Below are 288,358 nucleotides of genomic sequence, written 5' to 3'. Positions count from 1 at the left end.
TAAAATACACAATAGTGATTTTAAAAGCAATCTGAGTGACTGAACTGTCTGCACTGTGCTTACTTTGCACCCTGCACTTAAGTAGTTTATCCTGTACATCGTCCTATCATGTCATGTGTGTTTGATCACTGAGACTTGTCTATTTTGTGGGACAACTACACTTACTGAGAACTGTTCTTTTCACTTGGGTTTTTAAAAGAGCACAGTAATATTGTAACATTCAATACAATTTGAAGGATGCCATCAGTCAGGAGGTGTTGTGTGCCCTGAGTACAGTGCTGTATTCTGCTGGTTTAAATGTTGCTTGCAAGATACCCAGATAAAGTAGCAACTTACAGGTTTGAAGGTGCAGGGCTCTTTCTGGAATGCCAATAGTCCTGGACAATCTTGTTCCCATCATTAACTGCCTCCACTTGCCAAATGCAATTTCTTTTTTTGAGGTGTCCCAGAAAAAAAAAAGACCCAAGGCATTCCCGTGTCACAATGTAAAAAGGATGCTTTGGTAGAACGGCTTGTCTGATATGGCCAGTGGTTACAACAGTGGCTCAGTGAAATAGTATATTCTCCCCCTGGATGACATCAGTACTGGAAGCTGACAATGGTAGAATCGAAAATAAATGTCAATGTAAAGGGTTAAATCTTGCACAAGGAGTTTCCTTTACACATGAAGTCAGCATCTCAAGTGACTAAGAGATTCTAGCTGTTGCAAAAGCAAGCTTTACCAGCACATACGCACCACCTAAAGGAGTCGAAATAACCCCACAGTCCAAATGCAAGGCTTTCATCAACAGAGTAAACCAGCAACTAACATCTAGGGGAGCAAAACTAGAATCACCAAGGGGGAGTGAGGAAAGAAGATATTTCAGGAAATTCCCAGCAAGAACTTGCCATATTACAACATTGGGCTAAAGATTTGACCTGGTGGAAATGTTCCTGTTTTAGTTCTAGAAGAAAACATATTAAAAAGGTGCGAAGGATTACAAAAAAAAAAAAAAATCTCTGCATTGCTTTGCACTTGACCTTGATCTTTTTTATCCTGTTATTTTACTTCCTGTGTAACATTTGATAGGACCCCTCCTGGGCTTTTACTGTTCCTGAAAGGGGCAACAGTCTTTACTACCCATAGTCACAACACCAAAATAACCCCCCCTCCCTGAAACAAAAAACAAAGGGAAGCTTTTCACGGTGACAACCAGAATAAAAACATACCCCACTGTCTGTGGTCCACTAGCCACCCCTCTCAAAATGATTTATTAGTAATTTATTTGTAATCTGCATTTTTAACTGCATATTTTTACAGTAAAATATTTGAGAGAAAATAACAATCTAATGTATTCAGGCTTCAGCTACAAATTTGCAACTCAGCAGTCAGTTCAACACCTGACCTCGACATGCAGGGATGCATTCTGACAGTTTTTGGCTGCAATAGCATTTCAAACATCTGTAAATACTATGCCTTTTTTAAAGGCAGAAACAGAAAAATGAGTTCAGCTTCCTGTAGTAACATGTCTTTGTTTTGGTGTCAAAAGCATTTGAACTCAACTACATTTTTACAGCGGAGTCAAACTCTGACTCACATATTGCATCCCTGTTTAATGCAGTTGTTTTTAAGGTTATTAATTAAGCAATTCCTTGGTTAAATCTTAATATATTAAGAGTTAAGTTTGTCTGTCTGTCTGTTCCTTTATGCATTCGGACCCACAGGAGCCAGTGCAACCAAACTTTGCATGTCATCCTCTTTCATCCAGGGGAAGGTCGACGGCTATGTTTGGATCCAATATTTTGACCCCCGGGGTACTTTATTTAGTAAACCCATTGCTGGATCACTACAGTAGCCATGTATCTCAAATTAAAGAAACCCACGAACCAAAAAATAAATAAAATAAATAAAAACAAATAAAATAATAAAGTTAAAAAAAGGGAAAGGGGTCCGAGCACATTGTCCAACACCTGAGATTGTAACTTATAAGAAACCATAAGGCTACCGTTCCCCAATTTGACATGCATGAAATATTGAAATACTGAATTTCTCATGGGCAACACCAGGTACTTCAGCCAGTAACCTATAAATCAAACACTCAATACATTTAGGGACACTAAAAGAAACTTCTAAAAAAAAATACCTTGGTTAAACTTCAAATATTCACTAACAACTGTGATCAATTTTACTGTGCAATTTAAAAAGAGAAAATTACAGATTCTGTCAGTACTTACAGTTTAGGATACTGCTGCTGTACCTGATCAGAAAGCAGCCTGTGCTGACACACAAACATACTGCCCAATGACACCTTCATACTGCTGCTGTACCTGATCAGAAAGCAGCCTGTGCTGACACACAAACATACTGCCCAATGACACCTTCATACTGCTGCTGTACCTGATCAGAAAGCAGCCTGTGCTGACACACAAACATACTGCCCAATGACACCTTCATACTGCTGCTGTACCTGATCAGAAAGCAGCCTGTGCTGACACACAAACATACTGCCCAATGACACCTTCATACTGCTGCTGTACCTGATCAGAAAGCAGCCTGTGCTGACACACAAACATACTGCCCAATGACACCTTCATACTGCACACTCTACCTGATCAGAAAGCAGCCTGTGCTGACACACAAACATACTGCCCAATGACACCTTCATACTGCTGCTGTACCTGATCAGAAAGCAGCCTGTGCTGACACACAAACATACTGCCCAATGACACCTTCATACTGCACACTCTACCTGATCAGAAAGCAGCCTGTGCTGACACACAAACATACTGCCCAATGACACCTTCATACTGCTGCTGTACCTGATCAGAAAGCAGCCTGTGCTGACACACAAACATACTGCCCAATGACACCTTCATACTGCTGCTGTACCTGATCAGAAAGCAGCCTGTGCTGACACACAAACATACTGCCCAATGACACCTTCATACTGCTGCTGTACCTGATCAGAAAGCAGCCTGTGCTGACACACAAACATACTGCCCAATGACACCTTCATACTGCACACTCTACCTGATCAGAAAGCAGCCTGTGCTGACACACAAACATACTGCCCAATGACACCTTCATACTGCTGCTGTACCTGATCAGAAAGCAGCCTGTGCTGACACACAAACATACTGCCCAATGACACCTTCATACTGCACACTCTACCTGATCAGAAAGCAGCCTGTGCTGACACACAAACATACTGCCCAATGACACCTTCATACTGCTGCTGTACCTGATCAGAAAGCAGCCTGTGCTGACACACAAACATACTGCCCAATGACACCTTCATACTGCTGCTGTACCTGATCAGAAAGCAGCCTGTGCTGACACACAAACATACTGCCCAATGACACCTTCATACTGCTGCTGTACCTGATCAGAAAGCAGCCTGTGCTGACACACAAACATACTGCCCAATGACACCTTCATACTGCTGCTGTACCTGATCAGAAAGCAGCCTGTGCTGACACACAAACATACTGCCCAATGACACCTTCATACTGCATACTCTACCTGATCAGAAAGCAGCCTGTGCTGACACACAAACATACTGCCCAATGACACCTTCATACTGCTGCTGTACCTGAGCAAAACAGACATAGAACTGGTGCAACCTGCATTGCATCTTCGCGCTCTAAAACTAAACACAAATTTGTACCCCCCCCCCAAAATTGTTTTTGTTTTCCATGTAACAAAGGATTACTGTATATGGTTACTTTTTTAAATGATGTAAAACATTGTTTTAACAACACATGCACTTTTTAAACCAGTCAAACTCAAATTCTACTTAAACCTAGCAGAAGTGGAGATGCTATTTTTCAAGAGTTCATAGGCCTGGTATTTGTATAATCTACAAAACATACTAGTTTCATTTAGTACTTTTAAATGCCATTTGAACAGCTTTTTTACATGTCCCTTATTTATCTGTATGGCATTTGCAATCATTCCGAGGGTTGTGTTGCTCCAGTATCGAGTCACATTGTTGTCTAGCATGGGAATGCTTAGTGGCAGCACTGAACAGCCTTCCTGAGTCCATTAACATCATAGTTGAAAAGTCACATTGTCAAATGACTGAATGAGGAAGGCTGCTCAGCCCCTGGGGATGCTGCAGACCAATAAAGCTCGTTAAGAATGGAATATGGCAGCAACATAACACACAGCCGCTCACACACAAACGTCATACAATATTAAGGGGAATGTAAAAACACATTTAAAATTACATTTGACGCTACCTACTCTTAAATAATGCCAGTGGACATTACGAATAATAAGGGACCCACTTGGAATGCAGTTACATTAGTGTTCAGAGTAGTTTGAGTAGTTTTATGCCACATTTCCAAAAATAAGCCTTTGCCTTTACACTTATGTCAAAACAGGGCCCCAACAAACTGTCAACATCATGACAAAGCTTAAAGGCATAGTGCACCACAGCAGGTTTAAAACAGAAATGTCTACATGCGTTGCAGTATCTGCATGCACTTCCTGTAGAATGTTACAAATCAGTTTTGCTTTGCTTCTTGAGCTAAATCGATTTGGGTTCAGGCTCACACAGGGTGACAAAGTTTAAAACTGTTTTTTTGGGGTATGTAAACAAACAGGACTATCAATAACATTTTCCAAAGGCTAGGTTATAAAAGAATGTAGTGAACCAACACTCAGGAATTGTATGTTAATGTGAAAATGAGACAGTGTAGCTTTAGGATTAACAATACACTGCACACTTAAGTTAATGTAGCACAGAGAATGCACACATAATCCCTGCGAGTCAGACAGTTATCAGGCTTTTCCAAGACATTCATTCCTGAAGTGACTTCTGTGGAACCCTACAGGATTACCAACATGCATTTCCCTTCATAATGTTTTTTTTTTTCCACCCACAACAAAAACTAACCTGCTTTTTATTAAAGAAACACAAAATGTAAAGTTAAACTTCTGCAACACTGACTTTAAACACCTGATTTTTTTTTCCTTTAACACTCCCCTCAAGCCAAAACTGTGCACTAGATTTACGACTCAGAATAGTTATCTTTAAAGCATTTACTATGAGGTGCAAAAGCTATTTGAAGCTGCAGTGTCAACACAATCACGTTCAATATGACACACAAATATAATTCTTGTGCACCACTTCACTAACAGCCTTCCACTGTTACCAGCCTCAATGTAGCTGAAAACGGACCGTGTCAGGCAGTTGGCTTGCATTGCCCAATGGTAGTTTTTCCTATAGAGGGAAAAAACACTTAAACCCCCCCCCCCCCCACCCCGATAGTTGCTATGTCACTTAGTAACCTAAAGATACCAAGACTCATTTGTGACATTTGATGCTGTTTATAGCTTAGAAATCACCACAAAAATCTATAATTTTTGAAATAGTGGAGTTTGTTAAACGGATAACCTTTTTGCAGGATTACAGATGATATTTTTAAAAAAAAAAAAAAAAAAACTGTACTGGGTCAGTCTAATTGAAAAATGAAATTGACCCCCCCCCCCCCAACTTTGTATTACCACGTGCATGATGCTAAAAGCAAGCCCCCCCCCCCCCAAATTGTGTTGCTTAGGAAAGAGAAGGTAACACCCGCCTCCCCTGTCCTAGCTACATCTGCCTAGTAAAGCAGCTTCAATACTCTGAGAGATGGTGTGTGGAATGTTAAAGTGTGAGTGTGTGGAGAGTGGGAGGGGGGTGGGGAGTGTCAAGTACAATAACCCCTCCTGAGGACACTGTCTCACAGACTTGGTATGCATGACTGAGCAGGGACAAGGAAAAACGGAACCCTGGCTTCTTAAGGAAACAATGGCTACAGCCTAGACTTTCTTTTTCACCACTCTACAGCATTTTACTCCTAGAAATGAAACCTCAATGTCTCACTTTCCATAAGGTTTACTTATCTTTGCAAACCCATTAAAAGCCCCCATTCAGTGACGCTTGTTTTTACGGTTCCTGACTGGATTAATTTAAGCTTCAACTATACATTTATTTTGTTGGACAATAAATGGCAGCTGCTAATTTACTCTGCTCCATTTTAAAGTCTTCAATAAAACTAAAATAAAATAAATATGCTGTATAAATCTATATAGTGTGTGGCCACTCTAAATTCTAAACATTTTGCCTGTTATTAAACAAGCCTCCATTTTTAAAAAATATATCTATATATATATTTTTTTTTTTAAATATAAATTATTTTATAAAATATTTTACTAAAATGTATTTCTACTTAACTTCAAAGTATTTAAATATTTTCAAGTTGCCTATAAAGAATAATTTAAAATTGGAAACTTTACCCCATCAAACCAAAATGTCACATTTATAATTTAAAATACATGTCACAAATAAAATACAGCCCTCTCCGTCCCCTATACCTGAATGTAATACAGAACGCACCTCCCCCTCCCCTATACCTGAATGTAATACAGCCCTCCCCCTCCCTTATACCTGAATGCAATACAGCCTACACACCCATCTCTGAATGTAATACAGCCTGCACCCCCCTCTCCTACACCTGAATGTAATACAGCCTGCAACCCCCTCCCCTATACTTGAATGTAATACAGCCCTCCCACTCCCCTACACCTGAATGCAATAAAGCCTGCACCTCCCCCTCCCCTACACCTGAATGTAATACAGCCTGCACCCCCCTCCCCTATACTTGAATGTAATACAGCCTGCACCCCCCTCTCCTACACCTGAATGTAATACAGCCTGCAACCCCCTCCCCTATACTTGAATGTAATACAGCCCTCCCACTCCCCTACACCTGAATGCAATAAAGCCTGCACCTCCCCCTCCCCTACACCTGAATGTAATACAGCCCCGCACCTCCCCTCTCCTACACCTGAACGCAATACAGCAATATCTTGACTCAATAACCCTAAAAATGAAAAATAAAACAATCAACACAAGTGTTTTTTTTTTCTCCAAAACATACTTCATATTTCCCGTCTTTATTACATAAATATCTGATTTTCTATAGGTTTACTGTAAGAATATAAAACGATTTAATTTTGTATTTGTTTAAATTCGTTTTTTTTTTTTTTTTTTTTTTTTTTTTTTTTTTTTTTTACAAAATTCACATACAGTACAATTCCATCAGTAGCTGGTCAGCAGGACTTAGTTGTTGTACGTGCCAACAGAGGCCTGACACAAATCAATAATTTGTTCTTCAGTTAAATCTCATGTTTTTCACCCCATTTTGTTTTAACCAAAAAACCACGACCTGGATTAATCCACTTTTTTTTTTTTTTAACCGTACTGCTGACAGGTGCAAACACCCGGTAAGCAAGAAAAAACGGACTTAAAATGGGCCTATTTCTTTAAAAAATCACTTCAATTTGAAGTATGGTGCTCTGAATTACATCTTTTAAATTATAAAATTTGCCCATATAAGCGACAAAAGATAGGTGAAGGGATCCCGTATCATTCAATGCTTTAATTAAAGGCTTGGTGGCCTGTGGTTGTGCTAAACAAAAACAAAAAAAAAAAAAAAAAAAAAAAAAAAAAAACAGGCTTTTGTAACCAGATTCAGTCATTGTATTTTTTTTTTTTTTTTTAGTTTTTGCATAAACTTTTTTTTCGTTTTTAAATCTGTTATGTGCTTCGAAACAGAACTATTTCGATTAAAAACAACTAATTATATAATGGACAAACAAAAGCAAAAAAAGTAGTTTAAATTATTATTTTTTTCTAAGTAGTTTTTTGTGGGGGATGGGAATTCTTGCAGTCTAGGCACAATTTCATTAGTCAGTCTTTTTTTTTTTGTTCTAAAATAAATTCCAGGGTTATAAAAAAAACAAACAAACGAGGTAGCCTAAAATGTTTGTTTGTTTTCTGAAATATTACATTGGGGGGGGGGGGGGGGGGGGGGGGGGGGGGGTCTGTCTTTTTTAAAACAATAAAATGGCTTAAAATACGATTTTAAAGTTTAGAACAATGGATTGCTGGAGAAATAATAGCCATCGTTTCTGTGTTTAAATTACAAGCAGAGAATAAAAACCATTAATTAAAAAAATGTTTTGATTTTGCACTGTTGGGAAATAAGTGTCACAGTTTTGAAGTTTTATAAAGGAATTCAAATGTTTAACTCCTTCCAACTTGAAGTCTGACCAATAGAAGATTATTTTAGTGTCTACTCCCCTCCCCTCTTCCCATCTTGCAATTTTCACCTCACTTTTTCGCTCTCGGTCATCTGCCAGAGTCCCAGGTTCAAAACTTTAAGGCAAGGGAGCTGTGTTATCCTCTCTAGTCCCCTTTTAGTGATTTTTGTACATCCATAAAGGTCTATGCCCGTGAGCTGCGTTAAATGGTCGGCAATGAGCTCAAGCCCTTTGTCTGTGATCCGAACGCACTGGCCGATGTTTAGGGTCCTCAGTTCGTGCATTTGCCTCACCATCCTGTTGATGCCATCGTCACTGATGTGACAGGAGCACAGAGACAAAGATTTGAGCTGGTACAAACCCTGGGCGATGTACGCCAAGCTTTGGTCGCCGATCTTGTCGCAGAAGGAGACGTCCAGCCCAGACAGCCTCAGCGTGCCCATGGCCAGGTGCATGATGCCAGTGTCACTGATGTTGTCGCAGGACCTCAAGTTGAGGCTCCAGAGGCTGGTCATGTGGGACAGGTGGATCATGCCCGCGTCAGAGATGCCACCACAGAAGCTCAGGTTGAGCACTTTGAGCTTGGCCAGGCCTTTGGATATGTGCTTGAGGGACAGGTCCGTCAACTTCTGGCAGTCTTGCAGCGTCAGGTATTCCAAGTTCAGGCAGCCCTCGGCCGCGCTTCGGGTCATGCCAGCCAGGTGACCGATGCCAACGTCAGAGACGTGCCTGCAGCTGCGCAGGTTGAGGCTCTTGAGTCTGTGCAAGCCCCACGCTATCAGCAGCAGCCCGGTGTTGGTGATATTGCTACAGCCCCCAAGCTCCAGAACTTCCAAGCTCTTCAGATACTGGGCGATCCTGCCGAGGCTGGAGTCCGTGATCTGCTTGCACAGGCTGAGGTTCAGGACGCGCAGGGACGGGATTTCCTGCACGAAAGCGTGTCCAAGGCCGTTGTCGGTTAAGTTGTAGCAGCCACTGAGGTTTAGGCTCTCGATATTTGGCATCCCCTGGATCACGTAGCTCAGGCTGCGCCGCAGGCTGAGAATCTGCACTCTCCGGATTCCCCGGGCCTGTAGGCTCGGGAACAGGGAAGGGTTGGCCCTCCTTAAATGTAACTTCGCTTCCACCCCTCGCCAGACCGACTTGTGGTAAGCAGCGTCCCTCCAAGCCGTACAGACCTGAGCAACCCTGCCTTTGTCCCTGACATCCAAGTAACTGAAGATCATCGCTAGAATCTCCGGGAAGAGGCACGAAATGTGCGTCTCCATTTTAAATATTCATAAAAAATGCTTAGTATTTTAGTTTTATTTTATTAAGCCAACCGCTTTCTTAACTCGCCCCTTTATAATCAAAGAAAACGACTATTTTTATAATCTTTATCGTTTCTTTTTTTCATATACTACCAGGATATATATATATGTGCAAATTGACCAATTCTACGTCCCACGTGATCCGTCTGGGTTGCGCAGTAGGATTCAAATGCAAAAAGACCCCAAAAAACTAGTTCCAATGCAATCCTCACCGAAAGAAAAAAAATACACACGCGCTGGCGATCACACCGCACTTTCCACTTCGGTTTCTGGTACCCATTCTCGTTCTCCCCGGGGATCCAAACGATCATACATTGTCGAAAAAGCTCTTTACAGTCCCCTTAATGTAGAAAAATCCGGACCGGTTTGAGCGTCTCGTTCTATTACAATCATAAAAAGCAATAGGTTTCGCTTTGCATTTGTGCTCGGCTTGCACGCATTGCCAAGCCAAGGGGCTTCCTGCTGCCTTTGTCTGATCTTTTCAAACTGACTTGGCAGGGCCACTAGCACCGCGCCGACTCAGGGGGATGAATATGCAAGACACCAATTAAATAATATATTGTACACACTTTAAGGTTGTATTATACAATTATATCCAAATATACCATGCATATTTTATCCACAGACATATACAAGTTTTTATAAGTAACTTTAAAGCATGGTATGTTTTGGAATGTGCTGCTGTTTCTCCCTCCGCTCAAAGCCTGTTGGTTTTTCCAAGCTCAGCTGGAACTGTAAGAATAGTTCCCCTGGAAACCAAGTTCTTACAATTCAGTTCACTTTACCTTTAACCGTTTACCTTCCAGAGCACATTTCATTCGTTTTTTTTTTTTTTTTTTTTTTTTTTTAACTTTATATATTTTGTGGAAGACCGTTTATTTGGACATACATTTTTATTTCGGAAATGGTGGTTTACATATATTTAATAATTTATAACACAACCTTCAGAGATATTTTAGCGAGAGCATTTCTTTTTTAAATATATATTTGATATTTATTCATATCATGTTACTATAATAGAAATAAACCATTTCACTCCTAAATGCGTCAGTAGTATTAAAATGTACATTTATGATGGGACTTACGTACACTACGTTGGTTTTTTGTTAATGCTATGATTGAACAACGCTTTTAAACATGTGCTTTTATAATTCACGACTGAAAGTAGCTGCAGTTTGAAATAAATCACCTAGTTATATTAGTGCTCGGAGTTTTCTGTCATTTTCACAGTGGTCTTGAATTATGTATATGTTTATATTTCCAAATTTACAAAAAAAACAAAAAAACAAACAAAACTATTTAGATATATTTTATGGTTGTTTTTAAATGGCATTTCTTCAGTTAAATTATTACTGTAGAGAAACTTAACCAGACCAAAGTGCATGTGACTCATTTGTATTTTAGTAGTGTATTTCATGTGCCTTTATCTGAGGAAAAACTGGGTTTTCATATTTATATTAAAGTTAAATGTAAATTGAGGAAATTAATTTTAAAACAGTCTAGGGACTCATACAAGATCTGTAAGTTTGTCTGTCAGTTATTATTTTGTCCTTTCCTTTTTTTTTTTTTTTAAGATTGTACGCAAACACGGCAATACAGATTCTAGCCTTACAATTAAATCAGAAAAAAAGTATTTTGTATTAGTACTAATAGTCTTACTTTACTACACTGTCTTGTCTATTTTTTTCTCTGAGGGGAGCACATAGTGATCACCTGGCATTATACTTTGTGCCAGTGGTCCCAGTAACTACGAAACTCTTGGGGGCCACAAAGCAATACTGCATTCACCTTTATTTCGAAACAATTTAAAATGACAACTGTTTTTTTTTTTTTACACTTTCCTATTTGAGAAGTCTCGTAAACGTAGCTCAAACCGAACCTTCAGCAGTCAAATTCGTGACATGGTCCATGCTTCAGACTTGTCAGCTGCTTAATGCTTCAGTGTCTCTTGGGAGGGAGTTACAGTTTACAACAGAGCGTGCAGTTTACCTTGGTCCCAAATGGCTTGATGTCCATTGACAATACAAGGTTATGCTTAGTTGTTTTAATCTTTAGGATCCAGGAGGCATACATAAAAACACAACTAAGCTTCACCACCTATAGAGCTTTTGAAGTGCAAGTTTGTACCTGATGGAGCATTCATTACTGGCACCCTGGTTGTAAAAAGCTGGTATGTATAACAGCTCTGAGTGGCCGTGGTGGATGGTTACACTTCTATTGCGGTGAAGAATGTTTTTGTAGTTCCTATCATCAACAGTTTGGAATTGTTTGAGGCTTGCGACATATGCAGATAAATGGACCAAGTCTTTGTGGATGAGTGCCACGCGTATATTTACAGGTAGAATATGAGCCAAACTTACAACACACTGTACCTAATGAAATATCTGGTGATGCCAGAGAAAACCTCTGATACAAGGATGTGTGTTGGATTACCATACCTGGAAGGCATGCCTGAAGTGTAAACTTGGTATAGTCATTGCATTTTCCATCACTTTATTTTCACCATACATTCCTGTACAACAGGTATTAGGACCCTATTTGACCCCACAGGTAGCCTCAAGCTCCTGTGACTGGCTTTACTTGAGTCCCTCCAGAAACTTTAATTAAAACCATAATATTGCTATAGCAACGAGTGGTAAGAACTCTGTCAGCCCCGCCTACTTTTCTGACTAGATAGATGTAGAGTAGGTAGGGCTAGCACAATTGAAAAGACAATTGGAACAAGATTTAAATGGAATGAACAAGTCTGTTCAGTGCAGGGCACTTAGGATTCTGCAGACTAGCTCAAAGCCAGACTTAAAATTGTAATAATTCAACTTAGGAGCAGCCCAATGGTTGCAAACACAATACAATAGTAAAAGGAAATGAAAAAAAAAAAATCATTTAAAATCAAATTGTAAGCAACTTTAAGAAGCTTCAAAAGCCGACAAGGAATGCAGGCTGTATCATATATTTTGAGAGTCAGGCCGAGAATAGGGTTACACCCTCTAATCTAAATACAGCGCTGCCTAACAAAGTCTGAGAGATACTTGGACATTTTAACATCCATAGTTTCCATAGTTTTAGAATTACTAAAAGAAAAAAGCAAGCATTGGTCATTATATTTATCAAGAATACAGAACCAGCACAGTAACTGCATTTTCACAGAAAAGAGTGCATATCCAAATATAAACACATGCTCCAATCTGTTATACAGCTTCTGTAGGGCTCAAGTGTTATATTAACAGTTTGTTACAATGCTACAAATGTGCACTGTGGAGGAAGCTTAGTAAATCAACTTGAAATTAAAGGTTTAATAACCAAAAAAATTAAAATAGACATTTCCAATCTTTCATTAGAGTAACAACATCCTCGCAATGCCTAGACCTGTATCTCAGTCCAGTTATAAAGTGCTGATCATTTTCAACCACTATTAACTGACTTCTGGCTGTCCAGGAAATACCCTGACTATTGGCAACACCAGCTATAATATGTATTGCCTTGATGGTTAATTGATATGAATATATGTTTCTCAGTGCTGACATCAGGAAAATATTTGTTGTACCTCTTTAAAGGAATAAACATATAGTAACAAAAGGCTTTAAAATAATCCTAACCTTAATTATCTTCAGTGCCCCTTTCACTGCTCCAAGGCTTTAAAACAGGTCTGTCAGGTGGGCTGGGGTAAGGACTCCATCCTGCAATTGCCCCAAAATACAAAGAGATACCCCTGTGGTAGCATTCTAAAATGATAGCTTCATACTACTGTAACTGCACTTGTGCAATGCAATGCAATGCAATGGCCCCCTTTGTACAGAACTACTGCTTTGCTTGGAGTGCTACAACTGCATTGCCATTGAGAATCAATTGGTAAGGGATTTAGCATTGCTTCTTTTTGTTACTTAGGAACTTTTTCAAAAGCATTACAGCCATTTCAAGCAGTTAGGTGTTAAAAGTCTCCAAAACAACATTCAAACAGCTGTAATAACTAGACCTCGGGCCGTCTATCCCTTATTTTCCCTGTATCAGTCCCCAAAAAACACATGGAACTGTGTAAAACTGCCAAAAAACTCTACTTGATGCTTTTAATTTCCTTTGGAAGGTCTGTTTCATTTACTGGTCAGGCGGAAGGGAAGTATATGTTCTCACTGTAGCCCATATTGCTTTGATTCAGAGTCTGTCTGGTTGTCTGGGTTTGCCACTGGCTCAGGCTAATGATATACAACAGACAAGCAGCACTTAGAAACCTTACCAGAGATATCTGTCAGAGTTTGAATCCCATTCATCGCTGTGCACTAGCGCATGGAATCCTGGGATACAGTCAGACCTGTTCTCAGCCAGGAAACATGTCTTTCACTACTGTACATTTCAAGTTGTTCAGCACAGTAGTCTGACAGTGGAAGGTGCCGTTTGATATATTTATCTTTATTCTGGAGTGGCTCACGTTTTTTATTGACATTGACTTCTAACAGTGTCAGTGGAAGACACTGCCGATTCTTCCCATTAAAAGAAATATACTTCTGTCATGTCTCTGCAGTTTAGAGGGATATTTTCTATCGTTGACGTTTCCATGATATATAATTTCTTGCCTGTTTTACTATGCATGTTCTCTGTCATTCAATATTTTAGTTTCTACTCAGGTGATTTTTTTACAGCTAAGCACTCTGATTGGTTGTTAGTAATCACATGACTGTGCAGGAGGGTTTTTTTGTGCACTACTGCAGAACTTGGTTCTAATTTTGTAATCGCTGGATTTTATGATTTTTTTTAATTGGCCATTTTCTAAGCGCAATAACACACTCCAGGATGTGCATTAGTATGACATTACTGCAGTTCCTGGGTGGTTGAAGACACTTGGCATCGCCTTGTTGTTCAAAATGCACCCAGGGTGTGCCGAGATTTCATAACTACTGCACACCCTGTTGTGTTATTGTTTACTTATATTGTTTTATAGTTAGGGTTGTTCACAGTTGCAGAGAGGGTAGAAATGACAGAGTCCCACCCCTAGTGGTCTTTTCTAAAACTACATAACTTCAGAAATTCAGCTTGGAAAGGGACACTCCCTTATAAAAGTTTCCAATATTAAAAGCATAGAAAATTGTAATAGAGCATGGTAAAGCACAGGTAAGCATTGTAAAGTATAGTGAGGTATGGTAAATCATATTTATAAACATAGCTAACCAGGGTAGACTATGGTAAATGCATGGTATAACCACAGGAAAACTGCAAAAATACAGTGATTAACTTTTATAAACTGGTCTGGGCAGAAACAAAAGCAGATTATAATAGAGAACACACAAAACAATACATCATTGTTAATAGGGCTACTTTGAGTGAACATTGCCTAGCCCCTTTCAAGCTAGAAGAAAAGGATTGATTACCAATGCCACCTTTTTTTGTTAGTTTTTTCAACTTTTCAGGCTACGTGATGCACCTTAAGCTATAGATTCCTGGTAAATGCTTGCTTGTGTAGTCAGGAGAGCAGTGCAGGTTTGTGTCCTGGGTGGGCGAAATAGCCAGTCTTTGCAGGCTCTGGAGCCCAGACGAGCTTTTCCTATAAATACATTTATAACTTTTGGTAAACTTGGGTTGTCTGCAAAAAAAGACTGTAAGTATACATGGTCTGACTTCATCTGTACACCCTCATGAGAAATACACACACTGTAGATAAACTGAACTTAACTGAACCTGTGAATATGTGACTATGTATACCAATCGTAAAATAAAATTAAAAAGTGTAGCAAAACATAGTTACATTGTGGTAGAGAGCCAGGTTATGTGCTTGGGGAGCTGCAGCATTACATTACAGTGCTCAATCACCATATTCAAATGCATGGGGTTCTTTCATGTGGGGTAACCAGCCAGGCTGGGGTGTGAACAGGGCTTACTGTTCCGTGTCTTCCTCATCGTGGGGGCCTCTGCCCAACAATAAGACTTTACGAGCTGGTTCCTGACTCCTCCCTCGGCAGTGCCTTGATGCTCCGAGGTGTGAGGAGCACCTAACGAGCTCAGTGTGTTAATCATGCTTTTGGGACTCATTCCTTCACTGCAGCAATACAGAATTGAAACACAGCGCACTTCAAAGGCAGCATTTATACTGCTTTACCATTCACACCCTATTTAGATACTTTATCAATTATATCAGTCCTTGAGGACGCATTAAAATATTTTAGGCAACATGTTATATTTGATTTCAATTTGCAACCCACCCCCCCACATGATTTTTTTTTTTTTTACGATTTTAAAAGGATTGATGTGATAAAACATTTTTTAAAAAGCGTATGGCATGAATCCGTATATTATATTATCTTTAACCAACTCTCTGGGTGTTATTCAGCTATCTACACTTGTGTGATAAAAGTTGTAATCACATGCCAAGCACTACCTGCTATATACTCACGCATACATATTGCAGCAGACACTGACTTCTGGATAATTAACTCAGGTCCAGGACCTTGCTCTAGCATGTCCTTAACCCTTTAAATACAAGAGACATACCGGTATGTGTCTCACAAATACAAATGATTCTAACTTTCTTATTTTTGCAATGAGGTGCACGAAACAGGGTTTAAAGTTTATTGAGGTTGGATCTGGTCATTCAAATTGTCAGCTGCCTCCTTGTGAGGCTTGAGTCCCTCTCAAATATATTTTAAGAACGAACCATTTGAACAGCCACTCAATACCTTGTTTACCTTAAGGGCTTAATTACTGAACTGAACAGCCCAGAGCTGTTTGTGACCCAGTAGGTTCAATTAAATGATGAAGGATCATGTTAGAACTGGATAGGGATTTTCTAAATCAGCACAAGGTAACGTATGTTTAAGGAAAATTACCCTATATTAAATTCATGTAAAGCAGGGGTGTCAAACTCCAGTCCTTGTGGGCCGCAGGGTTTTCATTCCACCTTAAGTTCTCAATTAACATAATTGATCTAATTATTTGTTCAATTTACCATAGTTCATATTTTTCAAGGTCTTTTATAGCTGATGATTTAAATCATGCACGTTATCCAAGGTACACGACCTATGATACATTTTGAGACCAGGAGAGGTGTGTTACATTTGTCCAGTGAATCAAATCATTAAACCAATTAAGTAGCTGAGAGCTTGGGTGGAACGAAAACCAGAAGACACTGCGGCCCTCCAGGAACTGAGTTTGACACCCCTGAATTGTAAAGGAACTCTTCCAGTCCAGGTCTCTGTGCCAACCATGTTCTAAATTATTAAATTGTTCTTTAACATATTTAACAACAGTGCATTTAAAAAAAAAAAAAAAAAAAAGTTTGTTTACTAATTCTGGAACTGTTTTTTTTTTTTTTTTTTTTTTTAGAAAAATTGTTCCAAATCATGTAAACACAATCGTTTTCAGAAAGCTATATTCTTATTTCAGTGTTCCTAAAAACAGTGCTCAATGTACACTCACTGATTGTAAACAGACTGGACTGTCTACTGCAAGGTCTTGACAACAGTTTAGCTGTGGAGGTCCGGAATATGTGGAATTCGACACGAAGGGGTTATATTGTTGTCTGAAACTGTGGACGACTGTGTGACATACTGCACCTTTACATTCATATACATCCCGCGCCCGCGCGTATCGACCTGTCCACACCACAAGCTGCTTCCTGGTGCCTCCGCTGATGTGGTCTGTAAAGACTTTCCAAAGAACCACTAGCAAAAACCAGGCAGCGTTTAAAAAACAAACTCAGGCGTTCATTGTCAGTAAGAACAGAAAGCGGTTTCCCTGCTCACTAAATCCTTGCTAAATGGGTCACAATTTAAAGAAACTCTTAAAAGAGCTGTCTCCCAGTTGTCTCGTAGCAGAGCGCCACAAGCCCAAGTCATTCCATTCAACAGAAAATGTCAGTGTCGTTGTAGACTCAGGACTAGGCAGTTCTGATTAGAAAAATATTTTATTTATTTATTTATTCTTAATTGGGCAGTGACACAGTGTAACGCGTTTTCTGTTTACGTGTATCACCTACTAACCTAAACCTGCGTGTCTTCTCCCGTTCCCGTCAACCTTCCGCTATTATAATTAAGGAATGGGGCCAGGGTACATTTAGCTGGGCGATAAAACTGAATGACGACATATTGCACATGCCTTCCTGTGCGTAAATGCTGGCCCTCACTTGATTGGTTTAGTTATGCAACCGCTGTCCCTGCATTGTATTCTGTAACAGAAGTTGCATCTCCCTGTTTGCAAATCTTTTTCAGTCACGATGGGCAAGACAGTATAGGCCATTCTGACAGAGATCGAATGACGCTTGGTGTTAGATCTCCTTCCCGACCTGTGAGGGCACTAGAAAGAAGGTACAGAGTAATTAAGCAAATGGCAAGACAATTTATGGCGTAGAGTAGGTGGAAGGGGGCGGAGCTACGGCACACACGCTCACTGACCCAGGCGGTAGATGGCGTGGCATCCGAGGATTGGAGGAGATGCGCTCGTTAACCTAGGGGTCATGGGCGAGGGTATAAATAAGGGGGCGTAGATTCAGTGTTCGGTTCCATTGTAGATTATTAGCAAACAAACCCAGAAGGAGCCCGGGCACTTAATTCATGCATTATCGGAACTGTGTCTGTGTTTGTGTTTGTGTGAGTGAGGAAAGACGGGACTTCTGGTTGCGGGTCAAACCAGTGGGATTTTTAAAAACGGGAGTGATACACGGCGCTGTACCATATCCTTCATTATTATTGTTTACAGGTTGTTGCCACAACGCTCTGGACATTATAACCATTGATAAACACCCTTGCACCCTGTGAATCATTTGTCTGTGTGATTAGTCCTCTCCGCACTGCACTCACCTGCACGTGTTCACCACTTTGCCACAGCCATCGATAGAGGTGTGATTGGAGGCATTTCCCTATCCAAGACCATGTTTATTCACAAGACCTCAGAAAGGCTGTAAACCAGCATGTCTCAAACTGGGGTCCTTCAGAGAAAAAAAAAAATCTTTTGATTGTTGTGGTGAGAGATATAAAACATGTACCTGCAGGCATTTCTTTGACTTTATTGTACAGAGTGTTTTTTGACTGAGAGAAAGGCCTTGCGTTCCTTAAAGACAACATTATACTTCAACATTTACATTTATTGCAGTGGCACAGTTTCTCTTCCTGGTCTGTGTTTTGAATTTTCCTCAATTAAAAAAAAAAAAAAGTTGAGATCCTTTGCTCCACACCCTATGCTCTATTTACTTCCATTGACCAGGTGGGACATTTATTCTTCATTTTACCCTCCCGACAAACTGGGTTTCTGCAAGAGTGACTACAAAGACTGGAACGAAATCCATCTGTTCCAATGATCCTTGGGTCATGGTCCCTTTTATCCAGTTTGTAGATGTCAGATGTTTTTTTTAATTAAAAATGTAGTCGTCGCCAATGATTTCTTATTATTGTCTCCCAATTTAGAATGTTCAATTATTTTTAGGCTCAGCTCACCGCTACCCCTGCGCTGACTTGGGAGGGGTGAAGGCGAACACATGCTGTCCTCCAAAGTGTGTGTCGTCACCCGTCCGCTTCTTACATACTGCAAGTTCACCATGCAGCCAACCTCAGAGCTACAGCGTTGGAGGATAACGCAGCTCTGGGCAGCTTACAGGCAAGCCCACAGGCTCCCGGCCAGACCACAGGGGTCACTGGTGCGCGGTGAGCGGAGGACACCCTGGCTGACCCTGGGCGGCACTCGGTCAATTGTGCGCAGCCACCAGGGAGCTCCTGTCCATGGTCGGCTGTGGAATAGCCTGGACTTGAAATGGCGACGTCCAGGTTATAGGGCGCATCCTGCACTCCATGCAGAGCAACTGCACTGGATGCGTCACTCTTGGGATCCCGGTTTTGTAACCACTTCTTTAAAATGAACTACATGGGATACAAGATGAATAAAAACCATGCATGCGTTGTAAAGTACAGCACAGATACAATGGTACAATGGTACATGCAGACTAGAGGATGTGTTTGCTGGTTGGCAGGGTTTGGGGGTACTGCTACCTCTCAGGGCCTCTATTATAAATTCTAAAACAGCACACTCACCCTGGACTGCCTCCCATCTGAAACAATACACGCACTGCCACTTTACTGTTCAATAGCAAGATGCTCAGTGCTGTAGTTGCCAGATGAGTCACACTCCATCAAAATTGACGGGCCTGCAGGCACTGCAGCTGGCAGCTGATGTGCTCATACCACTGAAAGGTCAGGTCTGATCAATACTCAGTTTGCAGTCAGGTGTCTGAAGCTAAGCTGGGTAAGGTTTGGTCAGTACTCTCCAGGGGAATCTCAAAGGGGCTGGTTGTAGGCATTATGCTTCATTACAAAAGCTGACCTTGTTGGCAGGCCAGTTTGTTTTCATCTATATAAGCCCCCTCCCATTTAAGATTACTGGCTATAGCAGCAGGTTCAAGATGTGACAATGTTGAGTGCCAATTAACAGTCAGGACAGCTGAGTTTCTGGCAGAAGTGCCTCGTTTGTATTGCATTGCTGTTGATGACTGCGTGTCTAATTCAATGCATTAAATTAAAACACCCTGTCAGCAAGTGAAATTGAAATTGCACTGGTAACAAAATGATAACGTAATTTGGAGTTGTCATCATTAATGTGCACTTTAAATTCATGCCCTGACCGCTGCATACTTTACTTCCTGTCACAAAGTCACCGTATTACTCTTGAGTATTCTTTTATGGAACTATGACCAACGTAAACGTTTACATGTGACTCGTTAAATAAAGTTTCAAATTGAACTACATAACGTACCACCGTAGTCTTAGATTTACATCCTACTCGCCGGATTTAAATAGTGGAAAATGAGTTGGGAGATGAGAGATTACACGGCGCGTGACAAAGTTTAGCATAGGGAGTACTGTGTGAAAGCAAGTCTCTTTCAATTTCTACCACCCCAGTTGCCTGACAACGGGATTAAAAGCGTTGAAAAATAACAGGCAAGCAAGTAAAAGACATGTTTAGACCAAGTGAGCCACCTTGTGGTGAATGTGGGTAATTTTAGTCGTTCCATATTGAGCGTGCCTCTGTATGTCCTGACAATTGCATTAATAACCACATTTATAAGAATTGAATCTGTTCAGTCTTGAAAAAGAAGACTACGCGGCGACCTAATTCAAGCATTCAAAATACTAAAAGGTATTGACAATGTCGACCCAAGGGACTTTTTCGACCTGAAAAAAGAAACAAGGACCTGGTGTCACAAATGGAGATTAGACAGAGGGGCATTCAGAACAGAAAATAGGAGGCACTTTTTTACACAGAGAATCGTGAGGGTCTGGAATCAACTCCCCAGTAATGTTGTTGAAGCTGACACCCTGGGATCCTTCAAGAAGCTGCTTGATGAGATTCTTGGATCAATAAGCTGCTAACAACCAAACCAGCAAGATGGACCGAATGGCCTCCTCTCGTTTGTAACATTTCTTATGTTCTTATGTTCATTTACGGTGCTAAAGGTCAAAAAATTACAACAACCAACAGGGAAAGTATTTTGAAAGTGAATTGCACAGCAGATAACCTTGTGGCTTTTTTCGGTGTACCTAAATTCATATTAAACGTAATATAACTACTTGCTACGTTTATTTTGTAAATCCAAATTTAAGTACACTATTTGGTCGTTTTAGGAGCCTAGTTGCATGCTTGTTGTCCACCTATAGGTGGTGCTGCTGACCAGATTAATTTGTCCTTGGCGAAAACGAAAGCACAGTCAAAGTGCTGGAATAACATTATTGTGCCGTAGTGTGGTCTTCCATTAATTTAAAAGTTGTGCTTTAACCGTTTGAGTTCTGGCGGGACCTCAAGGTCTTATCCACTATGTTAGCTCTGTTTAGAGTTCTTCGAATATTGACGGGACTTTTAAGAGTGTGTGTGTGTGTGTGTGTGTGTGTGTGTGTATGTATATATATATATATATATATATATATATATATATATATATATATATATATATATATATATATAGAGAGAGAGAGAGAGAGAGAGAGAGAGAGAGAGAGAGAGATGGGATCCTTTTTTAAATTATTTAAATTCATTTTGCTTTCTTTGTCTTCACAAAAAAAAAAAAAAAAAATATCAAGGCTGAAAGGGTTAAACGCATGCCCAGTAAAATCAAATATTTTAAAATGAAACAGGTTTTATGGGGAAAACATGTTAGTGTTTATTTGAAGTGTTTTATACTATACTTTAACGGGTGTTTTCTCAGACACTGATTAGCACTTCTGTTGGGCTACATAATGTTACCTCGGCTAAGGTATTCCAAGCCTAGTTCTCATTGGGGTCTGTGAAACTAGCCGTACATGTAGGGCAGACCGGGTTGGTTGTCACACGGGTTGGTTGTTACAGTGCTCATAGCTATGAAACTAGATGGCGCAGGCAGGTGATACTAACACTGAAATGTGTGTTCTATTGTCTGGAATTCAACCAGCTTGTAATTTGAGGTCAATTCCGTCTAACATAAAGGTTAGCAAATATTTCATTTTTTCATACCCAAAGTAAAAACAATGTACATGTTGTTATTTATGTTATAACTCTTGGTAGTATTGGAGTTTCTTTGAACTGATGGCCATGTTAAATAAAACCAGATACTGGTTACCTTTTGGTGTAAAAACAAAACCAGTACATGTACATGTTACATTATTCTCTACTGTAAGCAAGAACATAATTTGTGACAACCAACCCTATATCGTTTCACAACCAACCGCAGTATGGGACAGGTTGTTACAGGTAACCGGCGTCTTAATATCATATTTGGAATACAGTTATCCTGAAATAATAATAATAAAAAAAAAAAAAAATTTGTACGTGAAGAGTGATTCTTCAATATAACGCGGAACAGAACCTCTCAGAATGTCACCAGATTGAGGAAAATAATAGAGTAAAAATCGTGACCACCAGCCCCGCTCTCCCCTACTTTAAAAAACACGTGTTACATACAAAAGAAATGTATATAAAGACTATGTGTTTATAGTCCGTTGCATAACAGGTATGTTTAATTTTTCAAGCACTTTATTCACAGTGTAGTTTTGATGTATTTGTCTGCTATCTAACACGTAACAGAAAAAGACAGGGATGAAGTGTACAGCATTAAGACCAGTAAACTGTTAACTGGCGTTTGAAGGAAAATAAAACGTAACCATGCATTGGGGTCAGGATTATTTTTTCAACAATGCTATTCATAGCTGAAGTCCGACATCTGTGCAACAGTTGAGAGCAACAGGGTACCGTAATGTCTATAGGGCTTCTCCGCACAGCCGGTTACATCTGCACTGTCTGTCTGCGCATCATATTGGCTCTAACTTTAAATACGCATTCATAGAATAAATAAATAAATGATGCACTTTAAAAAAAATGATTAATTTCTTAAGCCTAGCGTATACACTGTAAATCAAGTGTCTTAGAATCTAACATGCTTATTTTGCTAATGTCAGTGTTTTTATACTTTGCTCAGTAAAGTTCATTTTGGTAACACGGTGTTTTTGTACCTCTGAAGTAGGCTAAAGTCTAAAACAAATAAAATAAATACAAAAATGATAATCTGTTTCTAAAGGTTTGTGTTTTAAACTAAAACATTCCGTTACAGAACAAGAGAATGCGTATTCGACTTTTTTTTTATGACAATGAATTAATTAAATTGAAGTAACTGCGGTTAACTGTTAGAAGATTAAAGAAGCGTGCCAAAAATGTGTATTTTAAAATTAAAAAAAAAATAATATATATATTTTTTTTAAACCAGTGCAGGCACATTAACAAAGCAAGCAAGCAAAAACGGATTTTAGTTGCGCGATTTTGCGGTTAAGCTGGGTAAGGGAAGGGTCCTTCTGATAAATATTTGGGAAGCGAGAAGTTTACGTTAGTGTGAAGGTGAGCTCGTGTTTTAGGGTGCGGCTAAGAAGACATCAAAGGAGCAGTGTGTGATTACGCGTCTTTATCATGCAGAGACGTTTGGGAAATAGCCTGGCGTCTCTTACACCAACCTGTTACTGCTGCAACCTGTTCCACGCAATCACTATGAAAAGAATTAGAAATGAACAAGACAAAAATCAAAAATGGAAACCCCCGCCCTCAATTGCAGTCCCGGAGGCAGGTCAAGAGTGCTGACTGGGGTTAAGAGGTGCAATTCCTATTTAGTCCTCTAGGTTGCACTGCTTGAAGGGGGATGGAAGAGCGCAGCATATATAGTGTTTGTAATTTGCCTAATTCAGTCAAATATATAAATATAACCATATATACATATAATTATAAGCTACATCATTAATTTAACTTGACCTAAAAACCAAAGAAAATAGAAAAACAAAAAACAACAACAACAACAAATACATTAAAATATTTATCCAAGTGGTTCATTGCAGTTAAGACAAAATTAACACGTGTAAGACGGACGGTGGAATGTGGTAAATTTCCTAAGTAAATGTATGATGGCAAATAATACTGTAATTGGGTGATACTGGCCTTCTTGGTTTTACCACTACTTTCCAAATGTTTTGTGTGTGTGTGTGTGTGTGTGTGTGTGTGTGTGTGTGTGTGTGTGTGTGTGTGTGTGTGTGTGTGTGTGTGAGTGTGAGTGTGTGTGTGTGTGTGTGTGTGTGTGTGTGTGTGTGTCTGTATGAGTGTGTGTGTGTGTGTGTGTTTGTGCGAGAGAGAGAGAGAGAGAGAGAGAGAGAGAGAGAGAGAGAGAGAGAGAGAGAGAGAGAGAGAGAGAGAGAGAGAGTGTATGTGTGTGTGTGTTTCATGTATTGTCAATGTATTTGAATAGCCTGTATGTTGCAATATAGTGACATTCTGTAGCCTAGTCGCAGGCTATCATGCCAGAGGAAATCATTTATAAGAAAACACGCTCCCTAAAAAAAAAAAAAAAAAAAAAAACTCACAAATATATCAGAGGTGAATTCCAGTAAATCAGAAGGTGCATCATGCAGTAATAAAAAGGTCTCTCCTTTGAATGAGTTTATGACATCAGGACAAGGCGTAACTAGCGGCGAGGCTATTGTTATGGAATTGCGTTTTAGTGGCCTTTATGGCCGCATAGAACCCAATTGCATTTAACTGGAATCCCAAAAATGCCGTTCTGTGCTGTATACATGTATAGGATACGGCTTTATTTGTGAACTGAATTTACTTAATTATTATTTTAAGACTAACATTACAGTAATTGAAGTACAAATCCCTGGTTAATCTGCTGTACAGTATATTTTTGTCAAGGTTCAAATCTGCAGTAGATATAAACCTATTTACTGTTCGTGTCAACTCCAAGCGAACACCATAAAATCTTTTGCAAAGCTGCAATTATTGCGATAACCCTTCTAGTGTTAGAACTCGCTGGAATCCGTGTTCTTCGAAGAGTGGCCTGAAATAAATTTTCTTTATTGGGGTATATGCGCGCCCACTCTGCAGTGAAATAACTAGTTAGTGAAATCAAATGTTTACATCTCCAGGTGTGTAAAATCACATCACTCAAAAATATATACCCTCAGTCGCCGGTGACACCTGCACGACTCGCCACACTTGGGTATGTGAAAAAAAAAAAAAGTCGTGTATGTTAATAGTGGGTCTTAGCGGAGAAAAACATCAGTTCACCCTCGAAATGTTCTCCTCGCCAGAACCAGCGCCACGAAACTCCCTTACTGAGAACACTGCACACCCACACTCGCACTGTTCTAGAAACACCTCTGCGATACCTGACGCCTTACCATTATCCCCTGGTATTTTACCAGGATTATCTATGCATTCGCATGTGTTTCCATCCACACTTGGACCATGCTTTCCACTGGAGCTCCAACAAGCCGTGTGGCCAAAAATACTTTGGAGTGTAGTGGATATTAATACGCTTTGTTACAATGCCCAATGTTTTCACCCTGGTGCAGTACACCTCCGTGCACTATGCACCCTCCCTCATCCAGCGGGGACTATGCTAAGCCATTTCAGTATATAGCTCAGCAAGATAACGACCGAATACCAGCTGGAAAACAGAGACAAAGGGACATATATCTCTCTTTGTTCAATGTCCCCTCCCGCTAAACACTTTGTAGCGCGTATACTTGGACATGAAGGCACAATCCTAACCCAGTGTTGGGTAAGCTATGAGTTATTTTATATACACGTGCGGGCATAACCATGCTTTCTCAAGGAAAAACAAATCACTGTGATCATGTGTCAGTCACATCAACTATACAGCATACCAAATATAACCCCGCTTGTATCAAATTGTATGTACTGCGTGGGGTTGGCATTGAGCATCCTATAATTGATACTGATTGAGTTAACGTTCCCAAGGACATATTAACAGCTTAAAGCTGGACCAGTCAAAGCTAACCCGCTCTATGGGTCCATGTCTACTAGATCCCAATGCCGATTGGTTTATTACAGGCACTATTAGTAGGCTTTAACTGGCTGAGAACTTTGACGTAGACTAAAAATGAACGATTGCGTTTAATTTGAATCTGAACCGCATGGTGTTGCACCCCATAAAACCGGACTAGTGTTGGTGTGCGTCTGCAAAGTAACAAGCACACGTACAATACTGGGTGGAACGAACAATATATAAAAAAGTTTAGCTCCGAACTCCCCCCCCCCCCCCCCCTCCCTTTCAGCTCTGTGGGTGGAAGTCCCTAGCCACCCGCAAATTAGTCGGGTGTTATCGTAGGTAAACACAAAAGGATTGTGACCCCACCAGACGCGAAAGCCCTATCCATCTCTCCACTAAGAACGAGAAGTGGTGCCAGGGAGGGGACCTGATAACAACCCTGGACTATTTAGAGAGAGAGAGAGAGAGAGAGAGAGAGAGAGAGAGAGAGAGAGAGAGAGAGAGAGAGAGAGAGAGAGAGAGAGAGAGAGAGAGAGAGAGAGGTGGGGGTGGGGTGGGGGTGGGTATCACAATGTAATTACCAAAAACATCAGATTCAAAGATAGGCAGGGCGCCTGTACTGGTGATCTCGCTCACTCCTCCTGCGTGGCCTTTCTTCCTGTCCCATCTCTCTCGCCTCTTGTCATTTTCAGTCCTGGAGTATCGCTTTTTTCCTTGTGTCCAAAGCAAAAGTGTTTTTTTTTTCCCATTTAGATAGAGGCACTTGTCGGACCAATCAAAGCTAGGGAGATGGACACGCATAAAGACTCTTGTTGAAAATAAGATCTTCCGCAGAAGTTGGATTACACTTGAAAGCGTTGACACGGGAGAGTAAGGGTGAAACGGGTGACGCAAAAGGGGAGATTTGAACGGCTAATTGAGGACATCGTTGAAGCACTGCTACTAAGAACAGTTAGGCTCTTCTTTTTGGCTCACAAGGGATTTAAAAATACTAGCTTTTTTGTTGCTTTTGATCATTTTCAGAAAAACACGTTTACGTTAAGATCTTTGGTTCAGGCGGGGATGGACCTCAGGCTGACCCAAGGACAGTTCACCATGACGGGGAGCCACTTGCTACTGGCAATCGCTCTCATCTCCTGCACTTCCCAGCTCTTCGTGGATGCAAACTCGTGGTGGTAAGTTACGGCGTCCCTGTTTACACCCAGACACACACACACACACACATTCACTCACCAGTTTAAAACAAAAACATGCGTGGTTTTGTTGACAGCAGTGGCCTAATATAACATCTCCTATACGTCTGTTCACAATAAGTGCTATAGGTAGCATCTCTGTTTTCAGTGAATATACTTCCATGCCGCTGTTGCTGCTAAATTACATGTATACAGTATTGTGAACTGCAATGGATTACTGAAGGAGTATAAGGTTATTTTCAATGGAGATTATGGTGTTACTCTGTTTTAACTATAAAAATGCTTTCCTTGCAAATAAAATATTGAGGTATTTCTGTGCCACACCAAAACTGAGCCGCCAAGCCTGTGACTAATAAGTTATCAATATTATTGTTAACTGATGCTTTTCGTGATATCACAAGGCATTATGGCACATTAGGTTTTCCTGGATAAATATTGTAAATACAAAACAAAAACATAAAAAATAACCAAACAAAAAAAAATAATAAAATCCTAGTTGTTTACATTCATTGACATTTATAAATCTATGAGTCAGAGTATTATTTAGGCAACTGTTGGACACAATTTGAGGCTTTAGCAACTTTTTATGAAGCGATTCTGTGACAAAAAAAACAACCCCCCCCCAAAAAAACAAAAAAAAAAAAAAAAAAAAAAAAAAAAAAAAAAAAAAAAAAAAACAAAAAAAAAACAAACAAGCGTACGTATGTGAAGTGCGCGAGTCCGATTTTCCAGCCAGATGACGATTAACAGTTAATACCATTACGGTAATTGTAACATTGGATGGTTGATTACGTCATTTCTAGTGCTGATAAACTTGTCTTCGTTTGGAATGGCACATCGTTACACTCATCTCAGCCCCCCCCTCTCGGGATAGAGATATGAAGGTCTATTGTTCAAATACACAGAGAGAATGGGGAGCCAAGCGGATTATAATAATTAAACCCACCCAAAAGTGGAACCAGATTTATGGTTTGTCGGTCAATTTCGACACCTTATAAAATGTTCAACCGATAGCAGTCATTTTAAAAACAAGCTAAAAGAATGTACATGTAAAAAAATAACTGACATGATAATTTGACATTCATTAACTCGTATAAAGGAAATAAGTTTAATTTTGGCAGGCTAAAGATATCACCCAATTTGACTACAATCAAATCGGCTGAAGATATGTTAACAAGCCATAACCATATATTACCACACACGAGGCCAGCGAGAGATGCAGAGATTGTCAGCTCTTGCACATATATAGTGGGTTGATGGCAATTCTAACGTGACAAACTGCCTTTTCCCTTTTCTGGCTGTAGGTCTTTAGCAATGAATCCCATTCAGAGACCCGAGATGTACATCATAGGAGCGCAGCCTCTGTGCAGTCAGCTCGCGGGACTGTCGCAGGGCCAGCGGAAGCTATGCCAGCTCTACCAGGATCACATGGTGTACATCGGCGAAGGGGCCAAGACGGGCATCAAGGAGTGTCAGTTTCAATTCAGGCAGAGGAGGTGGAACTGCAGCACCGTGGACAACACCTCGGTCTTTGGACGGGTCATGCAAATAAGTACGCGACTATGTTGGGTATCTAAGGAATACAGTTGTTATAAATCTTAATTTTCCAAAACGCATAGGACTATTAGTTATGATCAGATAGCCCCCATCCATCCCCATTCTGTTTGTAGTTTGAATCACATTACATTTTTACTATTACAATACTGCAATATAGCAGGACACGTTTATATTCCTTAGTTATAGTTTATATTAGCGGGCCTCAGTTCTCTAAAACAAACATCACACACAAGATTCAGAGATTCAGTAGAATGAGGTATTGCTGCAGTTGAACATGTAACAATTTTACCGACTTTCATTTAGTATATTCAAAATATTTTAAATAGCATGCGCCATAGTATATGGGCGTTTTTTAATTTTTAAAACAATATATAAAATATTGATTTTATATTTTATATATATATATGAGGTATATATATATATATATATATATATATATATATATATATATATATATATATATATATATATATATATATATATATATATATATATATATATACTATTAACACAAACACAGATGAAATCTGTAAATAGCCTTTATTCTACATACGTTGTCTTTCCACGCTGCAAATAAAGGCTGCAGTTCAGGGTCAATGACGGGCCCGCTTAGAATGCAGACTGTCTTATTATCCTTTCTTACTGTTTTTAAAAGCGCAGATAAGCTATCAAAAAAAGTAGAAGCCGTGTCTCTTACAACAATGGGGTGTGATATCCGTTTTGTATAACAAGGTGTAAGGTAACTTTTCCCTGCAGTGGAGGGAAAAAAAGACGCCCCCCTCCTCCTTTTCCACAATTGCAAAAGAAGAGTTATTTGCAGTCAATCGCTAGGTTTATATTGAGGTGTTAGCTTGACCATTGTCAGCAGCCTCTTTTGAAATGCAATTATCTGATGGTAAGAAGTCGAGAAATCCGGGCGGACTTTTTGATGTCTCCGGCCACGGGACAATAAAACTGAATTATTCTATAGGTTACATCCCTCTGATTTCAATGACCAGTCCGAACACATAGCGCGCATACCAGCAGTCTGTCTGTCACAGCCAGTCAGCACACGCCGTACGAGTCCTTGAGCCCTATTCTAAACACACAGACCCAGACATAATACGATTCTCAAATCTCATTATTTATTACGTATGATTGAGGATTTGTGTACGAGTGTAAATTAATTGAAGTCTTCGAAATACACAGACGACTAGATTTACATTAGCTCCCAAGTCGATATTACTTTAAAAAACGAAAAGAAAAACAACCACAGAATTGAATATGACACACAACTCTGGATGTCAATGCAAACAACGTATGAAAACGGTTGGTAACGGTTTTAATTTTATATAACAGGGCTCTGGAGCTTAATAAAATCGCTTCTTGAGAGCCACTTGCGTTACATTGTGTTATAGTGTACTATAGGTAGTACACCACACCTGCCTTTAAATAAACACGGTGCACAATCACTCTAGTAGTATCAGCTGTATAGGCTGTTGCGGTGTCTGTCTTTGTTTCAGATAACGTTCACATACAAAGGGAACCCACATTCCCACGTGCACAGCAGATGCAAGGTGGTTTGAGGGAAAAAAAAAAAAAAAGATAATATAAACAGTTTTAGCCGAGTTTTAAATTCTTGACGGTTTAGTGCGCGTGTCCGTTCTTGGCGGAGATAGGTGAGAGGATTACTTTTCTTTCTCATTCATAAAAAACGCAGGGTGTGGAATGAATGTGTGAAAACCTTTCCTTTTCAGGCTTTCTCACATTCCTCTTTCACACCGGTCGGGTTGTGTTGCGGGACGCACTCTTAATGAATGGTCAATGAAAGTTGTAACATAATTATTTATTTGTGTATGTATTTATTTTCTATGGTTACATATTTTTACCCACTATAAATAGCCAACAAATGCAGCTAAAACTTATAATAATACATGGCTTTTATGTCTCTAAGGTGTAATGTCCCATACACTTTTAAAAACAGATTAGAACCGTTGAAAATATCAGCACCATATATGTTCCCTAAAAAAATCTTACCAATAAAACAAACTAGCTGTTGTTTTGGGTGTAAACGAACTGGACGGTCAACATTGTATTCAGGGAAGTGAGGACCTGCAGCATTTTTAAACCATTAAAAAAAAAAAAATAGTTTTTACATTTTGTGACACCAGGGGGCACCACTGTTCCATTTCCTCATTAAAAGGAAAAACACTTCTCACTGATTCCCTTTATTTGGGATTCTTGGAGTAGCTCTGATTATAAAATCATGGATCTTGTCTACAAAGTAGACAGTGCCTTCACTCGCACTGCGGTCCCTGTACTAAACTGCTGGGGCTGGGCCGAATCTTGACCCCCTACTGAGCCACAAACACTACATCACACCCAGAGCACTTGGTGTTCATTGGAGCTCTTAGAACTGAGCAGCTAATCTCCCTGCGTCAAGATAGTATTTTTTATCAAATACACTGATACAAGGCTCCATCCATTTAAAAAGTCAAACCGGATAACTGCTGACTGACTTTTCAACAAGATTGAAAGGCGTGCTAACCAAAGTTTCAGTGTTATTTCTGCTCCAATTCTAGCTCTTTGCTTGGTTTTTTAAATTATTATTTTAATTATATCTAATAATTTCTTATACTGAAAAATACATAAAAAAGGGCACATATATACATTTTAGCATATTAGATTAGTTTAGTAGTCTGCAGTTTTGAGTGGGGTTGTCTTACATAAGAGCATACAAATAATGATGAATGAGAGGAGGCCATTTGACCCATCAGTGGTTGTCCAGAACCATAAGAGCAGTTTAGAGTGGGGCTGCCGTCTTGAGATCTGCATACAGGTCTGCAGAGCAGAAAGAGTGCACTACTTTACAGTATAACGCCTTGCAATCTCAATAAGGCAGTCAGAGCATTTGTTTCTTAAATATTGCAACTTGTAGGCAGGCATATCAAGTTTTGCGTAGGCATGTTAACTAACTGTGTGTGTGTGTGTGTCTCTCCAGGCAGCAGAGAAACAGCCTTCACCTACGCAGTGAGTGCGGCGGGCGTGGTGAACGCCATCAGCAGGGCCTGCAGGGAGGGGGAGTTGTCCACCTGTGGTTGCAGCCGGGCTGCTCGCCCCAAGGACCTCCCCCGGGACTGGCTGTGGGGGGGATGTGGTGACAACGTGGACTACGGGTACCGCTTCGCCAAGGAGTTCGTGGACGCCCGCGAGAGGGAGAAGAATTACCCCAAGGGCTCGGAGGAGCATGCACGCACCCTCATGAACCTGCAGAACAACGAGGCTGGAAGACAGGTATGCAGCCACCTTACCCCAGCTCAGCTGCCACTTCTACTGCAGGCGAGGCTGGTTATCATAAGAGGAAAGGACCTAGGGGAGGGATGAGGGCGTGGTTTCAACAGCTATTATTGGATAACACTTCTCATATTTTATGGGAACTGGACTCAACCATTATTCTACACATGTGGGCGCTCCAAATCTGTGTTTATTGACAGGCTAGTAGCAGTGATGTCACAGTAACAGCTCCAGCCACTGTAAGCTCACCCAATTGTGCATGTACAATTTAGTCATAATGGTCTAACCGTGAATGAACCAAATTCGTGAATTATAGAGTCGTGAAATATTGAGGCAGGACTATGTTTTAATACATATATAACTTGCTATATAAAACTAGAAAGAATCTACTCCAAAAAGTGATTTGACTGTTTCTTCCTACAGCTAAGATGTTTCTTACCCTGCCCCTCAGCAAATGTGACTGTACCTTCAAAAAAGGGGCCACACCCTTACATAAAACACATAAAGACATGCTTGTGGAAAAATACATAAATATGTAGTAATACTTGAATACAGTTAGTGACATAGTTTGACCTATAATTGGTGGCAATGTTTGACCTCTATTTAGTGACATGGTTTGACCTATATTTAGTGACACTGTTTGACCTATATTTAGTGACGTGGTTTGACCTATATTTAGTGACACTGTTTGACCTACATTTAGTAACATGGTTTGACCTATATTTAGTGACATGGTTCGACCCATATTTAGTGACACTGTTCGATCTATATTTAGTGACATGGTTTGACCTATATTTAGTGACATTGTTTGACCTATATTTAGTGACACTATTTGACCTATATTTAGTGACATCATTTGACATTTCAAGGCTCTCTGTCAAAGCATTTGATCAAGATTGTTTTCATATTGCTATATAAAATCAAATAATCAAAAAATCTAATAAAGTGTCCCTTTGCCATTCATAATTAAATTTACTTACATAGAATGTTAGACCACATACACTATGGCAGCTGTCCAATGTCCAGAGCCTGAGGCCTGGTTTTCTGTGGGACACAGTGGTAGGTGCCTGGCTGGTACACGTGAGAAACAGTACAATTTAAAGTAGTTTGGAGAAACACTAGGCTATGACCCTCGTAACGTATCCCCCCCCACCCCACCCCACTGACAGGAAATGAGCAGAGGAAGTGATTTACCCACAACAGGGCCTCAAGCTGAGATGAGTTGATTTCTCGACTCCTCCCCTAGTTACAGCTCTCTGCACTGAGGAGCTAATCGCCCAAAATGTTTTTCATTTAGAAAGCCTTCATTTTTGTGATTTAGCATTAAAAGTTTAAACACACAGCTATAGCCAAAAGTTCTGCATCACCCAATAGAATTAACAAATTTTGCTTCATAAAGTCGAATGAAACCTGCTGAATAAAGTTAAGTTAACATATTGAATTACATAACGCTTTGTAGTTTTCCATATTCTTAATGAAAAACTGACAAAAATTAAAAAATGTGACATAAGAATTTTGGCTTACTATTATGGCTCCCAGTAGACTTTTTAAATACCATTGTGTAGTGTCTTTGACGCCATAATGTTTAATAAAATATCTAAATCATGTTCACATAGTTTTTGTTATTTTTTATTACGTCTCAATAATAAAGTTCTAACACGCCAGGTTTAATGGGTAGTTATGTTTGTATTATTCTACCCACAATGCAATACAGTCTGGTACTTGTAGTCTGGTTCTCTTAAAGAAAAGACACAGATATAAACTACCTGAATGAAATGGGATGTGAGTTAGAAACAAAAAACAAGTAATCTGCCCCAAACTATAATTTATGTGTTTGAGTTATTGTTTACAAATATATATCGTACACAGTGGTGTAGTGATTCCTTAGCCATGCAGATGGGTGTGGTGGTCTAAGGTTTGGATAACTTGTCCAGAAGCTGACTTCACTGGAAGAGATCATGGAGGCCGAAGTAGCTCAATGATTAGTGTGTGTGCCAGCCATTGAAGTGGAGTTGGTCTGTGGTTGGCACTGACTAAGCCTGCCTTTACTGAAATTGGTACTTTCTGAGCTGTCAGACAGCCTCCGCAGACTAGAACACTGACTCTTTACTAAGATATCTGGTGGCCTGCAATGCCTCAAGGTCACTGATGTTCTATAAGGTTTGGTCTCATAAGATATGTCCTACATCTTGTGGAAATAAAAAAATAAATAAATAGAAAAAATTATGGAATTGAAATTGGACAGAAGAAAGGCAAACTAAAGCTATTTTAAAAGATAGCAATTGTGTTATTAAGTGTGAAGCAGTTTGATATGCTGACGTCAGGAGTGCCAGACTCTCAGCTGCATTGTAAGTATGTAACCACCACTTATAGGATATAATGGGGACTTATAATTAGTTTGTGACTGAGAGGGGGACTCAGCTGGTCACCATGGCGACACAGTGGCGGGCCTCTCTTCTGATTGAAGAATGTCCTTGTGTGGTTTTTGAGTGTCCATTAAAGAAGACCCGTATGTCAAGGGCAGCTCAAAGATGATTTTGACCTCCAAACTCATGAGGAGGGGAGGAGCCTGCAGTCTCTCCCTCTCCCTCTCCCCCTCTCGCCTCAAACCTGCTGTCTCTCCCTCTCCCTCTCCCCCTCTCCCCTCAAGCCTGCAGTCTCTCCCTCTCCCTTGTCCCTCAAGCCTGCAGTCTCTCCCTCCCCCTCTCCCCTCAAATCTGTAGTCTCTCCCTCTTCCCCTCTCCCCTCAAGCCTGCAGTCTCTCCCTCTCCCTCCCCCTCTCCCTTGTCCCTCAAGCCTGCAGTCTTTTCCTCTCCCTCTCCCTTGTCCCTCAAGCCTGCAATCTCTCCCTCCCCCTCTCCCCTCAAACCTGCAGTCTCTCCCTCTTCCCCTCTCCCCTCAAGCCTGCAGTCTCTCCCTCTCCCCTCAAGCCTCCAGTCTCTCCCTGTCCCCTCAAGCCTGCAGTCTCTCTCTCTCCCCTCAAGCCTGCAGTCTCTCCCTCTCCCCCTCTCCCCTCTCCCCTCAAGCCTGCAGTCTCTCCTGGGGTCTGCAGTCACAAGAGTGGAGGGAGAGACTGCAGGCTCCTGGGGAGGGAGTGGGAGAGACTGCTGGCTCCTTGGAAAAGAGGAGAGGACGAGACTGCAGTCACAAGAGTGGAGGTCAAGCCTCCAGTCTCTCCCTCTCCCCTCTCCCCAGGAGCCTGCAGTCTCTCCCTCCACTCTTGTGACTGCAGTCTCTCCCTCTCCTCTTTTCCAAGGAGCCTGCAGTCTCTCCCACTCCCTCCCCAGGAGCCTGCACTCTCCCTCTCCCCTCTTCCCAGGAACGAGGCCGTCAAAGAGTCTCATCAACATGTCCAGCTGTTGAGGCCATCTGGACAGATGAGAGGGTGAAAGATAGGATGGGCCTGCTAAATTAGGGAGCCTGAGCTGTTTACAGAATTGTGAAGAATGGTGTGAACATGAACACAGCAGGAAGGGGGGAGGAGGAGGAGGGGAGGTTGACACAGCCTGAGTGAAAGACACTGGTGGGAGATTGAGAAGGCATGTGAAAGGTGCTAGGGCAATCCTAGCACACTGCAATATACTTTCATGAGCACCATTTTTATGAAATAACATTGGGATAGGATACTGTTACAATTATAATCCAAACCATTGTACAGTGTTTTCCTAAGGCAACCTTCAATACTTTAATGTTATAAGGCAGTGTGGTCACGGTGCCTATTTGCTCCCTAATGCCATTCCACAAGCAAAAAGCGCAGTCTCTTAACTATGGATTCTGCTGTATTATAAAGGAGGAGCACAGTCTGTATTATCTTATAGAAACCCTAACAGAACCATAGACAACAGCATTACACAATGGCGATTGAACAAATGACTCACGGTGGTGCTGCTGATACTGTAGCACATTGTCTGTTTGACACTGATATGTCACCACAGTACTGAATAAATTGCCAATGTATACAGTGTGTTCATACCATTGTGATGCCATAGGTATGTCAAATGCTATTGGCCAATAGTACAGAATCGTATCCATTGTGTTGTCCGTATGCACAGCAGCTGAAGAGCCCTTTCTGAAGAGTGGTTTGCTGTTTTCCGCTGATGGTTTGTCACATGAATGCAAGGTTAGTTAACAGCAACAAATCCACGTTGGAAAGTGTGCAATTGTTTTTAGATTGAGAAAGAGGGGCTTGCAAGTTTATAACGAGCGACCAAATGGTTCAGGTGCCCTTGGAGGGCGAGAGGTCAAGGGTTTAATCCTCATTCAGTGTCAGAGTGCTTGCAGATCACAATGTAAAAACAACTTCAAAACACAGCTGATATTCAGCTAGCATGCCACATGGGGGGGGGGGGGGGGGGGGGGGGGGGGGGGGGGTTTGTTCGCACACCTCTGGTTTGTTTTTTGGATTTATCTGCTGTGATCTGCTCTGAGTGCTGCTTGGTTGCATCCCCAGAGATCAGTCCTCACTGTGGTTTGGATTGCATTGTCTAACTGTCAGAAAGGCTCATGCAATGCAAGCCTCTCCCATGGGAGTCTGCTCAGGAGGACATGCATTTGTAGTTCTGGGTTTGCAGGTCACAAAAGCACAGAAACAGACCCTTACTAAAGATGGACATGGTAAATATTTTTCCTGTGCTTTACTCAGCATGTCGCCCCCGCACCTAATATGTGCAAATGTCGAAAAGTTAAGAGAATACAAGACTTTTTAAAAATATTTAAATAATTTAACAGGGTAAAAGAAAGAATACAACTGGCTTTATTTAATATATCAGTATATTTAATAAATCAGACATGACTAATTAAAATGTAATTTAAAAAAAATCACGCAAACGCGAATATATTCAAATATATATATTTATAGCATATATAATATATTATATATATATATATATATATATATATATATATATATATATATTATATACTATATGACATATATAAATATATATTTTTGCATTGAATTTTCCTTTTTCTTTTCAGTTTTTTACACTTTGCTTGGATTTTGTCATGGTTTTATTATAATAATCTTTTATCCGGACTGATTCAGTGGAATTAGATACGGTTGAAGGGAAAACAAGTACATAAAAAAATAAAACAAACTCAGAAAAGTCAACAAGGACATGACAGAGAGTCAAACAATGAACATGGAAGGCATGTTTGAGGGGTGAGGGGGAAGGGGCGGGGCAGGGTAGTGCCTGCAAATTAGGCGTGAAGTTGGTGCATTTACTCAAGCAAGATGGAAGTCTAGCGTGAATGTACTGGGGCCAGGCTGGCTGGCTGCCTGTAAGACAGACACTGGTACTGGAGGCTCATAAAGAAGGCGACAGGCATATTCCGGCTGTGCGTGCAGCACTGTGTACCCCACAAAGACTGAGGCATATTTAGTTTCACAAGTACATAACACTCGCTAAGTGATTGTCTGTGGCAATGTAGTAATGAACTTTACTTGCATTGCAATTTACTGGAGGTGCAATGGCAGCACAGAGGGAAGCTACTGGAGTAGTATAAACTAAGAGCAACACTGCTGGTTATCCAGGTGCAGTAACTAGGGGTCACATCACTACCAGACTGCGTTGTGGTGTCATAACACTGTGCAGACTGCGTTGTGGTGTCATAACACTGTGCAGACTGCGTTGTGGTGTCATAACACTGTGCAGACTGCGTTGTGGTGTCATAACACTGTGCAGACTGCGTTGTGGTGTCATAACACTGTGTTTTGGCTGGGCTTTCTTCAGTACAGTGAAAAAAACGACAACCTGCCACTCACTCGCTGGAATGCGTTCGATTAATTGTATAACCTTCAGTGCTAGGACTAGAAGAAACTCTGTAAAATAGTTTTTCTCAATGCCTTCAATTTATTTGACGCAACGTCTGTGGTCAATTGGTACAATTTTTCTGGCAGGATTTAAATTATTTATTTATTTATTTATTTATTTTTAGTTGTTAGCTCCTTAGAGGAACCTTCTCAGTTACTACTTTACTAACACTAGCAGTTTTATTTTCCTGTGACTAAAATGGTGCTGATTCAGATAAACACCCCTTCCTTTACCTTCAGCTGTAATGCAAAGCACCACAACACCACCCCAGATCCACTGCGGCACCTTCACAAAGCCTTTCTCTTGGCTACAACACATTCCATTCTTTCCTACCTCTCCTTATCCCCCCTTATCTCCCAGCTCTCAGACCTTCTCGCTGTGGTTTGTTTATCTAGCAAGTTCTTTGTGGGGAATAGCTGTCTGTCAGAGCAGCACAGTCTGTGGGGGGGGGGTTGTCATCAAATAAAATGGATGGGCTCTCTGCCCCAGTGTGGCTATCTGTCATTTTCAGTGTCACTCACACAGCAGGTACATAAACAGCTGCATTGAAGAAGTTAGGCCCCGTCTGCCCGCTCCCTCATAAGTTCATAACCTTTCTTCAATTTGGCATCGTGAAACCGCCGCAAAACTGCAGCAAACCCTTTTAGCAGTTGTTGTCCTAATTTGAAATTTTATTAACCCGTTTCAGGAACACTGGCAAGCATATTCTCTAAAATATTCACCCGAGGCCTTGTATTTTAGTATTGCCAGGCAGCCACGTATGATGTTGCTATAGAAACTCTCTTTTGTTTTGAAGTGGTGGTGAGGGGATTCAGAATTTGAAAAAACTTTTAGTTTCACATTTTGCATCTTTCTGTGATTTGTATGAAATGAAGGCTGGTCCTTCAGTGCTTATTTAACAGGAGTACTGCAGTAACACAAGGTACCAATTATTGAATACTCTCTACATATGTATTAACCCTCTCAACACTCACTGGGTTTATATTTTAGTCATGGCACTGCTATCCTTATAGCAGCTTTAAAAAGGACCAAATAACAAAACAAAAACAACAGCTATGATCAAGATAAACATGTTATAATAGTGTTTGCTATTTGGTACCTTTTAAAAGCCACTATACGGATCGTTTAGCTCCTCATAAGTACCAGTACTATATAAATAAGTTTATTTTTTTGTTTATTTTACATTACTGAAAAAAAAACTGAAAGTGTTGTATGCAGACGAGAGTGTAGTTTAAAAGTGTGACATGTTGACTTCTTCTTTGACTTCACCAGTTATCTTGACTTCTGAAATGTGAAAAGATTTCATCATAAGGTAATACCATGTGGAGAAATAATTTTCCAGGTGATGAAACATTTCCATTAACGATTGTTTTAAAATGCATGCCATTTGTTGTACTTATGATGTGTTGTACAGTGCTATGTTGTAATATGTTGTACCACAATGGAAATAAATTAATAAATAAGCAATAGTACAGTAAATAGAGCACTTAGACATCATAGGAAAGCTGTTTTTTTTTTTACTATAAACTTAACTTTTCATCTTGTGGTTTCTCGATTGTAATGTCTAAAGATGTAATGTATTGTTGGTGTTGGTTTTTATTCAAAGGGCAGGTTCTAAAGTTCAGAAGCGCTGCATATAAAGACGAGCCCGTGTTGATCACTAGGTGGCGGCAGTAGCTCAGCGGCTAGTTTTTCCAAAGTCATGTCTAGCAGTCTCATGAATATATAATTATAAAATGCTTAGAAAAAACAGTCTGAAAACTCTTGAGTTTAAGGCAGGGCTCTTAAATATTGTACGGTCAATATACTGATAAATCTATTCAAATACATTGACAAATATAGTACCCCATATGTGAAGAGCCAGGATATTATTCAATACCCAGCATGTTAGTTACAACTCCATATATATATATATTTATGGCTGGATGTCAGTATTTGAAATTCTCACTGGGGGAGGGAGACAGCACAACCTAGTGGCTAGAGCTATGGAGACACCTGAAGATAAGCAATGTGACCTATTGCTTTGAGGTGAAGGACTGAGAGGTTAATGAGATTTTGCGATTTAGTGTGGTCTAGTTGTTAGATCTGAGTGACTGGGATGCAATGTGGTCTAGTGGTTAGAGCTGAGGGCCTGGGATGCAGTGTGGTCTAGTGGTTAGAGCTAAGTCCCTGGGAGGCAGTGTGGTCTGGTGGTTAGAGCTTAGACCCTAGGAGGCAGTGTGGTCTGGTGGTTAGAGCTGAGGGCCTGGGAGGCAGTGTGGTCTAGTGGTTAGAGCTGAGGGCCTGGGATGCAGTGTGGTCTAGTGGTTAGAGCTGAGGGCCTGGGAGGCAGTGTGGTCTAGTGGTTAGAGCTGAGGGCCTGGGAGGGCAGTGTGGTCTAGTGGTTAGAGCTGAGAGACTGGGAGGCAGTGTGGTCTGGTGGTTAGAGCTGAGAGACTGGGAGGCAGTGTGGTCTGGTGGTTAGAGCTGAGAGACTGGGATGCAGTGTGGTCTAGTGGTTAGAGCTGAGGGCCTGGGAGGCAGTGTGGTCTAGTGGTTAGAGCTGAGGGCCTGGGATGCAGTGTGGTCTAGTGGTTAGAGCTGAGGGCATGGGATGCAGTGTAGTCTAGTGGTTAGAGCTTAGACTGGGAGGCAGTGTGGTCTGGTGGTTAGAGCTGAGGGCCTGGGATGCAGTGTGGTCTTGTGGTTAGAGCTGAGGGCCTGGGAGGCAGTGTGGTCTAGTGGTTAGAGCTGAGGGCCTGGGAGGCAGTGTGGTCTAGTGGTTAGAGCTGAGGGCCTGGGAGGCAGTGTGGTCTAGTGGTTAGAGCTGAGGGCCTGGGATGCAGTGTGGTCTAGTGGTTAGAGCTGAGGGCCTGGGATGCAGTGTGGTCTGGTACACCAAGTGGTCGTAGACTCCCGGACCCAATCTCACACCAGTGTGATCTCACTCTCTGACCCTAGACCACACTGCCTCCCAGTCCCTCAGCTCTAACCACTAGACCACACTGCATCCCAGGCCCTCAGCTCTAACCACTAGACCACACATTGGTGGTTAGAGCTGAGAGACTGGGATGCAGTGTGGTCTAGTGGTTAGAGCTGAGGGCCTGGGAGGCAGTGTGGTCTAGTGGTTAGGTCACAGGTTGTGGATAAACAATTGGAAAGGGATAATGTGTGGTGCCCATGTTGGGCTGTGCTGGAGCAGTAATACAAACTAGCAGTTCTGAGGGAGTACCCCCAGCTGTAGGGTGCTGTTACAAACAAACAGCAGGATGTTGTTCTTTAATTAGACACACTCCCTGTGCGTCAATCACTTTTGAAGGTTGAGGAGGTGGGGATGGGGAGGTTGTGATAATGGAGACTTTAAGGTATTAAAATACCCACTGTCAGATTTTGCTGCTGAATGAATAGAGTGGAGAGATCTACAAATGACTCTCCATAGCAGAAGATAGGAGCTTGAGTCTATTCTCTTTAAGCTCTGACCATCTGCTTTTACTGGTGCTTATAAAAGCTTACTGCATTGTACCATAGTTAAAGTACAGTTAAAGTAAAATCATGGAAGCACTGACAAGAAGGTTATCCAAACATACGTATTAGAAAGCATGCTAAAAAAAAACATGGTCATTTTGAAAGCCTACTGGTGCTAAATTTTCAAACCCCACCCTAATCAAGCCCCCCTCACAACTTCCCATGTGGATGAGTATGGGTAGATCATGTGAGTAGTCCAGACCCAATGTGAAACTATCATCATGTATGGTTGCTAAGGAATACACACACAAAAAAAATTAAATATGTCCACTGGCGGCAGAATTTAATGTTGTTGGCACTATATGAGGTACCCTGGCACTAGAATTTAATGTTGCTGGCGCTATACGGGGTATCCTGGTGCTAGAACTTAACCCCAAATTTGCACCCCTGATGTTTTAACACATTATGGGGTCGATGTAAGAATATGTGCACCCATATTGCTGCCACAAACCGTGTTTAGCTGCCGTAAAGCAGTCTCTAAAAATGAAGCATATGTAAAGAATAGTTTTCACCTGGCGTTCTGTACCCGCTATCAAATTAGCACTTTCAATTCATTAATCCATGTAAATGATATTGAAATGCATTCAAATGAAGAAAAGAGCATGGAATTGGGTGGGGTCTGGAATACTAAGCGGGTGCAAACATTATAATGAGATGGAAGGATTTTGCCTTGCACTTAGGCAATTGCTAACCTCCCAAAACTTTGCACCTCCTGACAAGGTGCAAACCATTGTAGAGCAAATAATTAAGAGCTATATAAAACCACACACCTTCAGAGACCTGTCATTGGCCTCAGGGTGGCTGCTGTGGCACACTTCCTGATGCGGTGACGCTTAGCTTTTGTTAAGAACAGACAGGAAAACCTTCGTAGGGGAAGGGCAAGGTGGAAAAGACCCTGCATATTCAAACCCAGGGTCACTTTGTTTGAAATAGATTGTCCTCTCCGCTTGCCTCTCCAGTGGTGTCAGTTGTGATGTGGATAATATAATAATAATATCTTTCATAGTAGACCACCAGCACAAAGCACTTTACAGAGGTAGGCTGTGAACTGTGCATTATATGCAGAGTCACTTACAATAGGACAGAGATTTAACATTTAACTGCAGAATGGAGCACAAGGAGGTTAAGTGACTTGCTCAGAATCACACAGTGAGTCAGTCAATGGCAGAGGTGGCGTTTGAACCGGTTACAAGCCCTGGACTTTAACCACTGGACCACACTGCCTCCTAATGTTCCTCCTCCTGTTCCTGCTGCTTGCCTGTGCTGCGTTGTGAGTTTCGCTTTTGTTTGTGGTCGCAGGTCCTGCCATCTTTTTATAACCTGGTTGACTGTCCTCCTTGTAGCAATGACAGCATTGACTTTCTCAACTATAGTGGACCATATGGCGTCTTTCGTAGCATAACTGATGTTGGCTTTTCCAAATAACTCAATTTCATGTTGAGTGACCTCAGCTGTAAGGACTGTCAGCTTCTCCTTTTCTTTTCTGTGCGTCAGGAGGACTTTGCTGCTCTTCCTCCGACATATTTTTTTGTTTGGTTTGATTTTCGTGCTCCACGAATCTCATACAGCACCTGCTGCTCTCTGTACTCCTAACTCACCTCACCTCTGGGCTGTAAGTGCGGCCGCTAAATACCCAGATGCACAGGCGGCGATCATTGACACCCTCATTATCATGACCACAGCTCATTATTTGTGTGTGATGAGTAATATGCATTGCTCTTGCATAGGCTGCAGTGCAAAATAATTGCCTAGTCACGAGGCAATTTGGATTTTGCAACCGCAATTGTTTGCACTGCGCTGATCCATACATCAGTCCCTTAATGAATAGTGGCACATTTTAAGCTTGGCAAAAGGACCCTGCAAATTGACCATGGTAAACAGTAGATTTTTAGCTCCTCTTTTTGTTTTCCATGTATAGTTTTTTATACTAGCAGGCTGTGCATTATTTCTCATGTTACATTATATTATTATCAAGTACTTTATTGGATTGCTAACACATATTAGTGGTGCATTTTGCGGTAAAAAAAGACATGAAGTTTGCTATTGAAGTTATAAAGTTTCCTTTGCTGTGTTGCATTGGCTTTTGGACCCAAACGTTGTGCTATAGTGGCACTATGGTCATACGAGTGGATCACAGGCCCTAATAATGTATTTATACTGGAGCCACAACACCAGCCACTCAAAGCCCCGAGGTATATAATGTCCTGTTCAGGAGGATCTTGGAATCAAAGTTCAGGGAGCCCTTTGATGTTGCTTGTTCTGGGTGCTCAGAGATGGCAGATAGGGAGTTAATGTCTGTCTATCTGAGCCGGGAGACGAATCAACCCAGCCTTCATTTGCATAGATCCAAAAGTGCTGGGGGGGGGGGTGGGGGTGGGGGGTTAAAGGTGCGTGGAATTGTTAGTAGAGGTTTTCATAGTTTAAATGTCAGTGTATAAAATGTTAAACATTTAGTAATTTGCCTTCACCCTTGTCAAAAATATGCAGGCTAAAAATAGATGTTAGTCTTAATATTTACATAGTAGTAGGCCAAATGATTGCATTTTCAAAATGTCTTTTCCATTTGCAATTAAATGTTGCAGACATGCTGTGTTACACACAAATGCATGCTGTAGTAATGTATAAAAAGTGTTGAAGGGCTTCTTATAATATTCTCAATATTAAAGGGTAAGTAGCGGGGTTCCAGAAATGACAGTTACATTTCCCAAGGTGTTGCCACAATTGTTTAAAAATATTTTTCTTTTCATTGTTAACATCCTGACAACTTTTTACACTTATGACTTTAAAATGTTTCAAAGCTCTTTTCAAAATGTCCGCTCTAATGCACTGATAGTGTAAGGATTATTGCCCACATTGTCAAACAGGTAACACAGCAATAACGATCCACGATGAGGTATTCTCTCTTCCTGCCATGATTTAGAGGACTGATCTCAAACCACAGTGCACTGTAGCATCAGTTTTTTTTTTTTTTAAATAGCATTGAAATAGTCTTTAAAGTTGTAAGTGTAAAAAGTTGTCAGGATGTTAACAATGAAAAGAACCATTCCAGGTAAGTTATTTAAACGGTTGTAGCAACACGTAGGGATGTATAACGCTATATTTTTCAGAACTCCGCTACTTCCTCTTTAAGCGTCTAATGTTGAAGTTTAAACGTTAGAATCCAATGCCCCTCACTGATGGCAAATTTACAGGAGAAACTGTCAGGAGAAAAGGTCCATTTAAATCACTGTCACGGTCTCTGATTTAGGAGGCTTCAGTTCTGCATGGTGAGTTTATTATTCTTGTATTATCTTGATTTATTGATAGAATCACAATTCGTAACATTTTTGTGTCATGCAAAGATGTCGTACTGATTCCTTATATTATATCGTAAGATACTTTAGTGATATTAAAAAGAAACTACAGAATATAACATAAAAGGCATTTCTTTTTAGTACTGAATGCTTGCTGTAGTATCTTCGAATCCTGCGTTAGAAACCTTTGCAAGGCAAGCCCGTGTGTTTTGTCACTGCAGTGTTATCAGTAAGAGTGCACTATTAAACCAATGCCGTGGTATGACAAGCAGTCACATCCCGTTTGTAGACAAGGCGGCGAGGGTCCAGGAGACTTGTCTGGCTTTGTTTATCTTATATTTTGCGAGTGTTTACTCTTCAGCTTTATATTTTGCTCTCGTAAAAAAGTGTGTACCTTATAGTAGCAACCAGTAGGGGTCAGGCTTGCTCCACTGGCTAGACACAAACACTTCCAACGTAACGTATATTGACTCTTATTATACCATAACTATCCGAATTCCAAGCCACAAAGAAAAAAAATCGCTGTGCAGTGAAATAAAATGTTATTGCACTTGTAGTTTGCTTCTTAAGCAAAGCAGATCTTATATGTTTTCAGGGCTTTATTTCCTCAAAGTGTATTTCCCTCTTAGAGCTGCATGCTGTATGAGACACAACACTATCCTTAGTAGAGCAACCAAGCAGTAATACCAAAAGCTTCACTAAGTTCTACAAAGGATGGTAACCTACGGTGGCTCATTGAGGACATGGATAGAAATAAAATAAAAAAAATTGTTATGTTGAGATCACAAGATAAATTATATCAGAATCTTGAATGATCTCATGATCTTGACAGAACTATTATTATTACACAGACTAGTGGGTGAACTGTGAATCCTCAACTGCTGCAGAGTGACTTACAATAGACTAATAATATGTATGTGTTCAGTTTTGTTTTCATTTTTTCTTCTTGCTTTAGACTACTAAAGTCTTCTTCTGTCTATTGTTACCTGACCGGCATCCAATAAGTAAACCAGTTGCTGATTTAATCTCTGCTAATTCCTATTTCTGCTTTCTTTCTGCTTCCAGGCGGTGTACAACATGGCGAATGTGGCTTGCAAGTGCCATGGCGTATCGGGCTCCTGCAGCCTCAAGACCTGCTGGCTCCAGCTGGCCGACTTCCGCAAAGTGGGTGAATTCCTCAAGGAGAAGTACGACAGCGCGGCTGCCATGAGGATCAACCGCAAAGGCAAGCTGGAGCTGGTGAACCAGCGCTTCAACCCACCCACCCCCGAGGACCTGGCATACATGGATCAGAGCCCAGACTACTGCCTCCGCAACGAGAGCACCGGCTCGCTCGGCACCGAGGGCCGTCTCTGCAACAAGACCTCCGAGGGGATGGACGGCTGCGAGCTCATGTGCTGTGGCCGGGGCTATGACCAGTTCAAAACCTACCAGTATGAGCGCTGCCACTGCAAGTTCCACTGGTGCTGCTACGTCAAGTGCAAGCGCTGCACGCAGATTGTGGATCAGTTTGTCTGTAAATAGAACCCAGAGATTGAGGAAACCAAGAAATAAAAAACACACTCACCATAAAAAAAGATTTAATAAATAAATAGAAGATAATAATTTAATAAGAAAAAAAACTACTTATTTTTGTATACAACGTAAAACCCCACAAAACATCCCCTCTATCCAGGATGCAATGCTCTCCATAAACCAGCTTACTGGCCCGACTGAAATATCCAATATGGGCTATAGGCGGAAACTGATTTCTCACCACAGAAGCCTACCCTTGCATTAAATCAAGTTTTGAATCCAGTATACTGGATGGGTGCGTTTGATCAAATCCCCAGAAGCCAAACACAAATCAGTAATACCGACTTATTGAGGAATATGGCTTTGGTATAAGCCCCATCACGCCCACAAAGTCTCAAGTTTGGAATACCCCATAGCTGGCTGTGTGACTCGTCTTCCTTGGCTCGCTTCCCTTCCAAGCTCTTTCCGGTTGCCCCTCGCTGTTCACCCTGGAAAGAACATGTGGTGTCTGAAATCACTTCAATTTAGAATTAGTTTTTATTTCACTCGAACAGAGAATAGCATCCTCAGTCGAAACATAAGGCCCCCTCTTGTGCAGGGCCTGGCTGGCTGAACTTGTGCCTCAAAATGTGCTCAGTGAAGATTGAACTGAAAGATGTGGATATGATTACACTGTTGGAAAACACTCTCACAAGAAAGGATGGCCATCATAAAACAAACTGTGCCAGACCCCAAACGTTTATGTAGCAAACCTGAGGACATAAAGTTATTGTGGAGGTTGAATTATGCATGCTGTAACTGTAATGAGAATATGGTTGGACTACAAGTTCTTGAAGCATTTTAAAGAAAGAGCACTACAGAAAGATGCAATAATATTACAGACCATGCTCTATATGTGGTGCTGTCTGTTTTACAGTTTACCAGAACCTACAACTTTTGCTCAATTGAATTACTGTGTTCATATTTGTTGTGACTTATAAAACAAACAGTCATATCAAAGAAAAACACAAAAAAAACCCCCAAAACAGTCCATAATCTTGATGTTTCTTCCTTTCCCTCATCAGCAAAAGTTCCAGGTGAAAGGAAGTGACTGTAGTTTTCTTGGGCACAGGAGGTCGGAATGCATACAAAATTAATGTTTTGTAGAGAACTGTTTTTTTCACCCAGAAATACAGAGAAGGTTGGGAATGTGGCTATTAAAATAGGAAGCCTAACCATGTTGTAACCAACGTAGTTATCAATTATGAGGCCGAAAGTAAAATGGGTCCCCTGGGACAGTGACGTTACCATAGCAATTAAACAAAGCCCATGATCCCCCTTACCTGCCAGTCAGAGAGGGGACTAGAGACACAGATGGGAGTTTACAGCAGTCTTTTGTAAGAGGCTAGGCCTCAAGAAGGTGTAAAGGAATGCTTGAGCAAATTTTGGTCTCGTTGTGAGGGTGTAAAACAGTGGGTAAATCTGCAACCAAAGGGCCATTCCACTCTATTCTAGTGTAGTCCAGTTTTTGTTCCAGTCAGAACCCAAATATATACATGTATATGTATAGCCCATATGATTCCTAATGTGCATTGGACATGTATCGCAGACTATGTAACACCTGTGTGTCTGTGAATGCTGTGGAAAGACTGACAGAATATTTCTGGGGCCGGCTGGAATGGGTGATTGACATCGTGTTCAGCCAGCCATACGTCCTGCAGGAAGGAAGGGTTCTTGAGGCAGTACAGCACTTCTGTTCCAGTTCCAATGATCTGAAACCTGGATACAGATGAATGGCATGTCTCACAATAGCAGGGCACCAGTGTAGCAAGTTCACCAGTGTAGAGAATGTCACTGAGGTAACTCATCCATCTTAGATTCCATACTGCCTCTATAGGTGGATTTAACACAGTGCAAGAAAGACATACAGTAGGAAAGAGCAAACAGACTCTCCTTTACAAGGCATGCAAGCAGCAGAACCTCCCAGAACTATTAAAAATAATTAAGTACTGCTTTATTAATGGCTTTTATATCATATATGTATTATTCTTTTTCTTCTTGTTTTTTTTAACATTTTTTTTTTTTTGGTTTTAAACCAGATATTTTTAAGTGCACTCTTTTGGGCTACTCTGTCCACCCCTGTCTGGTTTTGTCATTTTTCTCTTGAGAAGAGCAGCTCAGCTTAAACACAGGGCAGGATGGTGGTATGCAGGACCAAGCCTTTGTTTGATGATTATTTATTTAAAGAGAAGGTCCTGCCTGTCATCAAACTGACTCTCTCCAGCCAACAATACCACCCCCCCTTCCTTCTACACACACACACTCTCCCATCCCAGCTACAGACGCACACACAGACTGGGACAAAGTACTTTTATATTTTCTTGCAATCTGTAAATATCCTTTGTAACCTAACACATGTAATGCAGACTATAAGACAACTACAACATTTATTTTGTATCCTAAAACAACTACTGTCTGATAAGTATATATACTTAATATGTATTTCTGTTTTTTTTTTCTCAACCCACTAACATTAAAAAAAAAGCAAACAAAAAAAAATGTAATAATGAACAAGTCCTTTTTTTGTGTTCTTATCGATACAACTACCTCTCTGCTTGAGAGAGACCCAGGACTGAATGGCAGGCAGGGGGTGCTCTGGTCAGGATTGAGTGTTCAGTGGCTGACAGTGTACTTCTTGCACACTCTTTGTTGTGTCTGCAAGTGAAGCAGAGCACAAGGGAAAGTACACTCCAGTTGATTAGAGGCAGCCATCGAACACTTGGAAACATATTCCACGTCATTCAATGTTAGTAAAAGAGATATAAAAGCTGATATTAACAGATTTAAGGTTGTTTATAATGAACCTGCTGTGGTGTAAATGTTTAGACTGCTTTGTCTTTGACATTCTGAGTGCGACAGCAGCAAAATTTTAAGTGCAGCTGCTGTTAATAAGTTGCAGTGGCGACGTGACTTAAATTACATGTTTAATAAGCTAAACCGATTGGGAAAAATAATTGATAGCACCTAGTCAATGACACATGTAACACATATATACAATAATAGTAATTAGATAACAAACAACCACGTGAACTTCCTTTTTGATACCTGCTGTTCTTACTACTAATACACAAAGATTTGCATCTTACAAATCGGGAAGCCCTCATTGAAGGAGATTACCACGGTTTACTGTACAGGTCCTTGATTCAGCAGTGACCTTATTGCTCAGATTGCTGGCACCTGACCATTTAAGCAACAGATCTTACCCAGGCCAGAATGCATGGTGATAACTTTGCTGAACAGTAATACAAACGAGCATACAACCAGTACAGGAAACTCCAAACTCTCGGCTAGATGATGACTACCAGATAGTGGGCACACTTCTCTGTAATGCCATGGAGGGACAACCAGCAGCAGCTGTTGCCATTGGCTGTGGATCAAATTGCATTGATATGGAGTCTGTGCAGGCATATAAAAGCTGGTAGTTAATTTGTGAGGTATCTGAATAGCTTCTGCTATAGCTCAGCTAAAGTTATATTTCTTGGGTCATATCGAGTTCTAAAAGTATACAGAGTTAACTGAATGGCAATCTTTATTTACCATATGTTTGGGGTTTTCAATGAGGAAATGAAAAACTGGATTGTACAATTGTTATTGTATTTAATAAAACACATAACAAGCCTTTTAACCGGCACTACAGTCTCTTGAACCTGTGTGACCAGTTTAAAATCAGCACAGCCATGCCTGGTCAGTAATATTATATGTGTGTGTGTGTGTGTGTGTGTGTGTGTGTGCATGTGACAGGGTGTATAGACACCACAGTGCTATACCAGGAATCCAATTAAGTTGGAAGGAAAGAAGAGACAGGGGAGTCGCGACGAGAGACAAGGAGTCAGGGAGAGACATGGAGATTCAGGAGAGAGACGCTAGACAGGGGGAAGAGTTGGGGATCAGTCATTGGGAGAGACGGGGAAGAGACAGGGGAGAGGCATGGGGAGAGGGGAACTTTCAGGGGAAGAGACAGGGAGAGAGGGGGAGTCAGGGAGAGAGGAGGAAGAGGGAAGAGTTGGGGAGAGACAGGAGAGGGGAAGTCAGGAGACAGGGGGAAGAGTCAGGTCAGGGTACAAAGGCTGTACCCATGTGTTTACTTGTCTTTTGTGGTTGAAAATATCTTCTTTGATTTTGACTCTGGCCATAAAAATACGCAAAGCAGCACTTCAACCTGAAATCATTTATGTCCCTGCTCTATGAAAACAGATCTGATTATCCTGACTTTCCACACTGGGGTTACTGGGTTTCCTGTTATGCAACATGATAGACATGTAGAGCAGATAGCATAGTACAGCCTTTATTTTGCTATCTGACTTGCACATAAAAACATTCATGATTGAAAACGCATCAGTGAAGGGCCCTTTTACAGTAAAACATAGAACGTGACGATCTGCTGTCAACATTGACTCACTGTGAAAGAACCGCTTAGTCCATTACTGAATCAGTACTGAGGGAGCTCTGTCCTGTATGAGCCATTGTGCGACAGACAGTAGAGTACACACAAAAAGATCACACGCTACAGGTACCACTAGTTATAGTCAATGCTATGGAGCAAATTGGTGACCAGCTGGGAATCGGGAAGTGGAAGTGTATATACAATATTTTTGAGTATATACAATCCCACACAAGGTTGACTGCAATTAGATACGTTTAGGAGTGTACACAACAAAAAGTTGCCTTTGCAGTAAAGGCGTTTTTAATGGATTTTGTTTTAGGTCCAGTTTAACGTTTCTCAAGCAGCACCACGTCTCCTGACTCAACAGGACCAGATGAAACACTGCAAACCACCAGCTAAAGTTTATCTAAGAGTTGTACCTAACATACCCAACACACTAAAAGTATTCAGTGGTTCCAAACAGGCACCTCAAGGTCAGTATCAATCATAACACCTATAATGACTGTTGTAAACACCTGCTTTAAAATCCTGAATGACTGCGTCCTTCTCTCTTTCTATCTTTAGGAGATAATAAATCATACTTTCTTTCTGTACCGACACCCACACTAAACATCCGCATGCTACAAAACAAAACTACAAATCCCATCATGCGCTGCAAAGCCAGGGCTACGGATGGCGTTATTTGCTGACCCTTTGTAAACCTTAAGTCATGCACGTGAGCAGTTAGCGCGGTCTCATTGGCTGTTCACGGTTCACGCGATGGTTGTCACAGACAGTGTTACGGCAAGAAGGAGTCAAGTTAGTTTACAGGGCAGTGTTAAGACAGAAGGGGTCTGAAACATCAGTCTTGTTTGTCAGTTGTCTGCGTCACGTTTGAAACGACTGTGGTGTCGGCTACGTGTTAAGGTAATACATTTTATTCTATTTATCGATATGTTGTGCACTGAGGAGGGATCATATAGGGGTGTTTATGTTACTGAAAATACTCATACAGAGACCGTTGGCCTCTGTTTATCTTCATACTATAGAGTGTGAGTGCAGCAGCAAGTCGAGGGCTATAGTGAAGACGTGTGACAAATTAAACAAGCTTTGTTTTTTACATTATGTAGACAGAACTGGCTTACACACACTTCCAGCGTGGTGCTTATCATACTCCCTTCAAACTATCTTCGACAGAAACCGTTTTTCTTTTGTTTCTGTGTTATTTTAAACCGTTACGCTGTAACTTACACTGCCGCTGACTGCATTGTTTAGATCAGCAATACAATATAAACGAGGGCAGTGTTACCAAACCCTTGGTTGTTTGTCAACGAAAGCAATAATACTACTAGAACAGGTGTCGTAAATCAAGTTGGGCAGCAGACGGTGATAACTTCAGTGAAAGTACTACTAGCTACAAGTGTAACACGTAACACTGTTCTGTTTCATTGTTTTACCTCGTTATGGTATTCTCCAGCATGCTGACGGTATTGTTTGTAAATGATGAAACACTAAAGCAAGATACCCACTGGTTCACAACAAACTGAGCTGCAATTATTCAGTCATTCAAAGTTAAATAATATTCGGAAGAGGTTTGTTTTAATGTAGTCGTGGTGACTGACTAGCCTTTTTTTTTTTAAGTGACGTTTAAACTAACATTTGTCATAGATCGAAGTACTGGCTGACAGGAAGGTTTCCTAGAGCCACGTCATTGATGTCAATTCTCTCTCTCTCTCTCTCTCTCTCTCTCTCTCTCTCTCTCTCTCTCTCTCTCAGTTCATCGTTGCTGCCTGTATGAATTGGTTTCTCTCAGGTGCGCGAGACAGTAGTGCGTACTAAACGAATAATGTGAACATTTTAACCATCACGCGTGTCCAGCTTTCAATCGTGCTCGTTTAGAAAAGGAAATACATTTTTTTTACGCTGTTCAGTGGTCTTAGGTGCTTGCATGAGGTAAATACAAAAACAAGCTCAGGTATGTCTTATTAAACTCATAGTAAAACCAGGAATGTATCTGGAGTCTTATTTCCACTCCTGAATATTATTATGCTACATTTTCAACAGTGGTGCATTTAGCCTAATTTACCCATATTTTTTTGTGTTAATTTCCTGTAAACTTTTGTTTACAGTAACTGGTATCATTAAAGTTCAAGGGTAGTGTATGTACAGGTAAGCATCTTAGCATGGACACTTGAGCTTAAGAATCAAGCAGTGGTATATGAAATGCCATCGCAGTGACAGCATTGCCTGGTATAACAGTAACCTACTTTTCCTGTCTCTATGCTATATTAAAATCTTTGAAATCACTTCTCAAGTTTTTATGGAACTATGTATAGGAATTTCTTATTTACAATACTGTACATATAGGTCACAATGACCTTTTAATACTGTACATATAGGTATAAATATATATATATATATATATATAATATAAATTTATTTTATATATGTTTATATATATATATATATATATATTATATATTATATATATATACACATATATAATCCTACAAGATAATGTATAGTCCAAACAGTATGTGTATATGTATTAGGGGTGTTTAATATGGTTTTGTAAATCAGTGTCTAGGTGGTAATAGAAATGATTTTAAACTGCCGTTTTATAAGTATAACAAGGCATTGTAAGCTCAGGCAACAATGATGTAGAATCTGCCAATTTTTTGAGTGTTTCAATGCAGGGGTGTGACTTAGTTTGTATTGTTATGATTTGCCCTTCATTAACACTAGTTTAGAGAGTGAGACTCTCACTACCATATTTATGTGTGTGAGGTCACCTCTATTTGGAAATAGACCTACATTTCTTTTGAGGCTTGCTGCCAAGCAAATTATAAAATCTGTTCTAGAAAAAGGAATTTGTTTGTCATTTGAACTAGACATTAATTAGTGGGTCATGTAGAAGCTTCATTGTCCCACAATCAGATTTGAAATTGATTAAATAATATTACATATTTGTGACTATTGACTCCATTCTTCCTTAGTTCACTTTCTATCCTTTCTTCATCTGAGAGCTGACCTTGTTGGCTGTCTGGCTTGTTTACATTCTCTTGAGTTATTTTAAGCAGGAGGCACACAAGCTGCCTCACTCCTTGATGTCTTCATGGCACAGCAGACCTGTTTTTTTCCTGCTCCCTGCAGCAGTGGGAGGTTCTGAATATCATCTGCAAGCTCTGGTATAGCTCAAGAAAATGAACCTAATTTAATTAAATAAATACTCTCCCTTATTTTTCTTCACATGATATTTTTGGTTCAGTGATAAAAAATGTTTAAGGAACAATATGTCTCATATAGAGAAAAGACCAGCTTATCCCAACCCCAGTTGTCTGCATTGACCTATAATCTGAACTATGATGATCATGAAATGCATTGCTAAAGCAGCTATAGAAACCAAGCAAATATCATTCTGTGAAGTGTAAATATTTACAATTTCAGTATTTAATTCAAATAAGTTACTGTTTTTTGCAGACATGCAGTATAAAAAACACAGAACAAAGACAACTACACAATGCATTTGTAGTAAAGTACAGGTTACTATCAGCACTCACTTAAAAAATCACTTCTCTGAACTGACTGACCTCAACTGATTTGGATTAGCGAGAGTCTACTACTGTTTCTGAAATACATAACATCTTATAGTGTCTGTTTGGTAGAAGGTATGTCTTCAATATACAGTAGTATTTGAGCCACCAGTTATTATGAGTAGGACATTACATTGGAGAACTGTTGATTTCTCATAAGTGTTACTACGATATTTAAAATGTATTCATATTTACAAAACTTTAGGGAAATAGAGAGTCGGACAAGCCATCAAATAATACAAAGAAGAAAATCAAAGATGGGATATAGGTGTATGAGGCACTGAGACGCAACAATTACTGAGTTTAAAAAGGATGCTTGACTGTCAGCTAGTTAATTAATCCGTAGCTGATCAGTCACACATCCTCACGAGGTTTCTAAAATATATACACCAAACAATAACAAATAGTATTGGCTTTCACTGTCATATAAATCATAATATAAATAAATATATCTGGTCTCTGTGTTCATCACCTGCAACATTAAGGCACATTTTCACAGGATGTAAGTTGGGTCTTAGCCAAGACTGTTTTACTTGGCGCCATGACCAGGTGCTGCAATGTTTGGCCTTAGCATTGGAAGACGAGCGTAACCTGACCAGTAAGTTGCCACAATTTCCATCAAAGCATTACACACAAAAGACAATATTCCTCCATCCAGGAGAGCAACCAGCAAGAAAAGGTGTTAAAACCAAGCCTCACCCAATACAACTGGAAGCTGCTAGAAGCTGAAAAATGCTGGAATATGTTGGTCAATGGCTTATTTTTCCACCTGAGATTGCCGCCACTAACCTTCGACCAGATATTGTCTTGTAGTCTGGATCAGCACACCTTATTCATGTGGTAGAGTTGACAGTGCCACGGGTGGATGCTGTGGATGGGGCGTATGAGAGTAAGAAACTTTGGTATGCTCAACTAGCTGCTGAAGCTGAACAGCGAGGATGGAGAGTCCGGGTTTACCCAGTGGAGGTGAGTTGTCGAGTTTTTGCGGCACACTCTACAACCTGTTTTTTCAGAGATGTCGGGTTCAGTGGCCGAGAGTTGTGTCGCACAGTGAAGAACTTATCTGGAGGAGCAGAAAGGAATAGCAACTGTCTGTGGTTGAGACGGAAGGATTCTGGCTGCGGATCTCAAGCACAATAGATAGAAAGCAAAGCTGATGTACGGGTAAGTAATCTGGGCTGAGTTGAGTGGGGGACAGAGGGGGGTGATAATGGGTTGCCAAAATCACTGTCGAGCCCTCTTGAGGTGTCATGGGCTAGTCGATGAAACACAAGAGGACAGAAGGTGCCCACTTGAAGACCCAAGAGATGTACCCTACTTAGCTCAATCCAGACGGTTGTCATGCTGATGCGCTGGGGAGACCGCACTGTGGTTGATCCCCGGAGCCAGCATCGCAGCCGTTGTATGTGCTGATGCGCTAGGGAGGCACAATAAGCTGATCCCTGGAGCCAGCATTACATTTTAGCCATCAACACAAGACCGAAGGATTTCAACATCATCAGATGGAAAGAAACGCAAATGGATGGAGATGCAGATGGATCACATTAGTTTACTGTAAAGCTACGTCTTAGTTGGTGCTTATCTTGGCGAGATCCAAGTTCAAATCAACATGAAGTTTTAACATCTACTCTCATGTAATGGAAATCATAATAATAAACAAAGGGACGGGACACTCCGCCACGGACCTCCAAACTCCTTTCACTTCCTGCCAGATTGAAATGACTTTTAGGTGTTTTCGAATCAAAGTGTCAGTTGCCCATTTGGGTTACATTTTGGCTTGCCGCGTTTCATTCTTATAAACATAAATGATTCCAACCTTATTGCAGTTTTACACAACACATTACATTTCATCACACACCTGCAACTGTTAAACACCGACTGGTGTGTGAACTAATTATTTTCATTATTTATTTCAAAGATTTGTAATATGTTATTTCAATTAAATGTCAGTAATGTATCACAGTAAATGCTGTCAAATTCTTCTGTTTTGTCACCTGGAATAAGTGCTAGGCTGCTTGATAGCTTGCCCTCCTCCTGCAAGGTTAAAGTATTTAGCACGCTGTTCTGAGAAGCTACTTGTCAATTTGCTGTTGTACCCCTCAAATTTTCAATCTGGCAAAACCTTTAATGAAGGAGCAGGCCGTTCTCAAATGCCAAGTTTGCAGTGGTAAATGTGAGTTGTTTTTGATATGTTTGAACATTTCATCTAGTCTGTGGCCCCCAAGACTAGCTGAACTTATTTTGACCGCTAATATGCTGCAGCTGCTGGAGTTTTCCCCAGTGTTTTTGATTATTTACCAGAGGTTTTCAGTTTTTGAACATTTCAACAAAATTCACTTAACAGTTCATATGAGGAGCTCTGTACAGTATAATAATGAGGATCCTTGCAGTATCCATTTGTATGTTATTAGATCCTTTAGATGAGTATGTATTCAAAACTCTGCTGGTTTCTCATACCTAGGCCAAATCAGTTTCTGTATTTGGTCAGATTGGAAGAATGACCTACAGCACTTGGAAGAAACAGCTTGCATTAAAATCATACTGCCTGAAAACTGGATGTTAAAATAACACTAGAAATGCTGGGAATTAGGTTTTTTTTTCATAACTGACAATGTTTTAAGTTGTATACGTTTCTGTAAATACTTGAAAATGAAAACACATGTTACAATATACAGAACAAAACGTAAGGAATATGAAAGTAATGTTCAGGAAAATTGAAAATTGTCTCTAAATCTTGGATTCCTCAAAATAGCCCCCCTTTGCCTTAATAACAGCCTCACAAATACGAGGCATTTGGTTAAAAGTTTCAGCAGGAAATCGCCCGCCATGGACTTGGTAAAGATCACCAACTCTGTCACCAGCAAAGCAATCCCAGACCATGACACCGCCTCCTCCATGCTTGACAGTGGGAACCACATATGCAGAACTCATGCGCTCATCCTCTCTGCGTCTTACAAATACTCAGTGATTGGACCCAAATATTTCAAATTTTGACTCATCGGTCCATAAGACCGACTTCCACTCCTCAAACGTCTGGTTTCCTTGTTTCTTGGCCCAGGCAAGTCTCTTCCTCTTATTCTGCACTCTTAACATTTGTTTCATTGCAGCAGTTCTTCCAGTTAGGCCAGCTTCACGAAATCTCCTCTGAACAGTTGATGCCGAAACATCTGTATTTCTAGTAGCCTTTAGCAGAGCTTGTATTTCAGGAGCAGTTAATTGTTCGGTCCTCATGAGTGCCAGTTTCTTCAAATCGTTTGATGGTCTTGGCCACAGCAGTTACAGACACTAGCAAAGTTGTTGCGATTTGTTTTAAAGATTAATTCTCAAACTGAATGCAAAAGGGATTGAAGGAAATGCATGCACGTGGATTAGGGAGTGGTTAACATGTAGAAAACAAAGTACTGAATAGAGGAGAAACCTCAAAATGGAGTGAGGTAACCAGTGGAGTACCACAGGGGTCAGTATTAGGTCCTTTGCTCTTCCTAACCTACATTAATGACTTTGATTCTGGTATAGTATACAAATTTGTTAAATTTGCAGATGACATAAAAATGAAGTGGCAAACACTTGCAACAGCAAAGATCATTCAAAATGATCTATCTATGATTAAATTACATTTAATAGAGAAGTGTAAGGTACTGCACGCAGGCAGTACAAATGTGCATTATAACTACCATATTGGAGATACTGAAATTGAAGACGGAATCTATAGAAAAAGACCTAGGAGTTTATGTTGACTCAGAAAATGTCTTCATCTAGACAATGTGGGGAAGCTATAAAAAAAAAAAAAAAAATACATAGTGGAAAGTGTTGAATATAAATCAAGGGAAGTAATGTTAAAACTTTACCATGCATTAGTAAGACCTCATCTAGAATATTGTGTTCTGTTCTGGTCTCCTTGTTACAGAAGGGATGTTGCAGCTCTAGAAAGAGTGCAAAGAAGAGTGACCAGAATTATCCTGCATTTAAAAGGCATGTCATATGCAGACAGGCTAAAAGAATTGAATCTATTCAGTCTTGAACAAAGAAGACTATGTGGTGATCTGATTCAAGCATTCAGAATTCTTAAAGGTATTGACAATGTCAACCCAAGGAACTTTTTCGACCTGAAAAAACGAAACAAGGACCAGGGGTCACAAATGGAGATTAGATGAAGGGGCATTCAGAACAGAAAATAGGAGGCACTTTTTTATACAGAGAGTTGGAGTCTGCAACCACCAACTCCCCAGTAATGTTGTTGAAGCTGAAACCCTGGCATCCTTCAAGAAGCTGCTTGATGAGAGACTGGGATCAATTAGTTATTGCGACGATTACCAAAACAAGCAACGAGTTTCCCAAGGGCCGAAGGAGGAGTAAACATTTGAAAGAATACAAGAATAATCAAAATTTTGACTTGCAACGTCGGTACAATTGTCGTCGTCGCCTTATACCGGTTATGCACCGTTTCTTAGGGCGTCGTACTTCGCGTAAATTGTAAATTTATTGACAAATTTTGTCTGTACCAATATAATATAATAATATGATAATATTAAAATGTTTCCAATACTAACAAAGGTCATGACTTTTTTAGAATGTGTTCAGATCTCTAGAGCTCCCATGATTTACATATCACATTTAAATATGTATCATAAATTTATACATAGTACGTGAATTTTGTAAGTATCAAAAAAAATTTACGAAAATGTGCTTTTTTTCTGGTCCAGTAAAGTGCTGTCGATCAGCCAAGTTATCAAAAGATGGGACCCTGCCAGAACCTCCAAATATATATATATATATATATATATATATATATATATATATATATATATATATATATAATATATACACACACACACACACACACACACACACACACACACAGAGTGCCTATAGAAAGCATGCACCCCCTTGAACTTTTTTCACATTTTGTTGTGTCAGTGCCTCAGAGTTTCATGCATTTAAATGAGTTTTTTTTTCCCACTTATCTACATACCATAATCCACACTGTTAAGGGGAAAAGTTTTTTTTTTTTTTTTTTGGAGAAAGAAATGATATATTCAAAATACAAAACTGAAAGATAATTAGATAAGTCGCCAACCCCCTAGAGTTAATACTTGGAGGAAGCACCTTTGGCAGCAATTACAGCTGTGAATCTGTTGGGATAGATCTCTACCAACTTTGCACACCTAGATTTGGCAATATTTGACCATTCTTCTTTACAAAACTATTCAAGCTCTGTCAAGTTCTTTGGGGCGCGTCGATGGACAGCAATCTTCAAGTCATAACACAAATTTTCAAATGGAATTAGGTTGGGGCTCTGACTGGGCCACTTAAGGACAGTTACCTTTTTGTTCCTTAGCTACTCCAGTGTAGCTTTGGCTGTGTGCTTTGAGTCATTGTCATGCTGAAAGGTGAACTTCCATCCCAGTTTCAGATTTCCTGCAGAGGGCAGCAGGTTTTCCTCAAGTACTCCTTTGCACTTTGCTTCGTACATTTTTCCTTCTATCCTGACAAGTGCCCCAGTCCCTGCTGATGAGAAACATCCCCATAGCATGATGCTACCCCCACCATGCTTCACAGTAGGGGTGTTGTTCTTTCGGTGATGTGTTGTGTTTGCGCTTTGCATTTAGGCCAAAAAGTTCAATTTTAGTTTGGTCAGACCACAAAACTTTTTGACACATGGCTACAGAATCTCCCGAGTGTTTTTTTTACATACTTCAAACAAGAGTCAAGGTGGGCTTTCTTGAGTAATGGCTTCCTTCTTGCCATGCTACCATACAGGCCAGATTTGTGGAGTGCTTGAGATATTGTTGTCACATGCACACTTTGACGAGTCTTGGCCATAAAAGCCTGTTGCGCTTGCAAAGTTGCCATTGGCCTCTTGGTAGCCTCTCTGATCAGTCTCCTTCTTGCTCTGTCATCCAGTTTGGAGGGACGGTCTGATCTAGGCAGGGTCTTGGTGGTGCCATACACCTTCCACTTCTTAATAGTCGTCTTGACTGTGCTCCAAGGGATATTCAGGGCCTTTGAAATATTTTTATACTAGTTCAGTTTTTAAGCTTTTTTTTAAGATGGTTCAGTTTTTATTTTTTAATTAATTTTCTACAAATACCTAGAGTATTTTTTTTCACTTGGAAGTTGTGGGGTAGGTTGTGTAGATAAATGAAAAAAAAAAAAACTTAATGCATTTTAATTCCAGGCAACAAAAGGTGAACATTTTGAAAGGGGGTGTAGACTTTCTATAGGTACTGTATATTGCACCGTCAAACTATAACTTGCACACATAGCTAACTAATGTCAGAGATATGGTTGTGATCTCGTAGAAGGATATAACAAAATACATTTTGCTGTGCTTATGAGTCTGGTTGTACAGCTCAGTGTGTGTGTGTGAGAGAGAGAAATCTTTTTACAATTGTTACAGGAGTTATTCTCTCATGTCCTGGGAACATGTTCTTAGTTGATAACCTTGTGTGATTGAGATAGAGAAATGTATGTTTTTACATACTGTACTGTAGGTAGACAGCAATGTTCAATTGAACTAAGTTGTGACTACTATAGGTAGTTTTATAAGGTTGCAGGTCAAACCTAAAAATATTGGTGTTCAGTAAACTAAAACTTAATGCGATGTGTGTAAGTGAAAATAAAAAGGTTTGACTTTTTCATTGCTAAAAATAATTTTCCTGGCAATTAACTTATTATAATACTAAAAGTGTCTTAGTCAAATTATTTGACAAACATTTCTCAATGTCTTGTAGTATCTGTTGTTTCTTCCTGTATCTAGTTTAATTTTCGTCAGGCATTTATTTAAAGAGCTTGCCTTCTAATTACACATTTAGACACTGATGTCAACAGAGGAGATTGAAATCCAGTGGTTGAAATGCTGTTTTTTGATTTCCTCAGAGATCCCATAAAAAGCAACTGAGATTGGAAATGAAACACTATTACAGCAAATGTACAGTACTGTGCAAAAGTTTTAGGCAGGTGTGAAAAAATGCTGTAAAGTAAAAATGCTTTCAAAAATAGGCATGTTAATAGATTATATTTATCAATTAACAAAATGCAAAGTGAGTGAACAGAAGAAAAATCGAAATCAAATCCATATTTGGTGTGACCACCCTTTGCCTTCAAGACAGCATCAATTCTTCTAGGTACACTTGCACACAGTTTTTGAAGGAACTCGGCAGGTAGGTTGGCCCAAACATCTTGGAGAACTAACCAAAGTTCTTCTGTGGATTTAGGCAGCCTCAGTTGCTTCTCTGTCTTCATGCAATCCCAGACAGACTTGATGATGTTGAGATCAGGGCTCTGTGGGGGCCATACCATCACTTCCGGGACTCCTTGTTCTTCTTTACACTGAAGATAGTTCTTAATGACTTTCGCCGTATGTTTGGGGTCGTTGTCATGCTGCAGAATAAATTTGGGGCCAATCGGATGCCTCCCTGATGGTATCTGCCTGTACTTCTCAGCATTGAGGAGACCATTAATTCTGACCAAATCCCCAACTCCATTTGCAGAAATGCAGCCCCAAACTTGCAAGGAACCTCCACCATGCTTCACTGTTGCCTGCAGACGCTTGTTCGTGTACCGCTCTCCAGCCCTTCGGCGAACAAACTGCCTTCTGCTACAGCCAAATATTTCAAATTTTGACATCAGTCCAGAGTACCTGCTGCCATTTTTCTGCACCCCAGTTCCTGTATTTTCGTGCATAGTTGAGTCGCTTGGCCTTGTTTCCACATTGGAGGTATGGCATTTTGGCTGCAAGTCTTCCATGAAGGCCACTTCTGACCAGACTTCTCCGGACAGTAGATGGGTATACCTAGGTCCCACTGTTTTCTGCCAATTCTGAGCTGATGGCACTGCTGGACATCTTCCGATTGCGAAGGGAAATAAGCATGATGTGTCTCATCTGCTGCAGTAAGTTTCCTTGGCCGAACACTGTGTCTGTGGTCCTCAACGTTGCCTGTTTCTTTGTGCTTCTTCAAAAGAGCTTGGACAGCACATCTGGAAACCCCTGTCTGCCTTGAAATTTCTGCCTGGGAGTTACTTTGCTGATGCAGTATAACTACCTTGTGTCTTGTTACTGTGCTCAGTCTTGCCATGGTGTATGACTTTTGACAGTAAACTGTCTTCAGCAACCTCACCTTGTTAGCTGAGCTGTTCCTCACCCAGTTTTATTTCTCCTACACAGCTGTTTCTGTTTCAGTTAATGATTGTGTTTCAACCTACGTATTGAATTGATGATCATTAGCACCTGGTTGGTATAATTGTTTAATCATACACCTGACTATGCCTACAAAATCCCTGACTTTGCAAGTGTACCTAGAAGAATTGATGCTGTTTTGAAGGCAAAGGGTGGCCACACCAAATATGGATTTGATTTAGATTTTTCTTCTGTTCACTCACTTTGCATTTAGTTAATTGATAAATATAATCTATTAATACGTATTTTTGAAAGCATTTTTTCACACCTGCCTAAAACTTTTGCACAGTACTGTTTTCTCTAGTACTTCTAGTTAATTAATAACAAAAAGTATGAAGTTGGTTCAGAGAAAGTTAAAATTATTAAAGTGTAGGTTCCTCGAGTAGTTAATCTGGTAAAGGCATGGTAGTGTGATGTGAAGGGTAAGCCATACAGTCAAGGGAGAGCATGGTTCTCTCGTCTATATGAAATTGTCCACCTTTGCTGGGGATTTCTCAGAGAGCATTGAATTGGTTGTGGCGATTCTGCAAAAATGTCAGCAACTTTTTCCTCTCCACTTGCAGTGGCACCTAATGGCCAGGGGCCCTGTGAACTCGAGGCAGCCACCTGCAGTGTTGTCCCTTGTCTACAGGGGCAGGTAGCTCGTTGACATCTGCTGCAGAGCTCTTACTGTAGATGGAAAGCCAATTGGCTTGGTCGTGAGATCAGAGGACGTCCACTGACCTTTAGTTCTCGTGAGCTGTTATGAGGATTGTTCTGCAATGTGTTGGCACAGGGGTGAAGCTTTCAGAATATTTGTCTTTCACTCACTCATAAAGTAGTACATATGGTATATTTTGTTCTTGCCAAAAATATGTCAAACTACAATAAATCTTTTTTTCAAGAACATGTTGTTGGCACTTATGGGAGGTGGTGATTGTAATGACGGATTTGATAATAAACCTGTTTTAAATTCCCTGAAGCAATGTGTGCTTTATAGTTATGGAACAGAAGAGGCTCCATCTGAAGTGTTATTTAGCTGGGAATACTGTGCAGATGGCCTTTGTACTTCGTGATCTATTGCTTTTGTTTTTATTAAATAAATACATAAATAAAAACTAGGCTGCGACCCCAAAGTCATAAATTAGAACGTGTTACTCCATAAAGTGCATAGATTACAGTATAGGTGTACATATTTGAATCTCATGTGGTTACTGTATATTCAGGGCTCTCCAAAACTTTTTTCCATTGAGGGTCAAGGACTCTCAACTAGGGATGTGCCGATACATCGATACACCACGATACTTTTCTTGACTATATGATTATCGATACAGTGACCCATATCGTTTTTTATTTTATTTTTCATTTAGAATTTTTTATGTGCAGATAAACTTGATATAACAAAAATGTTTGTGCATTAATTCGTGTCAACTCTGATAATATTATTTATTCATATGTATCCTAGCAGCCTCACTTACCAGATGTGTAGCTAGGGATGTTACGTCAAGCATACAGGAAGCTGAGCGCAGGCGGGTTATTAATGTTCCCTAATCATCTCATCAGGCTATGGAGGGTGATGGTGAAATTCAACCTGCTCCAGCCTGTTTAAAAGTGTGGATTCATTTTGGTTTTAGCTGCGTCAAGGACTCTCCTCAAGTTCTTGATAAGACTCGAGCTGTGTGTAAAATATGCAAGGCTCGAATCAAGTATTCAGGGAACACAACCAATCTGAGTTTTCATTTAAAGCAACACCATCGCAGTTACACTCACAGCCACGGCAAAGGAAGTATGACCGCTCGTTATGCAAAAACCTACAATAGAAAACTTTAGTTGTTCAAAATTATCTGCAACATCAGTGCAAGCTAAAAATATAACCCAGTCCATAGTGCATTTTATTTGCAAGGATTTGCATCCCTACTGTACTGTGGAAAACAAAGGGATTTGAAAAATACTAAATACGTGGAGCCAAGGTACACTGTTCCTACCTGTCGTTATATTACTGAAACTGCTGTTCCTGATTTATACCAGCGTGTTAAATGACAGATCATACAAGAGCTTTCTAGGGCAGAGAGGGTAACGTTCACATGTGATAGCTGGAACTTACGAGCAACAGAATCATACGTAACAATTACCTGTCGCCACATATCCGCAGACTGGACACTGGTCTTGAGCATGCTCTAGACAAGGACTTTACTGGAAAGCCATACCGGAGAGAATATTGTAGATCTGCTAAAATCAGCTATTGAAGAATGGAGCATTGCAGACAAGAACCCTGCAACAGTGACTGGCAATGCTTCCAATATGGTTATTGCTGCTCGTGAAGCTAATATGACACACATTAAATGTTTTTAATTACGTCATGTATCGTGAAGACACTGCTGATACCCAGCCCTACTCCACTAAAAGTGCTGAAGGTCCCAGAGATCATTTTGGGGGTTCCATTGTAAGTGTTGTCCATGTTATGGTACACAATTTTTTTAAAATATATTAGTTTATTAAAGTTTTGACAATTTAACAACAAAAAACAAACACGAAAAGCCTCAAACAGATTTTTTTTTTTTTCTGTCTAAAAGAAACCATTCCGTAACCATTAAAGGACAACCAGGCACCCTCACTGCTCTTAATATCAAAGGAGGCCAAATGCTTCAGAAGTTCAGAAGCTATCAGGTTTTTAAATTTATAATTCATGCTTTGGTCTTGCTTCAGTATTTTCTGCCGAGTTCCCCAAACTAACTAACTTGCTTATTCAGTTTTGCAAACTGTGCATGCTGTGCTCTCCATGCCAGAACACTAAGCTCTAGGAAAGTGGTAAGTGAAGTCCTGCTTTCGTTACATTTCTTATAACTGCATCAACGGAGTTAATATCAAACATCACTCGAGGGGACTTCATTTTTGAAACATATTTTGTGCAATTGGCTAATAGTAGGGAGATTTAAATAGCCGCATTTCTTTATTTTACTGTATAGCTACAGTGATTTTTGAAATTTAAAAAAATAAAAATGCCTGTACACAACATCAGAACTACCATTAACTCTGCCAAGAATTGACAAGCACCCTGTAGGCCCTTAAACTTGTCAGTATTACTATAGTACAGTGAAATAAATCCATTATGCTTTTGAGCCATTTCTTTCTGGCAGCAGCCGCTAACATCTTTCAAACAGTTGTTTATGCTTTGGAAGCAATCGGCAAGAAAGCCTGAAATGGATTTCTGCAAAACAAGCAGCCATACACAGACGGTCACGTGAAAGGGGCAACTCGGTAAAGGTTCAGTCCACTCCAATCCAAGTATTCCCAAGTCTTCCAGTTCTCCACGACTGGAACTACGAGAGTATGAACCTCACACAACGCAGGTTTTTCATTACCTACATGAAACGTGAGAGTCCCGCCAAACCCTCCATGCGTAAAGGAGGCGGGTACTGCGTCCGAGAGCCTTGTATGCTTTTTACAGTATCCTATTTCATTTTCTAGTTTTACTGGTTAGTTCAGGTATTCAGTCTTGTCTTCGCTGCTAGCAATGTTGGTATTCAAATATAGAAATGTATAGTCATTGCTGTCTGTCTTGCAGAACTGTGTTTGGACTCTCTCCAGCTGCTGGTTAGGTTTGTTGTTACCTGTAGGGATGTTCTTGCAATAACATGTTGTGCTGTTATCATATGATACAATGACTGTATAAAGATAGGACATTATCTTTTTAGTAAATCGCTGACAAATGACCATAATGTTGTTATTATCAACATACAGATGGATCGGTTTACTAAGGGGGAAAATAGAATGTGTCATGAATTCTGAGAAACGGGAAGATAATTAAAAGTTACGATTTGCAGGGAAAATGTGCATCAAAGATAACCAAGTTAGAAGCCTGATTTGCTTGTCTCTTGTTAACACACAAAGATTGCTCAACCCTTTTTTTTTTGTACTTGTTTGAATTTACCCTCAGTTGGAGTAAAGTGCAATAATTTTGTTTCTTTCTCTAATGCAAGGGAAAACACCTGCTTGTTTAAATATTTTATTTCTTTGTGTTTATTTAAATGGCGCCGCATTGCCTTTTTGGCACCGCATTCTCTGTGTCTCTGCAGTTCTAGCATTCTGTCCTGACGTCACCACATCAGCCAACCCTGTCACAGCGCTTTACTTAGTATTACAGCAAAAAAAATCTGATTTGAAAATCTTGGCTTTAATTAAAAAAAGCATCTTGTGTAGTGCTGTAAGGGTGCTGTTTAAGTGGTGGAAATGGTTAGTATCTAAAGACTATATGAAAAGCCAAGTATAAAATTCCTCATTTCTGATTGCAAGAGCAAGCCATGGCAGCAAAACACAAGCAGTGTCCAGTCAAAAGATCAGGTGAACAATTTCTTATGTGGCTCCCAAACTCTTATCCCAGTCCCTTAAATCCTGTATTTTCCAGAGGGTTTAAAAAAGAAAAAAAAAAAAAAAAAAAAAACAAAAGAAAATCTGCACTCTGGTGATTTTCAGCAGGTTTTAGCTGCTCTCCAAAACAGTAAACCGCTTTCACAGTATTGCTTCGGATGAATGAATCTACAAAGTGGAAAATCGGATAACTTTTCTGACAACAAAGGAAACCCTTTCTGAGCCTTTTGAGGACAAGCCACAGGTTGAGCGAAATGAGAGGATCCACATCTTCACATTTGTTTCTTTAAAGTTGTGTGTGGCCCCACTGGTTGCTAGACTTCATGACTGTAAAAACAATCACATTTTTGATAGGTTGCATAACAGGTTTAGAGCATGTTAATCAGTATTACCAGTCTTAGTCTATTGTCCCTGAGGCGTTTTCTTTACCTAACCAGTGCTGTGTCTCTGTCATGATAATAGTTTTCTCACTTGTCTCGAGTGTGACTTCCTTCTGCAGTGTTAGAGAGATTGGAAGGAAAAAGGCTGCTTTTCTTTGCCTGTTCTGTGCCAGTATTAGAATACTGCAGCATTGCCTCTGTTGATACCAGGGCTTGGCAGTGCTACAGTAGTGGTTTGTTTTTAATATTTTATTTTTCAGTTCTATTACTTTTAAAGACTGAAATATTTAACCAACAATATAAATTAATTATGAAGGTCTGACCGTGCATACAAAAAAGCAAAAAGGTTATTGTTACTATATTCTGCAGTACAGTAATAATAGACAATGAAGCAGAGTAATCATTGAATACTGGAGTGCATCTAATTCTATTGCATTTGTTATGATTTTATGTTTTATTTAGTATTAATGTTCCAATTAACTATTTGTTATTTCAGGACTTCTATTTATTATTTTTTTTAAACAATATTTTTAGGCAGAATTAGGTTTTTAGCACAGGCCATCCAAGAAAGACACTGACTTCTTTCACATGTTTTTGGCAAGCCCAGTCAGACTACAGTTAGCTGTCCTTGCATTTCTAGGATCCATTCTCTAGCTACTGCTTGCAGTATATTCACAACTGACAATTGTGTCGCCGGTAACCAAAGTAGTACAACAAGCGTATTCGTCACTCATTAAATTTAAATTTCATACGCAATTCATATTTTTTTCAATGCATAAAACACCCTGAGTTAACACTGCCTGTCTTTTCATAAGCCTTTCTTGAAATTAGCATCGAGTAAGCAGCATACCGTTATGCAGTAACTGTTCAGTACTGTTGTCTTGAGGATACAGTAAAGATTTAATTTTTTTTTTGTGGTTCTTTTTGAAGCATGTTAACACATTGCAACTCCATAGGCATTGTATACCATGGGAGATCATGCAGATGGAGCAGATGTTCTATGCACATTTCTTTATAAGCCCTTGCAAATTTAGTCTGTGGGGCTCAGACAGGGGTTGCTGCTGGCTTTTCAGGTTTTGAACTGTACAGTGCAGTCGCTCCTCCCACATCTACTTCCATTGGTTTGTGCAAGTGTGCCTAAAGCAGGTACAGAACTAGCTTTATCCACAGTTCTTTGTCTGTGTTTGTATCAATTTCAACAACACTGCAGAAGAGGCAGTCCCTTTTGTTGGTTTGCAGAAGCAGAAATGAAGAGTACAAGAGGAATTAAAGTTGTATGGTACTGTGTTCTGTTGTAGACTTCGCTGGCTTGGTTTATACTGTAATTATTACTGTCATTTGTTTTTGCTGTTCAGAATTTAAAATTGGAACTTGAGTTAACTTTGTATCATTTAGGATTTTATAAAGGTCAATCAAGTCCCCTCTTTCCCTTTTTCTTCTACGCTGAAGAGATTTAATTATTTTTAATCTTTCCTCATAGCTCATGCCATGTGCTGGATCAGCCTAGTTGCGCTTCTCTGTACATTCTCAAGTGCAATTAAGTATTTTTTTTGTAGTGAGGTAACCAGAATTGCACACCAGTATTCTGGAGTCTTTGCATATTGGACATATAGTACGTTAATACTGTAAATATTGATTTTACATAAAAAAATAACTTTTTTTTGTTTTCCTTTTCTTTTGATTAGGGGTGTTACGACTGACTAAGGAGAGTGTGCGTGTCAAACCCCTTCAGTTAAGTTGGTTAATTGCAGCTTTGGACACGATTTCATTTTATTAAAGAAGCCACAGCACCACAGCCAAACTGGACAGCAGGGAACTCCAGGGCAGTGTCGGCCCAGACTTCATCTTGAGGCACCGAAACACTACAGAGCATATGTGTCGTAGAGACCAGGAGACAGAGGCACAGCCCAGCGAACAGAAGGAGCAGCACAAAGACTGTCTGCTGCAGCATGGGGTATGTACAGTACAGGACTCAGAGTTACATCCCTTCCTTATTCCAGGCACCAAGAACCAATGGGGTAAGTACAGTACTGGACTCTACCTGCCAGTTACCACCAAGAACGTATTTTCATTGAAACGCTCCTGACCCAACATCAAACCGCTGCGTTTCATGTGCAACACATACAATATGGGTGGGGTATAGTCTTTTTTTAAATTTCTGTTTTACCTACTGAATGCTTGCTATCATTTAGAACCCTCTCCTGCTAAAACAAATTGCAAGTGAAGCTCTTTACATTAGTAAATGGACTATTGATTAGTACTATTAATTAAGGGTTAGTAACTTTGCATTTTAAATCTATTTTTTTGCCCTTACTAATGGCACATTCCCCTATCTATAACATACAGTGGAGCAACATATTTTCAATTCTCCAGAACTGCATACAGGTGTAGGAAACACAATTCCATTTAAAACTGCAGACTGCTATAGTAGTATAGAAAAGATTACACCTAACAGCAGAGCAGTACACTAATCTAATATACTGTATCAATGCCCATTTGTTTGTTTCCGTAGAAGACAGTGAAACTATTTAATTAGTAGTGGTGCAATCAACAACCTAATTTTAATTGATTAGTCCATGTGCATTTATCGACTATCGATTCATCAGCATTTTATTTTTCAAAATGAAGAACACCCATTATGATTCAGAAGATCCAATAACTAAAAATGAGAACCTTAACACTTAAGAGAACCTTATGTCCCTTTAACACTTTAATAATAAAATAATCAATACTGTTTTTAACAGAAGTCATTTTGATGTGTTAAGTGTTTACCATCTACTTGAAATCCAATAAATTGTCAAACATGACTTTTCTGTCCTCCTTTTCCTTTAACCCAAAAAATTACCAATCTTTCTCATATTTTTACATTTTTAAAAAATAAAATAATTTTGTACCTTTTTTAAATCAGGAAAATGTAAATAGAATAATTAACTAATGTTACTTGTCCAACATGAATCCAGAGGCCTACAGTTTGTATCCTAGCACACAGATGTTGGCTACCTACCATACTAGCACCAATATAATTGCATAACTACATTGACAGTGTTTTAATATGAACTGGCAATGGGAGAATTCAACCTGGGCACGATTTGATCCATCAGTTCACCAAATGTAATCGATGCTCTGGAAATTTAAGGATGGGTGATCAATAATCAATCGATGCATCGATTAATTGTTGCATCTCTTAACTTAGTTATCATAGGTAGTCTTTCTGTAAAGTTACTGAGTGGTGGCAGTAAATCCAGAATTTTTTTTTATGATATAGCGAACAAAATTTCAAAGCAATGAAATATGTTTTCAAAGTAATGGTAACACTGTATAGTACACAGCAGCAATAAGTATTAAACTCTAAGTGTTTTACTGGGAATGAAGGATTTAGGAAGATAAACTGGATTTTTTATAAACGTGTTCCCCCAATTTGGAATGTCCAATTATGTTTTTTTTCTCCTCACCGCAGTGAGTCCCCACACAGCACGGATCTTTTTAGTTATTTGCTTCCTAGGCCATTATTCTTTTGTAAAGTGATCATGCTTCTCTCTGGGTCAGCTTTCAGCAGCTGTAATGATATCCTGATATTTGATAAAGGGGGATGGTGAAATGTTTCACTAAAGGTTTGGTGTTACTTACAAGACAGACATTTTAATGCATAGTGGAACAACATGCACTCTGTTTGTGTATCTAGCAAAGGGATCTGCTAATTCCTAATTTTATATTTTAAAGCTGCACCACGATTGGGTAGGTGGTTCTTAAGATATTTCTAAAAATGTGGGTGTACGCATGGCGCTTCCACTCTCACCAGCGATATTTGACACTCCCCAAATTGACACATATGTGCATTTTTAGCTGCTGTATATTTGGGATCCACCAATCCAGTTGTGAAATGACTTGAAAATTGTAAGCAGACAAATATCCTAGTGGGTCCTTATAATCATATAGTAAGTGCACAGTAGGTGAATGCATTTGGCTAGAATGACCAATCTGAAAGTCTATACGAGGCTCGGAGTGTATGATAAAAAGATTGATGCAGAATCAAAACAGTGCTCACTATGTAGAGTGTGATGCACATGAACTTGAAATCTGACTGACACATGGTTAAAGTTCGCCACCACAGCTGTGAAAGTGGATTTTCTGTGCTTGTTGCTTTGAATTCAAAGTACCGGAGTAGGCTGGATGAGGAACCAGATTTAAGGCTAAAACTGTCATCACTCCAATGTCATCAAGCTGTGACATTTGATAAAACAGCACCAACCATCTCATTAGGAAAGTTAATCAATTTCCCATTTGGCATCATTGTAAATTGCCGCACTATAGTGGAAAGCAAAATGAATAGACTGTCCTTGTATAGCGGCTGTGTGTTTACTATCGTAGTAGTACATGGTGATCCAGGAAGTTTTTGGAGGTTCAGAAGGGGTCCGCACACCCAAAAAGGTTGGGAACTACTGATCTAGAGAACCGTTAAACCATCTGCGATGAAACTTGCTAAGGGCATTCTTTAGTGATTTATTGTACCATAATGCAGGGCTGTACTAGCTGCAGAATACGTGGACATTTGTTCATATGTGTGTATGGCAAACATGTATGTTTACATGTTCATGCGCTACAGTGGATGTAGGTCGTGCTGATTTTACTTTTTCACACTGCTGATGGCTCTGAATGTGCTTTTACAGCCTTGATGGGGGATGTACAGCATGTCACTGACTGACGTACAGTACTTGTTTTACTTCTCACTATTTTGCTTCGATAACAATATTTTAAACTGTAGGTAGAAAAAGCATGTTTTTTTATTTTTTAGTAAAATGATGTTGGAGAAAATGACTTTTTCAAACATGGTGTGTATGTTTAAATATTTAATGTGAAAGATGAAATATGATTTAACACTTCACAGGCTTTAGTAATTTTTTTGTACTGTTGTGTTTTGATGTTGAAATCATTCTCACTAGCCTTGAATAACAAAATAGTGAAACTAAATCTTTGGAAACTCTTAGAAAAATAATAAAGATATGCTTTATTTAAAAAGAAGCCTTTAACCGTTCACCCAAAATAAAGCTACTGTGTCAATTAGTTGCACCAAAGAAGACTGCAGATACAACCATAAAAGAAATCTTTTTAATCAGTGACATGTTACACTTTATTGTTTAATTTTTGTACTGGTTTGGTATTTGCAGTTATTACTGTTGTTCTTCGCTACCACGTGAAAAAGCAAGTTCACCTCCTATCAAGTGAAATCTGCTGGGATTTAAACAAGCTGTACAGGACCTTGTTTCATTCCTGCTTTCATCATGGTCACATTCCACCCTTCACAAAGTTGACTCTGTACAAAGGTCACAGGCTGCTGGGCAAAAACAAAAACCTAGACAAGAGAAACATGTGATTCTCACAACTCAGAACTGTCGGTGGGACTCCTGATGGCCTCAGTTATCGGAAGGCTAAACTTTATGTAATGTCCAAACTGTGTTTCTGATTTATTAACCTAAAATGTGTGTTTTGAAACGGAATTACGTTCTCCCTGGCACAAAATTTGCTACCGTTTTTAACCATTGTATTGTGAAGCTACAATACTAGTACAGTGTACCACCCCATTTAATGAATCGATTTTAAATGGCATCAACTGTTGGGGCAGTTTTGAATGTTTACAGTTAAAGTAAAACTAGGAGACAGCTTTGTGAATGTTCTGTGGTCCTATATTGAAATATAGACTCTTGTTTTTATATTTGAAGCACATACAGCTTTTGGGAGTTGTTTTTATATCATGGTTCCTCATTTATTTCCTGCTGTCTTTCTACAGTTACTTCCCTGATTCTGACAAACGTATGCCGTGCAGCATCCTCATTTTATGGTGTACTTGATAGAAAAGAGATTGAAATAGTGATACCTCGCATATTTTTAAACAAAACCTACTGATCTGATGCTGGGTAAGATGAAACTTTCTCAGGCTTGATAGTAATGAGGCTGAGCTATGGGCTGGTGATGGCTGTGTTTTAGTACTCGTATCTAGAAGCTTGGACTAATAACCAAGCTGGGGTCTTTCCGTTAAATGCAGTTCATACTAAAAAAAAAAAAAAAAAAAAAAAAAAAAATTGTTGTTGTATCACAACGTTGTAACTGCATATATGGCATTCATATTATCTGTGGAGTTAGGAATCGTGAATCATCATTTTATCTTAAACCATAGCTCCCTTAACATATTGCATCCCAGATACAAAGTTATTATTGTTGGTGGTGGGGCTACTTTTATAGTTGAATGAGACTTGCATTAGGCTGTTGGATTGTCCAAACCAGACTTTTTTATTGAAGGCTGGGCAATAATAGGAACTTTTACAGACTCAACCAAAAAAAAAAAAAAAAAAAAATAGAAGCTGTATATTTCGGAGGATCAGGAGCTATTTAGAGGCTTTACACACCAGTGATGCAATCAGGACCAACATTTTGAGACCAAGACCGGATATGTTGAGACAAAGACAGAGACCAGTATTTATGTAAACTACATAAAGTAATATTCAGTGGTTCATAGGCTTAAATAATTGTATTCTTCTGTTTTCACATACACAGATAGGATTGTTCTTCAAAAATTACTTAATCTTTCACATCAGACTTTTAGAAATAATAAAGCAATACAATGCATTCACTTTTAAAAATATTAATATTTTATATTGCTAGTACTGCTACGACTACTACTACTAATATAAGCATGATATAAAATTATGCAAAGGCTGAAGAGTTGTTTGATACATTTCACAGTGGAGTAGCAGATGACACTGGTATAACCAGATTACAGTATTGTGTACATTCTGTTAGATTCATTCTGTTTATTATATATATATATATAAAAAGACAGCAGCTCCCATTAAAATCAAGTCGATATCCACACAGAGTTCTCAATAAAAGCAATAGTATTTATTTCATATCTTTTAAAACTTTACAGCAAACATAGCTTTAGTGACATTAAAAAAAAAAAAAAAAAATCGTATTGGGCTGATGTTTCTCTGCGTTTATTTCTGAGATCTGTCCACTGAACTTGTCTTTAAAACTGTGAACTGTTTCCTAATTTAATCAGGGTTATCTAATAACGACAGAGCGAGTTGAAATATTGTGTTCTACATACAAGCTATACACATGTAAAATAATTGGTTCCTCGCACTTCTGACACCTTTGTGTGGCAATGCTTGCACTTTACCATCCATTTATTATTTTTCCCATCAATTCAAAAATTGAAAAGGCACATTTTATTGCAGAAACCGAAACTAATTTGCAATTTTTTTGATTTGCTGCAGTTTTTAATGCGACTTTAGTAACTCTATCGGTAATTTCATAGCAAAATATTATTGAAAAATAAACAAACAGAAAAGGAAATGTCACGCTCACATTATCTTTTGCTAGTACGGGATTGGCACATCTTCTAATATCTCTAGCCAATCAATGGCTCATTGCTATGGTTTCAACCATGTTAAGTGTATTGTCTATGTTGAGAGGACATTAAATGCTACTAGAGTGTATTTGCATTTTTTTGGAATTAAACCATATATTTTGTCATTCATAACTGTTTTTGTCTGAGTGTGTGTGAAATTGGGTGAAAATGAGGATATAAGATAATCAAGTGTATTGTCAAGACCCGACGTGCGGAGACAGAGACCAAGATCAAGACCAGACGTGCCGAGACAGAGACCAAGATCAAGACCAGACGTGCCGAGACAGAGACCAAGATCAAGACCAGACGTGCCGAGACAGAGACCAAGATCAAGACCAAGCGTGCCGAGACAGAGACCAAGATCAAGACCAAGCGTGCCGAGACCATGACCTAAAAGTGTGATCTCAAGACCAAGTTCCATCTTTGTTACACACAAAGTAAGTTCTTCACAGGAGAGAGAAGACTAAAGCTAAAGAGTCTCAAGTCTCCTCTGAGGCCTGTTAATACAATGATAGGAAAACATTTCACGGCTTATGCCTGCTGATCTGTAAATAACTTGAATATATAAAAAAGTCGCATATATTAAAAGGAGGCATTGATTTTATACTGTACCAGCGTTCATTACTATATATTCATATTTTTGTTTTTCTATCAGTTTGTTGCTCCTCCTTTATACATTAACTTTATTTTGAGGACCACATATCTAAATTTGATCAAACTTGGTATGGAAATTCCTGTAAAATGTAGTTTTATGTGGGTAGAAGCCATGCAGCAGCTCTTGGAATTGTTCACAGAGTACTGTGTATAAGCAAATTTACACGCATTCCTTTTTGCATTGCAAAGCAGCCAGACTGTTACAATGAGGATCAGCAGTAAAGAGTGACACGGGAATAAAACTTGAGTTCTGTCCCATCATAAATTTTCCTGTCCCATCCCATCCTGTGAAAAAAATGTTTCAGTGTAATTTTTGTTCCCCTTCTATCCCACCGGAATTTTTCCCAATCCCGTACTGTTCAGTACGTAACTTACGTTTTCATTCCCATCCCATCCCGTCTTGTCAAAAAAATGTCCTGTCCCATTCATTGCGTCGTGATATATTTAAGAAAAAGAGAAGAGACTGATTTCTTTTAACCTCTCAAACTAAAGTTTGGTAAGTACTGCTCTTTATTGTTGCTCCCACACATTCCTGTGAGATTTAAAGCTCTCTATTCCCCGTCCCATCTGTTCCGTTTCCATCCGTTCCTGCAAACAGAGAAATTTATTTCCATATCACGGGAATCCTATGGGGACTGTGGGAGTCCTGTCCTAATATCTCTCTCTAATCAGCAGTCACTGCTCATTTTGACTTGTATCTGGGTCAAAAGACAGTGGACAGTGCATCTGTTTTGAAAGATTTGAAGATTTTGCTCTTTAGCCCAGTTAAAATATGTATTGAGCAATGTAAGGGCATGCATGGTATACTCCTCATTCATCTCGCAGAGTTTATAAATATTCCCTCCCTGTCTTTACAGGTTATATGATCGTATATGGTTATATTAAATAATTATTTTAAAAAAGGAATACTGGACTGGTCGGTTCTAAATATTATTTTATAGTGGTTTTGCTCTTCTTATGGTGGCATCACCATCACCAATTTCATGGCAAATTCTTTTAATATATTCTTGATGATAAATGTATTAAAGTACAGTACTGTATAAATCTGATAAAGCTGATAATACCTTAGTTGAGTATCTCAATTGTACTACGTTATTGTACCCAAAAACTTTTACATCTCTTTTTTTTCTTTTCTTTCTGAGATACAATATTTTGTTGCTTTCTGTTTTAAATCAGACTCTTCTGATTCAGAATCTATTAACAATGCAGAATGGCTATTTAAATTTACTGAGCGTGTCAGTTTCAAAAGGTATAAATAAAAATAACTAAATCCTGTTAATAGATTATAATAATTGTGAAATGGAATGCTCTTCAGTACGTGTGTTCCTATCTGCAATGTGAAAAACCTGCCATATAACATAACATTAGCCTTTGCTCTTGTTCAGGCAGCTGGTGAATTACAGCTTTAGACTTGGCTTTCCATTTGAATGATGGCCAAGGCTCTTTTGTAACTTCACAATACTTTGGCCTGCTGTGTTGTGCGGCGAGTTGATCCTAGTTACATGTGGCAGAGAGAAGATGAACACCTGGACCACTTCCAAAACACACAAACACTTTTAAACAACAGGGCTATGTCCTCAATTCATCCAACATCAAGAGCAGTAAATCCTTGTCATAAAGAGCAGTAAATCCTTACAAGAAGTCTTCAAGGGTTGGTGTACTGTAGTGCACTCTATAGCCAGAATTCTTATCTGTACAAGCTGATACACACTGGTACCACTTATCGTTCCGGGGGGGCGTGCATGCGTGCGTGCTTGTGGAGCCCAAGTGCATCTACGTCACAGTTCGAGGCTACTGCAACGCCATGGCCGCACAGACGGGCGTTGAGCTAAAGCTTGCTTTGTGTACACCGAGGAGGAGAGAGTCTGCTCCAGAGGAGAGAACTGCTGCACGAAACCCTTCTGCTCCAAGACTGTGCTCGTGAAGACATAGCCCAGCCAAGGCCATCGGAAGAAGCTAGAGTCTCCAAGAGGATGCCGGGACTTGGATAGGTTAGCTTAGGAGATTTGATCCTAACAACCAGTATAGAGAGGTTTTCATATGGTAGGTTCCTGGAGTGGGATGTCTCGTTCTTTTGGTGAGGCTAGTGCTCATCGTGCGTGGCAAACTTTTTTATTTTTAGCTTTGTTTTCTTCTCTTTATTAAATGTGACACTAGGGCCTACAATTGCTGGTACCCTAGTGGTAGCACTTTTGTGTGTTATTAAATCTGCGTGCCTGTGCAGCGTGTCAACACCCACTGCTCTGTGTCTGACTCATTATTATTCATTGAAGACCCACTTGGGTAACATTGCCCTGTTACAGTGAGCTGTTTCTTTAACACTCATTTTGAACAATTATTAACCTTCTGCTGCAATAGCCATTGTCCCTGATCTACCCACAGAAAAGGCATAGGGCAAGCAGTTGTAAAGCTTCCCCACATTGCCACTCCCCAAGCAAGCCTGAAGCCTGCCATACTCTTAATGGGTGAGGTTAAGTCTCCATGACTGCAGTCTTTGAGGCTGAAGTTTACATAAGGTGACCTGTCTGAAATGATAGTGCTTTACTAATCTGCACAATCTAACCACTACAGTGCATCATCGATATGATTTTGATTCCAAATAAATCCCCTAAAGTCTGTATCATGAGAATGCACAAGTTTCCCATTAATTATTTGCATGATTGGTTACTGCAAAAATGATTTTAAATGCAGCAAATCAGCAATTTCAGCAGATCAAGACTTGTTTGTTTGCTGGATGCTATATTAAGGTCCCTTGAATCATATTCAACTGCCTGTTTATTGCTTAACAGAAAGTTGGAAAGATTTTGTTTTGTCATTTAAAACATTTTGTCTGCTTTTAAATTATGACCCTGGCACAATGTCAGGTATAATCGTTGCTTAATTTTATTCACGAAACATGATTCCCATTGCAAAGCAGTTTCACCTATTCAAGGCTTGATTCACACTACGTAGATAACAAGCTCCTGTGTGTTTTAGTAAAACCAAGAATATATCGAACTGCTATGCAATGGGAGCCTTATTTCCAAGCTTGCATTGTACATTTGTTGTACAGATAAACTGCTTTTCCATGTGTCTCTTGATACATCCCAGTAAACTTAAATTGCCGTTCTGCTGCGCCCGCTACTTTAACTGCTTATTTCTCATAATCCATTTCTAGATACTGAAATATTTCATAGAAACTTTGTGTCTAATGACATCCTTCATTTTGGCATGTGCTCTACGGTAAGTTGACAGGAATGTTGTGGTCAAAAGACTTTTTGGTTTCCAGATTATAAAGCTCTAACAGTCTGAGATATTGGCTTAATTCTTGGCATACATTCTGTCAGGATTTTCTACAAGAAAAGTTAAACTATTATGTAGTGTGATATCCTGAATCTGCATTTAGAACCACTCTCGAAAAATGCCTCTACACGGTACTGTTCCTTCATTAAAGGGGCTCTACTGCAGTGTAGGATGCTGGCTGTGTAACTAACCCCTGTGCTGATGGAGAAAGCCATAGGCGATGTGGGGGAAGATCAATGCAATATTAATTAGATCCATTATGTTCACACAGTACTGATGTAGCCTGTTGTAAAGAATCTTGTGTTTTGTAGGGGTTAGCTTGGTGGAGCTACAGGGATCAATACCCCCTGGAGTCCAAGGGTCTTGTGTAAAATTACTCCGATCAAATACTCACATTCATTAAAATTGGAGCTTAACACACATTTCACAGGTGTTTCTATCAATATGGGATTCTATACAGGATTCTACAGTTACTCACCTTGGGCCAGAGAGGAGCAGTTATGTTTCGAGTGGGTATGTCCTCTGAAATACCTGGATCTTAACATGAATTGGTCCTTTATGAAAGCTAAAATTGTGCCATTCAGCCCTGGGCCTGACTGACAATTGTGCTGTTTTGAGCTGAGCTGGTTTAAAAACCCTCCAGAGGTAAAATGCTTGTGAATTAGCCACCATGTGAATTCAAGTTTTTGTATTTTACAATAATTGTGCTGCATTGGGATGAATGTTTTGTACCATATAAATGTCTGCTGCCTTTGTAAACACTCAGGATTGAAAACCTGTATACATGTCTAGGAATGTCTTTCCGAATATTCCCATTTATTTATTTTTCAAAATAAGAAACAAAGTAGAATTTAAGTTATCTTGAGTTATATTTCTGTAAAGTTACTTTATGGAGATAAAACAAGACACAGTTGATTGATTCAAAATAAAAGGACCCACCTCCATTCACTGTTTTGGTGTGTGGTTCTGGGGTTTTCGGGCTGATATAAATGTTTTCTTCATGTTGTTTTTAAAGGATGAACAGATGGAGTCTGAAGAGGAGACAGAAGAGGTAGAGGAAGAGAAGGCACCAGACGAAGGCTTCTTGGGAATGGCACCATTACTGCAGGCGCATCATGCCATGGAGAAAGTGGAGGAGTTTGTACACAAGGTGAGGCCTATTAGTGGCTACATAGCACCTACCCTCCCTACATGATAATTCCACAAGCCTTTTGAGCCCTTGTTATCTGCTGTAGTTTATCTGAATCAGGCGTTAGTCATTGGGGAATTATTTGAAACATGAATTCACTGCTTATTCCACATAAAACGTTTCCAATTCAACTGATATTTATTCAAAATGCCATTGCAGAATACTGTGTTCTTTAATTCCGGTTCTATAATCAACCATCCATAAACTACATTTAAAATGCAATATACATTGATGTATTTTAAAAACTAAGTGTAATGCATTAGACTGTCCTACCTCGGTCATTTAACGAAATTCTCGTTATCAACCTTTTCCCTTGTTTCAATAAAAAATGACAGTGGAGTAAATAAATGTTGGTAATAATTAATTTTTATATTAATCATAAAGCAGTATATGGAGTTACAGGACTGCCAGCATTGGTGTCTAGGGTTTTCAGCCTCACTTCTGCTTATGCTGATATTACCCACATACACAGCTGTGTGCTGTCCTATAACTCTAAGGAACCACTCTTAAACAGTGCTTAGAAAATTCAAATTTCTCAAACTATATGACAAGTGGAGTCACTCAGCCATTCCATTTATTGGGATTCCAAGTCCTGTTATCCTGAGATAACAGAACAGAACAGAACACAGTGATGTTTCAGTTACAAAAGTCACAAAGCCTGATCTGATTAACCTTGGGAGTTTAGACTCAAGAAGCAGTAGATAACTGTTTTCTTTATTTAAATCCAAGGCTTTACAAATGAAAGCCCAAGGCACTACAATAGCTATTACTAGGAGATTCAACTTCATCTTTATTTTGACCTCATACTTGGTGCTCCCTTTAGTTGTCACTTAAATAAACCATTCCTGATTTCTACTGTAGGGAAACCTGATATAGAAAATGTAGAGTTGCTACATTTTCTATATTATTACAAATTTGCATAATACAAATATTTCAGGGAGCACTGCATAAAGATGCAAATAAGAAACTGCCTCAGGACTGCCTTAAACACATGATGTGTGATCAGTTTCATATGTATATAGCCACACAAGTGCTATCTTTCTTCACATTAAATTCAGACGAAGGATGACTTTGTATTATGTGCCCTTAATCAACTTTAACTTTAATTCCATTAGCAAGCCTTTGTTGTTTGCTGGCCTGATAGATCAAACAAGCTGATACTTATATCTGAAAATTCGTTAGCCAGGAATTTAACCCTTCTGGTGGCAGTGAAATCAACTTCTGTGAAAGTACTGTAGACTGGAAATGAGTGTTTACAGTAGTTCCTGAGGTTTTATTGTGCCGCAGTTGCCGGCTTTTGTTCCACATGGGTTGTCATGCAAACCCATTACTAACTGATACTTACTTCCTTGTGGATCATTCCAGCTGAAGTGGACCAACTCGTTAAGTGGAACGTGGCACAGTTTGCAGGTCTTGCAAACCGCTGAAAGATGAGATGATTTTTATATCCTTTTTTTTCCCTAGGTATACTTTTTCCCTGTTGCCGATAACCTTTTTATCAGTCTGAGCACACTTTGAGTTCTTGCTGTAAAACAGGAAATTTTAAAATTGATATGAGGAACTGTGGTTGGCATAAAATTGTTATCAGAAAGTTAATGACATCAAAACAGTTTAGTATGTTTTTAATTTTCTGTAGCCCTTAACCATGTTCTATAACTTGGCTGCAGCTAGCCGCTGTCTGTTTGCTTTTCTGAGTAGTTTTATACTGTGAAAATTAGTTTTTTTTTTTTTCTGTTCTGAAAATTTGCCTTTCAACAAAATAGAGCAACAGGACAAAATGTGCTTCGCTGGAGTCAAAGTGGAAATAAAGGGTCTGGATTTGTACTTGCTTAGCACCAAAACCTTTTTTTTTTTTTTCTGTTTTTTCGAAGCTGTTAAATTAATGCTGTATATCGTACTACTTTTTTTTTACTTTTTATATGGTTTCTCCGTGTCAACAAGAAATTGGAGGCAAACCTTTACAATGGTAAAAGTAAAATAAATGAAATTAGAAAACAGCTGATTTGTCATTTCAAGTAGTTTTGTGAACAGGAAACTGGTTAATCAATTTGTTCTGGGACAGGGGTAATGGGTGGTTGGGTTGAGAACATCCTCCATGACTTCATGGACAACATGACAACAGCCTAATTGTTTCCCAATGACCAACCAGATCTCGGCGCCTAGTCTGCATTTACTTATAAATGTTTTTCCCTCAAGCTGTTCGAAAAATCTCTCAAGCTTCAAAAAAATCCCTGCACACTAATTTTCACAAAACGGCCCGATCTAAGTTTTCTTCTCTAAATGTTGGTCAATTCATCTCCCCTAAAGTGAGGTGCAGCTTTGCTTTCCTGCTGTAATGCTGTTCCCCCTCTGCGAATCCAGGTCTGGGAAGGAAGGTGGCGGGTCATACCCCACGATGTGCTCCCTGACTGGCTGAAGGACAACGAATACCTTCAGCACGGTCACCGGCCCCCCATGCCCTCTTTCAGAGCCTGCTTCAGGAGCATCTTCAGAATCCACACCGAGACCGGGAACATTTGGACACATCTACTAGGTAAAACCTAGTAACTAGAATGAAATGCTGTCTTTGTATTTTACTGTTGTGTTTTGATTTCAGATCTGACATTCATTTTACACATACTAATAGCAATACAGTGATGTATAACATGTATCAAGATATTGTTAATGATCACACATTCTGGAAATCAATGCAAGACCTTATAATATATGTATGTATATGGGGTTAAAAACTCACACTAGCCTTGCACTCAGTCCTGGGTTTCAGAACTGTCCTTGTTTATATATGCCTAGTGCCTGTAGAAAGTCTACACAACTTTTCAAAATTTTCACCTTTTGTTGCCTTATAGCCTGGAATTAAAATGCATTATATATATATATATATATATATATATATATATATATATATTATATATATATATATATATATATATATATATATATATATATATATATATATATATATATAAATTTATCTACACATTCTAACCCACAACTTCCAAGTGAAAAAAATATTCTAGAAATTTGTAGAAAATTTTAAATAAAAACTGAAATTGCTTGGTTGGATTAGTGTCCACCCCCCTTGTAATAGCAATCCCAAATTAGCTCAGGTGTAATCAATCGCCTTCAAAATCACACACCAAGTTAAGTGGCCTCCACCTGTGTTAAATTGTAGTGATACACATGATTTCAGGATAAATTCAGCAGTTCCTGTAGGTTCCCTCTGTTGGGTAGTGCATTTCAAAGCAAAGACTCAACCATGAGCACCAAGGTGCTTTAAAATAAACTCTGGGACAAAATTGTTGAAAGGCACAGATCAGGGGATGGGTATAAAAAAAATATCAAAGGCCTTGAATCCCTTGGAGCACGGTCAAGACGATTATTAAGAAGTGGAAGGTGTATGGCACCACCAAGACCCTGCCTCGATCAGGCCACCCCATGACACTCTGAGGCACTGACACAACAAAATGTGAAAAAAGTTCAGTGGGGTGTAGACTTTCTATAGGCACTGCGTGTGTGTATATACACAGTGGCTCTCAAAAGTATTCACCCGCAGTGGACTTTTCCACATTTTATTGTGTTACAACCTGGAATCAAAATGAATTTAATTAGGAGTTTTTGCCACTGATCAACACAAAACTCCATAATGTAAAGGTGAAAACTAAAATCTACAAATTGTTCTAAATGAATTACAAATATAAAACAGAAAATAATTGATTGCATAAGTATTCATCCCCTTTGCTATGACACACCTAAATAAGCTCTGGTGCAACCAATTGTCTTTAGAAGTCACATAATTAGTTGAATGGAGTCCACCTGTGTGCAATTAAGGTGTTTCACGTGATTTCAGGTTAAATACACCTGTCTCTGGGAGGTCCCACAGTTGGTTTAGTGCATTTCCTAACAAAAACTACATCATGAAGATGAAGGAACATTCAAAGTAAATCCAGAATAAAGTTCTTCAAAAGCACCAATCGGGTAGGATATAAGAACATTTCCAAGGTATTAAATATCCCCCGGAGCACACTAAAGTCCATTATTAAGAAATGGAGAGAATATGGCACAACTGTGAATCTGCCTAGAACAGGCCGTCCTCAAAAACTGAGTATCTGGGCGAGAAGGGCACTAGTCACGGAGGCCACAAGAGGCTTATGGCGACTCTAAAGGAGTTAGTCTTCCACGGCTAAGCTGGGAGACACTGTGCATACGGCAACAATAGCCCGGGTGCTTTACAAAACTGGCCTTTATGGGAGAGTGGCAAAAAGAAAGCCATTGCTGGGGAAAAAAAAAAACTCACATCAGATCTCTGCTAGAGTTTGCCAGAAGGCATATGGGAGACTCTGAGACCAAGTGGAAGAAGATTCTATGGTCTGATGAGACCAAAATAGAGGTTTTTGGCCTCAACGCTAAGCGCTATGTTTGGCGCAAGCCTAACACCGCACATCATCCTGAGAACACCATCCCTACCGTAAAGCATGGTGGTGGCAGCATCATGCTATGGGGATGCTTTTCTGCGTCAGGGCCTGGAATGCTTGTGAAGATATTGGGCAAAATAGATGCAGCAAAGTACAGAGAAATGCTGGAGGAAAACCTGCTGAAGTCTGCAAGAGACCTGGGACTTCGGAGAAGATTCATCTTCCAGCAGGACAATGACCCCAAACAGCCAAAGCCACACTGGAGTGGCTTATAAACAAAAAGGTCAATGTCCTGAAGTGGCCCAGTCAAAGCCCGAACCTCAGTCAAATTGAGAATATGTGGAAAGAGTTGAAAATTGTTGTTCACCAAAGGTCCCCATCCAAATTGACGGAGCTTAAGCAATTTTGCAAAGAATGGGCAAAAATTGCAGTGTCCAGATGAGTAAAGCTGGTAGAGACTTATCCAAATAGACTCATGCTGATTAACCGATATTAACGACGGTTTCCAAAGGAGATGGTTTATAACTAATAGTTCCCCCACTTATGAATTCGTTAGTCAATAAAAACAAACATAAACATTAATTTTGATATTGTAAAATATCTAAAATAAAAAGTGAACCTGTAATACCTCAAAACACAACTAATCACCGTTTTTGAGATTAATTTAGGTAAAATTAAGGTCCAACAACATTGTATTTTTACAATGCGTTTCAGGTCCCCCCCCTTATGAAAACTCTTGCGTGCCGTGTGTACACATGTATACACCGATATATATATTATATATTATATATATATATATATATAATATAGATATATATATGTGTTTTTTTTTTTTTTTTTCGAAAATTTCAAAAAAGTTTTTTTAGTCCATCAGTGGTTATGCTGGAGACCTTTTTTTAAAAAATTTTTTATATGGGTTACTCCACTGTAGTAGTTTGACTCTGTTCAGCAGTACCGTTAATAAATAAAAGGAGTACTAAAAGCTGGAGAAGGTGCAGTTCTTTTAGTACAGTTTATACGAGCTTGAATTTTCTCCTATAGCAATTTCATTGTGTCATCAGATCACTGTCTAATCAACACAAGGCCACCTTTTGTGTGGTCTCATTACTAAAACTTTTTCCAATGATATTGTATTGCCACTAGCATGCCACGTAGTTCCTCTGCTAGTGGGACTCAAGTTTTTTGCCCAGTCACATGTATTTTTTATAGGTTTTACGACATATATTATTGCAAAAAGTAAAATAAAATTACTTTGGAATACAGTTTTATCAAATGGTAGAAAAAGCAGAAATTGAGAGCAAAACTAGATTGTAATTGCTTTAGTTCCAATACTGCTGTCAGTATTCAGTCAGAGGCACACCTGTTTGAAGACCACTGCTTTATATTGTACTGTATGTACAGTACGTTGGAGTTAGCTGCATCTGTGAACAAGCTATAGAATACCTGCATTCGTATCTGTCCTTTATAGGGTCAAACTAGGATGTTCTCAACTCTGTTACACTCCTGCAGCCAGAACATCATAATGAGCTTCCTTTGCACCCTTTCAATTTACCGGCTCACTGAGCCGTATCTGCCTTTATCAGGCCTGTCTGCTGTGCTGGGGAGGGCTGGCATCCACGATCCATACCAACTCAACATAATGAGGAGTCAGTACTCAGAGGATGAGGGTTAAGCAGCAGCAGCAGTATGCTCTTCTAGCAGCTCCGCTTACGATGCTTTACAGCCACTTCTACACCTTTTTTAGTGTGTTTGTGCATCACTGGAGTTCTTTTCTTTTTTTATACATTTAAATATTGTATATCATATAAAAGTTGCATAATTGGGAGAAATCCTTTTGTATACACTTTCTTGTTTGTTTGGTTTATCTGGGTAATAACCTGTAAATTAATGTTTTTGTGATTTTTGTATGTAGCTAGAGGTGTGTGGTTTTTTGTTTATTTTTATACTGTAACTTTATTATTCTTCACGAAAAATGAAATAACTTAAAATAAAAAGTGAACAATTTAGCAACTTGTTTTTATTATATGTAACTAGGTCTTCCCTAAAAGCTTTTTCAGCAAATTTGAGAACTATTTTATTTAGTACTTAAACCCACAATAACATAGTTTTGGTAACAAGCTATTCTGAAACAAAAGGCCAAGAAGCTGTTCACAGTAAGTTTTTTGCTAAGAATTCCGATAAGCGGAAGGTGCTTCCCTTCATTGAAATGCTTGCACCCTGCTGGATCAGCCGAGTGCTCCTGTTGGTGTCTCTCGGTGTTGCACAACCACTGCCTGCTGCTGTCAGAACTGGGGACTCGCAATCCAATCAACGGCTTGACTTTTCTTACTGCTACTCAAACCCTATCTCTAGTATCACTGAAACGGAATCCTGCTGTGTCAGTTTATTTATAATTGGACATGAGGATTAGTCTTTAGTTGCTTAGTCCTTGACTTTCACCTGTTTTGATGAAATGTAAGTGTCCCCTTTTTAAAATTAGTCACAGAGGCAATTTTAAGATATCAGACAGCATTACGGTATCCTCTTAAGACTGAAACTACTAATTCAGTTTTATTAAGTGAGGACTAGACATTAATATATAACTTTTTTTTTTTTTTACTACCTATTTAGTTTATGTGCAAAAAGCACTGTAGTGTTTGGTTAGACATGTTGGCAAATATAGGCAATACCTGTTGTAAAACCTATTTCCTTTACATGTCCTTTAGAAACAATCCTTTAAAATTAATTTTTCTTTCATTGTACCTTCCTGGCATCATTATCACTGATCCCCCATTTTTCTTGTGTTTGAAGATATTAGTTATTATTTTTAAACTGTAATATTTAAAATACACCACTAAAGAATACATTTGATCTGCTTCCAATTAATAACTTTGTTAATAAATATTTTTCACTCAAGATGTCTAGCTGCAATCAGTGAAATGCATAGGAGCCACATGCACATCCTCAAAATGTGTCTAGAACAGGTCATAGCCCCACATGAATTTCAGGAATGACACTAAAGACATTGGATATATCCGATTGCACAAGCTGAAAGCCAGTTGGAGGCCGCTATAAAAAGGCATTTCAATATGTACTTTTTGACATTTAATTACCATTACTTCTATATCATTATCACTATGAAATATTATTTTTAAGTTGAGCGTTGTACAATGGCTCTTTGTGCTCCGCAGTATGGCTCTTTTGAAGTATTTCATTAAAGTTTTTTTGTTTGACAAGACTGCAGGGTCAACCTTTAGTCTTTGGTCATAGCCTGTATTCCTGCCCCAAGTTAAACTGTTCTTTGAGCAGTAGCTTGAAGCAGGCAGTCTCGCACAGAGGAGTTCATTTAAAAAAAGAAGCCATTCCACATCCACAAGCATTAATTAGACAGTAGAGTCACTTTCACACAGATCAAAACTTTCAGCAACAGTCTGCTGACAGCAATTGAACCAAATGGTAAGTTACTGGTGGGGACTGTTTTTATTTATAGTGAGTGATGTCGATTCGATAAAACTACAAATGCAGATACAATGTATCTGTTTATCAACTGTGGTTATATCGCAAACACAGTTAGGCTATCAGTTTGTCAACTGATTTATTTCGCAAATGAAATTGGGCAATTTGTTTATTAATGCCATAAGCTGACATTGACAGCACGGCTCATTCGAGAGAACACACCTACAGAAAGTATAGCAGTCTACTTTTTGTGGAATGTGACGAGTTCTGTACAGGATGATTTAACGTGGGCTGGTAATGCAGTCAAATTGAATCAAAATTGACTTGTGTAAACAAAACATGAGGTAGCAAAATCACTGTTGTAAATGGAATGGCTCTTTTAGCCAGAAAGGTTGGACATCTCTGATATGGTTATGTTTTGAGTTCAGATTACATATAAAAGTAGTTTACTTATAGTAGCAGTAGTTTACTGATGATGATGCTGCCAGAATGCGTGATGTGTCGTATTAAGCCCTCGTCTCCCCCCTGTCGCCAGGTTGCCTGTTCTTCTTGTGCCTGGGCATCTTCTACATGTTCCGGCCCAACATGTCCTTCGTGGCGCCCGTCCAGGAGAAGGTGGCGATTGGTATGTTCTTCCTGGGAGCCATCCTCTGCCTGTCCTTCTCCTGGCTCTTCCACACAGTGTACTGCCACTCAGAAGGGGTCTCCCGTGTCTTTTCCAAGTAAGCACTTGCCCAACAGCACCAAAAATACCTACCTTGGGGCTAACAGTGTAAATCAGCCTTTTGGATAAGTCAACTGTAATGCAGCATATTTCCCGATAAATGGCAGCTTTTGGGAAGAGAAAAATAATTGGAGACACCAAAAGTATGAGCAGTAGGATTATGGAAAAATCCCCAGAGGTAATAGAAGCTGAAGACTTTGTGTTATTCCACTAACTGCTTAAAACTGCCACCATTCATAGCAAGGAAGATTTCAATCATCATATGACTTCATAGCCTATATTCAGTGGCATGCTGTAATACCAAACGAAACTTCTCAACTAGAAGTCTTTGTCATTGTTTTTATTCGTAAAATAAGTTTTAGGTCCTCTTCTTATAACACTGGTTTAGGTGTGTTCACCCCTGGGTGACAAGGTATTTCATCCTTAATTTCTGTTAGAAATTGTTTTCCATTGTGACAACACAAAGAAATTAAGAGAATCCTTTATCAGTTTCCTTATTTTATGACATACAATCACATTGTTTGCAGATGTAGTGTCGAAATAGTTATCTAAATTGAATTACTATGTTTCTTTTCATAATGACTATATATCCCTTGATTTTTTTTTTTAAATGTTTATACAATTGGAACTATACCATAACCATTAAAGAATAAGCTGTAGCACAGTGTTACACTCTAACTTTGTAAAACGTGTTTTTCAGACTAGACTACTCGGGCATCGCTTTCCTGATCATGGGGAGCTTCGTTCCCTGGCTCTATTACTCCTTCTACTGCTCCCCACAGCCCTGCGTCATCTATCTGATGGTCATCTGTGTGCTCGGCATCTCTGCCATTGTGGTGTCTCAGTGTGATTTCTTTGCCACACCCCAGTACCGGGGGGTCAGAGCGGGTAAGTTTTAACAGCAGGGGGGGAAGGACAATGCATCTTTACCTAAAGCGCTGCAGAATACTGTGGAACTGTTTAGAACACACACACACACACACACACACACACACACACACACACACACACAACCTTTTATTAAACATGAAGAAATAAACTGACATCACTAATGCAAGGTTACATGACCAACAAAAGTGACCTCCAAAAGTCTGTCACTTTTTTCCTCAACACTAAGGGAAACACTTTTCCACTATAGGGCATAACTCCAGTTAATACTGTGTTTTGTAGTCATCACTCTCTCAATCTTAAACACTGCAAACATTAAAAGCCACGTTACTATAACTGTATTGCGTCATCCCATTAATGGCTATTGCTGTATTGTATCAAACCAGCTTTTTCAATTAATTTTAATGAGTTATTCTTGGGTACAAGAATGCATGCTGCCTACACTTTTTAATCGTATCAATGCAAAAACCTCCTCTGTGTGTGTATGTGGTTTATAATAAAATACCAATGTCCATTTTAAATTGATAAGGGTCTGAGGAGGATATCTAGGCATATGTATGTCCTTTGCCACATTTATGCACTGCCTCTGGGCTTTTGTCAAACCTCAATCAGTGCACATTATAAAGCAGCAGCAGTAAGTACTAAGTTTTCTGTAGTGTTTGTTCCAGTGCCACTGTGATATAGAATCCGTGCTCTCTCTCTGGCCGTCCATGTTTCCAGTGTGCCTCAGTATATCTAGAGAGACTCCTCCTGCGTCCTAGTAAATCATAATCTGGCCTATAGCTGACACAGTGCATTCTTCAAAGCACTGCATCAGCTCAACAGCTTGAAGGGCAAGCTGGCTTTTGAATGGAACTGATAAAGAAATGTCAAACAAACATTATTCTACAGGTTATAAGCTTTTAAAATGATACATGATACAGCAGTGTATAAATCATTTCAGACCAGGAACCATGTTTTTTAATGATCCTATGAACTTGAGTTTTCAATTCTGCGGCCACCACCACTCTGAAAATATGATGCTGCGGGCTGAAAAATGTTTTGATATATTAGCAGTTTTATGAAAAGGGCAAAATCTAACAACACTCTTTTGCTTTTTACTGCCACATTAGTTAGCATTGTTACATATCTGATACAAATCGTTTTTACATATCCATTTTACATTATGTTGACAAACCATTCCAACCCCTAGACCAGTGGTTTTCAAACTTTAGGCCCTGTACCCCTTTCCAAAAAATAGTCTACCGTGTACCCCCATCTCAGATAGGGTCATAATATACCTATGAAAACAAAAAAAAAGTTGTATTTTCTTATTACTAGGCTTAAGTACTTACTGATGTTAACTGTGTGTGTGTCTATATATATATATATATATATATATATATATATATATATATATATATATATATATATATATATATACACACACACAGTATATTTTTTTTAAAGTGCTTACCTACCAATGTGATGGATGTGCCTGCTTTTTATCACTTATTTCAGTAAAACTACATCCTGATTAGTAAACAGTGCAGCCCCTAGACAAGGGTATATTATTTTGTATTTGTGAATTTGAATGAATAGGACTTCAAGTTACAAAAAAATTTAAGTGAGTCATTAAAAAAATAAAAATAAACAGGACTCGATTTGCAGGCTCAGAAGGCACAGGGAAGGAGGAGGGGCTAGAGTTCAGCCAATTACTGTTCATGAAGAACTGCTGTTAAAGTAATTTAAACAAAATACAATTAAAACTAAAAATGCTATGCAAAATTATTTCAGAATCCAGACCAATAAGTGGCCAAACGAGTCCAAAAACAGGTTATGCTTTTGAAAACAAAACTAGGGTTCTAATTTAAAGCAAAAATCAGAAAGCAATTCTCAACAAAAGTCTTGCGTTTCTTCCAACAAACGCAGAAGTGTAGAGAGAAAACAGACTGGGCATTTTGCATAAAAACTATTTAAAATTTACAAATACTTGCATCTTTTTTAAAAAACAAAAAAAATCTGGTAGAATGCAGAACTATGTGAATATTGAATAACACATTAAATATGTCTTTTTTTAAAATAAATTTTTATTTATTTAACTCGAATGTTATGGTTTAACACTTGAGCTGGACATTTAAAATGCTATGTGTGGCTTGTGCTGTATCGAATCCAGCCTGAGTAAGCACATTGTTTTGAAATGAATATTTCCAAAAATTAAATTTGATTAAAGTAGAAAGGTGACATTTATATCATGCAGTCAAAAATGACTTTTAGTAAAATGCTTACATGTTCATGTTTAGTGCAGTCATGTTAATCAGCTTCCAGACAGCTTGTTGATGGGCACTCGCTATATGATATGAACACACCCAATAGGTCTGGAGTAGGGAATCCAATTTCAGACACTTCCCAATCCAGGAGTTAGGGATTGATTTATTATTAGGCTTCCAAGCCAAAGGCTGAGAAGTCTATTGTTATTGTTAAGGTGTTTTTTTTTATTTTTTATTTGTTTAGACTTCCAAGCCAAAAGCTAGGAAGCCTATTAAGATTTTTTATTTATTTTTTCTTCCCAAAACTGCTGCTGCTTTGAACCTGTGTGACTGATCAGGTTCTGACTTGGCAGCTAACAAGCTGGATACATTGGCTGTCAGATGCTGAAAAAATTTTGCTGCTGTGTCCTTGCAATTGGTACCGTGACGCATTTTTCGATAAAAACTTTCGAAATCTTCTTCTTGGGAACCGGTGAAGTGATTGATCTGAAACTTGGCATATATCTTCAGCATTCAAACCCGCATCAAGTTTGCTTTGATAAATTTTAATGTCGAAATGGCTGCCACAAACTTTAGCGAAACGCACCCTAACAGCAAACTGCTATTTGAACGCCATTTGTCCAACAAACTCCAAACTTTGTATTTATTGTCCCAGTAACAATGGAATACAAATATGTCAAAATGGTTTTGTTTTATAAATCAAGATGGCCACCTGATTTAACTCCAAACTTCACAAGCATCATCCTTGAAACTGTAGCAATACAACTGACTTTTAAGAAACTAGTGTTAAACCAAAATGGCCATACGATGCATTTCTTCTTGGAACCTCACAAAATCATCTTCTTTGGAACCGTTGAAGTAATTGATCTGACACTTGGCATATATTGTCACCATCCAAACCTGCTTGCAAAGCAGAAGTTGCTGTGATACAGTTCCATAGTACATTGGCTGCCACAAATTTCACTGAAACACTCCCTTAACTGCAGACTGCTTTTATTTGAAAACCGTCTGACCAACAGACTTCAAACTTGGTAGGCATTGTTCTGGTGACAGCGGAATACAAATATGTCAACATGGCTTCACTGCCTAAGTAGGGCAGCATAGCTGCCTGCTAAACTCAATAATACTGTTATTTAAAAACATAAACTTAGATAAAACACACTGAACTGATTAAACTAAACTACGAACACTGAACATTTAAACTCCAAAAAGTAGACATACCTAGTAAATTCTACACATTTTTAAAAGCAGCAACATCGTACAATGATTTTTTTTTCTTTTTAGCCTACAGACTGCAGAACCTCTACCCTGCTATTTAAATATGTAATTTAGCCATGTGTGCGCTCAACGCTGACTCACTGTCAGCAGCCGTTTGGGTGTTTATAGTTAACCTTGCCCAACAGAAAGGTAACACCAGTCCTTCTGTGGTTTTATTTGAAAGGAGGTTCAACATTGTTAATTCGATTGCTAAGTCGCAAAGTACTACAATGTGGTAATAAATAAATAAATAAAAATCCGTTGTCCATCATTACAGGATTTATCTCGCGTACCCCTTGAGGAGCACTCGAGTACCCCCAGGGTATGCATACCCCAGTTTGAAAACCGCTGCCCTAGATTATGCCCTCGGGGGTGGTTTGTTCTTGTTCTCACAACCCACATTTCTGGTTTAATTTGGCCCTTGTGAAGCATCTCTACAATATGCATTAAATGGGGACCGTGTTCCTGGCTACTTGCATATAGACAAATGTGGGTGCACTGTTCTGCAGTTTTAGGTCTGAGAAATGATTTATCTGTAGGAAACAGTTTAGAGTAGCATTTTAATTTTCCCACCATTGCCTTCTCTGGAACCTGAAACTTTATTTTATTGTTGTGGATTAGCTAATAGGCCACAGATAAACGTGCTAGGGTCATCAAGCTATGACCCTTTTTATAGAGGCAATTTTATGTTGTGCTCCAGATCTTCCCAGTCGACATTTATGGTGCTATTATCGGAAACAGCTCTGGTGCCTGGCACTGGAGTTTGCTGCCTAACACCCAATTAAAATATGCTTGCAATAAAAAGCTGTATATTATACCCCTCTGATGGGTTTTTAACATTGGCCCTCTTAGGAGTCAACACATTAATCGGCCTGATCAATAGATGTGTAACAAGCCAGGGATATTTGTTGTTTTCTTTATTAACACAGAAAACTAGACAAAGTGTGCATTAAGTGCACGTGGTTAATTTAAATACCTCACAACCTTAAGCATATGCCAGCTGCAACTGTATTGTAATGTGTACTTCCACACTGAAGTCATCTGACATTAGAGGAATAAAGTAATTCACAAAGGCAAACAAACAATAACAATGGCAATCCAGCATGAAAACGGTAGGGGTGCCTGAAGCACAGTGCATTGTAGTTTTATAATGGAGACTCCCTGTGCAGTGCATATGTAAATAAACTACAAATACAGACAACCTTAGGGGTCAAATGGGGTGGACCCCAATACAATTCCTACAGTATACAGAAAACACTAAAACGATTCAAATTCTTAATAGTAATTATTCTGTTTAGTTTTAAATCCCTTGAAACCAGCTTATATGTGATACTAGTGTTATTTGACAAGGTCATCCCACATATTGATAAAAAAAACTGGTGTAAACTCTTCTCCAAATGGGCATTTTTACCACCTTCAGGCTTGTTCTCACCATGTGGGGCTTGCTGAGTTACACAGCTCTTTTGCATGCACACAAAACCTGCCGTGGCACAATTTTCTCAATGCTTGTTGCTTGATTTCTGTATTCTCAATCACAAGCACACCTTGAGCTAGTTTATAGTTTTATGGGACTAAATGGTTATTGGTCATAAACAAGCTCCATTGTCATGGCCATTGTGAACTTAAGTTTCAAGTCTTTTATGACCAAGATATAAATATATAGTCTTTTTTTTTTTTTTTTTTTTTTTGTGAGAATTAAAGGACCACTTATTTTCAAACCTGAATGTAATCTAGTTGTAATTTCCTGTTAAATATGCGATTGTATCATATTTCGTAAAAAAATAAAACTGAAACAGCCACCTCAAACACTGTAAACTGGACATCGGTAACAGACTAAAAATGAAACCCTTCATATTTAAAGGATTAGTTTGTTAGATAATAGTGTTGTCTTGTTGAATTTTATAATTTTAAAGGAATATAAAAATATGGAGATTATATATATATATATATATATATATATATATATAATATATATATATATATATATATATAGATATATATATATATTTTTTATATAAACTGTTTAGTGTTTTAAAAGCAGGTACCAAAAAACATGCATGGTCATCAGCTGTTGATTAGACTAAGTTACTGTGGTTTCCTTTGGCTTTTGTTAATTTCTGTTTTTGGCATAGACAGCTGTGAAGAACATACTAGTAACAAATGTCTGACACATACTGAGGTCGTAAACGCTAATGCATATGTTTTGTTCATAGTGTTGTTTTTTTTTTTTTTTTTTTTACTTTTGTTTTATTGCGAAATAAAAAATAATCCTGAGGAACCTGTGCTTTATCAAAGTCTCCTCAAAGTAGTGGTTCCTAAAGCCTTACACACAAGCCAACTTCACACAACTAGTTTATAAGAAACATTTGAATGTTAAAGCAAAACCATGTCAAAACAGGTTTGGGTAGATTGAAAAAGTTGACTGAAAACTTAGCAAACTACTAGTTGTTTCAGTATTTGTCCAGATGAGTTCCATTATGTATAGGCAGAAAGCTTAAATGTTCCTTCTAGACAAATAAGCTTCTATAGTTTTGTTTTGATTGAGTTTGAAAGGAGTGAATTCTATAAACCTTACAGCAACATCTGCTGGAGTGAGAGTGAGATCCCTGTGAATGCACTAACTGTTGCCTGGTGTTCCTTACAGGTGTGTTTGTGGGTCTGGGGCTGAGCGGTGTGGTACCCACTTTTCACTTCATGATCTCGGAGGGTTTCCTGAGGGCTACCACCATGGGCCAGATGGGCTGGCTCTTCCTCATGGCAACACTCTACATCACCGGAGCCTGTTTGTACGCTGCCCGCATCCCCGAGAGGTACTTCCCTGGAAAGTGTGACATCTGGGTAAGTTTCTATTTCTCTTCTCTAACTACATTAGAAATATATGGGCTGGGGCATGGCACCCTGCCTTGGTTCTATATTGGGCAATATTGCACACATCAAGGGCATATTATATGCGAGTTGCTGCTCAAATTCAGGAAAAAAAAAAAAAGAACTGAAAGAATAAATTAGAGATTAAACATTTTTAAACTGACCAAGTACTATTTTTACTCAGTGCATGTAAGTCCTGAAAGCTCTGTGCTTTCTGCAAACAGCCCTTTACTGTTTGCAAACCCACCACTCATGAGCTGGAAACTGAATGACAGGAGTAAATGCTGTAGTCCCCAATGATGGGACGGTAAGCCCTTTCTTTTAAAGCGTGTATTTTAGGGCTGGTTATCTCTTTGGCAGCATGTTGAAAAGCATTACCTGTCATGGCTTGAGTAGTGACCCTAGGGAAACGGAAGCGCTACTGTATCTTATTAAGGAGACCGTCTATTTTCAGGCCTGCTGATTGAACCCAGAAGTCGGGGCTCTGCATGAACCTGAGGCCTGGGCTACAGACACAGCCAGTAGCCTATGACTCAGGAGCGGGGTCACTGAACCTGAATATTCACGTAGGGAGGGCTGGCTTTTAGGTAAACTGGGCTAATTCACTTTTCTATTTTGAACAAGTGGAAACATTGACAAAGCAAGGCGGTGAGCTCATGCCATAGTCATGAGTATTATATATTTTTTTATTATTAGTGTTACTATTTGAATGGACATTTCTTCCATTCATGGCAGCTGGATCTGACATGCTCGAAATGCAGCTGCCCATTCCTTGTATACTCCAGGTCTGGCTTGGATTTGCCATTTAGGAATTGCACATGTTCTGAGGCCTGCTGGCATTGAATGAGTGACAGCTACTTATAAACTCACAATCCCATGGTTCTCTTAGCTCACACTAAGGTTACTAGAATTGTAACAATAAGATCATTCCACTTCAAGTGAACCCGGGGAGTGGTTGTTATTTTATTAATCATTTTGCTTTCTAATGGCCAGTTTCAAAGCAATAATAAAATTGTTGTCAAAGTCATCTCCCTAATGGAGAAAAATTAGATCCAAGGTCACCAAAATCGCCATTTTACCACCTTAAGACTTGCACTCAGTGTGAGTATCTCTTCTTGTCTGCAGACGTAACTTCACCTTGCATCATAAGTTGTTTGTGTGAAGTAAAATCAACCATAAATAAAGGAAACAACTCTCTGAATGACCCAATACTGACGTGATACCTGTCACAAGAAATGTCATGTTTACCAGAATATAGTGCACAATATAGTGTTTCGAAGCAGGCAATCACAAATACCAGACATTCTCAAATATATCACTTTAAAATGCCAGTCGATGTGTTTAAAATGAATCACTTTAAAATGCCAGTCGATGATGTTTTAACCTGTAACTAAATATCATCTTTCTACTTTCTCTAGTGGGGATTACGATTAATATTTGAGATTTCATTTAATAAATTATATATATATATATATATATATATATATATATATATATATATATATATATATATATATATATATATATATATTCGTATGAGCTTAACATGCAGCCTGCAGCACTCCCAGTATTCCCAGGTGATCTCCCATCCAAGTACTAACCAAGCCCAACATTGCTTTGCTTAAGCATTGCATGGTAAGTTCGATTTGAAGAGCTTTTTGCCATCAGAGACGTTGCCCAGGGGCCACTACAAGGAAGTAGCTCTTCTTGACCCCCTAAGAAATAATAACATTGGTCAAAAGCAAGGGGTTAAATTATCTAGGAATGGGAATGAGTCCAAGGCCAGAAGATGAAGTAAGCTGAGCAATAAAATGTAAACTAAAACACAAAAAATGCAGCGTGCAAGGTATTTCTCTACTGGGTGTGTGAGCGTTTTACTTTTCCACTGTTTACATGGAACTGTTAAGACATAACAAATGCTGCTTTGTCTGATTCTGCAATTCCAAGTCCGTTTCCAGCTGGGAGCCCTGAACATGCCCTTTGAAATGTGCTGCTGTGAAATACCTTGCTGTGGCCACTGCAATAGCAGGGGTTTGCCATTGCAGTAACACTCTCATGGAAATGTTTTCAGCTCTGTCTTATCTTGCCATTTGCTTGATTTCATAATGTATATTTTCAGAAACAGAAATGTGAGGGGTTTCTGAGCAATGGTAAGATCAGATAGTGGACATGGGGGCTGTCTATATTCTGATACATCTCGTCTGAAAGGCAGAACCAATCAAGAACACAATAAACCAAACCTTCAACAGTACACACAGGGCTGTAAACACATAGGACAGTGTGCCTTGTTCACACTGCTAAGAATATGACCTTGTTCTCTCATGCTTCTTTATAAACCCTAGAAGTGATTGGGGGGGGTGATGGGAGGAGGGGGTAAGTTCTGGCCATGAGTGAGTGGATATCTCTCCAAATACTTTTGTAATTAGGGATGTTTAATTAATCAATGAGTGTTGCCAGGAACAGCTGTGGATTTATTAATCGCACGGAAGATCCCCAGTGATCTTCTCAAGTAAAAGCACTGAAGTGTAGAGTGCAGCGTGTCCTGCGGTCAGGAGCCTTTTTGTTTGAAACCTGCTTGCACTGGAGTTGCTGATCTATATGGGGGGCCCACAGTGAGCACTGTATTGGCCTTTTTATTTCTGCTGGTTAAGGAACAAAAATCAACTTGACTTATTCCACATTATTGTGCTTCAGTAACTGATACTGGTCAGGCCTGCACATATCCCATAAAACAGGGTCATCAACTAGCGTTGTTCTTTCGAATCAACCCCTAGTTATAGGTATAGGTGTAAATAATAGAATATATGAAATAACGGCAGTGTTTTAAGACTAATTAGTAAGGCACATTTTGGGGATTGAATGGAGAAATAAAAAGAGCTATTCTCCGTTTGCTTATACAGTCAGTGTTGGCAGCTTCATGATTATATGTTTGCTTATGTCCTTCTCTGTTTTTCTTCTCCTCGCAGTTCCATTCCCATCAGCTGTTTCACATCTTGGTGGTGGCGGGGGCTTTCGTCCATTTCCACGGAGTGTCGAACCTGCAGGAGTTCCGCTACACAGCGGGGGGCGGCTGCACTGAAGGCAATGCGCTGTAACCAGATTGGCAGATTGAGTCTGAAACATACGTGCAGGAAGTATCCATTGTGGTCAAGATGATGAGGAATCTTTTTTTTCCAAATGGAGAAACAGCAACGTTGAAAATAGTGACTTGGTTTGACCAGTCCAGGCTTACCACACTCCCTGGAAGATTTCTTTTTTATATAATTATATATATATATATATATATATATATATATATATATATATTATATATATATATATATATATTATATATAAATTATATACAAAGTAACTACAAATTATATATCAAAAAACAAAGTTTTGATTCTACCAAATGTTCTATTTATTTCAACACGAAAACAGACAAAGACAAGCTGTTAAAAGTTCAGAGGTGACATTTTTTCTTTTGTTTGTTTGTTCACTAGCTGCTTGTAATCCAAAAAAGAAGTTTCCTGTAAATAAGATTTCTAACTTTCAGTTACATAGATTTATATTCGAAAAAAAATGGAGTGGAGGGGTAGGAATACAAAATCTACAAACTTTTTTAAAAGAAAGTGTTTGCTGGAGTACCACACACACTGTTAATATCGACTTTGCACAATAATATGGACTGTCGTGCAGCAGGCCAGAGAAATTAGTGCATCCCAGCCACATGGAGGTGTGGGAGTCATCTCCCAAATATACACGGTCTCTGTGAATGGACCTGTGTGGGGGTAGAGACCTGCTCAAGGTTCATAGGTGCTGTATAACTTAAGAACTGTGTCTGTACCCCTTAAAGCTATGATATCCCAAGAAAAATGACTTTCTAGACAGATCCATTCACGATTATGCAAAGTGCTCTCCGACTACAGTCTGACCGCTCAAGAGGCCATCTGAAAGGGGTCTTTTATATGTAGGGGATTTTAATATGTGGGTGTATTTTCAGGGATTTTGTAGACATGTTGGTCTGGAATACAGGATTGACTATTTACAGATGTCTTATATGATCCAGTCTAGTGCAGCGTTTCCAGAGGGAACAAAAAAACAAAACAAAAACAGCAACAACCTAGTCACAGGCTTTCTCTGTCTCTTTCTCTGCTGTTCTGTTTGAGGCAGGGTAGAAGTAGCAATGTATTCCACAGTACAGATTTCCACTTGAGTCAACGGTCGTCCTTTTTGGGGGTTTAGCTTGATCATCTCCTCCACTGCGAAAATGAGGCCTGGAAGCTTTTACATTGTCTGTGAGGCAGAGGGTCCATGTGGGATGGGGACGACAGCAGGTGCCTCCGTCCATTCCCCATCCCACCTTCACAATTCACTTTTGGTTTCTAAACAAGTCCAACTGCGGTCAGACCCATGGTAGTGTTATCCCCAGAGCCAAGATTCATCTCTCGGTTTTCTGTCCTGTTTAAACTCTTTCTCTGCATTTTTAGTTTTACCAAACAAGTGGCATTAGGTTGAATTAATGGCAGCACAATAAAAAGTACCCTTGGACATCCCTTCTCCGTAAAAACCAACAGCCTACAGACCAATAGAGACTGCTTTTCTAGTCTCATAGTGTACTGGTTTACCAAGAACTGCAGTTAAACACTGTATGCATACCCCTTTTTTTTTGTTGTTAATGCGCTTCTATATTTACTGGTCCCCAAAGATATTCTCAAAAGACAGGTTAAATTGTGCGAGATAACCTAGCAGTGCATTCATTAATTGTAGAGATAATCTGGTAATGCACAATAAGGTAGAATCAAACTAGCACAAAGCTCTTGTATGTGTATGCATGTAAAGCTATGACCAAAAGTGTTGCATCACTCTAGAATTAACTCATTTTGCTTCATAAAGTCAAATTAAGGCCGCTGAATAATTTTAAGTCGATATATTGAATACATACATTGTAGTTTTCCCAGACACTTTATGAAACACTGACAAATTGAAAAATGTGACATTTTTAAATCTAACATGAAATACTGAAACACTATTATGGCTTCTGGTAGACTTTATTTTTGTATATGTAATTTTGTAGTTTTTTTGATTACATGATGTTCTAAATTTGTTAATATAGTTTAATTTTCTATTTACTAAAAAACATTTGGCCATAGCTATATATGTATTTGTTTCATTGTTGTGTGATACTGGTAGATTCTACAATGGGTCTGGAAAAGTGGTCTCAATATTTCTGTTTCACTGGATACCCTGAGTCAGGTATGTACACAGATGAAGTCAGGTTCTGAAACATTTCTTATAATTTGACTGTGCCTATTTTATGCCTAATTTAACAATTTCTCCCAAAATCGAGCTCTGTTAAACAGCAGTAATAATGCCATGGGTCTGGGGTTAGTTTTGTTTTTTGGTACAAAAAGTGTAGTTTTGTTGGTTTCTGGATCCACCGCCTGACTTATTGTTTAGTTGTTTTGTCAGACAGCACAGCACAGGGCTGAAACACAGTTGCTCTGGAGAGTTCCAAGTGGCTGCGCTTGGCGCACATTTTGGATTAGTTAGTTTGAGTTTATATTTTATTTACATTGGTGTTCAAAACTGAATATGGCTCAAACATTGCGGGTAACAAAAAATCAAAATAGAGAATCCATAATGAGTTAGGGGAATGGGAGAAGATTGGCAGAGAGAACAATGGCATCAAGTGCTTAGAGATTGACACATGTTTTAAAATTTCTGATTTGATAGGATGTATCTTTTTAAAGCTTGTGGTTTTTTTAATAAAACACAACCTCATTTTAACGTTTTGAGTATTTGAGAAATTAAAATTCAGCATGAATAAATACTCTGTGTTGCGCTTCAGCAAAATATAATAATAATGAGATAAGAGGTTCGAGGGTCTTGCTGGATTTTTTGCCGATTTTTCTAGATTCATTTTTGTTTTTTCATATGTATATAATTTTGTTTTGGGTTCCACTGAAGGTTGAAGACTGGTTTACAAAAAAAAAAAAAAAAGGTCAAACCTGCTATAACAACCACTCAAGACCCCATCTAAATGGTGTATAGGGATACATTAAAATGGTTAAATAAAAGGTATTAGTGGTATTTTTAATAAAGGTTTGATTGCAATCCATTCATAAATTTATATGCCATATTCAGTATGCACGCAAAAATGTTGTTCATTTTTGGTTAATTTGCAAATTAATGTGATAATTGTCAGGTGGTGCTTAGGTAATGACGAGGACAATTTTTTAGTCATATGGAATACACCAAATTATAGCCATATACAGTAGTTATAAATGGTAAAAGAGAATGCCCATTTGTAACTAACAGGGTTCTCATTAGATTATTTATTAGGTTCCCCCCCCCACATACTAATAAAGGAAATATGCATCCTCCTATAATTAAGCCTGATGTTTCTAAAACTGTGTTTCTTTTAACCTCTCTAAAGAGAGACAGTACCTATATTTAACACAGAGCGCTATGCTGCCATGTGCTGCAGTTCAATGTTAGCCATTTCAATATTCCCTCACCTGTTTATCATTAATCCCAATTATAGATGTATGTGCAACTGAACATGTCTAAGTGTGTGTTATCTAGAATGAAGGCAGTGGTCCAGGAGACTGATTCTGGATATAGTGAAATATCCAAACCCATATTGCCTCCGGTATCGGGCAGGGTTGGAGGCCAAGGAAGGACTAAAGCAATCGACAAATGTAAACATATGTTGTCTATTGAAAATGCTTTGTCATTTTGCTGTCTTTTTTTAATGCATCCTATGAAAAATTGATCCAGTACTTTAAAATGTATAAGCCACACTTTGATGGTAATCCTTAAAATTAGTAATGAGAATTGCAAGATAAAGCAGTATTCATTCATTCATTCATTCATTCATTCATTCATTCACTCTGTTTCCCAACCCTGTTACCCTGGGGCTGTCTGAACTTTCTTGAGTTTCAGACAAGAATTCCAAGGTGTGAGTTTGCATGGAATGAGCAAGAGAGTGCAAACAGAGCAAGAAAAACTGAAATCCAGTCCTTGATATTTCTGTGTGATTCTTGCTAAAACCACTGAGGACTGTGAATCCATCCTTTTATCAAGGCTGCAAAACATACCCTGGTAGCCATTTAATGATACAAGCTGAACCATGTATAATGTTGTCTGAAGTCCTTTGGCGCGAAACAGTAGTAACAGAAGCAGTTCTGTATGTATAACCTATATGATAATGAGCTTGGTAAAACTATGGAACAACTAACATTGTGACGCACATTATAACAAACATAGGTGAGAATTGATCTTTTATTAGTAACGAGCAAAGGCGAAACTGGGAAACTTGTATTCAAAGAAAATGTATTGCTAATGTTTGTGTTTTATAATCTAATCCTAACTCTTTTAATTTGTGTTCGGCTATTGTTTTCTAATAGATTATATTCATAACTCTTTAGTTATAAATTCAAATGCATAATGTGTATTCTGCAGGAAAAGAGTGCAGCACAATCGGACCCCTCAATACATGAAACAAAGCAAGAATCGCCGCTAGCCCTCGACCTGAGATTTTGTTTTTCTCATTTCTTGTGGTCTTAAAGCACTGTGGGTCAGAGTCATAAGCATTTACCCCCAGAGAAAAGTTTGCACCAGTTTAGTGTACAGTGATACAGAACTAACAGAAAACTACATTAAAACACAGGGTAATTTAATGTAATATTTTGTTATATTTCTTTTTTTTTTTTTAAGGGAGATGTAATATTACAAAACATTGTATTAAAGTGTTTTAGATCTAATAGCTCTTTGTGCTTTTATTGCTGGCTTACATGCTCAAAATGAACATACCTGGATTGCACTTTTAAATTGATTAATACATATCTATGAGACCTGTGTTTAGTATTGTTGAGGGCTCTGGTTATTCCTGATTGAGCCACAGTGTGCACATCTGCCTCTTGTTTGATATTCGGGAGGCTAATCAGTTTCTTGTAATGCAACACTCACCAAAGTCTTCAGTCCTACACATAGGCTTCACAGGTAGTGTTTGGTCTTTTGCCTTTTCCTTGTTGGGAAACCTCCTAGTGTGTGTGTGTGTTGGTGTTTTAAAGCAAAGAGTTTCAAGGGGTTTTCTTCCTCCAAAGTTAAAATAGAGGCCTTGTTAAATTTCCTGAAGCACACGCATTCAAGAAATTGCTTTTGTTTTGTCGAAGCACACATGTTGATTTTGAAGAGGTGTGTGATTTTTTGAGATGAGATATCTGCTGTATTATTGTTCTAATAAAGTTTTTTTTTTTTTTTTTTTTTTTTTTTTAATTTATTTTTTTGAATCTGTAAAAACACTGGTTGATGTCGTTATTTTTGCATATGATTCATAGAACACTCCTGTTTTAAGCTGATTTCAAGGGGATTCTGTGTTCAGACACAGTTAGTCTGCCCCCAAACGACCACCATCTTAGGGTTGGCTTTCATAGTCAAAGAAATTGAATCAGAAAATAAGAACATCGCATTAGCATTATTTCTGCAAATATACCATGTGGTAGTTCCATTAGAGATGAAACTAATTCCACAGTAAATATTTTATTTTTGTTTGTCACTTTTAGGCAAAATTCCCATCCTGAGACCCTTGTCCTTTCCAGATTTGTTGAAAACTGTGTATTAGGTTCCATCCACCTTGTATCAGTTTAGCCGCATCTTGCTGTGTGGCAAAGATTACATGAGGCAACAAGGTGCATTGCATGTGGTCTGCAACTAGATCAATGAGGATCCTGGACCAGTGTTAGATGACCTATCTGGGTATACATTCAGCATTGTGGTATATATTTGAATTTGCTGGGTCTGAAACCCGCAGTACTGTTCTAAAGCTATGACCTGTCATTTTGCATCACCTAGAATTTTAGGATTTAGGATTGAAAATATATAACATAGTGTAATCAAATAAACTACAAAATGAGATCACAAAAGTCTACTGGAAGCCGCAATAGTTGTTAGACTTCGAAATGCCACTTTTTTTAAAAATGTCAATTTTTTGTTAAATATATGGAAAACTACAAAGCAGTATGTAATTCAATTTGTATTTATTTTTTGTGATTAATAATCAGTTATTGTTTTTGTTTATTTTTCCACAGTTTGGAATGTACAATTTATTTATTTATTTATTTTATTTTATTTTATTTTATTTTATTTTCTCCTCACCGCAGCGAGTCCCCACACAGCACAGACGTTCTGAGGTCATGTGAGCGTCCTCCGATCTCACAAGCCCAAAGCCAGAATCGCTTTTACACAGAACAATCCAGTGCAGGGGTGGGCGACCTACCGATCCCGGAGAACAGACACCAGCCCTGCCTCTTATCAACTCTGAATGTGTTTGGTGTCTGACCAATAGGGTTCGCTGTTGTGTAATGAGGAGAAACCATTCCTGCTGATTTCTCATCCTCTACCCAGGGAGTGTCGGTGCCAATGTGACGCCCACCTTGGAGTTCCCAGCAAAGTTCAGCCTCTTTGCACAGCCTGAACATGAACTAGCACACTGTCCAAACCGTGTGAATCATCCTGCACACCTATCGGCATGTAATTCAATATTTTAACAACATTATTCAGCAGGTTTCATTTGACTTTGAAGCAAAATTAGTAAAACACTTTATGAACTAGACTTCACCCTTAAAGATTTCAATCGGGGTCTTTGAATAAGAAAATCTATAGAAAAAATATACCATGTCTTGGTGGCCGAGTTCACACAAACCCAAGATCTCATTATGCCACAGTGTGCAAGCAGCCAGTTATAATTTAGAAGTGTTCACTGGGGACATCAGTCACTGTAATGCACTGGGACCTGCAGACTAGCACTGAAGAACCCTGCTCGTATTCTGCAACCCCCAAAAATGGAGAGTGAGATGCACAGTAAGCAAATTAAACGTGTTCCATTAACCTGGAAGAGGAATCCCGGTTACATAAAAACCAAGGTGTATTTTTGAAGCTATATGCCCTCAGAGGAGTTTATTGCAGTGTACCGTGCCAATAAAGTATAGAAAAGCCACACGTGCAAAAACATTTGATTATTTTGGAATAGAAATCTTGGGTGCGAACTAGCGACGGAGCGTGGTAGATTGTTGATGTTTTGTGCCCTATAGCCGGTATTCTATGTTCTTGCAGTTCTATTAAAAAAAAAAAAAAAAAACAGTTAATGCATTGCAAGCAATTGTTACAAAGAAACAACATGTGAAAGATATTCAATCTCAAGTCTGCCCTCTGTTACTACTTCTTCATATCTAAAAAAAAAAAAAACAAAGGGATTATAGTATTGTGCAATTTTTAAAACATCAAACTGTTAAAACTCAACTTTAATCTAAAATACGATTCCATTGCATTCTTCCAGAGTTTACGCTTCGATCTCCACTCCATTGGAAGACAGTTTACTTTCACTAAAATATGAGCTACAGACTCGCTGCAGCTGTTACTACCTACAGCAGTCTGCCCTAAATGAATATTATGTGCAGGTGTTCATACAGAAAACAGCTATGGAGCTTATTTTATCCATGTGGGCTTATATGGTGGGCATGGAAAAGAAGAAAAAAAAGTGTTTTAAAACAGCCATAACTACAAGGACTCCTTCCTTCAAACCTGCATTTGCTTTCCTGCACACTAGGGTTAGGTGTTTATATAGGAGTAGATGATAATGTTTCATTGATTGAGGCTTCCCATGCAGACTACTCCTTTATCCAGAAGGCTCCTACCAGTGGGAGAGGAGGTGGACTTGCTACAATTTATAACTCTGATCTTAATATTAAACAAGGAACTATGGATGATTATTCATCATTTGGATTATTATGATTAATTTTACATAATGAAGTATCTGTGTACATTGGTATTGTATATTGTGCACCAAAGCCACATGCTTCATTTTTATCTGAATTTGGTGATTTTCTGTCTTTCCTATCTTCCAACCATAACAGAATTCTTTTGTTGGGTGATTTTAACATTCATGTAGATAACGAATCAGACAAGTACTCAACACATTTTTTTTTTTATTTACTTGACTCTTTAGACTGTCCAGCATATTACAGGTCCTACTCATAATCATGGACACATGTTAGATTTAACAATTTCTCACGGCTTAAACGCTATGGACTTTAAAATGACCGATCTTACCATTTCAGATCATTTTGCTGTTATTTTTCAGGTTAATGTGCCAGTACTTATAAATAAAGTGATACATACTTTTACAACTCAGGAGCTTAACCCTTCAGCTACTTTAAAGTTTTCAGACACACTTGGCTGTTTATTACCTTTGCACTCTGAAACTATGGATGAGCTTCTTGATAATTATAATATCTTTCTATCTATTACCCTTGATAGTATTGCTCCAGCTAAAGTTCAAAATGTTTCGCTAAACCAATACTCGCCATGGTTTAAAAACTTAAACAGGATTGTCGAAAATGAGAACGTAAATAGAGAGGTACTAAACTGCATGTACATTATCTTATATGGAAGGACCATCAAGGAATGTATAGAGAGGCTTTGGTAGTAGCCAGATCAACATACTACTCAAACTTAATTGAAACTAACAAATAATCCTAGATATCTTTTTTTTCTATTTTGAATAAACTAGTTAATTTTCTGTGTAATCCTTCTTCTGCTACAGTCTCTTGCAATGACTTCACTGACTATTTCCATAGTAAAATTCTAAACATCAGAAATCAAATTTCACAGATATTTGGTGATGAAAGACTTAACCCCAGTAGAACCTACCAGATGTATTCTGGTTACTTTTGATTCCTTCTCTCCAGTGCCCTTGACAGGTTTAAATGATATAGTCATGCATATTAAACCACCTACCTGTATTGAAAGGAATATTTTGTTCTCTTAATACCTATATTCTTAATTTTATTAATAGTTCACTTTCTTCTAGGCTAGTTCCATTGGCTCTTAAGGTCGCTGGTCACTTGGATCCAACAATTCTACATAATTATAGGCCTATTTCAAACCTTCCTTTTCCTGCAAGATATTAGAAAGGGTAGTTGCAAATCAACTGCATCAATTTTTGACACAAAACAACATCAATGAAAAATTTCAGCCTGGTTTTCGCCATGCACATAGCACTGAGACAGCTCTTGTTAGAGTGATGATCTATTAATTGGCATGGACTCTGGTTATTTATCAGTTTTAATTTTATTAGATCTAGTTGCTGCTTTTGATACCATGGATCACTCTTATCTTAATCAATCGCCTGCAAAATGTTGTGGGTGTATCTGGAGTTATTTTATCCTGGTTCAAGTCTTACCTTTCCAATAGGTCTCAATTAGTTTTAATGGGGAATGAAAAATCTACACTGTCTGATTTAGTTTATGGTGTTCCACAGGGCTTTATTTTAGGTCCTTTATTATTTTCCCTCTGGGGGATATTACAAGCAAATATGGAGAAAATTTCCATTTTTATGCAGGTGACACCCAGCTGTATTTGTCTCTAAAACCTGGTGATGCCTCTTTCGGGACCAATGTAGTATCTTGTCTTACTGACATTAAGGGCTAGATGTCTCAAAATTTCTTAATGTTGAATGCAGAAAAATTTTTGTTAGGGGGTTCATCAAACCAGCTAGATAAGCCTGAATCATTTGGCCTGTATTTCAGCAGACTACCTTCTGAACCTGTGCTAGAAATGAGAAATTTAGGTGTGATCTTCAACCCTACTCTTTTATTTGAGAAACATATCAAAAGGATTATTTCAAAACTTAGACCTATAGTCTCTACAGCTGACGCTGAAAGACTAGTGCATGCCTTTGTATCCTCCAGAATTGATTATTGCAATGCAGTATTTTCTGGCATCCCAAAATGTTTATTGTCTCGTTTGGAACTGGTTCAAAATGCTGCTGCTAGAATCTTGACTAAAACCAGAAAAAGGGAAAATATCACCCCAGTGCTGGCTTCTTTGCATTGGCTTCCTGTACATTTTAAATCTGATTTTAAAACACTGTTATTAACTTATAAGGCCCCTAAATAACTTGGCACCAACCTATTTAGGAGAACTGCTTACTCCATAAATCCCCAATTGTAACCTTAGTTCCCTGAATATGGGATTGCTGGTAATCCCTAAAATAAAGCATGTTAAATGGGGAGGAAGAGCTTTTTGTTATCGAGCCCCCAAACTATGGAATGAGCTGCCAGCACATGTGAGGGAAGCTGAGACTATATCTATTTTTAAAACCAGACTATATTTGTTTGAGCTGGCATTTTTATAATGTGTGTGTGTGTGTGTGTGTGTGTGTGTGTATGTATATATATATATATATATATATATATATATATATATATATATATATATATATAATCTGTTCTGTTTAGTTTTTATTGTTGTATGTGTATTTTATCTGCATTATAATTTTTTTTTTTTATTTAGTTACTTTTATTTAGTTTTTTATTTTAGATTTCTTAAACTTTTTTCAATCAGACATGTTTGTTTGTTTTGTTTTTATTAATTTGAATATTTTTGTCCTATACAGTGCTTTGAGATACAACTGTATGAAGGGCGCTATATAAATACATTTTGATTTGATTTGATTTCTATTCAATTAATAAGTGACTGGTTCCCTCTTGTGGACACAATAAGACACTACATGGAGTAGGTCCATTTCTGATTTAGCCATTGTGTCTAAATGGTCCATTGCCAATAATCTCTAACACATGTACTGCAACAAATGAGAAAACTCTGCCTTTTAAAGCAATGATTAAAAAAAAAAAAGTAAATGTCCCCAAAGAATGAAGTTAAACAATAAAACAATCTGAAAAAGTGCACATGCAGATTTTTGATGTTATAAAGGGCAGTAAGGCACAGTCTTGTAATTCATTAGAAACATGCTGACAGTTTGGTCACTGTTAGCTTAATTTATTTGTCAGCCCAAGTAAATATATTCTAATAGTGTGTACTAGGAGCACTGTGATATATTGCTAATGCAGAGGGAGGAGACGGCAACCTTGGAACTCCCAACAATTCGTCCCTATTATAGATGTACATAATAAAGAGCAATGTGTGTGTACTAAGATGCTGACGGTGTAACCTCATAGGAATTGTTGATTGTTCACTTCAACAAGCTAGTGGTCAGGGGGTTGGTTTTTGAATGTTACAATTCTGTTGACTGCAAGAGCAACTCATGTCTTCAAAATAAGAATGGTTTCTAGTGTAGACTGAAAACTGCACCTTTCACTATTCAAATGTCAGTCTGAAAAGTTCTGAATTGCGTATGTGCCATTTTTAAGTTTTCTGGTTTTCTTAATATGTATAGTAACAAACCAATAGAAACATATGTAGAAACAATCTTTGAAAGTGGGGAACACCTCCAGAGAGCTCAGAGGTCCCTCGGCCAGAAGCTTCAAAGTTAGGCTCAACCCTAGATTTAACATTCCTAAAGGAACAGCAATTCTGGCTGCTGAAAGACGCACACTTAAAGCACTAGCAGTGGCAAATGGTGTTCTGGTCCTGGAGGTGTGTTTTTATTTTGTGTTTTTTTTGTGTTTTTTTGTTTTTTTTACAAAGGGAGGCAAGCTTCCCTTCTCCCATTCAACACAATGTTAGTAGTGGCAGATCATGTGATCTGGGCACTGGTTTTAATTGGAAGAGACCAGAGTGTTTTTTTTTTTTTTAAACCAGAGGAGGCTTTGCCTCCAATGACTAACTCCTGTCTGTCTGAAATACAGCACTCCCACTAGTAAGTCAGGTGATCTGAGCACAGGTTTTAATAGGAAGAGCGATCAACATCCTCCCGCTCCCTTCTAAAGCGCTGCTGTATCGCAGTTGTATGTGCTGTTAATGTGTGAGTGAGGATTGAAATTGTTTAGTTTTGCATTTCATCAGTGGTAAGAAACACAATATATGTTGTTATTGTTTTATTTTGGTGCTTGTCTTGTGAAGGGGTCAAATGTGAAATGCAAGATAACACATTTGATTGGCTGATTTAAGACTAGATTTTAACGCTTGATTACACTGAAAAACTCCAGACAAAGTCTGAAGGGAAGCCATAACCAAAAATTGAAATTGCTAATAAGAACGGGCCATTTTATTTAACAGTAGAGCATTACGTTTGAGATTACGTATTGTCATGCATACTAGAGTAGAGGGCAGGTAGGCTTCAGCCCTCGCAAAGTCCTGAAAGGAAATAATAAGTAGTTCCCTGACCGATGTGGTGATGCCCTCGAATGAGGTGAGACTGCAGTCTCCGAAGCCGAGAGCAGAGGAACGTCCCGCAGGGAACATGTAAAGAACAAGAATAGATGGGTGTGGTCTGTGTTGTTCCCGCACTGAAGCAGGCAGACAGGCAGGTGAGAGCCAGAATGGAGGCACGGAGACACAGAAGTGCAGTGAAACACGCCAGCATGGTGCTTAGTATTTATTAACACAAAAAACAAAAAAACAAACAATAATGTCATGTGACGCTACCAGCAATGATAGCGCACAGAGGACGGTACAAGACTGTAAAAACACTAAAAATAAAGCACAATACTACAAACTATAAAGCAAAGGTGCCATGAAAACGGCAAGCCTTGCAGCAGCCCCGATCACAGCGACCGCCATGCTTTTATACTGAAGCTCCGCTGAGACACGCCCACCTGACTGCTGGAACAGCTGATTGCTTTCAGCTGCTGCTCCATGCAGACGGGTAATCGTCCCCGGTGGAGCACCACAGCAGCTAAACAATTAATTAAATCAATCAATATATTAACAATTAACCCAAAAACATACAATAAACTACATCTTTCCCATGTGCAGGGCTTCCGCCCTGCCACAGTGGGTTAGTTGGGACTCGAGCGTTGAGAGTAAAGCGGGCCATACCCCGAAATGTTAAATATAGGATAGCCCCTCACTGCAATGAGGTAAGATAAGCTCATGAGCTGCGAAAGGATAGTGTGGCCAGGGATCCCCTCTGACTCACACGGTAAGAACCTCCCTTAAATAAGGTTGAGGAAGTGAGGCTCACCCCCAAAGGAATGGACCCCCAGCTCCCCGCAGAACCTCACCGTGAGACAGACAACAGAGCACTTGCCAATGCATGACAAATTCAAGGATGAAATGACATACAAGACAAACATAGAGGGGTTAGAAGGGTGAGAGTGTAATGGTTTATGTGTTTACCTGCCACTCAGTGGAAAGGAAAATAACCCCTTCTAAAAGGGAAAAAAACTCTGGTAGCCCTAGCAGTCAGGTAGCCCCTACTCCGGGCATGCTAACAATTTTCTGATGGGCTGTGGCGAGGTCAGTGGGAGATGGACGAATGTACGTATCTACTGCTGCTGCAATCCAGCGCCCCATACTCTTGATTAGGTGGAGATTGATGTTAACACCAGCTGCTGAGGTTGCTGCTCCTACCCTAAATGAATGAGGGGTATCAAATCAAGGTGAAAGACCTGCTCTGGAAATGAGAGTAGTTGAATGTGATGACCTATCCTGCCGCTGGGAAGGGGGAAGCTGATGGGATGGTAAACTCTGAGCACCTGAGGAATCTGAAAAAGCAGTTAGACATAATACTTCCGTAGTCAGGTCATTGAATGGACAGGAGCAGCCTTTTCTGAGGGTAGAGATTAAAGAGTGAAGGATAGGTATTGATATAAAGGAGCTGGGGGGGAGCAGCAGAGGGGGTGGAGAGCTCTTGAGGATCCCTCTGAGTATCAAGCAGACTGATGGAATGGATAGGACAGTTGGGGAAGGGACGGAGTTGAGGCAGCAGAAATACTAAATTCCGGAGATGTAGGCTTTAATGGTAGGGGGCTAAGAGAAGAGAATCCCTTGCATGGGCAATGGAGGCTAGAATCTGATGCTCATTGAAGCAGGATGGGATGTATTTGGTTTGAGTGCAGAAAGTTGTAAATGTTTTCCCCATCCGATGGTGTACGATGATTTGGTCGCCAGGGCTAAGGCTGTAGCCATGTAGTGGCGAGCAGATTGCAGAAGGTTGGAGAGTGTTGATTTTAATTGATCAGCAGATGTAGAGTTTGATGAGGGCTGAGGTGGCAGCTGGAGCTGTACAAATATATGAAATCGACTGCTGAGGAAGCTCAGCGCTCTTTGTGTCTGATTCTGGAAACAAGGGCGAGAGATATGTGTTAGTTAATACGAAATCGATCAGCAGTTTGCTACCATCATGTCTGCTTGGAATGGAAAAGGGGAACTCACATTCAGAGATTTGGGTTTCAAAACTCCAGTCAAGGAACTCCTTAACTCATAATCAAGACAGATTTCCGGTCTCTCACCATGTATTAATGCTTGTAGTATTTGAGAGGATGAGCTAACATATGACTAGATTGCTGATGAAGTCAAGCACTCTGTATTGTTTGATTAGATAGGGATTAGTGTTAGCCTTGACTGCGGAGATGGCTGATACGAGCTGAGTATTGGAGGAATGCTGGAGCGTTGGAAGTGCTGGAGGAGGGCAGTTGCAGATTTAAACATTTAACTAAAGCAACTTTTGCATGCTGCACTAGTGAACTGATCTGAAGAGGGAGCGAAGATCTACTTTAGTAAGGAGCAATTAACAGTAGAGGGCAGGATCTGCAGAACGGTGCAGAGATCTGAGGAAGTAAACGATGGAGTGCTGTCAGTAGTGTGCAGTGACCGGCTGTAGAGAGTTGAGTTCTTCTGAAGTAGTGAACGGAGGACTGCCGTAGAGAGCAGAGATCTGCTGAAAGCAGTGAATATTGGTCTTCGAGTGTTAAGATGGAGCTGGAGATGGATCTGCCTTTGAGCAGGGTTGAAGAATGAATAGATCTGAGGCCGCTGCACAACCTGAGAGGATGAAGAATGCATTGCTCTGAGGCTGCTTCAAAACCAATTGATTTGATTAGGAGCAGTCTATGAGTGTATTTTCTATTGGGGGGGTAGGAGGACACTTTGAAACGTTGATGATCGTAGGACAGTTTCCATATCTGACTGGCGGCTCCGTTGAATGAAGTGATGACTTTGACAACTGAATTGAAGAAAGTCAGTTAATAAAGGTAGGCAAAAGTTTGGGAATCCCTCAGAGCAAAGTTGGAGTGTGCGAGATTCGCAGCGATAGCAAACCAGCTTAGAATATATATAACTTGTGGTGTTATACTGCTGTCTAGAGGTTGTGATTGGAATTAAAACCACTGGCTTCAGTGAAGCAGGGTAGAATATATTTGGGTATTGTGATTAAAATCCTTGTTTATATATAAAACATTTGCATATTCTTTTTAGATTTGAATAATAAATACATTTGATGCATGTTTTTTGAACGGTTAGTAGTGTATATAAATGAGTTAACCTAGGTCTACAAGACGAGCCTGCAGTATTTAGATGTCACAATTCAATGAGTTGGACTCGCTCTCGCTGGTTGTGAAAGCGCAGCAGAAAGAAGCCATAAGAATGCTGGACCGAGGCACAGGCTCGCGCCTACTGGTCGCCATGGCAACTTACTACTCCCAGCAGTCACTCGATGAGGCATTGCCGTGGTAACCATGGTCTGTGAGAAGCCGGAGGAAAAGAGCTGCAGTACAGCAATGTCGTTGGAGCATGTTATGTGACCCGTCACAATCACGATAAATTGTGCTGGCTTTGTGGGAGCGGGGGGAGGGGTGCAATATTGCTGGGCTGGAGACTGGATGGAGCAGGAAAGACTAACGTTGGAGCTCCTGCAGCTGAATAGAGAAGATGAATGATGAGAAGAATCACCTGAGCAGGTAGGAAAACAGCTGATAATATCTTGGCAGAGCTGTGCATAGAAATGACCTGCAGTGAGAAGAGCAAGAGTTTAGATATCAGCTAAGATGTGAAGCTGATGCACAAATGACTCTGAGCATTTGAGTCTCTGGACTTGGTGGCAGGTTCGTTCTGGTTCTCCTCCCTGGACCTCAAAAGCAGCTACTACCAGGTGGTCTTGACACCAGCCGCACATCCCAAGACAGCTTTCTCCACTGGCAGAGGACTCTGGCAGTTCAAAGTAATGCCGGTCGGGCTTTGCAACGCACCTGCGACATTTGAGCGGCTCATGGAAAGGGTCTTGGAGGATGTGCCGCTGCAAGAGTGCCTGGTGTACATGGATGATCTACTGGTCCATGGAGCCGTGTTCCATACATCCATTGCAGCCTTACGCAGAGTTCTCTAAAAAATGACAGTGGCAGGACTCAGACTCCAACCCGAGACTTGCCGGTTCCTGCGGAGGGAGATCACTTTCTTGGGCCACCGAGTGGGAGGGGAAGGGATCAGTACTGGACCGGGAAAAGTAACTGCTGTCCAGGAGTGGCCTACACCAACAGACCCATGACAACTCAAAGAGTTCCTGGGGCTAGCCTCCTACTGTCGTTGCTTCGTGCTGGGCTTCGCAGCATCGCGGTCCCTCTACATCAGTTGTTGAAGAAGGGGGAGGCCTTTATGTGGACGGCTGCACATCAGACAGTCTGAAAAATGCCCTGACCCAGTCTCCCGTGCTTTTTCCCCCAGACGCACCCCCGTCTTTCGTATTGGACACTGACGCCAGTAACGACGGGATAGGAGCTGCACTGTCCCAGCAAGGACAGAGTGGTGAGAAGGTTATGGCCTATTACAATTGGTCACTAAGCAAGACAGAGAGGAGGTACTGTGTCAAGAGGAGAGAGATTTTGGCGGTGGTTGCAGCGGTATGTCACTTCCGCCACTACCTCTGTGGTCTACCTTTTACTGTCCGGACAGACCATGCAGCACTGCACTGGATGGACAGGTCTCCCGCTGGATTGAACAGCTCCAGTCCTTTGACTTCAAGATCCAGCACAGGGTTAAATTTCACCATGCTAACGCGGATGCTCTGTCCTGCCGCCCCAGTGCAGAAAACAACTGTACACACTGCCGCAGGAGAGAAGACAGGGAAGAAGCCATGAAGATGGGACGGGGAGAGAAGGACAAAGAGACAGGGACATTTACTTGCTGGGAGTTAGTCCCTGTGGGGATAGAGGCAACAGGAGGAGGACACAGAGCTGAAACCAGTGCTACAGTAGTTCCAGAGTGGCAATGCAGGCACTAGGAACTAAGAGTCTGTGGTCACACTGGACTGAACTTAGGATCAAGGAAGGGATCCTGCAATGAAGATGGAGAGAACCACCGATCTGCCTTCCCCTACTACACCGGGACCGGCTTACTCTGGGCCCGGGCCTTCCACCCCCAGCAGCCCTATTAAATCAGGATCTGATTCACCTAGTGGGCATGAAGGGCCCTGACTTGTCTGTTGACCAAGACGCTGCTGTCCACCTTGCCGGTTTCTTGACTATATTGGGACTTGAGGGGGGAGCTGTGTAACGTAAGCAGAACTGGTGAGCCAATCCTGACTGGGGACGGCAGCAGCACTCTGCCAAATAAGAGGTCACACAATAAAAGAGAGCGGCAGGGATTGGAGGGGTGCTAGAAAAGAGGAGTCGTCAGCTTTTCTTAATGAAAAGCAGGGGAGGTATCTTCTCTCTTGCGTCCAACCTCTTGAGACATACATAACAGTGCTGGAAGATAATAAGAGAGTGAGAACTGGATTAGAAAGCGTGGCTACAGCTGATTGCAACCGAAGAGTCCTATAACAGCACAGCCCTCAGTTGCCTGTTAATCAGTTCTGTATTGGCAAATAAAATTGAATTAGCCCCTGAATTCCTATCTTGCTTTCCTCATTTTGGAGATTGTTACAATATGTATGATTCTACCTCCAGTCTGTGACTACCCACCTTGTAGAGATCTCCAAAGAAATATGGTCCAAAATAGCTGTGTAAATAAACACTATGGAAAACCAAAATCTACATTGCATAGAAAAATATAAAGATTCTATGGGCGTAATTTTTGAGGTAAATGTCAAATTAATCTCTTCCACTTTGATAACTTTAAAATGGTAGGTTTTTCTGTTATGGTTTGTGTGACAGGATGGCGTGTGGTGACATCAGACCAGAATGCAGGAACAAAAACAAAGACACAGTACTGCAGGGCAAAAGATGCGCCATGCGCTGTTTATTAAAACAAACAAAAATAAAAGATTTAAACACTATTAACAGAGCAACAGAAAAGATTTAAACACAAAAACACTGCTCACAGAGCAACAGAAAATATTTAAACAAAACAAAACCAAATCACAAACACAAAATAATAACAAAACCCAAGTCAGTCTGGGCAATCACCTTTACTGAACCTATACATATCGTTTTTAAATTTATTTTCTCTATCCTTGTTAGCTCTTGTTCCTCCTCTCGAACACCCACCCAGAGTGCCGAGAGCTGCAGGCTTTTATACCATGGCAGAGGGGTTTAACTAGCTAGTAATTATTCTATTACCCCTCAGCCACAATCTGCACGAGTTTATACTGGTAGAGGACAAGCTGCCAACCTCGCCTCTGCCAGAACACATTAAAAAACAAAAACATACGGCTCTCGTCGTCATATATAAATACACTAAATCATAAAACAAACACTAACACGGCTGCACTGTCATAAATACAAATACACAGATCATACACAGGGGTGGAGGGGGAGACCCCGTTCTAAAAATAAATAAATAAATATGTTTACACAGCAGGGCTTTTCCCTGCCCCCTTTTAATGTGCAGGGCTTTCCTACTGCCCTGCTACAGTGTGTTACAGTGCTTGTACAGTTCTTGTTCTTCATCAACACTGAAAATAATACATCAGATTAAAGAAGTTTCAAAGTGCAGTTTGTAGATTCTGTAATATTATTTCAACTAAAAAGTGAGTTATTTGACAAAAGTTATTGTATTTTGCATTCAGGGACATGGTATCTGTCCAAAAATGTTTGATTTCAAATTTGAACACTTTGTCAAATTGTTACTTATATGTCCATTACATAGTTGACACACAATATAGTTCAGACCGGGATTTAGGGATTGTTATTCACAGGCTTTATGCTGTTAAGCTCAGCAAAAGTGTTTTTTTATATGTTTTAAATATTGTTTTTGTAATAAAAAAAATATTATTGAAAAAATACATATTGCTTTTCAATATTTTTACAAGGTGGAAAAAGACACTAATGGTAAAATGACCCATCAACATTTGTAAAAAGTAGTGATTGGAAATTATATATCTTATACTTAAGTAAATACTGTGTTTTTGTGAGATACGTTGTTCTGTGTCATTGTATATTTGTATTTAATTTGATTAAAATGACAAGTGACTCTCGTTTTACAATCTCAATCACACACATTCACAACTGCCACTTTTGCATCTCACTCTGGTTAACTTAACAAAACCTCTCTCTCTCTCTCTCTCTCTCTCTCTCTCTCTCTCTCTCTCTCTCTCTCTATATATATATATATATATATATATATATATATATATATATATATATATAAAAAACAAAAACAACAACATGACATGAGTTGCTCTCGCATCAGTAACTGAAGTGTAATGTTCACAAGGAGCCCCCACTGCTCCAGGTAAACCATTAAAAATTCATCAACAACACTTTTTTGATTTTGGCTTGTTCTGCTGTGTTTTTGTTGTTACTTGATGTATTAAAATAAACCTGAAGTTCTGAGTCTGCTTTCAGCCTCCTGCCTACTCTATGGTCTGGCCGGGCTCCTGCAGGTTTGTTTGTAAGCTGCGTTGTCTTCCAACGCTATAGCTCTGGGTTGGCTGCATGGTGAGTCTGCAGAATGAAAAGAAGGCAGCTAAAGGCACATGCTTCGGAGGACAGTGTGTGTTTGTCTTTGCCCCTTTTGAGTCAGCGCAGGGGTGGTAGCTGTGAGCTGAGCTTAAAAAAACAATTGGACATTTCAAATTGGGAGAAAAAATTGGGTAAAATCAATTGTCGATTACTAAATTTAAAAAAATATATATCTTAAGCGATATCTTGAAACATTTCAAAGATATCTGTAAATGATAATTGTGCTTGCTCCTGGAATCAGGTAATAGCATCATAAGACAACGTGTGTCAAAAGTGAAAAAAAAAACAAACAAAATAAACCACAATATTTGTTATTGCAATAAGAAGAAATGACTGAAAACCCCACAAAAAGGAAAGATAACAGTAAAAATGCTGAGAAAATGTTTTTTTTTGCTCTTTCATTGACTTCCTCTTCAGTTTCAGTGTGGGTCCCTATTTGATCTTTATGTACCAAAAATTAAATCGTCCTGGCTGGAAGAAAGGGAACAGTTGTTGCAAACTCATTGAGCTGGACTCCTGAGAAATATTATTGGCCCGCGGCAGCACTGTCCTGATCTAGAGAACGTGAACAGGAACAAAGCTTTTCAATTAAACGGGATTGGCCCACACACTGGCTCCAAAAGCATCATCATTTGTCTTCAAGTTAACCTTCTCTTAAATCCGAAAAACAAAATTATAGTTTTGGGTTACAAAGAGGAGGTTCTAAGCGCACAAAAGGCTTTATTCACAGACTCTCCTTGTTTTTCTTTAGTGTATTCTGATGTCAGACTGTTTAAAAAAGGAACACACAAAGTGAGCCTAACATTGGAGTCCCTAGTGTGCTTGGCAGTGACTTTTCTCACCATTTCTATCTATCAAGTTGTCTGTTTCAAAACTGTGGATAGCTTTCCTCACTTCATGTACGGCAAGGCAATGGTTCTGCATAGCTACATTGGGGAAAGCCATTGGTGAAATGGTAACAAAGTTATATATGTATTAGATATCACATAGGGTGTTGTATGATATAAGCTGATATCCCGTTGCCGGTAATGCTGCAGCTTGCTAATGGTTTTGCCAGGGTTTTCATTACCCTTGTTTGTGCTAAGCCTCCCTGCTGCAGCCCCAGCACTAGCTCGCTCCCCGCTGCAGCCCTATCACTAACTCACTCCCCGCTGCAACCCTATCACTAACTCACTCCCCGCTGCAACCCTATCACTAACTCGCTCCCCGCTGCAACCCTATCACTAACTCGCTCCCCGCTGCAACCCTATCACTAACTCGCTCCCCGCTGCAACCCTATCACTAACTCGCTCCCCGCTGCAACCCTATCACTAACTCGCTCCCCGCTGCAACCCTATCACTAACTCGCTCCCCGCTGCAACCCTATCACTAACTCGCTCCCCGCTGCAACCCTATCACTAACTCGCTCCCCGCTGCAACCCTATCACTAACTCGCTCCCCGCTGCAGCCCTATCACTAACTCGCTCCCCGCTGCAACCCTATCACTAACTCGCTCCCCGCTGCAACCCTATCACTAACTCGCTCCCCGCTGCAACCCTATCACTAACTCGCTCCCCGCTGCAACCCTATCACTAACTCGCTCCCCGCTGCAACCCTATCACTAACTCACTCCCCGCTGCAACCCTCACAATAACTCGTTCCCCGCTGCAAGCCCCCGCACTAACTCGCTCCCCGCTGCAGCCCTATCACTAACTCACTCCCCGCTGCAACCCTATCACTAACTCACTCCCCTCTGCAACCCTCGCACTAACTCGCTCCCCGCTGCAACCCTATCACTAACTCGCTCCCCGCTGCAGCCCTATCACTAACTCACTCCTCGCTGCAACCCTATCACTAACTCACTCTCCTCTGCAACCCTCGCACTAACTCGCTCCCCGCTGCAACCCTATCACTAACTCACTCTCCTCTGCAATCCTTGCACTAACTCGCTCACCGCTGCAGCCCCCGGACTAACTTGCTCCCCGCTGCAACCCTTGCACTAACTCGTTCCCCACTGCAACCCTATCACTAACTCACTCCCCGCTGCAACCCTTGCAGTAACTCGCTCCCCACTGCAACCCTAATGTTAAATGCTCTTCATTAAAAGCAATTTATCTCTTCATGTTCTGTATATAATGTCAACCCTGTTACAGACATTTACATAATAGTTTGAAATTGATTTCAATACATAGTTATGATAAGTCCAGCATTTTGTTATACAATGATGAAGCCATAGAATAAAATTTCACACGTCAAAGCACTCACATTTTTTTTAAAAAGGTTATAAATGCTAGGAGAATTACACCCCAATTTTCAGGTTGGATCATTGCTCTCTACTTTATTCACAAATACAAACAAGTACATGTGTTATTATTTGTCATAAACTTTATACATTCTTTTAATGGTTTTGGCAAATGATCATAAAAACAAAATCATAAAGTTAACTGAGTCACATTTAAGCACATAAAGTCACCAGTCAGTCTTTAAGTCACCACATGGCCTAATATATTCAGATGAACTACTCTGGACAAAGATCTACCCAACAAGCTCAGACCATATGTCTCGGTGAATTTCGACATGGTGCACAAGTGACTGGCAGGGGCGGTGGAATTAAGCGAATGATCTCATCAAACATACTTATATACCAAACCATATTATATACTCTCGAGCTGGCCAGAATAATCAATTTACTCCAGCATGATGCATGCATTTGACCTGTGCATGATTCTCATCAGTGGCCAGAATTAGTCCTGGGTAGAGCTCATTGTTGTATTTGAGTATGCAGCACTTTCCAAGAACCTCTGTATTGTGTCAGTGAATCTCCTCTGACAGGGATGCAGTTGTTGGCTCCTTGTTGAAGCTAAAGTGCTGAGTATTGAAACACCTGCAATCAAGTATCTGCTTTCTAGAGCACATGCAGCTAACGTCACGGTAGATCAGCTGACCTTGGCAAGTGTCACGATCTGATGTATTGTTGATGGAACAGACGGAATGTTGGCTGGCATGTTTTTCATTGCACTGTCAATCATTTCACTGTTCACATAAAAGAGCTTCACAGTTGTGCCCATCTCAAGCAGAGCTTTGAAGAGCTCATATGCACTTGCGATGTCACGTCCTTTGCTGACAAACTGATCAGTTAATCTCTTCAGCACACCCCCAACTCTGTCAGGTGCACCTTTGCCATTGCTTGCCTCGAAGAAGTTCCATGTTCCCCGTTTGAAGCCTTTCTTCTTCAACTCTGTACTGAACAGGAAGAAATTCCCTTTCTGCCTGTACTGAGTACAGGGGCCTTCACTAAAGAAGTGCTCAATTGACACTGCTGGGTGGTTGGTTTGCACATAATCAAGTACTGGGTTTAAATGCTGCCAAATTGCAGGCCAACCCTGTTGTTTGAATAGGGAGATGGTACTGAAGCAGACAGGGTCTGCATTTTCTCCAATGTACAGTACTCCAGTGTGCAGCATTGCTTGTTGATGGAAAGGACCAAAATTCACAGCTTTCAGAGCTGTATTTGCAGGAGTAGTTCTCTGAGTCCACATGTATTATACACTCATGTGGAGAGAAGCTTCTCTTCAGCTCTCTGCTATAGGTGAATTGCTGCTTTATGTTGAGAGGTGTTTCTTTTTATTAAATCAAATTTTTTAAAAAATTTTTTTTTATAAATTTAGTCGTCTCCATTTTTTTTACCCTGGTTTTCTCCCCAGTTTAGTGTGCCCAATTATTATCTGTATCCTCAGCTCACTGCTCGCAACCCCCCCCACATACTCAGGGAACGGAGGATGGAGCACGCGTCCTCCAAAACGTGCTCCTGCCAATCTGTCATTTTTCACACTGTGGATCCACAGCGAGGCCACCAGACCTATAGCGCCGGAGGACAACACAGATCGGGAAGCTCCACTGCAGAACCACAGGCGCCCTATCGGCCACAGGGGTTGCTGCTGTGCGGTGAGCTGTGAATTTCCCTACTGACCTAAGCCCTCCCTACCCGGGCAGCACTCAGCAAATTGTGCGCTACCCCCTGGGAGCTCCTGGTCATGATCGGCTGTGACATAGCCTAGACTCCAACCTGCGATCCCCAGGCTATAGGGCACATCTGCGTGGAGCGCCTTTGCTGGATGCGCCACTCGTGAACCCTGAAGAGGTGTTTCTTCAATTTGTTCAGCAGGCAATTGCCCTGGGTCATGTTCGATATTCTGTGCTCTTGCTCCTCTGTCTTTTTTCGATTTGATCTCTAAACACCCTTCATACATGCATTCTTCACAGCAGAGGGTCACAGCAGACAGCAGACCTCCTCTGTTAAGCTCTCAAGGTTGGAGTTCTAAACCAGCTTCATCTGATGTAGCTTGTCGACCACAGAAGTTAAGTTTTCATGCAATTTGCACATGCAAGTGTCCCGATCAGAGAATGTTGGATGCACAACCCAAAACGGAGGGAGGTGGCAAAAGAGTGAATAAGAAATTGCTTTGTTGGCATTTTCTGACAAGAACTTCCTGTTCAGGTTTTTAAGCGTGTCAACAAGGAACCATTTTTTGCATTTTGACCTTTTTTTTTTTTTTTTTTTTGCGTTTTGGTCGCCACACGACTTACATCATCCCTTACGTAAAAGGACCTCACACTCCCTTTGAAATCCTCTGTGAAACAACTGTTCCTTTGCCTTGAAAAGGTATAAGGATCTTTTTCAAAATTCTTCCACCTCCTTCTAGAGAAACCAATGGAATTCTGTGCAAATTTCTGCAGCCTATATTTCTTGACTATCTTCCCCATAGCCATTTTTGCAATGAGCTGCTTCTCTCTTTGATTCTTGAATGTTGATATTTCTGCCAAATGTCCTCAAGCAGCTGATTCAAATTCAGCGCCGTTTTGAGACACGGGCGAGGGGAGGAGCCGACAGCACAGCAGAACAACGCAGTTAAACGAGGCAGTCTTCCCAGCGACAGCGAGTGGAAGCGACAGCGAGTGGGAGAAGTACAGCGTGGAAAAGTACAGAGCAGTTTCGAAGCAGAAAGGAGAAATTGCATCTTGAATTGCTTTAATCAGAAAACAGAGGACATTGGGGAAACACAGCAGCAGCTGTGTGTGTTTTTCTGATAACAAACAAGCTGAAACTCGGAGCAGCTGATTCAAATTCAGCGCCGTTTTGAGACACGGGCGAGGGGAGGAGCCGACAGCACAGCAGAACAACGCAGTTAAACGAGGCAGTCTTCCCAGCGACAGCGAGTGGGAGAAGTACAGGCGTGGAAAAGTACAGAGCAGTTTCGAAGCAGTTTGAAAGCAGGTTGACAGCTGCAGAAGAAACTAAACTTCAAAAAAAAAAACCCTCAACATGGTCTTCAAGCCAGTAATCTGTGACACCTGCTTGATGTGGGAAATCCGAGAAAACCCAGCGGAGCTAAACCAAGTGTGCGTAAAGTGCCGCGCGATCCAGGATTTGCATAAACTAGTAAATATGCTAGAAATGGAGCTGGAAGAAGTGAGACAGCAACAGGATCTTGAGGAACTGGCACACCCACAATTCATGGAAGTCTGCATCACCCCTAACAGACTGAAAGCCACCAGGGAGATAGAAGGTCAGAACAGCTGGGTTCAGGTAGGCAGAAGCAGGGAAAAAAAGAAACTTCGTCAAACACCACCAGAAATCAAAACAACCAACAGATTTGAGTCACTTCAGAATTGTGATGAGCAGAACCAACAACAAGAGAATGAAAGGAACAACATCCAGGACCCTATTGACAGTGGTGACAAGACAGTAAAAAGAAGGGAGGTCATGATTGTTGGGGACTCCATATTGAGAAACACAGCAAGTTCAGTTCGCAGTTTGGACCCCCTTACTACAACAGTGTGCTGCCTTCCGGGAGCCTCGGTCAAGCACATCACTGAAAACGTGGACAGGCTCCTAGAACGAACAGGAGACGACCCGGTAGTAGTCGTCCACATCGGTACAAACAACATTGGAAGAGACAGACCAAAATCCCTGCAAAACAAATTCAGAGAGCTAGGAAGGAAATTAAAAGAGAAAACCAAAACTGTGGTATTTTCTGGTATACTACCCGCACCTTGCAAAGGACCATATGGACAGCTGGAAATAATTAATCAAAACGAATGGTTGAAGACGTGGTGCACACGGGAAGGCTTCACCTATCTTGATCATTGGACCACATTCTACAACGAGGACTATCTGTATAGACGGGATGGACTGCACTTAAATAACAAGGGAACTAGTCTACTTGGAGAAAAGATCCTCGAGCAGGTTCAGAAGCATTTAAACTAGAAAGGAAGGGGGGAGAAATCAACAAAAAAAAACAGAAGGGAGACCGCATCAAAACAAGAACAACAACTCAGGTAAGACAACCATTAAATGTATTTATCTAAATGCTAGAAGTATCAGAAACAAAATTCTAGAACTTGAAGCTACTGCACTAACAGGTAACTATGATGTGATAGGTGTTACAGAAACGTGGTTATCTGAGAGTGATGGGGACGAATATAATATTTGTGGGTATACACTGTATAGGAAAGACAGGCAGGACAGAAGAGGAGGAGGGGTAGCGCTATACATAAGAAACAGTCTTGAAGCCCAGGTGTTAAACCTGGACAAAGAAAATAAAACCGAATCAATATGGGTCAGAATAACGGACAAAAATTCAAAGGGCATAATAATAGGAGCATGCTATAGACCGCCAGATTCAGACGGTGAGCAAAATAATCTGTTATACAATGACATTAGAAATGTGTGTAGCAAAGGAGAAGCCATACTAATGGGGGATTTCAACTTCCCCCAAATAAAATGGGAAAACCCGGTGGGTAGCGCGAAGGATGAAATAGAAATGGTGGAAATGACAAATGACTGCTTCCTAACACAATTTGTCAAGGCACCCACTAGAGGGGAGGCATGCCTTGATTTAGTCTTTTCAAATAACGAAGATAGAATAACTAAAACAGAGGTCAGAGAACCACTGGCAAACTCAGACCACAACATGGTCTCATTTGAAGTGTTTTTTAAATCCCCAAAAGTAAAGACTAAAGCTAAGGTTTACAATTTTAGAAAAGCAAACTATGAAGGCATGAAACAGAGACTAACAGAAGTAGATTGGAGTAAAATAGAGAAAACACCCACAGAAGAAGGATGGTTGTTCTTCAAAAACGTAGTACTAGAGGCGCAAAACAATTATATCCCTAAAGTAGACAAATCTAAATGTAAAACTAAATTGCCAAAATGGTTTAATAGATCAATTAAAAAAAATATTCAGCGAAAAAAGGCACTTTACAGAGCATTAAAAAAGGACCAAAAAGAAAGTACACAGAAAGAGTACACAGAACTGCAAATGCAAGTCAAAAAGGAAGTTAGAAAGGCCAAGAGAGAAATAGAAATGAACATTGCTAAGGGAGCTAAAACCAATTCCAAAATGTTTTTCCAATATTACAACAGCAAGAGAACATTCAAAGAGGAGATTAAATGTTTAAGAGATACAAATGGCAAAATCATAGAGGAAGAAAAAAAAATAGCAAATATGTTAAATGATTACTTTTCACAAGTTTTTACAAAGGAAGATACTGACAACATGCCCCACATGTCATCCAGTTCCTATCCAGTTTTAAATAACTTTAGCATAACTGAGGCAGAAGTGTTAAAGGGACTAGGAGCTCTTAAAATAAACAAATCCCCTGGGCCGGATGAGATCCTCCCAGTAGTACTCAAAGAAATGAAAGAAGTAATTTACAAACCGCTAACCAAGATCATGCAGCAGTCTCTTGACACAGGGGTGGTACCGACAGACTGGAAAATTGCAAACGTAATACCGATCCACAAAAAGGGAAACAAAACTGAACCAGGTAACTACAGACCAGTAAGCCTGACTTCTATTATATGTAAACTTATGGAAACTAATAAGATCCAAAATGGAAAATTACCTATATGGTAACAGGGTACTGGGAGACAGTCAACATGGTTTTAGGAAAGGGAGATCGTGCCTAACTAACTTGCTTGATTTTTTTGAGGATGCAACATCGATAATGGATAATTGCAAAGCATATGACATGGTTTATTTAGATTTCCAGAAAGCTTTTGACAAAGTCCCGCACAAAAGATTAATTCTCAAACTGAACGCAGTTGGGATTCAAGGAAACGCATGTACATGGATTAGGGAGTGGTTAACATGTAGAAAACAGAAAGTACTGATTAGAGGAAAAACCTCAGAATGGAGTGTGGTAACCAGCGGTGTACCACAGGGATCAGTATTAGGTCCTCTGCTATTCCTAATCTACATTAATGATTTAGATTCTGGTATAGTAAGCAAACTTGTTAAATTTGCAGATGACACAAAAATAGGAGGAGTGGCAAACACTGTTGCAGCAGCAAAGGTCATTCAAAATGATCTAGACAAGATTCAGAACTGGGCAGACACATGGCAAATGACATTTAATAGAGAAAAGTGTAAGGTACTGCACGCAGGAAATAAAAATGTACATTATAAATATCATATGGGAGATATTGAAATTGGAGAAGGAATCTATGAAAAAGACCTAGGAGTTTTTGTTGACTCAGAAATGTCTTCATCTAGACAATGTGGGGAAGCTATAAAAAAGGCTAACAAGATGCTCGGATACATTGTGAAAAGTGTTGAATTTAAATCAAGGGAAGTAATGTTAAAACTGTACAATGCACTTGTAAGACCTCATCTTGAATATTGTGTGCAGTTCTGGTCACCTCGCTATAAAAAAGATATTGCTGCTCTAGAAAGAGTGCAAAGAAGAGCGACCAGAATTATTCCGGGCTTAAAAGGCATGTCATATGCAGACAGGCTAAAAGAATTGAATCTGTTCAGTCTTGAACAAAGAAGACTACGTGGCGACCTAATTCAAGCATTCAAAATTCTAAAAGGTATTGACAGTGTCGACCCAAGGGACTTTTTCAGCCTGAAAAAAGAAACAAGGACCAGGGGTCACAAATGGAGTTTAGAAAAAGGGGCATTCAGAACAGAAAATAGGAGACACTTTTTTACACAGAGAATTGTGAGGGTCTGGAATCAACTCCCCAGTAATGTTGTTGAAGCTGACACCCTGGGATCCTTCAAGAAGCTGCTTGATGAGATTTTGGGATCAATAAGCTACTAACAACCAAATGAGCAAGATGGGCCGAATGGCCTCCTCTCGTTTGTAAACTTTCTTATGTTCTTATGTTCTTAAGCAATGCATTGTGGAATAAAGGTTTTTCTGATTGTTGAATTTTCCAAAACATTTCTTAGCATGTGCTTAACTTTTGAGTGTGGAGGTAACGTTTTGCTCAGTAAACAATGGTACCTTTTTTTGTACCTGTCTTTTTCTCTCTCTCTTCGACCTTTTACGCCCATTTTCCTGTTGCCATTATCAGCATTATCCATAAGAACTCAATCAGTAAATAAAAAAATCAATTAATCACACACACTAAAGACAATGGTTTCACTTTATATTTCTTGTCTCTAATACCCGCGTATTAACAGTGGTATAACCTATGTAAGTATTGTGTAACTATTATGTAATTACATGTAATTACATAGTAATCACATAATAATTATAATATTAAGTGTTATTATACATTTGCAATAAATATTTTGCATTAGACATGTTTGGGTTAAGGCTAGGGTTACAGTTAGGGAAATAGCATTTCTATATCTTCAATGAAGAAATAAGCATTTGCAATTAAAACTTTATCAACCTGTCACTTAATAAAACCCAAATATCTAGAGCAGTACTTTTTATCACATTTAAAACATAAAACTGCTAAACAACACAGCTATGATAGCTTGCAATTATGTTAATATACGATATAATTATGATTTTTTTTGTGTTATTCATAGTTGAATATCAGGGGCAAAAATGATTGTATTCTTTACACAATTTATAAATATCTGTATCAAAAAGGCACTATGCAAAGGAAAATTAATGCATAAATGGTATTTTAAATAAACAACTCCCATTTACTGAAGAGAAGAGTGTTTCTTTACAGGTCATTTATTATCACCAGGTTTATTTTACTCCAGAGATTTCTTACTGTAAATATGATGCAAATTATACTTCTGTGTTCCTGGTAATTAAAGAATATTAAATTATTTGTTTCAATTTTGAAAGAATACTCTAACAGGAAAACCCATGTTAGTCCCAGCATTATCATTTTTATAATACATTTATAAAAATAAAGATTTTTAACTAACTTTAAATCACTAATAGTTACAAATAGGGCCAGGTTGACAGTATGTGATGCAATATCCATGGACACATATTTACTGTATGTGATAGCTTGCTTGATCACAGACCCTCATTTCCGCTGAGTAAGCCTGGTCATTTATTTCTAACAGATCCCAGGGTTACCAGAGTATTGTGTCAGTTGAAAGGGTTTCAATACAGGGGAATGAACTATGATCAGATATCGCAGGGTGCTATGGGAACCATACCTTTGGTGACACACTTGGGTCTATTTTAATGATGTAAACAGTGGTGGACTTTAATACCCCATTCTAATTTATATACCTGATTTTTCATGAACATCATTTCATTATTAATACATGTAGCTACTGGTTTAATAAATCGGAGTTACACACATACCTAGTACTACCATGAGAGTTCAATTTGACTGCTGTATTTAAAAAAAAATCATAAATATTACAATGAAAGGACAAACAATCGGATATAAGTCATAGTTTTATTTACATCATATAAAACATCTGCACAACCAAAACGTTGTAAATAAATGAACTTAAAAAAAAAAAAAAAAATTAAAAGTGGGTATATAGGTATACTATTTATATGAATAAGAAAGTTGTTTGTAGCTTATTTAGCCCACAATCTCATCAAGCAGCATCTTGAAGGATCCCAGGGTGTCAGCTTCAACAACATTACTAGAGAGTTGGTTCCAGACTCCTTCAATTCTCTATGTAAAAAAGTGCCTCCTATTTTCTGTTCTGAATGCCCGTTTATCTAATCTCCATTTGTGACACCTGGAGCTCGTTTCTATATGCACTTATGATAGCGTAGTGGGCGTGTCGGGAGCAGAATATATGATAGAAGCAGCGTTTCTATACAACGTCGCGCACACTAACTGGTTGTATCTATTGTCACCAATGTAGGTGGTGTATAAATAAGACAGGTAGATCTCACTGTAACTTCCTGTTTTGATCTTTCAAAAACATGGCTGCTCTAATGCATGCAGTGCATTTAAGGCATAGACAGCAATATTTATAAAGACAGAGAGCTTCGGCTCATAGGAATTTTAATAAAAGATGTGTGTGCTGCATTTCTACCACTTTTTTCTAACACGATTTCTAATCAGATGAAGAAATTATTGCCAAGTACCATTTGAAGAGGGAGGATATCCATGATCTATTTATATTTCTTGATCCATTTGTACGCTGACAAACAAAGAGATATTGTGCTCTACTTACAGAAGTGCAAGTGTTAGTGACGTTGAGATTTCTGGCCAGCGCATCCTTTCAGAATGCATTGGGTGACACACTGGAGATTAGGAAAGCATTGGTGTGCCTATATCTTGAAAATGTGACAACTGCCCTTAAAGACTACGCTGCACACTGCAATAAGGGCCAACTGCACTGGAGCTGCACACAATCAAGAATGTTTTCCATGCAATCTGCAATCTGCAATCTTCCAAATGTTGTAGGGGTAGTAGATGGTACACATATTCAAATACGGGCACCAAGTAATGATGAGTTCTGCTATGTGTGTCGAAAAGGCTACCATTCATTGAACCTTCAGTTAATAAGCGACCACAAATGTATTATTAGAAATGTGGTTGCGAAGTGGCCAGGCGCCACACATGATTCATTTATCTGGGCAAATTGTGGTGCTAAAGCCATTGGAGAGGAGGGTGGCTTCCAAGATGGCTGATTGTCGGGAGACAGTGGATATCCCCTTCTTCCTTATTTTCTAACTCTGGTAACCACACCTACTTCAAGGGCAAAGAGAAATACAACACTGACCACTGCAAAACTAGGCAGGTCATTGAAAGGTGCATAGGTTGCCTCAAAATGTGCTTTAGGGCACAGCAGAAATCTGGCTGTGCTCACAATATTCCCCAGAAAAGTGTTTGAAGACAGCAATAGCTACACGTGTTCTTCATAATATTGCCCAGGAGAGTACTACACCATTTGAAGTGGCAGAGGATCATCCTCCAGCGACAGAACAAGAACCACAAAATACTGTAGGGTGCCGAATTAGACAACTAAAAACCGTGGACTACTTTTTCTTTCCTCATTTTTTGGTTTATGTGAAAAAAATACATATCTGTTAATAAAAATAAATAAATAAGTTGCTTGGAAGCAGCATTATAAGAAAAAAAAGGTGTTTTTTTTTACTTTTTGTGGGAAGGAGGAGGGTGTCCACTTACAAATATAATATATTTTGAGGAACATATATAGAACATATATTTTCAGTTTAAAAAGTGTAGCTTTCCTCAAGTTATCTTGAGAGAATACATCTGAAAAACAATGTCACAGATATGCATATATTAGAAAAGGAAACAATATGTATAAAATAATTTAAACAAATATATTTATAAACTCACTTTCACCAGCTAGTTTGGGGGGCAGAGGTGGAGCTCCCATAATTGTTGGCAGAGAAGGGTTTGCTCTAAAGAGCATGAACATTAGAGTCTGTGTTTTTCTTTTCTAATTCAAGACATGCTTTGTCTGTATTAATTATTCCGACACTGCAGTTGCATGCATTTAATACAAATTGGAGGTAGGAGGTGCAGAATTAACAGACAGAGGTACAGAGTTGTAAATAAAATCATAGATATACCAATGAAAACAATTATTTTGTGCTGCAATATATATTTCTTTATATACAGACACACACACTATACAAGAAAAAAACGTATAAACATCATCTCGTTCAAAACAAGATTTGAAACAGAAACACCAAATGCACTCATTGCATACTTTAATGAATGCTTATTAATAATTTGACCTGGATCGTCGTCAATATCCCTCACTGGGCTGCTTTCTGCTGGGGCACATCCCCCCAAAACACCCCCAGTGACAGTCATCCCCAATAAGTTAATCACCCCCTCTTTATCAGCTGAGAGTGGGTATGCAGGAAACGGGCCTTCGCCAGTTTTCTCTCTGTCACATTTCCACTGCTGATATTTTTTACGGGTCAAACTGCTGTAGTCAGTCCATTTTTTTTTTTTTGCCTGCAACCAAGTTATTGACCTTCCTTCACTCACAGAACTCATTCTATTAGCAATTTCGGTCCATTTCTTTCTTTTTGGATATATTTGTTATGCTGTGTGACAGAAATACAACAAATCTTGGTTGTAAATCTCCCTCCTGACCTGTGAGGGCGCTAAATGAGGACAGAGTTCTTTGGACAGGCTGGCCTGACAGTTCTTTTCCCGGGATGGGAAGTTGGTGAGTCTGGAAGAAGGCGAGAGTTGCAAGAACGTATTGACCTGGAAGGAAAACAATGTAGCAGCTGCAGATTGTAAAAGCAGCTGCATTCGTTTACCAAGGGGTCATGAGTGACAGCATATAAAGGGGACGGAGAAGCATAATCTGTTCCTTCGCATTGGTTTGTACTGAGTTAAAGCCAGAAGGACGGTGAAAGTGTATTGTTACCAGAAATCGCGAGTGTTGTGTTTTTGTTTGTTTGTAATTGTCTCGTCTTGTCTTGTACGTTACCAGACAGTTAACACAGTTCTGGAGCTGTCACCAGGGGCCAGCATGAAACCACACAAAACTGCACCTTTGTCACAGATATAAAACTGTATCACCCACCACGAGCACTACTGCACGCACCTAGAACTGGTGACCGTGTTTGTATTATTATGGGACGGATATTTGTTTATTATTTGGGACTCTCTGTTCTTGTTATATACCCCGTGCTGTACACATTGGTGTGTACTGCTGGGGAACTATTGTCTGGTCGCCAGACCTGGAAATACAATAAAAACATTTCTAAACTGGATTACAATTATCTCTGTCTGCTTCTTTCACACACTGCATCACTTCTGCACCTGTATACTATCAACCACTTTGCCACATACGGTTATTTAATTTTGCAAAAAAAACCTTTATTAGTTTCTACTTCTTACAGAAGTACCTGTAAGCTAGCCCTGCCAAAATATTTTCTTTGCTGACTGTTTGAGAAGCCATTCTCATAACACACCCAACAACTTTCCTTGTTAATCATGGTTTTTATAGTGTGACTTCTAATCTGTCACATATGTTCTGATAGATGTTACAATTACAATGACATTCTAAAAATTAATCAAGGCAATGCAATGCTGTTTTTATGGAGCCGTCACTTAACTTACACGGGAATAGTACATAAACACCGGGTAAATGCAAAATGTGATAGAAGGATATTTAAAAAACATCCTGGTTTGTGCCAAAACTATCCAGCCATTAATTTGTCAATTTGTTTGTCAATTCATTAATTTGTCAATTTGTTTGTCAATTCATGAATTCGTCAATTTGTCTAGCAGTTCATCCATAAATTTGTCAATTCATGCAGTAATTCATAAATGTATTTGTTAATTCATCTAATAATTCATTAATTGAAACAAACTCAAAAAGACATATTCCTTTTTTATGTTAATATTTATTTACATGTATTTCAATAATTCCTAAAGAACCCTTGGCTCTTATTTCTTGCACAGTATATAAAAAACGTCTTGTTCATTCGATAAAGTAGCTATAATGATAAACGTTAATGATGCGCCAGACAGGTCGCATGAGAAAAGCTGGCTAACCCAGCCTCTTGGCTAATAGCCCATGCAGGATTAAACACCAGGACACACTGGACCTAGTTTTCTGTTTCAGAATGCTATTATTCACATTTCTATATTTGTAATAGGACTTGACAAAAGGTATTATCAACTCTGAATGCTGAAATCCATACAGGAGTGGGAAATAAAGTCTAAAAGTCCACCAGTGGCTTGGATAGTAAAGGTTACTCATTTTGACATGCCAGCCCATAGTTGAGCAGAATCTACTGATTCAACCCTCAAAACAGTAAATCCATTTGATACAGTGATTAAGAGTTTACTGTATATTCCTTTAAACAGCAAAGTCTGGCATCCTTCCCATTGTTGAGATCTGCTGGAGGAAAGCTTAACATGGAGCTCAAAATAGTCAAAAGGAATTGGAAAGCTGTCCACTATAAGCAACATCACACTGAGTTGGTATTTCTAGACAGGATGGGACCACACAGTGCAATGCAAGCGTATGGAATGATTTCATTGAATATCTCAAGTTTTTTCGTCTCTGGTTTGGAAGTCATTTTACCATCTTGAGACACCCAAGAGGTCTATTTGAAACTGAAAGACTTCCAGACGTCCAAAACCTCCCAGATACCAGTACATTCAGTTCTTTGCTTGTTGCACTTTTTTTTAAACAAAACAGAATGTTAAGTTATTATCATAACCCTGGTTCCTTGAAATAAAAATGTAACCATTACCATATGGTCAATGGCTACATTTTGCACGTGAAAGGAAACTAAATAACCAAACAAACAAATTGTTGCATGCAGTCTTCATTCAGGTTCTCCTGGAAGAGTCACAGAAGAGACGGTGAAGCGCTTCCCATCACCGCAACACAGCAGCCACAGAGCAGAGCGACAATATGAAGAGGGGCAAAGAGAGAGACATTTCTGAGGCTCCCCCACAGTCCTGTGCATTTTCCTGTAACGAAAAAGTAAAAATGATCTGTATCTATTAAACACTCCAGAGTTTTGAAGAAGTTAGAAATACTAACAGAAACATAATAAATTGAAATGACAAACGTTTCTTTTTGAATGTCTTCACTGTCATTGAATTCATTAAGTTTCTTTTAGTATTTCTGTGATAAACAAACAACTGTCTTCTAGCTCTTATTTCCACTTTTTCCAAAATTTGACCAAATGTACCAATATTTATGAACGTACTCAGGCATTTAAGAATTAAACATAAATGATATGCAACAGATTACAAACATGATAGTATTGCTATACTTTATACAGTAAGGTAACAAACACTTTAGTTGTTTGCATGTCTAGAATTCAATAGGTTTATTATCTGTTCCATGAAATGTATGTTTATTTCTTAGAGGTTTGGTTTTACAATGTAGTAAACTATAGAGAATGTACTAATATTAATAATTCAAGTAGCAGCCAGGAAAACGAATATCATAATGAATGATTTTAGTGGCTGATATTGAGTTTTGTTTTAAGGTTTAGTGAATTGCAATACGTTTATTGCAGTAAATTGAACTGAATTGTCGAACGGTATGAAATCTATGGGCAGCCAAGCTTTTACCCAGTCATTAACAAGCACATACTTCAGACTGATCAAACTAAAGATGGATGAACCCCAATGCAAATGAATCTCCGTTCATTACAAACTCCTGGTCCCCAGTCTTTGTACTAATGAATGCTCCCTTTGCTTGGGGTCCTGCTTGCGTTTTCTCGTATGTTTTTTCTTATCTAGACGGTATATTCTGTAATGGCTTTGCTTAATGGATTGTTACAATTTATGCTTTAATTATAACCTACTGGCAATACCCTGAAATAAACCCTCAGATCGACTTCTTTTGGTGAGAATGTTAGCTCATCTAAGAGTAATCTCTGCAAAAATAATAACCGCTCTGTGTTTTGAAAGATGTTGTGAATACAAATATACTTACAACGTTTACATTTATAGGGAATCCAGTGCTTTTTAGGGGTAGCCTCATCCTGGGATAAGTAGTGGTTGATGTGCAGGTTAATTCTCCAGTGCTGTAAAACGCTCTAAAACACTTATGTAGCGTATCAGGATGGGTTAATTAAATCTTGAGAACACCGGCTACAGCACGTATATTCTCCGGTCTCTGGCCTCGGTATGTTACAATGAGTGATGACTGCATTCAGTATCAAGAAGGCCTTACTTACCTCAGGATGGAAAGAGTGGCAGGAATCTGGACGCCTTCTGATCTTCTGGGAGCGCATCCTGTCACACTTCACTGAGGCGTTATGTGCAGTGGAGTTCAGGATGCACACGGTTTGCAACCAGGGTCTGCTTTCACAGATTCAGCGAGGATTAGTGTTCAATCCACACATAATGTAACCCTGGGTTCAAATTAAAGCATTTTTTCCCCTACCATTACTCAATAGTTTAGCTCTCAACTAAGTATTTTAGTTGATTACTTTATAGATAAAATGGATCATCATCAACTGAGAATGTATCTACCTTTTGTTTTACTTCCTTTAGAGTGCCCAATTATTTCACCCCCAATTTAGAATGTCCATTTATTTTTCCCCTCATCACAGCAATTCCCCACACAGCTCAGGAGAACTGAAGGTTCAGTGGGTGTCCTCTGATCCCACGACCAAGCCAGCTTCCTCTTTACACCTAGGATCTTCAGAGCGGATGTCAGCAAGCTACTGGCCTCTGGAGGACAAAGGCCTGCCCTGCAAGTGTCCGCTGTGAGCTCGCTGGGCACCTGGCCAGCAGGGTCCGCTGTAGTGGGATGAGGAGAAACAGCCACTGCCGGTTTTGCCCCCCTAACCCATAGGTTACAATGCTCCCTCCGGAATCTCCAGAGAAGACCGGCGACTTTGCACAGCCAGGACTTGAACCTGCGCTCCCCTGGCTGTATGGCTCGCCCTGCACACTCGAAGACCCCAAAATGTGCATACCTTTCAATGTAATTTGAAGCCACTGAAAAAGAGTTCTAGTTGAAAGAGTTGTCATTTGAATTTGTGTTTATTTTACTATCCCTTACCTTTAAATAGACTTAATTAGAACCAGCAGTCCATCTACTATTCTATATAAAAACAATATTAGAATTCTGCATAAAAAGTGAAATATCTTGGATGGCATGGCATTGTACAATTTACTGTCAAAATGGCCTGACAGTGAATAGTGGTATTATCAAATCGTGACATTATGATACGCTGTATCGCTATTTATTACTATTTGAATAATATTATTTTATCCATTTAAAAGTATGTCAATGTAATAGTTAAATTTAATACAAAAATATTGTAGCACTACAATAGGCCTGGTACATATTACATGTGTATCTCATTTGAAATAATTTCCATGTCAAATAAAAGGATATATTTGACTTCATGTGGTTCGAGTGTGATTGGTGGGTAGAGGCTGCAGTCACAGTCGGCTTGAGTCACCAGCAGCAGCAGGTTACTGTTAGCGATCTGCTGAACCACGAACATCCTGGAAAGAGACACAGCCTGCAAGTTAAAGCAGCAACACACGGACATTTCTGGGCCACCTGTATGACCTCAAGAGAGTTCGCTACATGAAGTTCATTTACACACAAGGGCAGAAACTCACTGAAATTAAATTATTTTAGTTAATAGAGTGCCAGCCAAGGTTTTATCACTAGAAGTGTTATGACCGGTCCCCTTGTTTGTTTGCTCAGTTCCTGACTTGTATTTTATACCTCAGTTTGGACTATGCAGAAATCTCAAAGACAACGCTATGGATGAAATGTTGTTGCTGTTTCCTGAAACCAAATCACGTCCTGTGGAGCATTCCAATGGTCCAGCGGCAACAACACAATGTGACCTACAGCACAGGAACCAGGATATAATATTTTTTGCATAGTATTTAAAACATTTAGTATCCTGAATTAGTGTAAAAAACAAACAAACAAAAGGCAAAGACCCACAAGATTTCAGAAGATGCAAGAAATGCATTCTAAAGCAGTAAAGAAAAACTGGGGTACACTGGGGTACACAAGCTGACATCATCTTGTCAAGCAAGGATTGAAAAGCGATTTTAATCCTAGTATATTTGATAAGCACTTTGATTTCATGTCACTGTCTTTCCTCACTTGCAGCAGTTAGGCACCTCAGTGCTTCATGGACCCTGCTGCAGATATTAAAAATGATATAAAAACAAGAAACACTGGCTCCACACCATCCCAAAATAATGAACGGTTCTTAATTGAGTCATATTAGCGAGTTTGCCAGTATGAGCGAGGAGCTTACTGAAGTGCTAGAACATACCCCTGGTGTCAGTCTCAGGTGAAACTGTACCAAACTGTACTGCCTTGGATAGCACACACTCCTTGTAGAATGCACACGCCTGGTAAAGTGAAGAGTAACAGTAGGACCAACCATACTTTAGGCTGTGTTTATAAACAATATTATCAATGGCATGTACATAGCACACCACCATCTTCTAAAATTCATAAAAAGAGTGTGTGTTATATTCAAAGAATTACGGTATATCTGTATGAGCAGTTGTCCAGTTTCAAATTGTTAAAAAGCTGAAAGGATGCGGTTGATTTTCTTCTTCACATTTTGAAGGATTAATCCCATCTGGTTGTTATTTCGGTCAAGCACACGTCAGTAGAGGCAAACCAGTGCATTCCCATTTTAATAGAGGACATGCCTCCACAGCGCACAGACTTTGATCTGCTCCCTATTTGCACTTTGCAGCTTTACAGTGTTTATGAGGGACTCCTCCAGACAGGTGTGAGCAGCAGTTCCCAGAAGGCGTGAGGACTGACCCAGTGAAACCAAAGCAAACCCCCTTGTACAGTGACTGAGAGGGATAAGCCACACTGCCTAGACCCTCTTACCCAAACTGCTGTCTCCTGACCTCCACCATACTCATGATTTTGGACATTAAAAAAAAGCCACATTTGAAATTGTGGCAAAATATAGGACTTAAGAACTAAATGCATGTTTTTTGTTATTTACATTTTTTTTGGGGGGTGGGGGGTTGTTATATACATTTTAGTAGAGTGTAAATAAAAAGCTTTAACATAATTGATTTACTGTACTGCTGAAGGAGGAAACTAGATCTATACAAAGTGTAATACACATACATACGTACTGTACAGTACGGCTGTCTCCACTGCTCTCTTTCCCTGTGTATGCATACCAAGCGGGGGATTATGCAAAGCATTTCATATGGGAAGCATTTAGAATAATTATAACAATACTGTAACATAATAATCGCAAAGAAATGTGCCCGCTCACGGCAGCTTACTCGATTTGCTTTCAAGCAACACACAGTTTTGTTTTGTTTTTTAAACAGAAACAGATTTACAGTGACTGCTTTTCCTTTAGGCCTTGAGGGGTCTGCTGGGATTCAGGCGAACATGTGCGCCATGCAGGCTAATCTAAAGTTCCATAATGAATGGGAGGTTCAGACTCCACCCCCTGCATGCTGTATCTACATCGTACACAGCCTAACAGTGTCTGGATTCTCCAACTCCCAGGTCACATCGTCACCTGCCCATAATCTTTCACCTTTCTCTTGCTTTCCCATTTCTGTGCTTCTATTTAATTGATACAATTACTGCATCCCTCTCATTCAAATTCGTTTTATTACTAATATTATTATTACTACTATTATTAATATTGTTATTAACATCATCCAAAAAACAGAGCATCATAAAAACCCAGTTTTCTTATTTCTGGATTCATTTTGCTGGCCCCTCTTTATGGTTTTATATTTTGTAGCACTTCCCATGCTACATAATGTGGGTGTAAGTCTCACCCACCTGTCCCTTTAATTAGGCCTGGAAGACGACTCCCCTCCTCTGAGGAATCCATCGCAACCTACAGCATTACAAAGTTAAAATATCAGTGAACCTAAACTACTTTAGCTAATTGCAGTGCAGTCATTCTTTTTTATTTTATTCTGCACTTTGTCTAAACTCTTTTTTTGTTTTCATTTTTACTTGTTTAAGTTTAGTTGTTTTTCAGGGTCTGTTCAATGTTTTCAGTCTCCATTTTTTCCTGATCCTCCTGATTTCTTCCAAACAACTGTTCACCATTCAATCCGGCACTACTGGACAGACTCATCATTTTCAACATACTCAATTTTTTCAACCTTCTACAATCACCATCATTACTGGACTCTTTGCTGGACTTCCTTATCTATTGGTGAGACGATTTCTTTTCTGTGGATTTTTTTCTGCTTTCATTTGATACTTTTGTTTCCTGTATTTTTTAGTTTTGTACTTTTTTAAAATTTATTTATTTTTTACTTTGTTTGGTTTTCAATTACATTGCTGCTGTGCTGGATTTATTAGGCCTAACTTTCATGCACCATCCAGACTGTTATTATTATTGTTACCACCTGTGATCATTTAATTCACCTTTATCTTTCTCTGCCTGTCTTTGCATTATTTTTGTGTTTGTCGTGTTTGTGTGTGTGGGGGACACTCCACCCATTTCTCCTTTGTGTTACTTTTTGGCCCTCTGTTTTCCATTTACCAGCTTACCTGTACCAGCTTTATACTTACGTGTTTTATCCACCTTTCCTACATACCTGTACCAGCCTTATACTTACCTGTTTTGTTCACCTTCTGTTTTTATTTATATTTCATTTATTACATTATTGTTCACAACAATAAACCAGTTGTTTGTGAAATTGACACCTCTGACGTCCCTGCTTTGCTGTCTGTCACTCTTGCAGACTTATTTACACTGAACAAAAATATAAATGCAACATGTAAAGTGTTGGCCCCATGTTTCATGAGCTGAAAAAAAAGAAATTTTCCATACGCACAAAAAGCTTATTTCTCTCAAATTTTGTGCACTAATTTGTTTACATCCCTGTGTGGCATATTAAGAAGTGGGCAAATGCTCACAATCGATGGCCACTGGCATGCTGAAGAAGTGTGCTCTTCACGGATGAATCCCGGTTTCAGCTGTACCGGGTAGATCAGACAGGGTGTATGGCGTTGTGTGGCAGAGCAGTTTGCTGATGTCAACGTTGTGAACAGAGTGCCCCATGGTGGCAGTGGGGTTATGATATGGGCAGGCATAAGCTACGGACAATGAACACAATTGCATTTTATTGATGGCAATTTGAATGCACAGAGATACCACTGTCGATACCTATTGTCGTGCCATTCATCCGCCACCATCACCTCATGTTTCAGCATGATAATGCACGGCCCCATGTTGCAAGGATCTGTACACAATTCATGGAAGCTGAAAATGTCCCAGTTCTTCCATGGCCTGCATACTCACCAGACATGTCACCCATTGAGCATGTTTGGGATGCTCTGGATCGACGTGTACAACAGCGTGTTCCAGTTCCCGCCAATAACCAGCAACTTCGCACAGCCATTGAAGAGGAATGGGACAACATTCCACAGGCCACAATCAACAGCCTGATCAACTCTATGCGAAGGAGATGCGTCGCACTGCATGAGGCAAATGGTGGTCACACCAGATACCGACTGGTTTTCCACGCCCCTACCTTTTTGTTTTTTTAAGGTATCTGTGACCAACAGATGCAAATCTGTATTCCAAATCATGTGAAATCCATAGATTAGGGCCTAATGAATTTATTTCTATTGACTGATTTCCTTATATGAACTGTAACTCAGTAAAATCTTTGAAATTGTTGCATGTTGCGTTTATATTTTTGTTCAGGATAGGAATATGACCAGTAGCACCTCCTTAAGGAGGACAGTGCAACTGCTTCTCATTTGTGCAGAGTGATTGTTACAATTTATTTACACTCCTCAAGAACTGCTCAATCACAAATGAATCAGTTTATTACTCACCTCACTGTATTTACAATTTAACTGTATATTTGCTTATCAGTTTCCTTTAAAAGGCTATTAAATAATTTTTTATAATAAAACAAAGCATTGACTGAGTAGCGGTTATATGTTCTTTAAATCGTAAACAGACATGTACAGGAATCCTTTTTATTACAAACTCGCTTTATACAGGAACGTCACTCTCAACGGGAAAATGAACTGAATGCCAGCATCTAACTGAAACACTTAGAGGGCTACTTTCAAGTGGGACGCCCTGTATTGTACTGATATGATGTAGTTTTGATTCACAGACTTGCAGAAATCCTGAATTTCTAAACAAAAAAAGTACTGTGTTGAAACGAACGGGTTTCGTTTGCTGCTCTCAAGTATATGAAAATAGTGCCGCAGGGAATGAATTAGGGTATGCTGAGAGGGTCAAGACAGAGGGCCATGAACGAGTATTCAAAAACACAATCTAAAAAAAAAAAGAAATGAATGTGTTAAATCGCAGATTAATTGACAGCCCTGGATAAAATTATTGTCGTCATATAGACAGACAGACTCCTCCATATACACACCATAGTCTCTCATTAACTTTTAACTTAATAATTTCCTTAGTAAATGTCATCACAATTGGATAAGTTGTTTTCTAGAAACTGTAAAGTTCCATAAGAAAATCTCAAGCAGGTAGTAACAGGAGGGTGGTACTCTGTCAGCTGTCACTGATGTCCCTAATGTTGTAGATGTTTTTTTTACTGCAGAGTTAAATCTGAACATATGAATGCTATTTAAATATTAGGGAGAGCTTTAACCTTCAAACTGGTGGAACCCACTTTGGGAATTGAAAGAAATGTCTTTCAAATTTGTTTTTGCGTTTATAAGGCAATGATGAAAACATGCATGTCAGTAACACACATCTCCGGCCACGGCTGAAAATTCTAAATTAGATCTGACTTATCACTATAGCCATGACGTATATCAACAATATCTTATAGGTAGGGCCCTGCATATCTCACTTGTATTTTTAACCTGCAATTCAGTACTAACCCTCCAGATGTCCGTGTAGCCACTCCAGCTAAACTCATCAAAAGTATAATTAAGTAGCCAACCCATAAAAGTTTGGCTAATTAGAAAACACCCCCTAATTACGAGGGACAATTATTGCCACTGTAGACGTTGATGGGTTTAAAGAAAAAACTTACCTCGAGACTTGCTGTTTTAGAACAAATAGATGCACCAATAAACTCAAGAAGCATTTCTTTGAGAGATCGCACGCAGCAATATCCATCTGGTGTGCTGCACACTGCAACTTATTTTGAAAGCTGTAATGTTAGAATTGATCAAACATATAATAAAGTTGCAGAATTAATAAATACATACCTAGCACTGGCATAAGAGTACAGCACAGCACAGATGGCAGAATAAACAAACTGTGTTACTACAACCTTGATCAATGCAGAATAAAACCACGTTTTATTTAACAAGCTCACAAGTTTCTGAAGGCAGTGAGGATTTTAGACCCACATGTTTGTAGATTGTATTCCAGGGTTTAATGCTGACTGTAAATCAGAAATGGAGGGATATTAGCTTTATGCAAAAGAAAACTACAGTGGAATTTCTCTGTAGCGAGATGAGGAGACACAGTCCCTGCCAGTTTTCCCTCTCTAGTGTCGGTGCGCCAGCTGTTAAATACAAATTTAAACATATCGTATACCTTCGAATTTAAGATATACTTTTTAAATCATTTTTTGCTTCTCAAAAACTGCCTGCATCTTAAATTCAAGTACAGTATAGTGATGCGTGTATTAAAATCACCAACAAAAGACGTGACTACCCAAGTACACAAACAGCAACGTGACTGACTGCCGAGAAAAGATGAACAAAGACATCACTGCTCGAATACACAAGCAGCAACATGACTTACAGCTAAGAAAGGACGAACCAAAGTGTTACTGTCCGATCTTTAATCATCCAAAGAGGAGCTTTTACAATTTCAGCGTTTCTAACAAACAGCACCAGTTGAACAGATCGATAATGCTGGTCAGACCCCTATATTTTTCAACATGCCAAGCAATACCACAGTTCACAAATTGGGAGAAAACAGGTGTGAGTAATCACGACTGGAAATGAGAAGCAACACATACGTGTAATGCTCTGTGTGATTGTAGACGGTCGCAAACTGCCTCCCTATGCATAATTGAGGTTGAATCTACAAATTTATTTAATGTTTTGAAAATTAATTTAATCTTAAATTCAAAAAATTTTTCCAAACATTGTACTTGTCACATAAACAGAATACACCATGAACGTTCAGACTCCAATGGATATTTCCTTCATGAGGATGGCCATAACCAACCCACCGACCCCTTTGGGTGCTATTCAACTATCCTCACAGTACTCTAGGCAAGTTCATGGTGTATCCTCTATATATCCCTCAAACCCAACAACCTATTCTTAATAATTCAACATGAACCCGGCTCTGTGAATTGGGCCCGACATGTCAAAAATAAATCTTAAAAGGGGAAATGATTTAGCAGCGTGTTTATCTCCTAGCGTTTCTCAGGGCACTGTCCTCAGATCCCTCTTTAGGGCGATGGTGCTAACACAGCCATCTCTCTCCCCTGGAGGGAATCTGCTCTAGTAAGCATTCCAGGCCGTCGGAAAAATAGATGGCATGCAAGAAGAGCAAGGAATGTTCCTGTTTATACAAAAAGGGAACAAGGGAAGGGGGTGAAGGCTAATTTTAATCCCGGGAACTCCCAGGCAGACATGAAAGACAGAGGCTTGGGCACACAGGCAGGAACCGGAGGAATGGGGTTTTAGTGCTGCTTTCTTCCGGAGCCGATGGCTGGTTTATCCTGGCTGAGCGACAGGCTCTGTGAGCCTCCTTTCCTGTTTGTTATTGTTCTGCATATTTCCAAGGCCTGGGTGTTCAGGCTTGTTGGCATTTTTCAGCTTTTTACTTTCAGGGGGAGAAGGGAATTACAAAGTTACCTACTAAGCTGGGACGTCGGTCACGCCTGCCAGTATCAACACAGGGTCCTCCTTTTAAACACAGATGTTGTAATGGAAGATGGGGGGGGGGGGGGGGGGGGGGGGGGGGGGGGGGGGGGCTCTTCTTAAAGGGACAGCGTGTCTATATATGGAGGGTGGCGCTGCCAGACAAACAGCTTGAGATGAAGTGATAAAGCTGTGCAAACCTGTGTTCGTGTGCGAGATAAACTGTGTTAAAACTGTCAGGCTGAGAGGCTTTCATATTGAACTGTGCAGAAAGTCAGGCTGAGAGGCTTTCATATTGAACTGTGCTGAAACAGTCAGGCTGAGAGATTCTCATATTGAACAGTGCTGAAACAGTCAGGCTGAGAGATTTGCATATTGAAGAAACACATGGAAAACTAGTGGTTTCACTCACAACATAGGACAAAGCTACTTAATCCAAACTGTCAATAGCACCATACTTAAAACTTAAGACTGCTTACAAGTCCCTATAATAAAGTTGTTTATTTCTGATTTGGTAATGTGGCAGAGCAAAGCTCTGCCCTTTAAATTGGCAGGGATGGGGTTAACTTCCCCTACCTGCCTGGGTTTATTATGTTCAGGTGGCTGGGGTTGATTAGTTGATTAGGTTGATTAACGATCAATCAGCGCCCAGCCACCTGATATAAAAGGAGGCCTCTGCTTCTCATTTGGAGAGAGGGAGCTGAGGAAGCAGGTTGGTTTTTTTGGGGTTGTTTAGAAAGTTTGAATCCAGTGAAGGCATCGCCCAGCCTGGAAACTGTTATTTTTTGTAAGTTTTGCTTTTTATCTTTTTTGTGTTTAAATTGCTTTGTTTTGGCCCTTGTGCCCTTTCATTTTGTGTTTATTTATAATAAAAGTATATTTGTTTGAACTGAAGTCTGTCTCTGGGCCTCTATCCACTCGCCAGCCTGCCACAGGTAACTTTACTGAATATTGCAGATGATGACTTGCCATTAATAGCTTTGAGAATGTAGCACTATGGCAGGTATGGACCATGATTATTTAAAAATAAATAAATAAAAAAAAATCTGTCACAGCTGTTTACACACAATCAGTAGTGCTGTTCCAGAATTAGGTATACATGTAGGGGCCGATCTTTGATCTTCACACAATCCCCTCGCTAAATTTGTGCCTCGCAAAAAAATTGTGCTTTGGCACAAAATTAGAGATATTCCAAAACGGCACAAAGCAGTTGCGAGACATTGGAATATAGCAGTTTTTTTAGCAATTTGCAAATCTGTTTGTGCCTCGCAGAACCGCCTGCGCATTCACTGCCAATATAGCAAATGCACACAACAGCCAAGCTAGAATGCACAGTCACCATTAGTAATGGCATTACCCTGACAAGCTGCTATCATTGGTGTAAATACTATATAGGTTTCTTTAAAGGCCAGCTGATCCAACATAGCTGTATTTTTTTGAAGTAAAAAAAGGCTTTGGATACTGTCTGGTTTTTTTTTGTTTATTTTTTTTTCTATTTTTTTTTTTATTTTAATATAAGTCATGCCATGACAAAGTCTACTGTGGTAGCGCACTCTCTGATCTGTAAATGTAACGAGTTCATTCACCTGCAAAGTAAACAGCAATCAAGCATTTCTATATATACAATACATAGAAATGTGTTGTTATTCATTCTACTCACACAGTTGAACATCATGATTAAGCCCAGTTTGTAAGGTTTTGAGTGTCGCCGGAATGGATTTTTTTCGTTATGACATTTTTTTTTTTTCTGTAAGAATAATAATTAATTCTAAATATGCCCCTAAAATGTTAATTGTAGCCTACTATGATTTCTCAGTAAAGGAACAGTCTCTGTACAATTAGCAACATCGACATTCAGCAGACTGGACAGCTGCATACGGCCAGAAATTACAGTTAACAGAACTGTTTGTCCCGCCTCAGCTAACTTATGATTGGACTGCAGCAGAGAAAATACATGTCTTTGATTGGTTGATCGTATCACCGATGTGGCTTTAGGAAAACGTAAGCATGCCTTTCACAGCAAGAGTGCCCTGACGGTGATTGACTCTCCGAACTGCAGCTGCCCACCCCTACACCCATAATACGCAGCAATCTATGGAATAGATTAATAAAGCAACAGGCCCCAAGATGGGTGTATGATGTATTTATACAATTAATTTACAGATGTGTGACAACACACAGCAAAGACAGGCAGGACCCCCCTCCCCTCTTCATCCTTCTCTCAATTTTCATTTCTATACTTTGATGGTACACGTTGGATGCTGATATGCCTGTGGAGCAGTGAAGAGCACATATAACTATATATGTAACACACTACCGCTGTCCATCACATCAATACAATACTCAGTGATAAAACACATAACTGATCCACCCATCCGGTGTGTGCAGATGGGATGGGGAGGGGGGGTTGGGGTTCTGTACTATTGTACGTTTGTACTATTGTACCCAACTCCAGAGTGGACTGTTACTCCAACACTATTTGAGCCAGCGATGCGCAGTTATTGGAACTAGTGGTGCACAGCTACTGGAACTAGCGGTGCATAGTTATTGGAACTACCGCATCACAATTATCGCGCAGATATTGGTATATTCAGACGAATTTGATTGCGCTATGTGCATACTGAATGTCCACCTAGAATACATTTGCATCTCAAAGGTTTTTAATTACAGATGCATTACCATATGCTAATAGGACCACATTAAAGAAACAGAAGGAAGGCAGTGTGCTGGACAGAGGTGAGTGCATGTTTCCACACTCATCTGTTGGGCATGGGAATACGCTATATGTTTTGTAAATAAAAAAAGAGGCTTATTGATTGTATGTTTTTGCCAAAAATTGACTATGGCGATGCAGTATATAGGTTTGCATCACCATCAACTTTAGGTAAACTGGACTAGCTATATCATGCAGCATTGAGGTACAAAATTATGCGATTTGGTAGGCTGGACTTCTTTGGCTTTACGCAGGTTGAAGCACTGGTATAATCTGGTATATAGTATGAATATACTTATTTAAATGAATACCTTATAGCTTCCCATAGTAACCATAGCCTCAGATCTCATTCCTTTTTGCATTTTAAAATCCTAAATGCACATACTGAGACTGGTAAAGGATCCTTTGCTTATTATTCCCCATGGTCCTGGAATGAGTTCCAGTCCAAACTGAAGCTGCAGACCCAGATATCTTTATTGCAATTTAAGAGTAACCTGCATGATTTCGTGACCTGAGAGTTGTAATTGTTTTAAATAGTTGACTACTTTTGTGTATTTTGATTATTGTTTTAAATGTGATTTGCCTGTGTCTTAATTGTCTTTTAGTGTGTACTTGTTCTTGTTGTCTGATTGACTTGCTGCTGCCTGCTTGGCTAGGTCTCACTCGTAAAAGAGGTTTTAATCTCAATTTGACTACAAGGATAATAAATATATTTTATATATATATATATATATATATATATATATATATATATATATATATATATATATATATATAAATTTATTTATTATCCTTGTAGTCAAATTGAGATTAAAACCTCTTTTACGAGTGAGACACACACATATATATATATATATATATATATATATATATATATATATATATATATATATATATATATATATATATATATATATATATATATATCCTGGTATTGACTGTTGATCTACTAAAAAACAAACCAAAAAAAAAAAAATAGGAAGGATATTACATAGTCGGCAATCAGTTTGGGGTCACACACGTACTAATATATTTGTGCAGAGTTTTTGCAAAGGCTTTGTTGGGCACAAAAGTCATCGTCTTATATATTATAGATTATAAAATGACAACTTGTGTGTTTAGAAAAAAAAACTGTTTTTCTGAATAAGGTGTCTAGAAGGGCTAGTATTCCGATAGTATCCTAATACTAAGTGGGTATTCGGTATCACGTTTTCGGAATACTGGTATCCAGAATACGGACAGATTCATTCGGAATACCCTGTTTAAATGGCATGGAATAGCTATTCAAATTTCCCACTATTCTGAATACAACTGGAATCCTGATAGAACAGGACAACTGGAACAGGTGCCCGGATAGCAATATGAGTGCAGTCAATTGCACCTACAACGAGCGGCAGGTGCGCAACCTCATAAAAAACCCTGCATTATTTCCTCACTGTTTGCTCTGGTAATGGGGAATTTAATATGTTCCTCAGCACATCGCAGCAACGTGGTTATGAAGCGGTCGAGGTGGCGGGACACGGCTGTCCTGGTAGAAGGATATACGTACAGACAGATACTACCAATTGCTCAGACAAGGCATGACTGCGCAGGTTTATTCTGGCCAGGTCATCATGCAGCATGTGACATAGATGATACCTGGACACGATTTGCTTATTGCTGAGCTACTCATATGTGTGCCGAGGCTGGTACACTCTTTCAGCATATCTTTGCCTATGTCGGAGTTGCTTGTTGCTGCATCATTCACATCCACAAGTCGACGGACAAGCTGCATGGTACCCACGTTTCCCATTGTTGCCTGTTTGTAGTCAGTGCTGGAATGGTAGTGTGCGCAGAGTTAACGCAGTCTATCTGTGTGTGTGTGTGTGTGCCTGCTCCCTGTTGGGTGCTGTGTGTCTATCTGTGTGTGTGTGTGTGTGTGTGTGTCTGCTCCCTGTTGGGTGTTGTCTGTCTATCTGTGTGTGTGTGTGTGTGTGTGTGCCTGCTCCACGGACGAGTGTTGACTGTCAACTAGACAGTGTAGACGTGCACACTGCTCCCTGCTGGGTGTTGTGTGGACGACCCACAACACACAGATAGACTCTACACCCACACGGAGGGACGACCCACGACACACAGATGTGTGTGCTGTGTGCCACCCACTGACGGGTGACGACCCACTACACACAGATAGACACACACCACACGGACTGGGACTACCCACACACACAGATAGTTGTGTGTGTGTGTGTGTGTGCCTGCTCCCTGCTGGGTGCTGTGTGTCTATCTGTGTGTGTGTGTGTGCCTGCTCCCTGCTGGGTGCTGTGTGTCTATCTGAGGGTGTGTGCAGTCTGATGGAGCAAGACAGCCCAGCCAAACAAATTCCACACCAAAAAAAAAAAACAACAGCTGCTTCCAGAACAGAAACTCTCCAGCGCTCATTCTTTGCAGCTTACGAGATCCTCGGTTTGTCTTCCACACAAGCTTTACCTTTACAGTGCGAGCTGGATAAAAGATGTTTACTTGAAACAAAAATAAACTCTGTGTACAAATACAGAAGTGGTTTTGGGAAGCAGTCTGGAATCAGTATAGTTTTTCTTAAGAATTCAAGAGGTCACCCTGGTATTGTACTATTAGACGCCACACATACAGTGTGTATAAAAAGCTGTGCCTTCCTCTATTGAGAGTGGAGGCCCTGCATCTCATAATAAATATCGTGGAGGAGTCCTCATTGTTACTCTCACAACTCTTTGTTAATGTTGTTAAACTTTAGAACATCCAACCTTTCCTAGCATTACTATGTCATCTCCTATTTTGTGTGTTTTGTGTAATTCTCTATTGTTGGTAAGACACATTGGGCCATATTTTCAAAGTATTTACTCCAGTCTTTAATTAACGCCTATATTTTAGTAAAAGGAACATAGAAAGCAAAGACGAGACTGCATATTCACTAAGTTCAAGCTGATTCGACCTGTGCTGACCCAGAAAGAAGCTTTTGATTGTGTTTTTATTTCTTCTCTGTTTTCAGGCCTTCCTGGCGCCGCTGTACATGGATGTTCAAACTATGCAGGACGTTCAGTTTATGCATCGTTACATTGTTTGCCAGTAAAGAAGAGAATTGATGTTACTGTAAAATCTTGTTTCTTTCTTACAAAGCTCAAAAAGATCTGGTCCCTTGGTTACATGTCTGATCTAGCAGCATCATGCATCCCGGCTTGTTCGCTGTCATCTCCTAATGCTGGTTTGCAGAGCAACATTTTGTCATTATACTCCAAGATTGTGGAAATCACTCCCTAAATCTATTAGTCAGACAGATACTCTTGGCCGAAAACCCTTTCTTACTTACTTATACTTATTTTTTTCTCTCCTCTCTGTGCAGCCCTTTGGGCGCCATATAAAACCGTATTGTATTGTATTGTATTGCATTGTATCGTAAGGGTTCACAAACGTTAGTTGCCTATTTTGATCTCCTTACAATCACCCCCTTTTGTTGTAAAAGTGAACATACTGTTAGCACAGGCACAAGCTGACGTCAGTGTTATATTCGTTAACGCTCTGTCAGGGTCATCTGGGAGAGAATGTTTCTGTATGTACTGCAACCCCTGGAACCATCCCGCGGCCCCGAAGGGGTCCCCTGTTGTCTTGTCTTGTATTCTATTTTATTGCATTGTGTATGGGAAGGTCATAGTGGTATATTTCAAACAATCTTTGGTGCTGCTTTAAAAAGGGACATAAAGCACAGCATTGAATTGCATCATTCAATTAAGGAACTGATAAGAGTTGTTGAATACACCTTATTAACTCTGCAATTGTTATACCATATTTTGATGGTTAACCTTGTAAAGGATGACTGGAAAAAGGAGATGACATATTCATGGGAACCCATGTATAACAAACTTCTATAATTTAAACTCATGAGCAGCTGCACTGAGGTTTGGACAGGTCTCTGATCGCAGGCTCTAATCATTTGGAGAACAGTTGTGCTTCATTCCCAGGGAAACACTGACCTCTAGTGGTAGACAACGTACACAGCAGGACTTTTTTCACATAACTCAGACCCCGTTCCACTACAGGGCCCCATATTTAGGTCTGCAACCCCGTTCACATTTACGCTTTTAAGGCGCCTTTGTGCATTCACGTAATGTGACTAAAAACACTGATGCCTTTGGTACCTGCCGTGGTATGCATGATATTTTTCACTATACTTTCTGAATATCACAATAGACTAATGAAAAGATTGAAAGACATACAGATAGAATGTAGCCATCTCTTGCTTTTTATTATGCAGAACATAGCATGTCATTAACTTTTCTATTATTGTGGAATACACATTAGCATCTCGCACAGTTCCATCAAGTTGTGCATTTATCTCTTCTTTTGAAAACCAGTGCTCATTTTAAGTGTTTGTAGCCAAATCTCCCACACAATCATCTGATTCAGTCATCCTTGTGATGTACTGAAGAGAACATTAGTACTTTTATTACAAGCTACGTACTACTTTAAGAAGGATAACACTTTTTTGTGTAAACCTTTAGGTTGAGTTTCAGGGGGCGCTGGAGAGTCGCGTCTATCCTTCCCCTATCTCTAATCTCCCTGTCAATCACTCTCCCACTTCTATAGAAGTCCCCTGTTTCCTCTTCCGCCCTCTAGCGTTTTTGTTGTTCGGTATGCTACAAGTGTATTCATAGTCTGTGCATCTACTTTAAAAAAAAAAAATCTCTCAGCAAAGCTATTTAAAAAAAGGGGGAGTGAGAGCTACCACCTACCGCTATCCCACTAGCAGCTATTTCATTCTATCAAGCTTGGATATTCCGACCAGTACCTCTCCTCCACGGGATTTCAGAGACAGCCCGGGTCATTCATAGTTTCCAGATGTCTCCTCTGCTCCAGTTCCAACAGCAGCCATTCTTCAACCCCGCCGTGGTAAGAGATCTGCTCTGTCTAATTCATCTCCAAGCTGCCTCTTCTTCAAAAGACTGGCTAACCAACAAGTTACTTAAATCATTACTCAATCTTGGAATATCCATACCAGCATGTACTGACAGAAAAGCAGCGTTTCTCCTGTTCAAAATATGCAGCCAGCCTATCCATGCTCCACAGAGATATTTTCAGACATCAAAGGCCTTCTGCAGCCTCTCACAGATCCTGTTTCATCTCTCTCCTCCCGTCTCCAATCCATCGAGGCTCAGCTCGGACACGGACCCGCCTCCATTCCAGCCTCACCCTCACCCCCCACCTCAGGCCCCGTTCTCCCAGCAACCGATTCCGAGGCTCCACAGTACAACTTGGCCACAGCTGCCTCCGCTTCCTCATCTTACCAGCCTTCTACTTTCTTCAGATGCCACTTCATCTCCTCTCATCTCTGCCACCTAGGGTAAGTAGGTCAATCTCGTATCCATCCTCATTGCAGTCTCCGAATACCTCGGCCATCGGGTAGTGGATTGCCGCGACCTCTTCGTCACCCTTAAGTCTAGCAATCCACGGCTTCTAAAAAGTCTCACCCTCAGAGTTTGTCATCATTTTTTCAGATTATATTAAATCAGATTTTCATCAGGCTCATTTCATTGTGATTCTATAGCCCATTCTTCATCTCCGTGCCCCAGAACAGCTTCCTACAGCTTTTGCATCCCGCTGCCTCCTTCTTCTCCCCTCCACCTGTCCCGTCACATCTCTTCTGTCAATCCTATTCATGGCTCAGCACCCCCATCATCATCTCACTCTCAGGATAAATATAGCCACTCTACAGCAGGCCACTGCTCACTACTGACAGCACTCCATCGTTTACTTCCTCAGACCTCCGCACTGTCAGCAGATCTCGCCCTCTACTGTTATTCGCACCTCACTATAACAGATCTCCGCTCCCTCTTCATATCGGCTCACTGCAGCATGCAAAAGTTGCTTTAGTTTACTATTTAAATCTGCAACTGCACTTCTCCAGAGCTTCCAATACTCCAGCTTTCCTCCAGTATGCAGAACGTGGCAGCATTTCCACAATCAAGGCTAACGCTAATCCTCAGTGGCTCTCAAAAGTATTCACCCGCCTTGAACTTTTCCACATTTTATTGTGTTACAAAGTGAAAAATAAAATCTACAAATTGTTCTATATTAATTACAAATATAAAACAGAAAATAATTGATTGCATAAGTATTCACCCCCTTTGCTATGACACACCATAATTAGTCACATAATTAGTTGAATGGAGTCCACCTGTGTGCAATTAAGGTGTTTCACATGATTTCAGGTTAAATATACCTGTCTCTGGGAGGTCCCACTGTTGGTTAGTGCATGTCCTAACAAAAACTACATCATGAAGACGAAAGAACATTTAAAGCAAATCCAGAATAAAGTTCTTCAAAAGCACCAATCACGGGTAGGATATAAGAACATTTCCAAGGCATTGACTATCCCCCGGAGCAAAGTAAAGTCCATTATTAAGAAATGGAGAGAATATGGCACAACTGTGAATCTGTCTACAACAGGCCGTCCTCAAAAACTGAGTATCCGCGAGAAGAGCACTAGTCAGGGAGGCCACCAAGAGGCCTGTGTCTTCCACGGCTGAGCTGGGACACACTGTGCATATGGCAACAATAGCCCGGGTGCTTTACAAAACTGGCCTTTATGGGAGAGTGGCAAAAAGAAAGCCATTGCCTGGAAAAAAACTCACATCAGATCTCGGCTAGAGTTTGCCAGAAGGCATATGGGAGACTCTGAGACCAAGTGGAAGAAGATTCTATGGTCTGATGAGACCAAAATAGAGCTTTTTGGCCTCAATGTTAAGTGCTATGTTTGGCACAAGCCTAACACCGCACATCATCCTGAGAACACCATCCCTACCGTGAAGCATGGTGGTGGCAGCATCATGCTATGGGGATGCTTCTCTGCGTCAGGGCCTGGAAAGCTCGTGAAGATATTGGGAAAAATGGATATAGCAAAGTACAGCAAAATCCTGGAGGAAAACCTGCTGAAGTCTGCAAGAGACCTGGGACTTGGGAGAAGATTCATTTTCCAGCAGGACAATGACCCCAAACATACAGCCAAAGCCACACTGGAGTGGCTTATAAACAAAAAGGTCAATGTCCAGGAGTGGCCCAGTCAAAGCCCAGACCTCAATCCAATTCAGAATATGTAGAAAGAGTTGAAAATTGCTGTTCATCAAAGCTCCCCATCCAACTTGACGGAGCTTGAGCAATTTTGCAAAGAAGAATGAGCAAAAACTGCAGTGTCCAGATGTGCAAAGCTTGTAGCGACTTATCCAAATAGACTCATGGCTGTAATTGCTGACAAAGGTGCCTCTACCAAATATTGACTCAAGGGGGTGAATACTTATGCAATCAATTATTTTCTGTATTGTATTTGTAATTAATTTAGAACTATTTGTAGATTTTATTTTTCACTTTGACATTATGGACTTTTTTTGTGTTGATCAGTGGCAAAAACTCCTAATTAAATCAATTTTGATTCCATGTTGTAACACAATAAAATGTGGAAAAGTCCAAGGGGGTGAATACTTTTGAGAGCCACTGTACCAAATCAACTGTTCAATATTGAACTATACTTAATTGTCAGAATGTTAACATATTTGAAACAGTACGTAATAAGAACGTGTTCTACTCGCCTACTTTATTTTATTTTGCGTACATCTTTACATCCAAGACTACACTATTGTTTAATCATAAACAAACAGGTTGAATCACTAATCCTACCAGGATTCCCCAATTCTGCGATCACAGAAATTATTACAGAATTCACATAGGAAGCCGTTTTTTAAAATTATTATTATTGTTGAAATGCAGGCATGTTGATTTCCTGTTGTTTATGTTGGTGCCCACCAAAGACAATATAATCCCACTAGATCCTTTCAACACATGCCAAATTTGACATGAAAAACGGCAATCTCAGCACTGGGGGAGTAAACTAAACGTCACATGCGAGACGCATGCATTGCTTATTAAAATGAATGTACCCTCAAGTACAATGTACAAATAAAACGTGAGTTCCTATCATTTGTTTTAGAAAAATACATATTGCCGCAACAGACACGAGAAATTGCTTCAGTATAAACATGCCTTAAGGGTATTTTACTTTTTAGGGCATGTGATGATGCAATTTGTTCCTTTGTTACGGTTTTACGAAAGGACCAGGAAGGAGTAAAAAAGAAAACGTGAGTGTTTGTATTTGTTTTGTTAACCACTGTTTATTTGTATTGAGTAGACAAATAACAACCGTTCCAGTCAGCATTAAACCAGGATTCCAAACATTGCACTAGTCACCAATAATTGTGTATTCACCACCTGCAGTGGAGCACCGCGAGAAAGGAAGCAGAGCCGTGCTTGTATTATTGTTTCAGGACTGAAACCCTGTTTTACTTAGCTGTACAATTACACTTTGCTGTGTAGTTGCCAGCATTATTATTTGACGGTGCCAAAAATTGTGACAACAATTAAAAGAACTGTTTGGACTATGAACACTGATACTGTCGTTGTTTGAGCACTGCATCACCTCTACACCTGCGCACTACTAACCACTTTGCCACACCTCCTTATTACTCTGTGTACAGCTGGGGGATCATTATACCCTCAGGTTGATTAACTGAGTCTCAGACGAGCAGTGCTTCCGTGGGGTGTTCACAGGCTGCTTCAGTGAGGTTCTCTGCGGGCTTAGTGAAGCGCTGCTGTCTGAACTTTGCTTTTCATTGTGCAACCTTGGTTTCACTTACTTAACTTTTCCTACAATCTTAAATCAGGGTTTTGAAAAACAGGTGCCATTGCCCCAAGTTGATTCCTAGAGCACCCAACAGGAATCTGTGTAAACACCAACGAAACAATCATGGCTTTCTTTATGATTAATAGTTCTCACAATGGCTAAGAGGGAAACTAATCAGCCATCTCCTTATTACAGTAATGTTTTCCTTTTATTTTTATAATGGGAATTATGATAGGCTGTTATGTTAAGCTGATTGCGTTCTTTAAGGCAACAAGTTGTTAATTTAAAAACGTTTTGTTCTGTTTTTTTTTTTATTCTGTGCAGCACTATGGGATGGATGATTATACGTACGAAAGGGACTATACGAAACCAAATTGTGTTGCATTGTATTTGTAACAGGCAATGTTGCGTGATGCACTGCCGTTACAGATACACCCCCTGTCGGTGAGATGAGACGACTTTAAAAGCTCTATAACCGTGAATAAAGACAAGCCTTGTTCTTTTGCATTGTGGTTAAAATGCTCGTGTGCAGGGTCAACGGTTTTGGCCCAGTCTCTGCCCTGTTACATATTGTCAGTTAAAAGTTTTGCTGAAGGTGTGACCGACTTGATTATCAATGATGTAAAGTGTCTGTAAGATTGGCTTTTTAAAAATAAGTTTCAAGGATGTAAGAAAAAAACCTAATAATAACTAAAAAACAAAACAAAAACAAAAACAAAAAAAAACGATTCAAGACAGAACTGGAAACTAAATAACAGGAATGACACCTGGTAAAAACCCCAGTAAACGCAGTTTTTTGTTGTAGTACCACAATATTACCAGAAGATGGCAATGCTGCTATTCTGTTCGACCCCCAAAAAATGAACTCCTAATATTTTGGCCAACTAATGTACAGGACACCCTGAAGGGATTCTAGTCTATAAAACAATTCCAAACATTGTTTGAGAACCACTGCATGAAGCTGCTCTGTTTTATTAAAGGGTGGTCCCCTACACTGTGGAAATGAAAATGCAAATCTATTAAACCTGCTAGACTGCATGCTGTGGTGCGGCTCTGACACTGGGGCAGGCGCTCTTACTTTTGGCAGGTCCCGCACTCGATCAGGCTGTTGGTCTCTTTGACGGAGGGCTCGTACACGAAGGCTGGATACTCCGTGTCGCACGGCTGCAGCATGTCGTGTTTCTTGTGCTTGTGAGCTTGGAGAGGGGTGAAGGAGGAGACACAGTTAGTCTCTTTCCAGACAGTGGGGCCAACTTAGAATGGACTGGTTTGTTTCTGAAATGTCCTTGTTTTAAAAAGAGATACTGATTATCAGGTCTCAGTATTGTCTAGATCTAAAGGTCATAGGGGCTACGCACCATGACTTGGAAATGCACAAATAAAAAATTAAGTAAAAGAAAATAACGATGTTTTAACGGTATTATATATTCCCTAAAACACTGTGTATAATTATGTAATCTTTGCTTATCACGTCCACATTTTCCACCTGTACGCATGTGCGATTTCGATTGAGTGGCTTTTATATAGGAAAAGCAGGCTTCTGGCGGTTGTGCCTAGAGCGCTCTGTGCTCCGCATGGTTTTTGCTGTTTCAGCTTGTTGTATCAATGTTTCTGCTTTTTTTCCAGAAGTATAAATGTTCCAGTAAACATAAATAGTAATCACAACACTCATACTTTGACTTTTTTTGTTTTATTTATTATCACGGCTGCATTTTAGTAACAGCAATAGTGGCTGGTTGAATATGTAGTCGGTGTTTGAAATGTATACGTTTCTTATTTTCAAAACAAAAACGAAGGCAGAAAACACAAGAGTCTACAGAAAGTGCAAAGCGACAGAAAGTTCCTTTGGATAACTATGCTGGCTTTATTAAGCATATCATTGTTAGATATTATAGTTTTATCTTGAGGTAAAGTTTTTGATATTGAACATTTTAAATGGCACACATAATTATGCAGAGATGGGAAGTAAATGGTAACGTGATAAACATTTACAGTGCAGACTATTTTATATTGTATAAAGAAAGTGAAAGCCAGTGTTTCCAAAGAGATTCCTAAATACTGCCTTTTAATTATGTGCATCCCAAGACATGCAATTAAGTTTTAAGAATTAAGCCTATGTTTGGTATTCTGTCTTAAATCCGCAGTTAGCCCCAGACTGTTGTGAAAAATTATATATTAAATACACAGGAAAATATGTGTTAATCAGATTATTCTGCTTTCATTGCAATTGTAGTTCCATTCAGTAAGCGATATTGTAAAGGGTGGTTTAGCTGAAACCTCCCGACTGAAGGGGTACAGCTGGCTGAGCTTTCATTTCCGCTCATTTTGCTTTGTGTCAGTGCTCAATGGTTGATCAATGAGAGAAGACTAGCACTGAGACGTGAAAACAGCGGCATGCAGTAATATTATGTTCTTCACTAGTGCGGTGGAACTATTGCTGCACATTCATTTGAAGGCAAAAATCCACATCAGTGTCTGCCATAAATGACATAGTTGATAAATATTAGAATAATTATCATAAAGTGTTTTGCCTTGCACTGGTTTACCACCTTGATAGAATTTGTGCGACAGTTTCTAAAATGGCATGTGATGTGTGGGACAGTCGGGATTAACATGAAAAACAGGATCAACAAAGTGCTGCTTCAGATTTGACAAGTACATCACAATCGGGGGATACAGGTGCAGGTACATTACTCGGAAGTGTCAACGTTTTGTTTTATTGCAATTTTTGCCTCTTTGTTTATCGTGTAGAAACTACAGTGGTAGGGATTTAAACATTAAACACAATGTCTATGTTTATACTGTTTTTTGCCTGAAAAACACAAGAAAAAAAATGTATAAATTTAACTACTCTTTATAGTTAATTCAGTTGGGGAAATTTAAGCCTTAACAGCCTATTATACCTGCATATTACAGTTTTGCATATCATTTTATGATATAACAGCATTGCAAATCTTTATACTTTTGTTAGATTTAGCTGGGAATTGGACAGAAAGTGACTGGAACAGGAAAGTGAAAGCAGTTTGTTTTATTTAACTTAAATACGTTAGTAATGTACTTTAGCTTAGGTATTCATTGTTTTATCAATTGATATGATTGATTAACCTGTTAAGTTTGACCTATTGTCAGAGCAATAGTAATAAAAAAAACTTGCAAACCATCTGATTTTTATCTCCAGTTTATTATTAGAAGTAATAAGTAAATAAATAAATAAATAAATAAAGTACAGGGATATATGTTCTAATCCAAGGCTATTATTGTAGCATGGTCAGGTCCTGCTGTAGGTGAGTACCCAGGGTCGGGAAAGTATGGGGATTTTATCAGAGTAAACTAAGTCAAGTACATAATGTTTTAAAGAGTAGAGCCTGTTACTTTGAATATAAGAGGGGTATTTCAGCCCCTGCATTGTTTGACTTTTTTTGTATAATTTTTTGGGATACTATCTTGGAATAATGGGACGCATGTGTAAAAAGAAAAACCTTCAGTGCAATTTAGTATCGAGAGTATAAAGACGACTGTTTAACAAAAATACACTAGCCATTGATTTTTATAATGAAGCAGACGACACAGGTGGCATTGTAAATGGATCAAACAATAATTTTTCTTTTACTTTTACAGGCATTTCAGAGTTTATCAAATCATGCCAAGATAATGTCTCAAAACACACACAATACTTTAAAACACTTCATAATATATATATATATATATATATATATATATATATATATATATATATATATATATATATATATATATATATATATATATATATGTGTGTATATATATATATATATATATATATATATATATATATAAATCAATATCAAGATTTTAAATACTTAAGAAAAACTATGAAAACTAGACCCTTATTGTTCTTATTATGGGACCAAGCCTATATCTTTAAACACACAATTAAACAGTGGGACACACAGCCTGTAAATATATGGTTCAGCACTGTGGTTCAGCGAAGCCCTATCCTTTTGAACGCATTAATATGCCAATGTTCCAGGATGCTGGATGTCATATACTTACATGCATGGAAGACAGACTTGGCTGTATGGGGTCAGCCACAGAGTGATTGATGGTTGGTGAGTCACATGACCAAGGAACATGTGTCACAATGGTTGGAATGAAGATGGCAATGGTGAGGATTTGTCACGAGCAATGGAGGGAGAAAAAAATGGGAATAAAAGGAAGGAATAAAGTTATAGATCGAGTTTCTCCTTCAGTGCAGAACCTGTTAGTGTAAAGTTTACAGCTTGCACAGGCCAGCATGAAGGCGTGGTGTAAAGTTTACAGCTTGTACAGGTCTCCATGAAGACATGGTGTAAAGTTTACAGCTTGCACAGGTCTCCATGAAGACATGGTGTAAAGTTTACAGCTTGCACAGGTCTCCAGGAAGACGTGATGTAAAGTTTACAGCTTGTGCAGGTCTCCATGAAGACGTGGTGTACAGTTTACAGCTTGCACAGGTCTCCAGGAAGACGAGGTGTAAAGTTTAAAAGTTTACAGCTTGTACAAGTCTACAGGAAGACGTGGTGTAAAGTTACAGCTTGTTCAGATCTCCAGGAAGACTTGCAGATTCTAAGGAATACCAGGTTCGTTAATAAGCACGCAGTGAACTTTCCTTTATTAACTGTTAGATCCCAAGTTTCTCCTTTTTCCTCTTAAGGCTCTAAGCATGGTACTAGAATTACGGAGTTGACAACTGCATGAAAATACGTTGAATTAAATTGTTACACGAAGTGAATCTACATAAGAGGAAGAATCCATTAGTTAAGATAACAATGATTTTTAATACCTGTACAAAGTTGCTCAGATTATAATAGTAAAGCTCACTGAAGTGGTTTGGAATTGTCACTATGGCAACTGAAGCCACAAGAATGTAAGGTGAACTTGATTGCCAATATCCAAGAAAGGGAAACAGTATGATGAAGCATCGGTCTTGATCTTTAAATGCCTGTTCAAGCCTATAGAAACACAATGTGATTGCCTGCGCATATCTTTTTGAAAACCCTTGCCTGTGTCCCTTGCTAACAGTGGTGATGAGATCCTTCACTGAGGGGACGGTGAGGGTGACAGAATGATGTGTCCTGGCTGGTTACCAGGGGAGGCTGACATTATGGGATGTATGTTTATGGCTGACAGGGCGATGAGCTATGTGTCATTCCCAGTCATATCACACATCATGAAATGTTATGCCTTCTTTGAAATAATGTCAAACAGCAAATTTAGTTTCCTGAAGGCACCTCACAAGACCAGGAAGCTCATTTGAGGAGAGCTATTCAAATCTAAACATACGACCAGAAGTTTTGAAACTGATTTGAAGGACTAAAAGCTAACAAATAGGTTTCAATCAAATACTGTTCAATATGATTGCCTAACATTCACAGTAAATAAAGAAGCACACTCCCTAGTGTGTGTTTATTGTATGAGGTTGTGTTTTTAGCCTAGTATCTTTAGCTTGTAGTTCTTATTCCTGGATTTATGGAATCCTGAAACAGCCATGTAGTCACGAGACTCAAGGGAGACACAGCCATTGGTGGAAGTTCTAAAGGCTGTTGGGAGATGTAGTTCTTTGGAACCCCCAAAGCATTAGTTGCAAACAAGCAATCGCTATGTCTTCTATGGGTAATCACATGACTCTCCCATGATTCCACAACCTGTCCGGTACCCTTCCTAAGTTGTGATGTCTGTCTTTTGAAAATAAATGGTCACCTGCATCTAAAAATCTTTTTTAATGTGTCTATTTATTGGCTTAACAACATCTGTATGTTTGCAAGGTCTGGATTTTGATCATGGTGTTGACACTGATATAAAAGGACCGTTTCCTCACCATCCACAATGCTGTCTGAATGCCAAAACCCACAGAAATTAAACTCCATCAGAAACCTAAAACAGAACAGTAAAACAATATCATTAGGGGTGTGCTGATACTCGGATTCGGAATTGCCTTTGAAAATACATGCATTCTTTAATGTGTTGATTTCAAAACAAGAAAAGCTGTCCTTCCCTCACCTTTACAATTCACTACCAATCAATGACAATTAACTTCCGCATTGAGTGTTTTAAAAGCTGTTTGGAAGCAAACCTGAAAGAAGGGCATCTTTTCAGGTTTGAGATAATAAACAATTAGCTGAGGAATACTACTGCTATTTCTTGTGAAATTTGAAAAGCCGAGGACATTTGTAACATCCTCGGGTACCAAATGATAACTTAGTCTAAACCAGGGTAAGCTTCGATACACTAAAATGTACCCTGAGTATATTTTGATAGTAAACCGGTCGATAAAAAACACAATCTGCCACAATAAGGTTAAAGCTTTGAAAAACAGTTTGTAAAATGACCACAATACCTTTTCTAAATGAAAAGGAGATGATATGAATTGAAACCAAGTACTGGCTGTAAAGCAAAGTGACTATACTGTAGGAACCTAAGCACACATGTCACTCTGCATTTTCACACTTACAGGAATACATTGCTGAGGAACCACTTGAGAGCCACCAGTAGACCATAGAAAGGCTGTTGAGAGGGAAGAAAACAAGAGCTGTGAGTGAGACGCTGGATTTCAGTCGGGTAGTTTTTAAATACTCTAGGGAGCTCCTTACACAAAGCAGAGCTGAAGTGGGATTGTGAAACTTGCTGGCAGTATTTACTGATGCCAATTATAACAAGCGTTTCCACAGACTTCAGCGATGCAACTGTAAAATTTGACACATTACCTGACATAAATAAGTAGCCACAACGGTCTATTTTATTGATCTGTACTGTGATGGATGGACTTGTATTTTACTAGTATGCTAGATTTTTAAGTGGATGACAAGGTAAAGAATAATAGTATTTAAAGATTTTTTGTTAGGTTTTTTTTTATTATATTTTTTACAACATTCATTTATATAATTAATAAAAACATTAGAATAACAAACCAAAAATATTTTTTGAAAAAAGTAGTAGAAAAAAATGTGTCTGGTCTAACCCTGTATCTAACCTCAGAGATAAGTGGAAGTGGGGAAATAGATTCTTATGAACTGATTCATCATCAGTCTTTAACAAAGCTTTCTTTAAAACAGTCCTTAACATTTTGTAAACTGGCTTGTATATTGCAAGCTGTATGAAGAATAATTCAAAAGCTAACCATAATTAATAAACCATTCAAAGGCTACCCATGGTTATTCATATTCTTGGAGGACAGCAATGACAACAGCTTGACACCATTTCCAAACAGTATATAATATAATTTGCAAATTGCACCAATCCTGTTAGCAAATCACTAGTTCCTTCTTTTAAATAGGGCACCTGTGTCCTCTAACAGTACTGACTGCATGTGAAGTGTAACAAATAAGCCTAGCAGTGTATCTGGAGCAGTCAGTGCCAGTTCAGGAATGGATTAGGGTTGTATTGGGGAGAGAAGAGAAGACGTACGCTGAGCAGGGGTCTGGCTCCGCTGTGGTGGTGGTAGCCTATCTTACACATCGCCTGGTAATCGTATAGCGTCACTCTGTGGCGACAGGTAACAGAGACAAAAGGGTTCATGCAAAGTCAAGAGCAGAATCCTGGTAATCTCTTTCCATGTGTAAATATCAATAATCATTCATAATTAATACATTGACGCTTGTTTCACTTAAGCCTTTCCAATCTATTTTCACGAACCATTTTCAATATCCAATTGGCCCACAAGGTTCAAATGAGTAAAACACTAGAGTTACACTTCTACATTAAAGAGTTTTTTAATTATTATGTTTGCCATCATCGTGAACAGTACTTATTAAAGAGATCATTTAACCGTGGTTTGATGTGTTATATATTGCTGATGGTAGATTCATATTGAATACTAGGATGGTTTTAATATTGAAGATGGCTTTATGTTGCTGTCAATAAGTGGCCTTGATTGTGAGTTAACATTTACAATGGTGGCCTTAAAGTGTTACAGAACCCCCTGCAAAGTTTAAAAGAAACACATTCCATTTGCTGTAACTCAAGTTGTCCATATGCCTGCAACTTTTTATTCAACATAATCCTGATTGTTTTAATTTTTTTTTTAATTCACACATCATAGGGAAATAAACAAGGGAATTACTTATTTTCAACTTTTATTTGGGAACATTCACCAGGAGAAAGAGATTTGTCTTCTACACATCGCAATGTACCCAGCTGATGCTCCCTCCTGCAACAATGCTGGTGCTCTGATTGAAATGATGTATTATGGGAACAGAAAACCAGCATTGTAGCAGGAGAGAGAGTGATCTGGATACACTGCGATCCTTAGAAGATTTTTATTTTTCTCCTGGCGAACTCTCCCAAGTAAATGTTGCAAAATGTATTGCCCAGTTGATTTATGACCCATAACTTGATTACAATTTGCAAGAATCTACAATAGATTATGTTTAAAAATATAACACTGTGATATGGACAACACAAGGCACAGCAAACGTAACATAACGCCTTTCTTGTAAAGCTGTCAGGGTGTTCTGTAACACTTTAAAGTGAGGGTTAACTGTTATTGTAGAGAATGCTATTACCTATTCTGAATCCATATAAATCTTGTTTTAATTCTGTATGCTATTCTATTTCCCAAATGAGAATCTTACTGTTTGAACATTCCTGTATTGAGGAGCTGCTGCATCACTGACCCATCCACTTCTCCAAGGAACTTAGTTGCCTGGAGAGAAAGAACAAAAACAGACAAATAGTATTAAAGAACTTTAACCTCTCATGCTTTTCATTATTTCACTGTAGTACACATCAAGCTCCAAATTCGAGGACGATCTGGATGTTGATAGCTGGGGGTCCAGTATCTGAAAGCTTTTAAGCGTCTGGGCTGTGTTCTTTAATGGATGTCAATGAGAGACAAAGTCAAACCGATTAAATTGCCACCACCCAGCCACCTAATGTCAAGGAAACCTTTCTGGACCCAGGCCTCGGGAAACACACCGACAGCCAGTGGCGAGATATGTGGTCAGCCTGTGATGTCCTTGACAAGACACTTATTGAAGATCCAATGAAAGAACTAGCCTTGTCTCAAAGACACTGGACTCCACTGAACCCTGTTAGAACAACACATGGTAGGAGCAGCTACCTCCTCCAGAAGTGTGGAATTATGGAGTTTCCTAATTGTGACTGTTGTGAAGTGCAATCCATCACTCACATCACCGATCACTCCCCAATACACGGTGTTGCAACGGGTACACATGGAATCCATCTGGTGACCTCAGACGCCATTGAACGGCTTTCAAACTCAATATGCAGCTAGAAACTCAAATGCCATCCTTTTATTTTTACAATTTCCTTTACTGTTCATTCTTATAAGTAATCATTCTGCATTGTAATTCATTGTAAATACTAACTAGGGAGAAAGTTGCAAGTAATCCTTGCAAGAGGGGTTAACAGCTGTGCTCCCAATAACACTGAAATGTCTGTCGTCTTCCAGCCCAATTCCTCCCAGTATTCCTTGCAGTATAACTTTGTGAAGAGCTAGTATTTATATATATATATAAATACCTCCAATGTTTTTATTCAAACACATGCTCCCTTGAGAAAGATTTGTACAACATATCAAAACGTTGGGCAGCTGGCTATTTAAGCTAAATATGGTTATTTGAGCTATATATATATATATAAAGAAATGAGCAGAGCTTATGATTTTGTGTTGACTGACAAAGTGTTCACTTTTAACTCTTCCTATGCCGGTCCCAAGCCAGGTTGCAAAAGGAGGTGGTTTAATGTCAGGTAGGCAGCCGACTGTAAAAAGGAAACCTGTCCAATTTGGAAACTAGTCCTTCAGCAGACTCCGCTCAAATGGGAAAATGGTAATAAGAAGAAGAAGCAGAAGACAAATGGTTTACTTTAATGTTTCTATTTGAAACAAAAATAGGCAAGCATGTGCATCCACCACAACTTACTAATGATACCTAGAGAATGAAGAGGATCTGGAGTTGAGAACATTGGAATTCACTTTGTGTCGGGTTTCCTGGGTTCCTCAATGGATACTGAAATCACAGCTTAAAACTACTGTGCAAAACAGTGTTTTTGTTGACACAAAAAACAAAGTACATTCACTCACTGCGCCACCTCTCAATGACCCAATTATTGGCATTGAAAAATAACAATATACTCCTCGGATTACACGGTGATCTGGCGATGCAAGAAAGTCAATAGCCATTAGTTTTGAAAAAATTACATGTGGTAGTAGTTGAACTTGGCAGAGCGAGGCACCTAACAATGGGTCTCAAGATTCTGGGATTCCTGCCACAAGTCATGAAAACGAATGCTGCTGCCAGTAGTCATCCAAGCTGCCAGCTACAGACCCTTCAATCTCCCTGGTGTTAAACTGACACTGATCCTGGTTTCCAATTACCTTGTGTGTCTACATACATCTGCATGTCACTGCCAGGCTCCGAGTCAGTATGGTGTGGAATGGAGGGAACGAAACAGAGCAAAAGCATTGGAATGACACATTCCAGACTCATCGCACTTGAAATAACAGGACCAAGATTTCAAACATCGCACATCTACTTATTGAGACTTACACTCTACTTATACTCATTTACCACTTAAGGAATCACCAGACCTACAATTCTCTTCTATCTACTATACCTTCCAAAAATTGTGCCCCTCTATTTTTCCTGCATTTTACTTTTTTCTTGCCTACGTGTGCTGCTGTCACTGGTGCCATTCACACCTCTGCAAGGTTAATGTCTAAAACTGAGCCAGCACACACACACACACATTCCTGTTAATGTGGCCATTAAGAGATGCTTGACACTTCACCACTTAGAAGTGGAATCCATATCACGCAGTGACACCAGCACAGGAATCAAAACTCATTTGGACATTGGAAATAATTTTTTGACCAAATGTTTGTCATTAAATCTATTAAGTTTTAGTACTTCTAAATGTAGCACTCAAGACTGATTTACAGTTAGGATGATAACGGTGATGCACTTGGTTCACCCGTGTAGGGTGTTTGATGTTACAGCTATCCCCAACTAGGAAGCAATTACCATTGTCATTAATCCTAACTAAAAGAAATGTGTTCACATTGATAGTAAACACAAGAACAAAAATAACCACTGCTTTTGAATATTGTTGAAAATGTACTCTGCCTGGAAACCGTTCCCATTTACTACTGCATAAATTCTTCTGAGGCCCCCTCACCTAATACAGGGAGGATTAGCGCTACCTCTTAAATAATACAAGTGATAAGTAGGAAACTCTCAGACTGCTTTCCTCTTTACACTCGCACTGCCTGCCTGTTTCAGTGCACTGTGTAAGATGCTACCCAGCTCGGTAGGCACAAAAAACACTGCCTCCTTATAGAGACCAGCTCGCTGTATAGACCAGAGCTGTAAGACCTATGAAATAACAGTAATCAATACTAGGCTGAGATTGACTGGAATTGTATTGTTAGCTCTATGTTTTTTAATTTGGTGGCTGTAACAGAGATAATCCACTCTACTTCCATATCTTTAAACACTATCTATTAACCGTCTTTGACCATCTGGAAGTTATTTTTTATACTGCATAAAATGCTGCTTAAATGGATGTGCTTTAAGTTAAATTCATATATTTTATCATGCGTTCAGATTGGCTGTATATGGCAAAAGTTAAATAAAATCATAATTGTTGTGAAAGATTTTTAAGAACTGAAGACTTTAAAATTACTGCCTCCACCCACTGCTCCCCAGCAAGTGGAGATCCCATTCCCAGTGTAGCAGCCAGGGCACCGAGACAACTGTGAGGTCAGCTGACAACGAATTCTAAAAAAAAACAGGGGCTAGTTCCCCCATAGCTGTCAACAGGGGCAATACATCCACCTTCAAATAAATAAATTAAGTAAATAGATAAAGACATTCTGTAAGAAAATGAAAAGCTCAAACTTGGAACAAGTTAATGGTTAATCAGTCAATCAATCTTTATTTTATGTAACGCGTTTCATAGTGGACCGCCATCACAAAGCTCTTTATAACCTCCGGTTAGGATTGCCAGGGGCAATTTTAGATCAGCTATTAGATCAGCCATCCTGGTTAGATCAGGATAATACTATATTATAATATAGATATATATATATATATATATATCTATATATATATATATAGAGTTTTATTTTTATCAAATATCACATCTCAAAAATAAAAACGGCTGTTTATCAATTGGGTCTAACTTAAAAGGCTAACTTGGCTGGTGGCATTTTTTTTTTTTTAAACTAGACATGGCCCGGGAAGTTACACAATATTACTTATTAAACACATAATCCATAAGATTGTTTATTTTATGATTGAATGGCATCAACACAGCCTAATAAATTACTGTTACCCTGCTAAGCTACAGTTTTGTAATGTGACGACATTAGCAAAACTGGGACGATTTAACAATTTTACTGTTTCCAACCGGGACAAAAAATGAAGGCTGAAAACTGTGACAATGCCAGGTTTCCCAGGACACCTGGTAACCTTAAATCTGGTGTGTCAGCTGGATGTGATGATTGGAACAGAAAATGGTTAGAGAGTGCATCTGAACTAGAGGAATCAATTAGTTACACTTTTTGATGAGAATATCCAGAGAGTTTGAAGTAACATAACAAGTCCTTCTCCTAAAGCAAAATTAAGGTCAAATCAGTTTAAATTATTGCACTAAATTTAAAAAAAATATTATTTCTGTAGTGTGTGTGTTGTTTTCTGTTAACTGTGTACTAAGTAAGCTACAGTAAAAAAGAATGTGCTAAAATCCTATACTGTTAGTTTTAACTGACAAGCTCCAACGTGTAAAACATTGACGGTTATTACAGCTATGGCCAAAAGTGTTACATCACTTAGAATTTTAGGAATGAAACAGTGTGTATGTGTGTATATATATTTTTTTTACTATTTTCACACTGTGCATGGTTATTGCTGTTACCGGTAGGCTAAAGCAAAAAGAAATACAGCTACAGGTATTCATTTGATTTGTGTATGGGCCTACTGTACAGATGTATTCATTTTTTAAATGTATTTATTAATTTTTTAAAATCATACAACTTATGTTTAGTGAGGGACTACTAATTATGAAAATCTTTTTGATATAAAATTTTTTTTTGGTGGGGGAGGTTGGGGGGAGCTGGAGGCCCATTGCCCAGGGCCCACAAAAACCTGGTGCTGCTCTGATAATAGCCAGTGCCATGTTAATTAATTAAGAAGTTACCAAGTCGAGGAGCGGAATGAAAAGCTAAAGTTGTGCCACCGGTACATTGTATTCTCTTTTTGAGCTGGTACAACTCTAAAACGATACTTGCTACTACTTATACTCAGGGCTGAGTTCAGCCGGAGCTGAGCTCCAGCAAATATTTCCGCAGTCTGCGGCTGTTCTATAGTGAAAATAATATGAAATACAGCTTTACCATACGCGATTATGAACATTTACTTTCATGGCAATTATTACAAGTGAAAATATTTGCGTACAGTACATGGAGAGCAGCCTAACAGGAGCGCCTCTTCTGTATCTGTATGTGTGCATTTGTCCTTCCTTTTCCTGGTTGTAGCTAGTGCTGTGTGTGTCCGCGTGTGCGTGTGTGCGTGTATCATGTGCAACTGTAAACGAGTTAACTGTGGTGTAAACTTGACACAATGTATTTGCTCTGTTTCCCTGATTGAAATAAGTTACTACTATTGGCAGACCCGAAAAAAAGATATCGGGTTGGTTGCCTGAGAATGAGCTTAACTCAACATGCATCTGACTTACTAGAACTGAAAGCTGTCCTTGCAGATACACTTTACCTACAGGCTGTTAATTGCAACACCGCTTCACAAGCTGTCCCAGCCTTTTCGCTCTGCATAAAAGTAGAGCACTGCACTAAATATTCTTAACTCGGTTGGAATTACTAAGTTAAAACAAGTTAAAACAAACATTTTTAAATTATAAAATATGCTAGTGTTGCCAGGGATAGCAATATCCCTATTTCCATATTTTACATTTTATTGAGGTTAGTTGCATATAGTAATACAAGTTAATGTGAAACAAAAATAGGCTAGATTTGTTGCTTGACTTGAGAACGCCAAGGTGGTCCCTACATTGAAAAAAGCTGAGAACCACTGGTATAAGACATCAGCTTATCTTACTAACACTGACATTTTGATTGTTACCATCTGCACAGTTATATTGCATTTAGAGTAACTCTATATTGCTGTAATGTGTTCAAGTAAAGGGTTGATGAATATGAATTGAACTGGATGTAATATTTAGATGTTCTTATTTTTATTTATGCATTCTATTTAATACATATGTACACATTTCACATCCATACCAAATTTTAGGCCAACCCATAGCCATAAGAAGCAAACAGCCCAAAAAATAAATGATACAGAGTCTCACCTCTTTTTTGTCTTTGGAGACCAGGATGAAGCCGTTGCTGTCAATGAGATAGCAGTTCAGATTCTGGAGAATGTGGAGAAATAGAAAGACTGAGATCAGGGGGGAGCATGTTTAGAAACTCACAATGCAATCTGCACAGTGCTATGAGTGTTGCAGTGTGTATTGGCTTCACAGGGTATTAAAATCATACTTGAAGGACAAGCTTCAAAACTCAAATGATTTACAGTCATCAAGACCTTTAGTAGCGCTTATCCCTGGGATTATATGTTAATTATTGGGGAGTTGCGAGCATGGTTTGATACCCTGTTTGCATCAAGTTACAGATCTGGCTTTTGCCCTTTCGTGGCTTGGAAAGTAGATTGTTTGTGCATACTTCAGCTTTACCCCTACTGGGTCAGACTTCCCAGGCTGAGCCCTGTGCCTGTGTCCAAGTATACACGCCCCCTAGCTGAAGATAAGTGTAAATGCAACAAGTGGGGGCCAAGTTGTTTAAAAATCTGCATCACTGTACACTAGCAAGAAAAGTTGTGACAGTAACGCTGATAGAAGACCACTGTTTTTCACCTTTTGTTTTCTTTTTCTAAAATAGTCCTGCATATAAGTGCACTTCCATTACAGACGATTATTCAGTATGCAGATTATATATATTATATATATATATATATATATATATATATATATATATATATATATATATATATATATATATATATATATATAATCCAGGGCTCGGAATGGAATGTGAAACAAGCAATGTGATTGGTCGAGCAAGGTTCCAGCTGTCCGTATATTGGATGCATATGGACAGTTGGAGCCTTGTCTCACATTCTAAATCACTGCGCTGCCTCACAGAATTTAACACTTTGCTGTCCTATGTCAGACCAGGTCTGACATTAGAACTTTTCCTTTCCAGTCTGATGTCGGGCCCTGTCCCGCCCTAAATGATTTATTTTTGTATTTAACATAATGACATTTTTTCATCAAACTACTACGTATTTGGAGTACAATATCCAAATGAATTGTATTGTACGCAGATTTACCAGAATGTTGCTTGTTACACATAGTTGGATCACAATACTGTTCAGTACCACGTTGAACTAATTTAAATTGCTCAATTCTGCATTACTGTAAGCCTACAAGCCTTTATATGTTATTGTCTCATACTTAGCAGTGTGGTGAAATGGAAACATAGAGGAGACAAACAAAAAAGCATTTAAAGGTAAACAAGGCAACTCAGTTTACCTTTTAAATTAATTTGGTCAATATACTGTAGCACCAGTACTGGAACACATTTGAAAAATGATCAGAGGTATGTATTGTGATATTATATATGTTACATTTGATTCATTGACAAGCTTATTGTACAGCAACTGGATTCTTCATGGCCATCTTCATGATCTCAACAACAAAGAGGCCAAGTACTTACATCGTCATCACAGCTGATAGGGCACATTCCGTCTATTGTGCTGCACTGCAGAGAGAAAGGAGAACAAACAGAAATAACTGACTGGAGGAAAGCTGTGGTTTTTGCAGCTGCCTTTTAAACTCTTTACTCCCTGTGCACTGTGTGAATGAAAAGCGTTCTAACAGGATCCTTTCTCTCAACCAAAAGTAAAATATCATGAGCTCTGGTGTCTGCATAAGTGTTTCAAGAAGGCATGCACATATTTTAAGTTCTCTAAAAGTCTCATATTATTTATTATTATTTATTCAGTAGCATTTTTAAAACATGTTATTTCCAAACAATGAGTAATAGCAAAATTACACATGTATTGACTTGTATTCGGAAAAATGTCTACACTCGTTACGATTATCTGTTTGTACTCATTGCTCGGCACAGGCCTAGTTCTTACTGATGTGCTGGTGTGGTTTTATCATTCAGTTAATTTCTCTACTGGCTGGTATATGTGAAATGCTTCTGCTAGTGGTAGAGGCCAAACCTAGTAATCTCAGATATTTAGAACCAAGACCAAAGCTGTTTACCACCCTAAAACCTTTATTACAACTCTAGATCTTATTGATTGTGCCGTGGATTGTTAGAACGATTGTGCCGTGGATTGTGCCTAAGTGAAGGGTGCCGTTACTTTCCCTGACACTGAAAACATAAAGTTGAAATGGGTAACAGAGATATTCGTATTAGTAGGGGCGACGGCAGATTTAAAAACTCCCTTCACTGGAATGCTTAATAATAAGTCTAGGAAGTTAAGAGCAACTTTAGCAGGAGTGTGATTGCACTTTAATAGGAAAAAAACAGAACTGGGAGCCTCCTGGTCAGAGAGTATTTAGATTTTGTCAGAGCACTTATTGCTGTACATTTGTGTTCATAAAAACACATCACCCACTCACAGACCACCAAACATACAATATATCGATGTGTTACCTTACAGTCTCAAACACACACACACATAGGATGGGTATCTATTTAGTGTTTACTTGATATCTGAAAAGCCAATCCATATCTTCAATATCACACTCCTAAGTTCAGAAGCTGCTGGTAAAGTTATTTTTATTCCTGTATAAAATACTCCCTGCTGTCTACTTACATCCGTGTCGTTGGGCTGAGAGGGAACGCATGCAGAGTGCAGGGAAAAGAAACAAAACAGGGAAAAATACAGATAAGGCTTGATAATGTAATTTCAATACACCTCTGCACAGGGAGAGATCTGCATTTCTAAAAGGGAGGCACCCTCCTGTAGTTTGAAATCAGTGAGACAGCCGCATCCTCTCTATCTCTATTCCTATTGAATACACGAGCATGGAGCAGCCTGCTAAACAATCTGTAATACACAGTCTTTCAGCAGCTTGGTACAGCTATGAAATGTCATGTTTATCTTAACCAATGTATTCTTCTTGTTGTCTGTTTCAGTCACCTCATCAGTGACTTTTTAAACCTCAGGAGATTAAAAGCACCACTGTGGCCTCAATAGAGCTCTCAAACATGTTCTCTCTCTAAAAGCAACTGGTCCACCACAGTGTAACCATTAACCTCTCCCCCCACTGAATGTGGCATTTCTTACTGCTGTATTTCTTATCTCCACAGGGGCAAGATGTTAAAGAGAGACAGGTTAAGGGTTACACTCTGGTGTATCACTTGTACTCGGAGAGCATGCATATTGTGTATTTAGGCCACACGGGTGCTTTAAATGTGTGAGTTTCACCCGGATGTGAAAAATTAATCTGAACAAGAAGACAAAGAAATTTGTTATGATAACACTGGTCTTTTATACCCATATCAAGCTGCCCTTTAAATGTGTACTTTGTATAATCTGCAATTATAATATTTAACCTGTCTACTCTCTGTTTTACCTCTATGTCATGCTCTGTTGATTTTTGTGCTTCACGCGTTATTAACTATGATTACTAACTATTCCAGCACACAAATTAAACCAGGCATGCTTCTGAAAAGACTTATATGAGCTAAATATCTGAAGTCAGGAGGTTTAAACCCAAAAATCACGCTGTCATTCTACTCCCTTTGATTCTCTGTAGAGATTTTACAAACCCCCAGTTCCCACAGTTTTAGAGGGGACAGAAATAGCTACAAAGTCCTATTGGTCATTTCTAATTGTGCATCATGTGCATCCATTGAATAATTAGGTCTGAAATTAGTTCTGAAAGAAATTGGTAGAACTTTTCGTACTGCAGGGGGGGTGGGTGTGTGTGTGTATGTGCGTGCGTGTGTGTGCGCTTGTATGTGTGTGTGTGTGTGTGCATGCATGTGTATGTGTTTCAGAGCAGTCACCTGTCTTGTGGCTGTCCAGAACTTCTTCTCCAGCAGCTCCAGCCTGAGCTGAATTCCTATGGCTGAAAGCAAGAAAAGAACAGTGAGACACCACTGCAAACCCACACAGCCAATCAGATCTGACTGAAAGCAAGGAAAGAACAATGAGACACTACTGCAAACCCACACAGCCAATCACATGTGACTGAAAGCTGGATGCTTGTGGCAGGCTGAATAAGCTTTCTATATGTAACCAGGTGAAATGAAAATGTTTTAATTGCTTGTTTAAAAGGCTTGAAGAAACGTGTGAGGATAGTGATTGCACACCAGCCATTTGTTAACAGCAATCTGCACCCATTGTTGCCCCCCACGCCCCCTTTCTTTGTTATAAAGGGGTAATGTGGAATGGTTTGAGTAGACACCATATTAGTTGAACTGCACATCTTTCAAGGTAAGTGCTGAATTGTCTTTTATTTTTTAGAGCGAATGAGTTTTAGATATTTTAATGGGGATGTCATTTGTAGTTGAGATTTTGGGAAAGGCTTTTTACATGTGGGACTTTTGTATGTTTATTGTTCAATGTGTTTGTTTTAATACTAATATTAACTCCATATTTTGTGGTGTCAGATTGTTTAGAAGAACCCTGCAAATGAAATGTGTGTATTTATAATGTAGTTTAGATTTTTAGGAACACTTGAATGAATATATTGTATTTATTTGATTTTTTTTTACATGATTAGTTATTGTGTGTTTTGTATTCCAAGAGGCTGCTATTGCCTTTTTTTTAAAAAAATCATTATTTATATAGTTGCTCGTTTTCTATGATTAAAATACTAAATATTGTGGGTTTTATTGTTTAACTTGTAACACTACATGCAAAGAAAAATACCTCTACATTCGATTATTGCAAATACCCCCTTTTAAAACTGATAAATATTGAATGAAACCCTGAGCTTTGTTTGTTTCAGTCTAATATATGCTTTAACAACAATTCACTTACTCTGGCACATATATATGTCTTAAATACATGTCTGACGTTCATTGCACCATTTAGTTATGATTTATTGAGCGTGCTGCCCCAGTCAAGGACAGTGCTGGTGGCTGAAACATTATCAAACATGAGGTTAGTTTAGTACAGTGTGTTAGGATGAGTTATTTAGTTCAGAATATCAAATCCCTCTCGGGGCTACAGTTCTGTGAACTTCATCTTCGTTTTCATCTGTGTGTGCAAAAGTGTGTGTGTGTGTGTGTGTGTGTCTGTATCATGAGAAAGTGGATCACCATGGTCTACATTCATCGTACATACATGTAAAAATGCAACATGGAAAGGCTGACAGCCATCACCTTATATAACACCAGATTCTGACACTCTCAATTAACATGAGCAAAAACAATTCTCATCTCTGAATAAGCATTTCTCTATAGACCTGATATGTACATGCATCCCTAGCAGAGGGATCATATTTCATCAATATTTCTAAAGAAAATATAACAGACAAAATATACATTTGCTGTTTTTTATTCTTCTTTTTAAATGCAAATCACAGCAGGTTTTCAGCAGGGTATTTCCTCCTGATTTCCTAAGAGGAAATTGTACAGGGAGGTCCAGTGATTTGCCTAAGGGCACACAGTGAGATCTGTATCTGGCCTATTTACGTAATCCAAATGTCAGGAACACAATTACAAAGCAAGTGAACTGGATTACTGCACCAGCCTTTCACCACGGGAGGTCTGTGTCTGAATAAGACTTCGCTCTGTGTCTCAACCTAGCACCCTGTTGGACATCCGAACCACCATGCTATATGGATGGATACTGAGACTGAACAGCTTTCTAAGAAAACCAGCATAATCCACAGCTTTAGGCATGCTAGGGGGGGTAATGAAAAAAAAAACACTTAATACAATTCCAGCACTCTCCGTTGCAGTCTGCGTCGGCACTGATGAAGGCATCACCTGAAACACAGCATGACTCTGCACTCCCGAAGGAAATGGATTGGCAGTGCAGTTTTGGGAGAAGCAGGCCTGATCAATGTGGATGCTCAGAGGCACATTTGTGTGCTTTAATTTGTCTCCAAGTCTGAACATCCTTCTGACAGCAACTGCCAAGGCCTTGCAGTGCTCTGCAGCAAGGTTAAATGACAGGACCGCAGTGTCTACAAAACTCTGTAGTGGATGAGCAAGGGAGACTGGTGATATATACCCTGAGGGGTTGCAGGCCCCTAAACTGCCTTGTCTGAACTATTTGTACCAAGCACTGGCACTGTGCAAATCACTGTGGCTGGGCAACAGGAAGGTAGCTGAAAGCACTGGCACTGTGCAAATCACTGTGGCTGGGCAACAGGAAGGTAGCTGAAAGCACTGGCACTGTGCAAATCACTGTGGCTGGGCAACAGGAAGGTAGCTGAAAGCACTGGCACTGTGCAAATCACTGTGGCTGGGCAACAGGAAGGTAGCTGAGATGAAGGGCCAAGTCTGACCTTAAAGGGTGCTCTGTAGCATGTGCAATGAGTGAACAGGCCCTGGTGGGAGGGTGACTGCTGATGAAATTTAGTTTTTTGAGGTTCGGTTTCTCCACTATTGAGTTATTACAATTTTTCTCTAAATCTGCTTTGAACTTGCTTTGAGCTTGCGGTAGAGATGCCAAGTGCCGGGTAAGGCTTCCTTATTCTATACCAATAATGTGATAATGTAACCTTGTACTCTGCCAGCCCCACCTACTCTGTCTACAGGGAGGGCTGCTGGTTGAAAGGCTATCTTCTACACACAAGCTCAAAGCAGCCCAAATCCATGTAAAGGCTGATTTAATGAAAAATTACAAAAATTGAATATTGGAGCAATGCAATGTAGTTTGTAATCAGTCCAGTTTGTTTCCATCAGCAGCAGAGAGACAGTTTAATTTGGGATTATCAGCCCTGGCTAGGATTTCCTGCTGGCAGAAAATGGCCAGTTCGAGGGAGGAAGCTAAAGAGCACCCAGGTTAATACATCAAACTGCAGAAATGCTTCTATTAGGGACAAATTGCATGTATAGGTGAAGTCATTTATACAATAACATGATAGATATAGCAGTGACCTTATGGGGTTTATGGTTGCAAATTGGATTCAATGCAGTAGGCCCTGTTTGATATTAATACCACTGGTGTACAGTATTTGTATTGTGGGGCCAACTACAGTAGAAACATAAGAGAAACAGGCACAACAACCCCTGCCATTGTGTAAAATGAGTCAGAAACATGTTTGGTCCCGCCCACTTTTATGTTCAGCCTACATTTGATGTAACAATGCGCACTAATGTTAGACCTGCCCACTTCCCATTTGATCCCTCCCATTTCCGAATCTAGGCCCTGCACATCACAATTGCAACATTATGCCGATTTCTTTAACCCTTTGCTGTCCTATGTCGGACCCTGTCCGACATCATCAAAAAGACATGAAGCACAGGTCTCTAGTCATTTTTTTTCTGGAAAAAGACGAGAAAACCTTTCAATGGCCGAGTGAGACCGATGGGAGCTGAATGAAGCCAAAAAAAAGGGCGTATCTCATAGCCCCATGCACCACAGAGATAATACGGACATAAACAAAGGCGATGGCTGCTTCTGCATCCAGCGCTCAAAGAATATCACAGACATTTGCAGAGCTTTTTGAGATATTATAATACTACAATAATGACTTGGATCACATTATTGAGGAGTTTTGTGATAAAACGAGTGATAAAGAAAGGATTTATCAGTATGCACGTCTAAAGAGGTATGTGAAAAATACAGCGAACAAGGGGTGGGGCTTGGCTAGAGATACAGTACTAAGTGTCCTTTTATGATTCAGTGCCTTTTAAACCTGTTTTACTCTGAAAAAAAATATTTCAAACAGGGTTAATAAGTCAGTTAGAAGCAGTACAGTCATGTGACATTTCAGAGATCAACTGTGAAATGGACACCTGTCTACTATTAGATAGGAATAACCCATTATAATGAGGTTACAAACAGCCACCAGATCTCTACCACATGACTAGGGGTGGAAAGACATCTTGTCAACAACCCACTGAGTCCCCTAGCTGTGTTCTGTTTTGTAAGGGTAAATATAAGGAAGGAAACAATACAGATCTGTTCTCTTTTTTAAGAGGGCCATTGTCTGCCAGTACTCTATGTGTACAGTTAGCACATGTTGGATTATATGAAGCACCACGGTTTATTGTATTTATTTCTACTTAGTTCAAAACAGAGGAAATAGCAAATGACAAACAGTTTGACATTGCAATGAAGATTGCAAACAGTGAGGACCATATGCAGTTGTTTAATACTTTGCAACTGGCTGTTCAAATATTAGCTAGCCTATAGGTACAAAAGGACTGAATAATAAAATCTTCCCTTGGCAAATTCAGTGCTTAATTTAAGGCCCCTGCCATTTGAGGTTTAAGAAATCTCTGTTAGAAAGTCTTTCAGATAGTGTTACATTTCCTTGGTCATTTCACCTGGAGGATGAAATTGTCCCAGCCCTTCAACGACTTCTTTCCTGTCATTGACCAATCAGCTGCTTCTTCTATTGACTGACTTTCAGTCAGTAAAATTCTTTCACCCAGATGTGAAATAACCTAGGAATTGCAAGTGTAACATATTTCCTGAGAATACAGCACATAAACTGAGAACTTTCTTTACCTGACATAGTACCAGATGTTTAACAATGAAAAATCATGTTCGCTATTTTTTTCAAAACTGCACATTTGAGACAAATGTAGGTAATGCAAGTGCAAAACAGGTAAGATTTATTTTGTTAGCTAAAATCACTTTAAACGTGTGAGACCTTATTTTTGTGAGCATCTCTTTGATGACCAAGACGACAACGAAGCTACGGCTGAATTAACATGAAGTTCAGTTGCATTAATGTTGATCTACCCCAGTGGAAACAGTTTTGGGCACATTTACATCACATACAAATATACATTTCTGTACATATTGGCAAGGCATCTAAGCAAGACGAACATTTCCCACCTCTGACTGAGACCTCAAATAATAATGGAGCTGCAAAACCAGAATGTAAAAAAATATACTGTGCATATTCTTCATGATGCATATATACAGGACAATAAATAACCATTCATGGTATACAGTTTTTATTTGATGCAGGAGGATGTCCCACTATGTTTTTTAAATGTTTTTCACAATGTTTTATAGCAGGTTTCTGGGTTTTCAGAAAACTAAAATAAAAATACCTAGAAAATCGTTCAAATCTATGGACCCTCAGTTGTCTGGCCTTCGTAGAGAGGTTTCACTGTATACATTCCTATTGTTTTACCTGGCGTGGTAAGTATATTCTTAGTTTTCAAATAGGTTATGTCTTACAGTTGTGTGAATAGGACCACATGACTCTCCAGTTCCTTTCAAGTAAAATGCTCATTTCTAATTGCAGATATCTCAGAACTGGCTTAGGCTCTCTAAGACTTGACTCAATTGCACAGCGAGCCTGCAGCCTGTGAATGAACTCTCATTTTAAGAACATGGTTGTCACATGAACATTCACTGCCAATAACCACACAATAATCAGAGCCCTCAAATAGCTGGCATAGTTTGAGGGCTCTGATTGCCAATGAACTAATTTCATGGTTTTGTTTCTTTGTACAGGCTCAATTCACTCATGAAATAGTATGCACCCTGTGTAAACGGCTTAAAGAAATATATCACACAATCAACACGTACATTAAAACCATTGCCTTCACCACTCCTGCTGAAATTAAAAAGCCAGCTGGAGGTAATCTCCACGCAAGATTAATCTGGATCAAATCGCTTTCAAAGGCTTGAGCCTCCGCAGATGAACCTCACTAGTTCCCTGTGAATCCACAGCAGGCATATCAAGCCAGGCAGCAGCTGTCAGTGCTCAGGACAGAATGAATTTCAAATATGTGCTCGGCAACAGAAATGGTTCATGTTTGGAACCTGTCTAGTTTTAACCTCACTACGACTGCCACCAACCTAAAATAAGTCATTATTAAAATAACTCCCCAAGACTTCTTTCCAGTTCCACAAATTATAAATAAATCCATTCATTCATTAATGAAATAACAAATTATCCCCATTTTACCAGGTTCAATAAAACATCAAAATCAAATGAAAAATTCGGAGACACAGCTCACAAAAAAATGTATATTTTATACTAAAATCACAAAGTGGCAGATATCCTGATGGTCACTAAGTATTATCCATTCTCACTAGGCTTAAATGGTTACTGCTATTTACAGAAAAATGTGCTATTCATGTCAAATAGATATTATAAAAAATATCTCAGAACCAGTGAGGAACGCTAGCCAACGCTAGCTTGAAACCCTTCAGTATCTCAACAATTTCTACAGTAATCATCATCCAGTGTATGTATATGATGTTTATTTGTATACACTGCCTGGTCACTTTATTAGGACCTGTCTACCAAATTGGATTTGGCTTTGCCCAGGTGTGGGGTGTGGTATACCCTGGATCCCTTCGTTACCCAGGAAGGCTAATCAAATGCTGTACTTTACTTAAGCATCATTATGGATCTAGTCGTCCCAACAATGTAACACTAGTACCCTGATGGCAATGGCTACTTTGAAGACTATATTGCAACGAGCCACTGTGCCAGAATAGTGTGTGAATGTTTTGAGTAGCACGACACCAGGCATCAGCTCAATTCTTGGATCAACTAAGCATGTTTGGGAAAGACTTGAACGACTCTTAATCCCGATCCTCTGACTACTTCTCTGCAGTAACTGTGTGAAATATTAATGATTGAAAGGATCCCTTGAGACACATTGAGGCTGAGATCAGGGCAAATAAGGTCCAGGCACAGGTCCCTAATAAAATGGCAAGAATCTAGTAGTTTAAGGGATAAACAACAACAATAACAACAACAACATATGATTAGACTGTGGGGTTTTATGTGGTGATTATACTGTACTAAGTTATAAGTTAGACCCCAAACCTCCACATGGAGTTGGCATATACATTAATCCACTACATTATCAAGCCACAAATTTCCAACGCATCTTTAATCATGCATGTGTGACAGCTACCTTGCTGCCTTTGAGGATGGTTAAGGGGGTTAGGGGAGGGGGGAATCAAGACAGCCGTGTGTGTCTTCCTGCTCACATCATTTTAAATTGTTACAGTTAAATGAGATTGATTTCCCATCTCTGTGTATCCCAGTGAGCAGATGCTACAGCAATTGGTCCAGACAAATTTACGGGATCAGAGCCACACAGAAGGGGCTGCAGTCACATGAGTATCCATAGCTATTCCCAATCTCCCAAGCCTAGATGTGAAAAAACATATAGACCAGAAAACTTTTCCATGGGGCTCCTGAGTGGCGCATCCAGTAAAGGTGCTCCACATGGCGTGCAGATTGCACCCTACATCCTGGAGATTGTGGGTTCAAAACCAGGCTATGTCATTGCCAAACATGAATGGGAGTTCCCAAGGGGCGGCACACAATTTGCAGATCGCCGCCTGGGTAGGCAGGGCTTAGGTCAGCAGGGCAATCCATAGTTCACTGCACACCATTGACTCCTGTGGCATCAGCAGGTCTGCAGTGGAGCCATTCAGATCTGTGTTGTCCTCTGGCAATGGATTCACTGTGGATCTGCAGTGAGAAAAAAGGTGGCTTGGCAGGGACACATGTCAGCAGCCATTCCCCAAGTCACCGGGAGAGTAATAAAAATACAATTGGTAATTCTAAACTGGGGAGAAAATGGAGGTAAAATCACTGGCAACAACTAAATAAGAAAACTTTCCATTTAACAGCCATCTTCCGAGTCTTTTAATTTCAGTCTCTGTTCCACAAACCTCTGAACTGTTCACCTCTGGGGAGTTGGCAGATTTGTTTTAAAGCTTTGTCCTCAATTTTTTTTTATGCTCTTAATTGCCAGTGGAAACGGCTGATTTCTAGCATCTGTCACATTCCTCAAAATTGCTTTTGATGCAGATTGCTAATCTTGTTTAACATTTCTTCTGCCTACCCTTTTCATGTTTATTAGGGTCTCAACTGTCTGAAAGCAGTTTCCCATGTTTATTCAATGCATGTTTTTGTAACACTTTAAAATAGTGAATGCAAATTCATATTGAATTCCAGATGAATACCACAGGAATAACATCTGAATATCTTATGCACTTTTTCTGAGTTCATTTAGAATTCATGTCCGGTTAATTCAAGTGAATCTAATTAACTCCATGCTCCTTTGTAACAGATGCTGTTGATCACATGTGGGCATGCATTCATACATGAATAAACAGATTGTGAGGTGTCAATTCATGTATGAACGCATGCCCACCATGTATTAATCAGATTTTTTCATCTGGTTAATGTCACCACCCGCTTATATACCACCATGTTACAATTTCCCAGCCAGAATACAATGGGAGCCAATGAGAACAATATCCATAATATCACTTTAGTTATTATCATACTCTACTTGGTATCATTCACATTTAATGTCATGCAACTGATTTCCATTCTACCACATTATATATTGCTTACATTAATACGTTTACAAGACTTGCAGGTAAGTTGCTATATGGAAATGTCCCAGCATATAAAGTACAGTAACACAATGCGGCATACTGAACAATATAGATGTGTAGATCTTTATTTCTTTTTGATTATTACAATGTATGTCGTCTAGTATGTACAGTACAAGGTGATTCATAAGTCATACAACATTGTTGTTTTCAATTTTACATAAACGTTGACATTACTGTACAACCCTCTGGCCAAACGGTGCATCACAGAGTCTCTGTCATTGACATTTTCCTTTTTCCTTATCATCCTCTGCATAAACCTCCAGCTTCTGCGATTATCCGACAACGTTGCAAAGATTATGAAGCACCCTATACAGTATTTACGATTTTTATTAATGACCACTATTGTAATCAATGATTACAGATGAGCCCTGCTCTTCTGCATCGTGCTTGCAGTGTGTGGGGTCTCTGGGTAGCGTCCAGCCTCCGTACTGTTTCAGAGAGGTATAAAATCATTTGAGCTGTATACAATTTACAAGAAATTACTCCGAATAATAATGTAACCAAGTTATCTCTTGCTAGTTTTATATCTTTGTATTCCTGTAACAGAATGTGCTTCTGCCTCTGCACTTGCACTCAAATAGGGTCCCTTAAGTCTCTCTATCCCGTTATGGAAACTGACGATGGCTACACATGGCCTAATAAACGTTAATAGGTAGGTTATTTAAATCCCAGGCTGGCAAACTGCTGATAAGCCGTTAAAAGCTCATCTCTGGTAGCCAAAGTTCTCCCTTTTATTGGAATCCAGGGCGATTGCATGGCAACCACAGTGAGAGTGCAGGTAGTTTAGAAAATTTGAAGGTAAAAAGCAAACACTAAAACAGCCTTGAAATATCAGATGTTTAAAATGCGTAGTCAGCCAGCTGAGCATGTGCATCGTATATATACAGCAATGAAGGGATTAAAGGAGCTGGAGGCAAGGGCAGTATTGCGGAATGGGTTTGTCGGGTTACAAACAAAACCTGTGTGTGTTTAAATCCCAGTTATAATAAGAGTGGCCCAAATGATAAAAACAACTAGATAGAAAATGAAGCTAAAAGAAATGCATTTATTTATTTATTTTTCAGTTAAATAAATCTCAGTGAATTTGCCCCCCCTCCCTCCCATGTTAAACATGTAAAAGGACCAACCTACTGTAATAAATAACATTTTGGATGAATCTTCACCGTAAAAGTACTGGTTATTAAACATTACAATGTGAATTTGTTTAGATTAAGCATCTGCAGTTTAATTCCGGTCACTCTCCCTCTTAGCAGGATGTCGAGCTTCCTTTTACATGCGTTTACTCAGTTGCTCGGCAACAGACCTTGGCACCAGAGACCCATGTGAAATGATGCATCACTTTGCATAGTATTTCAATGAAGGCTCTTTGGCAACAGGTCTCTACTTGCAATCTGACTGACTTAATGATTCCGGCAATTTCAACACACGCTGATCCAATTAAAGTGCTCAACTGAGAGGCATTACAATCCTGCGCACAAAAACAAATACCTGAATACTGTGACAGGCACTTTGTTGTCAGGAGGGGTGAACTATCTTGTGTAACAAAATTGTTAATGTTGCCAAACCAAATCCAGACAACGATGTAGAAGATATTTCAGTGAGGAAACCCAGACCCTGACAACGCACGAGATTTGCGACCGCTTCTGAGTTTTCATACGAATGACACGGTCCTGCCGCTCTCGTTTTGTTGGATTACCCCACTTGGAATGAACACATCTCTGTGGGGAATGAAGCTGCTGCTGCTGCTGCTGCTGCAGGTGGTGTGTGGCGAGTATTACTACTGGCTAGAATGTTTAGTAACACTTTAAAATAAGTGTCTGTTCAGGATTATTTCATGTGTATTAAGGAAAATGTTATGAAGTCATGAAAAGTATGTCATGAACTCATGCTTGTGAATTCAATAGGAATTTCATTTGAAATCAGTAGGAAATCATGTGTTAGTTACATCGGAATTACAGGCACTTATTTTAAAGTGTTACCGGATGTTGTACTGTACTTGGAGAATTCCTCACTCTATTTTTAAAAGCACAAATTCATATACAAATTAATAAAACATGTTTTGTGCATATTTAAAATAAGGTGATTTACCTTTTAAACCCATGTAGAAAATGTCAGCTTTATCACACTAGGCTTTCTGTAGGGTAGACCTGCACTTCCTTGAAAAAAAAAGAAATTGTCTCTCTCAGCTCTTCTTTTCTGTCATTAACCAAGCAGCTGCTTCCACTATTGGCTTTGACCCCAGATATACTGCTGAGGTGAAAAATTACAGAGGAAGAGAACAGTAACTTCAATGAATCTAATACCAGATATTGTGTTAAAATGTTTCTTTCAAAACTGCACATTTCAGACATTTATACAGTAACACATAAAAGTACATAAGACTTATGGAAGCATTTTGTAATTTAAATGTTTCTAAATACATAAAAACTGTAATTCACATCCCTTCTGGAGCCTATTAGCAGCAACTACACTGATAATTTCGCTCAGAGTGTAGATTTCACACCCAGAATGTCAAAGACAAAGAATTCTAAAAGTTTAAGCCACAGCATATTCTACATAAACAGATTAAATGTGTTAATATCAGCTTGCATAGGTCACGTTTACGCAAAAATTTGCATCCTAAACGCAAAGTAAATCCATTAGATGGGAAAATATTTGGTCTTGCTTTCATGGGACGCACACAAATGGAAAGGGACGCAAATGTACATATTTCTGCTACTCTATTACACTGCAGCAAAATGACTTGCTTGTTTTAAAAAAAAATGTTCTGCAACACACAGTCAGCGCTCACATATCTAACCCTATAAAATGTTGACTTTTTTTGTGTTCCCTGAAAAACGGACAATATAAAAAATACATATCTGAAAGGATTGTGTTTTAAAATAAGTAGGCTTCCATTTAGATGTATTGGTTTTGTTGGTACAGTTCTATATTTTTAACAGAATACAAATTTTTATTCAGAATGATATGATTCTGAAAATATCACTTGCCAAAACTAAAGAGATGACACGTTAACTGCAATACAGTACATACTTTCAAATCCAGTACGCATTGCAGAGGTATGTAAAATGTACCATTAACTACCTAACAGCAAAATGCAATCTAAATCTAATGGAATTTAAATGCACAGAACTGCGTAAAACATAAAAGGCAATGCAATTTAGCAAAACCAAAAGATTTAAAAAAAAACAAAAAAAAAACCTTTCCAGAATTAAACAGTACCAAGTCAGTATTCAGAATTGCAGGATATAGAGCTCGATAAGGCCCTAATGTCACAGTTCACTTGCAAATGAAAATGCACAAAAGATTACAGATAAAATATGTATATAGTTATTATAGTATCTAAAACTGTTTAATGATAAACTGTTACATTACCCTAGCTTGTCTCCTTTGATTTGTTTTGGCTGCATTTTCATTATGTGAAACTGCACAATACAAGACAGACTGATTTGGCACTAGAGTGCTATAACAGCATTGATTAAGGTACACTCCAGTCCTGTAGGTGGCAGCAATAAGCCTTTCATTTGGCTTACGCAACAATACTAAGGATATTTACTTTTAGGCCCTGTCTACACTACATAACCGATTTCGAGAACCGTACTCAAAAATGTTTGAATTAATCCAGCTCAAAGCATCCACACCGAAGCACAGTTTCATGTTTAGTCGGGTGTAATGCACACACACACACACTACAGTACTGTTATACTAGTTTGGTTACAGTTCCTAGCAGCGCAATGAACAGTGGAAATTAATATGACAGTATCCCACCATGCACTATATTTTATTTCAAAATAATGTGTTATTTTAAGTATATTTATAAGTATTTTGGAAAAAATAAATGTGAACTCACACACACACACACACACACACACACACACACACACACACACACACGTAGGGTTTTAAGTTTTCAGGTTTTATTTTTAATCATAATTAAACTCAGAAAAAGCTGTTAATTACAAAACAATCTTTGCTTTTACCTGCATATCTTGCCTGAGCCTAATTCTGGTCCCTTTAATTTTATTTCAAACAGTTTATTATATGAATATAGATTATTCATCCCCGATCCTACTTTTAACTTGCATTTTTGCAGTCATCTAATTTATCGTGCTTTTGTTATTTTTCCCACTAGTTTAACAGGGATGTCTGACAGAGTTTTTAAGCATAAAAATGAATACCTAGTTTGTAGTGTACACTGATAGGAAGTCAGTTGGAAGTGTTTTTGCTAAACACTCAGCATCTTCAAGAGATTCTCATGAAGAAAACCACCCATCTGCATCTCAGCCATTTACTTCTGACTGTACAAGTACTACGGTGACCGAAGCAGTTCCAAGCAGCAGTAATGCAGAAAAACGCAAATGAAAAATATTATAATTTTGAATGGGATATTAAGTATCTGTGGCTTGTTTATCGAGATGGCAAGAGAGAAAAGTGTGTCTGCGTATATGTATATCTGTACACAGACAGATTATTTAAACTACTATATGGCATAGAGCATAGTGATTTTGTTGCAATTATCAGAACAGGCTACAGACACACAAATCACACACCATGTCACTCATGTTCACGCACACACTCCCACACACATGCACAAGCCCAGAGGCACACATTCCTTTAAATAGTTTTTTCTTCTAATTAGAAATGCCCTGTTTCTTTCAGGGGGCTGATTCAGATCGTTTTGTTAATTGAAGCACAGCTCTCAGGGAGAATGTATGCAGATTGTCACAGCCAGTGCCAGCAGCACACCTGTTCCAGACAGAGATCAGACAGACCAGGCTCGCCTCAGATATGCAGATATATAAGACGACCAGGGTGGCCACCTTTTGAAGTGATGAAATCTGGCAGATGGCATCTTGCCGATAAAGCACCATACACATTTAGATCTTCAGGCTTCCACAGATGACTGCTAACTATGCTTTATCACATTTTGGTATTATATTACTGTAGTAAACTTTTAAAAGGGTATACAGTAAGGCAGTATCAGTTTTCCAGATATGCCATTTCACTTATTTTTTACATCCCTCCAAAATAAAACATAATTGGGTCTCTCTACAGTTAAAGATAAACCCTGGCCTTTCAAAACATTTTGACTTCACCTGAAAGCTGTAATAGCTGTAACACAGTGCCTTGTTGAATTATAGAAGAAAGGGATAGGGTTGCAATTACGTCAGTCCTTTTCAGGACAATTGTTAATGGTACAAAGCTAGGAACAAACTTGGGCCCCAAGTTTTTTATTATTAGTTTTGTAACATTATAATTCCCATGTGTAATGGGCAGTGTTGTGTGATATGCTGCCATTGCAGATTCTGTCCGCTGTTGGTGAGATGAGATGAGATGAGTTTAAAAGATGCACCGAATGCTGACGAGCCTGGCTCTTTTGCGTTATGATTAAGACACCGGTTTGCGGTGCGTGGGATCACCGGTTCATGCCCAGCCTTTGCTCTGTTACTCATGCTTATCCTAGACTGGTCAACACTGCCGCTCTATGTTCCAGGTCTTTGTTCCAACCGTGTTCATCATTAAATCGAACAAATTTAAACCCTTATCCTCAACCAATGTATCAATTGATACCTAAGGCTGCAAATCTACGTTTAATATATTCAAATGATTACACCTTCTATGTAAGTCGTTCACAGTTTAAACTATCAAAAACAATTCAATTTAGGAGTTTTTTTTTAGTATTATAGTCACCTTTAATCAAGACACCATTAAACTTTTTTATTTAAAATAGTTAGAAGCAGTCCAAAATTAGACTTGTATATGCAGTCATGATTGGCAAAGAAACTAGCACAGCATTTCCCTCAGGGCACAGCCCTCTCAATGAAGATAAAAACCATGATCCGAAACAAGTTTAGGAGGTGCTATGCATCAGAGACAAAATTCCCATACGGATCTGAGAAATGCTGGTTACATTTTAATCAAATAAATACAGTAACGCAGAGCCAAGTTACATCTTACATTACTGTACAGGAGTCGAATGCTCACGATACTGTACAGACAATGCCAACAACAGTCTTGGGTGTCTGCTGATTCACTTTGGCACGCCTGTCCCACAGCAGAGCAATGAAGCAACTAAAAAAAAAAACAAAAAAAAAAACACTTCATGAAACTTAGATTGAAACTCACTAACCCATTGACACATACAGTGTCACATGCTCCAAACACTTTTGTTATTGGTTACTGTGAAAGAGTGAGGGACCCTGTGATAGAGCAGAGAGATTGCAGTTGAGATGGCAGTGGAGCCCGAGATTTGTTAATTCACACAATAATAGATCCCAAGACAACAAAGAGGTTCTAAGGTACCAGTGATGGTTGTCGCTTGCATGATAGTTTCACTCAAAGCAGACTGTGATGAGTCAAAGGGGCTTCGGTCTGCAATTCAGCCTCCCAACAGTAGAAGGCATCAAACCAACTCGGGACTTCCCTTACCAAGGTCTTGTGACCATGACAAAAGTCATCTTTGAGGGGCGGCACCTTGGTGAGAGGCGGAAGTACGAGTATGTAAATTCCAGCCACTGGAGTCAAGTGAAATTAAGGATACCTGTCAGTTTGGGATTGGTGATCCACTGACTACCGGAGCGGGGTTTGCATACTAAAGGGAACGTGCTACTGTGTTCGGGGTTGGTCCTAAGGAATAGAGGCGGGGGAAAAAAGGCTGGAGGGAAGTACGTGGGAGTTTGGACTGTGTCACGAACGGAGGCTTTACTAACTTGGCTCTTTTCTGTTTTTATTCCTTTTTGTTTTATTTTTGGATTTAAGCAGAACGCGAACAGGACTAAGAGGCTTCCGTTCCTTTATTTTTGATTACTCCAGCACTCCCTCCCTCACATCCTTCTTTATTATTTTTCTTTTTTCAGTGTAATATTAAATAAAATTTTAATTTTTACACGTAAATCACTGTCTGGAAAATCCATTTTTACTCACACGCCTCACACAGACTTACAGAGAAGCAGTCAAAACCAAAACCAAATTCTAACAAAACGAAGGTTTAGCAGTTCAAGGGCTGTGCACCACACTCCTAGTGAGGCATCCCGCAACTGGACCACTACACTGACTAAAACACGGGAACGTCAGTCTTCGAGTTTGCAGCATGAGTCAAAGCCGCTTGGCTTCTCCTCTCAACCGATCAATGAACCCTCTCCCTTTGCCACAGATTCTTCCCCTCTCACACCTACAAACCAGCCAATAGTCACTCTATCGTTCTGTAGCCAAGGAATTATTGCCCTCTGATGTCACTCAGCAGTCAGAAGTCAAAAGACAATTGAACTGTGACATTGCATTTTTAATAAAAAGTGACAAATCAAAAAAACACCACCATTTATATATTCAATCAGGACCATACCTGGCATTTCAATTACTTTAAGGGAAAGAATACACTTATGAGACTCCCGCACAGCATCTTGATATTGTCAAAGTGACATTCTCTTCAATACCACGTCTCCTTCCCCACCCACCTCCTGTCCTCTGCTCACTCACTCCCATCACTCTCTGCAACCCCTACTGATCTACCCTCTTTCTCTTCGTTCTTGCCCCTCTCGGACTGCGATTTTTGGCTCCTTGCTCCAGAGCCATAAACCCACCACATGTGCTCTAGACTCCCTTCCCATTCACCTCTTCTAGGCTTCTGGTCCTGCTCTACTCCCTTTCATTTCCTCTCTTTTTAACACCTCTCTACACTCTGGCTGTTTTCCCTCTGCCTTCAAACAGGCCTGCATCACCCCATCTTAAAAAAACCCTCATGATCCGTCATCCCTCCAGAACTACTGTCCTGTCTCCCTCCTCCCATTCCTCTCCCTCCTCCCATTCCTCTCGTTCCACTGCCCTCTCCTCTGTCCTAATTCTCCTCGACCTCTCTGCTCCCTTTGACACAGTCAACCACTCTATTCTCCTGTCCTCCCTCACTGACCTGGGACTCTCCGGCACTGCTGTCATCTGGTTCTCCTCCTACCACTCTGATGGCACGTACCAGGTGTCCTGGCATGGCTCACCTTCTGCCTCTTGCTCTCTTTTGTCAGGTGTTCCCCAAGGCTCAGTCCTGGAACCCCTTATGTTTTCTTTTTACACCAGCTTCCTGGGTCCCCTTATCTCCTCCCATGGCTTCTCGTATCATTTCTATGCTGACGATGCCCAGATCTTTCTCTCCTTCATTTCCTCCCATATCTCTACCTGCCCCTCGGCCATTTCCTCCTGGATGCACTTGCATCATCTCAAACTCAACTTCTCCAACTTATCTTATTCTTCCCCCTCTTCCTCCCCCACCACCTATCTCTTTATCTCTATTCCTCTTGAATCCACCACCCTCTCTCCCTCATCCACCAAGAACCTCAGTATCACTCTCGACCCCTCCCTCTCCTACTCTCAGCAAATCTCTACTCTGGCATGCTCCTGCCACTTTTTCCTCAACAATGTATGCAGAATTCTCCCCTTCCTCACTGACTACTCCACGCAGCTCCTTGGTATTGTCCCTCCTTGACTACATCCTGCCTCTGCTATCCATCCACTCCAGCTCATCCAAAACTCTGAAGCTTGCCTGGTCTTTTCCCTTTCTCGTTTCTCCCATGCTACACCGCTTCTCCGCTGTTTGCTCTGGCTCCCTAAAAGCTGTTTTGACCTTTTTGCTCCGTCCTCATTTCTCCCTAGACCACTGCTCGCCTCCTCCGCTTCTCCACCACCACCAGCTTAGCTGTAACCCCCCCTCCGCTCCTCCACTTTCAGAGCCCGCTCCTTCTCCACCCTTGCCCCTCAGTGTTGGAACGACCTACCCACAGATATCAGGACTGTTCTCATCCATTTATCGTACTTAATAAAGGCGTTTGTTAAAATAATAATAATAATAATAATAATAATAATAATAATAATAATAATAATAATAATAATAATAATAATAATAATTTAAATGATGGCAGTAATTACGTTAGACACTGTTTAGACAAATTGAATAGATGTTTTATCTTTTTGTGGAAAACCTTGGGTTGAATTAAAGACCTCCAGTTAGCAATAAAGCCTGTGGCTTTGGGGCTTTGCTCACTGTCACTACTTCGTCCCTCTGGGCAACACTTTTCCACTATAAGCCTCAAAACTCTAATCAAAACCCTAACTGTACGTGTCAAATGGGTTATGACACCGTGGTTGTTGGTACTATTTAGATCTAAACTGAGGTGTGAAATTAATAGGGATCACCCCCCCCCCCCCCCACACACACACACACACCCCCACCCCCCCCCCCCCCCCCCCCCCCCCCACCCAATACCCCATTTACCAAATCCACTACCCTCCAAACACCCACTCCCACCAAGGCTCTCTGACTCTCCCGCCAGTTCAAATAAAATACAATCTAAACACTTAATTTGCTTTTCTGAAAAAAAAAAAAAAACTGCAAGGAAGGGAGCTACTGTGCTGATGAGGTCCTCAGCTATGTCAGCTGATACTCTCAGTGTAACCAGAGGAGACAGCAGATGCAACAGCAGCACAGTCTCATGTTTCTATCTTTAACACACCCATCCACACACACACACACACACACACACACACACACACACACACACGCAGACTGGCAGAAAGGGCATGCATGCATAAATACGTATGCAAACACACTGCACTCGTATGCATGTAGACCTACTATACAAAAACAAACACACACACGCTCTTTCTGGCAGAAGCCAGTGGACATCATAAATACATCAAGTGCCCGTTTGCCCTAAGGAGGCAGATTGGCTAGTCAGACCACCCTTTCCTAAGAAGACTACATTTCCTCTACAGTCTCGGGATGCATTTGTGTACAACGAACTAAAAGCAGGAGTCTTCCATTTTCCACACAAGGAGGACTATGATATTTTTTCGAGGGGGAGAATTCTTGGAAAACATCTGTACATAAGTTTTATTTATTTTAATGAAAAAGTTTGATGCTACAGTTTTGTCAACTGACATGAATGGGATACGGTGAGTTGTGTTTCATATATATATATATATATATATATATATATATATATATATATATATATATATATATATGTGCATTTTTATGTAAAGTAAATGGGAGGGTAATATTATAATGTTATATATTGTTGTCTAGTTAAGATTATCACAGAATAACAGTTTTTCTTTTAAACAACAAGCAGCTGACAAAAATATAGGATGGGGACTAGACTACAGAACAGGTGGCAATCTGGACATCCAAATATACTACTAACTGAGACATCTACTATAATGTATTTTAGCATGCAAGGCTTTTAATAAGTATAAGTAGAGCACGTTGTACATGTTGCACAGCAGCTGATTGCATTGGTGAGTACAAAGGCACAGTGCAGTGCAGAGACACATTGGAAAGCAGTGGTGTGCGTTTGCGGTTCTGAGAACGAGTGGCTACTCTGTGGGTCTGTGACTCACAGGAACAACAGCTGTGCTACAGTGGATGCTTTTAATAATTAAGCTCTTAATATGAAACAAAATGACAATTTTAAACAGAAGCTGGTAAAAAACAAAAAACATGTGATGCATGTGTGTGACTACTCTTACATGAACATTATTAGTCATGTTCCCTTAAGAACGTACATTCTTAAAGTAATATCTAAACATCTCCAAATTCTGAAAATATAATTATCAAATGGGTCTTTAAATGTGTCAGCAGTTTAATATAACTAATTAAACTACCAGCCTATCTTCTGTTTCTTTTCAATTGTATAGCTTCATAAAATGGCTTGTACAGCACTGTATGTGCCTGCCACCTGCCTCTTATCACGTTCAGAGTGGCTGTGTGATGCAACGAAGAATGCAAGAAGAGAAAGCACTCAGCATGATGACAGCTCATATAAATATGCATGTATGTTAGAGTAGGACCTTATATACCGTGTGTGTAATAGCCATACTGAGACTCTTTTAATTAATTTAACAATACTAGGCTGTTTCTCGTACTGATGAAAAGGATCTTTCTATAACAATCCAAATTGCTGTATTATTTCTATTGGAAACAAAATCGCAGTACTTATACATACAGAATAACGGATAACTTATTTGTGCTTTTGTTTCCACTGACCATGTATAAAATCACAAGTTTTCGGGACAGGTTTCAAATTAATCAGACGCAAATAATATTACAAAATAAACAGGTTCCAAACAATGTGGTTTCCAGTGATATGGGTGGCATGGGAATGCAACTGGGTGATTTAAAAAACCTAACACCAAGCCCGGTATAGGATTATATGTGCAGAAACTCGTAATTGCCTTTTATTCAATACTTGCTGAGAAGAAGAAAAGCTGTCCTTCCCTCATGTTTACAATTGAGTGCCAATCAGTGGCAATTCACTTCCGCACTCAGTGTTTTAAAAGCAGATTGGAACATTATTTTCCTCTTATCCGAGGCTCTGACAGTTGTATTGCTGTACTGGTGTACCCTGAACTTACAAGATCCAACATGTAAAACATTGACGGTTATTACAGCTATGGCCAAAAGTGTTGCATCACTTAGAATTTTAGGAATGAAACAGTATATATATATATATATATATATATATATATATATATATATATATATATATATATATATATATATATATATATATATATATTAACATAATGTAATCAAAGAAACAACAAAATGATATTGCAAAAGTCTACCGGAAGCCATAATAGTAGTGCAGTATTTCATGTAAGATTTTAAAATGTCTCATGTTTTTGTTAAGTATATTGAAAACTACAAAGTGGCATGTAATTCAATATGTTAATGTAACATTATTCAGCAGGTTTTATTGGACTTTATGAAGCAAAATGAGTTCATTCTATAGGGTGAGGCACAACTTGTGTCCATAGCTGTAGGTTACATGAAGTACAGAATAAATAATTGAACACAAAAACAGATACAGGATACCGGATAATGTGAAAGACAGTTCCTGCCAGCTGCTTGATTAAATACACATTGTTTGCACAAACATATTAACAAGAGAATAAGGTGTTTACAAAAAGGTTCCCCTGAGTATGGAAATAATTCAAACGTACTGCTGATAAAGCAAAATACTCATAACACAAGCCATTCTCTTCTGCGTAGACATCGACATGACAGTCTTGATAAGAAAGCTGGAAAATCGATCAGCTAATGTGTTTTTAAATTTTCTTTCTTAGATTGGGCTTAATAGCTAGTCTTGTTCTGAACAGACTTGCTTTTCTAAAGGAAACGTATTTTAAACATGTTTGCATATTTCCATGAAGTTACAAATACATCCACAGTATGAATACATTTTGTTTCATTATTATACAATGTCTTAATAAGAAACAAATGAGGCAGCACACTGAATTCTATGTTACAGGTTTCCGAAGTACTTAATTAGGTTACGAACTGAAAACAAAAGTAATTTTTTTTTGGCTAGCTAGCAAGTTACATTACTAGCCTTTGTAGTCGTTGACTCAGGCAAGGACGAAATTAGAGGCATTATTAGCATTAGGCAGACAGATTATGTTTACAATAAGGCATGCTTAAAATTCAAAGGTAGAGCACAGCATACAGTCATGCTAAAGAATCAATAAGTGCAGTTCATATTTATTGACTGGTGAAATACAATTCAAAGTTGCTGCAGTATGTCCACTTTTTTGTCATTTCAATTATTTTCACAAAACAAACATTAAACTTTATAGCTAACGTGTGCAGTGCAAAAGTACATTGTGAAAATACACAACTGTAGGTGAAAAACGCTAAACAAAAAGTCGCTACACTTACAAAAATATATAAACATGTATAGCTTTCGGTCCACTAAAATAAATGGCTTTGCATAGTCTCTGCAAGTAAGAAGTTGGAGTGTCCAGAGTGAAAACACAACACGAAATAAATTAATGCACCATTACAGTTCAATATAAAAAAATGCTTGAGTTGTAAGCTCTTGCAGTGTCTAAATATAAAATCAATCAGACTGCGGGGTCTGTCTGAACTCTTCTCCATTTGAACCTTCATCACTGACGATGCAAGCTATCACAGAGCAACTGCTTCTCAGCAGTTTTTTCTATTCACGTGAGCCGCGATATTTCCACTCAGACATTATTTGCACATGGTTATTAAAAACTGGAAAATAATAGTGAAAATGAAACTTTCAGCTAAAAGTTGTGAGGGAGGGCGAACGCTCAAACCAGGGTGTTGACGCTTCAGAATCCAGTAGAAATATACATTTGTATATACTGTATACAAAAAATATATATTAGGTATTTTACCTTGGTATTGCTGAAAAAATATTTTTATGATCCACCCAACAAACATATGAGGGTAACATTTTGGTTCCCATGCTGATTATATATATATTTCACTTATTTCAAACTTAAAATGTTATTAGATCTTAATCTAAGTCCTAGTAATAGATAAAGATAACTCGATCAAACAGGTGACACAAAAACATGATCATTTTTCAACATTTAGTTATCCACAAATGATTCAGCTTTCAATATCCATGTGTGAAAAAGTATGTGAACCTTTAGATTGCAGCAATGACTTCAACTAAGAGTTTCCTGTAACTGTTGGTCAGACTCTCACATCGGTTTTGAGGAATTTTGGCCCATTCCTCCTAGCAGAACTGCTTCAACTCTATGACATTTGAGGGCTTCCTTGCATGGACAGCTCGCTTCAGGTCCTGCCACAACAGTTCGATGGGGTTTAGGTCCGGACTTTGACTAGGCCATTCTAAAACGTGGAATTTCTTCTTCTGCAGCCATTCTTTTGTAGATCTGTTTGTATGTTTAGGATCAATGTCTTGCTGCATGACCCACTTTTGGTTCAGCTTCAGCTCACGGATGAATGGCCTGACATTCTCCTCTAGAATCCTCTGATACAATGCAGAATTCATGGTTGTGTCAATGGTGGCAAGCCATCCAGGTCTTGAGGCAGAAAAGCAGCCCCAAACCATCACACTCCCACCACCATGCTTGACGGTTGGGATGAGGTTCTTCTGTTCGAACACAGTTCTACCTTTGACTCGTCTGTCCAGAGAACATTGTTGCAGAAGTCTTGTGGATCATCTATGTGCTCTTTTGCGAACTTCAGATGCCATGAACACCATTCTTGTTCAGTCCTTTTCTGATAGTTGAGTCATGCACACTCACATTAGCCAAGGCGAGAGTGGCCTGCAGATCCTTGGATGTTACTCTGGGGTTCTTTGTGACTTCCTTGATAATTTTCTGGGTTTGTTCTTGGAGTGATTTTGGTAGGACGAATGCTTTTGGGTAGACTGACTGTGGTCTTGAACTTTATCTATTTGTAGACTATCTGTCTGACAGTGGATTGGTGGAGCCCCAAATCCTTAGAAATGGTTTTGTAACCCTTTCTAGACTGATAATCATCAATAACTGTTTTTCTGAGGTCCTCAGAGATTTCTTTTGATCGTGGTATGACGTGTTTCCACACACCTGTATGGTGAAAACCAAACTCACAAAGTTTCTGAACTTTATACAGGGTGGGGCTTCCCAAACTCACCCCTGAAGACCTACCTAATTATTTAAACAAGTGATTCTAATTATCCCCTTAATTGAGCTGATAAAACCAGGCGTTCACTTACTTTTTCTGAATCTTAATTACTCATTGTTTGTCTAATTCATACATCATTTTGTTTAAAAATACATGGAACTGGTTAATATAAACCCTATTGGATATTTAAGAAAAGTTTTGATTCAAGAAGGCTATTATGGTAAAACTATGGAATTTCCAAAATTATCATTGGGGTTCACAAACAAGGTACTGTGTGAACCTGTGGTGGCCTTAGGGTAAATCCGTGCCTTAAAAGAATGTGTTACCCCGTCCAGTTTAGACGGACATTTCTTACAAACCGTCCCTATCCCAATAAAGACAGGTTTGGCTGTATTCCCACACAACCGACACAATTGTTTTACGTTGACACCATATTAAACTGAATGTCACTCTGCCAGTAGATCAGCACATTAGTCGTCCGTTTAACATTTGTCCTCGGCCAAATCGTTAGCAATCAGGCAGTTCCGTTTCTGAAGGCCAAGAGGCTGTCGGACACCCCAGAACAAGGTACTGTGTGAACCTGTGGGGTATAAATGCTGGTTCCTGGCAAATGGTTTAGCCATCCAGTTATAGTGAGTTGAAGAAAATTACGTATAGTTTAGTACTCCATGTGGGAGCTAGGCTTTGTTTAGTTTATTTTGTGTGAAAAATAAAATGCACAAAAGTGCTTAACTACAAGTTTTGTATCTGGGTCTGCTAATTAAGGAGCAAACAAGAGTGACCAGAGAGAGGCTGTGTTACCACACACACACACACACACACACACACACACACACACACATACATATACATATATATACAACAAGATATGTTGGTATGTTTGTCAAGGGAAAGTGTGTTTGCAAACAAACCAGTTTAATCTATTAATGCCACAATAGTGGTATCAAAAAGTGATAATTCCTCTAAAGTAAAATATACTTGAAGTTTGACCCATTCAGCTCCTCAAGACCATCACTTTCAATTTTAACATAAAATGTCTTGTTTTCAATCACTCAACAACACCCAGAATACCCTTGAGTGTGGTACATCGTCCGCTCTGTTTTCCTGCCAACACATTCTCTGCTCGACCCCCTCCAATCTGGTTTTCACCTGGCACACTCCACTGAAACTGCTCTTCTGTCTGTCACGAACTCTACTCTCTGCCCGTGCCGCCTCCCTCTCCTCTGTCCTAATTCTCCTCAACCTCTCTGCTGCCTTTGACACAGTTGACCACTCTATTCTGTCCTTCCCCGATGACCTGGGAATCCCCAGCACTGCTCTGATGGCACGTATCGGGTGACATGGTGTTGCTCACCCTCTGCCTCTTGCTCTCTTTCGACAGGTGATCCCAAGGCTCAGTCCTGGGACTCCCCCTGTTTCCTCTCTACACCTGCTCCCTGGGTCCCCTCATCTCCTCCCATGGCTTCTCGTATCTGGGCTTCTGATGATGCCCAGATCTTCCTCTCCTTTTCCCCCCCGACTCCGACATTTCCTCGTATATCTCGACTTGCCACTCGGCCATCTCCTCCTGAATGCACTCGCCTCATCTCAAACACAACCTTTCCAAATCAGACCTCCTTTTCTTCCCCCCTCTTCCTCCCCCATAGCTGATATCTCTATCTCTATTCCTCTTGAATCCACAACCCTCTCTCCCTCTTCATCCACCAAGAACCTCAGTATCACCCTAGACCCCTCCCTCTCCTACTCTCAGCAAATCTTTACTCTGGCACGTTCCTGTTACTTCTTCCTCAGCAACATACACAGAATTCGCCCCTTCCTCATTGACTACTCCAAGCAGCTCCTAGTTCAGGCCCTGGTACTGTCCTGCCTTGACTACTGCAACTCTCTCCTGGCTGACGTCCCTGCCTCTGCCATCCGTCTGCTCCAGCTTATCCAAAACTCTGCTGCTCGCCTTGTCTTTTCCCTTCCTCGTTTCTCCAACGCTACACTGCTGCTCTGCTCTCTGCACTGGCTCACTATTGCTACTTGCATCCAATTCAAAACTCTTATACTCGCCTATCACTGTCTTGACCTTCCTGCTCCCTCCTATCTCCAGACTATTATTTCTCCCTACACCCCCTAACTGGTCATACATGAAGTTTAACCGTGGTTGGCACCAACAAATCTAAAATTAGGTGTTACTCCACAAATAAATAGGGATCACCCCCCCCCCCCCACCCAACCACCACCACCCACCCCCCCCAAATACCCATTTACCAAATCCACTACCCTCCAAACACCCACTCCCACCAAGGCTCTCTGACTCTCCCGCCAGTTCAAATAAAATACAATCTAAACACTTAATTTGCTTTTCTGAAAAAAAAAAAAAAAACTGCAAGGAAGGGAGCTGCTGTGCTGATGAGGTCCTCAGCTATGTCAGCTGATACTCTCAGTGTAACCAGAGGAGACAGCAGATGCAACAGCAGCACAGTCTCATGTTTCTATCTTTAACACACCCATCACACACACACACACACACACACACACACACACACACACACACACGCAGACTGGCAGAAAGGGCATGCATGCATAAATACGTATGCAAACACACTGCACTCGTATGCATGTAGACCTACTATACAAAAACAAACACACACACGCTCTTTCTGGCAGAAGCCAGTGGACATCATAAATACATCAAGTGCCCGTTTGCCCTAAGGAGGCAGATTGGCTAGTCAGACCACCCTTTCCTAAGAAGACTACATTTCCTCTACAGTCTCGGGATGCATTTGTGTACAATGAACTGAACCAAAAGCAGGAGTCTTCCATTTTCCACACAAGAAGGAATATGCTATTTTTTCGAGGGGGGAAAACATCTGTACACAAGTTATATTTATTTTAATGAAAAAGTTTGATGCTACAATTTTGTCAACTGACATGAATGGGATACGGTGAGTTGTGTTTCACTCATATATATATATATATATATATATATATATATATATATATATATATATATATATATATATATATTTTTTATTTTTTTTTATTTTTGAAATGTAGTTTCAAAAGTAAATGGGAGGGTAATATTATAATTTTATAGAATGCCTGTCGGAGACATTATTGTTGTCTAGTTAAGATTATCACAGAATAACAGTTTTTCTTTTAAACAACAAGCAGCAATTATGGCAATCTGTACATCCAAATATACTATTAACTGAGACACCTACTGTAATGTATTTTAGCATGCAACTTTTAATAAGTATAAGTAGAGCATGTTGTACATGTTGCACAGCAGCTGTGTGCATTGATGAGTACAAAGGCACAGTGCAGTGCAGACACATTGGAAAGCAGTGGTGTGCGTTTGCGGTTCTGAGAACGAGTGGCTACTCTGTGGGTCTGTGACTCACAGGAACAACAGCTGTGCTACAGTGGATGCTTTTAATAATTAAGCTCTTAATATGAAACAAAATGACAATTTTAAACAGAAGCTGGTAAAAAAACAAAAAAACATGTGATGCATGTGTGTGTGTGTGACTTAACCAAATGGGTCTTCAAATGTGTCAGCAGTTTAAAATATAACTAATTAAACTACCAGCCTATCTTCTGTTTCTTTTCAATTGTATAACTTCATAAAATGGCTTGTACAGCACTGTATGTGCCTGCCACCTGCCTCTTATCACGTTCAGAGTGGCTGTGTGATGCAACGAAGAATGCAAGAAGAGAAAGCACTCAGCATGATGACAGCTCATATAAATATGGGGGGGGGGGGGGGTTTGGACACTAGAGTAATATTGGACCAATAGACCTGTGCATAAAAACCCTTGGTTTTGTATGTTGCAAACACAAGGGCAGCTCTTACTGCTAGTAACATTCTATAAAGAGTTCAATTAAAAGCACCAGGCTTTATCCTGAGCTTATCTTACTACAGCTGAGGTATGGCATTCAGGAAGGTAAAATCACAAATCTGCATATCCTTCCACTGCAGTAACATGCCCATAAACATTAACCTATCACTTATCAAAGTAAGCATCTGAGAAACAAAATAGCTATATGAACTTGTTGATAATTCATAGAATAAAACTTGGCAAGAAATACACTTTTTTTGCCAAATAAAACAAATAAACCCTGGTATAATTTTCTCAGCCACCTGGCTGAACAAACAGACAAAGTTTTAAAAGCAAGAACAGTGCATGATTTTTATTGCTGTTCTGCTGCTGGTCCATAGGGGGAATGCTCTTCATTTAAAGTAATAATATCTGCAGGAATATATGTACTGACATATACTCCTACATAAACGACTTGCATTTGTTCTGACTTAAAAAATCAATTAACAGCCATATTGACTTAATGAGCCTTTCTTTTCACTCCAGCAAATGATGTGTTGCACATTTAAATATTTGAACAAAGAGTTTGTGTTGAAAGAGTCATATTTCTAACACTAAAACAGTAAAGAAACACACACACACAAGTAAATACTGCGTCTTCCAATGAATGCTACAATGTGCGCGTGTATTTTACTGACATTTTCATGTGATCGTCTTTTTCAAGTAATACAAAAACACAAACAGGATTATTTTGTATCCCTATTGGAAATTTAATTTCCAAGCAATACTCTGCAAACACAGTAAACCAGATATATATTTTTGAATGTATAGCTAGAAAAATCTTTTAGCTCGTTTGCTAGATATTAATTATGTAATTAAGAAATATATATGGTTTAACAATGCTAATTACAGCTTTAAAGGAAGTAGAGGGCAGAAATAAACATCAAAAGTTTTTTTATATAGCTTACTAAAGTAGGTCATTTTGAAAAAAAAAACTTACATACATACACGTATCTAAATAAACAGATTAGCGCAGGCTTGTTTCTTAACAGTAAAACAAACGTGGTCATGCAAAACCTTACAGGCTACTTACTCTCTGTTTAAATCTGAACCGATTAGTATTTATAGTATTTATATCAATTATTTTAATTATAGAACTGTAAGGTCTACAGAAAAAGAAAAAAAAAATTAGCTGATAAATAAACTCTGGTGAGTATGCACTTTCTGTCATGCAGATCGGTACCGAGACAGCTAAGACACAGTTATGTTCCCTTCTGTTTTCCTTTCCCATAGCCACAGACACTGAGTTCTAATTTAAATTAACCACCGTTTAAGAAAACAAAACAAAAACAAAACAAAACAAAAAAAACACGTTAATACACAACAACGCCACGTCGCTACATTGAAGACATTAAAATAAGGCAGCTTTATTTTTTCAGAGCAAAAGCAAGGAGTCCAAACTATATACTCGCCCCCTCCTCCCCCCCGCCCCGTAGGAAAAGTGGAGGGGCTATGGCCTCCCTGCCCCCCGGTAGCCATGGTGATGAGGATGCTCAGAAGCGAAAACTGAAATTTACCAATATGGAACTGGAGATTTTGGTACAAAAGCAGTACTTGTAACACATGAAGCTCGGAATACATCACCAGGCCAAAGCAATAACATGTGGAATGTGCGGTGGCTTCTTAATAAACAAATGTACCACTTCAGTTTGTAGTCCAGATTGCTTATACATTACGACGCATCACCCAATTACAGGGATTCGCATATTCAACTTTTTATTTCGTATAGAATAATTCCAGGCGAATAGACTTTTCAAACTTCAGAAACAATATGTTTTATTTAATTACAGCTAAGGCAGTCAAACAGGTGGATTATCCTTCCATTGTTGTACAGCCATATGTTCAGCAACAATACAGCTGCATACGAACTGCCTTCAGTTTAACTACGATTTATATCTTCTTAAAGTCTTATGCAGTTACAACTCTCCGATTTCTTATGTTTGTCTATATTTACATTTTATGAATCCATTGTTGTACAACAGTACGTTCAGCAACAATACAGCTGCGTACAAACAGTATTCAGTCTAAGTACGACTTAAAGCATATCTGTATGGTACATACGGCCAAAAAACTGTACTTGCTCTAATTACAAACTAACTGCGTCATCTGTTCCTCTGTCCTTTTTTTTTTTAACAGTTTTGTAATCATGATGTAGACTTTTGGAAGCAAAATGAGTGCATTCTATAGGGTGAGGCACAATTTGTGTTCATAGCTGTAGGTTACATGAAGTACAGAATAAATAATTGAACACAAAAACAGATACAGGATACCGGATAATGTGAAAGACAGTTCCTGCCAGCTGCTTGATTAAATACACATTGTTTGCACAAACATATTAACAAGAGAATAAGGTGTTTACAAAAAGGTTCCCCTGAGTATGGAAATAATTCAAACGTACTGCTGATAAAGCAAAATACTCATAACACAAGCCATTCTCTTCTGCGTAGACATCGACATGACAGTCTTGATAAGAAAGCTGGAAAATCGATCAACTAATGTGTTTTTAAATTTTCTTTCTTAGATTGGGCTTAATAGCTAGTCTTGTTCTGAACAGACTTGCTTTTCTAAAGGAAATGTTTTATTTTAAACATGTTTGCATATTTCCATGAAGTTACAAATACATCCACAGTATGAATACATTTTATTTCATTATTATAGTAATTATACAATGTCTTAATAAGAAATAAATGAGGCAGCCCACTAAATTCTATGTTACAGGTTTCCGATGTACTTAACTTAGGTTACCAACTGAAAACCAAAGTAATTTTTTTTGGCTGGGCTAGTTGGCTAGCTAGCAGGTTACATTACTAGCCTTTCTAGGCAAAGGCGAAATTACAGGCATTATTAGTATTATGCAGACAGATTATGTTTACAATAAGGCATGCTTAAAATTCAAAGGTAGTATGGAAATAATTCAAACATACTGCAGATAAAGCAAAATATTCATAACACAAGCCATTCTCTTCTGCGCAGACATCGACATGACAGTCTTGATAAGAAAGCTGGGAAATCGATTGTCTAATGTGTTTTTTTAATTTTCTTTCTTAGACCAGACTTAATAGCTGGGCTTATTCTGAACAGACTTGCTTTTCTAAAGGAAACGTATTTTAAACATGTTTGCATATTTCCATGAAGTTACAAATACATCCACAGTATGAATACATTTTGTTTTATTTGTTTTATTCTATGTTACAGGTTTCCGAAGTACTTAATTAGGTTACGAACTGAAAACAAAAGTAATTTTTTTTTGGCTAGCTAGCAAGTTACATTATTAGCCTTTCTAGTCGTTGACTCAGGCAAGGACGAAATTAGAGGCATTATTAGCATTAGGCAGACAGATTATGTTTACAATAAGGCATGCTTAAAATTCAGAGGTAGAGCACAGCACACAGTCATGCTAAAGAATCAATAAGTGCAGTTCATATTTATTGACTGGTGAAATACAATTCAAAGTTGCTGCAGTATGTCCACTTTTTTGTCATTTCAATTATTTTCACAAAACAAACATTAAACTTTATAGCTACAGTGTGCAGTGCAAAAGTACATTGTGAAAATACACAACTGTAGGTGAAAAACTCTAAACAAAAAGTCGCTACACTTACAAAAATATATAAACATGTATAACCTTCGGTCCACTAAAATAAAACCTCTACAAGTAAGAAATAGGAGTGTCCAGAGTGAAAACACAATACGAAATAAATGAATGCAGCATTACAGCATTAAAATGTTCAATATAAAAAAATGCTTGGTTTATAAGCGCTTGCAGTGTCTAAATACAAAATCAATCAGACTGCAGAGTCTGTCTGAACTCTTCTCCATTTGAACCTTCATCACTGATGATACAAGCTATCGCCTGAATCATTAATGCACACAGCAACTGCTTCTTGGCAGTTTTTTCTATTCACGTGAGCCTCGATATTTCCAATGCACAAAGCTTTTACACTTTACAGTCCAAAGTGACCCAGAGTGAGAGACGTGAAGTATGGCCTGACAGCGGTAGGGGAAAGGAAAACATAATTTAAAAATTAGCTATTTGTTTTGGTTGTCCTAATTTGTCTAAATGGCAAAAAACTGTTGATGAACCATCTGAAGACAACAAGCTAGCAGCTACCACCACCACCACCACCACCACCACCAGCAGCAGCAGCAGCAGCAGCAGTTCTGCACCAGTCAAACGATAATTAAATTAGTCAGGATTAATCATGACTCATTTATTATTAATAGTGTTAACATTAAATTATACCAAATCACTTTTTGATTTACAATGAAGGTAACCTATACAGTGTTGCCCAAATGCTTATAAAGTCAGCAAATAAAATAATGGTATTATTTAATTATAACGTTACTATTAATAACCCAATCATGCAGCATGGTTATACTCTCACCTTCACACGCCTATATGCACATATTGTAACATCCTCTTATAATACTGTAAGTGTTCGGTGGCTACTTCTATTGATGTTGAGTTTATTTATCATGGAGGCGAGCAAACAGTACCAGTGAAAATGCAGGATTTCACTGAACAATTAACTATAAACAAAATGTGTATTCGGTTGGGGAGTTCTATCGTAATTTTAAAAGCTTCATAAATATATAATTAAGTGTTATACATGTATAATAATTAACAAGAATGACAAATGACACTTCAAACATATTTATTTATAGCCTACAATCGTACATGCTAAAATAGTAGATGTCAACATAAGAAAATAAATTCCAACCAATATACATAGATAGCTTACTCCCCCCCGCCTCAATCCAAATTTTTAAAATGTATATAATCATTTTTTTTAATCCGTGCTGCCCAATTTTTACCCACATGCCAGATAATCATAAATCAGCATTGAATATGTGAAGTTATCTAAATAAATGTACATGCTGCATGAAGTTTACATATTATACACACACAGACAATAGATATTCACATTATTTATTATTTCCACATGGCTGCTGCTCACTCGTGGGAGAGCCGCCCGCCTGTATGGCAGTAGTTTTCATAACAGCGAATTATGCTTCCATTAATATTTCATGATCTCGTTAACATGCATTTTGATTATAGAGTTCCCCTTATTTAGTTGTTGAGACAGGAAGTGAAGCATGTGACCAGCGACAATTAAGCTTTTTAATGAGAAATGCGTTCATTAACGACCTCATCGACTCAATTTCAAAGCATTAGCAGACCGATTTAACACATTTCATTTGAAAATCACTTGCTACTAAAGCTCTCGTTACTATACCACGAGTTCGATACACTAACACTGGTTTTTGAAAATCCTGCCCAACGTCTCTTGTGTCAACAGGAATTAATACCAGTCAAATACATTAGAAGAACAATGAGCCTGGTTAGCACCTGGGGGCACAGGGAGAACGTCCTTCCTGAGGACTGGCTGCCTTACCCTCTGGGACTAGCTTCTGGGAGACCCCATATGGCTCTGAGCGGTCCACATAAAACCAATGCAGTCATATTCAGAGGGTGTTCATAGTTGCACAGTACATGAATGGGACTGTAATGGGGCAGAATTTAGGGGCTGCAATAGTTGTCTGAATGTAAGGGCAAAGCGAAGAACATAAAAGAGTGAACGCACAAGTTAAAATATTTGTATACAAATTTAGTTTATTGGATTACAGCCAAACGCAATCCACAATGTCTGTAGGAGGCCATGATTTGGTGAAGTTATCATACTCTCCATGCAGAGTGTGACAGACCGATGGACAGGCACATTCCCTGCATAAGGCTCTTAGAGAGTACAATATTCCTTAGAATTTACTCTAACAATTCTTTGCTTCTCAAAAATAGCCTGCATCTTAAATTCGAGTACAGTATAGTGGTGTATATTAAAATCAGCAACAAAAGACGTGACTACCCGAGTACACAAACAGCAACGTGACTGACTGCCGAGAAAAGACAACAAAGGCGTCTGTCGAATATACAAGCAGCAATGACTGAGAAAAAACAAACCAAGCTTCATGAGGAATTACAAGAGAAACGTTTACAATTTCAAAATTCAAAACGGTACTAGCTTGGACAGATCGGAAATGCTGATCAGCCCCCCATATTGTTCGACAGGCCAAGCAATACCACAGTTCAATGCTGTTGTGGTTGCTGGGTTACATGTTGCCTGATGCTGTGGAGTGTTGTGTCTTGCTTGCTGTATTATAGAGTGCGCAGCACAATAAACAAGCTCTATGGTTAATCTGCAACAACACTGCTTTGTGTCAGTATTGTACGATACAACAGCATAATTGAGGTTAATTAAGCGATTTGCTGCTATAGAAGCTGTAGTACATTGTACACAGATAAATGTGCAGACAAAATTGCTTTGTGAGAACCAGACATGAACATGTATGTGAAGCTATAAAGTAAATCCAGTGCAATAAAAATCTACACTGCAATAACCAGTAAACCCCCAGAAGTTAACAAGAATGTGTGCCCAATGCTTGTCTATTGACATGGGTAGTATTAATAGATTGCTACAAGGGATCTATGGAAGCTTTAGTTTCTGGCTGCTCTGACGTTTCACCCTACAGCTTGCAGTAAATCTGGGAGTCTTTTTGAAGGTCAAAGACATACAAAACAGGACTCACAGAATCCAGGACCAAGCAAGCCACTCTTCCCTCTTTTTTCTTTGTCCCTCCCTGTGGCTTTAGCATATACTCGACTGGAAATCCCAGACTGTTTAAATTGCAGCTTAAGCCAAATTTGAACCTTGGCCTCCAGAGGTGAAAGCCATTAACCCACTACACAAACCTCACCCCCAGCTCTGATCTTTATTACTTTTACTTGTTTTATTCTGGGGAGTATTTCTACCCTTTTAACCATTTGACCAAGAAAAAACCTACTGTAAGCGCACATGCTAACTAGCATGTCAGCCCGGTTTTCAGAAAGAGCAGATGTTATCTGCTTTCAGCACCTGGGTCTTAGGGTCAGAGGCTGAGCTGTAAATGACCAGGAGGCCAGCTTTAATAACAGCTACTATTTAACAGCTAGATGGCAAAGGACTCTTCCCATGAACACAAATAAAACTCTTGTCTTGGGATCTGGATACGTGAGGACTGCAAGAAGGAAGCAACCATTTGACAACTGTTACAAGGATTTGTGGGAGATCTCAACCCAGAGAGAAAAACAGTCTGCATTATAAAAACCCTGAGCACGTTATAAAAACCCTGAGCAGATTACGGGCATCAACATCCCATGCTGTTCCGACACTGATGTGTAGAGCTTGGGCTCTAGGTGCAGGGTTTAGACTGCGTCTCACTTTGCCTTGGATGCATTCCATTCAAAACCCCTTCATATTAATGAGTTACAAAATACTTTGTACCGGAAATCTATCAGAATCTATCTTGCATTCATTGAAATTCAACGACAAAATGACTGGATGAATTGCACTGTTGTAAATTACGATGTGTTGCTGAACAGTTATTCAGCCACCATCGTTCCTGGATAACTACAGAGCTCTATGAATGTTCATGGTGTACCCTCTATGTACAGCCTACACTCCCAGTTTACCATCACACACAGGTATACATCCTATTGGCAAGGAGCAGACGCCAGTAGAGTACACAGTTTATGCATTCAGAGATCCATCACACATTAAATTACTAATTATTGAATTACAGTAAACCTGTCAAGCCTAACCACTGTTTCTCTGATTTTTTGCAGGTTTTAAGCACTACTGGTTTTTTTTGTCTCGCCGAAGGAGGCAGGGATCGGATGGACGGAGTTGACAGGCTGATGTAAGAGCTGGGAAAGTGAGTATCAAAGCAAGAATGTCCAACATGAAAAGCCCCACAGAGGCCTGGGAACTACAGCATAGCAAACCTGCACTCAGGCTGTGGAACATTGGTGAGTACTGCCCATATCAATCCTGCTGCTGCATTCATTCTATCTGCCGTCTTACTGGATTCCTTTTACGATCAAAGGGGATACATTTTCAAGAAATATTGCTTTATCAAAATGGGTTTTGATTCAAAAGGACATTTTTTAGTAAGCCAAAGCTAAATGGATCATTTTGCTTTCCAAATGCACTGACTTATCATTCATTCAAAATTTTAAGCACTTGATCAGAATTATATGTGAAGGCAAAACTTCTCTAAGTAAAACTCATGGCATCATCTTGCTTTTTGAATGGCCTTTTAGGAATACAGTAGAATTAACATCCATATTGAATCCAGTTTACGTGCAGTTTGAAAGTTATCTTGAATGAATGGTTTTGAATGAAAAGTATTTTAAAATAAGGTCAAGGCTGCATAAAGTGCGTACACTGTGATTCCCATCTGAGCTGTAATTTGAAATGCAAACAAATTCCAGAAGTGTATTTTTGGGCAATACCGAAGAATTAAACAGAGAATCAGTGTGGTGTTTTCTAATGTCGGTAACCTATATCGCAATTTTGGAACTGGGCAGCTCTGCACGCACCACAGCAATGTGGAGGTATGTATGCTTGAGGGCCAAAGTGTGGACGAAATGCTGAGAATAGATACTCTATTATTATGAGTAACCAGAGCTGCCAGTCAAGAACTTTTTCTGTCTTCCTTTGCAGCCAGCATGGTCCTCCAGCAGAAACATTGCTTCACTAAAGGCATTCTTCTAGTCAGAAATATTATCATTATTGTAATTATTATTGCTTTTTTATTGAGCTCTTCTTTGCTCTCAAGATATTTTGATAATCAGTTTGAAGTTTCTTAGTGCTCTGATACCAGGCTATGCGTAGGACTTCATATGTAAGATTAATAATATTTGAGTCACTATTGTTTTTTTTTCACAATAATGACTGTTTCCAGTATTCTTAATAACCTTTCATGAGCACCAGCTTTCACCACAGAATGTAAGTTAAGACCCCTCTACCTTTCAAAAGCAAGCATGGAGCCAACAGCAGTGGTGCCTTTGGAGAGGCTCCCCTTTCACATGTTCCCTTCCCACCCCCTTCCAAAGACAAGGCTCCACTCTGGATCGGAGACTACAGGCTCTGATCCCTCCCCTGTATAAACAGCTTCTATTATCACAGACCGAGTTTATGGGCACATCCCAACTGGCCATGCAGCATTCCAAAAGCAGAGATCACTCTATAAACCCCACCACTGAATCTGCTCAAATGTTTTTCTAATCCCTGGGCTTTACTCACCACCCCATCTCCCATCTCCCATCTCCCATCTCCCATCTCCCTGCAAAACAGGGTAGCTGATACAAGAATTACAATGTGACTTTTCCAGACCTACTTGTCAAACTGGAGCACACACGATCGTTGGTATCTGCAAGCTGATATCATTTTGCCCATTACATTTTTTGGCTGTGAGGTGGATGGAATGGTGATTTTACTTAACAGCATGAGTGCCGTACGAGTGCTGTACAGTGAAACGACTTCAGTAGTGTCCCCTTACCCGATTGACCCCCCAAAAATGCCATAATTTTAAAATGCAATGTGCCCAATTACTTTCTTTCACTGCAAGTTAGAATCTCCAATTATGTTCCCTCACTGTGGCAATAGTCTCCTTTTTTAAAATGGATATTTCCATTTATAAACCACATTTGAGAACACTAAATACACAGTACATCGACTTAAATGTGTTCTGGATCCCAGAATAAAATCAAAATCACAAACATCTTTTAAATATTGTAGACAGAGACAGAGTAGGTTTGCTCACCTCTCAAGGAAAGCCATACCACAATGCTGTACACTGGCATGTAACCAAATGAAATCGGTCCTTCCACCCTTTCTAACCATACCTCGGCCATAACACGCACCTGCCGTTTCCACCTATTCAGTTCTTGCTCCACTCTCTCATTTTCGCCCGCCTTGACTACTATAACTCTTTCCTCCTTGGCCTCCCCTCTTACACTTTTACACCATTACAACAAATTCAAAATGCCTCTGCCCATGTCATATTCAACCTCTCCCGCTCCTTCCACACCTCCCCCCTCCTCCTCCAGCTACACTGGCTCCCTGTCTATTATCGTAGCCTGTTCAGATTCCATACCCTGGTGTACAAATCTCTCCATGGTCTTACCCCACTTTATCTGGCTGCACTAATTTCCTATTATATTTCTCCTTGTCCCTTATGCTCCCAATCCCTATTGTCCCTCTCTGTCCCTACCCTCGCCCTGTGCCCAATCCCGTTTCCGTTCCTGTTCCCTTCTTGCTTCCCTTCATTGGAATAGACTCCCACTTATCATAAACTAGTCAACCACAGTATGTAGTTTCTGCTCCTCCCTCAAAACGATTCTCTTCTCCCTGCCCATTCTACTGCTACTTCTGGCCCCTGATCTCCAGTTATGACCCTGCTTTCCTGACCCTGACCTATCCTCTGGCCCTCTGCTTTCATTTAAGCAACTAATCTGTCCGTCCCGTCCCCCCCCCCCCCCCCCCCCCAGCCCAATAAACTTACATTCTTTCTTCACCCATTTTTCTTGATTGTACCATTTTGTTTAAACTTGTAAAGAGCTATGGCTAAAGACGCTATACAAATGTAAATAAATAAATAAATGCTGTGAAAGTAACAATTAAAAGAGTTGTCAATAAACTTTGAGAACTGAAAAAGAAAATTAGGTTTTGTGCAGATTGTACAGCCTTGGGACAGGGCAAACAAAGCAGATTACTTCTAGTCAAAATATAAAAATAATGTAAATGAATACTTTTGAAAATCCATTAACAAGTTTTCAAAATAACCACCTAAGCCTCAGCGGGCCAAGATCAATTTGCGTTGAGCTGCTAGTACTTAAAATAAACCAGATTGCTGCTGGATCGGAGCACATTCTTTCATCCAGAGATATCTACACTGCTAGGGTTACACTCACCTCTTTATTTTTGTGACAAACATTTACCAGGAAAAGATGTGTCAAGATGTCTGTCAGATTTCAAAAGGTCTTCCAGTCTTTGATTTTGTTGCGCAGATATTGAGTTATTTTAATAATTCTAATTCTACTGTTCTTGAGTCTCATATATCAAAATTAAAAAGACATCTGAACATACTGTAGCTCTTTAAAAATATTTTTATTGAAAATGACAAGGAAACAACCCTTCTCAAACTGAATGTGAAACATTCCAACATTTGTACACTAAGAGTCTTCTTTTGACGCACAAAAAACAAATAACAACTGGCAAATTATTTGACATGGACATTTGTAAAGTATTATGAAATAAGTATATGCCTTATTAGAGCTGAAAATGTCATGCATTTATCATGTACAGTTGACCCTTTCTTACATTATAAAACCACACACAGTAATGGGAGTTATTTTCAAAAAGTGTAATTTTCATTGTGTAAGTGGGGCTTACCATACGTGAAAGAGTCTGTTACCCAGTTACAGATCTAGTTTCAAAACATAGTACCGTAATATTACTTAAGTAAATGTAATGTGCTCATAAAATATGAACATGGTCCTGATACATTGTTTAGAGTTATCATACTGTACCCCAAAAAGATAACTAATAGCATTACCGTCCTATGAGCTCTGAAAAAACAAAAAAGATAAATGATTATGTTTTTCTTTTTTAAATAAAGACCAAAAATAGCACCATTGCAGTATGAATGAATCATGGCATGACCCTGGGTAATTTGCTAAAAAGTTGGTCATAGACCATTTGCATATTACAGAATGAAACATTTTCCCATTTCAATATATAACTTCAACACGAGTTCCTGTCGACAGCCACGTGAGTGCAGACAACAGCACCAATGGTTTTGCATGCCAGCTACTTGGAAACAAGTGACCTGGATTTGTTGCTGCTCTGTGGTTGGGAAATAAATTAAAGCTGAGGCTCGTTAGAAGAATGTTTCAGCAACGACAGTTGAAGACTGTGATAAACCTTATGGATCACCATTAAATCCCTGAGTCAAACAAGAGCGTAGTGAGCCAGGGCACATCAGAGCACTGCTCTGCCTCTTATTTATTACCTAAAGTCAACATTAACCATTGGAATTTGTATTTCATTGATAGACACTTTTTGTGGATCCTGGCCGCAGCTCACATTGTTCAAGGGTGCATGGCCTAACTACTGTCCTTCATCGTCAGACAGCCGACACTGCATACACTTCTGTCACACAGCCCAGGTTAGCAGGCACAGTTTTATTTTTTTACCACTGTACATCAAAAAGCCCAAAGGCTATGAGAAACAACTCAATTCATAACACCTCCTTGTTTATTTTTTTTGTTTGTTTTTTTATCTAATAATAAATGGATATAAATTATTTATACTGTATCACAGCTGTTGGTATTGCGACCCATAATGCATTGCAGGATGTATTGCTAACACACACTTTCACAAAAACAAGTGTACATAAAACACTATTTAATATGCATCAAAAACACTATTTTTTGGTTATGCGCTAATTAGGGCATTTGAATTTTACAATCTGCCTGGGAAGAAGTCTCAAAAAGAGGCCACGGTTTGCTTTTGTACACAAGTGGATTCTAAATAACTTTTCGATTCATTAGTAGTTAGTATAATTAGTTTTATATATTTCAAGTGGTAGTAAATATAATATTTTTTGTTACACTGAAAATTTAGTAAATGTTAAGTGTTTTTAATCTAATATTTTTTTATTTTAGTACAGCACTGCTACTGCTTCCCTGGGGTCCTCTTTTTGTACGCGAGTAAATTGACTAAAGTTATGATTTTTTAGGCAGGTGTAGCGAGGGCTGGTATAGCCTCGATTTTCGTAAATCTAAATTGCTTATGCTTGTCTAGAAGACTATATTCTCTCCTACGCTTGGAAGCACCTAAACTTACAATTTCGAAAATCACACACACAAGTCACTCATCTAAACAACTAAAAGACAGCTTATGCATGCTTAAACCCCTTAGCCACATACACAAATATGGCCCCTGGTGTAAGATGACCAGATTTTCCAATCCTTAAACTGGGACAGTATGGAAATATTGTGAATAACTTCCAAAGCCCTACGGGGAAGATCTTGGGTTGTTATTTTCATTTTGGCAATGTTTAATCTAATATCATATTCAAAATGAATGCAGGGACTCATGGTGATATTCTAAGTGGAATCTTTTACTTTCAAAAACTTTTTTGTGAATAAATGATCTTATTGTCTTTGTAATTTCATTTCTACAGTATAGTTATTACGTTACACAGCAGCAATTCAATAATATCAAATTACGAGATTCAATTTTACTGCAAATTGCTGCTGCAGATCTATTCCCTTTTCTCATTAAGAAACTGCATCTTCTCTCTTTGATTTCCACTTTCCATCTCGCTCTACCTCTATCTCTATGCTATCCTCCAGTGTCCAATATGCAAACCAGGCCCTTCCTGTATGAACACATTACATATCTCAATATTTCCATTTATTCTACTGCAGTTTCTGTTTGGATCATTAGTGTGTCGTGATTAATAGATACAAGGATTTTTCAGCCACTTTCTACTATTAAACTATTACTACTAAGATGGTGAAATGTGTTAAATACCTTATCATTTGACTGTGTGCAATAAATGAAGCACACTAATCAGCTTTTCTGAGTTTTGTTTAGAAGCTGTGCTGATGCACAAACAGGAATTTCCTTCTGAAGTAGTTAATAAGTATGGTAAACAGTAATCCACGTAGGCAGACCCTTTAAGTTTCTCTGAATAGTTGTATTTCCAAATTCTCCTTTAACATGCTGTAAGCTAACAGGCATCACTTAAAATGGAAAGGAACCTGTTAAAAATGTCATGCTACCTGCATGATGACATTTTGTGGCAATAAAAATATTTTGAGAATCTTAAAGGGATCCCCAGTAACTCGAGCCCTGACATTTGCATGATTTTGTCAATGTGTTGTTTTTCTTCTATTAAACTAAAAGCGTTGACAAAGTAAAATATCTTATAGAGCTATCACACCTATGCAACAGATAGCATTAATCTTAAATATGAGTTATCCATTGTCTCTATTTTCTTCTTAAACTTCGCAGGATAAAATATACATTTAACACAGAAATAAAAATAAGGGGTCACCAAATTAAAAAGAGATGCCTCTAATGCAGCTTATTTACATAGTTTCTCAAATGAAACAAGGACGGTTCTTTTTTTGTAATTGTTTTAAACTACACAGTACTCAATACAGTATACAGTACTCAACATCAATGTAAATATATATTTTAAAGAAATTGGCAACAGGAGACCTGAAACTATTGTATTTCATTATTTCTAAAAACACCACAAAATGTCTACTCTTAGAAATAAAAAAAATATTTTTACAATACGAATTTCACAAATGAAAATAACTAATTTGAAAATGTTATATTATTCCCAAACATAAGTTTTTTAGCACATATGGAACTGAAGGTGTATACAGACTTATTTCAATAGAAAATATGTTTCCAAATACTTTTGTGATATGTTACAGCCCCTCATATTGTTCTGATGGGCCATTTTAATACAGTGTTCAAACCATGACAAGCTTCAGTGCAATGTGACATAACAGCATTGATTTCCACAATTGCCGCCTATAGCTACACAAGAAACAAAGTTGTTTGCATGCAGATATACAAATATCATGGATGAAGAGAATAATTCTAACACAACACAATAGTACCTATATGAGCCATTATTGTTAGACTACAGTAATCTAACCTCTTCAGGCAGTGAGGGTGATAATTCAGACAAGGATAGCCGCCAGTTCGTTTTAGCAAGTCAGTCAGTGGATAAACCCACCCGCAATTCTCTGTGATTGGCTGTAAATTCTCCAGATTTGCATGGCGCTGTACAGCCGCTGTTAAATGCTACTGGTCGTTCATGACAATACAATATTCTGTTACCAGCGCGACGATGCTCTGGGAAAAAAATACAGGACGAAATGAGCGTCACGAGAAAGGTTCTGGTGACACTGGGACCAGTGTTCCAAAATTCGGACCGTCCTGTCCAAAACAGGACGTCTGGTCATTTTACCCTGGTGTCAGATTGACATCAGGTTTAAGAAGCTCCAAAAGGTACAAAGCCACAGTAAAGCCATGCTGTTTTAATTAATTAATTAATTAATTAATTTAACAAAAGACATCCAATTTTTCATAATTGAAAACCATTTTTATATATTCAGAGGAGATGGTGAAAAACTGATATTTTTGAAAAACAAAACATTAATGATCAATAGTAGAATTAAAAGGGCTTGCCACACTATCCGGGCTCGTCTGCATTTAACATGATCATACTGAAGTGGGCTTCTAGGACCGTGATCGTGTAAACACGATAATAAAGCGCTTTATTTTGATGACTTACAGGGCTTGCAGTGCAGGCTTGAAACACAAATCATTGCACAGGGGATGGACTGACGTTCACTTCCTGATTGACTGTTTTCCGTGTGACGTCACAGTGTCTTGTCAGATTTCGCACATACTCTTTTTATTGATATATATATATATATATATATATATATATATATATATATATATATATATATATATATATATATATATATATACACACACACACGTATATATGCTCTGAGCACACTCTTAAACTTAAACATTCAAGGAGGACATAAAGAAGTTTCAGACTACTGTAAGTGGATTGTTCATGCACTGGGCTTGCAAGGTATCCAGATGACTTTTTAATAATCAAGAAAAACACAAAGACTCATTTAATTTGAAGTTTTAAGAACTAAATCTCTTTAGCTGGGCTGTCATCTGTGCATTCTCATTTCCATCGTCAGTGATGGAAACATTTTAACTGAAACTGGATCCATCAAAAAACCGCACACCCTTGCAACCGAGGCCTTCCATGCAAAAGGATCTAATGACTTATAGCACAAAAGGGACGTGCCAGAACCATCTGTGACAGTCTAAAGGGCGGAGACAGTTTACAGCAGCCAGGCGGAGACAAAAGCAGAAACAAAACATCAAATAAACTTGTTTAGAGCTAACAAAAAAGACTGTGAGTCTGATGTATTTGACATAATTATATTAGAAAATGTATTCTCATGTGTTTTAACATATATGTTTTTACAACATTTAGAAATATCAAGAAACAAGTGAATATAAGCATATACTATTTCATATACTAAATGTATCACGTACATTATTCCTTAATACTGATAATAATTAAATGAATAACTTATTTTATTTATAAATATTTATTTTGTGAAAATAAATCAAGAGTAGTGTTCATTATTGCTTATAAAGACACCGAGAATAAACGTGAGTTATTTCACTGCAATCACTCAGGTGAAACAATGTCTTGTAATCTGCCCAAACATCAATATTTTTCAACAAAATTTTCAGGAAGTATTGCAAGGTCCCTCGGGTCATAGAATAACGCATTTCTATACATGTATCTATAAGCAGAATACATAATAAAAAATATATATATATATATATATATATATATATATATATATATATATATATATATATATATATATATATATATATATATATATATGTATATATATATATATATATATAAAAAAAAAAAGAAAAATGTTTATATGGTTTCTGAAGTATTTTATAATGTTCCCCAGAGTGTTCTGAAAAAAGAATACCATTTGCAAGATGCTACTGTAAAAACTAGATTTTTAGTGAATTTATATAGGACGAAAGCCAACTACAGCCAAAAAACAGCTGGACCTGGTGAAGCATCCCACTGAAAAATGCTTGGTCCTGAAAGGGTTAACCTCATCTCATCTCACTGATATGGGACAGAATCTGTAACCGCAGTGCATCATACAACACACACTGAAGCAATCTGTTCCCATTGTGTGACAATCCTGTGTATAGGCTATACCTATGCTACTTTAACAAACCAGTGTGTCTCAAGGCAAAATGTAACACAAGATGGGTTTGTAAATAATGCATGCTGAATTAAAAAATACCAATTAGAGATACGTTATCAGTTTACTTTGCCAGAGTTTTCTCATTTCATTTATTTGCTGACCATCATTCATCACTTCTGTTGTGTCAGGTAGGACACAAGACTCTTGTACTAATAAACGTTGTTATTTATTAAATGTCAGAACAAACACTCACTAACACGTAGCTTTATATTAAACTGTCTGACTCTGTGTTCCTAGCCCACACTGTCTCCACAGGAACAGCAGCCCACTAATTTCCACAGTCCCCCTTTATGTCACCCCTGTAGCATCAAACATGCAGAACTCTAAACATAACAACTTCCAAGTGTGGATCGACATAGAAAGAATAAGCACATGGAAAATGAGGGGATCAAATAAATAAATAAATAATTGCAATTAGTCTGGACTCATTGAACCTGCTTAAGAGGGCTGCAGAGCCACAGGCTCATGTGTAAACCAAGTTTGTGTGTAACTTCAACCTGCAGCACCCCATTAGATACTGGGGTACAACAAACACCTTCAGAAGATGTTCTCATTCATGAAATCCAAGAGGCCACTGGTGGCAGCTGCCAAGCAGGGTTGGAGCGCGAGGGTCGAGTGGTTCACGCTCTTATGTCCAGCCTCTGATCACTTTGTTCAGACGTTGAACTTCACAGAACTGAAGTGCCTGGATTGCTTAAGGGCACCGGTCCAGTGGAAACATTTTAAATTTTTTAAAACCCGTTGCTCTGACACTGATAGCTGGCTTTGGGTTTCACACTACAGGATAGTAGGAATGTGATACTGCAGCGTCTCCCTAGTCATCTCAATTTTCCATTGATCAAATTACTGGATGGAATCAAATTACTGGCCTCTGTAAACAAAAACAAATCTGGAAAGGGGGTGGAGTGGGGTGGGGTGTTGTGTTAGTTAACCCCTTATCCCAAGTATCATGATGAAAGTAACAATTTGGATGACCAGATCCAACATGTCAGTATATTTTAAACCTTGTTTCATGCGTCTTGTTGCAAAAACAAGAAACTTCATTTTATTTGTGGGACACATGTTCCTTGTAACTTAAAGGGTTAATCTGTTTCGCACTTACCGTCAGCAGAAATTAAACAGCTAATTTCAGAAGTGTTTCTAGAAACTGCTGGGTCGGTTAGTAGGCCATTGGAAGTCAATGAGTTCCTCTCAATGTCACTGACACAAAGGGAAAAAATGACAATGCTTCTTATGAACTGAATCAAGTACTTTTGGAGTAGGTTCTGTCTACTTAAACTGTAATAATGAGACACCCTACACATAATGTATTAAACATATTATAAAATTACAAAGAGCAATGCTTGTACTCATTAAACATTGATTTGACATCAATACAGAAAACAAGATTTACTAGAATACTGACAAATCCTTATTTATTATTTTTTTTTAAATTGTACTTTCCTTTTTATACCAGATATAGTTGTTTTAAAAAAGACTATACTAATGGCAAATGCTATATTTCCATCTGCCAAAAGAATGAATTGACCCATCAGCATGTCCTGTTGCAGACTGCATTACAGACTGCAGATTGAAGCGGCTGCAGCCCCAGGCTGATATATACATACTGTAAAAATCAGATTAGACTGAGTTTTACAGATTGGTTTCCTGGTGCTTTAGCTGCAGCTTCAAAATGGCTGATTCTGTCAACCAGGCAAGCATATGAAGCCACTAGTTCCAATAACTATTAAACTTTAATGGGCACTTGTTTCCATTTTTTTTTAAATCACCTCTGGGGTATAATGTTAAATTATGATTTGATAAAGCATATGAGCCTATTAAGATACTTTTTTTTTTTTTTAATAGTGTAAAAGTATATAAATATCAAGTGCCCAAGGATTTCAATTAGCCAGACTAAGGTTTAATGAATCTATTTCTGCTCTTAACTCTTTTTAACCAATCCCAGCACAGGGATCAGAGCGGTCTCAATGGGAACTGTTATGCTGACAACCCATATAATTCAACTTTACAGGCAAGACAATCCTGAAACAAAAGGAAAGTAGAATCACATTAATCCATTTTAAAACACTGAAAAGGGCCAGGGTGACGATCCTTGTCATTTAACAGTATTAGATATCCAAGAACAAAATCCAATGAAGCGATCGCTGATCACTGGACATGTGTGGTTGCTTACAGGGGTTACAGCTGATGCAATAATTATATGCACTTCCATTTGGTATGCAGGTCTTAGAAGAGTCTTATCCTAAACAGTGTTTTGAAAAGTGCAGAGACAAGGTTTCATGAACTGCTAAACCCTTATTTAATTGATCAAAATGACTAAAACAGTCTTCACCAAAACAGTCCTTAACATGGTATGGCTAGATTGTGTGATATCTACATAGAGAACAGAAGTACATAACAGTTTGGATGTCCTTCCTTATTTCAGTACCCTATTTGTAGAGTAAGCAGCGGGGTTACGGAAAATATAGTGTTACACATCCCCACATGCTGCTACAACAGTTTCAGTAACGTAACTGTAACTTGTTTTCATTGTTAACATAGCCACAACTTTTTACACTTATAACTTTAAAGTCTGTTTCAAAGTTCTATTCAAAATGTCAGCTCAAGTAGACTGGGGATTGTGATCATTCCTCGAAGTCATAGGTTCGTAAACATTTTACATGCTGCCCCCTAGTCTTAGCATATACTTAATGTAAATCGCATATTTCTTCCTAGATTTAACCACAAAAAGTCCAGATTTAGCTAAATATATAAATGTTAACAAGCACATTCTTAAAAGTTTTGAAATTTGTACTTTCAGATATAATTTACAAAAGTTGAAAACACGTATCACAAATTCAACATTTAAAATCAGTATGACAAAGCTAGAAAAAAATGCTTGAGTCTATAAATCTTTTTTTTTACTCTTGGCAACATTTAGCAGACACATTAAATCATGATTTCTAACAAATAAATAAATCTGTGAATTTAAATCTTTTTTTCTTCTTTTTTTTACACTTGGCAATTCAACATTTAGCTAACAGATAAATTTGAAAAACATTATTGTTCAGCAATTAAATCTGAAAAAAATAAATCTGGGTTTTTGCAAAATAAATAAATCATCCGAATGTGAAGCTAACATGTAGCTGAGTATGCTGCAGAGCTGCCCTTACAACCCGAGATCCAGTCTCTCCGCTTTCACATTATTGCTGTGTTATCTGTGCACTAGAGCGGACATTTTGAAAAGAGCTTTGAAACAGAGTTTAAAGTTGTAAGTGTAAAAAGTTGTCAGGATTTTAACAATGAAAATAAAAATTCCAGGTACGTTGTTTAAACAGTTGTAGCAACACGTAGGGATGTATAATAGTATATTTTTCGGAAACCAGCTACTTACTCTTTAAGCTGTGAATAACTTTTTTTTTTCTGACAAGAACATTAATATTGTAATAATAATGATTCAAAGCTACAGCCCACCCCAGAAAAGCAATTTTAATGTTGTTAACTAACAGTAGTGTGTTAATTTATAACATCGTTTTTATCCTGGATTAATTGTACTGGTGGAAACTGAACAGCAGTGGCACCTAATGTCGTTCATCACTTCTGCCCTTTGTATGCTTCCCCACAGCCCTCCTCTGCCTGCTGGGTATAATGGCCTGTTTGGTGGAAACAGCGTGGGCCTGCCCCATCCAATGCGAGTGCAACAGCACCGTGGTGGACTGCAGCGACCGTGAGCTGCTTTCCCTCCCTTCCAACCTTCCCCCCAACACCAAGACCCTCCTCTTGCTCAACAACAAACTGAGCTCCCTGTCTCCCGGGGCCTTCTCCAACCTTACCTCCTTGGAGAGGCTGGACCTGTCCAACAACTTCCTGGACAACCTGCCTGCTTCTCTGTTCAGAGACCTGGGCAACCTGTCAGAGCTAGTCCTGCATAACAACAGCATCACCGGGCTGGACAAGGGCCTGCTCCAAAGCTGCCCGGGCCTGCAGCGGCTTGACCTGTCCATGAATGGCCTCTCCCAGGTGCCCCTGGGGCTTCTCAATGACCTGCCAGGGATGGAGTGGCTCTCCCTGGCTGACAACAGGCTGCAGGCCCTGGAGAGGGCTGCCTTTGAACCCCTATCCAGCCTCCAGCACCTGAACCTCAGCGGAAACCCCTGGGAGTGCAGCTGCAACCTGAGGGACTTCAAGCACTGGATTGAGTGGTTCCTCTACAGAGGTACAGTACTGTGCACCCAGCGTGCGTGCAGTTATTGCCATAGGAAAAAAAAACACTCGCTTTTAAGGGTAAAGAGCTTTTGATGTCATTAGAATTAAAAAAAAAAAAAATGCATTCCCTTACTATTTTATGGTGTTTCAAATCGTTTAAGTGTTTTTTGTAAAGAGTGTTTATAAATGTCATCTTCAGTGCTTTCAAAATGAGAACAGATTTCTACCCCATCCTCTTGAGTAGCTGAACTGCAAACTTGAAGTAATTGAACAAAATGGGCCTTTAAAATCAGTCCTTAAATCCTTAAAACAGACCTTAAAGCTTTGCCCATTGCACCATTCTCAATGGGCTCTATTCACACAGCTTTAACTCAGGAGTTGTTTTACGTCTGTTTTTTCAAAGTCATAAAGTGAATGAATTAAAGCGTTGTGAATAAAGCCATTTATCTCCCTAACTCTACCGGTTTTAGCCTCTATTTCTCAGACTCATTGTCTCTAACCTTAACCCAAACTCCTAGCCCCTTACGCAGGATCTGCCTGTCTATCCTATGCAGGAGGGAGAATCGATGGTGTGGAATGCACGCTACCCAAAGACCTGCGTGGCCGGGACATTCGCAACGTGCCCATGGAGATGTTCAACTATTGTGTGCAGCTGGAGGCCAGCTCATTGGTGCCCGGGGGGGAGGGCAAGCAGCTGCCATGCAGCCGAGGGGCGGAACCTCCCCCACCGGCCCCCCCACAGCCCCCCATGTATCCCTCCATTAGACACCATACAGGGGTGATGGATCCGATGATGCCAGGGTGCGTGAGGCAGCGATACCGTCCGGTGAGCGTCCGGCGAGCCATCGGCACGGTGATCATCGCGGGAGTGGTGTGTGGCATCGTCTGCATTATGATGGTGGTGGCAGCTGCGTACGGCTGCATCTATGCCACCCTGATGGCCAAATACCAACGCGAGCTGAAGAAGAGGCAGCCACTGATGGGAGAAGGAGATGGAGAGGGCGAACAGGACGAGAAGCAGATCTCTTCGGTGGCTTAGAGGGATTGAGCCCTTCAGCTCCCCTGTGCTTCGTTTCTCTAGTTCGTGTTCATCTCTCTCCTTTTTTTTTTTTTTTTGATTCCCGGGTTTTGTGCTCTGTGCCAGTTCAGGAATGAAGAACGGTAACCCTCTGTCCCAATCTCTTTACATCTCCCAAATTTCCTGGATTCTGTGTGTGGATTTGTGGGAGGGTGGAACAAGAGAGAAGAAGGAAAAGAGCAAAGCTGTTCCAAAGGAACCCGAATCCAGGATTGTAAAAGTTGGCAGACTGTTTATAAACAGAAAGTAAAAACTCTCTCTCTCTCTCTCTCTCTCTCTCTCTCTCTCTCTCTCTCTCTCTCTCTCTCTCTCTCTCTCTCTCTCTCTCTCTCTCTATGAGCCTATCCAATTCCTTATTTACAAATACTGCAAAAAAATGTCAGTTTCAGTTGTTTCCAAGTTACTTTTATCCACCTTCTGTTAAAACTGCTAGAAGCCCGTCTCTGATTTGAGTGGATACCCTATTCCTTAACTCTCAACAAATGGGATTTAAAGCAGTGCTCACTGAGAGTGGCATAAGGGTGTGAATATTGGAGGCTGACACAGTCGCTGATGAAGTACACAATCCAATTCCTCTTTTTGTCTTACAATAGAAAGTAAAGAGAATATCATGAACTGAAACAATTTAAGTGATTTAAAACTTAACTGGACTGCACTAGTTACAAAGCAAACCTCTGCGATACGAGCACAACCTTGCATGCATCAAAATTCTCAATACAGAAAAGGAGCCTGCATTGGGACACAGACAGATATGCTTCTGATCCTAGTTTTTACTCCAAAGACCAATATTCAACACATTTGGATATTTCGCTTTAAGTGAATACATTGGTTTACTCTCTGAAATACCCGAATGTAATGAATATCTGTCTGTTCTGTAAGGAAACTCTGACATAACAACAGTTCTGTACCTCCCTAATATCCAATATACAATGACTATACCCTTATAATAGCTGACCAAGGTATTTTTGCACAGTATTGTTGCAGTTTTCCCAGACTTTTCCCCTGGTTATACTTTGCATTTACCACAGTCTACTGTGGTTTGTCATGTTTAATATGTGTTCGATATTGCTCTGGGCTCTACAGTGCTTGCCATAGTTTTATTATGCTTTATCACACCTTGCTATACTTTTACTATGGGAAACTTTTATAAGGGTAACTACTTATGTAGTTCTAGTAAATATATTACATTCATTATTATTGTCTCTTTACCATTACTGTTTGTGAGCAACATTTATAACGTAGCAATAAAGAATCGGCTGTACTTTTCCCTCAATCATTCCTATCCCTCAATGGTTTCCAGTGCAAGTTCAGGCAGTGGAAATTCAGCTTTTCTCTGTTTATTTCTGTGTCAATAACAGTGTGTATTTTATAATACTCACCTCCTTGTGCAATCTTCTTTACCGTTTGATTGAAAGGACTGCCACGCCTTGATGACGAGTGGAAGTCACAAAGCTATTCTCTGAGCAGTCTCTTTTCAGGCACAGGTGCAAATCCTCAGCAAAAACAGACAGCACAAGGAAGGGGCCTTGTTGGGGCTGGGCCCTAACCGACAGGGCTAAAGTAATAAGATGATTGGTTGCCCATTGTTTAGTCCTCTGTAAATCATTTGCAAGCTTTGGCTGCAATCAAACTGGATATTCTTAAGGCTTTAAAATGAAACAGTACAGAAGAAATGCAACTGTCAGTAGCGCATAGGAAATAACTCCCTTCTGGTGATTTGGTTAATCCCCATGAGTACTAATGCTGGCAACATTAAAGTGCTAATTTATTTACTGGATATTCTCCATGTTAACTCTGAGAGCTGGCCTCCAACCCACAGCCCCCCATTGCCCCTAATTCTTGGACAACAGTTGCAGTTTAACTGAATCTAGGCTCAACAGCTGCCCACACAGTTAAATATCCTGGTTACATCCCCAGTGCTTAAGAGTGAGAAATATTAATGGATCTCGAGATAAATCCAGCATCATCCTTTCGTTGCTATGATGGAATCTCCCTTTGGGAATATGAGTCTTAAATGCAGGAGATAGTGCTATCTATTTATATATATATATATATATATATATATATATATATATATATATATATATATATATATAGAAGAGAGAGAGAGAGAGAGAGAGAGAGAGAGAGAGAGAGAGAGAGAGAGAGAGAGAGAGATAGAGAAAGTATGTTTACCACATCACTGACACCACACCTTGACAATCAAGTGATGAGAGCTATCTCACTCAATGTATTTCCTTCTTTATGCAAGTCAAGGTTGTTATAGTAGTAGAAAACACTAATGGAGGCTTTGAGTAAATTCTTGATGCTCATAATGTATCAGAGTAGACTGTATGTGTGTGTGTGTGTGTGTGTGTGTGTGTGTGTGTGTGTGTGTGTGTGTGTGTGTGTGTGTGTGTGTATGTGTGTGTGTATATGTGTATATATATATATATATATATATATATATATATATATATATACATAGCAAATATGGACTGGAGAGGAGGGCTATAGTGGAAAATTATTGACCCGAAGACTATTGACTGGAAGACTTACCGACAGGCGCAATACCCGAAGCCGAAGCTGCATCCTGGAGGTAACATTAGTCTTCCTGAGGGGCATTTAATTTTCCTCTATGAGCTGAGTCTGCTCTACATATATAATATATGAGTCAGTCAAAATAATGAGAGGTAAGATTGGATAGCAAATATGACTTTATATACTGTAAAGCCATAAATATTTGCAAGCCTTTTATTATGCATTTTTCACATATGAAAAAAGTAAATATTTTTGGCATGAATATCTTAGTGCTGTACATGTAATGAATTAATATACTACTACCAGTGTAACAGGTGACCAACATTTCTGGAGCAAAATAGGTTTTATGAGTGTGATTCGCCGAAAACTTTAGGTCACAAATAATTATGGCTTTACAATATTTTGTCTATAAATAAATAACAGAAAACGTTTCTGAAGTTCATACTGCAAGTTGTTTTCTTTCTTTTGTAGTATGTTTTGTAATTAATTTTCTGTTAAGTCAGGGAATTGCAGTTCAGCAGTTTTTTCATCTATCTTATTAAGAGTGGAGGTGGAGGCTGTTCCTTTGAAAAGGGGCGGGGTTGACAGTGATGTGAACCAATCACATGACAGATGGACACTATTGCCCAGTGGTGTAAGAATTGTAAGGCAATAGTTCAATTTATTTTTGCTCCTATGATGAGGTTTTAACCAACCACAGGCCAGAATTTCCAAGCACTGATGTCCAGCTATGTTCCCTGATGAAAACAAGACCTTTATGAGTAAAATGATGTTTCTATGTCGAACATGATAATTTTTTTAAGCAGTCTTTGTAATTTGTGTGTACTGCTTTTTTTTTTTTTTTTTTATTTTTTTTTTTGTATCTAAGCTGTGTGTAATAGGAACTAAGAAAACGTGAGACTATATCAGAGCCACTCTTCGTTTTATTGTAACTCCCAGCTCCAGACTTGGGTCTTGTCTTCCAGAGTAAGTGTGAATTTGTTCTTGATTTGAAATGTGCTTTGCAATTGAAGCCATTAGAATACTGTAGTGTTGGGCAATTTAACAAAAATGACATACATCCCCCATCACCGGTGTGCACAATTTGAAGAATCAGTAACATGAAAAAGTAGACCACCGTGAACTACAGCCACAGTACAGTGGTTCCTGTTACTAAGTTTTTTGTGGCTGCATCAAAACATGGTGCAAGCCATGTCAAGTTCAACCCTGATGCACTGTTGACACAGCAGTGTCTTCATTTTAAACGCTATTCCTTCATTTGCCAGCAGATGGCAGCATAGAGCTTTTAACAGACATTAAGAACTATAAAATGTATCAACTTGCATCGTTCTTTTGTGCGGCAGATTAGCACCCATGTATGACACCAACTCATTTGGGTTTGAAATGCCTATGTATTGTAAAATGACTTGCTGCTTTCCTTGGTTCAGCGTTGCATCTTCTTTTCATGTTGGGAATGTTATTTTGTTCACAAGGTGCATAACTGGTATTAAAAACTAATACCCACTAGCAGAAACGAATGACCAACCTGCAGCCTATAATCTGATTTGAGCTTCTCTGTTTGTGTGTACTAGAACTAGGGCACAGTTATTGAGATCCTTTTCTTCCAGCTGAACAACACTGCCACCCAGAGGCAGTAAAGTGCAAATGCAACTGTAACTGATTCTACACAATGCAAAATTAAAAGCACAATAAATACGCTGTGACTGCAGACTGTGCAGAACAAATCTGTAACTTAACCTAATATTTCAGGAGACTGCAGTACATGTTATATAAACTGCTACTGGACTGTATATACACCATACAGTATTCCACGACAGGTTGAAGTTAAATATTGCAAAATAATTGCCCCTGTGATTTTAAAATCAAATGCTATCCAGCTTAAATAGCCCAAGATGAAATAGCGTTAAGAAGTTCCTTGAATTCTAACCCTAAAGAGAGGTGGAGTCAAATTTATGGGTAACATTTTATATTAAGTGTCTCTAATTACTGTGTATTTACACAGTAGTTACTTAGTAAATACATGTGTAAAAATGCAGATAATTATAATATTATGCATAGTTACAATGTACTTGGATGTGTAAATCTTTTTGCACAATATAACCACAACCCTATTCTTTTAACACTGCAATTATGTAAAGTCTTATTGAACCATTTTTCAAAATTACGGTGGCCTGACAAACTGGCAGCAGTACATAAAACTACTCAAAATAAATTTTAAAAGGAGAGATGATTGTGGAAACCCTTTATATCACTTTACCTCCCGTAGCCCCTCAAATGAATCCTCACCCTTCAACCATAATGGATGCAGGTGTCTGTACATTTCTGTGTGCTTTTGTAACCCGTTCCTTTGTAAACTTATCAATGCAATAATATTTCTGTAAATAGTGCTTGCTTTTCAATTAGCTGCTCAGTACGTGTGGGTGACAGGGAGTCGTAGAAACGGCTCTTTCTGTTATCTGCGTTTTCTAAAATGTTTCAAACAAATGCTGTTTTATTTTACCCTCCTCAAGACTAAAAGCTGTTTAAGATGCTGTTCCTGAGCTGTGGAACCAGACGAAGAATAAAAGACTGTATTTCCTTATTCTTGTGTGTGCTGTCTTTGATACTTATCTTCCGGTCTAAGTTCACAAAACTTAAAGGACGTTTTTTTAAGGAATCTTCTAACCCTCTCTCAAACAGAATAGAAAGGTTTCATGATCTTCCAGGGGTAGTACAAACATAAGAACTCCTTGTGTCTTGTACTGTATCTCTGCTTGGTTAGCTGCACACTACTGGGATCAAACTATATATATAAAATTTAAACCTTTAAATAACCAGGTAGATCACTTGAGAACAAATTCTCATTTGCAATGACGACCTGGCCAAGAGGCGAACAATGTTACAGCATGACAGAAAGGGCATAAAATGGGAAAGAAAACAGACAAATAATTAAACGAATGCATGTACATCACAGATAAAACCAAATACGGCAGGTGCAGGAGTCAGTCAACAGTGAGTCAAGCTGGCCATTAAAAACACCCTCAGAAACAAAGGCAGGCAGTTTTAGCTTGAGTTGTAATTCACTCTAGTCATGAGCTGCAGCATACTGAAATGAATTACGCCCATCAGGAGTAGACACTCTGGGAACATCCAAATTAATAAAAGTGTTTGATCGCAAGTTATAAAAAGAGATTGAGATCTTTAACAAATTTCTCAGTATAGACTAATTATATATTAGTCTATACCAATGAATCAGTCGCCTTGTGTGAAGTGAAGGCCAATTGACAAGACTGTAAAGATCACAATGATGAAAGCAGGAGGGAGCACCAGTGACAAATCTTATGGCAGAATGATATAAAGCATCCAGCTTCATAAGAACAGCTAAAATGTAAAAAGTTCAATAAAACAAAAACTAAAATATTGTCTAAAATGCTAGAAAAAATAACTTTTTAAAAAGAGTAAGTAGCAGGGTACTGAAAATTATAGCGTCATACATCCACACATGTTGCTACAACTGTTTCAATAACGTACCTATAATTTTCCATTAATTGTTAACATCCTGACAATGTTTTAAACGTATAACTTTATAGTGTTTCAAAGCTCTTTTCAAAATGGTCGCTCTAGTTCACTGGAGTTTGAGATCTGTCCTTGAGTCAAAATCACTACAGGAAGAGCGATAAAAAATGAAAAAGCTCTGGCTTTTCTGTTCCATACCACATCATGGATTGTTGTTGCTGTGTTACATGTTTGACAATATGGACAACAATCCTTACACTATCAGTGCACTAGAGCGGGCATTTTGAAAAGAGCTTTGAAACAGGCTTAAAACTTATAAAATGTAAAGAGTTGTCAGGATGTTAACAATGAAAAGAATTACAGGTACGTTATTTAAACAGTTGTAGCAACATGTGGGGGCATGCAACGATATATGTTTTTTTAAACCGTGCTACTTATTCTTTAACCAAACCCCTAGATTCAACATTTCTATGTTAACAGCAGTTCTGGCTCCTCAGAGAGGCAAGCCTCCATTATAAACTCCTATCTGTTATTAACCACAGTATTAGCAGTAGCAGATCACGTGATCTGAGCACACGCTTTAATTGGAGGAGCTCAGAAATTTTCTCATCAGAAGAGACAAGCCTCCATTACAAATTCCTATCTGCTATAACCACACACAGTACAGTACTGGCAATGGCAGATTACATTGTCTGATCCCTGGTTTTAATTGGAGGAGCAACTCAAAGTGAAGTGGAATGAGATTTTGACCAGAAAAGGAACATTTTAAGGTAGACAAAAAATAAACAGCGTTGCTGCTCGATAGCGTGGACAAGCCCTTGACTGTTTAGTCCCATGTTAAAGGCAGCGTGTTTGGATTAAAGGTTGTAGTTTTCCTCTGCATTTCTGCTGATTGGAAATCAGAATGGACCAGATAAACTACTATTCCCAGAAGACACTGCGCGCCCGGATGCTCATTGCATTGTGACACCGATAGCATCAATAAAGTGAGATACCTCGGATCTTCGACTTGCGACTCTTCGATTTACGACTGTTTTGCATTATTACCCTGCTTCGACTTTACGATATTGATACGTGCCATGCGATTTGTGCGCCGGTTGATATCCGAACCGCAGTACCTGCCGTGGTCAGCCTGACAGTCTAGCGGTTTTTTTAATGCATGGGGGTTTTTTTTTTTTTTTAAAAAAAGAATTTATTATCTTTTTGCCCATGAATTAGTCTGACCTGAGAAACTCTGTGAACACATGATGAAGGGCTTCAGGAGATGGTATTTCCTGCTAGGAGTACTGCACACTCACACTGAATACGTCACTGGAAAGCCCAGAGTCTGTACTTTTAAACAAGCCAGGTAAGTGTTTCAGTAATATGCACCTAATCACCGGGCTGAGTATAAAAATGTAAATAAATATTTGCAGGAGCACAATATAACGGGTCATTTTTGTAAAACGTTATTATCTGGCCGAAGAGTCAGGAACGTAACCCCAATTTATAACATTGTTCCTATGGGAATATGTGTTTCGACTTACAACGCGACTTTCAGGAAGCAGTTGTGTCGTAAGTGCGAGGATTGCCGGTATATTTTAAAAATGTCTTATTAAAGGTGAATTTGTAAACACAATCAGACGCTCTGAAACGTGAATTTGCTCTTTAGTTTTCGAATGACCTAAAACGGTTTGAAAATGGAAGTCGTCAGCGAGAACACAAAACTTTTGATAATGTTTTACAATATCTTCTATCTGACAGTGAGGACGAAAATGTAAGCCGGTCGTTCATGGAAAATTGAACACTGATAGTACCATTATTAACTATGATCATTATGCAGTTGTGCTGTTCAATGGCTTTTTCTTAGTTCGATAATAATCGATTTTTTTCCATGAGTTTTTAACTCTTAAGTGTAATAATACTGTAATTACTACTGTTGCTCTTAAGTTAGATTTGTTTCCTTTTTTGCGGCGGTTTTGTTTAAAAAAAAAAAAAAAAAAAAGAAAGAAAAAAACCTGTGGTAATTGGTGTTGAACAAGGTTAGTAATTGTCCCCATTTTGAAAGTGAACGCTCTGAGAATCCAGCTCTGAAGCTGGAGCAGTCAGAGCGTGCTCTGAGCGCTGTGAATTTAAACTGAGTTTTCAAACTACACCACAGAGCACTCCAGGAGTTTACAAACAGTCAGAGTGCACTCTGACCTGCCTTAGACTGAGTTTACAATTGCACCCTAAGATACCACTTCCTTTTTCTGGGAACAAATCTAGTTGTTGTTTGTTTTCCCAGAAGTATTTGTTTATTTTCCCCAGCACAGGCAAACTCATTAACTCTCTATTGCCTGTACAGTATAAAGGCATCAGCCAAGTAAGTAATAATAATAATATGAAAGTGTTGTCAGTCAGAATACAATAATAACATTCTACTGCTGCTGGGGTCTTAATGGGATCCCCAAGCCCTCTGCCTTTTTTCTGCCTCCCCGTTTATTTTTTTTGGGCACTGGTATCAGAATACTGTACATGAAAACAATTCTGATCGTTTTTAAGAAAGCTACATGGTTGTTCTTGGATGGTGAATACTCACTACTGGGATATTTCAGAAAACACACATTTTTAAATCATAATTACTGTTCAGAAAACCCATTTTTACAAATGCCAATAGTGAAAATGCACTGTCTGATTTTAGTTACTTCAACCAGAATGGCAAATGGCAAAAAAGCCAATTCCACCCCATCCCCCCGACAACCAACATCGATAGTCACTATTTACCTTTGCAAAAAGAATATTATTAGTAAATATGCATCACTGAAGTAAATAAATGAAAAAGGGAAATACAATTGATATATAAAATAAAGGAATCACCCATGTAAGAAATGGTGTGTGCCTTCATCAATGGGAGCTAGATGTTAATTGCGGAGGGTACCATTTCCGTGGGGGGGGGGGGGGGGGGGGGGGGGTGGTTTTCCTTTTTCCCTGTAGACGCACTGCTGGACTGAGAGCTGTGTCATGGTTTATGTCAGGAAAATCAAACATGCCCTGCCATTGATATAAGCCCTTAGCACAATCTAATCTGAACCAAATGAGGGACAACAATATGGAAATAACTTGGAGGTCAGGCTATGTATAGAGGTGGGACGATGCAAGACATGATGTAAGCAAGATCAACCTCAGAAACTGGCAGAAAAAACAGAACAAAATATAAATCGGAGCACAATCACACACCAATATTTAGACAGGTTTGTGAAGGGCAATGTCTTATTGTGTTCTCACACGCAGTAAAAGGGAATGAAACCCCAGCATTCCTACCTGCAGCGATGGCCATCTTTTTGTTCACTGTGACTGACACGACTGTACTGGCGATCACAGTACTGGACTTCTGCTCTGTAGGAACAATGAAACACAGATAATAACAGCAATCTGTCCAACAGGGTTAAGCACGCCCTATCTGGACATGCCTAGGGGCTCCTCAGCCACACTGCTACCTTCAAAGTCTTCCTTCCTGTCATTAAAGTAATTATAGATACCAAAATATTTCCATAAAGCACTACACTAGATTAACGAAACGCCCCAGTTTCCCGGCTCATTTCTCCCAAGTGTCTTCTGAGTCAAAGCATGTTACTGGCTGAAAGCATGTCAGTCAATAGCGGAAGCAGCTGATTGGTTAATATTAGGAAAGAAGCCAGGGAAGGCGTAGGGAGAATTTCACCATCCAGATGAAATGATCCAGGAAGTGCAAGATGGGCCTCTGGTTGCAAACAGGTTTTGTTAACTGAGCATAGTACCAGATATCATGTATACAAAGTGAAAATTATTGTTTGCTAAGCATGTGTTTCTTTCAAAACAGGACATTTAGAAATGTACTGTATATAATGAATGGATGTTCTTGTGGGAGAAAATGTATGGAACTATTTTGTTAGCTGCAATTGCTTTAAATAACCAGCAGCTGCCCATCTTGCATGCCATGCTTTGCAGCCAGTAACACACTTGGACACTGGAGACAATGTTGGTGTTCAAGCCTTGGTCTCTTTAGATTCTCTGCAGACCCATGCCAGCTGTGAAGTGTGTGGTGGTTTGGCTCAGAACCCAAGCCTCTGGGCATGAAAGGCTGGTGCTATAGAGCTACTCAGCCCCTTCCATCAGTTTTGTGTGGAAGTACAAGATGGAAAAAAAAAGCATATAGTTACTCGGTGCAGCACTCTTAAAATGATGAGCGCCATTAAATATAATTCACTCCAGACATGCTAACCATGTATTTGGTTGTTTAATTATATATTCCAAACTAGTAATGAGCACAGTTTACAGATCACTCCTTGAAGATATCAATCAATCAGATTTATTTTGTATAGTCCTTTTCATGTCAAGGCATCCCAAAGCGCTTCCCATGACAAATAAACACACTATACAATAATATAATATACAATAATATATCAAAAAACATCCAAAAACAAATGGGAAGAAATTAATAAATAAAATTAAAAAATTAAATAAAATGCATAGTAACAAAAATTCTAAAATAGGCCATCAGAAGCCCAGCATCAGCAGATCTCATCTGGAGTCCAGGGACAGAAGGTAAAAGCATATCATTAATGTAAACTGGGCCATTTCCAGAGACAGCCTTTAATGTCATTAACAAAACTTTTAAAATAACTCTGTACTTCACCGAAAGCCAATGCAAGCAGGCAATGCACATGCACTTCAAGAGGTCACATAGAGGAACGCAGAGACATTGAAAAGGTGCAAGTCTGAGTAAAGCAGCACTTGGTTACAGTACTGAGAAAGAGACCCCGATGTCTCTGTCATTTTTAATGTCCATGAGTCTTCTGAGAGGTGGAATACAGAGATGCAGAGGCACTGAATCAGTAAAATATCTTGAAGAGTAAATACCTGTAAATTGTGTTCATTAACAGCTACAACCACTGAAAATCAAATCCACATTTACCTTAAAGTGATGGCAATATATATTTGGTAAAATCGACTGGAATTATTTGATTTGCTCTACCTGTTTAAGTACGGAAGTTAGTAAGTAAGAAAATAAATAAAGGAACACTAAAAGAAACTTAGTTTAGGCTTAAAAAAAAAAAATCTAAATACCAAACAAGACAATGGGGTTGAATTGTCAAAGCTTTTTACTCCAAAGAATAAATTGCTAAATTTCTTTAAAACACCTATTAAAGTTGAACAACTAGAAATAAACACAGCAGGTATTTCGTTAAGGCAGTTCAGTATGTTGGCCAGCACAGGTATATCAATCGTGTGAGCACTAAAACAAAGAGACCTAAAGAGCCAAGTCTCCTTTAGTATTACTGAGGTAAAATCAGTCATTAAGAAATGATAAATCAAAGTGCTCAGACACTGAGCCATGCAATAATGGTGAAAATAGCGAGCCATGCATCAACAGCCAATCGTGGGAAACGACAGTCAGCGTAAAACAGCACAGAGAGCATTCTCACGGGCCGGGAAAGTACCATCCTCGTCTTCCAGGCCCAGGTCCTCGTAGTCTCTGAAGACATCTAGAGAAGCAGGTCTCATGAATTACACAACACAGCAGAGACAAGAGTTTCCATATGAGGGTGCACATTGCGTACCAATCTCTGTTCCTTCTGTTGAAAGTGGTATTTGTGCTTTTCCCTCTGAATTTTGAGAAGCAGACCAAGCACTGCTTCTGTATTGTTACATGTCGAAACACAACATTGATTCATTTGCCTTTTGACTGCACTTGCTTCTACCAAAGATTACTGATTGTCATTGTAAGCTTGTCAAAAACCATTAAGATCCTTGTAGCTTTGAAGGAGCAATAAACCACTGGACAGCCCTTATAAAACTCTCCAAGGAATGATTTATAATGCATTTTCAAATATTAATATATACTAGGGGTGTGCTCTATTTCCTGAGTAATTACCTTTAAGAAGTATTTGTCAGCAGGTATTAAATAAATCAAACACACCTATTTATTAATGTGTTGATTTCAAAGAAGAAAAGCTGTCCTTCCCTCACCTCTACAACTGAGTACCAGTCAATGGCAATTACCTTCCCAGTGTTTTGGAAGCACATTTTTTCTCTCATCTGGGGCGCTGACATTTTTACTGCTGTACTGCCATACCGGGGTTGCAAAACTAGCAAATGCAACACTGGAAACTGGGATATGTATTTCTTTTTGGAGTTTAATGAGAGAGAACACCTTGTCCAGGACTACAATCCCACAATTCACTGCAGCGATGTCGCATTTCTAAGGAAACTAGGGAAAGTGGAAAAAAAAAAAAGATTTCATATCAAAAGGATAAAAGAAAGGTAAGACAAATAAATCGCTTATAAAATAAAAAGGAGTTTAAGTTAATTTGATCACGACAGGTTCTATATTAAACACTACCAGATGGTTATTGATTGAGACTCAATAATTGTTCAAAGAAGGGAAACCGGGGACCGCATTGTTTTGTGCTGAGTAATTTACATGCTTTAGTCCATTTAATTACCTAACAACTACACATTTCTTAAAGGCAATTACTCTGGGGAAGCAGGAGTTTCAGCACACCTCTAATGTATACTCCCTTCCATGCTGATAGACAATACTTAACTGTGCGGTTCCACAACTCAGCATCATCACAATACATTCTGCTTGGAGGGACTTGAAAGGGCAAACTTCAGTTTTAAACATTACACCACACTATCAGACAAGATCTTTGATAACTCAAGATGTACTCCACTGCTACAGTGCCACCGCATTTTCACTGTTAAACTCAATAAAATAATTCATGATATTAATGGTCATGAGTAATGCTGTATTTTTTTGAAGAGTTCACGTTTTCCCTAAAATGTACCCAATATCACGTAATATGTAGTTCCCCATGAAAATTCACATCTCTGTTAGAATAGTATAAATATATACTTTTTTTTTTTATCACTTAAAAATAAATAGAGCAAATGTTTGCCTTCTTGACACACCCCGTGTTACACTGCATTAGGAACCTGGCAGCCGGTTTTGGTCGCTTCTGGTAAAAGATTGAACACACAGCATAGAGCTGCACGATTTTTTTAAAACGCCTTCAATGAAAAACTACACCAGCTGCATCAAATATCAGAGATATTTCTGCTAATAATCACTCTGTCCTGTACAAGAAGTGGACATTTCACATGTCTGTTGTCATGTTTACGTTTATTTCATTTTTTAGAAAAAAATGTTTGATACGTTACTGATGGTGAAAATAGAACGTCTTTAAAAGGTGGACATAAAAAAAAAAAAAACACGAAACATTCTACAATTTTCCATTTACTGTTTTTCAGGTAAGCATTTAAATATTTAGGAACATTTGTTGTAGAATAACTGTACAGAAAATGATCAATTTTGAATGTGAGAATGCTATTATTTTCTGCTTTAATAAATATAATGTTTAATCATAAAATATATTGGAATACCTATTTTTAGACCCAGAAATGCCGTGAAATAAACTGAAAAAAATGTAAGTATATCGCTGTGACTTTAATGCACGCAGTGGGCCAGATAGATCAAGGTCTATACACCAAAACACAAAACTAAATAACACAATGAATGTACGAGTGGTAAATGTAATTAAAGATATGGAGTTTGTTACGAGTTAGGTAGCATGGAACAATGCTATAGTGTAGGTGTGTGTGATGGGTAGTACCTTGCCCCTCCTCGTAGGGGATGTAGTAGATGAAGCTGCCTGAAGGGTGCTCAGCCGCGCGTCGGTACCACAAAGGGAAGTGATCCATGGTGAAGATGCTGTCCTTGTCTGCCTTCGTCAAGAACTTCCTGCACAAATTAAAAGACAAGCAGTGAGAGCTTTGATCAGCTGGGAGCCAGGATTGCAGGTTCTGAGTCAGTGGGAATCCTTGTCCCTCTGATCCAAGAGGTCTTTACACAAAGGGCTTGTCCTGCAACTCAATTACCAAGGGTCCTGAGTAAAGACCATATGAAACAGGAGAATAGCTGCAAACTGTCTTTAGAAACAGTGGATCAAGAATACTTCAATCAATACATTATTTTAAATGAAGTGAAGTTATATACACTGCCCCAGCATTGTAAAACAGGCTCTGTTCATTCACACAAGATCTGTTAACCAATATTAAGCCCCTACACAACAAACTGCTGATTTTATCTATCAGATTTCATTCTATCTGCTAATGGATTTTTTCAGCAGGATAATGCCCCATTCCACAAGGCTAGGATTGTCCAGGAATTATGCCACGAACATGACAGTGAATTCAGCTTACTGCAGTGGCCTGGCCAGTCACCAGATCTCAATCCAATTGAGCATCTGTGGGATGAGATGGAACAAGCTATTCGGAGTAGAGATCCACTACAAGCCAACTTGACACAACTGTGGGAAGCATTGGAGTCAACATGGGTCAGCATCCCTGTGGAACGCTTTCGACACCTTGTAGAGTCCATGCTCCGACGAATTGAGAATGTTCATGGCTGTTCAATAAGGGATCATAGCTTTCACCTGGATTCACCTCGTCAGTCTATTTCATGGAAAGAGCAGGTGTTCCTAATGTTTTGTACACTCAGTGTATAGATATCTCTATCTATCTATCGTAATGTTGGGAAGCCGGCTCTGTATTTTTAGCAGCACTTCAATAACTACACCAAGGAGACTAATGTGTTCTTTTGGTTCAGATTCTCTAAATTAATTTTCTGTTCAGTCATAACATCTCAGAATAGAGATTCATTCATTCATTTATTCATCGGGAATCACACCATTGTTGTTTGCTTGTTGACATGGTTTTTAGCCTACTAGAGTACAATCTGTCTGCTATTTTTGTCATAACCACCAGGGGGATCTCTAGTTCTGCTGAGAGAAAAAAAAATGGAAAGTACTCATTCACTGTTTAAGAAAATGGAAATACATTTTAGGAAATCAAATGTTCACGGAATTATTGGAAAACAACTGGATGAATTTTATTTGAATCAATGAAAACATTACTGATACAAAAGCACTGCGTCACATACTGCCTGAACATATTTAAACAAAACAAAAGTGCATTAAACTTTGACTCAGGTGTTACAGAATAGCCTGGACAAGTTACAAGAAACGCATTAAGTTACATTTGCTGTGTCCCATATCATGTCCCCTCCTGGGCTCTGTGTAAATCAGCCGGGGAGACATTGTGAAGATTTACTTGAGAGTGCTCGAGAGGAGAAAAATAAATCTCTTCTAAAGATCCCTGAATAAAAGTTTATAAAGAAAAATCAATTATAGTTTTTTTCACCCATAATGTGTGAATTAAAAAAAAAAAAAAATCCAAACATGTTTTAAATGATATTGCTGCCACATTGGCAACACTGGCTACAGCAACGGTAAAGCAATGTGTGTTGATAACCCTGCAGGAGGTTCTGTAACACTGAGTACACACATGAAGTAATCTAATTAGTGTTGGATTCAAACTAACAATTTCACGAGTCTCAAGTTGTTCAGCAAATACAGACTCGTGTTGTGGTTGGACATAAGAGTTTAATATGAGTCACTCATGAGAAGTCTGGTCTTACTGGAGTGTTAAATCAAAAGACACCTGAAATCAAACGGATGAACCAAAAGGGAAGACGAATAATTGTAGAAAAAAAAAATATGAGCGTTTATCACTTATCATTTTAGATTAGTTCCAAAATACATTATCTTATTGATACGTACTGTGTACTTTGTGTTTTAGCAATTAACAAATTTAAACAGTGTTTTTTTTTTTTTTTTAAGACCTGCTGACTTCAAACAGTTAAAGGGAATTACTTGGGAATTCAGAGTATCTGCACACCCCCAGTATTAATCTCTGTTATATGAATGCAATCCCCTTTAAAACAGCATTAGCGGTTCAGTGCTCATGCTACATTCGGCCTCCCCCTGCCTGCAATGGAGCTGGGTGCCAGTTGTATTTAAAAGCGCAGTTCGTCTGTGAAAAAAAGCTGGATTTGAACCCAGGAATCAAGGGGAGAAAAAGATACAAGCAGCCATTGAGGAAAATTCAATGAGTCTAAGCACTTAAGTAGACTATAATCCGCTAATACTACAAATGCACTGCTTAATTCAACTACTTATGTGCTTCTGAGCGGCAGTGGTGCAGTGCTTAGTAATACAATTGCATTGGTTTAGATGTACTTTTTGGAAATAGAATGTTATCAATACCCAACACACACACAACCTTGATTCCAGTACTTACTTATTCACACGCTTTTCAGAGCCGACAAACAGGCTGAATCGGACCAGCCCAGCTCGAGTGCCCAGGAAAGCCGCCTCAACACCATCCCCTGAGCTTCAGTGGAGAGTAAAGGGGAGCAAGTGAAAGAGCAGATAGGACAGTTCTGTTAAAAACCTACACATCTCATTCAAAATCCAAAGTACACACAAGGATATATTAGAGGCACATACAAGTGGATACAAGTTTCAAATAGAAATTGACTACAGGTCATTGTAACTACAGGTTATAACGTCACATAAAAGAGGGTTATCTTTAAATTGAATTGCCTGAACAAGACAGCTATAACTTACTTGGAAGAATTGAGAACCAAAGCTGTCCAATAGGCTTCCAGAGGGGCGGTAACAACGGCATCAAACAGCACTTCCTGTACCAGTTCCTCGTCACCTATAATACAGGAAACAGCCATGAGTGTGCATTTCAGATGCTGCTCTTTCTAACTTTAGATGCTGCTAGAATGCAAACAACCCAAGTGATAGCTTTTGAGAGCAAACACATACACCTGTAATTGGAGGGCTATGAACAACAGTGTCCTAACCTAGTCTTTCAAAATGTTTCTGTCAGGCCAGATTAGGGAGTTGAAAAGATGTTGAAGAAAGATGTTTAGTTGAAATGTTTGTCATACAGTAGTATTTCTACACACACTGTACCGCCATGGCGTGTTTTATAGTTTTGATACGAGTCTGTCACCACCTCTTTACTCCATTGGCTTTGCCTTACTGTGTTTATTGCCGCTAGTTATTCCTGCCAGCATAATCATAAGAGAAATTAATAACCTAAGAGTCACTGGACAAGTAATTAATTCAAGTACTTGAAATTTGCAGTACTTGAGTACTGGAACAATGTTCTAATTAGAAATTCCCACCCCTTTGTAAATACTGTACTATCATCTCAGTTGGATCCTCAGTTCTGTTTCCCTCCTTAAGTGCTTCTCACATGGTCTTGTACCTAGAGGGAGGCTGGCTTCCCTGTGCCTGTGAAGCATGGACTGATCTCTGAGTGTTAAAACTAAACACCCACATTCCAGATCAGGCTCCTGATCTCTGTGTTAAACTAGACACTCACATTCCAGATTTCACTTCTTGATATCTGTGTGTAAAACTAGACACTCACATTCCAGATCAGCTCCTGATCTCTGTGTTAAACTAGACACTCACATTCCAGATCAGGCTCGTGATATCTGTGTGTGTTAAACTAGACACTGACATTCCAGATCAGCTCCTGATCTCTGTCTGTGTTAAACTAGACACTGATATTCCACATCAGCTCCTGATCTCTGAGTGTTAAAACTAAACACTCACACTCCAGATCAGGCTCCTGATATCTGTGTGTGTTAAACTAGACACTCACATTCCAGATCAGGTTCCACTCCTGTGAGGTAGCGGATGACTGCCTCAAGCTGGGAGAGTTTGCGATGGTGTGGGTCGATATCCGTCACACAGTAAATCCTGCAACAGAGGCACTGTTTATACACAATGTCTTAGAAGAATTAACATAAGAAATAACCACCCTCACGCTCCATCCCCACACACATCCTACGCACTTTTAGTAAATACAAAGAGGCACATGCTTACTCTTTTACATTGTTGAGAGCCTCCCCTGGGGAATTACTGTATGTAGAGGGAATGAAAACTCTGGTGTACAGTAATGGTAGCAAACATAACATGAAACGTATGAGTATCATACTGGTCAATATTCAGCTTTCAAAATAAGTGAGCTTTTGTAAACTGAAATCTTAGTGGACTGAATTGAAGTGAATACCTACATAAGACAAAGGCATACAACTATTCCACTTTATTACTTGGTAGAATGACAGACTATAAGGTCTCCTAATTGCTTTTAAAAATATCAAACAGAAAAACTACGATGCCATGATTCACAATCAAATTCTCTCTTGGCTTTTACATTCTCCTGCAGAATACTTTGCAGTTTGTGTGGAACACGTCTACTACATATTTCCTGAACTAGTCACACCATGTAAAGGTCTCTGCATATGTAGATCTTTCTTGATCTCCATTTTTCCTTTGGCAACGAAAAATGTTATTGAAGCACTGGTTTTCTGAGCGTCACTAGCTTTTTGGTGTTTTTTACTAATGGGACTGAAGCCTCAGTTGTCGACCCCTCATAAAGCAATCGAAGTAAACAGTGTTAAGAAGCAAAGCTTCATGTGAACCACTAGGTCATGTGACCCATGAATGGTGTTTAGCTGATAGGAAGGAAACTTTTTTTTTTTTTAACCCAATACATACTCTTTCTGTCAGCAGTGCTCACACGTTTCAGTCAAGCTGAAAGGAACTTTTTTTTTTTAAATCAAGATGCTGCTTTTTGTTTTATATTTCATAAACATTTATGTATTTTTTCAAATTAAAAACAAACAAAAAAAAACATTAAGTGACAAACAGAGCAGCATGAACGTTATATTGGTAAAAATTACTCTGATCTATTATACGTGTATAAAGTATAGAGTGTACACTATTTCTTTAAAAATGGAAATGACAGGGATTCAATCCCACTATTTTCCACCTCTCTATAGCTAGAGCTACACTACATGCGCCACCAAATAATCTGTTGTAAACATGAATCAAAATATCCTGCTTGTCATACCATCTTACACACTGTGGCTGCTGAAGTCTCATCAAATTACACTGTCTTATTTCAAGCAACGAGAGCTTGTTTTTGATTGGACAACACGTTTATATTTCTAGTATGATTATTTAAGAAGGTTTTATTGGTTAACCACGTGTTTGGTTGATGTGTAAAATAAATATTCCAGGCAGTTTCGAAAAAGCAATGGCCGAGCTCTGTCTTTAGAAAAAGCACTGAAATGTTCCTTTACACTAAAACGATTTTAAATTATAGATGCCCAATTAACCGAGAAAATTTAAAATGAAATTGCTTGATACTGTCGCCTTTACGAAATTGACCACTTTACTAAATGCCTTCTCTCTGGAGACAGGGGGCTGTCTTTACGCTCAATGTATTGAGTTGTGCAGCTCTACCAAGAGATGGCACCGGAGAGCATGAAGTGCTTCATGTACTTCGGCTCAGTGAATCTTTTTGCAAACCAAATGATTCAGAGGGTTCAGTGGTTCAGGAGGCTTCACTTTTCCCATCACTAGTGTTTTGTAATCTCTCGTGCTTAACACAAATGTCATTCTTGCTCCCATGTCCCACTGTCCTGCAAGACCTGCATAGTTTACAGAAAGTATGCCTTTTTCCAGTGTTGCTTAGGATTATGTGAGAACATGTTGTTGTCCAAGAAGCTTGAAATTTGTATTCATATTTTTGTTTTTATACTGGGAGGGCTCATCGCACGCAAAGCCTTCTTAGACGGTCAAGCATGGGAGCTTGCCTCATACACTGAATGCATGCCTGACACAGGGCTCCCTTGGGTCCAAAACCCTGCTAGGTACATAAAGAGATTGTAGTAACCACAGACCATACATGACTTTTGCTGAAAGTAAAGGTTTGCTGACATAAAGGGGATTAACAGTACAGTTGTGAGCAAAATACTGGAGAAAATCAGTCCCGGTAGTTGTCTAGGAGAAGTATCCAAAAAACAAGAGTATCCTGGCAAATAAGGGAGAGTTATCAGGTCTGGAGTGTGTATAATGGTTGAAGCAGTAGTATGTAATACCTAGTGGGTATGGTGTCTCTCATTGTGGCTGCTTAAACTGTACAAAATTATATATATATACACACACACACACACACACACACACACACACACACACACACACATAATTAAAAGATCCCAGAGAATAATTAATAATTCAGCATTGTGATGTTGAGTCTATTGAATTACTCTAAGCAACGGTGGATCTAAACACCACTAGAGTTTAATAATTAAAAAAGGGTCCAAATTAAAAAAGGGTCTTTTGTTTATTTCTGTCAGTAAAAATATGAAGGTTCATATTTATATGATTTAAGTGATGGTGGATTTTAACCAGCAGATTGAACAGTTGAACAGGCCTCATTATCCAGTTTGAGTTGGTAACTTGGTTACTTGTTTATCAACAGTTACACTTACCACTCATCAGCTAAAGTCAAATCTGGTTGCTGCAAGTCATGCAGGCCTAAAAAAAAACAACAATAACAACAACAAAGAACCCAAGAGTTTATAGGGTTCATAGAATTCTGTATTACTGTTATATTATATTTCAACAGGTGATACCACAGTTGAGGCTGTATATCTGCAATTTATAATCTTCCTCTGTTTGGATCAGCTTTCTAAAAGACCATTTCACTTAGTCCCTCTGATAGGCTAGCATCACGGCCCAGAGGCAGAACGCCGCAGTTTAAGAGCTTAATTAACAATAACAAACACAAAAACAGGAACAAAATAAACACGGCACGAGGGCCAAAATAAATGGTTTAAACAAAAGAATAACTGTATGTTTGCTTTTTAGTGGGTGTTTTACCCAGCATTTGTGTAGCCCTGCTGCAAGGCTGTAGTGTCCTTGCATTGTGACTCTGTTCAATCACGTCACTCACGCATCCCCCATTCTAAGCCCCTTTATTCTATAAATAGGACTCTGTGCCTTGGAACTAAACTGCTATCAAATAAACCTCAATCTAAAATCAGAACACAGCTCTACCTGTAATATACTGAATGCAGCCACCCTGAACAAAATAATGTGTAAATAGATGAATTACATCATTTTCAGTAATTACATAATAAAACATCATGCACTACTGGATAAGAATGCTGGTTGTAATTATTAACAGTTTAAGAACAGGGGTATTGTCTATTCACTTTGACTGTTAAAAATGAGCAAAATTAGCTTTATAGAAAAAACAGTGGATGTTGGTTTTGTTTGGCAGATATAGGGTTACACGTGATGTAAGAGAGGGATTGCCCCTACTAGGATGTGCTCACAAAGGCCTTTAACAAGTATTTATCGGCAGGTATTCAATAAAGCCCTTCGTTAATGTGTTGATTTCAAAACAAAAAAAGCTGTCATTCCCTCACCTTTACAGCTGAATACCAATTAACTTCCGCACTGAGAGTTTTAAAAGCAGATTGGAAGTTAAGTTTCTTCTTATCCGGAGCACTGGCATTTTTACTGCCATACCCAGGCATGGTACTGGAGTACCACAGGTACTCAGTTGTAAAGGTGAGAGAAGGACACCTTTTCTTGTTTTGAAATCAACACATTCATGAATGCCGGTCAATAAATACTTCTAAAAGGCAATTATGAGTATGAGTTTCTGCACACCCCTACTCCCTAGTCACTTGGGAGGAGGGACGGGGGACGCGGGGGACTTATTCTAACGGCAATAAAATAGCAGTGGGCGTACCATTCTGCCATTGTAATACATCAGTGTAACTGCCCTAATGCTGGCATTGTTGCTCAACACAACATCCTTGCATTGTCATTGTAGATCAACTTCTGAAGATCATTTATTCCACTGTCAAGAACAGAACAAAAGGGGGGTTCTAATAATACTGTCTTGTATCCCTGCATTTACACACTCACTTAGACAAGCTCCTCTTACCTTCTTCCACAGAGATGTTCCCAACGAAGATGTATTCCCCATGCCCCCTGGTGAGAACGACACCCAGGCTGCAGAGAGTGGGAAAGGTGAGTCTCAGGGTAGTGCTATGAATCTCTGAAATGACTTGCCTCACCAAAAATATAAGCAAATCACACATTCTCAATCTGTTGCAGTTTTTCAATCGTGTTTAAAAGCATGTTTGATTTGCAATAATTGTTCAGCCATTTTGATTTTGATTAACAAATTCTGGGCCGTATTTTCAAAGTGTTTACTCCAGTCTTTAATTAACTAGAAAACTAAATGGTAAGTGGAGAGTGCTGAAGAGACCTTCAATAACATGGATTAGATGACTGATACTAGTTTTCTTAAGTCAATCCTTTCAAATCAGGAGTTAATTAATGACTAGAGTAAATTCCCTGTGAAGCTAAATAAAAATGGCTCAACATTATTGCTTGATTTTACATGGTCCTAAAAGGCTTTTCTCCAGCTAAAAGTTAGTTGAATTGGGCTCTAAGAAGATCCCATGTCAGAGCTTTGACACATGACAGGGCTGAGGCAGGGCGGCCCCTGTGAATAAGGTGTTTTGTTTTGGGGTTATAAATAAAATATAGTTTTGTTTGGTTTAAAAATAAAATGTGTTTCATTTGTAAAAAAACAAAGTGTATGCTACATATGATAGGGCCAAGAGGTTAGACTTCCCTAAGCACCTTTGACCAAACTTGCATCATACACTCCCGTGGATGTTTTAGATTGCATTTAGCTATAACCCAGTAAACACTGGCTTTTATACAAATATTTAACGTTTCAGGTACTGTGCAATTATTATGGGGCATGTGCATGCACTGGATTTCTGTGACAGACAATACTATTATATGCACTGTTGTACACTACAAGAAACTAGTGTTTTTTGACAGTACAACAGTATATTTTACATTATGATTTACAGACAGATAAGTCAGTTGATCAAATAGTTAGTAATAAATGAATTGGTAAAAAAACAAATGGAAAATATTCACCTGAATGGGGTCTCCTTGATAACTGTATAGAAATAATCATTGGTCAGGAACAGTACTCTTCTCTATGAGAAAAAAAATAATAATACAAAATGAAATGACTGCATTAAAGGGTACCCCATTTTAACAACTGACAGTGAGAGAAGATACAAGAAATTAATTTGACAATTTCTTTAAATAATGTATTCCTTTGTAAACATAATTAAGAAATGATAACCTGAAATTTGCCCCTCATGAAGTCCAAGGTCAGATTGTTTTGTTTAACAAAAAGTTAGAAAATAACAACAGGCTTACCCCTTTCTCCACTGGCATCCTCACATCGTTGGAGAAAGCCCCTGTCTCTCCATTCACCATTGCTGTCCTCAGCTGTAGGCCACAAGAGCAGATCGAATTCTCAATGGGAATCATTAACCAAGGGGCATCGTGAAAGGGGTCGATATATCTTCACGACTGTGTGTATATTCGGTGTGAGCAAACAAAGCAACAGACTCCTAGCGTAAAATATAACTCAGATATACTGGATGGGATTAAAATCCCTTGAACTCCTAGGAGTAGGAATTAGTTCAAGGGATTTTAATCCCATCCAGTATATCTGAGTGTGTGTCAGGGACAAGGATCCTGCAGCAGGGCCTTCTTTTTAGTGGGATCACTGCTGAGCCGTTATTTATTTGTAGCTGTCTTTCACCACAGTGTTTTGTTTTGTATTTTGGTATTTATTATTTTCATTACACTGTGTTTATGTATGTCCTCCAGCACTGAGTCTTACCATTGCTTGTACCCTAGTGGCGACCACCTGCTATTGCATCTGAATATTTGTAAATATTGTAATGAATTTTGACCCGACACACAATTACACGCAAATTTGAGGTATGTAATTAGGTGATAAAAAGGGGCAGGGCACGGGATACGAGGGGGAGAGAGGACAACGCTGAAACAGGACTGTGTCCGTGGAATGGACTTGTACAATACGATGTGACGTGCTGCAATGCTATGCAATGCAAGAATAAAGGACTTGAGATTTTGTGCACACAGTATTGGAGTTGGGGCTGCAGAGCTCTGGACTCCAGGATCAGAATAAATACTGCCTTGGCTGCCTCCCTTCTGCTGTCTGGGGCTGGTAACGTAACTCTGCCTTACTTTCCCTGCGGAGTCCTTCTATATACTGTATGTATTTGAGCCTATGCTTCTCCACATATTGTCTAGTTTTTAATTGCCTTTTAACTTGTTAGAGGGTGGGCTAGATTATGTTGGATTGTGAAGGAAGGGCATATATATATATATTTGTGGTAGCCTTTTGCTATGTGTTTCAGAGGGAGGATATTGATTTAGAATGACTGTATTCTTGTTTTTAGCTATTGGGATTTATTACTGTTATTAATATTTATATAATATACATTGGTTATCACTATTTATCCTTTGATTTGTTATGCATGTGACACTTTAGATGTTTGTAGTTACCCCTTGAGAGACACCTAGCGTAACCTGCACTAATGTATTAGCACCCCCTAGAGTGTTTTTATAATTGTGTAGAGAACCTAGCCTATGATTTTTGTGTGTGGGGGTTTTATTTGTATTTTAATAAGGCCATATTTGACTTCTGATCCCAGACTGCTGTTTTAGCCCCAGGGCAAGCTATTTCTACTTCTTAATCAATACTTGTACATGTATACCTAACTATACTGGACATTACGGTCAATAAAGGTGGTGACAGCAGTAACGCTACTCGGACCCCAACGTGGCAGTCACACAATCATTGGTGGGTTTGTTACAGTAAAACCTGGACATGCCTCTCCTTCTCTTATTAAAATCGCAGTGTATCCAGATCCTTCCTAAAACAATGATGGTTTCTGTTCCCACAATACGCCATGCATTTCAATCACAGTGCCAGCATTGTTGCAGGAGTGAGCATGATTTGGATACACTGGGATGCACATAAGACATAGCCCTCTTGTTTCTTGTAAAAAACGTAGGTTGTTCTGTAACACTTTAATATGATTATAGTTACGTCCTGTAGCCTCCTACGATTTGGTAGCTAATTGTTGCCCTCCACAAAAGCTCTAGAAACTGGCATCTACATTTGACAGCGTCTCTCTTGGTTACAGACAAGCAAGATAACACTATATTTAGGGTTTGCAGCTACAAATTGAATGCATACATCATCAAAAGAAAAATAATTGTAATTGGTTTCTATTACAAAAAGAGAGAAAACACAGCAACAGAGTCCCTGATAGGTAGTGAGCAAATATACATAGAGGATACTGCGTGATCGTTCAGTAATCTGGTTATACCACAAGTATATATTTTAAATAATTATCAATACAATTTGTGAACGTTTGTATATTAAATCAATTATTCAGGCAGTATTTTACCTGGCAGATTTTTTTTTCATTGTCAACAGACTATGTTTCAACACTGATTTATTTCTATCCCTGTTTATGGCCCCTTCACAGCCGTCTTTTTAGATAAAACCTAGAGTTCAGTCTGTCAGCCTCTCTACTGTTTCCTGCCATTACCGGTGTTAATAAAGGAGCTACAGGCTGTTCGGAAAAGTCGGACGCAGATCAGTAGCTGGCATTTCTTGACTAAACTCGTTCTCAAGGAAATCAGAGACCAAATCAAAACAACAATTTTGAAATTTGAAATTTTCAGCCATTTGAAAGTTGTTATAAAACACGTATCGCTGGCATTACTGTTTGAATGCTGAAGCACAGCTCTGTCCTGAATTTTAACAGAACACCATTGGATTGGAATGCCACATTGGAAACTAGACCCGGTAAGAATGTTATTCCACTCAAAATATATCTCCTGCTAGATATACCCTTGTTTGTGATATATATATATATATCATTGTGGCAGGCTGGCGAGTGGAAAGAGGCCCAGAGACAGACTGCAGTTCAAAAAAATAACTATTTTATTATAAATAAACACAAAAATGAAAGAGCACAAGGCCAAAACAAAGCAATTTAAACACAAAAAAGATAAAAAGCAAAACTTACAAAAATAACAGTTTCCAGGCTGGGCAATGCCTTCACTGGATTCAAACTTTCTAAACAACCAAAGAAAAAACAACCTGCTTCCTCAGCTCCCTCTCCCCAAATGAGAAGCAGAGGCCTCCTTTTATATCAGGTGGCTGGGCGCTGATTGATCGTTAATCAACCTAATCAACTAATCAACCCCAGCCACCTGAACATAATAAACCCAGGCAGGTAGGGGAAGTTAACCCCATCCCTGCCAATTTAACCTCCCCCCACACACCTCCCCCCATGTACAACGTACACCGGCCGCAATCGGCCAACTCCCCCCTTCCCCCCACCCTCCCCCCAAGAGTCCAATTATGTCCCTTGGGTGGGCTGTTATGGTGGGTGGTGGTGGGCGGAGTTGATGTCGGAGCCCCCAAGCCTTCTTTGGTTGAGGGGGCCCCGAATCTCCAAGGTAGCACGGTGACGGCGGCCCGGCTCCCTCTGGTGGAGGAGGCGGCCCCTCCCTCTCGGGCTCTGAGAGCGGCGGCGGCTCCCTCTCGGGCTCTGAGAGCGGCGGCGGCGGCTCCTCCCTCTCTGGCTCTGGGAGCGACGGCGGCTCCTCCTCCCACTCAGGCTCTGGGAGCGACGGCGGCTCCTCACCCCTCTCTGGCTCTGGGAGCGACGGCGGCTCCTCCTCCCTCTCTGGCTCTGGGAGCGACGGCGGCTCCTCACCCCTCTCTGGCTCTGGGAGCGACGGCGGCTCCTCCTCCCTCTCTGGCTCTGGGAGCGACGGCGGCTCCTCACCCCTCTCTGGCTCTGGGAGCGACGGCGGCTCCTCACCCCTCTCTGGCTCTGGGAGCGACGGCGGCTCCTCACTCCCTCTCTGGCTCTGGGAGCGACGGCGGCTCCTCACCCCTCTCTGGCTCTGGGGACGACGGCAGATCCTCCTCCCTCTCTGGCTCTGGGAGCGACGGCGGCTCCTCCTCCCTCTCTGGCTCTGGGGACGACGGCAGATCCTCCTCCCTCTCTGGCTCTGGGGACGACGGCAGATCCTCCTCCCTCTCTGGCTCTGGGAGCGACGGCGGCTCCTCACCCCTCTCTGGCTCTGGGAGCGACGGCGGCTCCTCACCCCTCTCTGGCTCTGGGAGCGACGGCGGCTCCTCCTCCCTCTCAGGCTCTGGGAGCGACGGCGGCTCCTCACCCCTCTCTGTTGGAGTGACCGGGGCATCTCCCATGTCTACCGCCAGGTAATTAACCACCATGAGGGCAACCTCTGGGAAGGAGGCCGGGTGGTGTTGTTCCTCCCACCGTTCCCACCTCTCCCCATCTCGACGCCACAGCGTGTTGATAACTATGGGGAGATCGTGGACGAGTCCCAGATCTCCTGGGACGGTGGTGAAGGTGGTGGTGCTGGAGGTAGTGGGGTGGCCCCTGATGCCCAGGGTGAACACGGCACCTCTTCCTGGGCCTGGTTGTAGGGGCATCCTGCCCAGTTGTGGCCGTCCTCCTCACACCGGCCACACCAGTTTGCCGGTGGCACGTCTGGGCAGGACCGCCAACGATGGTCCTCCTTCCCGCACCAGGAACACCAGGGGAAGAGGCTGGCCGGTTCCTCCAGCGGTGGCTGCAGCAGCTTACATTTCTTCAGCTGCTGCTGCTTTTCCTGCCTTTGCCGCTGTCTGCTCTTCTTTTTCCCATTTTTTTTTTTTTTTTTTTTTTTTCAAAAAAAAAAAAAATAAAATTATCCCAAAAATTCCACAAAACAAAAAAAAAATACTGCTCTGAGCCTCTAGGTGGCGCTATCCCACTTTGACACCAAATGTGGCAGGCTGGCGAGTGGAAAGATGCCCAGAGACAGACTGCAGTTCAAAAAAATAACTATTTTATTATAAATAAACACAAAAATGAAAGGGCACAAGGGCCAAAACAAAGCAATTTAAACACAAAAAAGATAAAAAGCAAAACTTACAAAAATAACAGTTTCCAGGCTGGGCAATGCCTTCACTGGATTCAAACTTTCTAAACAACCAAAGAAAAAACAACCTGCTTCGTCAGCTCCCTCTCCCCAAATGAGAAGCAGAGGCCTCCTTTTATATCAGGTGGCTGGGCGCTGATTGATCGTTAATCAACCTAATCAACTAATCAACCCCAGCCACCTGAACATAATAAACCCAGGCAGGTAGGGGAAGTTAACCCCATCCCTGCCAATTTAACCTCCCCCCACAATCATACACTACCTTTAGAAAGTCTATACTCCCTTGAACTTTTTTCACATTTTGTTGTGTCAGTGCCTTAGAGTTTCATGCATTTAAATGAGGATTTTCCCACTTATCTGCACACCATACACCACATTGTTAAGGGGAAAAAAGTTTTTATTGAGAAAAAAATTATATATTAAAAATACAAAACTGAAAGATCATAATTGGATAAGTCTCCACCCCCCTGAGTTAATACTTGGTGGAAGCACCTTTGGCAGCAATTACAGCTGTGAGTTTGTTGGGATAGGTCTCTACCAACTTTGCACACCTAGATTTGGCAATATTTGACCATTCTTCTTTACAAAACTGTTCAAGCTCTGTCAAGTTCCTTGGGGAGCATTGAAGGACAGCAATCTTCAAGTCATGCCACAAATTTTTGATTGGATTTAGGTCGGGGCTCTGACTGGGCCACTCAAGGACATTTACCTTTTTGTTCCTTAGCCACTCCAGTGTAGCTTTGGCTGGGTGCTTTGGGTCGGTGTCATGCTGAAAGGTGAACATCCATCCCAGGTTCAGCTTTCTTGCAGAGGGCAGCAGGTTTTCTGACTTCTCTGTACTTTGCTCCACTCGTTTTCCCTTCTATCTTTACAAGTGCCCCAGTCCCTATAACATGACGCTGCCACCACCATGCTTCACAGTAGGGATGGTGTTCTTTGGGTGATGCGCTGTGTTGGGTTTGTGCCAAACATAACACTTTGCACTTAGACCAAAAAGTTCCATTTAAGTTTGTCAGACAACTTTTGCCACATGGCTACAGCATCTCCTGAGTGTTTTTTGCATACTTCAAACGGGATTCAAGGTGGGCTTTCTTGAGTAATGGCTTCCTTCTTGCCACCCTACCATACAGGTCAGATTTGTGGAGTGCTTGGGATATTGTTGTCACATGCACATTTTGACCAGTCTTGGCCATAAAAGCCTGTAGCTCTTGTAAAGTTGCTATTGGCCTCTTGGTAGCCTCTGTGATCAGTCTCCTTCTTGCTCGGTCATTGAGTTTGTAGGGACGGCCTGGTCTAGGCAGGGTCTTGGTGGTGCCATACACCTTCCACTTCTTAATAATCATCTTGACCATGCTCCAAGGGATGTTGAAGGCCTTTGATATTTTTTTTATACCCATCCCCTGATCTGTGCCTTTCAACAAGTTTGTCCCGGAGTTCTTTTGAAAGCACCTTGGTGCTCATGGTTGAGTTTTTGCTTTGAAATGCACTACCCAGCAGAGGGAACCTACAGAAACTGCTGAATTTATCCTGAAATCATGTGAATCACTACAATTTAACACAGGTGGAGGCCACTTAACTTGGTGTGTGATTTTGAAGGCGATTGGTTACACCTGAGCTAATTTAGGATTGCTATTACAAGGGGGATGGATACCTATCCAACCAAGCTATTTCAGTTTTTATTTTTAATTAATTTTCTAAAATTTCTAGAATATTTTTTTCACTTGTAAGTTGTAGGGTAGGATGTGTAGATAAATGAAAAAAAAAAAAAATTAATGCATGGGTTTTGCAGAGGACAGCCCAGTACTTACTACTTCATCAGTGTCCTCCCACTCCACCTCGGCCAGGTCCACGCTGTTGTAGTTTGGCTTGGGCTTCAGTTTCTTCCCTTCTTTGTACTAAAAACAAAGACAGAAAGCTTGTCAGCCTTCAGTGTTTGGTCAGGTTTAAAGGCTTTGATATTGCTTAATCTCCATGGTAGATAAGAAACAATAGTAAATATATGAATGTTGGGCAGGGTCTGGTCTCTTGCTACCACTCTATTAGCCCATTTTTTAGGGTAATCCTGAGATAACCAAAGACAGGTGATTGACACAATCCAGGGTGTCCCCTGTGCTGTAAAATGCACAAATAAAACCCAGTTGATTTACGTTTCAGGTAGTGCCTATATTAGTGATTACCTGTGCACTGATGAAGACACTGGCCCAAGCATTTGTCTACTTCACTTAATTTCTTATACCTTTACCTTTTGAGTGTACGTTGTAGATTAATTACTTAAGCATATGAGTATACATATTCAAATCCCTTACATTATAAATATATCCACTTTTCCTTAGGAAAAAAGCTGATTATTTTCAGAATACTACTGTATTCTTTTTCCTATAGAAAAAGTCCTTTGGGAAACCAACACGCAGGCACAAAAATCTGAAACAGCGCAGATGATTGGTAGATGATTACCAGAGGTCGCAGATCAGGGTGTGAGAGAATGTAACCATTGTTTGTGTTCAGAAACGCATAGCCATGAACTCCAAGCTGAAAAACATCAGATACATTTACACAAGTTAAAGCCAATTATGCAGTATACCAGGGTATTGAATGCAGGGTACTAAATACCCAGCAGGGGAGGGAATACTGGTCATATATAGTAGCAGTCATGTCTTGTTCAAAATGGGATGCCAGTGACTTTGACAGAGGCCTCCCTATTGGAGCACCTCTTTTAGGCACCAGTGTTGCTCATGCAAGGAGTCAGCATTACACTTCAGCCATCAGCTCTGAGCCAATAGGAAATCCACGTTAGCTGGAGGAGGAAAAGTGCTGAAGGCTCATATATTACAGTGAAGCTACGTCTTGGTGAGTGTGTCGGAGTGGTGTGTCTATAAATTGCACACATTGCTCAAAGTAAATGCTGCAGGAGTTCCGTAAACTTCCTGGCAAACAATTGCAGATGAACTCACCTTGTACCTGGGAGCCAGCTTCAGCAGCTCCCCGAGAGGGACGTCGGACCCCACCACCCCCAGCAGAATCCCCTCCGAACGCTGGAAACAAACAAGAAGACAGCTCAGGGCCAGGCTTGGTCTCCGCTAACACTTTACATTAATGGGCCAATATCACAAGAATAACACCGGAATAGCTTCTGAACTTCCTCTGAGTTTTGAATTCTGAACTCAGTACTGTTCGTTCATGTGGAAATCGTTTAAAATGACATGCCCTCGTACTCGCCCACCAGGGGACTGTGAGAAGTGTTCATTCATGCATGACTGCAAGCTTTGTACATGTCATCAACATCATTCGTTACAAAGGAACATGGAGTTAATACAGGTAAATAAATCCACATGAATTAACAGGGCTGAACTCAAAATTAATTATTTCAGTGCATAAGATATTCAGATGTAATTTCTGCAGCATTCAGCCGGAATTCATTATGAATTTGTGGCCATTATTTTAAAGTGTTACTAAGTACCCTTCTCGTAAACTCAAGTAGGAAGACCAGAAGCTAAGAAGGCTGGGCCTGGGTAGCACTTGGATGGGGAATCGTCAGGTGCTGCAGTGTATGACTAAGTTTGTTTGCAACATATACAAATGTAACAGGGCAGAGGCTGGGTGCGAACTGATTCCTGATTATAGAGCTTTTAACCTCTCCTCATCTCACCGACAGGGGACTGGATCCATAACACCAATTACATGAGTCTATAGACTACTGATCCCAAGGCTGTTTGGTAAAAGTATACTGGATTGCTGCAATTAATGTAAACCAGGTAACTTGGTCAATTCAGGTTTTCTGGCAGGACATCTGTAGTATCAGTAATACAATCTCTGAGTACATCACATTCATTCATCAGTCAAATCTACAAGCAAATTACTGGCATGTTTCCATCAACTTATACGGTATATAACCCTATGCTGCACACTCAGTCCTGCCGTGCTTTTGAATTACCACCTCCTCCCCAACCACCACTTCTTCACTCCCAGCCTTGTCCAAGGGGGGTGGAGTAAACAGTGTTTCTCTGCCTAATATTTTTTGAACACCGAAATGAACACATCTCATAGATTTATTGTTTTATTGTTTGTTTTTTAGCAGGTGGTACTGGGATGCTCCGAAGGATGAGGCTGTGCTCCAATTATTTGTACTCTATTTTTCATCAACTAGTGTTTGGGATCGATGTTTTTCGAAATCTGTAAGATTTGTATTTTAATAAATGTGGTTATTTAATGCAAGATTGTCCTGACTGAATACTAGTATATGACAAAATATGTTTCCCTTAGCAACTTTCACAACTTGAGACCTCTATTACACCAGATATAAAAAGTCCAGAGCATTTTAAAACATGGTCTTGATAATAGAAAGGTTCTGAACTACATGTACATTCAAAATAATTGAGAATCTTATTTAAAAAAAATGTAATCAAATGGTTTACTGCAAGACTACAGTATGTAATTTAGTAGTTTGAAAATATCTATTTGTTTACTATTCTTTTGCTCCTAACTTTTCCTAATCATTAATGACACAATTAATAATTATCACTGACATTTTGTTTACTGCTATTTTTAAAACAGTAATGCATCTTATTAGACATCAAATTGTGCAAATTCTACACTGTAGCCAACACTCAAGTACTCTCTGCATATCAACCTCTCTCAGTTGTTTCTCAAAACCATGACAAACACACATATAGCATATCACTAGTGCTACAACAGTGGTTCCCCATTCTGGACCTGGCCCATCCATTCCAAGCTAGATATTTTTCAAACCAAGTTCTTTATTTAGCTAATTGATCAGGCTAAGGGGTCAATTAACTAATTTAGGACTTGATTTGAACAAAGTCCTGGACCAGAATGGAACTCAAGGTTGTGTTCAAGAACCTCCAAATGATTCCGGTTCCCACCACAGCAATTTCCTGATTCAGTTCACTAGGGGCCACTAGGGGCAGAGCTGAGTGTTACTACTCACGGTTTCATTCTTCTTACTGAAGACTGGCATGGCCACTGTTGTCATGAGGAGCAGACTCTGGGCTTGAGAGGCAAAGAGCTGAAGGGCAGAGTGAGAAAAGTAACAAAGTTAGCTCCAGAACCCACCTGAGCAGGTGTGCATACATCACTGTAGTACTGTCATTTAGATGTCTATTTACTGATCTCAACTGTATGGGGATGATTGAACATTCTTAAGATCTATAGTCGGTTTAAATAAATGTACTATACTCCATTATACTGATTCTCTAAATAATAAGAGAGATGTATAGAATATATATGTGTGTGTTGTTCCATTAAACTGCCTTTATATCCAATGCTTCCAGTGTCATGAAGTCAGGCTTTCAATGGAAAGACCTTACAACAGAAAAGCTGAGGGGTTAGTTATTACTCAAAACGCTTTTGAAAAAGACATATATCTGAATCTATCATATCCCAAATACATCAACATGTACAAGCTATTACTATAACTATGATTCACCACCTTCTACGGACCAGGGAACAAGAGAGACATGAGACAGATTTGTTACAAACACCGAACCCAGACAGCAATGGTTACCTCGTCAGACTTGGGCAGCTAGCATTGGTGTAAATGAATGACCAACGGATGAAAGCAAGCGGAGATGAGCAAAAAACAAACAAAGACAAAAATAGATGCATGCGTGATGAAAATAGAACCAGACATCGGACAAGCAGTTACACATCTGCCAAGCAATGTCAAGCAGTGTTAGGGACATCTTGCAGAGTTAACAAGAGCTGTGTTCGAAGAAGCAACATAACTGCAGGGAGCTAGTTCTTTAAGGGCATCTTCACTCAAAACGATCCTTCAAACTGGGAATCAAGCTCAGTTTACACACCATTCACAAAACAGCACGTTGCAATAACGCTTGACAAAAAATACATTTTAATTTAATTTTAGTGATGTATCATTTAATTGTTCATCAACTGGCATAACAATACATTTGAAATACCTTGCTTTATAAAACTGCATTTGAATTTAATTTCAGGATTATGTATCCCTTGATTATTTTTCAATTGCAGTCAAAAACAGAATAGCTATTTATAAAAGAACAATTACAGTATACATTGGTAAAAGCTAAATACAGAAGCCAGTATTGTAAAGCACTGCAGTGCCATGGTCATCATTTTTAAGGGCAATGATGATAACTGGTAGCTATCTATACAAAAAAAGATGGATAAGAAAATGCCATACAGTATGTCTCTGTGAAGTTAACAACAAAATATGCTGGTAATATTTCTAATACACCTCAAGGTTCATCTCAGATAATCGGGTTTCCGAGCAGAGTGGTTGTTATCTCGCAGGTAGATGCTCTAGGGCTAAGGGAACTTTAGAATCACGAGAGCCATATTAAACAGAGATCATTTTCAAGCACCCTATGTGATCCAGTCTAAAATATAACCTAAAAACACAATACAAAAATGTCTTCATACACAAAAAACATTGTTAGGTTTAACATATCATTACTATCTGCAAGGGCAATCTTTTTGAGAGGAATATATTAATTGTAATGGGATAAAAAAAAAAAAAACAGGAGTAAGTGATTGTACTGTGTAGTTCCTTGCTAGTTTTGTTACTCTTCTCTGATAATTTGCCTGAGAAGAGAAGAACATCTTATCAAACTAGTATGAAACCACTCGGCATGTTATTTGAACTGCTTCTACCCTAACCCAAGAGCTTTCTAGTTAGCATTTGCTTTTCTCCTTGTCGGAAAAATAAAAATGGAAGTAAACTTTGAACTGGTGGTGACAGAACAAAAATCCGGCTCAATGTGTTAATAAATCTCAAGCGGACTTGTAGCTCTCTGCTGGACACCCTTTGGGTGGGAGAGGTCACTTACTGCGCTGTCCATGTAGGCCTCTGTCCAGATGATGTCATGGTCGTGGTTGATGACCATGGGCCGGCTCAGGACATGCAGGTACTCCATCACATTCTCCTGCACATCGGCCAGCGTGGAGATCTGAGTGTAGTAGCCTGCAACCCAAGGGGTGACATGACGAAGCTGGGGTCACCAGCACAGGGAACCCAACTCGGTAACACTTTACATCTCGGATTACTGTGTGTTTACATAGTCGTTACTTAGGAAATACATGCATACTTACACATCATTACAAAGTTATTGTGTATATTTACAATGTACTCAATGTGTATTTTCTTTTGCATGATGCAACCATAATATTAAAACTAACCCTAACTCTAACCCCCTAACCCTTTTCTGATACAATTGTGTACTTAGATATGGTGTGCAAAAAGATTTACACATTAAGAACATTGTAACTATGCACAATAATATTATATTTATGTGTAAGTTACAATATATCTACTGTACAATAGAGTGTCATTAGAGACACTTAATGCACAGTGTTAACCCCAACTCAAAACACAAGGCAAGCCATATGTAACTACATTTATAACAGACAGTTTAATTTCAGACTAATACACAGCGTTTTAAAGGGTATGTTTATAAATCAGCAAAACGTCTTACAGCTGACCCACCTTTATTATTGCAGGCGATCCACTTTGCGTTGTCGGCAAACGTCACTTCCCGTCCAATCAGGTAGGTAAAGACACGGATCTGAAGCAAACAGAAAAGGCAGAGATCGTCTCCCACACAAAACAGCCACACTCAGCCACGCTATTGAACCTGGATGTTCAAACTACCAAGGAACTGTTACCACGAGCCTTGATGAGCCCAATGGCCTTTTCTCATTCCCAAACCTTTCTTACGTTCTTATATTCTTATGCACAGCATGACATTTGTACACAGCATAAGATGTGCTGGAACTTTAACCAATCCTTAACAATGATAAGTTCATTTGCCATACTTATTATAATTGTTATATACAGATATTATGCACAGACATCTTCATACAGTGAAAAATACACACAACACTAAATGGCAGTGGCGTAGCTGGAGGGGGGGTGGTTAGAGGTTTATATTAGTGGCAGTGGAACAATTTTCAAAGTGGGGGTGCTGAAAGCCATTGAACAAAACTGTAACCCCTGTATATGATGAACATGCAAAGCCAGCACCCTTAGTTCCAGTGCCCCTGGTTTGCAGCACCCCCCCCCCCCCCCCCCGATTTAGCCTTCGACTCTTTTGACTGGACAACACGTGTGCACGTACGGTTCAAACTCATGTGCGATGAGATATCAAAGTCAAAGATAATTATAGAAATTATGGCCTCAGCTAATACTAGCATTATGGGAAATCAGTGATTTTTTCATTTGTCCTACTGCCTTTAAACTAGCGGTTTTCAACATTTTCATCTCAAGTACCAGTATTTCCAGCAGGGGCCACCAGGTGTACCAGTAAATAATTAGTCAAAAGGACAAAATGGTTATTGTGGCCTTTGTTAAAGGAGGTACAAGAAAATTAGTTATTTAAACACGGTTCATTGTTTACAAATCATGCACAAAAACACCTTCTCTAGCCACATCATTGCATTTCGTTTTGAATTTACCTACTTTTGTTGCTAAAAACTAATCCATGTCTGGGAGATTACAAGACATCCTCTGCTTTTGACCAACTCTGAAGACACCTGTTTTTAGTCCCGTGCGAACCATGCTTTAAACAGCTGTTGTAAAATGAGGCCTATAAGTACTCAACGAGTTTGCAATAAAAAACAAGAGGATGGACTTGAGGATCTAAACATCAGGTAAGGTAGGTTAGTCTTTCTGTTATTTAATTTTTATGTTTGATAACTGCATGGTAGTGATTCTAAATGTGATTCTGAGGTGAAACTCACTGGGGCGACTTTGAATTCATTGCAAGTTTGGAGTGTAGTTAATTGTTCTTTCAGAAACATTTTTATAAATTATTACCCCTCTGTAACCCCATCTCCTGGCTATGCCACTGCTAAACACTGCAAAGCTTTATGTTTTTAGTATTGTTCTTGCTACAGCAAGCATAACAAAAGTGTACATTCAGTGAAGGGGTGTAATTGCAGAAGGAAGATGTGATGCCCGCTATCATTGTGAAAGGGTGCTAGGGTGAGGATGAGGACGAGAATGCTATCAGTGAATAGATTTCCTAGCACACCTTGCGGTCGGGCCAGTTGTAGTCTTCAAACACCTGCTTGTAATCCTCTACCGCCCCGTCTGTGATGAGCATGATAGCCTGGTTACACAGGCTTCCCTGGCCAGTCACGTTAAACTGTAAACAAACACACACACACAAAGTTAGCCTTCCACACTTCCTGCCACGTGCTCTGTGCAGTAACTGGATGGAAAGATCTGACATAAAAGCGTTAAAAGGTTTAACATTTTAATATATATATTTAATATATATATTCAATTAAAAGAAAAATAGAAACACTAAAATAAATGTAATGAATTGTACACAATAAACGTTGTTGAAAGTTTGTGTATACTGGGTAGAACAGCAATGTTTTTTCTCCCCAATTTAGAAAGTGAAATTACAGTATCATGTAATGCAGCTGTGGCTTTACCAGGTGAGCTGCTCGGGATCCTCAAAATGGATTAACATGAGCTGCAGAGTGCAGGGGCTACTCACCTGACGGAGGATGCCGAAGGACTCTTATTAACACGAGCTGCAGAGTGCAGGGGCTACTCGCCTGACTGAGGATGCCGAAGGACTCTTATTAACACGAGCTGCAGAGTGCAGGGGCTACTCACCTGACTGAGGATGCCGAAGGACTCTTATTGACACGAGCTGCAGAGTGCAGGGGCTACTCACCTGACTGAGGATGCCGAAGGACTCTTATTGACACGAGCTGCAGAGTGCAGGGGCTACTCACCTGACTGAGGATGCCGAAGGACTCTTATTGACACGAGCTGCAGAGTGCAGGGGCTACTCACCTGACTGAGGATGCCGAAGGACTCTTATTGACACGAGCTGCAGAGTGCAGGGGCTACTCACCTGACTGACGATGCCGAAGGACTCTTATTGACACGAGCTGCAGAGTGCAGGGGCTACTCACCTGACTGAGGATGCCGAAGGACTCTTATTAACACGAGCTGCAGAGTGCAGGGGCTACTCACCTGACTGAGGATGCCGAAGGACTCTTATTAACACGAGCTGCAGAGTGCAGGGGCTACTCACCTGACTGAGGATGCCGAAGGCCTCTTTCAGAGCCTTCTTCACTGTTCCCATCCCCTTGGCATGCAATTCTTCCACCAGCAGCTTGAAATGCTGACAAGACACAAATACATAAATACAGAAGGAAGATCATAAATGTTCCTGGAGCACTGCGGTTGTTTTACTTGTCACTACACAGGATATTGTTGAAATAGATGGCTGGTAACACTCATTGTTTTTCCACCATTTTTGGTTAAAGGAAAATCTGGTAATCTTAAATATGTAACAAACAACCTCTGAATCCTTCATTTAACCCTCTGAGTTGTGTTTTTCCAATTATTAAGTGTCAGATTTTAAATGTTGCATGATGTGTAGGCTGTCACATTATGGTCTACTGTCTATTGTATAATACAACATATTTTTGACTTAGAATCAACTGCTCAACATGTATAACATGTATAATTTCTCTGTCAATCTTTCAGTGAAAACACCTTGCTTAAAGTTATCTCAGTACAAAGTAGATCTCAAAATAATAAGACGACCCCTGTAAATCTTCTTTAGAGGTCGAAAATGCGCAAATAATTCCTGTGGGGGAAATATCATTTGAAAGAAGACAAGGGTTGAATTGACAACAGAACTGGCAGAAGTCACAGGTGTCATTGTCCATCCATCAGCAGTCCATAATCCAATTTGTTGAGTTCTTGTGCATATTTTAGCCTTTTAGTCTTGTTCCCCTTTCTTAACAGAGGTATTCTTACTGCAACACATCCTTTAAGTCCTGATTTCAAGAGTGACCTTCGTACTGTTGATTTGATGGACAACGACACCTATGCCTTCTGCCAGTTCTGTTGCCAATTCAACGCTTGTCTTCTTTATATTCCTTAAGGATATTATCTTCAAGTATTGCTCATCCTTGTTAGACATCTTTTTGGGTCTTCCAGTCCTGGTTTTGTCAATTGCAGATGATGTTTCTCTGTGCTTGTTGATTATGCTTCGGATACCACTCCTTGTAAATCGAGTGATGCAAGCTATTTCACTCAATGTTTTTCCTTCTTACTACAAGTCAAGGTTGTTATAATAGTAGAAAACACTAGTGGAGGCTTTGAGTAAATTGTTGATGCTCATAATGCATTAGAGCAGAGTAGAAAAATGCAACATGTGTAAGACTGTTGCACAGCAGTGTGTGTGTGTCTATCTCTCTCTCTCTCTCTCTCTCTCTCTCTCTCTCTCTCTCTCTCTCTATATATATATATATATATATGTGTGTGTGTGTATATATATATATATATATATATATATATATATATATATATATATATATATATATATATATAATATATATATATATATATTAGAGACAGTAAACTATTGTCATGAAAGAAAATTGACTAAATTAGTAACTTAAAAACAATCAAAAGCCTTTAACCAAGAAACTCTATGTCCTGTCAGTCATAAGGTCACCCCAATATTATGGTCATGTTTTGCTGGTTCCTTGACTGGCCTTAATATTGAGGTTTCACAGTATATAAATCACCACCCCATCTCTGAGCAGTGATTGGACAGAGCATGCATAAGGGTGCAGAACATGGAAAAAGTCAACAGAAGGCAAAAAAAAAAAGATATGGTGGCCAGGCAGAAAATGTACATCAATCCATCACAAGCTGAAAAACAAACACAGCAGTTTGCAGATCAGCACTCCAGAAAAAAACTGACACCCAAGGTGCAGATGCCAGCCAGGCAGCACAAAGCAATTAACAGGCTCCCTAATCAATCAATCAATCAGCCACTGAGCAGACTTCCAGCAGCCTCAGCCCATATGCTGACCATCTCCATAATCACCAGCTGTCATAAGCGGCACATGCACCCAGTACAGCAATTTTTTTCTTCTTCATGATGGACCATATCCATGTCAATATACTGTAGCACCTATGGACAAATTTTCACAGTGGACCCAATCCGTCACCGCAGGGGAGTGGTGGATCTGAAATCCTACCATTTCAGAATTGAAGACTGTGTAACTTGAAGAATGTTCACCTTATATTCAAATACAGTAAATTACAGAACTCTTTCAGACAATTTGTTAAGTGAGCACTATAGTTAGTGTTCATGTATTTCCCTAACCAGTGACTAGTAGTGACCTGTTGGTGAAGCTGCACAGTTTAGCAGCACAAGCTGTAATAAGTGAATGACTTCACTAACCTCTCGATTGTCGAGGTCTGCCTGTACCAGCGTCCCTTTGAAGCAAGGCTCAACATAATGGACATAATCGTTGTACTGAAAAGAAAATGAAAAAGGTTTCAGTCAAGACTGGACTATACAGATCCCCTCATGTTTCAGAAATACAAAGCTGATACACGTAGTTCTTGCTACTTGAAATAAACAAAACCATATAAATAAAATAAAAAAGTGCAAGCTCCATTTGCACAGTATCAGCAGTGCCTGTGTTTTTGTTCCTGCATTCTGGCCTGACGTCACCACACACGGCCAGCCTGTCACACACCTACTTTAGAAAGAAAACACAACAGCAGCCAAACAGTGCTTCTGAATTCCTTAAATAACAAGCCCATTTAACAACCAACAAACAATTTATAACATCAGTGTGAGCACAGCACCTGAGTGCATTGCACATAGTAGCCAATGGATAATTTCTACCAGTGCTCCCTGACTCAGGCAATCAAAATTTGTACAGCTTAGTGATGAACAGAATACAATATCTAAAATGTGCATCCACCTACAGCCATATTGGTGCTACAGGCTACAAGATATACAGGTTGCATAACCCGCAACGGCTGCAAGCAACCTCCCCACCCCTGCTGTACATCAGGTTACAGTGATGTTGACAGGGTCTTTGGTTTACGATTGGTTTCCCAAGCCATAATCATCTTGGAATACCTAATTGTCTCGTATCGTACACCATGATTACCACTAATCCTGGACCACTGTACATTACCTACAGTAACATTAAGTAGTCTAATATTAGTGCTAAGCTGCATCTGTGACACCAGGTGTTAGAGATTAAGAAACCAAGACAAGTATAAAAAGAATTCGGCTTGTGCCTTCTTCAGTGTAATAATTCTGTAATGAATCTCCTCCTAGCGGCTGATAAGTTAATAATACTGACATCAGCAGAATACCTATACTTACCTCTCTGGTAAGTCATTTGTGTTTAAACAATATGGTTTGCAGTTCATGTCCAGCCCTTGCTTTCCCATTCAACTCAATGGACTGAGATGCCAATTTATTACAATATGTTGGTATTTTATACCAGTTATGGAGGGATATCCCAATCCTGTATGCACTACGTGTGACCAGAACCCCTCATTATGGTTAGTCTGTTAAGAGATGGTTAGAGGGGTGAATAAGTGTGAAATATGGTGATGTGTGGATAGGGTTTTACAACAGCAACTTTAGAAACACAGGAAATAAAAAAAGAGATGGAAAAGGGAGGTAGGGAAGTGTGGTTTTGTTAATTTCATAGGTCTAATCGGGCATAAGGATTGCAAGGAGTTCTTGTTCTTTGCTTTTATGATCCTGTGTTTTGTCCTAGTGGGGCAGAGAACAGAAATGCTGTTTGAAGGAGTGCTCATGTCTTATGTAAATGTAATGGCACTGATGTAGGTGTGGCAGTGAGTTTGCTGACTTGTAGGTAATGGAAATGGTTTCTCCCTGAAATGAGCCACTCACGGCAATGATGTTGACGAAGTCGTTCTCCCCCAGCGTGTCCAGGATGGTGGTAATGGTGTGCTTGGCGATGCTTAGCCTCAGACCCTTCATACTGCCGCTGATATCGACAACAATCACGATGTCCTTGGGAGACGTGGCAGCCTGGATATACCTGCAGGGGACACAGGGCCTGCCATCACTCTCAATGCTTCTATTCAAACACATTATGAACCAGCCTGTAGGCATGTTATTCCATTCCTGCAATCCTGCAGCGAAATCTCTGCACACAATATCACAGCCCCAAACCACTGTAGTTTGTAATGATTCTGCGGTAAGTGTGTCTATGTATTTCAGCTCCACCTTGTTGAATGACTGTATGCAGTCTGGCAGTGAACGTTTGCAGAGAGAGAGAGAGAGAGAGAGAGAGAGAGAGAGAGAGAGAAAGCGTTTCACCTTTAGGGATGTAAACTAAATAAGTGTAAACAATCACCCTGTGTTAAATTAGGACAATTTGCAAATATAAACAAAATACGAAAGAGTGAAAACTGAAAAAAAATTAATTATGTGAACAAAAACAAAAACAAGCCAGGCTCTGCAATGCAAGTTGAAACTGTATAATAATTTGAGCAACTGAAAATATATAAATAGTTTAATTATAACTATGACGACAAATACACATCTTAAATGGTATAATAAAAGATGCTCATGTTAGATTTTTTGTGTGGTACTATGATCTTGTTAAAGTGAATACAGAAGTGAATACATCAGGTACACAAAACTGATACTACAAGTAAAACGTCTTCCTGTGATAAGGTATTTACCCTGCTGTTTTTTTCACGACAGAAGCACTGCATGTACACGTGTGAGCTTTAACGCAGACAAGGTGCTAGCCCTGCTACCCAAGATGATGCGATTCTCAACAAGGGGATTTATAGATTAAGATGTTTAACCTGACTGGATCTGCTGATTGCACTCATGTGACTCTGAAGCCACTTGGCTGGGTTTAGCATCTCCAAATCTCCACTGAAACCTTTTACTGAGGGCAAACAAGGGCATGGAATACTGTGCAAAAGAATAAGCCACATTCTGTCTATTGGGGTATAACAGACTGACTGACGTGGATTCTTGCATTGTTTTATTGTAAAAGTGGGGAGACTGATCTCTGGAGCCAGCAATGCTCTCTTGTTGCTGATGCCCAGACAGGCCTTTATAAGTTGGTAAACTTGCGCTGTAATTTAGAAGTTTCCCCCCTGGCTTTTTTCATTGCTGTGCTATGAATTTAAAGTATCATAGTTTACCATGGCTTGCCATATTCTTTAATACTCTGAGTTTTATAATGCTTACCTATGCTTTACCATGCTTTCACTATTACACTTTGCTGTGGTTTTACTGTGGTCAACTTTTATAAGGGGTGGTTTGTATTTTAGTTATAAATCAATGGTCAAAGAGGCTGTGCTCTGATTGGTTAATCACAAGTTCTAACCTGCAAACTTTTTTCAACAACATCTTCACCATGAATCAAGGAGAAATTAATCTGCCCCATGACAACTAAACAAAACAAGTTAAACACAAATAATCAGCACATATATGGGCTGTAATCCACCCATGTAGTTGCTCCTGTTGTGCTTAGCCTTAATATAAATAATGTTGGTGAAACCTGAAATTAGCAACAAAAACATGTTTGAGCCTTGAGAAATGCTTGACAGCTTTATTTACATTAACAGTGAAGTTGATGCTATTAGTTTTCTATGCTGTTATTTTTCTTAGGTTCCTGTACTGCTTGTATTTGATGTTTCCACCAGGCTGTTTATATTCCCAGAGTGAAGTTCTTAAAGTGGCAAACTGCTTAACCTGCTGAATAATTAGATTCCATCTAGCCTTAACTCATTACTGCGTTTGGGGCTAATCTCTGGGGTTTATTCAATTGATCTAAATACTGTTGTGCTTTAAATATTAAATTAGGACTATGTTTTAAAGTCAAAGATACACTCACACACAGTGTTAGAGATGTTGGTTTTTTAAAAGTCTTTAATTGATTTAAACAACAGTGTTATTTCACTTATAAAAGTTTACCACCGTAAATGTGCAAGGTAATTTTGCATTTTTCCCATGCTTTACCTTTACTATACAATAGTTAAAAATGTGTTTTATCGCACATTACTATACTTTTTCTGTGATAAACCTTCATAAGGGTTAGAGCTGGCACCGTTTAAATATGTTAGCCTGCTCGTTCACATACATACACAACACACACACACACACACACACACACACACACACACACACACACACACACACACAAACACACGCTCATCAAATGGACGTTCTGTTTTTTAAAACCTGCAGAAAAATACACTAAAGAAACATTTTATTCAAGTAGCCAGTGGGTTAGTTTACTTTACGTTACAGGATGTTTTAATGAGGGGTTGGGTTTTGCAGCACATTAATTCACTACCCTTACATTGATCAGCAACACAAAACCAACACAATTTGGCAGAATTGGTGTTAACTACTAAAGAGAGGTCTGAAAAGCTATGGATTTTCTGGGCAGGAATAACATTTGTACACATCCACTATATCCCTACATTCCCTGCAGAAAACCATTGGAATGGAATTGAATTGAGAATATTTATTGCAAATGCTACAGAGCAATTGTCTGGCTTTACAGAAAAACTGCTGAATGGCTCTTGTGGATAAAATAGTGCCCATTCTCACCAATTCCGGTTCCTGCAGTCGAAAGCAATAACGCCATTCTCATCCGGCTGCCACTTAATACCTGAAGAAAAAAAAATATCCAAGATTTAACACAGGCATCACATTTAAGTGAAACGGAGTCACAGTGACAAGAGCAGTCGTCTGCAGCAGATCCAGTTCCTAATAGATTCCCTGGTTGTGCACTAAAGTATCTTATTCACATTACTATATGCAGGCTGTAATGGTAACACTTTATTTAATTTAGACACTATAGTACTGTACAGTTATGGCCAAAAGTTTTGCATCGCCCTATAGAATTAACAAATGTTGCTTCATAAAGTTGAATGAAACCTGCTGAATAATTTAGATATCTTATTTAATATCATGTAATCAAAGAAACTACAAAATGATATCGCTAAAACTCTATTGGAAGCCATACTAGCAGAACAGTATTTCATGTTATATTTTGAAATGTCGCATTTTTTAATTTTCTGTATCCAAAAAAAATATATGGAAAACTACAAAGTAGTATGTAATTCAATATGTTAATATAACACTATTCAGCAGGTTTCATTCGACGTTATGAAGCAAAATTTGTTAATTCTACAGGGTGATGCAAAATGTTTGGCCATTGTTGTAGGCTAGATGAGCCGAAATGTCTTTACAGACATTAGATACAGCGCCATCTAGTGATCTGCCATTTTGGAAACAAGTTTCCTTTAGTTTTCTGGCAATACACTGCTGTACACTAGATGGTGCTGCCACTTATTAATATAAAGACACTTTGGTTGATCTAGTCTGCATTACAATATCTATGGCAGGCAATTCTAAACTGAAGAGCAGCTCCTGAACTCCTTATAAAATCATCTTAACACATAACTGAATTATTATTATTTTATTTTTTGTTTAATTGCCTTAATAATCATTCAGGAAATTGCAAACATCATGAAAAGGCGAGGGAACATTTGGATAAGGTAATATAATGTAGAATTGACAGATTCTGATTGTGCAAAGCACATGTGGGTACAACATACTGGAAGTTATGTGCTTGTTCACATCTCTCTCTGAATCTCTACCCACACCTGTGTTGGTTATGCAAAAATGAAGCAAAATGGGTTATTTCTATAAGGTGATGCAAAACTTTTGACCATAGATGTATGTTACAAAATGAGAAGCAACAAACTTAAAGAGATCCTGGATTATATTACTTTATGTTTAGCCCAAGGGTCTATTTATAAAACATAAGGACTGTTTCAAGGATTGTTTTGTTAAAGACTGTTTTTTACATCCCGTTTTGATTAATTAATTCAAGTTCATAAAACCCCTTTTCAACAGTTGTATTAATCTATTCTATTTTCAAAGCAGCAGTTTAGCTAAGAGAATGTTTATAAACACTAGCCAGAACATTTCCCTCAGAATATATGAGTATTCAGAGTTTAGGAAGGATCGATGCTGGTTTTCTCACATTCAAATTCTCTCACCTTCTCAAAAACAGTTTTTGGGGCAGGCCAGCGAGCTTGGCTAGGAGTCCGTAACAAGCCAGAAATCATTGGGATCAAACTCCTTGACAATAATTGGCTTCTCACTTAACTGAATCCCTGTCTCTGTGGTTTTTAAATTCCTCCCGTTCCACCTCGCTTTTCATGAGGTGGCTGATCGATTGTACAGCGATGGACAGTGAAAGCTGACTTGCAGCCTATCGTTTCTATGCCATGCAATCACTCTCCCAGAGCAAAGCACTTTGAGAATGAGTCACTGTTTGTATAATATATTGGTGCTGTGGGGCAGAAGTGGCATGCATCCATACCTGGGTAGAGCCTGAAGAATCCTGTAAAGCTGCCGAAGTACTGCCAGGTAAGGGTGGGGTCCCTCTCGAAGTTATCTACAAACAGGGGGTTCAGAGCCTCTGACATGTACACCCCATTCAGAATATCTGGGTCTGCAAGGAACAGCACGAGAACACGGGCATGAGGAGAATTCTGCTGTATCCCTGTGTGAAGGACTATCAAGGGAGCTTTAGCTAAAGGGCCACAAACCTCCTTCTACGTTAAGAATTGCAATGATCTCCCTCAGCATGTACTGGCATTTCCACTATCGATGATGCACCTTAAACAATCTCTTACCAGCATCTTCACATAACTGTAGAAAACTCTCACTGCAGTCGTTTATGTTTACTTTCGAAAATCCACCAAACAACCCAAGCCGTCCCATTTTATCAGCTTGTTCCTGCCCCACTGAATTGATCTCCAAATTTCTTGAAGATATCTTTCGTGTGTTTAAAGATATAGCACTGCAACACGGACAACATGGGACACAGCAAAGGTAACGTTTCTTGTAAACTTTGCAGGGTGTTCTGTAACACTTTAAACCACATGATTGCCATTCACTTCAAATTGCAATGATTGTGCATTATATAATGAGGCAGGGCGGAGGCCTGAATGTAAATAAAGTGTGGGTTTATGTGTTTTGGGTTGTGGCTGGCAGGGATGGGGTTAATTCCTATCCCTGTCAAATACATGTGAGAATGTGGCTGTTCCCAAATTAGATAATTGGTGCTAATTGGGAACAGTCACAGGATATAAAAGGGGATCTTGAAGCTCCATTAGAGAGAGGCTACCAGGGAGCTGGGAACAGAGGGAAGTACTATGTGTACAAAGATGACGTGAGCGTTTGTAGTTTAAACACTTTTTTGCACACTTTTATTATCCACAGCACACGCTCAAAATAAACCAAACACAAAACAAAAGCTTATTTTCATTTGGAAACTAGACTAAAACACTTGTTTTAACTAAAGTAAGACGGGACAGCTAAACTGTTCCCCCATATCCCAAAACACCAGCTTCTTTACAACACTCAGTTGTCTATCTTTTAAACTACAAACACTCACGTTTTCTTTGTACAGAGCAAGTGCCACTTTCTAACTGCAAATGGTACCCTAATGAGGCTTCTATTGCCTAAATGTCTAAACTCAGAGGCCTTGTGCGCACAGACAGTGCCCTGCCCCTTTGGCGGGCAGCGGTACCTTTGTTGTAGACGTTGGTGGGGACTTGGATGTTGCTGAGCGAGGTGTTGACAGGCAGGTCGTTGAAATGCTCGTTGGACTCCAGGATGAATTCGCTGCCCAGCTCCACGTAGTTGCCATCTTCATCCCTCTCATTGATCTTCACAGAGTTGAAGTAATCATACTGCCAAAAAGGGAGAAAAACCACAAAGCTTGAAATGTGCTCCACAGAAAACACATTACAAGCCTTACTGAACACTGGAATAGATCCATGGAGGTTTTGCAGAGGAAAACAGCAAGGAGTTAGTGAACAAACAAAAAGCATGCCAGTGGCATAGTGTGACAGAGCAACAGATCTCAGAATGGGGTTAGAGTGGAAAATCAGTGTTTGACTCATCTTGCTTCAGTGACCCCTACTGGTCAGGCATCGGTTCTACCATCAGACTCCATCACCCCCAATAAAGATTGTGGACTGACAGAAATAACGGACTGTTATATGTGAAGTTTTTTGCAGTGGTAGCAGCTTTATTTATTATATTGGATACATACATGCAAACTTGAAATTTTAAAATACAGTTCTGTACAGCATCACAAGTCATTTACATATTACTGAGGATTATGAAGAAGGGAGCATCGAATGCATCAAAGGGTGTTATCCATGATATGTTTTTAAAATTTACAAACAGATTATCCTGTTTCCTAGGTGACCAGTCAAATACATTTCTTTGGATCAATTTGGATTTTTACATAGTAAAGTTTCAAAAAAAAAAAATTATATTAAAATAGCATCACAACTACAATAAAAATGTGAACATGCTGCATCATGTTGTTAAAATTGAAAATCTCTGACTTGGCTGTAGAAAAAACAGTGCCTCTAAAAACACCATCTCACTGTAAACTGCCTGTCAAAAGTGGAAGGCACCAATTGAGCAGCTGCTGTACTGCAGTAAAATGCATAGGAATCATTTAAAAGGCTAATGTTTTCTTTACAACATATCAAAATATGGAGCTGATGTAAGTATAGTCGTAGTGCAAATAATTATGGCTGCAAAATCCAAAATGCCTAGCACCAATTATTTTGCACTGCAGCCTATGTAAGCTTACAAGCAATGCTAATTACTCAACATGCACAAATAATGAGGGTCACATGAGCGCCGCCTGTGCATCTGGCTATTTAGTGGCCACACTTACAGCCCAGAGGTAAGGTTACTTACCGGTAGGTGTACAGAGAGCAATAGGCGCTGTATGAGATTTGTGGAGCACAAAAATCAAACCAAACAAAAAAAATGTCAGAGGAAGGGCAGCAAAGTCCTCTTGGCGCACGGAAACGAAAATAAACATTTTTTGAGGAGCTGAGAGTCCTTACGGCTGAGGTCACTCAGCATGAAATTGAGTTATTTGGAAAAGCCTCAACCAACATCAGTTATGCTACCAAAGAGGCCATATGTTCTTCTGTAGTAGAGAAAGTCAATGCTGTCGGTGTTATCAGGAGGACAGTTAACCAGGTGATGAACATGTGAAATTCAGCTATTAGGTCTAGGATGACCTGCGGAGTGAGATGATAACACCTTACCACCACATCCTCCGGCATCCTAAACAAAGTGAACCTGGGTTTGAATATGTGGAGTTTTCTTCGTCTTGCCCTTCCCCTCCGATGGTTTTCCTACCTGTCCTAAATAAGACCCAAGTGTTGCCGAATCAAGAAGTGTACCACAGCAGCCATCCTGAGGCCAATGACAGGTCTCTGAAGGTGTGTGGTTTTATACAGCTCTTAATGTTTGCACCCGCTTAGTATTCCAGATCCCCCCCCCACCCAATTCCATGCTCTTTTCTTCATTTGGATACATTTCAATATATTTTAAATGGATTAATGATGGCAAAGTGCTCATTTGATAGCGGCTGCAGAACAGCAAATGAAAACCATTCTTTACATATGCCACATCTTTAGTGGCTGCTAAAGTCCCACTTTATGGCTTCTAAACATGGTTTGCTTATGCAAAACGCAGACCCAATATGGGTGTTTTTCAGCCGCAAATCCCTTTGCACGTATACTTATATAAGCTCCTATGATCTTTAAATGCTTGTGCAACACTACAAATGCTATATTATTTTTACTAATATTTATTTGGAGGTTACAAAGACACTGTAGCACAATTGTTACTTTTTTTCCTACTCGATTTGGGTACAAGTTTAATAAGACAGACATAACAAAGTATGTTATGCATATTTAACTAAATTATACTTGAGTAACAATAATTGTTACTATTATCTGATTATGTCTATTGTTTATTCTATTATATATATATATATATATATATATATATATATATATATATATTTATTATTTAATAAAAATTGTGTCATATATGAATTGTTGACCTGCTTGATATCCTGCCATTAAAAAAAAAACAACCTGCTATAGTACTGTCAGGATTGAGACCCCACTTGCTCTGCTGCTTCCGATATACCTGCTGCAGAGGCAGAGCAGCAAAGCGGTGGCGCATTACTTATTCCCACTCCTATAACCATGAAACCACACCTAATAAGTTAATGATTCAAGAGGTGTGTCTTCCTGACACACAGAGTGATGCAGTAGATTCTCCAAATGGAATAACCCTATTTCAGCAGCACCCCCTTCATTAGAAGGCATGACTGCATGGTGCTGTATGCCAGGTGAGAAATACAGTCACAGGAGTGCAGGTTTGCGTCCTGGCAATGCAACATTGACAGTCTTCGCAGATTCCACAGGGAGCATTCCTGAGGGTTATGGAGTCATAATCAGCAGGGATTGAGTCATCTCATATTGCTATAGTAGCCTCTACTGGCCAGGCATCAACTTAGAGAACCTTTGGTTCGCCTGAGCTGTTGTGGGGAGTTGCTGCGGTGAGGGTTTATTTGAACACTCTAAATTAGGGAGAAAAGGGTCAAATAATTAGAGAAAAGAAACAGTGAACTCACCTCTAACGACGCATTATACTCATGGTACAAGTCAGCATCCTCTGCGGCACTGACCAGCCTCTGCGTGGAAAAGAAAAGAAAGATACGAGTTGAAAAAAAACGATTAGGATCAAGTAAGGTGAAAGCCAGATAATGAGTAATAATATAGATTTAACACCACAGGAGCAGCCTATTGTTTGATAACTACATAATCCGTTCCAGTACACAAGTAAAGCACACATTAATGAACTAATGTGGCTCTGGGCAGACTGCCAATCACTGAAGCTTATAGTGCTGTAATACAGGCTCTGACAATGCTATCATTGTAGTGAGACTCATTGTACAGGAAGCGCTTTATATATTGGGATGAATTGAGTGCTTTTCAATCTGGAAAGCATGTATACCTGTACTGTCAATAATACTGTGCCTGCATTGCAAGCTATCTGCATTTGATAAGCCCCACTGCTTTGAAACCTCTTGCAATAGCAATGGTGATTACAGACCAGTTGTTGTCAGTATTGAGCCCAAGCTGAAGTTCTGTACTCTGGTAATAGTCTGTGTGCAAGGGGATTATTGTGATTTTATACTATTAAATATGGAACATGCTCTTTGTGTATTAATGATAACATTTTGCAGTGATTCAATGTTTTCACTGTGATGCAGCCAAATGACAATGATACGATTGCAACATTTCTGGGAAAGATTCTCATTTTCTTTTCCGCTCATCTGAAAACTGTATTTTTTTACAACCTCTGTTATTTTTGATGCAGACACAGAAAAACATGCACTTTAAACATAATGAATTCTTCTAGTCAAGATCTACAGGCATCTCACCCCAATCAACTTGACAAGCTCTATACACGAGGTGCACAAATCCTACAGTATCTAAATCTTTCAGATGGGAGTCGGTATGTATAGTATGGAAATCAGATGGTATCACAATGCCTCAATTGTTTGAAACTGTACAACACTGTAAAAAAAATAAAAAACCCATAGAAATATAATAATAGCATTTATAATAATTCCATTCATGCATGGTGACCTCATGTGGAGATATGCAAAACTCTCTTCTACTCTTAATAACACCATGTAACAATTTTTTTTTTTTTTTTTTTTTTTTTTGTTCCTGGGTAGTAAGTGTTATTTCCTAATTGCTTAAAAAAGTATAGAAAATGGCTATTATTCCCCACAAACTTTGCTTTTGTGACCAGGACAGTGATATTTCAAAATATCACTATTTCCAATGGGAAAATGGGCAAATGTGTGTCTTTTTGTTAACATAAAGTCAGAAAAAAAACAACATATGAATCCAAATTAACATGCATTTATACTAAATAAATACAAAAATGACTACAAAAGATTTAGAAGTGAGTAGTTTTTAGAGATTTACGATTATACTGTATTTACAGTATTTTACAATTTTCTTACCTTCACGGCTTTCATTTTTCTGCCCAACATCGCCTCCATTTCCTCAGCGAATTTCTTCACCAGTTCCAAACCTTCCACCTCCTCGATCTTTATTATCGACTCGACGTCCTTGTATTTCTGTGTGTGTGAAGAGGACCACTTGTCACATCATCAGCACTAACCAATCCTTCATGTTTCCTGCTCCTGAGATCTTTGTATTGCAATGGTCCTTTACTAATTGGTTGTTTTCCCATTAAGTGACATATAAAGTTCATTTGGAATATCTCTCAGCTGCGAGGAGGGCGGAGAGCTGTGTCGATGTGCTTCGGATGTATCAAGGAGTAACGCGGGGTAACTAGCCAGCTAAATAACAAAACCACAGTACCGGACTTTGTGAAAAGTATGATACAGAATATAACTGTCAGGCAGAAATTCTATAGAAGCATCTGATATAAAGGAAACGCTCTGTTGAAAAGCCCACATTGACACATTTATAGTGTTTATGGGGTGTGCAATACATATTGTGCATGGGTCATTCTAGTTCAAATGGACCATCAGTGGTTCAATCAAATGATTATTAAACAAGCTTTAAAATTATACTAAAGTTATCCCCAACATGACAAATTTGTGGTCAACAGAAAATGTTTACCACGTTCATACTCATTCTCACCATGCTTATGCATCTTATTGTTCATCTCTTCTTTGGCATGTACATGACACCTGCCCTTGCAACATTTCTACATTATCAACCACAAATGAAGGCAACACCTCCACAGAATTGGGTCCAGTTGAGCAGGAATGACTCATGTGGAGTCTGCCTCAGAGCACGACTCAGAATGTCGTCCTTAAGCTCTCAGCATGACTTCTTTTTGCAGATTTCATGTGTCTTATTCGTACTGAAAACTGGTATAAATACTTCAGCATTTGGTGTCTAACTCAGCAGGAGGAAACATTGTCAAATAATGTGGTCATTTGAGCTGCAAAGAGCCATTTGGCAGTCAAAGTGAGTCAATTTCAAACAATGTAAGAACTCCAAGCATGAATTTCAACCTGTGCTGCCCCTGTCAGGCCTGGTTTGCAGTGCTCGGCATGTGCAGGATTTGTTGATAACTATAGCTATTAAATAGGGTTTTGTGGATTAGGGATACTCTTAATCCTGATTGCTGATGCTGCTGCTGCTGCAACTCGACTAAAGAAATGATTTTCGGCATCCTGCGAGTCAGGTCACCAACACAAATCCCTTCTCCACGGTTCCTACAGAGCACAGGAGGAGAATCTGATCACTGAAGAGACCAGTAGATAGATAGCAGCCCAGGGCAGCCTTAAAGCCTTTTCTGTGGCTTTTAGCACATATCAGAGGTGAGTCCTGACCAACACACTGCCAGCTCTTGAGACTCTTGAACGCTCTTTATCTCTTACCCAAGTTGCTAGGCAACCATGGGAATCAGCAGTACTGTAGGCTCAATATCCTAGAGTAACTATTCCACCTTACTGCACAGGGCACTTCTCTACAAGATCCACTTTGCTGTGGAAAGCCTATTTAATGCAGAGCAAAGATCTTTCTGTTTTATTCTCTTCTTCAAAGGGCTTCAGGCCCAGCCCCTCAGGTCAGTAAGCGCCAGTTAAGGAAGTCCATGTTGATCATTAAGACTTAATTAGCTAATAATAATGTGATACAGTCATCTCAAATTCTTTGTATCAGATAGTTTGAGTCAGATGGAAGTCTCATTTAGATTTTCAATGTTCAAGCCTCTAAAACAAACCACCTAAAATCAAATAAAAAAACAAGAAAACCACCCCTAAAGATTTATACCAAGGTCAATTGGGCACAGCAAGAAAATACAAACACAACACAGAAAGCCTTTGCATTCAAATAATTAAATAATAACTTCATTAAATTACACTGGTGCGGCTTGACCCAATCCTGGCCAATTTTATAAAGATGCAGAGCAGTATAATTCTCTCAGAGGCATAGCAGGCAGAATTGACACGTATTTTGCTTATCAAGCTACAAGGTGTGGAATTTACCAAACAGGACTGTAAAGAGTTGAAAAAAATGAAAAGATTATTTCGGAGGTTCGAAGCAATTCCTAAAATACGATCTTTAAAACCAGAGAAACAAAGATTATCGAATTCCATCTTTGTACTATGATGGAAACAGTTCCTCATCTTCAGAAGTTGATATGCAAAAGACAATTCTTTCAAAAGTGTTCAAACCCTTGGAACTGTCCGATTAACAATGCTGTTCATTTATACCAGAGCACTGAAATAGGGAGACACCAAACCTTTAAAATCTTAAACACAAAACAATACCAATTATCAAGCTTATGATTCATAAGTACCAATGTAGTTTTATGTACATATGACAATGATGTGACAAAGGGGAACACTGTAGAACAAATCTGCCACATGAAGAAGTCAGGAAATGGTAGATTGAGATAAAAATAACAAGTATCCCCATAATGGCGGTAAATTCCCAATCAGAGCTGTCAGTATGAAATGAAAGCTGATGAATACGACGTGTATCTACAGAATCAGAATTGACAATTCATGTTAAATCACAATTTTAATATATATATATATAGATTATATATATATATATATATATAGATATATATATATATATATTATTATATTAATAGGCTATATATATATAATACCAACTGATGGATATTCTGACCACCTCCACATACACACATGTTAGTACCAAGCTTCATGACAACTGGATAAGTGGTTTCCAGGGATATAGAAAAATGTGAGGTGAGACATACATATATAGCAATGGAACCCAGAAACACTGTGCAGGATTGTACATTTAATAAAATAATAAAAGCAATTACAAAGACATTTAAATCTACCTAATCAAAATTAATGTGGCAGGGCTGAACACACATTACTGAAAATATGGTCCAGTTAACAACCCATTTAAAATCTGCCCATTCATTTCCAAAGCCCTGTCTTCGTTGGAGAAAATCCAGCATTTCCAGTGTTCATTTTTACTCTTGTTTGTGTGTGTAATTTTGATATGATGAAATATTTAATATTTTATAATAATGGATGATTGTGGCAATGTTGCCCTGCCCCTGGGTGTATTTTGGTGTTGTATGTTGCATGTAGTGTGTTAATGTTGGTGTATAGTCATTGGCACACAGGATGTAATATGGGGTATGTGCACGAGTGTTTAAAAAGTATATCTGCATTTAGGCAAGAGGATTGCACAGCACTTCACGTGCAGGTAAAATTTAGTAATATGTGAGCGTGGGGAATTGCACTTATTAATTCGCGTGCAGTTTTACCGAGACTCCAATTGAATGATTGATTAGCAATCACTCTAATCACTCACTCGGGATTGTGTTTTCGGGAGCGTAGAACGTGAGAGAGAGAGGAGAAACGTAAACAATAATATCAATTGCTACGAGTGCTGGAAGGACTAGCACCGTACTTGTTTTGTGTAGCGTTCGTCCACTCTGTTTTGTTAGTGTCCACTCTGTTTTGTTAGTGTCCACTCGTTTGGTTAGTGTCCACTCGTTTTGTTAGTGTCCACTCTGTTTTGTTAGCGTCCACTCTGTTTTGTTAGCGTCCACTCGTTTTGTTAGCGTCCACTCTGTTTTGTTAGCGTCCACTCATTTTGTTAGCGTACACTCTGTTTTGTTAGCATCCACTCTGTTTTGTTAGCGTCCACTCGTTTTGTTAGTGTCCACTCGTTTTGTTGGTCTATTTATTTTGGCCGCAAGTGCCATGTCCCGTTTTGGTGTCAGTGTTTTGTTACAATCTTTTTATTTGCTGTCTGTTTACCTATTAAATGCTGAGTGTAACCAAGCGCTCAGCTTCACCAAACTACACCTCTCTGTTTATTTTGTGTTGGTTCCTGTTTCTGGTCTGACGTCACCCACTGCAGCCGTTAACAATTAAGCTGCAAAACTTCTTGAAAAATAAGCTTTAACTGCAAAAAACTAATATATTTGATCCTAATGAATTTCAGTAAAGTGTTCTAAATTTATGTTGCTGTATTATTCTGTTCTATATCCTCTTAAATTGCACAGGCATTAACCCACTCCTGTTACGGTGTAGCTGCCTTTCTCATGTATTCAAAATGGGTCAGTATTTGAATGGGCCATACCTGTGTTTCTCTTAAGACTTCCAGAAGTCAGTATAATAACGAATGGCATTTTTCTGTGCTTGAACATGTAATCCATAGAAATTTACATTATGTAGGATTAAAAGATTGCAGTGAAATTTTCAACATAGCTTAATCACAAAGCTTAATTCTTGGTACCAGAAAACCAAGTCAGCAATTCACAAGCACCAAAATGTAAAAGGCTGTCCAAACGTAAAAGAAAACAGTTCTGGAAATTACTGTCGCAACTCTATCAAAATGGTTTTGGATGGACATCTTACTGTCTCCTACCGTCTTTATATTTCATATAAGTCATATTTCTGTTTTTCATCAAATCAATAAGACTCAGGGTGACCAGATTTCCAAAGCTCATGATTAGGACACACAGACTAAAATTGTTTTGAAACTATACATTTTTAAGCATGTTTCTTATTTGAATCTAGTTCTTTTATCGCTATTACTGTTTTCACATTAAACTAGCAAAAAACAACCTCTGATTGCTGCTCAACCACTGCACCTTCCCTTTCCAGTTCGTGGCCTCATTTAACTACATATTCTAAGGATATGTATTGCTATCTTTACCCTTCATTTCTGTCATTTTGCATTTTTATATAGTATAGTAACCTATAAGAAAAATATTATTCTGAAACCATTAATATGATTGTTGATTGTTTATGTCATTAATGCAAGATGTGCTATCTGCAAACCTGGACTACTTTTTTTTTGGGGGGGGGGGGGGGGGGGGTATATTTCGGGACAGTGATGGGAAAAGGGGGTGGTCCCGGTCATTTCAGCTCATCAGTGTCTTTTGGGTCAAAGCATGTTCCTGGCTGAAAGCAGGTCAGTTAATCTAGGAAGCAGCTGGTTGGTAAATAAGAGGAAAGAAACAATTGAAGGGGTAGTTTCTTTCAAAACTGCACATTTGAGAGCAGTTAAGTGAATGGACTTACATGACTTAGAAGTTATGAAATTATTTTGTTTGCTACAATGGATTTAATTTGAACCCCCAAAGTTTCAGCTACTGTATGCAAATTCATCAAAATTTCTGTTTGCATATGAGGCAGTGTCTTTGCTCCTCTGTTTGAGACTCAGTAGCATAGCCAGAACACACATTACATTTACCTCCTTGTAAGACATCTCTGTATAGCTGAGCTACGATATCTTCGCATAGCTACAGTAGCTGTGTGTTAAATGTATTTATAGTAATTAAAAGCAGCTCACCTTTTGTAGCAGGTGGGAACCTGAGTATTTTGTTGCTAGAGAGAACATTTCTCCTCCGAATGCTTCTGCCCATTGTTTAACCCTGCACACACAAAAAAAAAAACAACATGAATATATAATATATATATATATATATATCCTAATATATATATATATAATATATATATATATATTATAATAAAGCAAGCTTTTTACATCCCATGACTATTTTTTGCACTCATTTTTAAGAGTTCTGGGTTATGTGGCTCCTATATTGAGTTATCAGCTTTTTTCTCTACCAGGCTTTCGATGGGGCTGACAGAGCTTAAACTTTACATTGTCTCATGATTAGGATGGAATGAAAAAGACTGGCACAGAGTTCTCTGGGCAAGCTCGAAGCCAGATAAAGGCAGATCTGGAGAAAAACGGTATTAACTCAGTATTGAGAAATATAGCCCAGATCCACTCAGATTCATTTCAAACACCATAAACTAGTAATGGAAATATTAAAAAAGCAATACAAATTACATTTGGAGCTACTTTCCATAATATTGCTAAGTCTTATCTGTTTGTAAATACTTTCAGTAAACTGTCTTTATTTTAATTGAAATCCTCAGCTCAGTCTCTGGATTTCAATAAACCAGACAGAGGTATTATTGTATTGCTTATCATCCCCCGCTGAAAACAAAAAGATCAGCAACAAGCTGACTGGGAATTATCTTTCATTTCTTTTCCCCTTCTGATCGTATGATGAGTGCAATCATTCTGAGTGATTCTGGGTTCTGTTTTCTTTCAATTTTCCTTTTCCTGGCTTTGAGCTTGTCTAGAGAAATGATGTGACAATATAACCTGTCAGCCCCACCTTTGCTAAGTGTGTGTGTGTGTGTGTGTGTGTGTGTGTGTGTGTGTGTGTGTGTGTGTGCATGCGCGCACGCGTATGTTTATAGGTGGGGCTAGTAGAGTTGAATAGTCACATGGTCACTTGAAATGTAAATAGTGTGTTTTTTTAATTTTGACTAATTTTGTAAATAAAGTTTATTGGAAATCTAAGTTTGTGTTATATATGGCAGGAATGGGTTTCCCCTTTGTTTAGATCAAGTGGGGAATGTGGCCAGGCATAAACTGATTTATTGTGTATATTTTGCACTGTAAAGCACATGTAGAGAAAAGCATAACCAGCTTTATAACAAGAGCTGACATTCTAGTGAAGTCAAACTTGGGTTTCAAGCTGTAGTTGGCAGTATTTATAGGACTGTCTGGTATTTACTATTCAATCTCTAAATCTATATTACATGGGATCAACAAAAAAAATTAAGGGGTCTTTTGTACTTTACCAGAATTTTTACATGAACATCAGCATGATGATGCAAAAAAACAACCGAAGACACAAGCTCTGTATCCTCATAGCTAGTTATGGCCATGTACAGAACAGTGTCAAAGAAACATGGAATACCAAAATCCACAACCAGACCAATAATCAAGAAATACCACAGAACAAATTCAACTGAAATGCTTGAAAGAAGTGGATATAGAAGAGAATATTGTGGGTACAGCAGGTAGGAGAATCATCAGAGCAGCTAAACATCCAAGATTAAAATCCAAGGACTTAAAGAAAGATTTAAAAGCATCAGGCATAATAGCCTTCTACAATATGTAAGTAAAACAAAAGAGATTGTACTTACGGAGAAAATCTGTTCTTTGCTATCAATATGCGATACTGGATAGCTAGCAAAGGGGGGATTGTATTTGAAACAACGTAAAGATATTTATTCGTTCTATATTTGTATGCTTCTCTGGTTCTACAAGTAATTTTTTGGAATGCAAGTTGCATGAACTCTAAATAAAAACATACTGTCATTATTAAAAAACATCACAAGCATGAGCATACAGTATCTAACAACCACAAACATGAGGAGAAAAGAAACCTACAGTACAGTACTTACTATCTGCCTTTGTAGATCAGTTACCAACTGGAAAAGGTGAACTAAAGTACTTACTTTTAGAGATGTAACAGCAGGTGGATTTGATTTGATATACTGGTTAAATGCGACTCACTCCATACTTCTAAACATAACTTTATACACAAAACCAGCTTGGAATTTTTTGGCTGGCAAATCTGGTAACATATATAAAGTACTCAGCAACCCTGGGTAGGTTTTACATATCAAACCCAGGTGATAAAATTACAAATAAAACAGACGAGGTAAGTATGTGTCTTATGCTGATGTCAGTGTCACTAAATTCATCAGCTCGACTACAAGGGTGCAAGTTCTATAACCTCTCATGGAAACAGGCCTGGCTGATATCACCAGTGATTAAAATCCATGCTGCGAGGTTCGTGGTTGGAAAAGTTCTGCTTTCATTTATGCAATTCTGGGGAAGCCTGATAAGCAAAACAGGAAGGATGCTAATGAGACAAGAGCGGGAACAATCTGAACGAGAAAGCGGAGAACCCTGGACGGGGTTCACTGGAGGTTTATTTGCTTCCTCAGCATTGTTTAACTAACAGCAATATTCTTATAATGGGTTATAAACCAGATTCAAAAGGTAGAAAGACCGACTACAATGACGTGTAGAGGAGCCAGAGGGAAATACTGTTTGTGTGTTATGAGACTGAGGAAAGGGTTCTATTGTTTTAGTCTCTGTTTTTACTTTTAAGAGTTTGAATATGTATTACTTTGTATGTCCTTACACAATGTACTGTGTTATAAGCAGAACCAGTGTGCTGCAGTGTACTATGATTCTGTGTAATTATTGCACATCGCATTCACTTTTAAATCTTTCAGTGAAGACTTTCATATGGATCTCCTGCTCTCTGGTGTGAAATCTTCGTTTTAGAAAAACCTAAACTCATGTTGTCACATGTTGTCCAGTAGACCTGAAAGGATCTAGTGGACATGAAATAGTGGACACAGTGTCTGCAGGGACCAACTTGTATATCAGTTTTGTTCAATCACGGTCCTGGAAGGCCATTCCACTCCAGGTTTAACAGGTAAAGTGAGATAATGAACTTCTTCAGGGACGAAGACCAGGAGTGCACTTGCCCTCCAGGGCCATGATTGGCCATCCTTGATCTAGACAGTCTCCAGGGTGCTCCTTCTTCAGTCCTGATACAAACCAAACCCTTTAGCTGCTACCAATTCTGGCTAAGGCTAACCCCACCCTCTTCTCTGTGAGTCCCTGACTAAATCCCTTCTGCAAGTCCGTCCCCCCAGGTGTAGCCTGGCCTATCAGGTTCCCTACATTTTAAGTCCAAACCTGTGGGACTTGGAATTAGGGCTGGACGATAATGAAATTATCGACTAAAAAAAAGTAATCTTTTAACTCCGACAAATTGTGACTTTTTCAGTAGTTACTGTGGTTTTCTTTCTGACTGCTTTTCATTTATGGGCTTTTTCAAATAAGCATCTCTTACAGTCAAATGAGTTGTGTACAGGAAAGGAGGAGAGGAAGGAACACTGGGTAGCAGTGGCGTTGATCGTTATTAACTGTGGTTGGCTGTCAGAAACACAATTATTGCAAAATTATACAGTTATCGACACTACATTTTCAGATTAAACTAATTATCGTTAATTTTACAATAATCACTGATCTAATTACAGTTACCCTACTTAACCCTAACAACACAATAACCCAGAGCTGGCTAAAAAAACAAACAGACCAAAAAATTACAAAACAAAAAAAAAACTAAAACAAAACAAAAAAATAACTACTGTTTAACCAAACTGCACAAGGTTCAGTATTTTTTCATATTGATATCAGTGATGAAGCAAAGGAGCCAATGTGGAGATCAATGAGCCACATATGGCTCAGGAGTGACCAGTTGGACAGCCCTGCAATAACCCATAGCCTGCCTCCAGCTCTGTCCCATTCTTATACCCCTGGGGAGTGGCCCGTGGCCTGGAATCACCGCCAACATCTCCATCAGAGTCACTGTGCTGTGTACTCTATGAGATCAGTGACTCTCTGAAGTTCATGCTAAATGAGAGCAGAGATAATGCGCTCACTTTGGGTAAGCACATCTTTTGTTCAGGATTGCACACTGAAGCATTGCCAGACCAAATCCAGTGCCACCTTCATTTAGAAAATCCATTGCTATTTAAGAAAATTAAACCCCATTAATACTTTGACATCACCGCTCTTTGCTAAATATAACAACACCCGCTCTCTTGGAGAATTTCAGAATAGAGATGTAAGGATCATTCTGGTCAAAATATTTATTAAATGCAATGATCATCATTAAGCTACTCAGGTCTGCCTCTTCTAAGCTAAATAAAGATGGGAAACTTTTTTCAGTGATCTGTGAAGAACATGTCCTATTTTTTTAGTTAGCTTTAACCTGGTCTAATATTCTAAATAACTTTTCCTTGTCGAGTTGTGTTGAAAATGCCCCTATTCACAAAACTCAAGGGAATCTCAATATAAAAACAGATGTCATTTAAGGGTAAAAGAAAAATACATCAGAGCTTCAATTGCAAGGAGTGGGATTATAGAATGATTTTTGACATTTCGAAATGAATAATTCCATACCTAAAAGTGAGCTGCAGTGATACAGTGTTAAAAAGGCTGAGTTAGGGGGTTCCAGATTGGTGCATTTAGTAAAGGTGCTCCACGTGGAGTGCAGGATGCACTCTACAGCCTGGAGGTCACCGGTTCGAGTCCAGGCAATTCCACTGCTGACCATGGACGGGAGCTCCCAGGGGGTGACACACAATTGCCCGGGAAGGGAGGGCTAAGGTTGGCCAGGATGTCCTCAGCTTACCACTTGCCAGCGACCCCTGTAGACTGGCCTGGGCGCCTGTGGGCTTTCCTGTAAGCTGCCCAGAGCTGCACTGTCCTCCGACACTGTAGCTCTGGGTTGGTTGTCTGGTGGGCCTGCAGAGTGAAAAGAAGTGGTTGGCTGACGGCACACACTTTGGAGGACAGCGTGTGTTCGTCTTCACCACTCCCGAGTCAGCGCAGGGGTGGTAACATTGAGCTGTGTCTAAAATACAATTGGACATTTCAAATTAGGAGAAAAATGGGGTAAAATCAACTGATGATTACTAAATGAATAAAAAAAAGGTTGAGTTTAACTGAACTGACTTATTTTTTGTTACAAGGAACAGGTCTCCAACATTACATTCAGATGTAACGTTGGAGAGTCTTCAGCTGCGTTTTCCATGCGCTTGCTTCACAACCAAGCTGCCTGTCAAACACCCAGCCCAGCGTGATGTACTGGAGTCTTCTATTCCAACACACTGGACATTGCCGGTAGTGTGTGATGCATAACATGTAAAGTCATTGGCCATAAACGCAGCACAGTCTTCCTCTCCGAGTACCAGATTCGAAAATGTATTTATATTCCGTTAAAGCTCTTTCCAAATAATAATTACGTTATTCAAACTATTATTAAAAAATATTGCTAGTTTGGTACGCTCATGAGAACCTCGGCTTTGTTAAAAAAAAAAAAAAAAAAAGCGAAATTAATGAATAAAGAAATAAATGCTACGTGTTTATATCATGAAAAGTAAGCTGTTAAATATTTTGGAGTGCAATTAAACACTATATTAACATGAAGAAAAAAAGGAATTGAAACAAATGACTTGGTAAATTAATTCACTGATAATCCCATTGGTGGATATAGACTCAGCTGAAAGCTTGTTTTAGGCATTAGGATCAGTCAGGTCACATGTCTTGCTTGTGTTTTCACATTACAGACTTGCTTAATCTTCAACAGTTTAAAGCAAAACTGTAATGGCCTCTGACCCCACTCTGTGACTATACTACATAACGTTAAGATGATGTCATTGTTCGACTCTTTCTCTAACTTCTATACTACTCATACCATTATCTTCCACACTGCAGCCCAGCTTACACTAACCACTGAGCTACACAAACCCACTGCCTTCCACACTGCAGCACTGTAACCACTTAGCTACGTAAAACCCATAATGTAGGTCAGGGGTCTCCAACCCAGGTTTTATAGGTGTCTTTACATCATGAGTGGCTAAAGATCTGGAACACCTGTTATTCTTGACTAATTAAGCCAATAATTGGTTCAATTAAGTAACTAAGAGATTGGTTGAAATGAAAATCAGCAGCCACATCTCCAGGACCAGGGCTGGAGACCGCTGATCTAAGTGGATGGTAATAATAATAATAATAATAATAATAATAATAATAATAATAATAATAATAATAATAATCATTTTGTCAGGGAAGTTCACAAGCAGACTGTGTAAGCAACATTTTGTCAGGAATTCAAATGTATGGCCATGTGTGCAAAGTTTAAACTAATAAATAAAAATGCTTTTAAAAAAATTATTTGTTAATAGAGCCATTAATTCTAAATGAATTGACACAATAATTAAAGTAGTCACCAATTCCTGATAAATTGCACAAATACTGATCAGAATGAACAGCTTTGTTTCCACCACTTAATCAGCTGCCTTCCACTGTAAAGAGTTACCACTATGTGGAAGTACACTCTAATATAATAAACCAACTAATAAACACACACACAAATAAATAAGGTCACAAAAACAACTGCTGCACTTACGTTTCTGTGGGGATCCTAGTCTGTGCGTGTGCAGAGTAGAAGAGACAGCTGGGGCTGATAATCCACAGAGTGATCCACAGCCTTACAGCTGCGCCCAGCCTCCCACAGCAGCACAGCATCATTCCTCTAGTTCTGTCAGGAAAAAAGTATTTAAAAAAAAAACCTCCACACGTTTCTATTTATCAGGAGAGAAATCTACACACACACAGTACGAGACAGTCGCCGGTGGAGAGGGGGAGGTCTCACATGGTGGCTTCTTCTACTTGCTCCCAAGTTCATTTGGAGACGGGATCAAGGGATGATTAGACTGACAGGAGCGTTGACACGGCTGAAAAATGCACATTCTCTCCGCCTGCTTTGTTTTTCTTCCTCTTTGGTCTCTCCGTTCTCATTCTCCGCCCTTTTCCAAGGCGTTTTCCACTGCCTCTGGGAATCCTCCGGCCTTTAGAAATGAAACAGGGTAGTTTGATCCAAGCCTTTGATTCAAAGAACAAATATCAACTTCTAGAGTTCCTGCCAGACCCAATGAGCTCTCCAGAATGGTGGCTCTTGATCTTCAGTTTTTGATAAAAGGGTCCCCTGTCCGGCATAGCTGAGTGTTCCCCGAGATGGAACAGCAGGCACCCGTTCGAGCCGGGTGGACTGTCTTCACTGTCGCACAGTTAGAGAATAATCCAGAGCACTTAAATCTCTCAACAGCAGCAGGTTTAGTGAGGTGGTGGTGGTGGTGGTTGGGAAGGGAGAGGGGGGTTAAATCACAGAGAATTATTGTGATTTCTGGAGACAGGTCTCTGTCTATCCAATCAGATATCAGTGGAATAAAAAAATCCAGAAGCCTATTTTGCAAAGGGACTTAGACATCTAGTGGGCCTGACAGCCTTAGTCATGATGTTGGGAGATGCAGGTATACAGGTAACAAAGTCTTTGTTTTTGAGCTGCATTATGGGTGGATTCAATACAAATAATACATCATATTTATGGTTCAATTCAATTTAATTAAAAAAATCGGACAAACTTGCTGTCCAGTTGAATGGTAAGACATTCATCTTTGAACTGTATGGATTTCACTTCCAGCCCTTGCTTTTCCATTCAATTCAATGGGCTGAGATGACAGTTCATTACAGTAAAGTGACAGTTGACCTCAGACCCCGGCGGTCGACTGATCGCACGTCATGTGATTGTGAAGCGTGCTGTTTCAGACGAACGGAAGTGCAGTAACATATCAAAGACATTTTAGAGCCTTAATAAAAAGAATTCCAAGCAGTTTTAAAATATAGTGCAGAAACAGCAAAGCATCACAAAGCAGAGCGGCAGACATTATCACACGTGATAGAAAACGTAATAGAAAAAAAAAGTTTTAAATGGAAACCTATTTTTAGCTCAACTATTGGACTCTGCCACATTACTGCATAACATGCTTTTCTGAACAGAACAGCTACAAGACCCTGGGCAGATTGATAACACTCCTCAACTGATGGGAATTTAGCTGAAAGCTAGTTTAAATCCCATTTGTATGGTCCACACAATACTTATTTTGGCTTTGTTTTTGTTTTTTTTTGCACACCTTTTAAGTGTTAACAGTTGTTCCACATTGGCATCTAAACAATAATAAAAGATATTCGGTTTCAATAGTTCTGAATGTGCGTGCTAGATTCAATCCAGTGCAGAACATGCAAACAGGTAACATTACAAGATTACCAAGACTCCAATGCAGAATGACTAGGAAATGCCTTGTTTTACCTTAATAGTAGGTGTCTGCAATGGTGACTGCCAACACTGATAGCATGTTCAATATCTGGGATACTAGTGCACTTGTGGGAGAGTTTGCTCATTAAAATCTTTTGAAGATAAGATGATTGATATTTACTCAGGACACCAAGATATTTCCTTGTTCTGCATATACTTATGTGTCCCAATAGTTGTTGGAGCATTCATTATGTCAGTATATATATATATATATATATATATATATATATATATATATATATATATATATATATATATATATATATATACATCGTCTACATACATATATGCATTCAGGACATGCACAAAAAAGGCATTATTAGCAAGCGTTAAACTCAATAGGCGTGATGCCATTCCATTCAAATAGAAATTATTATTACAAGGTAGGATTTATTTTTTATCGTTTTATGTAGTAATTCTCTGCTAAGAGGGCAGTAAATGCAGCCCCCTTTCCTTTTGAGACCCAGAAACTCACCTAGACTCCTAGACCTAGTATCCCAGGAATCCACACTGTTCTCTAGCTGAGCCTGTTAAAGCACCTGGTCCTTTATGGGGAAGTCTGAAGAACTGTACATCTATTTTATTATTCATTTCAATACAATATCTAAAAAATTAATTTAAAAAATGACTGTATAAAGTTGTTTGGATCCCTTTCAAGTCCCACTGTGAAATACAAACACGGCACTTTAGACCCAAGTTCCTGCTTCTGTTTTGGAATGCGGCTCCACCAATTTATCAAACTGCAATCGACTGACAGGCACAGTGAGGCAAGGCCTCCCTTTCACCCAGTCAGAGAAACTCAACCAACTGGAACCCCCAGCCAGCGCTGAGCCAGGCGAACACTGAGCAGGGAATCTCATCAAGTCTCATTTATAATAATGATTTACAAAGAGAATCTTCACTGCAAAACCACTTGAGACTATGAAACAATGTTACACCCCCCCACACCGCTACAAAATTAGGATAAACATGTGTGTATTTTGAGGTAATGATTATATCTTCGTAATAAATAATGTTTTAATTTGGAAATTAAAAAAAAAAGAATTGGAAACTGAACTTGTCTGCGACTACGGCAGAATACCATTTCACTGGAACATCATAAAATCCTAAAATGAAACAAACAAGAATTTGATTAGCTAATAACTACTGTCTCTGCTGAGGACCCTTAAAGTGTAGAAGAGTACTTTCTGTTTTATAGAGGCGCACGTTTCTCTCACAAAACATACTGGATACAGAAACAGTTATCATTACAAAGGCAGCCAGAAACTCTTTAAATTAAACTTTGCACAGGGGAAATTGCATATCAAATCATGACCCATGTTTCTAATAATACTAACACACCACTCCTCCATGTATGAAGTAATGTTACATTCCAACATGTATTGAAACAGATAGCTCCACCACTGCTATCAGTCCCACAAGCATAGAGGTACCACAAACAAGGACTAATTTACTTCCAATGCAGAGCAATAAGGCAGCTCTTCATTTTAACTCAGAAATGTGTCTCTGGTGACTGGCAAGAGTGGAAGCACATTCAGTGTTTGGGATATTAGTGCCCTTGTGGAGAGATTGCTCCCTAGAAATCTTTTGGCCATTGACGAGTTGCTCTTATTTACATTCACCAGACACGGGCTGTTATATACAGAACAGTACTAAAGTTGATCAGTAATGCTGGTTTTTCTGTAGCTTTAATTTGGGATAGGTAGATTTATTGTCATTTCCATTGAGGTCCCAGGACAAGATACAACAATTATACAGTGGACAAGCTTGATCAATTATACATAGCCTAGTCATATTGTTTGTCAAATTGTACTATTTACAATTATATAACAGCTTGCATATAAGGGGAATGTGCAGGTAACAGAGTTAGTTAAGCCTGGGGAAGGAAGGAGAGAGAGAGAGAGACAGAGAGAGAGAGAGAGAGAGAGAGAGAGAGAGAGAGAGAGAGAGAGAGAGAGAGAGAGAGAGAGAGAG

The 288,358-nt window shown here is 39.3% G+C and overlaps 5 protein-coding genes and 1 long non-coding RNA gene across 9 annotated transcripts in view; 4 read left to right on the top strand and 2 right to left on the bottom strand.

Moving 5' to 3' along the window:
• LOC121319539 (protein Wnt-5b) overlaps positions 1–47,880 on the top strand; it is an 84,381-nt gene extending 36,501 nt beyond the window's left edge. The window contains exons 2-5 of the mRNA XM_041257062.1: positions 26,675–26,826; positions 28,149–28,396; positions 31,382–31,674; positions 45,350–47,880. Of these exons, the coding sequence (XP_041112996.1) occupies positions 26,675–26,826; positions 28,149–28,396; positions 31,382–31,674; positions 45,350–45,808 (1,152 nt within the window). The 3' untranslated portion in view covers positions 45,809–47,880. The remainder of the gene's footprint in view (positions 1–26,674; positions 26,827–28,148; positions 28,397–31,381; positions 31,675–45,349) is intronic.
• LOC121319537 (F-box/LRR-repeat protein 14) lies at positions 7,830–9,863 on the bottom strand. The gene has a single exon (XM_041257061.1). The coding sequence runs from the start codon at positions 9,340–9,342 to the stop codon at positions 8,140–8,142; it is 1,203 nt and encodes a 400-aa protein (XP_041112995.1). The 5' UTR covers positions 9,343–9,863; the 3' UTR covers positions 7,830–8,139.
• A 3,118-nt stretch (positions 47,881–50,998) lies between the features above and the next one.
• Positions 50,999–98,331, top strand: LOC121319536 (adiponectin receptor protein 2-like). Of its 2 annotated transcripts, none has more exons than XM_041257059.1 (8): positions 50,999–51,128; positions 68,386–68,654; positions 79,057–79,191; positions 81,592–81,763; positions 87,613–87,799; positions 88,502–88,689; positions 94,840–95,033; positions 98,027–98,331. In XM_041257059.1, the coding sequence occupies exons 2-8, from the start codon at positions 68,574–68,576 to the stop codon at positions 98,153–98,155; spliced, it is 1,086 nt and encodes a 361-aa protein (XP_041112993.1). In that variant the 5' UTR covers positions 50,999–51,128; positions 68,386–68,573; the 3' UTR covers positions 98,156–98,331. The 2 variants fall into 2 exon arrangements, with proteins under 2 accessions (XP_041112993.1, XP_041112994.1); XM_041257060.1 differs by lacking the exon at positions 50,999–51,128 and adding an exon at positions 67,881–67,979.
• A 33,909-nt stretch (positions 98,332–132,240) lies between these two features.
• On the bottom strand, positions 132,241–284,892 carry LOC121319534 (voltage-dependent calcium channel subunit alpha-2/delta-4-like). Its single transcript, XM_041257058.1, has 39 exons — positions 284,639–284,892; positions 278,119–278,200; positions 272,802–272,918; positions 271,395–271,454; positions 268,458–268,620; positions 267,243–267,374; positions 265,457–265,517; positions 262,763–262,913; positions 261,278–261,352; positions 259,103–259,192; positions 258,080–258,193; positions 256,534–256,612; positions 255,878–256,011; positions 254,002–254,079; positions 252,008–252,088; positions 251,511–251,585; positions 250,865–250,951; positions 244,416–244,487; positions 244,125–244,186; positions 243,109–243,176; positions 241,640–241,685; positions 238,960–239,057; positions 237,903–237,996; positions 237,574–237,666; positions 235,047–235,174; positions 230,713–230,787; positions 172,573–172,634; positions 171,374–171,388; positions 170,257–170,301; positions 168,831–168,893; positions 163,076–163,146; positions 161,910–161,985; positions 160,957–161,009; positions 160,324–160,379; positions 158,520–158,540; positions 155,566–155,683; positions 135,673–135,785; positions 134,501–134,583; positions 132,241–133,277 (listed from the first exon to the last, which is right to left on the bottom strand). Exons 1-39 carry the CDS (start codon positions 284,758–284,760, stop codon positions 133,182–133,184), a joined length of 3,309 nt encoding a protein of 1,102 aa, XP_041112992.1. The 5' UTR covers positions 284,761–284,892; the 3' UTR covers positions 132,241–133,181.
• Positions 172,745–223,439, top strand: LOC121319533 (leucine-rich repeat and transmembrane domain-containing protein 2-like). Of its 3 annotated transcripts, none has more exons than XM_041257057.1 (4): positions 172,745–173,002; positions 207,054–207,236; positions 219,757–220,347; positions 220,892–223,439. In XM_041257057.1, exons 2-4 carry the CDS (start codon positions 207,161–207,163, stop codon positions 221,374–221,376), a joined length of 1,152 nt encoding a protein of 383 aa, XP_041112991.1. In that variant the 5' UTR covers positions 172,745–173,002; positions 207,054–207,160; the 3' UTR covers positions 221,377–223,439. The 3 variants fall into 3 exon arrangements, with proteins under 3 accessions (XP_041112991.1, XP_041112990.1, XP_041112989.1); XM_041257056.1 differs by lacking the exon at positions 172,745–173,002 and adding an exon at positions 190,612–191,029; XM_041257055.1 differs by lacking the exon at positions 172,745–173,002 and adding an exon at positions 198,050–198,457.
• Positions 228,668–256,594, top strand: LOC121319535. Its single transcript, XR_005950716.1, has 3 exons — positions 228,668–228,778; positions 243,121–243,194; positions 256,548–256,594. It is a non-coding gene; the product is annotated as an uncharacterized LOC121319535 (long non-coding RNA).
• Positions 284,893–288,358: the final 3,466 nt, after the last annotated feature.

The sequence above is a fragment of the Polyodon spathula genome, chromosome 8 (genome assembly GCF_017654505.1).
Source record: "Polyodon spathula isolate WHYD16114869_AA chromosome 8, ASM1765450v1, whole genome shotgun sequence".
Taxonomy (NCBI): Eukaryota; Metazoa; Chordata; class Actinopteri; order Acipenseriformes; family Polyodontidae; genus Polyodon; species Polyodon spathula.
The sequence above is the reverse complement of the archived record's forward strand: the minus strand, read 5'-3'. Positions and strand labels throughout refer to the sequence as shown.

Coding starts and splice junctions, on each gene's coding strand:
- LOC121319536 (XM_041257059.1), top strand. CDS start 68,574: ATGTGTCGTAGAGACCAGGAGACAGAGGCACAGCCCAGCGAACAGAAG. Junction 79,192..81,591: donor TGGAGGAGTTTGTACACAAG/GTGAGGCCTATT, acceptor CTGCGAATCCAG/GTCTGGGAAGGAAGGTGGCG. Junction 95,034..98,026: donor CTGGAAAGTGTGACATCTGG/GTAAGTTTCTAT, acceptor TTCTCCTCGCAG/TTCCATTCCCATCAGCTGTT.
- LOC121319537 (XM_041257061.1), bottom strand. CDS start 9,342: ATGGAGACGCACATTTCGTGCCTCTTCCCGGAGATTCTAGCGATGATC.
- LOC121319534 (XM_041257058.1), bottom strand. CDS start 284,760: ATGATGCTGTGCTGCTGTGGGAGGCTGGGCGCAGCTGTAAGGCTGTGG. Junction 251,586..252,007: donor AGCTGGCTCCCAGGTACAAG/GTGAGTTCATCT, acceptor GATGTTTTTCAG/CTTGGAGTTCATGGCTATGC. Junction 237,997..238,959: donor AGTGGAACCTGATCTGGAAT/GTGAGTGTCTAG, acceptor CCTGTATTATAG/GTGACGAGGAACTGGTACAG.
- LOC121319533 (XM_041257057.1), top strand. CDS start 207,161: ATGTCCAACATGAAAAGCCCCACAGAGGCCTGGGAACTACAGCATAGC. Junction 207,237..219,756: donor ACTCAGGCTGTGGAACATTG/GTGAGTACTGCC, acceptor GCTTCCCCACAG/CCCTCCTCTGCCTGCTGGGT. Junction 220,348..220,891: donor TGAGTGGTTCCTCTACAGAG/GTACAGTACTGT, acceptor TATCCTATGCAG/GAGGGAGAATCGATGGTGTG.